This window comes from Panthera leo, chromosome A3, assembly GCF_018350215.1.
Source record: "Panthera leo isolate Ple1 chromosome A3, P.leo_Ple1_pat1.1, whole genome shotgun sequence".
Taxonomy (NCBI): Eukaryota; Metazoa; Chordata; class Mammalia; order Carnivora; family Felidae; genus Panthera; species Panthera leo.
Genome location: NC_056681.1, coordinates 135,790,755 through 136,079,112, shown reverse-complemented (window position 1 = coordinate 136,079,112; position 288,358 = coordinate 135,790,755).

Below are 288,358 nucleotides of genomic sequence, written 5' to 3'. Positions count from 1 at the left end.
CACCGTACTCTCCCGAAGTTTGGGAGGCCTAGCTCTGCTCCAGGTCAACCACCAGCTCGCTCTGCAGCCCCCGGCTAATCGCAGAGCAGCACAGGGCCCCAGCCTCCTTATCTGCGGTTATTTGCCTGCAGAGATTAAGAGCTCAGCCTCTGCACCGAGGAAGACGAATCTGAGTTTGCACAGAGGCTACGCTAACTACTTAGCTCTTGGGCAGGATATTTAGATTCCCTCCGCCTCAGTTTCCTTGCCTGCGAAAAGGGACTGGCAGTGCCTGTCTCAGCAGGTTCTCCTGAGGATTAGAGGAGACCATGTGCCCACAGAGCATGCGCTTCGCCCAACGCCTGGAGCATAATCACTGTTTTCCAAGTGTGGGTTTTTCTCCCTACTCTGATCCCAGGCCTTGCAGAAGCTCGAACGAGACGATGCAGGTGTCCCTGAGTCTTAAAAGGGAAAAGGTATTCATATACATGGACAGAGTCTTCCTCCCGGGCCCCCACGTTTGCTCCATCTTAGCTGGGCCGAAGGTCCTGCCGTGATGGGGATGGCACCGGTCTTTTCCAGAAGAACAGAGTGGCTGAAGCAATCCATCAGCTTGACAAAGGACGATGACGCTTGCCCAGTGACTGGGGAAAGAAGTGATGGGTCATCTTTTCACACACACACACACACACACACACACACCCCATTTTGAAGTCTTTTGTGTTGGTATTTGAGTCTTACAACTCACTTCCCACTACCCCCGCCCCCGGGGTGGGGGGGGGGCGGGGACCTTCAATCCTTGCATATTTTATAGCATTTCTCCTTCGTAGGCATCGAGAGGAGATCCCCGTTCATGGCAGGAACGGTCGGGTCAGTCCAGGAACCCAGAGACGTAAAGCAGCAACACAGGGGGAAACGAATATCAAATCAGTAAAACGCAAAGGGAAATTGAGGGCAGGAGTCGCCCTGCGAGAAGCCCGGGCGGTAATTGTGTCTTAAGTCCTCCTCCTGGGCTTCATTATCGCCATCAGCAGAGATGATGGCTCTGGTTTCACCAAAGGTGGGTGCCAGGGCCCCTGATGGATCAGCTACCAATCATTAACTAAGTCCTTTTCTTCCTTCTCTCCTAAAGGACCAGGGCGGATTTGAGAGCGGTGATCTCAGAACAATAAAACGGCTTTAGAGGTGGAGAAGACATTATGAAAGAGAGCAAACAGCCGCTCCTGGGGATCTCCTATGCGGGATCTGGCCGAGCCCAGCTTAGAGCCTTTGCCACCACATAGCCTTGGGCACTTTCTCTGTATCTCCAAGCCATTCTGAAATTGAAAACGGGGGCAGAGGCATTTGAATGGGCCCTGAGGACCCCTGGCCTGCCAAAGTCCTCTGCTTTGTCATGATTTTCAGACTCAGTGAGAGGCATGCATAAGAAAGCTGAGGGTAAGGGGAAGGGCCTTTGGGCTGACTTCCTCCAAAACACTAATCTTCTAGAAGGCTTAAGGATTCCAGGGGCTCGTGGACATATTAGCATACTGCAGACGCTTGCAAGGGGCTTTGAAATGTCACTAAACATGTCGGCAAGTCGCCTTTCTGTGTTTTTCACAGCAAATAAGAAGCAAAAGGAAATCTTTGGCCAAACAGGTCATCTCTGATACTGATGCCGAGACCTTGGAATAGAAACGTTAACATGTCAGACCCTTCACTCGTCACCTCCTCTGCCCTCATGGGGATAAGACAGGGTGTCTCGAGATTCAGATAAAAATATATATATATGCCAGATTTTTTCTAAGCCTTTTGGTACTGTATAAACAAAGAATATATCATTCCTTATAGCCGAAGACCTAATGTAACTTGCACGGCCCTCTTCTCTGTGTAGAAGTCACACTTACTACCTGCAGCAAGTTAAGAAAATAAAGATAAGCCTTCAAAGGTGAAAGCAGGGTGGAATTCCTCTGGCCAGCGTTCACCATTATAAATACACTGTTCACGCCCTTTCGGCATTTAAGTGAACTCGACATTAGACCGCGTGTGGCGTTTTTCATCATTGTATTTTATTTTCTTCATTATTTTAAATCCCAGGCATTTACGCATTGCCTGAGAACGTACCACGTGCTGGAGACTGTCCCAGGCTTCACACAAAGCCAGCCATTTAACACAGCAACGGGATGGCTATTGTCACCAGCATGTTTACATGAGGAGACTGAGGCACGAAGGTAAGTAACTCACCCAAGGGGGCTTAGCCAGGGGGTAACAGAGGCGAGACCGAACACCGGGCCTTTGGAATCCACAACGTGTGCCACTATCCACCAGGCTACACGGCCTCCTCTCTGGACGAGTGACCCCGTTGACGGGGAATAGTAGGTTTGGCCACGAATTACTATCAACGTTTTCTCCGCTGCTCTTGGCGAGGCCCTTTGCTAAGCGTCTTGCGTATACACGACATCCTGCCCAGTGGCTCTCTGTCCAGCTGCACTCAGGTGAAGTGAGACCTCCCCTCCAGAAAAGACCGGTCACGCACGCACGCACGGGCCCTTCCCGCACACCACTGGACCCTTCCCATGCTTCCGGGCCCGGTCTACACCTTGGGGCGCTCTGGCTCCCAGATGGCCCCACCCACAGGCACCTCTGTTTCCTGAAACCCACACGGCGCAGGTCACATTTTAAAAATTCATTCTTCATTTTCATGAAATGCACACACACGGTTGTAAAGGGAAGAAGGATGAGGCTTTTATAGCCAGGTCCCATGTTTTCCCCTGCTGGTCCACAGCGTTCTCCACGGGTAGTGCAAAGCAGCACCCCGAGTAGAACCCGTGTGTCCCTGTGTGTTCCTGGATGGGGGACAGCTCCCTGGAAGAGAACCTGTCAGCTGTCCTGCAGAACGTTCTGGTTACGTGCAGCTTACCGAAAGCTTGAATTGATTTAAGCTAAACATTTTGGAGAAGAACACACTATCGGTTTAATCTCCTAAGTTACGCTCTTTTAAGTCCTCTTAACATTAGTAAGTACGTATAACGCCCCAGAAGATTATGGCTCAAAAAAGAAATCGGGGGGCGCCTGGGTGGCTCAGTCGGTTAAGCGGCCGACTTCGGCTCAGGTCATGATCTCGCGGTCCGTGAGTTCGAGCCCCGCGTCGGGCTCTGTGCCGACAGCTCGGAGCCTGGAGCCTGCTTCGGATTCTGTGTCTCCCTCTCTCTCTGTCCCCACTCATGCTGTTTCTCTCTCATAAGTGAACTTAAAACAATAAAAATAAACCGTGATTGTTCTTGTGTGTAACTCGCGGCATCTCCCACGCGTCAGCGTGGCTGGAGCCTTTGTTTACGAAGCCAGCGAGTGGACTGGTGCTGGATGGACACGGCGCCCTGGGGGGACGGATCCAGGTAGGCGCTGCACCTGCCCAGCAGACCGTCGTCGCTACAGCTCTTTGGAAGTGACGTTCCAGAACATCCGTGTTTCCGGAGGTGTCTCCAGCGTCTATTTGCCTGTCTGGATGCCGCTCATGGCTCGCATTGTCCACTATTAATAACTCCCCTGTTCTGGGATGTTTACAGATAAGCTTTCACGCGCCTTTCGAAGAACGGTTTCCTGTTCTGAGAAGCTCACAGTGTCACGTGCCCTGCCGGGCGCCGTGGGAAGCCACCCTCCGCGGGGAGAGAAGAACTGGCATTGGCTGGTCCCCCCCACCCCCCTGCCGGGCACCCCTGTCCTGTCCGCACTCGCGGCCCTGTCCGTTACCCACGGTGTTCAGATGAGAACGCTGAAGAGCAGAGAGGTTAGTTAACTTTTCTAAAGTCACACAGCTCCTGAGCAGCGGAACCGGGATTCACGCCCCGCCTTCTGGTGAGTTCCAAGTTCCTGTTGCAACTGTCCACACCTGAGGATGTTGGCCGAAGCTGCCAGCTTGAGTCAAAAGTGCTGCCATTTACTACTTTTTATTTCGTTCTTAGAAATGACTTGATCCGACTGCAAGGACCCCCCAGCTGCCCCCAGCAAGGGCTCCTTCTCTCCTTGAGGCCCCCTCCTGCCGCTTTCCTCCATCCTGTGTGCTCCTGTCCGCCTCCCTCGGGGTCTGGGATGCCCTGCGGCCCCTGGGCACAGCAGGCCTGGGACGCACCATCGCATCGGAGGGGCAGCTCCCGCCCACCACGGGGACGCTCTGTTGGTGCCCCTGCCACGCTGCTGCTTGACTCCCAAAGCCTTTCCTGTGCCCTCTGATAGATGAGAACCGTGCACAGTTTCTGCAGCTCAGAGGACGCCCTGTGGGAGCTGAGCTCCGCGGCTGCTTGTGGGGGACAGGTTCGCGCACACATCGCCCACGCTTCCTGGGTCCTTCCCCTGGGCAGGGGCTGTCTGTGCCGAGAGCCTCCCCGGTGCCCCTTCCTCCGCCGGTCAGGGCCAGCTTGCCTTCCTGGGTGAACCCACGGCTCAAAATCAACAGCATCCTTTCCTAGTCACACGGTATCTGGAACTTCTCCGTGTCCTCGGGGGGTGAACGGGGGATAATGGCATCGCTACCTTTAGGGCTTGGAAAGGAAAACCCAAACACTAGCAGAGCGCCTGACAATAGTGAGCCCCGTCTTCCGTGTTCGTGTGCACGCGCCTGTGTGCACACGCGGGTCTGGTGAGGCTGGACGTTCCCAAAGCTCATCGGCCCGATGGAAACACTTTCTTCCTGCTCCGAACCCGCCAGTTCCCCAGGTGGGGAAGTCCCCTGGGAGTCGCAGGTGCCAGGCCAGTCGCCGTGTGCTTCCAACTCTGCGGCGGCCAAGTGTGCCTTCGCTGGCTCCCCTCTGCACGCGTTCCAAAGGGGGAAGGTGCGTGTGAGTCCCCGAGGGCCGTGTCCACGTCTGGTCTGCTCTGTGTTCTCTCCCAGAGAGCGGGGCCGGGACGCCTACAGTGACCATCATCGACCTGTGTTGAAATAAGCCAATGGATACGTGAGTGTCTAATCTCCCCAGACCACTTTGAATTATGATTTTTGATATGCCAAGCCACCTCCAGAAAACATTTACTCAGCGACTGATCTAGGGCCACACAGAGCAGGGCCGCCGGTGCCCCAGGAAGCTAGAAATTCAGGTCTTGCCCTCCAGCTCACCACAGGAGGGTTGACCACGCGCCCCCCCCCCAATTCTGCTTTCCCTGGGAAATGAACCAGACAGCGCCCAGCTCTGTTCATTTCGAGCGTTTGTTGGCCAAGCTGAGCGTTGTGCACCCGGGACGGCCCTGCACACCCGTCCTGAGCTTTCCAGCGCCCCCTTGGTGAACGCTGCCTTCTGCTAAGTTCCCAGTTGTGGCTGGTTGTGGCTGCACCCCACCGCGATGGGCTCACGTGAGGCCACATCACACCCAGAGAGACAGAGAGATGAAACGGGGACTGTCAGAGTTTCCTGATGCCTCGGTCCCCCGGGGCTGTCCCTCAGCAGTGGGAATTAAATAGACCCATCAGTCCTAATGAAAAGTCGCAATTTTTCTTTCCGTAGCATAGAATGGATTCCCTGGAAAATTAAAGCCTTTGTATTTTGCCCTTGTTTACTGAGCAAAGCATTAAATATACAAGCCAATCCCTCAAGCTAATCTTCCTCTTTATCCACAGAAAAAGAAAGTAGATTAGTGGTTGCCAGGGATGGGGGGTGGGGGGGGGCGACTGCTACTGGGGATGGGGTTTCTTGGGGTGATGAAAACATTCTAGCAGTAGCTGTTGGCGCAACTCTGTGAAAAGCACTGGATTGTAGATTTGAAAAGCCGGCATGTTACAATATGGTAATTATTCTGCAAAAAAAAAAAAAAAAAAAAAAAAAAAAAAAAAAAAAAAAAGCTGTTATTTAAAAGCCACAACAGCGGAGTAAACCTTCACCACTTTTCCACGGGCCCCCCCGCCCCCCTCCCCCCCCCCCCCCCCCCCCCGCCTCCACTCCCGCCCTTCTGCCTTCTGGGAACTTCCAGCAGGAAGAAGGGCAAAGACACAGCGCTTGGGAAAACCCAGGCTGCTGGGACCAGGAGGGAAGATTCCTAACCAGCAATTAGGCATGGGCTGGAGGCAGGGAAGGGCACATTTGTGACAGCTCCCTAGGCCAGATAACGAAGGCATTTGCTTCCTTTGTGTTGTGTCTCCATCAATTAGAAGGTGTAGCCACAGGATAAAGTACAGGATGTTTGCCCTTTAAAGCCCCTGAGCACACCTTGAAACTTGAGACCGGAGGCTGTTGGAAACAGACCCCTTGCCCAGGGAAGCCAGGAAGCTCTTTTTCCCAAGGACTCACATGCTTTGTGCCGGAGGGAGGACAGGGCTGGCCTAGAACTCATGGCACGCACTGCTTTTGTTTAAATGCTGGAAATGTTCACTAAGAGAGCCCCATCAAGGGTCGAGAGATTAGCAACCCAAACGTGTCCAGAAAAATACCAACTGTGTGCTCGGAGATGCGGAGCGCTGAAGGAGAAGTCCCGAAAGGAAAATTCTTTGCTCAGAAGCCAGCGGACCTGGGAGAGAAATCGGGCCTCTGTCTTCCGTGTGTGAAAGATGCAGTCCTGGTCTTGAAGGGATCAACCCAGTTCTCTCCGAGGGGTCTTCACCTCCCGTTGCTCGTGGGCTCCTGAATGGGGCGAAGCTGGTGTTTCCTGCCTTCCTTGGAGCCGAGGTGGAGCAGAGCCATCTGAAGGGCCCCCCTCCCCCGGCCTGGGATGGGGCAGGGACAGGGCACGAAGCAGTAAAGTGGGAGGGGTGGGGGGGTCAATGAATGGGCTGCCTGTGTCCCTCCAAAAGATAAATTCAAGTCCTAACCCTCCAGTGCTTGAAACAGGGTCTTTGTAGACGTGAAGCTAAGAGGAGATCTTTGGGGGGGGGGGGGTCCCAATTCAATATGGCTCCTGTCCCTGTGAAAACAAACTCAGATGCAGGGAGAAGGTGCCCATGAAGACAGAGGTCCGGACAACGCTTCTACAAGACAAGGCAAGGACTGTCCGAGACTTCCAGCAAAGCCCGAGAAGCTGAGGCAGAGACTCGGGACGGCATCTCCCTGACGGGCTCAGGGGCCCCACGCTGACAGACCGGGTAACTCTGGCTTCCGCCTCCAGAACCCTCGGAGACAGTACATTTCTGTCCTTCGGGTTGTCCAGCCCGTGATGCTTTGCAACGGCGGCCGCAGCGAATTGACATAGGACATCCTGTCCTGTCCTCGAAAGATGAGGGGTTCTCCAGGGAAAGGAAGGGTAAAGGACCTCCGTGCCCAAGCTGTGTAGGTGTTCAAGCCGTAGACTTGGGAAGGTGCTGGCTCGGCGTGGCTCGGGAGCAAGGGACAGAAGCAGATGAGCCTGGAAAGACGGGCCAGAACTGACGGCACCTTCAGGAATGGCTTGATCTGGGAGACAACGGGGAGCCTGTGTAAGCAGGGACTGGAAACGACGACAGAAAGAAAGATACATAATCCTGCAAGAATAGAGAAGCCCCTGGGAGCCTCCCACGGGGCCTGGGAATCCGAGAGGGGCCGGGAGGGGCGCTGTGAAGCCCGAGCAGCAGGCTGGTCCATGGGCAGAATGAATACTGGTGTTTCTGTAATAAGCAGAGAGGCTTATTTGTCCACCCACCTGCCTCACTGCCCCTGCAGCCTGATACACGGCCTGTACCTGGGACTTCAGGACATGCTGCCGTGGGCTCGGGGGCCCCCGGGGAGGGGTCGCCTGTTCTTCCCGGCAGCTCCGGAGAGGAGAGCGTCCGACTGCCACGTGGCCCCCACAAAGGTAAGTGGAGACCCCTGGCTCTGGGAGTAGCGGTTCCCCGTCACCCCAGGGTCCAGCTAGAAGTGAGCCAGCCCCGGTTACTCTGGGACTCGGTCGCACTGCAAGCTTGCAGCGTTTTGCACCCCAAACGTGAAGCCAAGCTTCCTCGTGTCACCAAGGCCCGTTCGGCCAGCGGACGTGTGTGGCTTCTTGTCTTTGCTGCCCCGCGTGGTCTTTTCCTGGTGAAGGAGGCCCCCACGTACGTCGATGCTGTGGCTCTTGCCAGAGGTCGGGAGGGGCCCGGGACTTACGTAATCACTTCACTCCAGTCACCCGAACTCCTTGTCAATACGTCCCGCTGCCACCGAAACTGGGTATCGGGGGGCCTGCGGGCGCCGGAGGACGGCCCCCTGCTCACTCCCTGGGGGGAACACACAGACGGGGATCCTATAAGGGGGGTGTCAGGTGCCCCCGGCCTGGCCTCCAGCGGCCTTTCTCTGGGGGCAGTGGATTCTTCCTCCAGGGTCCTGTGCCCTCTTCTTTTCTTTTCTTTTTTTTTTTTTTATGTTTATTTATTTATTTTGAGAAAGAGAGGGAGGGAGAGAGTGTTGGGAGAGGCAGAGAGAGAGGGAGAGAGGATCCCAAGCAGGCTCTGCACTGTCAGCGTGGAGCCCTAGGCGGGGCTCGAACCCACGAACCAAGAGACCATGACCTGAGCTGAAACCACGAGTCCAGATGCTTAACTGAATGAACCACCCAGACGCCTCACCCTTTTGTTGACTTGTACACATTTTTTTTTCTTTTCGTTTCTTGAGGACAATAAAATAAGAGGACCGACTGGACCCCCTGCATTTTCAGGATTCTCCAAAGCCTTTGCTGGGACAACCAGACTAGGGACTTTCTTCTGCAGATTTGAGATGAAAACGCCCCCTGCCTGGCCTGAGTGCCTCTCACTTCTTTCCCGGGCGTGTGTGCGCCCACGGGGGTTAACAAGCCCGCTTAAAAAGCTGTTTCTCTGACCTGCATCGACGGCTGCGTCTCTGGTGAACTTGTGGGGAACGTAAAGTGAGTTCACTTCGTTATTTGTTTCCTTTTGTGCACGTTAAAGTGGCCACTTTGCAAAAAACGGTCCGGGCATCTGTTTGCTTTCCGTGCAACCTGTGAAACAGCATCGCGATTGAAAGCCAGAGAGGGGTTGGACACCCGTGACAATCCCTGTGGAAGACGCACTCACGGCAGAACGGCTGACAATTACTATTCCCTGGGCGGCACAACCGTGTGGCGCTTGACGTTGAAAGGAAGAGGTTCCCGTCACAGGGACATCTCCTCCCAGGGGCAGGAAAGGGCCTTGGTGCAGGTGCACGTGATAGAGTCACGGCTGCAGAAACGATGGAGCCGTGTGCACGCTGACGTTGGGCGGTGGTGCTCAGACTTCCACAGCTGTCCCATGTGGCATCACCGGCCCGTTTACCCAAACTGAGCCTAGCTAAAAAGTCACCGTCTACTGGGGCGCCTGGGTGGCTCCGTGGGTCAAGCGTCCGACTTCGGCTCAGGTCGTGATCTCCCGGTTTGCGGGTTCGAGCCCCGCATCGGGCTCTGTGCTGATGGCTCGGAGCCTGGAGCCTGCCTCGGATTCTGTGTCTCCTTCTCTCTCTGCCCCTCCCCTGCTCGTGCTCTGTCTCTCTCTCTCTCTCAAAAATAAATAAACATGAAAAAATTTTTTTGTTTAGAGAAATGTGGTCCATGGGGCGTTTTGCTGTCCTGGTGGCCGATTTTTGAGATAAGAAGGAAAGGGCAGTTGTTTACATCTTCTCTTCAAAAAAGGTATGCCCTATATGCCTTCTATTGGAATGTTTTGGGGCTTTTAAGATTTATTCAAGGTAATTAATGGCCCACGTTTTCTCAGAACGTGATATGGACGTTGCACAATTAGCTTTTGTCAAACAATATGGCGAATGGATTTCCAGCGACAAGCGAAAACCAAACCTGTGTAAAATTATCAGCATGATTCGGGAATTCGAAGTAGGTTCATTGCCTTCTCAATTTCACTTTAGAAACCCAGCCAGGCTCGTCAAGTAAACTGCTGAAGGTGGTCAGAAGCACTGGGCTTATTACCGAAGAGCCCTTGAGGACATGTTTGTGAAAGAATGTGTCGTTCCTCGTGGTGGTTTTCGACCACCATCAGAAAAGCCATTTCTGCAACGGGCTGTAGTCATTTATCTGTAAAGAAAACTCGTCGCATTCTTATTCTTGCTTAATTTTGTGTATTTGATTTCAAAACAAATCCACTCATTCAGTCATTCATTCATTCGTTTATTCCTTCGTTGAGGGAGCTGTAGGTGGGCAAGCGTCCACAAGAAGCGACAAAGCCACAGTAGATGCCAGACGGGCACAGATGCGAGTCCCCGCACGGGTGGGTAGCACGCAGGAGGGCCGGGAGGAGTCCCACCAGGGAGTCAGGGCAACACGGATGCTCAGGGAAGGCTGAGGGGAAAGCTGGGACTTAGCCGAGTATGAACGATTGAGAAGCAAGGGCGCCTGGGGGCTCAGGCAGTTAAGGGTCTGACTCCTGATTTAGGCGCAGATGCTGATCTCACGGTTCATGGGATCGAGCCTCACGTCAGGCTCTGTGCTGACCGCCTGGAGCCCGCTTGGGATTCTGTCTCTCTCCCTCTCTCTTTCTCCCTCTCTGCCCCTCCCTCACTCATGCCGTCTCTCTCAAAAGAAATAAATAAACGTTAAAAAATTAAAGACTGAGAAGCATTGTGGTCAGGTCACCTCTGTGAAATTGAGGAGAGGCCTCTCCGACCGTCAAGGCGGTTTGCAGGTTCAAATGCACCTGCTGCCAGAAGCTGTTTGAGCTGGCCGGGAGGGCCACAGCTTCTTGGGTCAGTGGGGGTGACAGCCGACTCCCAGGGCTACGGTGTGGACTAGAGTAGGAGTGGGCTGGCCAGGGCCTGTTCGGCCCCGCCTACAGTCATCAAAGGGGAGCTGTTGACTCTCTCTGGAACACTCTCTATGAATCGAGACATATTTCTTTCTTTTTCTGGCCGTTCCTTCCTCTGCCCTTTCTAGGAAATTCTCAAGCTCTGAGAAAGACCAAAACAAACCAGGCTCTGCTCTCCACCCCTTACACACCCTTGCACGCCTCTGGGGATGAACAGAAAGTGACCGGGTGCCAGAAGGCGAATGTTACCATCGAAGGGAACGTCCGTTTGCTACGGCTCAGTCTCGTCCCCAAATCAGGCAGCTTTCGCTCGCCTTGGACAGTGGGATCTGAACGTTAGCATGAGCTACCTCTGAAATACTCCTCACTACTGTGTTTGAACAAAAAATTCGACCTTGTTTTGTTCAATGTTTGTCTGATATTCCAACATAGTCTACCAGTCAATATTTATGAAGAAACCTGAAGACTTTGTGTTATTTTTTTAAATTATTTTTAATGTTTTATTTATTTTTAAGACAGAGAGACAGAGCATGAGTGGGGAGGGGCAGAGAGAGAGGGAGACACAGAATCTGAAGCAGGCTCCGGGCTCTGAGCTGTCAGCACAGAGCCCGACAAGGGGCTGAAACCCACAAACTATGAGATCATGACCTGAGCTGAAGTTGGACGCTTAACCAACTGAGCCACCCAGGTGCCCCTGAAGACTTTGTATTATTTAAAATATCAGAGAAAGTCAATGTTGGGGAGTATATATAGAGCAAAGAATCAGTTATTAAGTTCAGAATCCATGTTAAATCACGTGGGATGTGTCACCAATTGAAATACGAAATACAAAGAATTCTTTGGCTTGGTTCTCTTAGCCGTCCATCCCTCAATCTCCAGCATATTGTCACAAATCAGTGTGTGCTCCAGGCAATGTGGCTCAGAGGCTGTGACAGGTGAAAATCTTCCTTCTCGTGGCAAGTGTCCAACTGATATTTTTTTCAGAATATTTCTCTCCAGCCAGGAGCATGTGACAGAACCCAGTACACAGGCTGGCATGAATCAGTCCCGTGGCCTGTGATTTCCAGAGCCCTCCGTGTGCCCCAGACGCCTCTCTGGGACGGTGGGGGCAGGTTAGCCTGGTGACACTGACGAGGACACTCTTGATCCGTTGGATAAACGGAGTTTCTTTGAGCAAACCAAAGATGCCCACAGCATCACTCTCAACCCACGTTCCCCATGCTTCTCCTTGAGGTCAAGTCCCTAAAGCGGGGGCTCTGTGCACCCCCAACGGCTTCAAAGTATTGAGTCCATGGTAGGTTGACTAAGGGAGGCGAAGGCAGTGGGGGTAGTGTGCTTGCCTTCAAGGAGCTTAAAGACAGTTAACCCAGGGGGTGGTTTGGGAGCTGAGTTGATTCAGATGTAGGACTTTTCAATCTATATTATCAAGAGGCTTGAAAACCCTAAACGATTTTTCTTTCAAAGAGCTGAGAGGTGGGGCGCCTGGGTGGCGCAGTCGGTTGAGCGTCTGACTTCGGCCAGGTCACGGTCTCGCGGTCTGTGAGTTCGAGCCCCGCGTCGGGCTCTGGGCTGATGGCTCGGAGCCTGGAGCCTGTTTCCAGTTCTGTGTCTCCCTCTCTCTCTGCCCCTCCCCCGTTCATGCTCTGTCTCTCTCTGTCCCAAAAATAAATAAAAAACGTTGAAAAAAAAATTAAAAAAATATATATGTATTTAAAAAAAAAAAAAAAAAGAGCTGAGAGGTTAGCCAGTTTCAAAACCACTTCATGCTGCAAGTTCACAAGCATGTAAACATAGTCCTTTTCTTGGAAAAGGGCGTAGCAATTGGAATCAAGGTGGTTTCCTTGGATCCTTGGTTTTACGGTAACACGGGAAGTTTGACAATTTACTATTAAAAAGAACGTGTCTTCAGAGCCCCAGAACGTGTCTTCAGAGCTTGGCTCCCACCTCCAGTGTAGACAGGAAGGCTGTTTTCCTCGTGCCTCCCACAGCAGCCTGCTGAGCTCCAGGCTTCCTCAGGGCGGCTCTCGCTCCCGAGCCGTCCCAGGAACACTGAACAAATGTCCCCACTTTAATCTGCCATTAGAACTGGCCTCCTGACTCCCACACTGTCAGCACATCATTTTGCCTCTTTCACCGAACTCCGGAACCATAAGGGAAACACTGTCCGCCCGTGGTCCCAGAGACAGCCCGCGCTCCCACCTCCTTCAATGCAGGCGGGGCCCTCTGTCCCCCTGCCTGGGGTCCATCCCACCCGTCCAGATGCCGTGGTGGCCCCACTCTCTCTCTTAAGCTCGTTTTCCAAAATCTTCAACCATTCCCTATACGCTGGCTCCTTCCTGACCTCAAGGAAGTATCTCGAACATCTCCAAACTTAAAAGAAGATAAACACCCCCTTGGACTCATTCTCCTCGTGGGTACCATGTTCTCTCCCGTGCCCGCACCTGAGTTTTTACACGCATCCCACGCTGCGTTTCTGCGTCCCCGCCTGCCCGGTCCTGGTGTGTCCTTTCGCTCCACGCACTGAATCTGCTCTTGCCAAAGTCTGGGAGATTCCTCTGTGTATCTGAACCCAACAGGTGCTTTTCCGTTCATTTTTCTTGGCTGCTGTGAGCATCTGAATTGTCTCCCTGTGTCCGACTTTCTCTTGCCTTCCTTGCCAGTACGTTTTCCTGACTCTCCAGTCTTATCTACCACTTTCTCCTCAGGCTCCTTTATTGCTTTTTTGGTTTCTGCTCCGTCTTGAGAAGCAGTTTTCCTTAACCTTTGGCCCCCAGGGTTCCCTTCTGTTCCCATTGTGCACAGGCTCCCGGGGCCATCCTGTTCCTCCACAAGGCCACCTGGTCTGCACGTCCACTCGGGGCCTGCACTTCTGTCTGTGCTCTGGGGTTCCAGAGGGTCCTTCCGATTGCCTCTGCTCTCGGATTCCTCAAACGCATCCCCAGACCAGCCTATTCAACGTTGAGCTCATCATCAAGCTCTCTGTCCTCTGCAAAGTCGCCTTGGCTTTCTATCTCCTGGCCTCCCTCCGGGGCCCCAGCCACCCCGTTGCCCAAGGCGGGAGCCTGAGTGGCCAGAAGGTCCTGGGAGCAAGCTTCCCACCCAGGTCCGCCTTCGAGAGAACCCGCTCGTGCAGTGGTTCTCGGACGCCCATCAGCTGCCATATCTCCACGCCTGCTGGGGGGTGCAGGGGGAGGCCACACCGTCCCGGTGGCTCCCTGCCCTGCCTGTCCCACGCAGCCCTCTTTGCGAAGGCTCCGTTTCCTCCGCGACTCGCCGCGGGCCCTGCCAGGGCCACTTAGAGGTGCACCGCAACCCCAGGCCTCCTCTCTTCCCCGTGCCCTGCCACGGGGGTGGGCTCGCCTCATGCACACCTACGCCCTCCCCTTGTCTTTCCCTCTGCACCCCATCTGTGCTCAGGTTACAGATGCCTCTCTCCTGCAGTATCACAGCAACCCCTGACTCTGTTCTTCTCCTGCAGAGTGATGCACAGGGGCAGATACCCATTCCCCTTGGTCCACGCTCCTGAGCAAGGTCCGCGGGAGTCTTCCTGCCTTTGCGGAGGGTCCACTGGATCTGGAGTCACCTCCATATGTAGCCTCGCTGCCGCCATCTTGAACCCGTCCAGTTACACAGCAGCTGAGGATGGGAATTTGCTATTTTGACCAACTAACTCCTAAGGTGTCCTTGTCCTCCAAGGTTTAGATTATTTGTCTGTTTCTTTATTTTTATTTTCTTAAGTTTACTTATTTTGAGAGAGAGAGAGAGAGAGAGAGAATCCCAAGCAAGCTCTGCGCTCTCAGCCCGCAGCCTGATTCATGAAATGTGAGATCGTGACCTGAGCCGAAATCAGGAGTTGGACGCTCAACCAGACTGAGCCCCCCCCCGGGTGGCCCTGTGTCTTCAGAAATACTCCAATGCGTTTCGTCCCGCGCCCTGCCTCCCTCCCCACCCCACCGGGCGGGGTGCTCCTGCGTTGCCTTTCTGTAGCACCCTGCTCTTGTCTTTTATTTCTACGGTTTGTCTTTGCCCTGGCACGTGGGCTCGTCTCTCGCGGACAAGGGGTTGGCCCACCTCCCGTAATTAGGCGTGAGCTCAGAGTAGGTCCACGACTGTGGTGCACGATGTGCTTGCTCCCCGCACGCAGTGCAGGCCTGGCTCAGGGAAGGTCCCCTTACGTCAACGATCGAGGGAACCAGCGAACATCTGCCTGAAGGAAGGACAAGGGGAGAAAAGACTCGTTTCCCAGGGAAACACGAAGGCAGCTAACGCAATAGGGAAAGGAGGAGGCCAAAATCGGAGACTCCCAGCCTTGGCCCAGTAACAGATCCTGTGGCCGGATCTTCACCCCGTGGGCTCAGAGGAGGCGGAGAGAGGGAGACAGAGACGTCCCTCCTCCCGGGTTTATGTCTTCGGGCCTGTGAAACAGAGACTCCCTTCCGGAGATGGAGACTAGGTCACTTGGTTGTGACTGGAAAGTACCCATACCACCTGACACGTTCAGGTTCGGGGAGTAAAGTGGCCGCACGACAGCCTATCTGTGGTTGGTCTCCTTCATCTGGTGCCACGTCCATGGACACGGGGTGCCGTCTGCCCCGCGTGCACGGAGTTTCTGAAGCCAGAGCGGCTCCCTTCCCATTTGCTCGGCAGGGTTGGGGTGGGTGCTGGGAGGGCGGGGCAGAGTGCACTTGCTCTGGAGGGGGGCGGCTGGGAGGGCAGGGAGGACTGCATTTGCTCTGGGGGGAGTCGCTGGGAGGGCAGGAAGGATCGCATTTGCTCCAGGGGTGGGGTGGGGAGGGGCCGTGAGGGCGGTGACCTCGCAAAGCTGGAGAGGCAAGGTGCGGAGCCCGGTGGACAAGACCCTTGGTTCGAGCTGGCTGGTCAGTTGCAGCAAATCAAGTTAAGTTGCACAAAAACTCCGGCTTTCTTTCCCAAACCCAACCCTCCTGGTCGCCCCGGCCAAAACAAGAGGAGAGGCGTTTCTTCTTCCTCGAGGACAGGGCTTAGGCTCTTGTGTGCCAGCCGAGCGTGGCTCTTCATCTCCATCCTTGGCAGATTCGTGCAAAGTTTTCTCTCCTCCAACAGGCTGTTCTATTTTATTTCTCCGATTCGGGCAAACATACACGGGCGCGCCACATCGCCCTGTTAAAGGTAAAATCACCGCTAGTGATTCGAAATGTGAGCCGCGACGGGGCCGTGCGTGGTCACCAGGTACGCCTCGTGCCCTCGACGACGGCGCGGGAGGGGCACCTCCATGTCCGGGCGCACACGGGGGCTTTGCAGGTGTCCTCAGCCTGCCCCCAGTCCACGCTGTTGAGACACTGGGGCTTTGTGACTGGTCTCCGGGTCCCGGGGTCCCGGGGTCCCTGGCGGGCTCCTCCCACACCAGCTCCTCCTTGGGAAGGCTGCGTAAGAACCGCCTGGTCTGGGTACCTGTCCAGCCTTCGTCCTCCTCACCTGCTGTTGGCGGAATTCGTGGGGGGTCCGCGCATTTCAGTGAGTGTCCTGTGTCGGCCACTTACACCAGCCTCCCTGACCCGCTCGGGGGTGGGGGAGAAACCAGCCTCCTGGCCCCAGGGCCCCTGGTGAGGACAGGGAGAGAGCCACCGTGTGCCAAGAGCCCCTGCTGCGGTCCAGCCCCTGCCCTGCAACCCCATGGATGCACCCACAGCACCCCTGACTCTCCCACGTGCGGATAAGCAGGCTGCTCGGGGTGCTCTCTGAGCATCAGGGGGACAGATCCCTCCTACACCTCTCTCAGTGCCCCTCTGGCAGCCTCCCCTGTGCCCTCCGGAGGTGTCACAAGAAATGCCCATCACCGTGGCAGGAGCCAAGACGCGTCTTCCGGAAAGAATGGGATCGGAAAAGAGGAAGCGCCCAGGGCCTCTGAAAGGTGCGAAGAGGTTTGGGCTGCGGGGGATTCAGGAGTCACGCAGGAGCCACGGCCAAGGGAAGGAGGCCGGGAAGGAGGGGGGGGGCAGAGAAGGCGGAGGTGGGGGGCTAGCTGGGCTCCTGGCACACCGTGGCCCTCTCCCCGTCCTCACCAAGGGCCCTGGGGCCAGGAGGCTGGTTTCTCCCCCCACCACCCCGAGCGGGTCAGGGAAGCTGATGTAAGTGGTGGACACATGACACTCACTGAAACGTGCAGACCCCCCCCCCCCCACGCTTCAGGACGTGGGCACAGGGTGACAGACACCCGTAGCTGGGCCTGCCCGGGAGCGCGGCCGTCGGGGCACTTGACGTCAGAAGCCCCTCAGGGGGGCAGCCGTGCGGTCTGGTTGAGCTGGGCTTTGGGACCGGATGCCGCTGGCTCTCGGGCCGACGTTTCTGCGCCTCGGTTTTCGCATCTGTGAAATGGGCAGCGTTTGTTCCCACCGGTCTGGCTCCGAGGGAGCGTTAGACACGGCGATGCCCGGAGCGTGGTGCGGCAAGGTGCTGGCCGAGCCCGTCGCCCTCTGTGTGTCCCTGGGGTGACGCCCGTGGCATTTGTCACGTGGATGGCCGGGAGGTCATGGGTGCCCATGGCTGCCTCCGGGGCACGACGGGCTCCGAAACCAGGGTGTGATCGGAGGCGGGCTGAAACACGAAACATAGACTCCTTCTTTAGAATGTTCCAGGCTCACTGGTTCCAGACGTGGGACCCGCCCACGTGGGCTTCTCCCCAGGGAGGCCCCTCCCCGCCCCCCCCGCCCCACCCCCCCCATGAAGGGTGCCCTCAAGTTAGTGGCCCTGCTGCCTAGGAGCTCATGTACCCTAAACCTCCCTGCGGCCCTAATTTTGGAGACCTCACGACGGAGCAGAAGGCCGGGCCCGGAAACACCTCGTGGGACTTGGGGCGCCCAGAAACCCAAGGGAGGTGTCCAAGAGGAAGAGCCTCCACCCTCAGACTGTGTGGCATCCCATCATCCACTCTGGGGGCAGAACGAACAACTGAAACCCACCGAAAGGCGCGGGGACCTGGAGTGCCGTCCGATGAACGTCTCAGGTCGCAGGACAGCCCCCTGCACCTGGACCCTTTCGCCCGCTGGTTTCAAATCTCAGGTGTTTACTAGCGGTGCTTAAACTTCCCCACCTTCCACACAAGGGGACTAAAGACGCCTTGCTCGCTCCTTGGACTCCCAAATCGGCTGGAAGCTTCAGTGTAAAACGCCCGGCCATCCGGGCGTCCAGGAAACACTACAGACCTTGGGGATTTTCCTTTGCTTGTTTCCTTTCCTTGGAGGTTGGGGAGGAGAGAGGATTTTGTCACAACTGAATTCGGAGTTCTCCTCACCTTTGGTTAACCTTAAAGTTATTCAAATGCAGGAAATTACCATATTTTTGATTAACTTAACAAACTTCTAACACACCTGAAAAAGGCAAAAAAAAAAAAAACAAAAAAAACACACCCTCAAAAACAAAAACAGAAAGGCAGGGTACAAAGGGCCGGCTTTGAAGGCATCTTCTGAAGGCCAGCGAATGTGCCCTTGTTGGATCTGAGTGGCAAGAGAATTTCAAAGAAATGAGCGTTTTCATGGGGGGTGGCCGACACCCCACCCTGCTGGAAGCTCACGGCCTCATGGGTCAGGAGTAGAGGAACCTGAGCCCAGAGCTGCTGGGGAAGAGGCGGGAGGTGAGGGAGGGCCGGGAGGGAGGCCAAGGGCCCGGAGGGAGGCTGAGCTGTGTGGGGGCAGGAGGAAGCGGGAAGGCTTCTTCCCTTGCGAATCTCACACAGGGGGCCATTTCCAACAGAGGTGGGGACACTGGCAGCAGAGTTAAGAAACCGCCTGTCCCCCCCCCCCCAAAAAAAAAGACGCATTTAATACTAGAAAGAAGCAGGGCATGATCTTGGAGCCGAGCTCTGTCATGCAGGTGGACACAGGGGGCTCTAGGACACATTCACCATATTGCCTTCTAGATTTGTCTGAATGCCTGAGAAGCTCACCCTGAGCAGGGAGGGGAGGACACCCCCGCTGGCTTCCCTGCGCTCTCGGGGGGGCCCATCTGAGAGCAGCTGGGGCCTGGCACTCAGTAACTGTATTTGAACCGCAGGGATGGGTCTCTGAGGGCTGGGACCCCTGCCCTCTCCGGACCTTTCTCTGCTCTCCTGCAGAGCCGTTGGAAAAGCACGACCAGCATCCCAGTCGTCCCCGCTGAACGTTTTTCTGGGGACTTCCAGTGCTGAGCCCGGATGGAGACACTGGGCACCTTCAATTAGTTTGTGCTAATTGACAAACTCAGAGACGCCAGGCAGATTGGCTGAGGCAACACAGCGCTGAAGGGCCCCATCCGGAGCAACAAAACGGTCTCCACACTCCCGGGTGGAGGCTTTGCCCACGGGTTCCATTAATTGCACATTCAAGGGAGGTTTTCAAGGTCAGCTATGAGCCCGTGTTACGGGGCCGCCGCAGGTGTCGCTAAAGCAGCCAGGAGCGTAAGTGAGCTCACACTCGCGTGTGCGGGAAGGGCTGAGCCCCAAATCGGGGCACCTGTTTTGCAAAAGCTGTACCCTTCCTCGGCCCCTGGGGCCCATTCATAGTTTTACAAACCTGAGACTCCGACTGCAATGCATTTGGGGCAAAGACGCCCGGAGGTCTGGGCTGGCTCCACGCGGGGGTCTCGGCCTTCACCTCCCGCAGACGACAGCGACCTTCCCGCACCCGCCTGGGCTGTCCACTGGGCCCTGGTCCAGCCGCCTCCTCTGTCGTCTCTCCTCCTGCACAGTCGGGTGAGCTGGTTCCCAGGGAGAAGGAGCAGCGTGTCAGCATCCTCGCCAACTCCGGGCGCCCCGTCCACACCGCCGGGCATCGGGCTTGTCTTTCCCTCCCATCCACACCTGCATCTAGCTCGATCCTTGTGCCCTCACACACCCGGCTTCCTCTCCCTTCCTGAATACACAGTCAGGGACGGTGGGGACAGGAGTGAGAAACAGAGGAGACAAGAGTCAGGGACAATGGTGACAGGAGCAAGGGACAGCAGGACAGGAGTGAGGGACACCAGGATAGGAGTCAGGAGCAGAGGGGACAGGAGTCAGGGACAGCAGGGACAGGAGAAGGGACAGTGGGGACAGGAGTCAGGGACAGAGGCGACAGGAGTCAGGGACACCAGGATAGGAGTCAGGGGCAGAGGGGACAGGAGTCAGGGACAGCAGGGACAGGAGCAAGGGACAGTGGGGACAGAAGTCAGGGACAGAGGCGACAGGAGTCAGGGGCAGAGGGGACAGGAGCAAGGGACAGCAGGGACAGGAGTCAGGGACACCAGGACAGGAGTCAGGGACACCAGGACAGGAGTCAGGGGCAGAGGGGACAGGAATCAGGGACAGTGGTGACAGGAGCAAGGGACAGCAGGACAGGAGTCAGGGGCAGAGGGTACAGGAGTCAGGGACAGAGGCGACAGGAGTCAGGGACACCAGGATAGGAGTCAGGGGCAGAGGGGACAGGAGTCAGGGACAGTGGGGACAGGAGCAAAGGACACCAGGACAGGAGGAAGGGACAGCAGGGACAGGAGTCAGAGACAGAGGAGACAGGAGCAAGGGACACCAGGACAGGAGTCAGGGGCAGAGGGGACAGGACTCGGGGACAGAGGGGACAGGAGCACGGGACAGCAGGACAGGAGTCAGGGACACCAGGACGGAAGTCAGGGGCAGAGGGGACAGGACTCAGGGACAGTGGGGACAGGAGCAAAGGACACCAGGACAGGAGCAAGGGACAGCAGGGACAGGAGTCAGGGGCAGAAGGGACAAGAGTCAGGGACACCTGGACAGGCGTCAGGGGCAGAGGGGACAGGACTCGGGGACAGTGGGGACAGGAGCAAGGGCATCCCGCTCTGCACACCCTTTCTCCAGCCCTGCCAGCCTGGCTGTTGGGTCGTCCACAGCACATCTTCTAGAACGTGCTGTCCGTGGGAGCAGCTCCTACGCTTCCCTCCTGCCAGGCCACTCCCCTGCCTTCGCCACGCAATTCCTTGGCCACGGCTCCAAAGTCACAGTGGCCCCCTGGTGCTCCATCCAGCGGGGGGATCGTCCGCTCACGGCCCCGCCCCCAGGGTCACGACCCCGCTGGTTCCACCTGCCACCATCGCCTGGCTCCTGGGGCAGCACGCTTCGGTGCCCGGGGCTCACTTGTGCTCCGGGTCCCCTGCCGGCTTCTCCTGTCCCCTCTGCCCCTGACTCCTGTCCCCGCTGTCCCTGCCGTCCTGCCCCCTTCTCCTCCGCTCAGCACGGAGCGCCCCCAGCTCGGCCGCCGGCCTCTCCTGTTTCCTGGCCTTTCCCCCCACAAGCCCGTCTGCCTCCCTCTGTTGAAACACCGTCTATCTGTTCACGAGGCCGGGATTTACACCGCCAGCTCCAACCTCTCCCTGGAATCCAGCTTTGTGGGTTGCAGACTCGATATCCCCCCCTATATCTCTAAGAACCCCCCAGAGGCAGCACGTCTACACCGAACCCAAAGAATTCCTCCCCGGCCACCATTCCGGCCTGCGGCTTCCATGGCCTCCCCGACTCGGGGGCCCGCTGCCCTTCAAATATATATTCTGAAACCTCAACAAGCGTTATCTGGTCCAAGAGACCATGACCTCCTGCCCGGATTGTTCTGGGAGCTTCTCCACCGAGCCTCGTGCGGCAGCCGAAGTGTCCTGACAAAATTCAAGCCACATCAGTCACTCTTCTGGTTGAAACCCCTTTGCCTCCTTGAAAGCCAGAGCCCGCGGGACGCCCTCGGTCCCCCGCCCTCCGTCCCTGTTACATCTCGGACCTCTCGACTCAACGACGTTGGTCTTGCTGTCTTGGTTCTGGCCTCACTGGCCTCTTGTTGTGCGCTCCTCGGATGTGCCGGCCTCATGGGCCCCTCGGGGACTTTTCCTCGCCATCCCTTCTGCCTGGGACTCATTCTCCAGGGATCTCCTGCCCTGCCCCCTTCTCCTCTCCCTCCCACCGGTTTGCAAACTCCGTAACTACCTGGGTTTCTGTGGGCTTTGTCCACGTAAACCCAGAACCTAGAACGGGGCCTGGCACATAGAGATGCTCAGTTAATATATGTGAGATGAATTCGTGAAAGCATTTCCATGGACTCTAAAAGGGGCCAGTGGTGAGTGGCTCAGATCGGTGCCCGAGAGCCCAGACGCCGAGTGTGCGGAGGTCTGGCAACAGGGCCATGCTGTGAGATCCCAGAGCGGGGGGAGCGACGAGAACCTGTCCCCTGCCTGCTGGAGATCCTTGCAGTCTCTGTCCTTTGCTCTCGGAGGAGTAACCACGGTAACCACCTTGGGCCAAGGAGGTGAAGCCATTTATTTATTTATTTATTTATTTATTTATTTGTTTATTTTTATGAGTTTAACTGTAGACTTCTACCCTGTCCAGCGGTAGGTCCCACGTCCTGGACATTTTCGGAGAATAATTCTCTTCGTCTGATGGCTGAGTCAGAGCAAGGCAAGCCTGTCCTGTCGAATTTTCTTTCTCATAAGGCCCGGGTCCTTCAGGCGCCCAGCAAAGCAGGCAGGCTGGCTGCGACGTCCTCAGTGTGCCTGCCAGATATCGCTGGTCCAGAGGGACTTCTTTGGCCCCCTTAATATGCCAACCCCACCCAAATTCTTTGCTTGGGGCACCCCTGCCCCCCTAAACAGAGTTCGAAACTGCTCTACAAGTACCATGACATCTTAGCTTTGCCTCTAAATGTTGGGATGCCAGGCTTAAAACCAAACATTCGGTAGACTTTAGACATTTTGGCCACAAGAAGAAATGCTTTTTTCAAAACATTTAAAATGTTTATTCATTTTTGAGAAAGGGAGCACGAGCAGAGGAGGAGCAGAGAGAGAGGGAGGCACGGAATCCGAAGCAGGTTCCAGGCTCCGAGCTGTCAGCACAGAGCTCGACGCGGGGCTCGAACCCAGGAACTGTGAGATCATGACCTGAGCTGAAGTCAAGGGTCGGACGCTTAACCGCCTGAGCCCCCCAGGACCCCTGTGATTATGTTGCTGGACACAATCTCATGGACGGTGGGGGCTTTTGGCCTCTTGGCTCTGGGTCCCCAGAGTGAGGGGATTTATCACCAGGCGTCCCTGACTGTCCCTGGTCTCGGGCTGCGGGGGCTGGGGGCGCTCCCTCAGCTGGAAACCCAGCTCCTCTGGGTTTGCTTGCCCTGTGCTTCCCAGCAGGTAATTTCACTTCTCGGAGATTCAGTGGCCGGCAGAATCTAAAATCCGCGTTCCAAAAATGTTCCTGAGGAACAGACACGATGCAAATAACGTATCTGGTTTGCAGTAACACCAACAATTATCATGCACTTGCGGAAAATCATTTTGTTTCCATAGGAAAGGCAATTATTTTCATTTCAACATGGTGTCATTTAAAAACCCAGGCACTATTAGACTCGCCTTTCTTGCCAGCTGTCCCATTAGCCTGTGTCACCTACACAAGCCACCTGCTCCTGGAGCCTCAGATTTCTCCCCTCTGCAATGGGGACACTACTCCCCTGCCTGACTGGCAGGCTGACTGCGGGAATTCGGGGAGGAAAGTGGAGGTGAGCGCATCATCGTGGGGGGTGATCCCTCCTCGTCTTGGCAGAAGCGAGATTTATTTACTAGACCGCTGGGAACCAATATCCACTCAAAGAAGATGCTTTTGTTCGACCCTGCGGTTGTTTTCCCGGCGTCTGGCTGCTCCCTAGCTGGAATGAGAGCCCAGGGCAAGAAAAAGTCGTCCAGTTATCAAGTACCTGTCAAGGCGGGGCGGCTCCAGCGTGGGCCAGACGGGCCCATTTGGGGAAGGAGTATCAGGCCTCCTTGGAGGGCAGAAACTCCCCCCATCAGTCCTGCCTGGAGTTGGACTTCATTAGGGCTGTCAGGAGACAAACCCCCGTTGCCCGGAACCCCAGCAGCGCTGAAGCAGTCCCGGGGCAGGGGACGGTGATGGGGTCCCTGTGCTCTTTGGCCAGAGGGAGGAAGGCGCACTTCCTCTCTGCCTCCCCCCCGGAGCGGGCCGGAGCCCAGCGTCCCAGGGGAAGACAGAGACTCAGAGGGTCAGGGCATCACTTCAGACCCTGCGACGCGTCTGGACACCAGGAGGGGAGGCCACGTCTCCGACTCCAAATCTCCCCACTAGGAAAACTGAACATTTTGGAATTGGCTGTCTGCAGTAACAAAAGGAAAAGCTTCATCGGCCGTTTCGGGCGCATCACGAACCAGGGATGTGGTTTTCGCCAGGTAGAAACGAGGCACGAAGGGAAGGGAAGGACCTGGTCTGGGGAGCTGTGCTCCTTGCAGACGTGAGGGTGCTCCCCTCAGGTGCTCGCTGGTCTTGTCTGGACAGAGAGTCCTACGGCCCTTTCCTTTTGCTTGGACAGCCAGTTATCAATTGCAGGTAAGTCTAGGGGAAGGAACTTTCTGTGGGAAGAGATTTCAGAAGAAGGGGCATCTGGTAAGGGTTTTGAAGGATGCACGGGAGCTCACTGGTCAGAGAAGGGGAGTCACAGAGCATCTCGGGTATGGCGGCACGGGTGTCCCGTGTTCCGGAAAGGCAGGTAAGTGAGGCAGGTGAGCACTGGAGGGGGCAGCAGGGGCCTCAGCTAGATGTTTCTGCAGCCCCAGAGTTCATTCAGATACCAGTTTGTCGTAGAAGAGTCTGAAATGGAACCTTTTCTTCCCCTCCCACTTCATACTGAAGATCCTCAAAGGACCACGAGGTCCCTGAATCAAAAAGGCGTGAGGCAACATGGAGCCTTTAGTCCAGGGCACGACGTCCTGTGCGTCCCGTAGAGGCATAGGGCTGGGCATTGTCCCTCACGGCCTCCCTGACGCGAGGCTATAGCTTGGGACGGACTGGCCCGCGGGACCGTGTGGAAAGAAGCTGCTGGGGGGACTGTGGGGGAGGCTCCCAGCCAGGCCGAGGGGCGGGGGGGAGCGGGCAGCCAGGCAGCACGGGTCCCTGGGCACACGGACGCCTCCCTGCAGCCCTGAGCCCGGGAGCCCATCGCTCCCAGGCCCGCAACCCAGGACCTTCAGAAGACACCGGGCAGGTGCCGGCACGGACATGTCTGTTTGCCCAGCAGACAGGACTCAGAGCGGGAGGAATTTTCTTTGCCGTGACGGCTACAGGGGCCACGAGCACTGGTACTAACACGGCTGGGCCCGGCCAGCGTCCCAAGCGCTTTGGGTGCGGAGACCCACTCCATGCTCCCAGTGACCCACAAGGAGAGCACAGTTAATGGCCCTTCCTCAGGGGAGGACAAATGATTCTTGTTGCTTGTAAGCAGCAGAAGTGAGCCTCGACATCAGGCAGTCTGGCTGCACAGTCTATACATTCTGGGGGTCTGGGTGGCTCTGTCGGTTGAGCGTCCGACTTCGGCTCAGGTCACGATCTCGCAGTCTGTGGGTTCAAGCCCCGCGTACGGCTCTGTGCTGACAGCTCGGAGCCTGGAGCCTGTTTCAGATTTTGGGTCTCCCTCTCTCTCTGCCCCTCCCCCGTTCATGCTCTGTCTCTCTCTCTCTCTCTCTCTCAAAAATAAATAAACATTAAAAAAGTGTATACATTCGTCTAAGATGTATCATCTCTAGCATAAAAGAAAACAAACAGACAAAAACCCCCAAGAAAACCAACCTGGGGTATTTTTTGCAATTCGCACTTTTCCACGCATGTCCTGAAACGGATGCCCTCGTAGGCAGCGGACTGGTGCAGAAGGATTCTAAGCAGGAGGGGAGTCACAGGACCAAATAGCGCTCTAGAAAGACCATTCTGGAAGCCGCATTGCGGGTGTACAAGGCGGAGAGAGGAACACTTTCTCAAGGACTGGTTACAGCTGTTGCCTTATTCTCTGTAGAAGAGACTCTTAAAAACTGAGAATAAACTGAGGGTTGATGCGGGGTGAGAAGGAGGGGAGGGTGGGTGAGGGGCATTGAGGAGGGCACCTGTTGGGATGAGCTCTGGGTGCTGTATGAAACCAATCTGACGATAAATTTCATAATAAAAAATAGGTGAACATTAAAAAAAATTTTTTTTAACCCACAGGAAAAAAACAAAAAGAAGAAGAGATGCCAGCCGGACGGAGGCATTGGCAGAGGGGAGGAGAGGAGAGGAAGCCTGCAGGAAAGCTGTCGGGGGTAGGGCACTCCCAGGCGCACGGCCGGGGGAGATGCACTGGAGCCCAGTAATCACACTGGTTATGGCAGAGATCAAACGCACGACAACTCCGGCTGGGACGGGCTTTCGCCGGATTCATTCCAGAGGGCGCAACATCCTGTTCCGCGCATATCTTCACGGAAGGAACAGAAAAGACGGCGAGCACGTGTTCCGAGGAGGCACCACGCACTCGTATCACTCGCTCGTTGTCATGGCTCTTCCTCGTTGCTCCTAGTTCTTTCCATCCTCAGCACGGCAGTGTGGGAAGGACCAGGGCTGAGCCGCACGCGTACGTCGGAGGTAAAATCTTCGCTCCGGCCACACGCTTGGTGCAGGTGCGGCGTGAGGGAGGAAACGGGGATACTTTGCCTGAAGCGTTATTTTGTTTAAGGAATGTCGTGGTGAATTTTGAGATTCCGTGTCGTGAGACCCCATTTCGTTGACATTACAGCCATGTGTATCCACCCTTCCCTCCACCCATGCAGGTACGTATTCATTTACTTACTTGCTAAGCATTTATTGAGTACCTGCTGTATGCAGGCTCTGGTGTAGGTTAAGAGAAACAGCTTACTCTGACACGGGGGAGGCTGCCACCTTCCAGAAGCAGTGCGGTGCACGGAGAAAGCTCTGAGCGGGGAGGCAGGTGCCCGGGCTGCGGGGTTGCGGCTTCCCCGGTTGAGTAATCTTGGCTTCTCAGACCTCCAACCTCAGACTCCATTTCTTTATAGCCGGGAAGCGAGAAGGGTGTCTTCACGTTCACTAAGGACCCGTCGGAGTTCTCTGGCTCTGCACACACACAGCAACAGGGAGCCCCGGGATCCGGGTTTTGCAACGGCCCCGGTACACGTCCAGACTGTCCGTAGTAAGACGCATCGTGGCCGTGTCTCTACAGTCACGTCTGTGAAGTGGGCAGTTCGTCCGCTCACCTTGACGGAGCCGCGGCACGAAATGTCCACTGTGTGAGCCCGCCTTGGCCAGCCCCGGGGATCAAAGACAAAGAAGGCAGAGATCTCCCCCACCCACCCCTCACCGGGCTACCCGAAGGACGGTGGTGGGGACCAGGTGGCTAGATCCTGCTGCATAATTCCAGAAGGATCGTGGGATCTCCTGTGTCCACCCCCCTGAACTCCTTCTCTGGGGTTCTCTCCTTGCAGAGCGCCCTCTGCGACCAGCAGATGCAAGGGGTGGACTGTCAGCGTCAGAGACAGCGGTGGGGCGGGGGGTGGCCAGCGTCTTTCTCCCCATAGGGTTGCTTGCAACCTACCAACGTGCGGGCAGAGCAGCCCGGAGCAGCTTCGGAAGCCCCGCTCTTTCCTCCGTTTCCATCCGTGACTTTGTGTTTCCCGGCGCCTCTCAAGAGTCACTCTGAAGCCTTGACATTAGAAACGGAAAGACCAAGAGAAAGATTGGACAGGCGACTAGAATCGTTTCTGGCAAACTGTAAAAAGACCACACAAGCCTCATGACACAGCTTTTTTGTTTGTTTGTTTTAATTATTGACGGGTTTTGGGAGGAGAATCCGATTGAGATGTCACCTCTTGTATCTGAGTTTGTCCCAGGATGAGGGAGGCCCACGCAGGAAATGCTCATCTTTCCGTCTCCATCAATCACCCCGTAAATTAAAATGCAAAATCATCTGGGTTAAGTACTCTTCTCTTGGCTAGTTCAGAAGATTTAACCTCCTTCTTCCAGAGGATAGAGGCAATTGATGTGAAGTCAGCAAAGGGAAAAATAACAGAGTTAAGAGGGTCTTTTTAAATAACTTGCCACTCGGGGCTCCTGGGTGGCTCTGTTAGTTGAGCGTCTGACTTTGGCTCAGGTCATGATCTCATAGTTCGTGAGTTCGGGCCTCGCGTCGGGCTCTGTGCTGACAGCTCGGAGCCTGGAGCTGCTTCGGATTCTGGGTCTCCCTCTCTCTCTGCCCCTCCCCTGCTCGCACTCCGTCTCTGTCTCTCTCAAAAATAAATTAAAACATCAAAAAAAATTTAGGGGCACCTGGGTGGCTCAGTCGGTTAAGCATCCGACTTCAGCTCAGGTCATGATCTCGCAGTTTGTGAGTTTAAGCCCCGAGTCGGGCTCTGCGCTAACAGCTCGAAGCCTGGAGCCTGCTTCGGATTCTAGGTCTCCCTCTCTCTCTGCCCCTCCCCTGCTCACACTCTGTCTCTCTCTGTCTCTCAAAAATAAATAAATGTAAAAAAAAAATTTAAGTAACTTGCCACCCACTTTCGCTTGGATGGAGAGCTGGGTGTAAAAGGTATTTGACACAAACAGGTGGGGTGAAGCCGACCCAGCTCAGGCAAGTCAAATTCTATGATTGAGGATTAATTTAGGAGATACAAAAAATGAACACACAGTAGCCCATCTTAGCGCCTCTGTGTGGTACCGACTTCCCCACTGCCAAATTTAGATATTACCTATTAGTAATCGATAATATCTAAGGTGAGGTCATGACCTCACGGTTCACGGGTTCGAGCCCCGCAACGGGCTCTGCGCTGACCGTGTGGAGCCTGCTTGGGATTCTCTCTCCCTTTCGCTCTCTCTCTCTCTCCCATTCCCCTGTTCGCGCTCTCTTTCTCTCTCTCAAAATAAATAAACATTAAAAAAAAATGGTGATTCGCAGACAACCAGATGTCATCAAAACAAATTTTTATTTCAAATACCGCCTCCTTTTCTCTCCTGCTTCTTGGGTGTTCGGGCAGGGATTTCCTGGGACACTTCGTGCATCTCCAGTGGTTTTGAGTCGAGGTGGTCTGTCCTTTTGGGAAGCAGTCTGGGGAAATGGAGCCCAGGCCAACAGGAAGGCAGGGCGTCAGAGTTCACGGCTGCTGAAATTAGCACTGTGACCTTCGCAGAGTCATTTAGGACTTTAGGATTGTTGGGAAGCAAGCAAGTCCTGGGCAGGAGCCAGAAGACCTGAATTCAAGCTGCGAGTCTGCCAAGAATATTCCAGAGCTGTGAACCTGGGGTTGGTCCGTGAGCGTTTCTGTCAGGGCCCTGATGGGGTCGAGGTGACCTGGCTCCCTAACAGGCTTCTCATGGGGTCAAGAAGACAAGGCACTTGAAGGTCAACGGTGAGCTGTAAGATGCTCTATGTGCACTTTGTCATATCTGTCACTCGAGGGCTCGGTGCCCTCATCGCTGTACGTTCGTTCCGTAAATTGGCAAATATCTATCAAGCAGCTTCTCTCTGATGCACCCCTAGGTATGAACAAATCATGGAAAACCCTCCCTGCATGGAGCTTACCCCCTAACGGGAGAAGGCACACAGCGAACAAACAAAACTCTACGTGTGGCGAGAAAGGGGAGGGGGGCTGCGGGACGTGGGAAAGCAGAGTCCAGCGAAAGCTGGAGAGCAGCCAGGCATGAGGAGACAGGCTCCCGGTTTCCCGGGGTGCTCAGTGATCCCAGACTTGTGGGAGTGCCACCGGCCAACGCCCACCGAGAATTGGAGGCTAAGAGAACAGGCGGCCAGCTGTTCTCGTGTTCAAGGACACGAGCGAAAGAGCTCGTTCTAAGTGAAGGGCTGGCAGGCCCGTCATCTGACCTGAGTCAGAGGCCAGCTCCTTGTTCTCATGAACCTGGCTGAGGTGGGGCAGGGGGCTGCACGCGAAGCAGGTGGGACGACTCCCCTGCAAAATACCGGCGACGCTCGGCTGTGGTTCTCTGGGCCTCCACAGAGAGTGAGCCCATGACGCGGGAGCTCCAGGGGGACGCCTGGGGGCCAGCACCTCCGGAAGCAGTTTCCCAGGACCGTGGCAGATGCCCCGGATGGCGGAGGCTGGCAGAAACTCATTGCCAGGGGCCAGGAGACAAGAGGGCGGCCGCTGCTGTGGGCCTGGGCAGATGTGCTAGGAAGCTGCACGAGACACTGTGTCGGGGACCACGTCGGATTTGGAGTCCACAGGTCCTCAGAGGGCTGGGACATCGCCGGGGCCCGCGGTGTCCCTCCTGATCCTGTGCCCCAGAGCATCTTGGTCACGAAAACTGGGGCGTGAGACTCACTGTGTCTTTGAAGGGGTTTCCATGAATCATCACAACAGGTGTGCATCACACAGCTTACAGATATCTAGTTTACACTAACGCACACGATATTATAACACGAGGACCGAGAAAGAACTTGGGATTCTGGATTCAGACTCTTCTCGTCCAACCGCGACCTCTTCTGAAGTCACTTCTTGAGCGAGGTAGGATAACAGCACTCTCCAGTGAAACTAGGCACTCACGGGAGATGCTCAGGCAAACATTTTATTTAACTTACTAGCTATGGAAGTTCATTATTAACCTTGCTGCTGTTGGTAATGATACTAATTCTTTAAATAGAACCTTCTATACGGTGAATCTTTTTAAAGGCATCACATTCAATCACGAATGTTCCTCCGTAGCTGGATCTAATCACCCAACCCTTCGTCTCATCTCCAAGTCTACTTTCTTGTCATCGCAGTCGAGGACACCGATGGGCCTCCCATCACCAGCATGAGAGGCTCAGCAGAGCGTCCTACATCCTCCAACGTCCTATCCAAGCCGCCATCATCCTTGTCCCTAGAATCTCCTCTTGCCTCTCCCTCTCGGGGCCACCGCTCTGGCTCATGGTCCGGCCATATCCTGTTTGAACTCTTTCACAGTCAATTTGTCCCAGCCTCCTCTTGCGGTCAGAGTGGTTGTGTGGAGGTGGAAAGTATCTGTGTCTCCGGAACCCTCTACGGATCCTCTGTTTACTGTCCTCGGGAGGCTCCCTGGTTGCTCAGGACTCCTCGCCTCTTACTTCGGGTCCTGGAGTTTCTGAGGCCTGCAGCTCCCTTCACTTTTCCTTCTTCCTCTGGAAGAAACATGCATGCCCCAGTTCTCTCCTTCCTGGTCCCGACTCATCAGGGGGCTGCTCTTGACCGCAAGACTTTTCTGGAACTCTCCCTCTGGTGGTCCCGGACACTGCCTCTTCCGGGGAGACGTTTGATGGAAAAGTCATCTTCCAATATCTCCCTTTCCGGTCAGACCACAGACTCCCTCCTCGAGGGCAGAGGCTACGTTTTATTCATCGCCCCCCGTAGGTGCCCAGTGAAGGTCTGGGTCTTGGGGACCATCTGCTAAAGTGCCACTACACGGAGCTCCACACCAGAGGCACAGCCCTGTCACTGCAGGAGTCCGCGGGCTCTGGCTCAAACACGGGTGTGGAACTTATTCACCCTCGACTATTGTCAACAGACTGAAGGACCGTGCTTGTTGATTAAATAAATACATGAGTGATTCTGTATCTCCATTACTTCTTCAGTTGGTTCCCCAATTTTAAGTTGCTTTTTAGGTATTGTTGAACCAGCTTAATATTACATTAGGATTATTATTTTGTATCATAGTCATTTTTTAAGTATAAGAATGCTCAGGGTTTAAATTTTTTTTTCTTTAAGCAAGTGTAACTACATGTTGAAGATATGTAATAATATAATATAATTCTCTGTATAATGCATATTACATAATACATAATCTATAATGTCTCACGTCTCATATCTCATATATCACGACTGTGAAATAAAATGCGAACAGATTTTCTTCTTCTTCGATCAAATGAAATAAGACCTGAACACAGGATGCAGGGCATCTGGGTTTTTTTCTCTACCCTGGCTCTGTCCAGCTTTGTGGCTGGTCAACCTCTCCGTGCCTCAGTTTGCTCAACTGTAAAACGAGGGGATTAAACTAAATTGTTAATGTTATTTCCTATTTTAAAATGCCATTTTTCTCTTTGTGGTGTTTTTTGTTTTCAATTTTAGCTTGCTTTTTCATGTTCTTCGTAGCACATGGGGATGCTTTCAAACCCACTGCACTATGAAAAATCATGTGGAACTTTTACTCAAGGCCAAAAACATCTTAATTACCTGCTGTCTTTTAGAATATTCTTCCCTGTGGACACATATTGGCAGGGGGTTGCCGGAGGTAAGAAGCCAAAGAGAAGGATGAGCAGACAGTTTTTCTAGAACCCCACATCTGAGATGCAATTATTTTCTGTTGGTTCATGCAATTTTATTCCCCAAACCTGTTTTTCTAATTAAGCAGAGAAGGCTTTTGGCAAATACGGAGCACGTAGAAATGAAAAATAATCAGCATAAAATTGCGTAGGAAACACCAGTCCAAATCTAGAGTCCACACTGCAAGATGGCTGCCCCAGAAGGACTGGGAAAACATTCCCAGCTCTGTCTTTCTGGTCAATCTGGGAGGATGCGCGCTCCAGCTAGAGAGAGGGGCTTTCCGGGTGTTGGAGTAAAAACACACAGAACAACGGATGGGCATTTATTTTTCAGTAAACAAGAGTCTAATTGACTTTATTGCTTTCCTCGGAAGGCCCCGTAAATCACAGAAAGTTAGCTGCGAGTAAAAACCCAGCAAGGAAAGGAAGACATATAATAATGTCTTTGGTTGCCCAAAGTTATTCCTGACTATTGAAGTTATAGCTTTTTTTTTTTTCAAGAGAATAATACTTAAAAAAAAAAAAAAAAAAGCAAGGGGAGCCTGGGTGGCTCCGTTGGTTAAGCATCCAATTCTTGGTTTCAGTTCAGGTCATGATGTGTCGGTTTCCTGAGTTCGAGCCCCACATGGGGCTCTGCGCTGACAGCGTGAAGCCTGCTTGGGATTCTCTCTCTCCCTCTCTCTCTGCCCCTCCCCCACTCACACTGTCTCTGTCTCTCTCAAAATTAATAAATAAACTTAAAAACATAAAGAACAATAATACTTACATTTTTTTTCTTGTGGGAAATCTCGTAGATGGTTACTTGGTCTCCCCACTGTGGTTTTCCCTCCATTTCATACTCTATCCCACTTTGGGTCCAATCTTTGTTATTTTTATTTTTTCTCATTGCGGCAAAATACACCTAATAGAAAATTTACCATTGTAACTGTTTTCAAGCGTACCATTCAGTGAATTCAAGCACATCCGTACTGTGCAATGGACAATACCATCCGTCGGTCCAATCGTTTCACAACTTTTTAAAATTCAGAAGCCTACAGCGATCTCATGCTGACTCCTTTGCTGCCCCATCACCTGCTGGATGAGAAAGTCCAGTGAGGCAGCCACTGGACCTCGACACAGTCCAGTTGTGCCCTCTTCATTCCAGTCTGTATCTTCATATGTGCTTGCAGGGGTCCTATGGGGCAAAACGTAGGGGCTCTGGAGTCAGGCAGCCCCAGGCTTCTAAATTGTCCCCCATGCACACCCCCATACTTTGGGCACGACCCGTTACCTCCACCAACGCGAGAGCCAAAGTGTATCAAGAGATCTGGCATCTCCCGGAAGGTGGAGAACGGTTGGGTGTTGTAAATTGCTCACAAACACTTTCTCCTCTTTGTGTTCTGTGGATGCCGGGGAAAATAAGGCCAAAAATAATGGGGGCAGTGGTGGCGATGATGAACAATAACAGTAACCACAATAATAATAATACAGCTGAGTTGGGAGTGAGGAAGTATGACAACTGTCAGCCTAGGTTGGAGCCTTAAGGGTCTGCTCTTGGCTTTGTCCCCACCCATGTGGGCGGAGCCCCATGCTTCTACCTGAGCCAGCTCATAATGGTTAGGAAATGGGCAAGATCACTCCAGGCACGTTGCTGACCCCACACTGGAGTGCTATATATTCCTGTTATAACAGTAGATTTAGATCTAACTTTAATTTATCACAGTGATTAGAAAGTGGAATTTGAATTCCTTCCATTTTTCTCCTTCAATACAAGTATTTGGGGTTCTTATTAGTATGTAACATTTAAAACAGCCAGAGGCTGTGCGAACCATGAGGTAGAATATTTTAGCTGATAAATGCAGGTTTGTAATCTGTACACAAAATCACTTACCGAGTTTTGATACCTTTAAAATTAAAAAGTATTCTTCTATTTAAATCATCATTCCATTTAAAAGCAAAGAATGTGGGGTGCCTGGCTGGCTCAGTTGGTTATGTGACCCACTTCGGCTCAGGTCGTGATCTTGAGGTCTGTGAGTTCGAGCCCCACGCCAGGCTCTGTGCTGACAGCTCAGAGCCTGAAGCCTGCTTCAGATTCTGTGTCTCCCCCTCTCTGCCCCTACCCTGCTCACGCTCTGTCTCTCTCTCTCAAAGAATAAACCAACACTAAAAAAAAAAAAAAAAAAAATTAAAATAAATAAAATAAAGCAAAGAATGCATCAAGAAAACAATGATCATTACTGAATGTTTGTTATATGATTAACACTGAAAATAATTTTGTCACATCAAAGAGAGGAGTGTTAAAAATGACATCCTTCCTGGGTGTGGAATATGCAGGGTCACCCACCGCTGGGCAGAGCAGGATGGTCGAAGTGATTTTCCTTCCAACTCTGGCTTGCAGTCACGATCATTCCAGGAACTTCCTGCCGGTGTAGACTTCTCAGAGCGCTCCCTAAGGATTCAGTGCATTCCCTTTACTCCCCAGTCCCTTTAGACTAAATGCCTTTGCTTATTTTTTACCTGATCGAAGACGCTCCCTCCCTGCTGCTTAAATCTGTCCCGTTCTTCAACGAGCAAACCAGAGAAGAAGAAAAGCAGTGAAGACGAAGAATATTTGAATTTACATGGAGGTGGGTTTGATTCTAGTTGTGTAATACTAGGGTAGGTCCTCTCTTTAAACGTGTTTCCCCTGTTGTAAAACGAAGCAGATGAGACCAGCCTATTAGGATTTGGTGCGGACGAGGGATTTATCACACGGAAAGGACAGAGCTTGGAGTGAGGCACAGGATGAACAGTCTAGGGACTCACCGTCTTCCTTGATCCCTTTTACCTCCAGACGTGCCTCAGACCAGCTCTCAGCGCCAGCACACCACCCACTAGCAACGTCTCTCTGCCCGTCACTGTCGGTACGCACGGCCAGCGTTCACACACACCTATATCCCCGTCTGCCTCTGCAGACACACACGCGTAGATGCACAGTGAATGTTTGCGCATACCTCTGAATCCACACCCGCGTTCGCATACAAAGATCTGATTATATGCAATTGTATGATCTAATCCTACAATTTTCCAAAATCAGGCCACATTATTTTTCAAGTAAACATTGCAATATAGGGGCTTAATGTATAATATAGATCAAGATAAATGATTAGTTCACCAACCCAGAGTAAAAGCATGTACTCTCACTATGGTCTTGTTTTCTTTCGACACATGCTTTCTATCAGGAGACTGCTTCTTGCCAAACATTTTTATTTTAAACTTGGCTTTTCATGACGCCAAACAATTTAAACATTTGGCCAGTGGGATCAGTGCATATTTTCCACCATGTAATAAAATAATAGTTCAGTTGAAAACTTTATTAATTCCAAATTGAGTAGAGTCTGGCTAGTGAGCATTTGGCCCCCAGTGGTCTTTGCTCTGTGCCTGGCTAGAGGGAAAAAAGCTGGTAGAAACAGCTGGTTTTGCTTTCACGTGTGAAAGAAAAGGCAATGATGTTTAAGAGATAGCTTGTCAGAAAAGGATGGGATATAAGACAGAACACCCATCATCTGAAGAGGAAAAGGGACTTTGGTTTGCTTCTTGGTTGCGTGTGAAGACAACCACTCCTCTCCCACGTGTGTGATTAGAAACCTGCGTGGACAACCCTACATTTCCCACACGGAAGCATCGGCAGCATTTAACGCTGGATGTAGATGTTACGGTGATTTGGGATGTGTTTATATGTTCTAATTTGAATTTCTTTTCAAATGTCCAGCTATAAACAAGTTTTCTTTGGGTAAACAGAAAAAATAAATAAATCAACAGCCCCCTTTTTGGAAGAATGGCTTGTCACGGGCAGAGGTTGAACTCAGAATTCAGAGTTCTGTATCCTCCTCTCAGGTGCTGTTAACTAGTGTATCGTCTTGGGCAGTTCTAGAAAGTCTTTGGGGAAGTCTAAGCACAACGTGGAACGAGCAGCCATGGGACGGGTGAATTCTCACATTCCTTCCAGCGTCATGACTTCTGATTTTACATGAAAAGAACAATGAGCATCATTTCATTAAAGATGGGGAAAGAAAGCCCCCAAACACTACTGAACACACAGCATATGTCTGGTTCTGAGCTCTGTGTTGTTACTGTTTCATGCATTTTTAAATTATTTTTTAACATTCACTTATTTTTGAGACACAGCGAGAGAGAGGAAAGGGCAGAGAGAGAGGGAGACAGAATCCGAAGCGGGCTCCAGGCCCTGAGCTGTCAACACAGAGCCTGACGTGGGGCTCGAACCCATGAACTGCGATATCATGACCTGAGCTGAAGTCAACGCTCAACTGACTGAGCCCCCCGGGCGCCCCGGTTTCATGCATTCTTTGGAAATAACACAGGTTATCTCAATTCATCCTTCCAACAACCCTCCCGCACCCCCGGAGGTGCTCATTCCTACCCCTCTCACAGAGATCAGGAAACTGATCTCATGTAGAATAGACAATGACCTAAGAATTCCAACTCAAACCTGTCCAGCCCCATAGCCCACACTTCTTCATTATGGTTTTCAAGACCTCTGCACCCTTGACGCGAAACATTTTGCAGGAAAGGATGAAGTTATTCTTCCAGAAAACAACAATAGGGTTAGGGACCTATGAAGATGTTTCTAATGTTATCACGTAGTCATCAGCACATCTGGCTTCTTCCTAACTCGTTAGGAATGTTCCCGGTTGCCGAGGGAATGTTCCCTTCACCGGGGGCTCCGGCGGGAATGTTTACTTTGTTGAGTAATCCATTTCTTCCTTCTCTACCCAAACCGCTAAATAAACTCGCTCCATTTTTGTCCTTTTAGGAAAAGTAATTGAGAAGAATCCAAGACAAATGAACTTATAACTGGCTCTCCGACGGCTTTGCTTTCTGGTTGTCTTCCTGTCCGTGAGTAGCTCGCAGCCCCCTGTCCCCAAGGGAAGGCTCATCGCACCAGACGGTTCCGCATCGACCTGCGCCCACAGCCGCCCAGGGGAGAAAACTCGTTTAATTGGACTGCAGCCACACAAATGTGTGTGTCCGTAGAAACTCGGGTTTGATGTTACTCTCCCTACGGCTTAGAACTGTGGTTTATTGTTAACCGCTTTCCTCTCTCTCCCTCTCTTCAAGGTAGATTTATTAGTACAAATATGCCGTGCAAATGATGATTTATGGGGGCACCAGAGTCCCCGAGAAAACATATTGATTTAGGGGAACTCGCATTCCCTGCTACCACGGCCTGTTAAGGGACCTCCGGGTGACGGGACTCCTAGCGAAGCTGAATTCATCAACCCACCAAAAACTTGAGTTTCCTGAGGTTTTGTGCGGCCGCGTTACCGGGTACCAGCCCTGCCTCTGAAACCTTGGCTTTTCTACGTCATGGCTGCTGCCCCCATTCTGAATTTCCTGCATCCTTTCATCGGCTCTGAGAATTATGCCATTTATCTCGGTAGCCGCTCACACGGGCAGATCGATGGGGAGACAGGTGCACCCTCCTAAGCGAGGAGCAAACGTGGAGGAGGCTAGCAAGCCGTCTGGCGCCTCCCGATTGTGTCCCAATGCCCAGGAGAAATGACTTCTACCCGATCGATCCTCGTGGGACTCGTGCACATTCCTGGCCACGCGCTCGGCACGAGGTAAGAAGGATGCAGGGGTGGGGGGGGCCTGTCAGGTGCCCTTGCCTTTGCAACCGGGACGGTCACCTCTCCAGAAGGGACCGCAGTGAAGGAAGGGGTGTGCCCGGGCTCTGTGAAAGGGAGCCAGAAAGAAGAGCACCGGGCAGGAAGCAAGCAGAATCGTGCAAGTAGATTTAATTGCAGAAGGCGTCCAGGCCGTGCACTTCAGGACGTCGGTGAAAGGAGCTCTGTTTTTTTCTGGGCTCGGTCGTGGTGATTAGGGACGGGATATGATGGGCGGCATTGATCCCTTTCTTCACTCACATGACGTCTGCCCGCGTTTCTCTGATCGTTTCACTTTGGAAGTGGGAAAAATGGAGGCACGTGACCCTCCGGGCCCAAGCCCACCCCCCTATCGACAACCCCCATTAATCTTTGAGAGTCTTGCCCCATTTACTAAATGGCAGAGCTCGCTTGGAGTCACACACCCATCAGTGGCCCAGGTGATTGCAATCAATAGCTGCTAACATTTTTCCTGGCCGCCCGCACCCCGCCAGTAACTCTTACCTCCTCCGGAAGACAGGCATTCGAGGGCATCATCGCTCCTTCGGAGGAGGTGGAGACTCGACGTGGGGCCGGAGGAAGTCTCCGTACGTCGTCTTCGAAAGCCATTTTGTAGCCAAGAGATTTTGGCTTTGCAGTTTCAGATTTGAACGTGGCCGGTCTCTTTCTGGTCTTTTTGGTGGCTTTCTGTTTATCCGTCAAATGTTTCAAACACATTCTCCCGGGTTGTAAAGTACTACCAAGCTCATTAAGGAAAATCGTTAAAAAACACACAGTGACTAAGGAGAAAAATGATCTCAGTACCAATAGAGAACCCGGGTTAACCTTTCGGTGTCCTTTTTTGTTTTTTGGGGTTTTTTTTTGTTTGTTTGTTTTTCTTCTTCTTTTATTTTTCTCTAACCAAACATATAGGGAAAGTCCACCTTTGCCAGTTGGTACTGTATCTACTGATCTGTTTCACAAGACACGAGAGAAACCTCTCTGTCTCTGTCTCTGTCTCTGTCTCTGTCTCCCAAGTTCCACTGGTGTTCAAGTTGGAAGAATGGTCATGCCGATGACAGATGTCTTTGCAGAGTTATTGTCATTTAGTTTATTTGTTGTTGGTAGTTTCTGCCCCCTTTTGTCCCTTCTGTTTTTACATGGTGATTTTAGCAAGAATTTGGCCAGAGCTTTAATAAGAGCCGCGAGGCAAACACTCTGAGACTTCCCCTAACTCCTGTTTTAAATAGTTTTCCAGACCCAAGTTGCCAAGCAGTGTCCGAGTTCGTATGGTCAGCGACACGTGACCCCTGCCCTCAGGAGCTCATCTCTCACACCGGACAAGCAGGTACCCCAGGGTCTTAGCCAATGGAATGGAAGTGTGCACGCGATGCCATGGGCTACCTTTGGGAGTGTGCGGTAAGGAAGCTTCCTTCGGGAGGAGATACTGAGTTGAGCCACAGGAAGGAAGTCAGAACTCGTCATGTGGTCAAGGGGAACTGGGAAGAAGGTCCCTCCAACCAGAGCGGGGAGTTTAAGTGACAGCCAGTGGGGTTGAGAATGAGGAGTCTTAGAGGCGTACTGCTGGAGCTGGTGAGCACACACACGGCTCTCGGCTGAGCGAGGGTAGTCGGGATGACAAAATATAAATAAATGTTGCTGATGTAAGGAATGTGTGATAATGGAGATGGACGGGAACCTGCAAATATTCCCGTGAACATTCTAGAAGAAGAGAAGAACCAATAAAATGTCAGAGCAAAAGCCACTGGAAGGAGTTCTGGAAGAAGGGAATGATCCACAGTGTCAAGGGCAGAAAGACCAAGGAAGGGAAGGACTGAGAAGTCGGGGTCACTGGGGACCTGGGCGAGTTTGTATGAGTAAAGCGTGCATGCAGAGGGGCAATGAGGGCCAAGGAGAGAGAGGGGAGGGGACGGCCTCTCAGGCAGCCTCAGCCCAGTAGTGTGTGGACTTGGGGAATTTTTGGTAGCCAACATCTGGGGGGGCATGAGGGAAGGTGGGGATCTGGGGGCATGGGAATCGAGGTGGGGAGATTAGGACTGAGGACAGAAACAGTCCGCTCTCCCTGCTCTCCGGCCAGGGCTTCCGAGTATCCCATTATTTATATTGGGAATTGCAATGCACGTCCTACTTAGAAAAGCGTCTGCTAAAGTCAGTTTGTTTCAAAGTCAATTAAAACTTCATGAGATGCCTGGATGGTTCAGTTGGTTAAGCCTCCGACTCTTGATTTCGACTCAAGTCATGATCTCACAATTCATGAGACTGAGCCTCACGTCGGGCTCTGCGCTGAGCACGGAGGCTACTTGGGATTCTCTCTCTCTCTCTCTCTCTCTGCCCCTTCCCCGCTCTCTCTCTCTCTCTCTTCCTCACATAAATCAACATTTCAAAAAATCACGTAGGTGGGAAATGGGAAAAAAGTGTAAAAGTTTTCCAGGAAACATTTCTTCTTAGAAAATACGTGAGTGAACGTAACGGGGCAAAGAGCTCAGAAAACAAGACAGCTCTGTTTCCGTTTCCCCATTTCATTTCAGCTTCATTTGGACCAACAAAATGTCCTTCGCATTTTCCCAGAGAAGGAAATCCAGGTGCCCGTTCTCCAGCAGTAACCAAGGACAGGATGGAAGGCCGGACGGCACACCCGAGCTGCTCTCAGCTCTCCTCTCGGACCAGGCAACTGGAACTGGCATTTCCAGAATTGTTGTTTAAAAATTCCGACAACAAGAGTGACAACAACAGTGAAAATTTCATCCGTGCGAATTTTTACGTTTTCACCTTTGGAGGTGATAAGAGCCATATGCAATTTTTGAAGATACTTGTAGAAACCGGATCGTCTATCCCTGGCTTTAGGAATCCCTTCTCCAGCATCGTTGGCCAAAAGTCACCCATCGCGTCTGCACGGTCTCCGCACGTAGGGTTCCAATTACTTCCTCCGGCAGCGGGACCCGCTACGGGACACGTTTGCCTGACAGGCTTCACGTCAAAGCTAAAATATGCCTCCCTGCATCCAATTTTTGACAATGCAAAACATATCTAAAACCCCTTTCTCATGAGGGCAACACTTCAATTACTAGTTGATGATAATTATGTTATAACAAGAATTCCATCTTGCTGTTATGGATGTATTTCAACTGAAACCTAACAGTAACATTTTCTTTTCTTTCTCAAGCCATGTTTGAGGACAGGCAGGGCTTGGGTCCCACTTTTCAGGATGCTTCTTTTTTTATTTGTAAATTTATTTTGTTGTATTTTTTAATTTAATTTTTAGAGAGACAGAGAGAGAGCATAAGAGGACCTGAGAGAGAGGGAGACACAGGATCTGAAGCAGGCTCCAGGCTCCGAGCTGTCAGCACAGAGCCCGACGTGGGGCTTGGACCCATGAATGGTGAGATCATGACCTGAGCGGAAGTCGGACGCTGAACCAAGTGAGCCACCCAGGTACTCCGCCAGTGGCATTCATTTCGATTCATCTTGTATAATCGGGGAGTGAATGGTGTAATCTGAGTGAAGACCCCAGACTCTGCACCCCACAGCTGTATGCAGGGCTCACTGGTCCCCTGGTACCCGGCCACACTGCGGCGTCCCCTAGAAAAAGAGAGCTCGGGATGCGTCTAAAACACTAGGACTCACATGCACCCAACACTTTGTAAATCCAGGTAAAAGCTAGGATGATCCCAGAAATAAGCCTGTGAGGGCTTTTCCCGTCCACGTTTCACGTCTTCAGAAAGCCAAGAACCAGAGGTGTGAGGTCCGTGGAGAACTGGGATCCAATCTGAGATTTTCCTGAGTCCAAGTCCGGTGACTTTCCCCACCCCGTTTCCTTGCTCCTGGAAAAGCCAGTGTGCCGGACATTGGGGCACGTGGGTGAGGGAAGTGGGAGACAGGGACAGTGGAACTGGAATTAAGAGACTGAGCTCCGGGCGCCCCAGGGTGCCTCAGTCAGTTAAGCGTCCAACTCTTGATGTCGGCTCGGGTCGTGATCTCGCAGTTGCGAGATCGAACCCTACATCGGGCTGAGCATACAGCCTGCTTGAGATTCTCCCTCCCTCTCTTTCTCTGCTCCTCCCTCACTTGTGCTCTCTCTCTCAAAATAAAATACATAGACATTAAAAAATATATAATAATAATAATAAAGATAGGGCTCCATTCATCTGGAGGCTACACCCAGTTTCCGGGAAGATGAATCCATGGCCAGACTAGAAGACAAGAGTCAACCATGTGTGTTTAGTAATGTTTATCTGTAATACTAGAGAAAGCTGCAAATGTGAAGATTGATATTTAGGCCCTAATGCAACAGTAGAACAAGTTATTTAGTCTCTCCTTGGATCAAATAAAACCTTCCTTTTAAAATGAAATGGTCTTTGGGGCTCCTGGGTGGCTCAGTCGGTTAAGCGTCCGACTTCAGCTCAGGTCACGATCTCGCGGTCCGTGAGTTCGAGCCCCGCGTCGGGCTCTGGGCTGACGGCTCAGAGCCTGGAGCCTGCTTCCGATTCTGTGTCTCCCTCTCTCTCTGCCCCTTCCCCGTTCATGCTCTGTCTCTCTCTGTCTCAAAAATAAATAAAAAAACCTTAAAAAAATTTTAAAAAAATGAAATGGTCTTTGAAAAGCAAATCAAAATGGCAAAATGCTTTGCAAAGGTAAGAGGTTTACTGTTAAGATTCTCGGGATCAGTTACTTCCCGGGGATGCCTGTAGTTCTTATAGTGTAGAAATTCATCATTTTACTTTTCCCAGCACACAGTAGGTGCCTCGTACCTATTTCCTCAAAGAACGAACGTTGAAATTTTCCCTCTCCATACATGTGAATCTGGCTCTAGAAATCTAGCTCCAGGAAAACGTCACTTAGCTCGTGAGGGGGCCTGGCCATCTGCTGAGCATCTGGGCTTGAGCGTGTCCGGAAGAATGCTGGGGAAGTGAACAAAACACTGTTTCTTTACGACAAATGCGGCCCAGAAGAAACGTACATGCTCGTCTGGATAGAATGAATGAAGGGAGCGCAGAGAGGGGACTTGAGATACGAAAGCTCTTTATTTCAGAAGCAGGAAGGTGTTAGGTATATTCAGTGCGGAGCGTCAGGCCTGATGACTCTGCCAGGCCCACGACCCAAACAGGTTCCCCATATGCTTCTACAGGAAATCAAAAGCCATTTTCACATCTTTGAGAACCTGCTCCCATCAGTATAAAACCTGCTTCTCTGTGGGAGGTAAACCCTCAGGGGAAGTCGAGTGACTAGCTCCTGGGGAGAGAAAGTTGTTTTACTTGTGCCACTGTGGACAGAAAGGAGATTCAGGGGAGACCTGGGGCCACACGCCCCGTCCACCGTTCAACCCCGGGCAGCCTGCCGCTCGGACACTTGTGACGTTTTGTCTTTGAAAATGTAAACAAGCTGCAAGTCACTGCCCTAAAGACCCTCCCCCAGGCTGAGCTGCTGGCTGGAGAGAATCATATTTTCAGCCCCTTATGGGAAGAAGAAACTTCTACTCAAAACCCGCATCAAGGGAAGAAATGGCACCTGGGTGGCTCAGTCGGTGAAGCGTCCGAATCTTGATTTGGGCTCAGGTCATGATCTCACAGTTGTGAGATCGAGCTCCGAGTTGGGCTCTGTGTCAACAGTGCAGAGTCTGCTTGACATTCTCTCTCCCTCTCTCTCTCTGCCCTTCCCCTGCTTGTTCTCTCTCTCTCTCTCAAAATAATAAAAAAAAAAAAAAACTTAAAAAGAATGTTTAAGAAAGGGAGGAGATAATGGTCGTCAGAGATGTGGGCAGACAAAGTAGACCCTATTTCCACTTCACGGTCCTGTGTGGCGCCCGGGTGCACGAAGCAGCGGGAGTCAGGCATCTGAACACTTAGAGCCTCCCAGAAACTCTTGGGTCCACATACCCATTTTCTCTTTTTTCTATTTCAGCTAAGCTGTGGCCAACTGTTCTGAGGCCGCGCCGTGTATGGTTTATACGCTGTGACATATTCACGCATAGGACATAACTTGGTGTCACAGCTTTACGAATTTTCAGCCAGCTAATAGAATAATTAAAGGGGTCAAGAAGTAACAATTTTCTTCCCTTAGTGTTTAGTGTGTTTCACGGGAGAAATTACATCCCAAAGTGATGTGTGCATATTCAGAAATTTGTGAGATCTTTTTGCTTGTAGTCTGGAATACATCATCGTTACGATATTGAAATGATCTCTATTTTACTTTTCCTGTTTGACCACAATAAGTATACAACCGACTTTCCGAATGGTCACAGTTTTGAAGGTCATGAGGACTCTTGAAATGTCATACGTATTCAGACAATAAGGTCTGAGGGTCAACATCTTTCGTAACCAGCAAGGGAGGTTCAAAGAGATGGGAGGGATTGCCTCGGCCCCTTGGAAGTGATAGACGAGATGAAGAATTCAGCTGATCGCGGGGTGTGCTTTGATGGTCTGTGCATCCTCTGAAATCATGGGCGACGATGCCCATGTCCCTGTTTATTTTTTCTGGGGAGAGGACGGTAGAGTTCCCGTGATTCTCACAGAAGAAAAGAATCACCGCACAGAGTCTCATCCACGTCCCCAGACTGCTTTCTCGTGCACCGGGGGACCCCCAGGGAGCACATGGAAAGGGGTCAAGAGAGAGAAGTTGTACCGGGATGTTCTCAGGCCCCCTCTGAGCGTCAGGTGGGCGCTACCCAGGGTGGACCGCCAAGGCGTGACCCAGCCACGGGGGAGCAGGGCCGGCTGCCTCCACCTCCTCCAGCCCCTTCCTTGGTTTGGGATGAGAAATGCGTCCCAGTAGCTGCCTCACTGACCCTTAGGTTAATTAGACTCAAACTAGCCTTGGCCTCCATTAGCACGTAAGTCCCCAGCTAAATTTGATGGGTTTAATGATAAGCCTCTCTGTCTTCTGATTCTGATCCCATTTCATTGTTTACTTTTCCTATCAGGCGAGGTCTTCTGTAGTGTGAAACCCATCCTGTTTCCATTCCTGTTCACTTCCCTACGTATTTTATAAAACTGTTAATAAACTGGCTACAGCTGGACTCCGAACGCGAATTCAGTTTGCTAAGCTCTTCTTGTATGTGCTTTTAGGTACTGTCACGTAATCTCATACATTTGCTTTTATTGGTCATCTCTGAGAGAAGCAGAGCCGGAAGAATGCTCTTGTGTGAAAGGGGAAACTGAGGCTCGGGAAATGGGTGTGACTGGCAGCAACGGCGGGCTCATGGCACGGGGACTCCAGTCTGGCTTTGCTAATGCAAAATTTTCAAGAGAAAATTCTACCTGGGTAAAAAACGCACTTACGTGCCATGCCCTAGAGTGTTCACCTACACTGATTTCTGCGATCTGGGTGCTTCCAAAGTCATTCCCCCCACACCCCCACCCCGCCCGCTGCACTGGCTCCTGTTGGGGAGATGTGGTTCAGGGGGTTAAGAGGCTGGGGCCTCAGCTGTTGGTGCGAAAGCTTGAACCCAGAGTCAGGTCTTGCAACATCAGCTCCTTTCCCCGGTCCTCCGTGACAGGTGGTTTTAGTTCTTTTTGAGCTTATTTTGGGGGAGGATCAGTCTAGCAGACGTATCTAGGAGTGGGAAATGGGAAGTCTGGGCCCTCTCCTTGACGACGCTGTTGAGTTGGGGTGAGACTTAGGACAGGTCTCTAATGTTTTCAGACACCTTGCCTTCTTATCTGTGTGCTTGGGACTTGTGGGGGAGGGCTCCCTCCCTTTGCTCCAGAGAAAGTGGAGCTGTTATTCCAGAAGGAAGCATGAAGAGGGCTGCTCCCAGAGCCCACGACAGGCCCCGCACATCTCCAGACCCGGCAGCCTAGCCTACCACCACTCAGAAACCCTGAGCTTTCACGGATCAGTGTTTCTCAATCTTGAGTGTAGCAGCCTGCCCCAGGGCCCACGGCTTGCTGGGCCCCACTGTAAAACGTACAGAGTCCTCGGATCTGTGGGAGGACTGGCCATCCTGCATTCTGAAGGAGCTCTTGGCCACTGCCCGCCACTGGTCCAGTGCCATGAAGCACAGCTGAGGGCCACTTGACAGGACGACAGTGTCTTCTTACTCCCTTCCTACGTCCACAATCCATCACTGCATTTTGGGTCACAGTCTTCAAAGTTGTGTGCTTGCACTTGGGCAATCTGGGCGTCTCTGTCTGACCCTGGCAGTGCAAAAACCTCCTTCTGGGTGTGAATGATGCTCGACGCAGGGGGCCTAGCCACATCCCCTTGTCACATCACTATAGATTATCAGCCCCCATTTTATTACAAAGACCCTAACATTTAAAAGAGTCTAATATGCTTCTAATAATGTTGATTTTCAATGTCTGTATGGCACGTCTCAATTTATATGAAACAAAAGCTTATGTAGAACAATTTCGATTCAAACATTTTTCTTGGAGTAGACAGGACAGGTGTCATTACCCTAATATTACAACCCAGCAAACCAAAGTCGATAGAGTCTCCTTTGCATCCTGGGTTAGTCGCTTAGGCAGCTATGAGAGTACCCTAGACTGAGTGGCTTATAGACAACAGACATTTATTTCTCATAGACCTGGAGACTGCAAGTTCAAGATCACCACGCCAGCAAAGTTGGGTTCTGGCGAGAGCTCGTACCTGGTTCATATGGTAGAAGGGACAAGGGAGCTTTCCAGGGTCACTTTTATAAGGGCCCTAATCCCGTTCGTGAGGACCCCACGCTCATGACCTCATTGCCTCCCAGAGGCCCCACCTCCAAATACCACCAGAGCACCAGGGGGCTAGGCTCCAGTGTATGAATTCTGGGGGACACAAATACTCGGTCTACAGCATACCCCCGTTTGGAATTTCAACAGGAATCCCCAGTTCACACGCATGTTCTCACTTAATCCGGGCACCAGATATCAACCATTTTATTTTATTTATTTTATTTTACTTTACTGTATCTTATTTCATCTCGGGAGGAACACTTAACACGACATCTACTCCTAGATTTTAAGAGCACAGCACGGAATCTCGGATGGTAGGTAGTGTTGCACGGCGACTTTCCAGAGCCGAGTCGTCTTGCTTGCCAGAAACTTTGTGCCCGTGACTGGTCACCACCTCCCCACTTCTTCCTCCTCCCTGCCCCTGGCAATCGCCATTTCACTCTTGGTTTTTATGCATTTGACTCTTTTAGAGACTTCAGAGGAGTGGAATCAGGACAGAATGGATTTCTGCCTGTGACTGGCTTCGTTCGCTTAGCACAAAGTCCTCGATGGTCATTGTGATGTGGGACATGGCAGGATTTCCTCCTTTTCGACGGCTGAATAATATTCCACTGCGTGTATACACGTCTTTTCTTCACCCGTCCGTCTGTTGGACAGGCAGGCTCTTGTGAATAGCGCCGCAGTGAACGTGGGAAGGCTAACAGTTCTTGGAGATGCTGATTTCAGTTCTTTTGGATGAAGATAGAAAGCGGGTTTGCCGGATCTCAAGATAGTTCTCTTTTTAGTGTTTGGAGGAACTTCCATCGTGTTTCCCCTAGTGGCTGCAGCATTTTATGTAAATCTCTACCAGTCGTGCACAAGAGCTCCAATTTCTCCATGCCTTCCAATATCTGTCGTTTTGCCTTCTTTGGTCACAGCCATCCTGACAGGTGGGAGGGGACGGCTCATTGTGGTTATGATTTGCATTTCCCCGATTAGAGACTCTGAACATTTTCTCATATACCTGTTGGCTATTTGATGTCTTCTTTAGAGAAATGTCTTATGAAGCCCTTAGCCTATTTTTAAATCGGGTTATTACTTTTCACTTGTTTTTGTCTTTACTATCGAGTTGTAGGAATTCCCAACATAATTTTTTTCATGTTTATTTATTTATTTTGAGGGAGAAAGAGAGAACGAGCTGGGGAGGGGCAGAGACAAAGGGCCGACAGACGATCTGAGTTGGGCTCCGTGCTGACAGCAGAAAGCCCAACGTGAGGCTCTACGTCACAAACCGTGAGATCGTGACCTGAGCGGAAGTTGGACAATTAACCGACTGAGCCACCTGGGTTCCCCCCAACATCAATTTTTAGTATAAGGCCTGGGTCACATGTATCTTCCTAATGAACATAGCATTTGCTTTACCACTAATGTCATCACTTTCATCCTCATTTCTTTCTACTTTCAGTATATCTGGGGTTAAAACGAAGCTTTTTGGGGAAAGAGGAGGATCCTGGGACACATAATTTTCTGATTAATTAAGGATTCGCCAGAAAGCGAATTATGTGCTTTGACCCCAGAAGAAAGGGTCTCTACACAGTTTATGTTCACCCCTGGATACGCTGGATCTAAAAATTACAGCTAAATCTGAGGACAGAGACAGAGGATCTTAAAACGTCTCAGAACATCTTTATAAAGAGCAGATCAGGACAGAGTCCTATGCATATGGAAGAGGCAGGAAATGACCTTCTCCCTTACCAAGCCAACCCATCACGTATATATACATCACCTTTTTCTTATGACTCACTTCCTTCTTCGAAAATAGAGAACTGCCTCCTAATAGCTTGTTTGGGGTTTCCAATCAGCTACTTTTCTGGTGAAGCAAGATTTTCCTGTTTTATAATGTACCTTCCAGGCAAAAGGACATTCACACCTATGAGGTTCCAACCTGAGCATCATAAAACTGCTACAGTGGACCCATTCCAATGTTTGGATAATTTTTCTTTGTGGCAGCAACCTGAGCTTTCTCTGAATGTCCTTTTTCCTCACACGTGGCTTCGTTCTCCCTATTTACTCTTTCTAGTCATTAAAAAAAAAAATCTGAAATCCAAGTACTTAAGCATCTTTCCTGCAGTACATTTGCCCCTAAGAGGGTTATTATGTTCTGTAAGGTAACAATTAAGTGTGTTAGGCAGAGTGAGAAAGAGAGTCCTGTAAATACTTCAACAGAAAATTAATAATCTTCCAAAATAGCACCTGGAAGCCAGAAAATGGGCTGAATGACCTCAGAAGGACCCTTCACTGGGTGTGTCTGAAAAATGATCAGGAGGGTAATCTTTTTAGAGCTTGTCCCTTCAGTGAGAACCACGATGCTGTAAACACAGTCAGATCTACTTCTGAATGGGTCCTTGAGGCTCAGATTACTCACATAGTTTGTGCTAACTGTACAACTAGGCACTTGGATGGATACTTTTTGTGACATTCTATTGATGTACTCAGGTCCAATACTGGTTTCCATTTCATCTGTACTTTTTATTCAAGTTCATGAAGGGAACAGAGTAAATAATCATGAGGTTTGTTCTTGCTGTCTTTCTGGCAGCCATTTTCTCCCTCGCAGATACCAGAAGAATCCCTTGGGGAGAAGAAAGATTTCTAGTTTTATCCAAAAAGGGAGGGGGGGAGGGGATGTGATTTTTAATAGTGCTTGTGCTAGCTAGAAGGGACTTGAGATACCATCTAACCCAAGCTCCTAAATTTACTTTTTACTTAAGCTCCAGGAAGTGAAGTTTCCTGGGTTGGTAGACCAAGTCCAAAGACCCAAGTCTATGGCTCCAGCCACCTTTATGCTTTGCCTCCCCCAATTCTACCCCACAGGGTGTTGAAATGTCATTGCAAAATTTTGGATGGTCTAGAGGAGGGGGGGAAATGGCACTCACAATCTTGTTATTTCATTTCCAAACTTTTGGTTCATATGTGCATTTGCATCACATTAGTCGTGGTGTCCATTCATTCCGTGGCTATCTGTCGAGCTTCTGCGATACGTCAGGTGCTGTGCTGGGTACTGGAGACACAGGGATTCAGTCAGCCTCCACGTAGAACAACAGCAAAGACAAACAGGCAAGAACCTGTTTTTGTTGTTTGTTTGTTTGTTTGTTTGTTTTTAGGAAGAGCTACAGAAGCTGAAATTGGGTATTTTGGAAACTTTCAGAGAGATGGCGAGGGTGATCAGGCAAGTCAAGTGAAGATCCACATTCACACCCCAAAGTATTTCCTCCTTCTCCTCTGTAAAGAAATAAAGCATGTTAACCTTGCATGCAAAGGTCAAATGACCTCCCACATGGAGAAAAGAGAAAAAGACTTTGCAGTCAGGTATCTGGATTTCAGATTCTGCTACCTTCTTTGTGACCTTGACCAGATGAATGGCTCTCTTTGTGCTTCAGTGTCCGTATCTGTAAAGTTGGGACGATACTACATGTCGTTGATTAGAAAAAGCCACTAATGGTGGGAGACGTTGTAAATTTAATGGTAGCTTGTCGGAATAAAGGAACGTGTCATGACACACAGGCTTTCAACCAACAGGGATTGTATCGATAACATGTCAGGCCACACTTCCTCCGACAGCATTGTAATCAAAATCTGAATCTTACCTTTCTTTATATCCAGTGTTGGGACGTCTCAGAATTATTTTTACTATAGGAAGTTAATCCTGATGATGTGATAAACTCTTTTGATCATCATGATGTTCTTTTCTTTAGTACATTTGTATTGATAGTTTATTTTTGAAGTGGAATAAAGAATCCCGGGATTTTGCCTACAGTTTTTTTTTACACGTACACGTTAAACTTTCCTCTTAATGAGATTATGTATTACAAACAAACAGCTGCTCGTAAAAGTCAGCTAGAGAAGACTTCCAGACTCGCCCTGGTAAAATGAGCAGGATCAACAAATTCCCTCTTATGCCCCGATCCACAGAAACAGTATGAAGATCCCAATGGGATACTACTTGGCAACAAGAAAGAAAGAAACCCCGCATTTGTAGCAACGTGGGTGGAACTGGAGGGTATTATGCTGAGTGAAGCAAGTCAGTCAGAGAAAGGTAGATAGACGTTTTCACTCACAGGTGGATCTTGAGAAACTTATCGGAAGACCAGGGGGCAAGGGAAGGGGAAAAAAATAGTTCCCCTACAAACGGAGAGGGAGGGAGGCAAACCATAAGAGATCTTAAATACAGAGAACAAACCTGAGGGTTCATGGCAGGGGGAGAGGGGAAAATGGGTGACGGACATTGAGGGGGGCACTTGTTGGGGTGAGCACCGGGTGCTGTATGGAAGTGATGGGCCACGGGATTCTACCCCCAAAACCAAGAGCACACTTTACACACCGTATGATAGCCAATTTGACGATAAATTATATTGAAAAAATAGAAATCGGTTTACAATTAAAAAAAAAAAAAAGAAAGAAAGAAACAGTATGAAGAAAGCCAACACCATTAAAGGGACAAAACACACTCAAAAAAGGAAAGAACTCTGACCAAAGAGAAAACTAAAAAGTACTTGAAAGCAAGTATAAATAGAGAAATAGAGGGAAAAATACATGCCAAAGAGTTAGCCATGAAAGAAGAATTGGAAGAAATAAAACAAAAATAGGCACTTATGAGGAAACAAATCCTATCAGGGAACTATTAGAGGGGAACAAGTCATTCTAGATTTTTAGAAGTTAGTGCCACTAAACTGGTCTTTAAAATACCAGGTACAATGTTCATGGCAAATATTTATGAATAACAACTACAAGAAGAAAAAGAAACAGAGGGCATTTCATTCAAATCCATAGAGGAAGAGAATATGGAAAAAAGAAAAAAAAAGCTTAAGCAGACCAAAGAATATAGAAAAAGAAATAATAATCATGGTAAATAAGAACGTGCAGCCATGAGAAATGAGTCCTAATAAATCAGAACCGTGATAAATATGAAAGGATTCAAGTCATGTAAATGTCAAGAAGAAGTGTTTGTAACAAAATTTCCAAAAGGCTAAAAATTAGAGAATATAGAAAAATACATACTATTCATATGCCAAGAAAAATACAACCTATGCAGGCAGGGTCATCAAAAGAGAATTCGATGCAAAAATCCTTTAATGGAACAAAGAAGAATGCTTATTTGGAAAGTTAAAATAGATACAAACTTTATATTACGGGCAATGCAGCTTCAAAATACAGAAAACAAATTATTGGAGATACAATGCAGCTCAGAAACCAACAAAGCAGAAAATAATTCATTAGAGCTGCAGGAGATTTGATTAACGCAATTACTGAGCTTGATTTTTTTTTAAATCCATGTTCATATTTGATATACATTTGAATACACATTGAAAGTTAGTTTATATGGTTGCAAATCTGACATGAATGTGGATAAAGACATAAAACGTGGGGAAATGCCTCCTCTCTAAACAGGGTATATTTATCGTTTCTGAACACTAATGGGACGTGTACAAAAGTTTACCGATTGCTAGTCCACTGGAAATTCTAGAAAAATATCGATCAAGGACTTCAATGAGAAACATTAGAAATTTTCAAGACAAATATGTCCACACTGCCCATGCCGAAAGTGAATAGTTATGGGGGCTTTTTAAAACCGGTTATCTGGTAGTTGAGTGCCAGGTCAAGTTCAAGCTTTGAAATTCTTAGGACTTAATCCGAACCTTGGGGCCACTCTGCCACCTTTAACTGCATACGACACGAAATGTTCCACACGTACCATGCCTTTCTATACCCAACACCAGAACAAGGTATGATATTTTGATGACATTTAAGGTGACATTTCAAGTTTCAAATTTCAGGGAAAATTGGTCTATTCCTATCAGCGGAAATATCAGAACTGAAATAATCATTGGTTGAATAATTTACTCTTAACGTTGGCAAAACTCATATGTGAAGGCCAGGAGGGCTAAGTGTGTCTTTGAATCAGGGAATCCATTAATCCCCACTTTCCTGGGTGGCATGAGGGGTATAATGTACATAAAGCCACTGGTGTTCCTGGCCCCAGATCTCTGCTCGGCCCACGCATACAGTGGGAAGCCGTTGTTGGACACCCGAGAGAGACTTCATGCTTCTTCGTCCACGAGCGGAGCCAGCTTCACACGGGAGGAACAACACTTTCAAGAAGCTTCCTGAGGACAGGAACCACAGGGGACACGGACCCTCCCAGTGGATGGAATTGCTGGCTCATTCTCTATGACCGCCACGGTAAGCGGACATAGTGCTGATACCTGGAACCGTTCACCCTCTCCAAGCACAGGCTTCCCACGGCCACGCCCACCCCCCCACCTCCCTCTTCCTCTTCACCGCCAACAGAGGAATCACAAAATTACAGAGGTTGGGGGTGGATGCCAAATCGATGCTAATCGATAAATACTTACTTTTAACCTGAATTGAAGTCCACTGGGAACTTCGCCAGGAGCGAAAACGTAGTCAGAGGTTGGGGGGAAAAGGCTGAAAACAGAACACTACTCTGGGATGAGCGCTACACCTTGGCCTTTTTGCCAAGACTTCTCTTGGGTTGATCCGCGTGTCAATCCAATGGGTCAGTCAACGGGTTGACCGTGTCTGTCAGGTTCGAAGAGGGTAGCAAGGTATGGCAGAGCAACCTTTTCCAGGGCCATGGGAGGGAGGTGTCTCAGAGGTGACAGCTGTTGGAAGGACTGCCCACAAGGCAAGACGCAGAAGAGAGAGGGCAGAGAAAGTACCGTGACGTCTCACTCCTGGACCCTTAGATTTTCTGCCACTGCCTCACGTTGGCTGAGCCCCCCTGCAGCCCGAGGGCAGGGGGCCCCGGTGGGTCAGGCCACAGACTCCAGGGTCCCGAGCAGGCAGGGGACAGTCCCTGAGCACTGCCAGTAGGTCTCCTGGTGTTTCTACCGCTTTTGTTTGATCGACATCACCTGCCGGGGTTCTAATAAAATCAGTCTTACGTAATCATCCTCTCCTGTGTTAACGGTGAAGTGTGCTCATTTACTCACTGGGACATAAATACAAGAGGACAAGGGTGGGGAACAAAATGGACATTTTTAGAAGCTTTCCATATGCCTTTCCTGGCCGACACGCTCACGGAGTTGACTCACATACTACACCCGTGAGGCCAGAATGGGAGCTCCCGAGTCGCAGCTGGAGATGCTCCCCAGGACGCACACGCGTCGGTGAGGCAGGAGGGGAGCCGGGACGAGAACCCACTGCTGTCAGGCTGCCACCCTTGTCGGGCTGCTCTGTCTACTGTTCTCCGAAAACTCAAACACGAGGTGGCCAGTGCCGGTGAATCGGGCGTTGTTTGTTTTTGTTTCCTTGGGCTCCTTACATTGAGATGATCACGCACCGAGAGAAGTATCACAGACACTGTGCAGGGTCCCCCTACGCCCCTGGCCCAGCTCCTCCTAACCATAGATAGCGTCTCCGTCACCGGAGCAGGGCGATCACACCGAGACGCAACGTTGGGGCGGGAGCATTTGCCAGACCACGGGCTTTATCTGCACAGCGCGAGTCTCCCACTCAAGTCACCTCTGTGTGGCAACGACCATCCCGGGATTCCACATCACACCGAGCTGCAGTGTGTCTTTAAGCCTCGGCCGCTCTGGGACAGTCCCCCTTCTGTCCTTGTCTTGCGTGACCTCCACCGCCACTTTTGAGGAATCGGGAACAGATCTATCACGGGATGTCTCTCAATGGGGGTCTGCCTGCTGTTCTGTCATAATTGGACTGAGCCTGTGTTTCACGGGGGGGCATGCCACAGAGGGGATGGGCCCTTCTCAGTGCATCGTGTCAGCCGTACCCCATGTCAGTGTGACCCGCTACTCATGTTACTGACCTTGATCGCTTGATTAAGGTTGTGTCCCCCAGTTCTCCACTGTGAAGTCAAAACGTTCCCTTTTAATCAATACATATTTAACTTGAGGGTACCTATGCAAACACGCGTAGATCATATGTATGCTTTTATTTGAACTTCCACCTGCGAAAATGTGAAAAGAAGACAATATCTACTTGATGGGTCGTATCGGTTTGCAAGGGCCGCCATACCAAGATACCGCAGGCTGGGGGCTTACACAGCAGAAACGTGTTTTCTTACAGTTTTGGGAGATAGGAGTCTGAGATCGAGGCGTGGACAATGGTGGTTTTTCCCAAAGCCTCTCTCTCTCCTTGGCTTGCAAATGGCCATTCTCTCCCGCGTCCCATGTGGCCTTCCCTCTGTGCACAGGCTCCTGGGGTTTCTCTCTCTTCTTATAGGTCATATTGGATGAGAGCCCATCCTAATCGCCTCTGTAAAGGTCCCGTCTCCAGTCATATTCCATATTCTGATGTGATCATCACTGAATTTGGGGAAGGGCACCGTTCAACCCATAAAATGCGTGTGTGTGTAGAAAAAATAAGTAGATAAGTAGGTAGGTTGATACGCGGGGTGTGTGCACACGTGTGTGTTTACAGGCATCTCTGTGGTTTAAATATACTGGAACGCACGGCAAAGGTCAACATCAAATTCAGCCCACCAGCAGCCTGTGGCAGGAAACCGGGGAGAGAAACGGAACCAGGAATAGTTAGGCAGGTTCCACGGACACTATTTGTACCACTGCGTTTCTTAGGCTGAGTATAAGAGACACAGGTTCTCATGACGTTAAGTTGTGCTCTTTAAAAACTCTCTGAAATAGTAGTGAGCACGTGGCTAGCCGTCTTCTCCGCAAAAGGTGGGGAAAGACAGGGGAAAAGATAACCCAGAATTGTTCTCCGAAACATGATTTTTGATAGAAGCACTCATATTTTGGAAGGGAAATTAAACTCAACACACTTCTCACACGCTGCCTATGAAGAGGGAGGCGGGTCTGTACACAGGCACGGAGTGAGTCGGGCTGCTGGAGTTCAAGGCCGCAGATCAGACCTTCCTCAGGGAGTGCGGCCGGGCTCCTTCCATATCTGCAGTAGCCCTTCTGGCCCGACCGCAAGCTTGGGCGGCCACACAGCAGGGCACCGGGGACCACTAGGCTCTAAGTGTTCCCAAGCCCCTGTGTCTGAGGACGGCTGGTCTCTGCCCATATCCTAAGCGCAGCCTGGGCACGGGGTGCAGATGACATTCATCAGGCAGTTCCCGAGCAGCAGAGCCTAGTTAAATAACACGCTTGGTGTTTCGACTGCCAACTCTTCTCCTAATTATTTCTGAGACATCCTTTGGATAGACCCTGCCGTCTATCATCTCGTCTGCTGTTGCTCCGTAAAAATTCCATAAACGACCTGGCGGGTTGATAAGCTGTGGGCCGGGTCTGTGGGGTGGACGCGTGCATTTCTCTGTGTGTGTTTACCTCCGCCGAGCATAGTGCACCTGCTCTCTGCTCAGATGCCACCAGCTGATTTCTAAAATGACAGAAGTAACAGGGAAGAGTGTACGTGCGGATTTGCTTTATACTGGGGGGTGGGAATGGGGAAGGTGTCTCAATTGGGAGCCATGCAAAACAGGTGTTGAGGTATAACGCTCCACTCGGACTTGGCCTTTGGCCCTAGCCCAAATCTCCATGTTTGGCTCCCTTTCTCCCGCCATGCTAACGTTTTTTCGCTGGTTTTGTGATTAATTTAGTTTTAATTTATTTTAATTAATTTTATTAATTTTATTAATTTAATTTATTTAATTTTGACAGACAGAGAGAGAGAGAGCAGGGGAGGGGCAGAGAGAGGGGGAGCGAGAGAATCCCGAGCGCTGTCAGAAAGGAGCCTGACACGGGGCTGGAACTCATGAACTGTGAGATCATGACCTGAGCCAAAATCAAGAGTCAGATGTTTAACCGACTGAGCCACCCAGGCGCCCCAGTATTAACCTATTTAAATGCACGTCCCTGCATCGTCACCAACTATGTCCTCACCCCACCAGAGTCTTTATGCTTTCGCATCCCTCTCCCCTGGGCACCACCGCTTATATTTTTCTTTTTCTTCTAAGTCCAAAGCAGAGTCTGCTTTCTCTGACAGGTGGACCATCCACCGAGCAGTTTTCTGTGAACCCCCAAGAATTACTCTTTTATGACATTTCTAATGCTCGTATCCTTCTGTCTTGAATTACAGTTAATGTTTTGCACCCTCATTTAATTCAGAAACTCTTTATCAAGAGCCCACCCTCCATTCGCTGGGCCCCGGGAATGCGGGGTTGACCAAAATGCCTGCCACCGAGGAGGTTGCTGTCTAGTGAGGAAGGCAGTGACCACAAATAAAAATAATCAGAAACACCAAGTCCTCTGAAGGAATCTAGTAGGTCCCTGACAATGACAACAAAAGAGGGGAGCGATGTATAGGAATGATTGGGAAAGTTTGTAAAAAAAAAAATGGCAAGGAGCGATTTCAGCTGAGGGATTAAAAGAATTGACGTGTTATTTGCTGGGTGGGGACCATTTTGGTGAGGAACAGGACACCCAGTGGCTTTAGAGCAAAAAGGACCATGGCGTGTGCAGTAGTTAAAAGTTTAAGAGACGATAATGTGCAGGAATGGTAAGTAATGAGCTTCAACAGTTGGGCGGCCGTCACCCCCTAAACAGGACTTATAAGCCAAGGCACTGTGTGTGGACCGCTTTCTAAGTCTGATGGGTAACAGAATGTTCAAAACTGAGAACTGAGCACGTGTGAACTACACACCAACTGGCCTCCTCTACAAAAACACTACAGTCGCTTACAAGTACAAGACAAACAACATGCTGTATAACAGTTTAATAAGACTGAGACAAAAATGGGGAAAACAGGGAGAACTTGTAGCCACAGGAATGAGAGGCGGTCGAGTCCTGTGGCGGTCAGGGATCTATTACTGTCTAAGAAACTGCCCTAAAACTAGGTTGTTGGGGGAAAAAATTACTATTTATCACAAATCTGTGAGTTGGCGGGGCTCAGCTGGGTGGTTCTGTGCAACCCCCTCCCCCCACCCCCCATCCCCATCAACTGGTATGGCTGAAGTCATGTATAAGACTGCATTCCTCTGGAGATCAGTAGGGACTTGACCCCCAGATGGCCTCTAATCTTCAAGAACCACTCTCTGCATGCCTTCTGCTATGACACCACACAGTCCAGCGAGAGCATATTTAAAACAAGGCAGCTAGCTTCCAGAAAGCAAAGTTAAAACTGCCAGGACTTTAAGGGTGGGTCTGAAGCTGGCCCAGTATCATTTCTGACCCATTGAATTAGTCAAATCAAGTCACAGGGCAGTTTGGATTCAAGGGAAGCAGGATTAGACCCCATCTCTTAATGGTAGGATTCAAAATGAATTTGCGACCACCTTTAATTAATTCACTGCAATGGAGTTCCTGACAGAGGGTAAATAAATTTAATAAACTATAAATAAATAGCATGATCTAAAATGTTTTTTAAGGTATGTTTTAAAAAGTTAGCAGGTAAAGAAAGCAAAACATTCATAAAAAGGGGAAGAGGTGTTATAAAAATGGACATTTGAAGGGAGCCTGGGTGGCTCAGTTAGTTAAGCATCCAACTCTTGATTTTGGCTCAGGTCATGATCTCATGGTTCATGGATCGAACCCTACATCAGGCTCCATGCTGACAGCTCAGAACCTGCTTGGAATTCTCTGTCTCTCCCTCTCTCTGCCCACCCTCAAAATAAATAAATAAACAAAAAATGCACCCTTGAAAATCAACTAAGCAGAAATTTCATAAATGAAAAAGAGAATTATGGCAATTAACTTAAAATGAAAATATTCAAAGGATGAGGTAAACAGTAGACTAAATACAGTTGAAGAAAAACTTAGCGGATCGAATGAATGAAAGCATGAAGTCTCGCCATTTGCAACAACACGGATGGACCTAGAGGCTGCTGTGCTAAGTGAAATAAGTCAGACAGAGAAAGACAGATACCCATGATTTCACTTATATGTAGAATCTATAAAAAGCAAACCAACCAACCAACGAGCCAACAAACAAAAAATGGATTCTTCAATACCGAGAACAAACTAGTCGTTGCCAGAGGGGAGATGAATGGCAGGGACAGGGGAAATAGACAAAAGAGGTTAAGAAGCACAAAGCTCCAGTTATAAAATAAATAAGTCATGGAGGTGAAAAGTACAACATAGGGGAGCCAGTTGATAATACTGTAGTAACTTTGTATGGTGACAGACGATAGATATCTGATATGATAGTTATCGAGGTGAGCATTGAGTAGTGTATAGAATTGTTGAATCGCTATGCTGTACACATGAAAATAAAGTAACACTCTGTGTCAACTCTACCAAAAAACACCCAAATAAAAAATAAAACTCCCCAAAACTTAATGAATTCAAAGAGAAATCTAATGAAAGTAACCCAAAACCGATGGCAAATACGGAAAGTCAATTCAGAGAAGTGTTGAACAGAATGAGGAGGTGTGACATACAATTAACAGAAGGAAAGAACAGAGTCTTTGCTAGAGAGATAATATCAGTAAACCTAATGGCTAAGAATTTTCCTGAATTGGAGGAAGATCCTTCAGACTGCAAAGAGTACCATCAGTCCTGAATGGGATAAGTAAAATATAAGTCCCATGCCTAGTCCTCCATGGTAAACATAAAATCATTACAATTAAGAGAGAGATCTTGGGGTGCTGGGGTGAGTCGGTCTGTTAAGCGTCTGACTCTTGGTTTTGGCTCAGGTCATGATCTCACAGTTTTGTGAGTCTGAGCCTCCTGTTGGGCTCTGTGCCCACAGCATGGAATCTGCTTGGGATTTTCTCTCTCTCCCTCTCTCTCTGCCCCTGTGCTGCTCATGCTGTCTCTGTCTCTCTCAAAAATAAATAAGTAAACTTTAAAAAAGAGAGATCTTTAAAAATATTAACAAGATAGATTATCCTCAAATCAACAACAGGGTTTTCATCAGGAACAATAGAAGAGAGAAGGAAATTCATTATAGTTTCAAGGCAGTAACAGGAAAAGAAGAAGAAAAAAAGAGCCAAGTCAAAATTTTATAGTTAGCCCAACTATCAGTTTAGAGTGGGTGAGAGCAGCTGAAAACAGCCCGAGTCTAGGATGGTTTAGTGTCCATTCACAGAAGCGTGGCAAAGTAGCGACAGAAGGATGTGCTTCAACAAGAAGGACGATGAACACGGGTGTGAACGGAAAGCAAGAATGGGGATCACAGCAGCACAGGTGTTCACGCTGACGGGGTAAATGAGTTTTAGCATAACAAACTTATTTGGAGGTGCAAAGAGTAAGGTTAAATTAAGAGGGTTATATTAGAGCCACCTGGAAGACAGAAGGTAGCTCAAGCTTTCTACGATCTTCTTCTGGTTTTGCAGAAGGAAGGGGGTTTTGATTAAGTGGGTACCTTCGCAGAAAAATAAAGACGGAATTTGCATTTTATACATGTAACGGGGCCCACTAGAAGAATGGAGACATAAGACAAGCACACACAAGTCTCACTTAACATATCGTGGGGGCCCAAAATATAACCATACCACATATGTAATCTCATAAAATAGTGTTATTTGACTCCTGTATTCGCCCCTCAGTCTTTTCAGTCACGTGGGAGTATTTCTCTGAATTTCATCAAATGTTTCTCCAGATGTACTTTCTATTGCATAACACACTCTGCATTTATTAAGTTTCCATTATTTACAAAGCAAATTAGATGCCTTACTACTCCATCTCTATCACAACATTCCTGAAAATATATAATTATTTCATGACAAAACCCAAGGCTTAGTGGGGTTGTGCCCGGTCACGAAGTTTCTAAGCACAAGCTTGGTCTCTCGACCACTTGTCTTATTCCAGAGCCCACCTGTTTCCAGCCCACAAGGTGGACTCTAAATTAAGGCAGCAGCTTATTGAAGACTGACGTGATCTCTTCCTCCAAGTGAGGGTCTTAAATGCAATGGAGCCAAGGTGGGAAGTTGGTTTTATGGACACACTATTGCTCTCAGACAACTTGGAACCCATATGCATCATGACAAACTTCTTTTTTTCCAAATCTGAGATCCATGAACTAGACCCAATAGTCACCACCTCACGCTTTTATTCATTGATGCATTCAACCATCTGGATACCTCAGCTGTCATTTTCAAGAGGGGGGTCAAGAAGGCAAGACCTCACTAAGGTAGGATCTTGTAGTTTCATAAGCCCTGAGCTGAAAGTCTTCCTGAAATAATCAAGTACAATTTTCTCATTTAACACAAAAGGAAACCTGGACCCGGGGAGGGCAGGTCTTTTGTGCAAGGGCACGTGTGCACTTAGCAGTTGGAGTGAAAGAAATTCTATGGTGTGTGATTTTATCTACTGCTATTGCTGCGTATCTTAGGGTGTCGGGCACCTCCTCCAGTGCCTAAAACCCTGCTGTTAGAGATGCATTCCTTTGTGTGGAAAGCCCAGTGAATGTGGGAAGCCTCCTGTAATGTCAGTAACATTGCAATGCAAGTAGCCCAATAAACCATCCAATTGTTATCACCCTAATGTGAATTAGTCTGTTAGGAATAACACACTCTTAACCTAGTGAATCTCTGACATAATTACAAGGTCTTGGATTTCAGACCAAGAACATACAGGCTTTGGAGTCAGGCAGCCTTGGAGGTATTCATTCTCCTCTTCCCTGCTGTGGTCCTGGCCACATCACTGACCCTCTCTATGTCTCCCCAATTTTCCCCCATAAAAATGAAGAAAAATGCATTTCTCATAAATGGTAACTGTGAATATTTAAGTTAGGTCATATGTTTAAAGTCTTAGCTTAGTACGTACTCAGGAATGGGGTGCATTTTTCTTTTTTGCCATGTGCTAAAGTCCATAAAGGGAAAAGGGGGGCTTTGACGGGTTGTGAGTTTCTCGTTGCTGGAGGTATTCGAGCACACGGTAGGTCATGCCTTCTCAGGACATACCCAGTACAGTGCCGATCACACGTTAGGTAGGCTCTCAGGGAGTACTTGTGTAATGTAAACTTGATGAGCTTTCGCCTCCAAGTTCATCAGCACCGTCACCACACAGTTTATCCCGTGACCACTCATTCCTACGTGAAATGTTGGGGGACATGCCGCGCATGCTTGGGGACCGGTCTTCCCCCGCGAATTTGCACTACCTTGGGGCGACTGCTGGCTTGGACCACACCGATGGTGCAGCTCTTCCTAGGTCTGTGCGTGGACCCTATGCCAGGAGTGACAAACATGGGTGTTTCCCAGGGCCATCCAGGTCAGATCCAGAGGTAGTCCAAGCACAAGGCAACGGAGATGAGCAGAGATTGAGAACAACCAGAGATCACAAGTTCCTTGTAGAGGGACAGCCCGTTGCTACAGAGGGGGGAACAGTGCTGCCAGACCTTTTTATGCTTCAAGAGGAGCCCGACTTCCAGGGCTGGTGATGAATTCGGAGGCAAAGCAATAACGTCAATAACTGCATGAGCTCAGTGTGAAGTGTTTGCAAGTGAGTTTGTAACGTCACCTCCCCAGCCTTTCCAGGCTGCTCCCCTGGAAACATTGTCTGTTGAGATGGCAGAGTGTGATGGGAGGTTGTCTTTTCGTGGCTGAGACGCATTCGCCTTTTGACTCTGGGAAGGTAGGTTTGTCCACAGAGAGTGGTAATTTGCCACACAGTATTTCACTGCCCTAAACTGGAATGCTTAATCCCGCGGGGTCCCTCACGAGCCATCATGTCAAAAGCGAATTGTAGATTTTCAAGCCTTGTGCAAAAAAACTTCTTTTAATTAAAGTTAATGATGCCGGTAACTTCTGCAGTGAACTGGCAGAAGCAGAATGTTCACTTTTACGTCTCGAGCTGGGAGAGGCGTTCAGCGGGTGTCTCTTTTTCCTGCATAAGAGCGAATTATAAAGAAAGTAAAGATGACGTGCACCGAGAGACATGCTAGGCAAACATTCTCACTGCCACAGGGAGGTCACCTCATCTTCGGAGTCAACTGCTCCAGTGTGGTGATACCTGATTTTCCTATTAAAATGCTCTTTTTTTTTTTTAATCCCGTGGTCTGTTTCATTGACTTCAAACACTTGACTTCCATTGACTTCAGAGAGGTTTCTAGATGTGCATTTATAAATGATTATAGTGCTGTCCAGCAGAACAACTGAGAAGTATTTTAATCACTATTTTTATCACTTTTTTATTCCAGAGTTAAAAAAAATTAATAACAGACAAGAACATAAAAACCCTATGACGGCGAAGGAGACAGAATGTTTTTCAATAATTATTCAGGCCAGTAAGATTTCAAAGACTGATGAACTAGCTGGTGTAAGCTGCATGGTCTTAGTGGGAAAAATAATCAACGAAAAAACGTCAGATTTGGAATCATGCCATTCTTGGATCTAAGTTCTGATTCTGCTGCTACATGTGCGTGTGACATTGGAGGTTTTACCTAATGACCCCGAGTCTCCATTTTCACACTGGAAGGAAGGGTGGGGTGGGAACACGTCCCAAGAGGGCAGAGGGAAGGTTCGATGTGGTGAAGCATGTGCGTTCTGGGGCAGCAGCAGCGGGCCCCGGGGGGTGTGCAGGTCCAGGGGAAGAGAGAATGGACAGAGCGCTGCCTGGACAGCCTCTCTCTGGGGGCTTATCTTCAACATGGGGAATGCCATTGACTCAGGCTTTTGACAAGCTGGCTACTTTTCCTTCAGCCACGTAGAAATGGAAAACGCTCCCTAGGGAGAGCAAGACAGGGACTTCTCCATTCTGATGACTCCCAGGAGCCAGTGCCTGTGCCTCTTTGCCTGTTCCTTCTCCTTCCATGCTTCGAAAGCTTCCTTCCTTTTCTTTCAACACCCATGATGAGCACACCCACTGCTGACCCTGCTGTCTCTTCTCATTCTCCGCACTGTCTCTGTAGGGGCACAGAAGGTGCTCAGCAACTGTTTTGGTATGGATGGAGTCTTCTCGGTGCCTCTTTCTCTGACCGGCCTCCCCGATCCAGGCTCCTGTCCACCGTGTGTCCCCCTGTGTCCTCAACCTAGTTCATCCTTCTAGTTAGCAGGGATCACTGGCTGTTGTGGTTTTCCGTTGTCCCATAGCCTCTGCCGGGCTGGTGCTCCCGGGGAGCCAGAGCTGCTCTTGCCAGAGTCTGTGTCCCCTCCTTCCAGAAGTGTCCTTCTTCATAGTTGGCATGTCAACTTTAGTTGAATTTAGGTAGACCAAAAGTCTAGAGACCCAGGTTAAATAGATGATCTTTCAGAGTCAGAATTAGACTCCCCATCCCCTTGAAAAAAAATTTTACCTTCAGGCTCTTTTGCTTCAGGGTTTTCCATGTCCTAGAAAGGAGTCAACCTCAGCCACGTTCCTAGGGCAACCCTCCCCACCCCCACACCCCCCCCCCCTCCCCCCGGCTGGAACCAGACCAAGGCCCTGAGCAGGGTAGTAGTCCATGCTGGGAAGGATGGGAATTCCCCTGGGACAGGAACTATGGGGCACAGGGTGGTGGCGGTGGTGGCAGCTCATCCCCACCCAAAGGCAAGCAACCCAAAGGCAAGCAACCGGTGCCTTTGGAACAGTCATGAGGATTAAGTAAATGATAAAACCAGCTTATATATGGCAAAGGTAAAGAAGATAACCTTGCAGATGCCAATTTGTCTTTTTCACCGAACGTTTTAACTCACCCGAGGTCCAGAAGGGTGTCAGCAGTATAGACAAACTGTGGCAATCTCGCGCAGCTGATGATGTATACGGTGATCTCCTGCATTCGGAGAAGGAATTGGGCTTTTAATTGATTGAAAATAAAGTTTTGAGGCTTGTAAAGTTTGTTGCCTCACGCATCACCCATTGGGATTGTCTTCTGACGAAGTAATTCGATGTGAATGAAATCTTTAACTCATAACCCTAATAATTAGGTTCAAAATCCTGAGGCTTGAAAAGGTACATTGTCACAAGGAAGAACAAACACACGCAGTCGCTGTTAAGTATTCCTCCACTAATTCAACAAATATTTATCCAGCATCAAATTTTCGTGCCCGGCACCGAGCGAGGCTTTGAGTTATGTACAGGAGATAACAAAAACAGGCCTGGTTCTTGCTTCTGTATAGCTTCTTATTTAGGATAAAAGAAAGATATTAAATAAATAAACACAAATGAATACATAAATGAAGTTTATGGTAAGTGTTGTGAAGGGAAACTATATGTACTTAGAGGGCAGGCAGTGTAACTGATTGCAGAAGTCTCCAGTTGCGGATTTCAAACAAACAGGAAATCACTGCATGCAAGGAGCACCCCCTTCTTTTTTGCTCCCTCAATCTCCATGCCGTCAATCTTTAATGTATGCACGAAGCCTGTCCCTCGTCCGTAGCACAGTGCCCCTCAGTGTGCTGAAGTCACCTGTCGGTCCTTCGTTCCAGATCATGATCTCCGAGGGTCACGATAAGGACTGAGTTGTACTCATTTTTGAGTTCAGCAAGTGTTATAGGCCTGACGTGGAAAGCTACCCTCGATGGGTCGATGGATTTACACTTAAAAATTGAAGGAGTGTTGAAATGAGTACGTCCAACCCTCCATACAACAGGCATGGCTCTGGTTACAACATCAGTTTGCCAGTTTGAGTCACCGATTTGCCCATTCAGCCATGCTTTCTGGGAGGAAAGATTGGGTCGCTCCCAGTGAAAACCAGAACTGCCATCATAACCCCGACTACAGGAAAGATTGCTGGGGAGCTGGGCAGAGAGGACTGAGATGGCATTGGACGGCCTGTACCACCACCATTGGTTAATCTTGGGGGATCGTTGAAGGTACCAATGGGCATGGCTATCAACCAATCAAGGGGGCAGGGTTGCGATCAACAAACAGACTCAGTTCCCCATGCCAACTATGGGACAAGTGATAGCTGTTCTGTCTTCCGTTGAGCGAGGTGGGTGGGTGAGTCATTTCCACAGACAGTGTGGTGTCATTTAAAGATTCCCAGACTTGGCCTTAGAAAAGATGAATTCAAAGCCTGAGATTTTTCCTAAAGCAAGTTCTGTGAACTTAGCAGTCACTTTATCTTGCTGAGACTTAGATCTCTTATCTGTCAAAGGAAAGTAGCAAATATACACAATACAGAGGTTTTGTTGTTGTTGTTTTGTGAGAATCAGATGAAATAATAAATGTAAAAGCATTTTGTTAATTGAACGTACATTCTAAATTTCAAGATATTTCTCCCACTCTTGTTGCGATCCATTCCCCTCTCCCCCCAAAACAAATCCAAGAAGAACAAAACAAAACAAAACCCTTTTCTCCGCAGCTGAATTATTTCTCCTTTTGAAATTCTCAAGCCATAGTAAAGTGCCTGAGAAGTAGCAGGTGCTCAATAACTGGCTATGGCATGAGAGAATTAATAAAGAACTCATGATACATTTGCACGGCAGCTGTTTGGGATTAGTGGGAATTTCTGAGGCCCCATGAAGTTGCAGGGCTCAATCCATAGGTGAAAAACATGACCTTGTGTCCTCACTCGCCATTCCCAAACCCACACGGGATGTGCCTTCTCTCAGGCCTGGGCCTCTGCTAGCCATTCGTTCTAATCAAGTCTGAGCTGTAACAACATGGCGGCGGTAGACCCCACCTGTGCCGTGGAGAACGAGTAGATTCTAGGACCAATTCCACTGTTTCCTTAGCTGTGAGATGATCAGCAAACTAAAAAAACAAAACAAACTTGACGACCAACTCAATATCCACTACCTAACTACAATTTCTAGACTGAATATTGCTTCATTACACTACGTCATATGTGCCTTTGAACCACAGGGCTGGGATCTGTGAGACTTTTTAAAAAGTTTTATGATTACATAAAATTTTGTTGAATATGAGTAAAGGTTTTATGATAAAATACATCTGTTCCTTGTTCCACTGTTCCTCATTTCGCTTCATTTCTTCCTCAGAGGCAACTGTTTTCATTTTTTTAAGCTTTTTCTGAATCTTTAAAAATATGTATATGCCTGCCATCTTTAATTAATCCATTTTTGATATTATCTATCTAGTTTGAATTATGACAGATACACATTTTGTTCTGTTATACCATCATTCCCTTCTTTTCTCTCCCCAGTCCTCCCAAATCGTAATTTTGAAAATTTTGGTCAAATCAGTATTTAGTGTTCTTAATATTAGGTATGCAAATATTACGCAGAGGTGAACGTTGTAGTATATTATGGTTATATTTCCTTTATGTTTTTCCTGAAGTTGATAATTGTTTTGTATTTTGGGAGGGATTTTTATACTCTTCAACATCTTTCAACATCTTCCTCTTATGCCATTTCTGCAAGGTGAGTCACACCAAGTAATCTATCAGTTCATATTTTATTTCTTGGAGACACTCTGGGAGACCCCATTCTCTTCTTTCAGGACCGGATGCTCCCTAGGTCACCTGCTCTGACCCTGGGTTTCCCATCCCCAGCATCCTGGGAATTCCCCTTATCTTGAGTAGGAGTCCCGCATTCTGCATTTTATGTCTTCTATTCTTTGCCAATGCCTATCTTTTGTTGGAGGATGTTTTCTAGTTGCTTCTTCAGGTTAGTGTATGATTTAATGCAAAAGACATAGTGACAACACCTCACTTGGTCTCTCTTGAGTCTTACGGTTTCCACCCAGCGAGGTTGCCTCCATGCTTATGAACAGTTGTTATCTGGGCTCTCCTTTTAGCACCATCCTGGAAACATTTTTCTTCTTTTATGTTGGGCTTCCTCTTCTGTATCCCATGTCTTCCTTTTCCTTGTTTTGCTTTCCCTACCAATTTTCTGAGGAAGTAAGTACGAGAGGTACATTTTTTGAGACCTAGCATGTCTGAAAATGTCTTTCATTGCATAAAATCTAGGTTGAAAATAATTCTCCTTCAGAAATTTGAAGCCATTATTCATTTTTTTTAAATTTTTTTTAACGTTTATTTATTTTTGAGACAGAGAGAGACAGAGCATGAATGGGGGAGGGTCAGAGAGAGGGAGACACAGAATCTGAAACAGGCTCCAGGCTCTGAGCTGTCAGCACAGAGCCCGACGCGGGGCTCGAACTCACAGACCGCGAGATCATGACCCGAGCCGAAGTAGGCCGCTTAACTGACTGAGCCACCCAGGCGCCCCTCATTTTTTTTTTTTAGATCTCAGGTTCTTTTTGGGAAATCTGAACTCATTCTGATTTTTTTGATTCTTTTTAAACAAACTGTTTTTTTCTCTGTGAACTCTTTTAGGCTTTTCTCTTTGTTCCTACTGTTCATGATAATGCTTCTTGGTGGCTATTTTGGACCATTATTGTTATAATAATGTTGCATAACAAATGGCTCCCAGTATCAGTGGCTTTTCTCACTCACGGGTCTGTAGGTCAACTACCTATGGCTCTGCATATGTTTATGGGTCAAATCCAGCTTCTCTGTTTATCATTTGGGACCCAGGCTGAAGGGATATCAGCTTGCTGAAGCACGATCTTCTCAGAGCATGAGGCAGGAGTTCACGGAGTCAAGTCAAATGACCCATGCACACTGAAAGCCGCTGGTCAGATATGGAATATGTTAAATTCAGTTACATTTCACTGTCCAATGCAGGTCACATGGTCAGACCCTAAGTCAGAAAAGCAAAGAAGTTTTCCTGTCCATAGCGAAGCAAGGCCAGGTGAGGAAGGGAAGAAGAACGAATACTATACTACAATCTCCCACCGTGGGGATAGAGCTTCATCCACTGAATGGGTCGTGCTGGGCCCTCTCAATCTAGAAAGTCACGTCTTTCACTTCTGAGCAGTTCTTTTGAATAATTTTGTTCATGATTTCGTCCCATCTGTATTCTTGACTCTTCATTTCTAGAACTCCTATTTTCCCAGTGCCGTACCTCCAAATGTGCTCTGATTTTTTTTCTTCTTTGCTATTGTTACAGCTCTTAAGTCCTTTTTCTACTTTTCAAATCCCTTTTCTCTTCTGAATCTTCTTTCAAGTTTTCCATTTCTTCAATCATATACATACATATATATAACTATATGTATGTACATATGTATACACATATACATTATATGTGTATTATTTTTCAGGAGCTTTAGTTTTCTTCATTAAATGCCTTACTTTTTTGAAAGAAATAATAGAGTTTTGCTTATTGTTTTAATTTTAAATTTTTTTGTTTGTTTGTTTTTGAGAGGCAGATAGAGTGCAAGCAGAGGAGAGGCAGAGAGCGAGGGAGACACAGAATCCCAAGCAGCCTCCAGGCTCTGAGCCCTCTGTCAGCACAGAGCCTGATGCAAAGCTTGAACCCACAAACCATGAGATCGTGACCTGAGCCAAAGTCAGGCAGATGCTTAACCAACTGAGCCACCCAGGCACTCCTTGTTTTGATTTTTCTCTCTGCATCATCTGTTTCTTCTAAGTTGTGCTTTCTATGTGTTTTGGTGTCTTTCATGCTAGAAGATTCCTTCAAGAGTCCTTGGTCATCTGCACATATTTTAAGACCGAGTATTAAGAAGTCGGGAGCAGACAGTAGGTGCCTGGGCAGGGTTTGCCAACTGGCCTGGGTGGGCCATGTTTTGGAGACCTCCTGATGGCTGTACTTCTAGAGTTTTCTTCTTAGGCTGACTAGGGTTTTGTAAAGAACACTTAGAGTCTCCTGCCTGAAGACAGAAGTTCGAATGTCATAGGAGCACAGAGGTGAGAGAGCTGGGAGCCTCAGACTACAGCACTCAGGAGGCTTACATCCACTCACTACTCTTATTTGATAAGGGTGCCCCACCACCTAATCTTCCGGTACCATCTTCAAAGAGTAAAATCCCCCAGTCTCCCAGGGGAAAAGTAGGACAGCTGCTCAGGGCACGGGGAGAGGAGTGCCTGGTGTTTTAAGGAGTTACGGAGCCTTCCGAGGATTCTTGCTATAGATGAAGTTGGGCCCACCGAAGGTCCAGATGAAGTTGGACCCCCCCGAAGGTCTAGATGAAGTTGGACCCCCCGAAGTTCTAGATGAAGTTGGACCCCCCGAAGGTCTAGATGAAGTTGGACCCCCCGAAGGTCTAGATGAAGTTGGACCCCCAGAAGGTCTAGATGAAGTTGGACCCCCCGAAGGTCTAGATGAAGTTGGACCCCCCGAAGGTCTAGATGAAGTTGGACCCCTGAAGGTCTAGATGAAGTTGGACCCCCCGAAGGTCTAGATGAATTTGGGCCCCCGAAGGTCTAGATGAAGTTGGACCCCCCGAAGGTCTAGATGAAGTTGGACCCCCCCGAAGGTCTAGATGAAGTTGGACCCCCCGAAGTTCTAGATGAAGTTGGACCCCCAGAAGGTCTAGATGAAGTTGGGCCCCCCGAAGGTCTAGATGAAGTTGGACCCCCCGAAGGTCTAGATGAAGTTGGACCCCCAGAAGGTCTAGATGAAGTTGGACCCCCAGAAGGTCTAGATGAAGTTGGGCCCCCTGAAGGTCTAGATGAAGTTGGACCCCCCGAAGGTCTAGATGAAGTTGGACCCCCCGAAGGTCTAGATGAAGTTGGACCCCCCGAAGGTCTAGATGAAGTTGGACCCCCAGAAGGTCTAGATGAAGTTGGACCCCCCGAAGGTCTAGATGAAGTTGGACCCCCAGAAGGTCTAGATGAAGTTGGACCCCCAGAAGGTCTAGATGAAGTTGGACCCCCAGAAGGTCTAGATGAAGTTGGACCCCCCGAAGGTCCAGGATCCACTTCTTGGATCTGCTGTGACAGTTATTCTTCACCCACTTGTCTTCCAGCTGCCAAAAATGGATTTGTCTCCTCTCCCACTCTCCCCATTTTTCAGGGTCTCTGTCTTTAAAAAAAAAAACAAAACCTTTCAACATAGTTTTAAAGGAAGAATAGGGAGAAGCAAAATAGACATGCATGTGTTCAAGCCACGGTTTTTACTTACAAGTAAGAATCATTTTTTAGATTCATCTTTTATCCAGATTCTTGTCACAAGGGCAACAGTAATGACATCTGCTTGAGACAACGTCAGCTGTGGAGGCTCAGCAGGAGGAAAATGGTGCGCTCCACGGCAGCAATCGCCAAGAAGCCCGATCCTTGAAAAGTATAACAAAAGCAGCGATCAGTTGTTGAATTACCGTCAGGGGTCAAACGCTGCCGTGGCTGACCTACCTATATTTTATCTAGTCCTCTGCAAACTCATTTTGCTTGTTTGTTTTATTGTATATGGAAGATCACAGGTAAAGAATTCATCCAGGATGCTCAGTCGGTCAGAGTGAATTGGGTTGGAATCCAGAACCTGGTTCAGAGACTTTTCCTCGTATTCCATCCGACTCTTCTATGTGTTAATTCATATGCCTTGTAGACAACTAAATAAAGGAACGCATTAGTAGAAGCAATGGGAGCCAGAGAGGGAGTCAAATCAGCAATTTCTTGACGATCTGTGTGGAGCAGAGGCGTGATCAGAATGACGAAACAGGGTGATGGTTTCTTCCATCAGTGCCTTCTTTTTTTCTTTTTTTTCTCCCTATTTCTGTTATACTGAACCAGTCCTCCAGCCAAGGCTGAGTTTCAGTTCTTTGGTGACGGATGAACATTAGAGGAAAACCCCCTAAAACTGGTTGTCTTTAAGCATCCACAGAACTGCTTGATTTTCCCTGAATGCTTGAGGATGAAACCAACACCTGCCGATTCCTTCAACGAGAACACAGGAACTTCATATTTCATAGACTGTGGCCATCATGACCGCCACGCGGCCTGACTCCGTGATGAACGGAATTAAGCCCTGGCTTCCTTTGCTGAGTGTTAACAAAGGTCAACACCTGGATGTCTCAAGGACATCTCAAACTCCACACATCCGCTGCTGTCCTCGTCATCTCTCCTAACCTGCTCCCCCATACTTCCCACATCTTCATGGCACAGGCTGCATAAACTAGGAAAACCAGGAATGATCTTGAAATACTCCCATTTGTTATTCTCCCACATCGGATCCCATAAACAAATGTTCCAAATTTGACTATTTAAGTATTCTTCTTTACTGCCAGCACCCCAACATAAGCTCTCCTCTTTTCTCACCTACATTCTATGTCAACTAGTTTACCAGTGTCTTATGGTGGTTCCCTCTAGTTCGTTTTTTGCCCCGATAGCAAGAAAACTCTTTGATGTTTTTCCACCACTTTTCAGATAAAAATCAGATTCCTTAAGAACCAAGATGGCCCTGCTAACTCTGTCAGCTGCTTACCTTTCAGGATCTAACATTTTCCACTTTCTTTGCTTTTTGCCCAGCCACCCTGGGCTTCTTTTAGGCATGCAAATGTGCTGGTTCGTCTCACCACAGGGCCTTTGAACATGCTCTTGCCACATTTTGAGAAGCTCTTGTCCAACCGCTTTGTCCAATTAACTCTACTTTTCCTTCAGACAACAGCTCAAAAAAATTTTTTTTTCTCAGACAGCTTCCTTGACTCCTTAGTTTGCCTGTAATAAGACCTCATAGAAAATTTATTTTTCTTCAGAGAATTTATTTATATGAGAGATAATCACATATCTCTTGTTATGATTGTTTGCTTAACCTCTCTCATCAGTCAATGAAATCAGAATTTTCACTCCTTGTTATATTCTGTAGGAATATAACTGAGAGTCAGTAAGTGCTTAATAAATATGGACTGAAATCCATGAGAGGGAGGGCCAAGCTCACTACCTTTATTGTATTGGCAATCTAGCACAGTTAGGTGCTCAGTGAATACGTGCCTAAGTGGACGAGTGAGCGAAGGATTAAATAAAAGAACAAGATGTTTTGCTAAAGATAAGTTGAGGGCACGGAGGGAAGCATTCGGTTCAGCGGAGAGAAGGGGACGCCGTCAGGATGCCTTCCCAGAGGCAAGGAGAGCAGAGCCAAGATGGGTCACTAGTTACCTGCCTGGGGATGAGGCAGCCTGAACACAGAGGGGGCCTGGTCTGCAGGGGAAATTCCAAATATTGCAGCCTGGTTAGGCCGTTGGATCTGAGAAAGGAAGGTATTTACTAGCCTGCCCCAAGCAAGACCCAGAAGAAGTGCAAAATAGTCCCCCCTGCAAAGATCTGACAACAGCAAGGACGGGTCCGGAAGAAAAAGGCCAGAGGAGCCTCCTGTTTGTGCGATCCGTGGCCCACACACCTTCGAGCTCCGCCAGCTTCTGGGGGTTTGATCAACACAGAGCTTCAGCCGGGCTGAGAAAGAGCCCCGATCTGCCCTGAAATGACGGGGGACCCCCAACGGAGCGAACGCGATTCGGCTCAGTGGATAGAACGGAACGGGCGGTCGGAAGAACAGGCCTCAGGCTTACAAAATCAAGACAGAAAAACCTGGTGCCAGAGTAGTGTAGGGACTTACTACCCGTTTCAGCCTGGACCGTCAGAACAAGAGCTGGACACCATATTCCTCTTGCACCCTGAGCATTGTTGGCACTCCAGTGACCACCGTGCTCCCCAGGTCCCGAGAGGCCCACGCGGACCTCCCCCCCCCCACCCCCGCGCACACGGACCCAGGCAGCCGGGCCTTTACGGGGCGTCCATGCCTTGCCTTCTCCCCACTCCCTCCTCCTGGGGTGTGGGGCCTCCACCCACACGGTCAGAGGCACCCCCAAATCACTGCCGCAGCTGCCCGTGTTGCCCAGTGTCACCTCCGGCCTTCCTTCCCGCTCTCCGCCTTCCAGATTCTTCTGGCCCGACACTCAAGCAGCCACGGTCTTTCTGTGCTGCCCCGGGCCCCCCCACCCCCACCCCGTGACCCCACACACAGGACCCCACCTTTCCCTGTCACTCACCCTCCCAAGCGTGTCTGTCTTGTGTTCTTAATGCCTCGATCTTAAATCAGAGAGATTTTACTCCAACGATTCTTTCGGTGTTAACAGCGACTCCATGCGAGCTGGGTGTGACCGAATTCAAAGGCGCACACGATTTCAACAGCAGATCTAGATGTGCCCACCCCCACCTCGGTAAGAAACAGGGTGGTTTGTCGGAGAAGAGTTCAGGGGTAAAGCTTCACAGCTAGATCATGTTTCATAGCACGTACAGCCTACTTTATGTATGATTTTATTCTCAGAGCAAAGCAGAAGAGAAAAACCCGGGTTCTCCGTCGGGATGGTCAGATCTGCTTAGGGCCATTCTTGCCAATTCCGTGAGTTTGTCTTTTCGTTATTTATGTGGACTCGGGCTTTCCTAATGTCATCTTTGCTCACCAGCGACTCGTGTCCTTCCCATTTTCTGTCACTGCCCACCTGTTACTCTTTCTGATCAATGCCTCCATATTTAATCCCGTTTTCCCGCCACAAAGGCTGTCCCCCCCCCCCCCAACTCCCCCTACGTTCTCAGGCATGTCCACTTCCTGGCCCCCCAGCTGGTCCCAAAGAACCTTGCTCCCTCTCTCTCACTCTGCCTTGCCCTTGGCCAGCGAGTACCGAGAGCTTAGGCTCCCCCTGCCAGTGCTTGCGGCCACGTGCAAGGTCAAGGATCTGGAATGCCTGATGTCTTAGGTGGAGCCCAGGACAGGTGTCTGAGGAGCCCACGCCAGTGACAGAGACAATTGGAGGATACAGTCAGTTCAAGTTGAGATGCAGAAGGTTTGTCTCCATAGAGACGCATCCCCTGGAACCGCTCACACACCTTGACTCTTAGAGCTAATTGTGGACTGAAAATTGCCTACATTTATTGTCACATTTTAGGGGGTGTGTGTGTGTGTGTGCGTGTGTGCGTGTGCCTGCCTCTGTTAGCCTGGGCTGCAGTAACGAACACCATGGACTTTAGGTGGCCTAAATAACAAACCTATTGTCTCACGAGTCTGGAATTCCGAGATGGGGCGCCAGCCTGCTGGGGTCTGGGGGAGACTGCCATCTGCCTGCTTTATCCTCCACGGGGGTGGGGGGCAGAGAGCCTCTGTCATCGGGCTCCACCGCATGACCCCTCCCTTCCCAGAGGCCCCACCTGACACTGGAGACGGGGCAGAGGTGGACACATGAATCTGGGCGGAGCACAAACACCGGTTTGTACAAGTGTGTGTATGTGTGTGTGAGGTGTGTTTTCTTGAGGAGGGAGGTGAGTCCCTTCTCTACCAGCTCAGTCGTCAAGGCGTGCGACAAATGCACAAAACCTGGACACAGATGCATTTCTCTGCCTCTTACCATCTCCTCAAACTTGGGAAAGTCAAATAAGCTCGCTTCTTTCTTTTTCTTTCTTTCTTTCTTTCTTTCTTTCTTTCTTTCTTTCTTTCATTTTCTTTCTTCCTTTTTATCTTTCTTCCTTCCTTCCTTTCTCTTCCTTCCTTTCTTTCTTTCTTTCTTTCTTTCTTTCTTTCTTTCTTTCTTTCATTTTCTTCCTTACTTCTTTTTTCTCTTTCTTTCTTTCATTTTCTTTATTCCTTTCTTCCTTTCTTTTTCTTTCTTTCTTTCCTTCTTTTTTAATTTTTTCTTCCTTTTTCTTTCTTTCTTCCTTCCTTTCTTTCTTCCTTCCTTCCTTCCTTCCTTCCTTCCTTCCTTTTTCTCTTTCTTTCATTTCCTTTCTTTCTTTCTTCCTTCCACTCTTTTTTTTTTTTCTTTTTGGGGCAGAGAGAGAACATGAGAGGCAGGGAGGCAGAGTGTTGGGGCAGGAGAACAGAGGATTCGAAGAGAGCTCTGCACCCACAGTAGAGAGCCCCATGTGGGGCTTGAACTCAGGAGCCGGGAGATCATGACCTGAGCCAAAGTCGGACGCTTAACCTACTGAGCCATCCAGGAGCCCCAGCAAACGATATTTCTAAGCCACTATTTAATTTTATATTTGCAAGGCATTTGAAAAACAAAGCAAAACTGTATTCAAATCCCATCATGTTAGAAAGAAAAGCCAGCCCACAGGATGTTAAGTAAGTGAAGTTATACAGAAAATGAATGACATAGTCAGGACTGAAAAACTTTGTTCTCTCAACCAGGCCCATGCTACTTTCTTTACCACTCTGTTTCTTCTCCATTTTTGGCCAGATATGCTTAAAAATAGAGAAGATTTGATGGCAACACATAAGCATTAGTAATTTAAATCTCCCCATTTAAAGATACAGCAAGAATAAACCAATGGTTCGGTAGCAACGTCGTATGATCCGCATTCATAAGAACTTTCCTGAACTGTCTGAAATTTTAGCATAATTTCTCCCCGTGTTTCCACCACATCATGGTTACCATCCAGAATCACTTGTACAGCTACAATAGCCTTTCAAAGGGGCTCCCTGGTTGTTAGCAGGCATACAGGCCCCGCGTGAGACTTCTCTGCTTCCAAATCACCTGTGCTTTTCCATCTCTTTGAACAAAGCCCAGACATTTGTACCTGCCAGGGTGCGGTGCGATGCGGCTTTGGCCCCCTCTCAGCCTCGTCGAACGTTATGCTCCCTTTTGCCGCCTTATCTCTACTCACATGTGACTGTTTTCGATTCCTTTCCCGTGCCTACTGCCTACCAGCTGCTTCCTGGAATGTTCTACAACACGTGACTTCCTCCTGCTCATCCTTACACAGGGCTACACTAGATGGGCCGCCTCTCTTCGACACGTTCACAGGATGCTGTACTATCTTTTGTCTGCTTTATGTGGTTGGGCATCTACGCTTTATGCTCTGCCAATGTTTGCGTGGCATTTGATCTTCACTCTACCTCCTAAGACCTAGAAGGGGGGGGGGGGGGCGGTCAAGACTGTTCTCATACCCTCAGGGCTTGGAAGGCACTTGACACACAGCTGGAATTCGAAAGAATATTTCCTGGCTGACTTTCTGTCTTATCCCTTGTCAGCCTCTGCTGACTGTGAGGGACAGTCTTCTTGGCCTCAGATTCTCGAGCTAGCCCCACGATAGATTTGCTGTCTCCATTGTGTTGATTCCACATCTGACCCCTGTCTGCTTCTGCCATCACCTTAGTGTGACCTACTAGGTTTTGCCATTTGTCCACCACCCCCATGATGCTTGGCCTTGACCAGTCCTGGCTTTGCTCACATCAGGGCCTCCTGGGAGGGGGACCTCGCCCATGTTTCCACTAGACAAGGCCCAGGACACCACTTTACCTCCTGGGTCACCGGCCCTTCCTTTCTTTCCATGAACCTCTGGTCTGTGTCCTGACAGCTTGGTGAGACACTGACAGCTACTTAAGATTCCGTTGGAGAAGAAAGGTCAACTTTAGAAAGAGTTCCCAGCTTGAGGTGGAGTGGTCAAAGCTCCAAATGGGGGACATTTTGGTAGATGTTAAACCATTTTAAGGTGTGGTCTGGACATCCAACCACTATCATCAGAGCAACTGGTCCTGAGTTAGGAGAACGGGGTAAAGGTGAGGGACATATGAAATATTGTGACACCCGGAAATAGTAACCACCATGTGCCCAACCTATGGCATTTCATTTCCTCCTCACAATAATCGCACAGGGTAGGAGTTATTGTTCTCATTTTATAGCTTCTCATTTTTAGGAAGAGTATGGGAATGTGCCAAGGTCACATTTCTAGTGAGAGACAGCTGGCAAACTCATGCCTGCCTTCCCACCTATAAAAGTCAGTGGGAGAAGGGCACAGAGGCCTCAGGCCCACAGCCGCTGTCATGACCGGGTTGCATTCTCCTTCCACGACACAGCAATGGGCTGGCCTCATCCATGGGTGACGGAGGGAGTGCAGAGTAAAACCGTGGTGAAAATAAGACCGTTGTAACAAAACCGAGTATCTGGGGGGCTGTGGAGCAGGGACATCTCTCGATCAGCTGATGGGGGGTAGGCTGGCCCAATCACACTAGGAGGCTTTCTGAACTTTCTAGAAAGCTAAACAAGGCAACTTCTAGTCTAGGGACACACCCTAGAAACACTTACTCATGATCCAAGAAAGCATGAACAAAGATGTTGACACAAGCACTAACAGAATAGTGCATAATTACACCATGAGATAGTCACAAAATAGGAATACATGTACATCATTGCATCTGAATGAACCTCAGCTACACACATCAACACAAAGGAAGTTGAAAAACACTGTCTACGGGCGCCTGGGTGGCTCAGTAGGTGAAGGGTCCGACTTCGGCTCAGGTCATGATCTCATGGTCTGTGGGTTTGAGCCCCGTGTCGAGCTCTGTGCTGACAGCTCGGAGCCTGGAGCCTGCTTCAGATTCTGTGTCTCCCTCTCTCTCTGTCCCTCCCCCACTCATGTTCTGTTTCTCTCTCTCTCAAAAATAAATATGAAAAGTAATTTAAGAAATACACAATGTCGAGTGACAAAAGCTAAGCTGCAGAATGATACAAACAGTATAATCAACTCAGGCAGTGTCATCTAAATGATATATACCAACCAGGAGACAGACAGCAGATAAGAAGCTTATAAGGAAAGAAGGGAATCAAAAATACAATGGATCAGGAAGATGGAGTTTGTCACAGGAAGTGCCAACCGGATGCTTCAAAATTATGGGTCAGATTTCCTAAATATTTTCAGACTTTTTCTTTTTTTCATAACAAGGAGGGAGAGGGAGCACGAGTAGGGGAGGGGCTGAGGGAGGGAGAGAGAGAGAATCCCAAGGAGGCTCTACACTGTCAACGCAGAGCCCAACACAGGGCTTGAACTCACGAACCGCGAGATCCTGGGTCAGTCAGAGTTCTATTCCCAAACATCGTGCTGGCTATTTCTCAAGCACAGGTGTTTTTTTGTTTTTTGTTTTTTCCTGCTATACTTAAATAATATGTAGTATGCGTACCCTTTGTACATGTGATATTCGATATTAAAAGTACAAAACTGCAAAAGATGTTTTGAACTTTCAGCAGTGCGCAATACAGACATAATATTACATAATTTATGCCACCGGGGAAGAAATCTCCTGGCCTTGTGTTTCCATAATTTATAACATTCTGACCGACTTGGTAAGCTAATGAAGTCTAGAGAGTCTTCGGTTCTATTAGGAATGTTGAGAAACCCGATTCCATCACATTAAATAAGTGGGAAGGCTCACCTCCCGCTCCGCTGGAAATCAGGGAGCCACAGACTCAGAACAAATCTCAGAGTTTATCGGGGTCAAGATGATACGCGATATTGGGAAAACAGTTGTACTGCCCTGTGCTTTTAACACCCCTCTGATGATCGGGTCTGACTTAAGTTATGTATTAAGTACGGAAGAGCATGGGCTACCTTAATTCGTTTCCTCAGCAATCATTTCCTCACTCCCTCCTACGTGCTTGGCACGGGAGTCAGGCAGTGGGGACTCGAGGGAAATGGGATGCGACCCAGTTCTCAGGGAGACCATTGCGCAGTGGAGGAGGCAGCCCACACGACAGGAATACTGGACGCTGTTGGGTCAAGGATATGGTGGAGGCAAGGGGCTCTGCCAGCGTGAAGGACGAGTCCCCCTTCCAGCCGGAGAGGGTGAAGGCAGACTTCCTGGAGAGGAGAAGTAGTGACCAGGGGCCTGAGGAGGAAAGAGGGGGAACAGCCCTCCAGGAGAAGGTGCGAGAAAGGGGCTTTCAAGAAAGGGACTGGTCGCGAAAAGGAAACGTGGCAAGAGCCTAGCAGGGCATGTCAAGGAAATACCGACTTCCCGGATTTTGCCAGAGAACCTTTCATTGGGCCAATGATGGCAACAGAGGAGAGGACCCCGGAAAGATTTCTGACCTTGATATTTGTCCGGGTCTCGAAGAGTCCCACCTGGGAGTCCCTGGCGAGGAATCGGGAAGCAATTCACGTCCCGTGCTGCCACCTACACGCTGTGGGTCCTTGGGTAAGTCCCTTGAGAGTCACCGGCCGTCTTTTCGTTGTGCCCCTCCCCCCTCCCCAGCCACCCTGGGCACCTGGCCCCAGGAAGAGGGGCCGTGGGGTAACTGACCCGAGCCCTTCGGCGGGTGCAGCGTGGGGATTCGCGTAGGCCAGTGGGAGGCCAGGGCCAGTCTACGTCCAGGGATGACGGCCAGTGGGAATGTGGCCTAAACACTTCCTGCTGCTGAAGCCCCAGGAAGGGGAAAGGCGCTTAACCTCCTCCCGGAACCCGTGGGGAGCTGGTGGAGGGACCGTTCCCCTCTCCTCCTCACATCACAGCCGCTCGGACACAGTGGTGAAAACCGACTCTGCCAGCACGCGGGGGTGTCCGTGCTGGTTTGCCTGCTGGACTTGACTTGTTCAAATCAGTTTTAACTCCAGCTGAGCGTCCTCTCTGCAAGTATCACCTTCGTGCTGAAGGGTACCGACGGGCGCTGTCCAGAACAGTTGGTGTTCCTGGCTCCCTTTTATCTCAAATCTGAGTTTTTTGCAAGGCTCTCACTATTACTATTTCGGTAAGAAAACGCACCCTAAATAGCTCCATGGAGACTTAAATTAGTGTGTCTACTGTTTGCCAGGCGCTGTACCACGCGATTTGTAGACGTTATCTTTTAACATCTTCATAAAGATCTCACGCGCGCATTACCATTAACCGCATTACAAGATAAAACAACTGCGGGGCCAGAGAGCTTGCCTGCTTTGCTCAAAGCCATACGATGTCCAAACAGGGGAGCAGAGGTTCAAGCCAGGTTAAGTAACCGGCACTCAGGGCTTTCTCCGGGGTCCACAAGGCCACCAAACGGAAGGGAGCACTGCGAGTTAACAAGGTAAAGGATGCCACCCTCCTCGGTGTCGGAATACATCACCCTTTGCTCGGTAACCCGGGTCTAGCAGGAAAAGAACCTAAGGTTACTCAGAGAGACAAGCTTTGTCCCGACTGCACTGAGCCAGTGGCAAAAAGCGCCTTTTGGGGGTGAGAGACCCCCGGGGCCAGCCTTGAGGGGGTCCTGGGGTGAAGCCGTTCACTGTACCGCATCCCGGGTGGAACGGGGCCTGGGAAGCCAAGAGGGGTGGGGGGCTTCCCACGCGGCCCCAGCTGTTCCTGCTGTTTTCTGGCAACAGGCCTCACGGAAGACTGAGCGGGTTTCTGACGCCCCGACTGCCTCCTTGCGAATTTCTAAGTTCGTAGTCCGCAATATAAACTCATTTTGACGGGGACCCAGCGTAAGAAACGTGTGACATTTGGGGGGCACCTGGGTGGCTCAGTTGGTTGAGCATCCGACTCTTGATTGAGGCGCAGGTCCTGATCCCAGGGTGTTGGGTGGAAGGCCCACATCGAGCTCTGCCCTAAGTGCAGAGCCTGCTTGGGATTCTCTCTCCCTCTCTCTCTGCCCCTCCCCTTCTCACGCTCTCTCTCTGTCTCTCTCAAAATAAATCAACATTTAAACACAAGAAAAAGAAAAACGTGACAGTGTTACCCATTGCACATGGATGCAAATCAAAGTTTCCCACATGAACACACATTCCTCTGACCCACACTAACGTCTTCTCTTTCTCCTATTTCTTTCTCTTATGCTCTATTGTATTTCATTTTGCAAGACTTCGGGTGCTCGGTGAACCGATTTCATGGCCCACTGGATCAAGGCCTGAAGTTTGGAAAAGACTGCTCTAGAGTAACTACGAAACCCCCTGAGTCCCTGAGGTAGCCTAGAAAAATCTCCAACCACCCTGCAGGTGAGCAGAGCTTGGCGATTTTGTCAGGGGCCGGTCGTCTTCACCCCTCTCCCCCCTGCAGATGTCCACAGGGAGCATGGGACACCACCTTATCTGCCTGCATGCCTCTCCCCTCGTGAGACGGACTTTCTGGATAACAGAGCCTGGACCTGATTCTTTTTACTATAAGCCGCACCTGGCCCATTGTGGAACATAGCAGGAGCCCAACACGTCTTTGCTGAATGAATGAACATGGGTCCTCCCTCTAAGCTGCCATATTGCGTGTGACAAGGGTGGGGTCTTTCACATAGAATACAACAGAAGGCAGCATGAAATCCGTAGCTGTCTAGTACTCCATTGAAGCCACTCCCTGAACACAGGCATCCACACCCTTCCTGACACCCTTCCCTGCCTTCCTTCACTCTGTAGAAATGTTCAGCGTCAAATATTACGTAGATTTTGTTTACTATTTTGTTTATTGGCCCTCTTCTTCTTCCACAGAATATAAGTTCAGAGAAGTCAAGGATTTTATTTTATTTTTTATTTAAAAAAAAATAACGTTTATTTATTTTTCAGACAGAGAGAGACACAGCATGAACGGGGGAGGGGCAGAGAGAGAGGGAAACACAGAATCGGAAGCAGGCTCCAGGCTCTGAGCCATCAGCCCAGAGCCCGACGGGGGGCTAGAACCCGCGAACCACGAGATCGTGACCTGAGCCGAAGTCGGACGCTCAACCGACTGAGCCACCCAGGCGCCCCAGAGAAGTCAGGGATTTTAAAGTCTTTTTTTTTTTTTTTTCCTGGAACACTGGCAATTGACTCTTTCTTAGGCAGTCACTGTTCACTGAGCATTTGAAATTCAACCCAGGAATCTCCAGAGGCAGCTTGGGATCGACGACTCCTCTTGCTGGAGTAACCCACACCTGAGCGTTACCATGAAGAGGCCTCCGTGGGTCCCGACCGACTCTGTCCGCCGAGTGGCCATGCTATTCAATAGGCATTCATCATGGCCATTTCAGATTCCAGCAAATTCTTGACCCACATTCTTTGGAGAAACTGGAGCCAGGACTAGAATAAGACAGGGGCTAATAATAGGAATCCCCTCCAACCAGCATTCTCTTAATATTTGTCCGGTACTTTTTAGGGGAGTGCCGTGTGAGAGAAGGGCACTGCAGCATTAATGAAAACAGTAGGATCCAACAGTAAGAGCTCACAGTTCAATAGCATTAGAGCCCTCGCACGCTCTTCGATGGGGCTTATCCGTATAGATGCCATGGATTTCTCGTGACAAATGCCTTCCCCTTCCCGCACTACCTCCCTCCATTATTCTCCCTCTCCTTCCTGTACACCACTCACTCCATATCATACACTGAGTATCTCAAAGAGCTCACGGTATAATGGGACAAAAAATCAAGTGCAAAGCACGGTGTGGGCAGAGCCGTTACGGGCAGATAAAAGGTTAAAGATGGAGCCTGCTACTTAGAAAACAAAAGGCCCTGTGTAAATAGCAAACTATTTTCATTTGGTTTTCAGGCCGGTTGGGTCTCAGAGCCCTGGAGAGAGCCAAGAAAAGAGACAGGACTGCTTTCGTAAGGTTTATCGATGTGCATATCCGACGCGGCATTTAAGGTTGTAATCATTTAGAGAATAAAAACAAACATCTGCATTCTTCTCCTTCAAACAGAAGTGCCCAAGTGTGGAATATGCCAGATGATGCTGTTACTTTATTCAATTGATCGAATGGTTTGATCGATAGGTAGAAGATTGAAAAAAAGAAATCAATATACACAGGGAGAATTTAAAACTCTGTTTATATAATCAATTGATTAGGGGGATTGATTTGAAAGGTACAAGCACAAGGAAGGGGCTTAGAAGGAAAGCAGGAGAAAAGCATTCCATGCCTTTCAGTGAAGACAGATAAATGTGGACAGGGATGCTCGGTGTAAAATAAACATGGAAAACACAAAATCCAGAGTAGAGCCCAGGTTTTTAAAAAGAGGTGCTTTCAACAGACAGGCGGGATATGATATATTGTAAACGCATAAATATTCTCATTGTCGTTTCTAGTTGCTTCTCTTACCAGGCAGCACTAAGCAGGGGAAACGGCTGGGAGCTTTATTTAGAAGATTACATCAGTCACAGTCCCTAGTTAAGAGCAGCAGAGAACAACTCTACCTGATATAAGCAGAAAAGGAATTCTCTGTGAGGATGCCGGATCGATACCCTGAATCAAACATTCAGCCAACACAGCACCGCAGATCGGGGCTGGGTCATCCAGCGTTACAAGGAGCCCTAAATGGCCTGGCTAAAAATTCCTCCCAAATGTTACCGGTTTTCCTTGTGGAAACATGCCTCCCGTGGGTACTAAAACCTTGAACTCAGCAGAACCTAGAGTCACAGAGTGAGGAATCAGATGCTTCTGAGTTTATCACCAAATGTGCCAATAAGGGGCCACTCCCATCCCCCCTGGGGTTCTAGAACCCCACGGACTGGGAACGGGGGCTGTGGTATTGCTGGGGAATCCCGTTGACATCAACCCATTACGTTCTCTCTCTCTCCGGAGTACAATTTTTTGGTTGAAGACAGGTTATGGAGCCCACCAGGACGGTGTTAAACCCCCTATGTGCCAGGAAAAGCGGCCACTGTCATTTGCGTGTCTGACCCCAATGGAACTTTTTGTTATCTTTAAGTCAGAAAAAAGACTACAGAAGTTAAGAGTAAAGGGATGGGGAAATCAATTTTACTAAACATTTTAATAAGAATTTAAACGTAGCCTGCCTTTTTTCCCCAAGTACATTTTGGCACGCACATATCAAAAAGTAGGAAAGAATACTGTCACGGGCGCCTGGGTGGCTCAGTCGCTTAGGTGACTGACTACGGCTCGGGTCATGATCTCACAGTTCGTGAGTCCGAGCCCCGCATCGGGTTCTGTGCTGATAGCTTAGAGCCTGGAGCCTGATTCCGATTCTGTGTCTCCCTCTCTCTCTCTCTGTCCCTCCCTTGCTCGTTCTCTGTCTCTGTCTCTCAAAAATAAATAAAACGTTAAAAAAAATTTTTTTTTAAATAAAGAATATTGTCACATGTCTTTTTGACAAAGCGAGGTGGCCCAGGCTGTTGGCATACGGCCTAGAGGGAGGAAGTCTTCCTGTTGGTAACAATTCCACATTTCCCTCTGAAACCTGCTAATATGAGATTTCACTTGTACAGTCCACGGCATAATCCACATCAGAGTCCAGAGCGGAGCTGCTCGTTACGTATGGCTCTTGACGGTCAAAGCACGTGAGACGAAATACAGTACAAGTGCAATTCCTTGGTTGCACTAGCCAAACCTGAAGTGCCCACGGCTCTGTGTGGCTACTGGCTGCTCTAGGGGACGGTGCCGGTACAGAACGTGTCCCTCGCAGCAGACGCACCCGGACGGCAGTGGTGAGGGCCCCGCCGCCGGGTTTGGCACTCGTTCGCTGCTTTGCTTAAAGACCGTGAAATGTCTGCTTCAGCCAATTCCTCTTTGCCATCGATGGAAGAGATTTTTCACGCGTCGGTCGGGCTTCTTCGAGGCTTGTGAGCAAAGACACTGCCCGTCTTTCTTTCTGTCTATCTTTTCAAGGGTGTTTTTATCGTGAATGGCCTTGAAAGACAGAAATGCCTCTTTCTCTCAAAGGAAAGGACAGGTGTCTTTACTGTCCAGGCCGATCAAGGTGATGTTTCACTTTGGGACCAGAGGTGGGTTTGCTCGTAACCTATTAAAAAAGACTCAGTTTCCCAAAGCTGGGGTTTCCTAAACCTTGATGCAAATGCCCTGACCGAGCCGTGTGTGGCCGGTGGGGTCTCCCACCCTAAGCTGTGTGCAGCTGGGTCGGGTCTTCCCCGAGGCCCCCACGGGATGTGAGGAGCTGGAGGGACCAGTGCGAGCTTGGCCTCGGTGTCTCGCACCTTCTGCCGGCAGCCGTGGAACCGCAGTAAGCCAACTTGGTAGCTCGTAAATGTGGTAAAATCTCGGGCCCTTTATATCTTTGACATTCATTAGTGGTGAAAATGGACACTTCTGAATTACCGATGACTTTCAATGAAAGCTATAAGCCGACGATAAAGGTGGTGTCTCTGTTGTATTTTATTACTTCTTGAACGATGGTGCAATTCCTTGAAAAATTAAAAAAAAATAAAATAAAATGGAAGGATGACAATTTGTTTCACCTTTGCGTCACGCTTCTAGATGATTCTGTCTTTTTATTGATTTCTTATTATCTTTGTTTTTTTGATAATTGTCCTTGTTTGTTTTGGGGGGGTTGGCCTTGTTTTGGAATATTCAATAAGAAGTGATAAAATAATTCCTAGGATGATAAAACAATAACATGTTTCGTAAAGTAAGAAAAATAAAATGACTAAGTTCCCAAATTGCATTTTAGATTTGTAAAAGGATCCAGTGGCCCCATATGGTACTTAGGATGAGTTTGAGTCTATATATTTTTATACATATTCTTTTTTAAAGTTTATATATTTATTTTGAACAAGGGAGGGACAGAGAGAGAGGCAAAGAGAGATAGTCCCAAGCAGGGTCCTCACTGTCAGCATGGAGCCCAAGGAGGGGCTCGAACTCAAGAACCGTGAGATCATGACTTGAGCCAAGATAAAGAGTCGGATGCTTGACCAACCGGGCCACCCAGGCACGCCAAGTCTATATTTTTAAAATAAGTAAAACTTCTCTTTGTTCTTTGGAAGATCTTAAGAAAGAAAGAAAGAAAATAATAATAAAGCCATGAAATCATTATCCTTACCAATAGTTGGAGATCCTCAAGAAAGAAACTTCAGTGGCCCCTGATGATGTACGGAAGGTCCAGTCATTTACAGATAGTGATAAAGGGGCAAGCACGTGCTTATCCAGATGAAGTATTTAGTCAACTGAAGACAAGGCTCTACCTTTTCCATGAGAAAGAATTCACTGACTGATCCCCTAGAATGCGCTAGGTCACAAGCTCATGGCTTATCTTCGCTGCTGGCAGATTGATTACACACTCAAAAGTAGCAACGTTCACGCCAGCTTTAATGAAGGATGCTCTCGTTGCTGGGTCCATGTGGCCTCTCTCGGTGCCCAGTAATCACGTTTTCCTTCTGCTTGTTGGGCCAGCACTCATTGGCTAGAAGAGTGAATTGCGTGAAATTTATAGAGGAGATCATATTGTCCCCGAGATCATGCAAAGCCTCATCCACAATGAAAGATTTTGGTGACCTTTTCGATAAGACACAATCGGGTCTCTTCCTCCGAGGGTCCCGCACACTGTGGCGAATAACCATTAAGGTAATTTTCAGGGATTCTGGTAATGCCTGACTTGTGTCTTCTTCAAAGCCTTGGTGGAGAACGTGGTTTGAGGCCCTCCAAAAGGGCCGTAGTTCAGTAGTGGATGGGCAGGTTGCATATGGTACATCCTTGTCAACAATCCTGTACCCCAAGTCTTTGATTGAAAATTCCAGCATCTCAGCTTTATTTTAGATGGGGTGCAATTAGGTCCCAGGCTTCGAAAACAACTGGTTAACCAATCAGAGCCACCCCACTGGCTCCAGATAGCTCCTTGAAACTAGAGGTCTAGTTATTACACCCATGGGATAAACACGGCCTAATATACAATTATGCTCTTCTGTTCTTGGTCTAAACCAAACACAGTTCTTTCCATGAAGAAAGAGCTGGAGAGGAAGCATTTTAGGTTCTGCAGGCCATGTGAGCTCTGTCACAACCACTCCACTCTGCCATTTCAGTCTGAAAGTGGTCAGGCTATACATAAACACATACTCGTGGCTGTGTTCCAATAAAACTTTATTTACATAACCAGGCAGCAGGTAGTCTTGGCCAGTGGACAGTATTTGCTGGCTGATAGCCTAAGCCTCTCAGAGGATAAACTGGCAATTTATTGCGATTATTTTAACTCTGTGTTAATTCCCTTCTAGAATTTTTGTTCAGGGGAATCCTGCCCTGGAGCTTATTGGGATCCGACTCTTGCTATAGGTCCTGTAGACAAACGGTACCCGCAATGTCGGCCCATAAGACACAGTGTCTTCCCCTTGCCCTGAGGTGTCGAACCTCTCTCCGGTGAGGTGTTCCTGGTATTTTCAATTTAGGCAGGAATAGTCCCCTATGTGAGTAGGGGCTGGCACGGGGGCCTGGGGAAGGGAAAAGGTGGGAGATACTCTGAGTAGCCCGTATCCTCGTGTGTGCCCTCGTCCCAGTTCTCAGGGCCTCATATTTTCTTAGTTAACTGGGAAACTTCTGCCTAAGAGATCTGACATCAGCATAAATTCAGTGGATGGTGAGCTAGGCACCTGAAAGATTACAGTGTGTTGGTTTTTAGCTGACACATCCCTGCAGCTGCACTGGGTCAATGATTCTTCCAGAATAGTCATTTAAAATCCTTGGTGCTCAGCCCATGTCTTGACCAAAATATTTATGCATTTGGACTGTTCTTTCCCTTTTCGTAAGTGAGACGAACTGGCACCATTATAAGCAGTCAGGCAGCCTGTGAGGGCCTGAGCCTCTCATGCTCTCAAATGCCCTGTGGCCATGACCACTGTGTCTCCCAAAGTCTTAGCCACAATGCACATTTCATTCTAGATAACTACAGTTGTAGGTGTTCTATGATGTGCTGACGTTCCACTTGTAAAACCAGCGGCCTCTTCATTACCTGACCATGACAGACCCAAATTCCGATTCCTAATTTCTTTTATTTTTTTTTTTTTTGCTAAATTTTGAAGTTTACTTATTTATTCTGAGAGACAGAGTGAGCACGTTAGCAGCGAGAGGGGCAGAGAAAGAGAGAGAGAGAGAGAGAGAGAGAGAGAGAGAGAGAGAATCCCAAGCAGGCTCCATGCTGTCAGCACAGAGCCTGACTCAGGGCTTGAACCCATGAACCTGTGGAATCTTGACCTGGGAAGAAATCAAGAGTCTGATGCTCAACCTACTGAGCCCCCTGGCTGCCTCTCAGTTCTTAATTTCCATTATTTCTCTAGTCTGTTGTTTATAAACTGTCTCGATACCAATTTCTGTATCTGGCACAATATTTCATGGCATCGGAAGGAAACTGGTCATTTGAGATGGAGTCAGACAGAAACGGTAGTGGATACATACTCCATGGCTCATAGAAAGGTCTAGAAAGCCAGGAGAGCCAGGTCTGGAAGGCCGGCACAGACGAAGGACTCCAGGCAGGAGCTGAAACCAGTCCAGAGTAGGCTTCTGGTCTAACTCAGCAAGGACACGGACCACTACGGCTACCAAAAGAGACAAATTGTCAGAGCTGACTTCCAGGTACATTTCTAAGGTGCTAGAATCCTTTCCTTGGCAAACCAGTCTGGAAAGCACAGGTAGGTTGGAGAGGTAGGCACCTAGCTGCCTTGATTAGAGAGCCCCAGAACGCTTGGTCTTATGGGGAGGGAGAAAATCTGACAAAGCGTCCTGCCAGAAGTTTTGTTCTTACATACGTTTGAATGGCATGTATCAATGATATTGAAAACTTTTTCATCCTAAATTGAAAGAAATCACACTGTGTTCATTACAAGAATAGAGCCTAACTTCCAAAACAATATTCCCTATAAATACCAAGGCGTTTTCATGTATCATTCATTCAAGACAGAGTATTTCCAACAGGTGTATTAGATGTGCTTCCTCTCACATAGAGACGGGAAGCCAGGGGGGTAATCATATGGTCCCAGAGACAGGTGTAGCCGTGAAGTTTCCAGAACATGGTCATCAGAGATAGTAGGTCTTTGTTTAGCTAGAACGCCTTTAGATATGCCTGCCATTTCTCCCCATGTTCCTCTGCCTCTCATCTGACCATTTTTCTCATTTTCCATTGCCTTAGAGACACCTAAATTTTACTTTTTAGCCTTTTCACCTATATATTTAGCAGTTTCTGCTCAAGAGAAGCCTAGAACTCTTTATAGCAGCCAGACCGGGACTCGGAAAACCAGGCTTCTCCCTCCACTGGCCCAGGCGCTCACGGTGCTGTGTCCTTGGTGAGTGACCCCAGCCTGCCGGCTCGTTTTCTTACTCATAGGAGGAGGGACCCCCTTCAGAATCACGATCCTATAAATAGCCTTTTACAAGGAGGGCTCTCACCATGCCTGGCGGGCTATTTCCATCACTTGATTACCTAGCATTTTGCTTCTTTCAACAAAATTCCAACAAATGCTCCTTTGAGTGATTCCTTTTTCTAGCCTACAGGAACTCCCGTTCAACTTTATGTTCAAGAGTCGGCTTCCGGTACGTCCACGGGGCAGCCAGGAGCTCTGTCTGAGGGTAGATTAGGGAGTAGTCGGATCAGATGGCAGTAAGGACCCCTGACACTCCAGAGCTCATTCCAGGGCGACACGAAGGTGCATATTCTCATCTCTCTGCTCACGTCCCCTTCCCCTCTCCCTCCTCCTTCTTTACAGGTGCAGGATCAGAACTAAAACCCGCAGATACTCCACTGGATTCTTTTCCTTCCTCTATCCCTCTTGCTTTATTTATTTGTAACTAACGAATTAATTTATTTGGGGGGAGCAAGAGGTTGAATTTTGCTTTCTCAAAATTAGGTACACATACCTAAAAGGTGCTTGGTGACAGGAATAGGCGGTGAATCCCACACCGTCGGTGTCTGAAGTGTCTACACAGAATGCAAAACCAGTTTATTGAATTTCCAGCTGCAGGGACCTATTCCCTCAGGCAACATGGGCCTGGCATTTGCAAGAGGCTTGCAGTGTGAAAGATCAAGGCTCATTTGAGACCATCATGGATTTAGTTCATCAACTACGGCCCCGCTCCAGCTGGGTGCCTTCCAGGTTCCTGCTCACACGCTTCCCGGCCTTCCCAAAATTTGCAAGACTGTTTTCGATAACTCATCTTTTACAAAGTCGAATATTTTACTCACTGGGAAATTGGCTCATTGCCAGAGAGCCATGTCAAAAATGGTACAAATGCACATAACAAGAGGCGTTTATGTGAAGTATTTGTTCTGTTCAATCGTGTGAGCGGCCAGAAGGAGCCGTAAGTCACTGCCCCACACGCTGAGGGCGAGGGAACCCGGCTTACACGGGGGTCACAACGGCACGGTCAGGATGGTCCTTGGAGACAGAGGGTGGTGTGACCACAGTGAGGTGCATCTGGGCTCCAGTCTTGGGCCCACCACTCAGGTCCCTAAGGGCAGAGTAGGAAATGGAAGCATCGTGATTCCCTGAGCCCCACGATTCACATCCAGGGACAGGCGGTGCTGATACCTGCCTCCTGAGCTGAGTGCGTGACAACCTGTGGGTCTGGGGCCGAGGGGGAGTTCGGGGGCCACAGAGAGCGGCCACCACAGGCACGTTTTGAGGGAAGGCTACTCAGCACAGGCTCCGCGGGAGAGGCGACGGTGCAGCGTCTACACCGGCCGAAATAGAAGCGCGTCAACACCGAGGAGGTTTTCGGTTTGCCCACAGAGCGGTCTGACCCAGGCCCAGACGTTCGGGGCCTCTCTCCTCCAGGCAGCGTCGCCCTCCTGTGACGCACCTGCCCTCTGTGTTTACCAGGACGGGGACACAAAGAGCATGGGAGGCTGTGTGCCTTCTGTCCAGACCTAGAAAGGGCGTCTGTTGTTTTTGCCGGCGGTGCATTGGCCAGAGCCCTCGCGTGGCTCTGACCCCGTCGCGAAGGAAACCCCAGCGTCCTTGGTTCCTAGAGAGGACGTGGGACTGGACCGCACCCATCCAGCCTCTAGTCACAATCTGGCCCCTCGTGTGGAACACACTAAGCCCCTCCCCAGAGGAGAGACCGCCACTTTCCATCAGGCCCAGATGCGATCCTCTTGTCTGGGCAGATGGGGAACTAAAACTACAAGTTGTCCGCCTCGAACTCAAGGACGGGGTAGCCATGGGATCCCCGGAGGGGACGGGGCGAGAGACACACAGCGTCCGGCGCATCAGGACCCGGATGGCGTCCCACAGAGAGGACGCTGGGGACACTGCCCACCTTGGAACAGAGGTGTCTTGGGCGGGGTCTCTGTGCCCTCCCGGGAGGCCCTCCCTTCTCCTGCCCTCTAGGGTTCGTCCCCCTGGGGACTCCTTCCTCCCTGTGACTCTGCAGGCCACGCCTGGAGTGACCGCAGAGGATCTGCAGGCCCGAGGTCTCTAGAATTGCCAAATCCAGCCTGTGACAGGGGAAAGGTCAGAGATCCAAGGATTTTTTCCTTAAGTCCCGCACAGTAAAAGATTTACGAAAAAAAGTGGCTCATGGTTTCTTTGGCAAGAAATGATGCCAATCATTCAGTTGACTTTTCTGGGTTACTACTAGTCCGTTAACTTGTCAACGACCAAGCCTGTATGCACCCCAAAGGTGCTTCCTTTTCTTGCCTTCATCCTTTGTTTTTCTCTCTTCGGACTCTGTATCTCTACTCGGAGGCTAATTACAATCATAGATTAAGATCAGTCTTGAATCTGACCTTTCACTCAAGTCACTGTATTCAATTTAGACCTTTTCCTGAGATTTTTGTTACTCAAAACCTTGTTAGGCTCCAGCTCTCGTGTTTTAAGGCTTGGCACGAGTTAGCGCTCAAACCTGTAGTCCTTTGAATTTCTGGATTCTCTCTAGTCTCTTTCGTTTCTTTTGCCAACTGGTTAATTTTCTCCTCTCTTCAATCATTTTTTTTCTTTTCTTTTTTTTTTTTTTGCTAGGGAATTTTTCCAACATGCAGAAAAGGTGGAAGAATTTTACAACAACACCCCACATAGTCAGCATCTAGATTCTACCATTAATAGTTCACTGTATCTGGCACATCGCGTATCTACCCGTGTTGACTAATTCTTTCCTGAACTCACCGCCCCGTCATAATGCGTGGTCAACCCACACACGAATGCTCTGGCATTTCCAGCCGCCTCTCCTGTAGCTGCAGACTGAGTCCTGCCCGGGCTGTGTCCCTGGGTCTCCCCGGTGAGTGTTGACCGGGTAACTTGCCGTTACACAGCTTGTCCCCATTCTTCCGGTCTCTTGCATCAACTTTGTGCTACTTGACTAGTTCACCAAGGGCACACACGTCACTCTTTAACTTATGGCTGCTAACTTACAACAGCACTGCATTACAGCATGGAAAGTTCTGGCAGCTATACAACGTTGCAGGAGAGAAATAAATAAATAAGAGGAGAAATCCTGGGCTTTCCAAAGCCTCAACAGAAGTTTGTTTGTTTCTTTCTTTTTTTAAAATGTTTATTTTTGAGAGAGAGAGAGGGGCAGAGAGAGAGAGGGACAGAGCATCTGAAGTAGGCTCCAGGCTCTGAGCTGCCAGCACAGAGCCTGATGAGGGCTAGAACCCACGAGCCATGTGACCGTGACCTGAGCCAAAGTCAAACGCTCAACCGACTGAGCCCCCCCAGGTGCCCCTCGGCAGAAGTTTCTAGCGTGCTCGTGTCGTGGTTCATTGCACGTCTGATGCCTCTCCTGGACGAGTTCTGAAGCAGCTACCTTCGGCTGGCGACCCCTTCCATCTCGTGGCCCTGCTGTCTTCACAGAGAGCACCCGGAAAGCAGCGCCAGCACCGATGGGGTATATATCCTTTTGGCCCAAACCCCAGCCCTACTGAAAAAGGGGCTGGAAAATAGTCTCCTTCTTTCTCTGTGCCCAAGAAGAGGAAATTGGATTGGTGAGTATATTAGGGTCCCAGGGCCGTGATGACAAAGTCTCACAAACCAGGTGACAAGAAACAACGGAAATTTATTCTCTCAGGGTTCTGGAAAACAGATGTCTAAAATCGAGGTGTTGTGGGGTGTGCGCCCCCCAGAGGCTCTAGGAGAGAACCTGTTGTGTGCTCTTCCATTTAGCTTCTTGCGGTGACCCGCAGCCCTTGGTATCCCTCGTCTCACGGGTGACACATCACCCCCAACTCTGCCTCCCCTGTCACATGGCCATTTTCTCCCTGACGGCGTCTCTTCTCTTCTTCCAAGGACACCAGTCGTGGAGGACAAGAGGCCACCCTAATGACTCGATCATATCTGGCCAGATCTTCTTTCCAAATAAGGTCACACTCACGGGATTTCAATGCGTCTTTTTTTTTGGGGGGGGGTTACGTTTCAGCCCACGGCAGTGAGCGCCTGACTAGACTCCTCACAGATGCCCGTAAAGAATTCCACCTCCACTGGACGGAGCTCGTCCTTGAACCCAAGCTGGGAATAAGAGGGGTGCATCCCCCGGGTAGCCGGTTCCACATATGCTACCACAGTGCGGGCCATCGTGGGTCTCAAGAAGGGAACCAAGAGAGCTGAAATTTATAGGGCCCTGAGGAGTGCTATGATCTGTCACTTCCACTGAATTGTCCCTCATCCGTGGTTTTAGGGCAGAATGAAAGTCATCTTTTCACCTTATCTGTGAGGCACAGGAACGGCTCTCGGAGGGGTGTTTGACCGCTCTTGGCCTGGGAGCCGTACCGAGAACTGTAGATCTCTCTCAGATTTCTAGAAGTAGCATGTCTCAGTGTCACGGAGTGGAAATCCTGGCAAGGAAGGGCACCGACGCCCTTTTACCCTTTATCTTTAAAAAACAAACAAACAAAAACAAGAAACAGATCCCTACACTTCTTTTATTTTTTTATGTTTATTCATTTTTGAGAGAGACAGGGACACAGTGTGAGCAGGGGAGGGGCAGAGAGAGAGGGAGACACAGAATCCGAAGCTCCAGGCTCCAAGCTGTCAGCACAGAGCCCGACGCGGGGCTCGAACTCACGGACCGCAAGATCGTGCCCTGAGCCAAAGTCGGACGCTCAACCGACTGAGCCACCCAGACCCTACACCGGTTTACCCTTTATCTGAAAACAACAACAGCAACAACCACCACCCAGGAAACAGACCCGTAAACAGCCGTTCCTTCCCCCTCCACTCAGTCTGCGGTGCCACAGCCAGAGCTCAGCATCCCGCCCATGCAGCCTGTGGCAGGGCCCCACGCCCGGAGGGTAGTGCCGTCACACTGAGTATCTGTGTTTGGGGATTACTTCATGCTGCAAACATCTGCGGAGCGGCCAGCACGGAGCTCACGAGGACCCCTGGGGGACTCAGAGCAGGTCGCCAGCTTGCCCTTCACAGCACCAGCGTCAGCACCCTGGTACCCCGGGTGTCTGCTGATGAAACGAGTAGATGCATCGCTGAATCAAGACATAGATCATTTTTGGGGGCGCCCGGGTGGCTCAGTCGGTTGAGCGTCTGCCTTCGGCTCAGGTCACGATCTCGCGGTTCATAAGTTCGAGCCCCGCGTCGGGCTCTGTGCTGGCAGCTCAGAGCCTGGAGCTTCGGATTCTGTGTCTCCCTCTGTCTCTGCCCCTCCCCTGACTCGTTCTTGCTCTCTCTCTCTCTCTCAAAAATAAATAAACATTAAAAAACATTTAAGAAATAGATCATTTTCAAGAAGTGGAATGTTTGCTTTCATACGATCCACTGGAAGCAATTAGGTCAAATGCTCAGTTATGTTCCAACAAAACCAATAAAACAGAAGAACATATCCCACTAATAAAAGCATTTCTGCCTTAACTGTTTTTTTTCCCTTTGGAAAAGCCATAATATAGGTAGGTTCAAACAACCAAATAGATATAGTGACAATATTTTCCAAAAGTATTATCAGGATACATATTTTATACAATGTATATATTCCAAATTATAAATTTTGAAACGTAGGAATTCTACCAATATATACAAAATGTATCTTGCAGTCTTTTGGAAGGTCAGTGGCTATACATACCCAAATCTATTGAAAATGTTAAATACTTTTGGGGTGCCTGGGTGGCTCAGTCGGTTAAGCATCTGACTTTGGCTCATGTCATGATCTCGCAGTTCGTGGGTTCGAGCCCCGCATCGGGCTCTGTGCTGACGGCTCAGAGCCCGGAGCCTGCTTCGGATTCTGTGTCGCCCTCTCTCTCTGCCCCTCCCCCGCTCATGCTCTGTCTCTCTGTCTCTCAAAAAATCAATATACATTAAAAAAAGTTTAAAAGAGAAAATGTTAAACACTTTGACCTAATAATTGTACCGCTGGGAATTCCCCCAAGGAAATAATCCAAAGTATTGAACATGTTTCGTGAACAAGTGTTTATAGCAACATTGTGTGTAACAGTGAAAAATCCGAAATAGTCTAAATGTCCATAATTAGGGGAATAACTAAGAAAATTATGGGGTGTAATTATGCAGTCTTGAAAATAATGTTTTTAATGAGTTTGTAATAATAATATGAAAGAATTTATATTATAATGAATAACAAAAGAGCAACAGGCAAAATCATAGTATGATGATATCCATATAAATACCAATAAATCTTTGCAGGAAACTCTGAATGGAGGAACACAAAAATGTCAATAGCTTTTTGTTTCTGGAGTGTGGAGCCTGAGTGGTTTAAAAATTCCCCCTTCCTGCTTTTCTTTATTTTTTTTTTTCAGATTTATTATACTGAGTATTTTGTAACGGGAAACATAATAAGCACTCCTAAATAAAGGCACAAATGAGGTGAAAAATTAAATTACATTAAATGTTACATTTATGAAAAAGAAGATCATAAAATTATCACTGCCTTGGAAAACTCAAAGAATGGGTTTACCGTGCACACAGGGGCTAAATGGAAATAATAAACCAGTTGGATGCCGTGATTTCTGAATGTGCACAGGCTTTGACTAATTTGCAGAGGCCTGTGCAGGAGGCGGAAAGCGGCCGTCGGCACTGACAGGCCACCTCTGGGGCCACGCTGGTCACCACACAGACGGACCCTTCGTCCGGAGACCTCCACCTCCTGCTTCTCAATCACCTGTCCCTCCCCACCTCAATTCTGCCAGCTTCCATGAGCTCTGACAAGGCAGACGTCGGCAGGAGACGATGAAACAGACTGACAGCCGCTGCATTCAAACAGGTCGCTTAGAAAGGAAGGGAGTTTAACAACATGAACATCAGAGCAGCCATTTTAAACGTCAATCTCTGTCCTCAAGTGACAGGAACAACATATCCACTGTGCGGTACCTGATTCTTGACCTGGCTGGGCGTCACTCAGGGAGGTCGCCCACCTGACGCTGATCGTGTTGAAAAAGAAGTCCATTTTCTGCCGGGTGTTGTGGTGGAAGGGAAACTCTCCTCTGTCCTCCTCTCCCTGTTGTTAAAATAGTTTAAGTCGTCATTAGCAATGGCTCCCACATATCGGGGACCAAGCATCAGGAAAGGCTAATTAAAAGTGACAGTTAAGAAAATGAGAGGGGAAAACCCCCCGCAGCCTGGCCATTTGTCATGCTTGACCCCCACATAAGCTGATGGCATTTATTTTATTTCATTTATTTTTTAAATAAAAGGTCACTTGCTTTTCCTGGAAAACAAACAAAGACCCCGGGCTGTGAGTCGTTCTGAGGGTTAAGACAAGAGCACAGACATCGCCTACCCTAGAGCACGGGGGGCTTGAACACCTGCCGCTGTGTCTTCCCAAGGTGGGCGAGGAAGCAAAGTAAAGACACGCGGCACGTCGGGTGGTTTAGGAAAGAAAGCACGCGAAGACGCCAGACTCACATCGGGACAACGTAGTTCAGCGATAAGAGAAGATTTTGAAAATGTTTGTGTCCTGAATGTCCCCTACGTTTTTGCCTGCAGCTCCTTGGAGAATTTTTGAGCTTCTCACCCCGACTGGGGATGTCTTCCTGACATTGGACTCACCCACCGAGGGCAGACTCACCAGCCCCGCCTTCCATCTCTGTGTTGGGCTCTGTCCTTACCGCGACCGGCCCGGCTGCTGTGAGTACCGACTTCACACTCGCCCGCCGCTGACGTTTTCCAAGTTGTAACGAACTCGGCTGACAGAGCCTGTTGTCCATGCATCGGCAAACTCCTGTCTTGCTCTCTTAAGAATCTTGAACATTCTTGGGGCGCCTGGGTGGCGCAGTCGGTTAAGCGTCCGACTTCAGCCAGGTCACGATCTCGCGGTCCGTGAGTTCGAGCCCCGTGTCAGGCTCTGGGCTGATGGCTCGGAGCCTGGAGCCTGTTTCCGATTCTGTGTCTCCCTCTCTCTCTGCCCCTCCCCCGTTCATGCTCTGTCTCTCTCTGTCCCAAAAATAAATAAAAAACGTTGAAAAAAAAAAAAAAAAAAAGAATCTTGAACATTCTTTGAGCGTCCAGCCCTTGATTATCTTCCTGTATCATTACGGCAGTTTTCTGTTTTGAATGGTTAAGCCAGTGCCCGCGTTTTGACAGGTGGCAACTTCTGTAAAACTCTCTGCATTGACAGATGTCCCGTAAGGAAGACACAGACGATATTCGGGCTGAGGTTTCGCAAACTTGTGCCGGGTGAGATGACCTTTCTCATGCGTCAGCTAAGCTTTGTAGAGAGAGGGGAGCTATGCCCGTTTCTGCGAATCTCTTCTGAGTCCCTGGCTTCTGGGACCTGCCTCTTGCAGGAGGCCGCGGGGATAGATGGGTTGCAATCAGAAGTCGGGGCCTCACATATTTGAGGGCTCAAAGACTTTTCCTCCAAAGCTGGCTTCCTGCTGATTGATAGCAAGGTCATTCATTATGCAGAATCATTAGTCACATCACATTACTTCTGCAATCAGGCTTCTGATGATCGGTCTTAAACTTAAACACACACACACACACACACACACACACACACACACACACAATTCTCAAAAGGCACAAGAGATGATAAAGTTGCCTGGCCCGTTACACTTCCCTAGTGTTGCTCACCTGCCCAGTGTTTTTGAGACCTAAACACACTGCTCTGGTTTATGTCCTTGGCATTTTCTTCTTGATAATTTCTCCCGCCTTTTAAATTGGCCATCCTGTCTCTAGGCCCTCTGTTTTCTGGAAGGATCTCAATCGTGACTGCCACAGCCACAGGCTCCTATGCTCCTCGTGTTCCACTCGACGTGCCGCTCAACCCCCCCACCCCTCCGTCTGGCATCGGATTCTCCCTCCATTAGTCTTCTCCTCATATTCTCGTCTCGCCAAATGCCGGCTTCAAAGGGGCCGGGGCTCCCTAGTCTTGACGTCTGCCTTGTCAGGGCAGCTCCCAGGGACCTAAGGGAAGACCCTTAGCACCTTCTGCTCGGATTCCCCAAGGGAAGGCTGGAAACGATGGTTTGCAATGTCGTTCGCAATCATAAGAATCTGTGATTGCAGGATTCATCGGCAATGAGAGGAAATGTCCCTTTCTAGCCAAAAGGCCAATGCACTTTTGGGTGGGAGCTTTAGAAAGTGTCCTGCTCTGCAGGGGGTGGGGTCAATGCCCCACAGTAGGTGGGGGGGGGGGGCTGTCCAGGGTGCTGGGCAGAGGGCCCTCGTGCATCAGCGGCTTCCCTCCCTGCACGGTGAGCGGGACAATGCAGGGGCACAGAGCCGCGGCCACCCTCTCTCCATCCTCCTCTGCACAAGAGGCACCCGGCCCAGGGAACAGAGGCAGGGGCCCCGGCCTCGCCGTTGCCTTGGAGACGGGCTGGTGGGGAGCCGCTGCTTGCCCTCCATTAACAGGCCCGTCCATTTGCAGCGGATTTTCTCCTCCGTCCCTCCTGCTATTTGTGCCTCTTAAAGAGACCTTAAAAAAAAAAAAAGAAAAGAAAACCTTGCCTTATTTGTAAAGAAGAACAAAAATGACATTTTGTTAGGCCTCCAGCATTTACGATCCCAGCAGATAGCGTGTGGTTTCAGTAGTAATGCCAATTCGCAAGAGCCCCTCAGCAGCCCATTTTTCTGGTCTGCACGGATCGCAAGGATTTGTAATTACACATTTTCTGCCTCTTTCATCCCGCGTGTCTTCCCTCCCTTCCTGCTCCACCGTCCAAGCTTCACTGCCAATTGGCTTGTCTGTGATCTCAGTGCCATCATCAGACGCCCAGATCCCTTCTGCGGGGTTAAGACATCGCCCAGACGGGGGTGAGGGGGGTGGGGAGGGGTTCACAGAGCTCTTTCGCCAGCACAATAAATGAAGAGAACACAAAGCAGAGAAGAAGGTGCTTTACAAATGGTGAAGCAGGATGTAGAGTTGGAAAAGTGCTACGGGAAGACAAACCTCCTGACATTTCTACAACCCGCTACCCTTGTTTTTAAAACAACAGGATATGGAACATTTTAAGTGTATTCCCATCTTACTAAGCATATTCTGGACCTTGATTTTATTTAATCTTTTTCAGCCATCGCGCACGGGCTCTGGGATGCCAAGATGTTTCCTCCCAGCATCCCTGACCTCTGTGTTTGACCACAGGCCTGAGCAGGTCTCCAAATGGATTCTAAGCGGAGCCGATATTTGCCTCTTGCTGACCAGGACATGTAAGAAGCAGGGCGCACGGGGGCATCTGGGTGGCTCAGTCAGTTGAGCATCTGACTCTTGGTTTTGGCTCGTGTCGTGATCTCACTGTGGTGAGTTCGAGGCTCACACCGGGGTCTGCACGGAGTGTGGAGCCTGCTTGGGATTCTCTCTCTCTCTCTCTCTGTCCCTCTGCTACTTGCTTTCTCTCAAAATAAGTAAATAAACTTAAAAAAAAAAATAACAGAAGCAGGACCAAGCACATGCAGGCTTTCCTCTTCTGTGAGCCTCCTGCAGGGACGGCCAGGCCCTACGCCATGGTGAAACCACACAGTGGAAGGAGACTCCAGTCCCCTCCACACGTGTCTGGGCACAGCAGTCTCTGAGACGGGTGACGTGGCCCTGGCTGCTTCCGGAAGGTGCTTTGCCGCGGCGTCCCTCTCTCTGGCTGCGGCTGCCAGCCTGAGTCCAGGAGACAGAAGCTGCAGGAGAGACGTCCTTCGTCTTCCAGATGTGTCTTCTTGTCTGTGTATTTGTTCGCTTTATTTTGAGTCGCCATTCCCCCTAATTCGTCTTCCCCCCACCCCCAGACCATCCGGTCCCCGCTGTTCAGGGTGGTTTTTCTGGGATGACAGACCCTCAGCGCGTTACTACTCTTCCGCCGAGATGTGACCGTCAAGAAAGGGGCCGATGAATGACGCACACCTGGCTGACTTTCAGAATACTTCTAACGAGTGTGTTTTACTTGCCCCGGGTGCCCAAGGAGCCAGTTTTGTTGACTGAAATGAGGTCCCTCTGGCTGGGGGGGCCTCCTCCGATTGGACAAGAGCCCGCCATTCTGTCCTGGGTAATCCCGGAGAGCAGCACGGGGACAGGGCAAGCGGTGGGGGCGCTGGGGGCGCAGGAGGGACGCGACAGGGGAGGGGCCAGCTCGACCGCCCGGGCTGACGTCCACGTTACGTTGCAGACGGGCCCGCCGTGAGAGGCGGCCAGAGGGCCCGTCGTCTGAACCAGGGACAGGCCTGCGGTAGGGAAGCGAGGGAGAAAACCGTAGCAGGGGTGAGGGGGAGACTGCCCACGCGGGGCGAAGGGGCAGAGGCAGAGATCAGGGGGAGAGCAGACAGAGGGGCCTGGGCTGTGTGGGGAAGGGCTGCCTGGGGATCGTCGCTGGGGCAGGACGGCGCTGCCTTCACCTGAGCTGTCTTATGGCTTCGCTCAGGGAGGGGAGGAGCCCCCCGCGTGGCTGCAGGAGGCTCTGAGCCGCCAGCTGTCACGGGCCTCGAAGGGCTGGAATTTTCCTTGTTTTACACCCGTCATTTGGATGCGTGCCTCTAAGAGAAACACTTAGCCAGGGCTGCACGAAGGCCAAGGAATGATGACAGGACACGAGGCCTGAAGAAGCCGTCCCTCAAGGTGGGGAGCTGGGAGGCCAGGCTGGTTTCTCCGGAGGCGAGGGGTGGTGAGGCGGAGAAGGGGGGTGCCAGCCCCAGCCTCAGCTCCAGGCCAGACCCCACTGGCCAACCACGAGGGGCCACTGGGAAGAGCCCTCTGGTGAGGGCGAGGGGGTGGGGGAGTGGATGGCCAGGCAGACGCGTCCTCGGGACTCTGGAGCTGGATACGTGAGGCCCTTAGAGATAGATCCTCAGGTCTGACCCCAACCGTTGATTTCTGAAGGTGAGAAACCACCTGAGGCTCAAGGACATGGAACGCCTTGCCAAGGTCCATAAGTCCCGGTGTGGTTGGCCATGGCCCTCATTCCTGGCCCAGACTGGGACCCCCCCGCCTCCCCCCAACTGCCTCCCGGCACAGGGCAGGTTACAGGGATCGGCGCACAGCACAGCATCCAGCATCAGGCGGAGATGTGACGTCAGAGTAGAGTGAGGGGTCCCTTACAGGGGCGCTGGGACTCTTGTGGTCTGAGAACGCAGAGGTGAGGGTCCACGAGGGGTAGAAGATGCAGGGAAACGGAGCTTTGCTGAGTAGCTGCTGGGCTACTCAGTAAGGCAAGAGTCCTTGCTAATTCTCCAACATCCCTGTGCCCCCTGAGGATCTCCTGACTTTAAAAACTGGAAGCTATCCTAGGGGCACCCGGGGGGCTCAGTCGGTCGAGCATCTGACTTCGGCTCAGGTCATGATCTCACGGTTCCTGGGTTCACGCCCCACGTCGGGCTCTGTGCTGACAGCTCGGAGCCTGGAGCCCGCTTCGGATTCTGGGTCTCCCTCTCTGCCCCTCCCCCGCTCATTCTCCCTCCCTCTCCCTCTCTCTGAAAAATACATAAACATTAACCAAAATAAGAAAATTAGAACTGGAAGCTATGCCAACTTCCCTTTGTATATAGAAGTTGGATTGCAGTCAGGCTTCCTCCCCACTTCCTCCTGGAAGGACAGATTTCTCTGTGGCCACGTCCCTGGGGCTCTCCCGCAGGGAGAGCTAAGCCAGGTGCATACCCCGACGCCGCCCCTTCAGAGATTCAGGGAAATTGTTATTTTTTTCATGGGCTCCCGTTTTGTGATTTACGAACGGGGATCCTATCACCTTGGATGGTACAGATACTTCAACGGTTACCTGAGAGACCTTCCTGCGGAACTGGTCCCTCCCTGACTCGGGCACATACTTCCTACACGTGATATTTTGACTGTTGCTTCCTCCACTTGGCTGGGCCATCGCAAGACAGTTTACGGTCAACCCACCGGGCTCTAGGCTTCCAGAAAGGTGGTTTCATGGGGGCACTTACAGCTTGTTTTCCTTCTGATGCTCCCTACCTTGTTTGCAAACAAACAAGCTTGCGTTTCCCAGCCTTCCAGAAACAGCCCAGGGAGACACAGAGCATCGTCACGAGGGGCCCAAGTCAGGGGACAGAGCACACCTGAGGACCTCATGTGGCCACCTGGGTGCTCTGTGACTTTACACACGTAATGTAGATCTGTGGAGTAGACTGGACAACCCAAAAGCGAGATGAATCGGTACGAGGATCCCAAACCTCGTTCACAAGGCAACGACTTCTGTTCAAAATTAATAAGCGCTGAGGTCGAGGGCTCAATGTGTGATGATGTGGGTATCATGTTTCCCAGAAAACAAAGCCAGCGAGTGGGGGTGGGGGGGAGGATAATCGTTGGTTTCGGGGAGAAACGAAGAAACGATTTCTGACATTTCATCATAAATCTATGTCAAGGGTGGCGATGCAATGTATGTGACTTCTGTGTGTTTTAAAAAGAGTCGTTTCTCTAAAAATGATTTTAAAACCAATCTATCCGATTCAACTAACAATCACCGATCGCCTACTCTATTTGAGGTGTTAAGTTAGATGTAAGAGACAAGATTTTGTTTTGTTTTGTTTTGTTTTGTTTTGTGTTTTTCTTTCTTGTCAAAGTGCTCCCAGTCTAGAGGAAGAAGCACGTCAGAATAGTAACGCATCTCCCCAGTTTACAAAAAACGAAACGGATTTCAAAGCCCCAGTGCCTTCCTTTCGGGGCCAGAAACCCGATATTGCATTAGTGGGGGGTGTGGAGAGGCGAGAATAGAAGGGTGACTTGAGGCCAAATCCGGACGGGCGTCGATCCACACGGAGGAGTTCCAGCCTTCAGCATATATTTAGGGTCAGGTTCTGTGAATTAATTCATAGAATCATTTTTTTTCCTCCTTTCACAAGAGGAAGAAGCTTGGCCACAGTCGGACGATGTGTCAGGAAGGTGGGAGGAGAGAGAGGAACTGATCTGTCCATGGTGACCCGGGGTACTGGTGACACGGACCTACCTGCGAAGCGGGGTTCCGATTCCCACCAGGGTGCCGCCAGGCCAGCTCGTGCCCTTGCCGACATTCCCTCTTCACGCCGTTCCCCACCCGGGATCGTGCTGAGTTGGCGACGGAGCTCCCCGGAAGGGGCTTGGTGCTGTGCCCTGGGGACGCAGGAGGCAGCGACCCCCTCCCCAGCGTGGCGGGTGGGCGGGAGGGGCCACAGGAGGGGCCACAGGAGCCCGGGGCCGGGAGGCGGGTGTGAAAATCCAAGTACCCGGTGCTGATGTTGCGTTGAAGGTGACGACAGCGTGGGAGGCTGGGACTGGGACCTTGACCCGAGAGAGAGGAGCCGGCTTTTCAGATGCTGCTGGTGAGGCCGCGGCCAAAACGCAGGCCAGTTCACAAGGCGGCCAGAATTCACACGGCTTCCTTAATTAGCATGTGCTCGGCGCCTTCCATGGTGAGATGGTCGTTTTCCAGCCCCTACCCGCCCTGCTTTACACCTCAGTCCTGCAGGAGAGCTTCCGAGTCGGACACTTCGCGCACGTCGCTCCCTTGCTTGAAACATCTCCGCGCCACGGGGCCGCCGGGGTGGCTCAGTTGGTTGAGCGTCCGACCTCGGCTCAGGTCGAGGTCTCCTGGTTTATGAGTCTGAGCCCCGTGTAGGGTTCTGGGTGGACGGCTCGGAGCCTGCTTCGGATTCTGGTCTCTCTCGCTCTCTCGCTCTCTCTGCCCCTCCCCCACTGGCTCTCAAAAATAAATACACATTAAAAAAAATCCTAATCTCCACGCCTTTCTGTGGCTCCAGAAAGAGTGCGCAGTGTCGACGAGCCCCCTCCCCCGCGTCTGAACTCTTCTCTGCCGTGTGCCCTGTTTTCTTCCAACAGGTGTTCACCCCGAGACGCCCCTTCCCTGACTCAGGTGCATGAGGTCCCCCGAGAGACAGCATCGGGGACGGAGCGTGACCCAGGTCTGGCGATCAGAGTCAGCGCAGAGCCACCTCTGGGCACCGTGTCCAGCCCCCTGCGGCCCCGACCCCGTCTGAACACCCCCGTCCTGGTCACGCGAGGGCAGCGCCAGCAGGCTGGGGGCTGGGGACTCTGCGCGGCGTAGACGTGCCCGCGGGGGCTCCGCTGCTGACGTTTCTAGCCTCGGATTCCGCTGCCCGACAGGCGGGGACTCCTCGCTCCCCCCAGATGTGCGAACACGCTGAGACCCGAAGTCTCCGAGCCTGAGCGCTGAGACACGCTGCCTGCACGCACCCCTCGGAGCTGGTTTGAAGAAAACGAGAGGCGTTCTTAGGAGGAGCGGTGCCTGGGAAATCGTCACCCAACTCACCGCCGGCCCCTGCCCCGCCTGTTCGGAGACCCTTGGCAAGTTCTAGGGAATTGGCACAGAGGCCCGAGAGGTCATCCCGTGGTGGGAGAGGGGGCACTGGGGTGTGACTTGGGCACCGATGGTCGAGCCCTCACACCTCCCCGTAGAGCGGTCACTGCTGACTCCGGGGGCCTCCGAAGCCCGCCAGTGCCCGTGTTGTGTGTCCCAGAGCTCCCCAGCGTCACGGGGCCTTCGTGTCCTCTGGGCACTGCGTTCTCACAGCCTCAGGTGATTCTGACATGTGCCCCTCAGATAAAAACCCCTGTGACGGGCAAGTAAAAGGCAGTAGCATCAGAACTTTGCCCTCCTGCCGGCTCCTCAAGCCTAGAACTCGCTCATGTGCTCAGTAAAACAATAAGACGAATAAAACACAGCAGGAAGCGTTGGAGCGATGGGTGGTGTTTATCTGGGATCGAGTGCCGTGGCACCGCTCGCCGTCTGGTGCCGAGTCAGGTATTTTAGTGACTGATCACAGAAAAAGACGTTAAAACTCACGAAGAAGTCAGGGAAAGGAACGTACCTGTTATCTTATCCCGAAGCAGCCAGCGTGTGCCTCAAGGCCTGGCACCTGGAACCCCCCTGTGTCACTCAACACCTTCCGGCTTCATTTCACCGGAAAGAACACCACTGCGGGCAAATTCTGACAAGAGGTGTCTAAAGAGTACTTCGAGGACCCGTGGGTTGTCCCACGATGCTCCGTAAAGCTGCCATTCGAAGACCGTAAGCGCGTCCTGTAAATAAAGTAGGAATCGGATGGAACCAGCATTTACGGATGGTGAGGATACGTGTTGCTTGCCGGCTTTCGGAAGAATCCGTCTTATGGCCTGAGGTTCCCAAAAGCCCAGCGAATGCTCCGAGATCCCTCAGAGAGCCTGCCGGATCCTGACCGCTGCAGAGAATTTCGCCAGAGGTCAATAACAGCACGAAAGCATTGGTATTTTCCGCATTTGATAAATCCTCTGGCCGCTTCCGGAGGCACTGGTGAGTCTCTCCTCCAAACAGAGATTTGCTTCCCGGGAAAGGTTGCTCGTGGAAACGTCCCCAGAGAAGTCCAGGTAAATAGGCAGCATTTTCTGAATTCAGGGGGACGTTTCTTTCTTTCTTTAAAAATGTCCATGGATTTAGATCCTGTTTCTTTATTTCTTTTTTTTTTTTATTTTTTATGTTTTTGAGAGAGATGGACAGAGCGTGGACGGGGGAGGGGCAGAGAGAGAGGGAGACACAGAATCAGAAGCAGGCTGCAGGCTCCGAGCCGTCAGCACAGAGCCCGACGCCGGGCTCGAACCCACGGACCGCGAGATCACGACCTGAGCCGAAAGCGGATGCTCACCTGACGGAGCCCCCCAGGTGCCCCTAGATCGTATTTCTTGACGAGACCAACTTTTACAAATCTCTTTTACCCAGCCTGGCTTCTGTAGCATTGAGAACATCCTAAATGCCTTTTTGTTTTCATGCAAACGGTCAGAATTAATCAGGTCAGAAGTGGAACAGAAAAGACTGTCTGCGAGCGTCTGTGTGTGTCTGTGTCGGTGCATGTTTGTGTGTCTGGGAATGTCCCTCTGTGTGTCTATGTGTGTGTGTGTCGGCGTGAATCTGTGTGTGTATCTGGGTGTGTGGGTGTGTGCATGTGCGTGTGGGGGGGGGCGGTTGGTACTCAGGAAAGGATAGGTGATACTCTGGCCTTGCCACCTGGCTTATGTCCAAATATAGATGGTGGCAACTTACCCACACTAAATTCGGTGTCCGTGCTTGACGATATTGCCTGAAGTTAGGCTTTCAAAATAAAGACAGTCATGTTAATGATTTTACAATAAGGTTTTCTGGCGACTTTTTGCTTGGTGAGTGGAATTTCTGAATTCTGTTCCTTGGGCTGTGTCTGTGACTTACCTCCACTTGCCCAGGGGTCCCTAGGACACAGGGGAACGTTCGTCCTCTGTTCTACAGAGGTCAGACCTGTGCTCTCTCTTCCTTGGACACTGCTAGAGTGCCCACATGGTCCTATTTTCTATTTCACTGCCATCCCAGACTCTGCGCTTGGAAGGGAGATGTTTAATGCCCCGGAGATGGAGATTCCCAAGGTCATTTAATTTGGAATCAATCCTCACTGGTGTCTGAGAATGAAAATCCCTGCTTCTCCTCCTGCTGTTTTCGAAACGCAGATTCTTAGCAAGGGGGGCCCGGGGCAGGCGGAGGGGGGCATTTTAATCTCCCTTTTATTTTTGACCACAGCTTATGCAGTGTCTCCAGGATGAAACTTAAATAAGTACCGTGATCACAGAGCACAACACAGGACTTTCGTTGGTTTCTTTGGTCGGTGTCCATACTGTGTTCTGCTCAGATCACCCACGAGCCGTAACGTCGTTCTCCTGAGCTCACGTAACTAGAGGTGTTTGCTCCCTCCAAGGCTCTCCTTCGCTGTGTGTCTACACTTGCCCTTGGAAGGCCGGGATTATCTATGTTTTCCGGTAGGGTTTCTTTGGAGAGTTCCTGGGCACAGTTGTACCTTAATAATAGTGTCCAAGCATATCCCCAGCATCTGAAAGCGCATGCCAGAAATACCAGGGAAATAAATCATGTGTCCCTCTTCGTTCTCAAAAAACCTGCTCTTCCACCAGCAGAGCACAACGGATCCTCAGACGAGCTTTATTAGAGACCCGCAGGCAGGAAGACCCCAGCAGACAGGTGGCCAAAAGACCACTGGCCCTTTGCATGCGTTAGTTACAGATGGAAAGAAAGTGACAAACAACTGGGCTTTGCTTTAAAAAGCCTTGGAGTTTAGGCACGTGGCTGCTTAAGCTGGTCAAGCAAAGTCGAGCCCTAACATTCAGTGTGAGTGTGGACATCACTTCAGAGTACCTACGGGGTCTAGCATTTGCCCCCAGTACTGTCCCATTATGAGTTCGAGCCTGACAACAATCTTGTCAAGGTAGTTTTTAAAATCCCCATTTTATGGAAGAAACGGGAGCTAAGCTAAGAAGAGCGACCTGGCCCGTGGCATAGGGGAGGAAAGTGGCCGAGAGAGGGTTTAACAGTTCGGTCCACACTGACACCTTCCAGCTCAGAAAAATTGTTCGCATGCTCATATTGAATGTAGAATTTAACTCGTCTGGATAGTTTATGTCCTGCCTCCTCAACCACCTTGCAGCTCCCGCAAGGCTGGGGATTGATGTCTGTACGTGTGTGTAGGTATTTGATTGTCTTGGGTTTGGGGTATCTTTCCTAGGCAATATGCAACCCTACGTGCAGTAGGATTGGATTCACAATAAATATGCAGTAGATGTGAACCAATTGCTTAGTGGCCCCCGTCCCCCATCAGGTTGTCCCAGAACCATCTAATAATGATACCAGATTAGCAGATTTTTATGGGACAAATCGTTTTTGAAACTAAATGAATACTTGAATTTTGGGCAACAGTTTCATACCCGACAATAAAACTAAAAACGTGTAATATCCAAATAATTGAAACTGAGAAGTAATGTTTTGCATAGGATTATTCAGCTGAGTGGACTTGTTTTCAAATGGCGCCTGGTTGACCTGCTCCCAGTGGGTTTTCCCAAATTTATTCACCCACCCATCCATCATCTACCCAAGTATCTGTCCGTCATCCACCCATCTCTCCACTCTTTCAACAATTTTTTTTTTTTAACCAGACAATATCCTAGATAATTGGGACGGGAACCTGAAAAAAGACGCAAAAATTATTCTAACGAAACAACAAGAAAACGGAGTGGTGAGACAGAAAATGAAAGGAATGGAAATAAACCAGGGAAATATCCTGTAACAACCACTATTATGCAGAAATACAAACAGGGTCCCAGGCAAAGCAAAAGCCAGTGCAGGTGTCCTGACAGCGTGCAGCTGGAGGTGGGAGGAGGGAGGGCAATGCTGCCCAGCTCAGAGGGCTTGTAAGGAACCGGCAGGGAGGGTTTTAAACACCAGGCTAAAGAATCCTGTTCCACGTAGGGTAGGGAACTGGAAAAGTCAAGGTTCTAAGCAGGGTGTGTATGGGGGGGGGGGTGTTATTATACGTTCTATGTGTGTGTGTGTTTTAGTGTTTATTTATTTATTTTGAGAGAAAGAGAACAAGCAGCGGGGAGGGGCAGAGAGAAGAGAGATCATTCCAAGCAGGCTCCACACTCAGCACAGAGCTCAACGCAGGGCTCAGATTCCATGACCCTGGGATCGTCACCTGAGCCAAAATCAAGACTCAGACGCTCAACCCCCTGAGCCACCCAGGCACCCCTGTTCCATGTTTTTAAAAGTCCACTCTGGGGCACCTGGGTGGCTCAGTGGCTTAAGCGTCTGACTTCACTCAGCTCATGATCTCACAGTCTGTGAGTTCGAGCCCCATGTCGGGCTCTGTGCTGAAAGCTCGGAGCCTGGAGCCTGCTTCGGATTTTGTGTCTCCCTCTCTCTCTGCCCCTCCCCTGCTCATGCTCTGTATCCCCCTATCTCTCAAAAATAAATAAACATTAAAAAATTCTCAAAAATAAATAAAAAATCAAAGTCCACTCTGCCATGCGTGCCCACAAACGGACGGTCTGGAAAGAAAGGAAACAAGAAAGCCAATGAGGGTATTTTGTTGTTGCTGAGTTGTCGGTGAGGTAGGTGTGAGGGGGCACCGAAGGAGGAGGGGACGGCAAATCATTCCCGTGAGAACAGGGAACACGAGGAAAACTCCCCAGCTTACGGAAAACTAAGACTGACCTCTCGTTAAATCACGGTGGAACTTTCCAAGACAGAAGGCCAGTGGAAGTAGGAAGAGAAATGTCCCCATTGGCTGGTATATACGTAGTGTCTGGAGACAGAAAATCTGCACCTACGTTTCGGGAAGTTCTTCCACGGGTTCCATCTCCTTCCTGGGGCAGAGAACCCAGCTCTGTGCCACCTGCCAACTCTGGAAGTACAAAGTGCTTGGAGCAGAGAGTGTCTGCTTGCTTGTAGACAGTGACTGCCTACTTGCAGGTGTGTGCCCAAGGGGAGGTGGGGACGAGAAGACCTGGCCGGGGGCAGCGGGGGGAGGACTCTGTGTCTGCAGATGGAAACTTCTTCGAGGACCCCGCCGGGGCGTAGCAGGGTGAGCGTTCATCTCTCGCTCCCTTTGCCCACAGCGGGGCTACTGGCTGACATCTGTAGGTCCGCTCTCTCTGCCTCACTTTGGCTCACGGCCCCCATTTCTGCCCAGCATGCTTTCCGGCAACGATTACGAACCAGCCCAGTCATCCAGAGAGACTGGGGTTTCATTTGCCATCCTGGATGTGGAGCGAGCCACAGATGGAGCCTCGGTAGGACAGAGGTGACCGGGAGAAATCTTACCAGGCCCTCGAAATCGGGCCAGATGCGGTCCGTGACCTGCACCGTGGCTGTGTGTCTGAGGAAGGATCGGGTCATCAACCAACGAGAGGTTAGTCGGATTCTAGGGGTCGGCTAATCTTTCCGAGTCAGCAAAGGGCAAAGGGCAACTTCAGGTTTTTGATTAAAAAAATAATAATAATCCAAGGATAAAGGACATCACCTTAAAAGTTAAAGGAAGAGGGGCGCCTGGGTGGCGCAGTCGGTTAAGCGTCCGACTTCAGCCAGGTCACGATCTCGCGGTCCGTGAGTTCGAGCCCCGCGTCAGGCTCTGGGCTGATGGCTCGGAGCCTGGAGCCTGTTTCCGATTCTGTGTCTCCCTCTCTCTCTGCCCCTCCCCCGTTCATGCTCTGTCTCTCTCTGTCCCAAAAATAAAATAAAAAAAAATTAAAAAAAAAAAGTTAAAGGAAGAAAATATGGGTAAAATTTGAGAAACGTACTTAGCATCCCCAGTAGCCCCCGAGAAAATATGTACGTTGTAAAGAACAAAGAGACAAATGGATAAAATAGAAATGAGAGACACCCTGAGCAGCGCTCCTTCTGGTTCATTAGACTCATCATCGGCACTTGGCACAGAGGCTCACTTTTTTGGCTTCCCAGCATCACAGACCACGGCTGCTCTTTCGTCCCCGCCGCTCGTTCCCTCTCAGTCTTTGGTGAAGACGCCTCATTTCTCCGACCTTCGCACGCTGGGATTCCCAACGGTTCAAGGTCTGGACCTGTTCTCCTCTCGGTGATCTCGTTCTTTAAATGCGATCTACCTACGAACCTCACCCAAAGCCACTTCTCCGTCCTGGCCCCATCCTAGAACTTCAGACTCATCTATCCGTGTGCTCAGATCTCCATCTCTGTCCTTGCAGTATCCACTTGGGTCTCCTAGACATGACAGTCCTCACTGCCACCAGCCGATCTCCCCGGGAGCCTCTACCCAACACCCCGTTTGCTTCCCAGTCTCTGGCGATAAGGAACTCCATTCTTCTAGATGCTGAAGCCAAAAATCCTGGGTTCGTGTTTGGCTCCTCTCTTCTCTCACTTCCTAACGCATCTAAGAGCAATTCAAGCACCGAATCTAAGAGCGACCAACTCTACCTTCGACATATATTCAGAATTGCTCGTCATCTTGACTGTTCCTCCAGTGGTCTAAGCCGTCATGCTTCACGTGGATTATCGCCAGAGCCTTCCAATTTCTCTTGCTTATGTTCTTCCTCACCTGCACTCTGTCCTCAACACGGAAGCCAATGGAATCGCAATAGTGCACCAGGCACCCCTGATCTCCCCTCTCCCCCATGCCCGTGCTGTCTTGTTCCATGGTTTTCTTCCTTCTACAGCCATGTTGGCCTTGCTGCCTCCTCGCACAAGCCAGAGACAGTCCGTGCTAAGGCTTTCCCTCCTCACAATCTCTCTGCCTGGAATTCATGGCTCGCTCATGACTCCCTTCTCAGTGATGTCTTTCTCCAAAGTAATTGTCATTATCTGATGATAAAGTCCCATCTGGTGATGACACATTTATTGGATGGGTTGGTTGAATATCTCTCTGCCCAAGAACACAAGCTCCACGAAGACGGGGATTTCTGTCTGTTTTATTGATTGCTGACTTCCCCGTGCCTGGAACAGTACTCAGCACAGAGCAGGCACAGAATAAATATATGTTGGATGAATTAATAGATTATCAAATATAAAGAGGAACCCATGGGGGAGGGGAAGGAAAAAAAGAGGTTAGAGTGGGAGAGAGCCAAAGCATAAGAGAGTCTTAAAAACTGAGAACAAACTGAGGGCTGATGGGGGGTGGGAGGAAGGAGAGGGTGGGTGATGGGGATTGAGGAGGGCACCTGTTGGGATGAGCACTGGGTGTTGTATGGAAACCAATTTGACAATAAATTTCATATATTTAAAAAAAAATTTTAAAAGAAGCAAGAATGAAAAGGAAATTGAATGCATGAAATAAGAGAAAAGGAAAGGAAAAAAATTAACAGCAGAACCAAAGTCTGCATGGGATGCACTAAAAGTGAGTTGATATATAAAAACGGAATTTATGATCTGCTGGTAAATTTTAAAGCCCTTCTCGAATGAATAAGAAAAACTAAACAAAAGCAAATAAAGACAAAGTAGGTGCTATATCCAAGGTGAAAAGAGACGAGACGTCTTATCTTAAAATTATGACATTATTCCAATCAAACGAGAAAAATCAGTACAGAGCAAATAACCAAAGGCACCACTGAGAAAATGTTCATGTATAAGAATAAAATATAAAGATCTTAATATGTGGATTAATTAGGTTTATAATATTTTTGATGAGATCCATAGAATTACACCTGGACAGGGTCTGTGTTTCTATTTGTTTGCTGGGTTTTGTTTCTGTTTGTTTGTTCCTGTTTGGTTTTTATTGCAGTGGTAACATCTTCTGGGTTGTACGCACACACACACACACACGCATACACACACACACAAGGGTCCAATATCGGTCCTTACCACTGCAACAGTTAATGGTCAAGACAATAGAGCATCTCAGTTCCAAGGCCAAATTAATTACAGCACAACTTCTGAACAGGAAGAACGGGATTGGGACGTAGGCTGTGCGGACATCACTTTCTTTGTGGCCATGAAAGGTGATGGGCATCGTCTGCGTCCCAGACAGGCAGGGTTGCAGAATGATTACGAACGTGGCTTCTGAACCCCCTGCTTCCCAGTTTCTAACAACCGCCCCTGTGCCGTGCTCCGTCACGTCTCTGTGGCTGCTCTTGTCTTCTGATTCCATAATCTTGGTCATTCCCGGATGTCTTTCTATTGGCTGCTCTTTCTCCTGGTTACGAGTCATATTTCCCTGCATCTTTACACTTCTGATCATTTCTCATTGGATGCTGGACATAGTGAGTTTCCTGTTATTGTCTCCCGCACTGTGTCGTACTCTTCCGTGTTGGGTTTTGTTCTGTGACACAGATAACGTTACTTCCCATCAGCTGGACCACTTCAAGGCTGGCTTTTCCAGTTTGTCACTGTGGGTCCGGTGCAGCTTTTAGATTAGATCTAATTATCCCTCTGGGATTCTCCTGGATGCCCCACAAGTTTTTGGTCTTTCTCCTCTGGCTGGCGGGACACCGGCTGTCTTGTGATTTGCCCACTTTCTGGCCGTCCTTCTCAGCCCCGGGGGGTTTCCGGCCATGCACACACAGGTCCGGACTCCACCAGAGACCCCAGGGGGCTACGCAGGTCTCCAGACCTCTTCTTCTGTGTAGCTAGCTCCTCTCCAACATTTCTGCCCCATACATGCTAGCTGCGTTAGCCTCCCCAGCTTGGAATCTCTGCCTCCTTAGCTAACTGGAGATTCAGAGCTGTGTTCGAGAGTCCCCTCCTGGCACCAAGGCCTGGAAACTGACCCCGGCAATGGGCGGCTGCCATTGCGGGGCTCAGCTTGTCTGTGGACTTTCTCCCACGGATCCCAGTCTTGCGTGGCTCACTCCGTGTCTCACAACCACTGTTTTGTCTACTTTGCCCAGAGGTCCGTTGGTTTACGGAGGGAGGATGAAATTGGTCCTGCTACTTCGCCTCGGCCAGAAGCGAATACGAAACAGGAGGCGCTCCACTGGAGGGGCTGTGAGTGCCGCTCAGAGCATGGTTACAGGTGCAGACTCTGCGTCGTTGCTCCCCGAAATCTCAATTTAGGACAGCAAGGAATTTTCCTTTCCAGCAATCGTTCTTACGCAGGAAGTTCAAGGACTCCCTTCTGAAACGCAACGTTTAAAAACAATCTGGCTTCGAGGGATACGGGAGTGCTGAAGCAGAGGGGTGCATGTACCCCAGTGTTTATAGCAGCACTTTCAACGATAGCCAAATTATGGAAAGAGCCCAAATGTCCATCAACTGACGAATGGATAAAGAAGATGTGGTTTATATATACAACGGAATACTCTCTGGCAATGAGAAAGAATGAAATCCACGTTGCAGCAATGTGGAGGAACCGGAGGGTATTATGCTGAGTGAAATAAGTCAGGCAGAGAAGGACAGATACCATATGTTTTCACTCATGTGGATCTTGAGAAACTTAACAGAAGACCATGCGGGAGAGGAAGGGGGGAAAAAGTTACAGAGAGAGAGGGAGGCAAACCATAAGAGACTCTTAAATACTGAGAATAGACTGGGGGTTGTTGGGGGGCGGGGGAAAGGGGAAAGTGGGCGATGGGCATTGAGGAGGGCATCTGTTGGGATGAGCACTGGGTGTTGTATGGAAACCAATTTGACAATCAATTATATTTAATATAAAAAAAGTAAAAATAAATAAACATTAAAAAATAAAAACTAAGTTAAAATTTTTTTTAAAAAAAGCTCTTCTTTAATTTCCCTAATCTCAGAAAGTACATTAGACCTATGGGTGTTACAATTACAACCAATGTGATGGTTGGAAAGTTAATTATTCTGCCAGAGGTGGATAGATGCTGTAACGACACGGGCGAAATACAGGCAATTTAAAAATAAATAAATAAATAAATAAATAAATCAACAAACAAACACAATCTGGCTCATTTGAATATATGACAAGCCAAAAGCAAAACCAAACATTGAAAAAAGCCCAACTTTTCTGCACCTGAGCTGGAAGAAAGCCTTTCTAAATGTTTAGCTCTTTGCCTCTCTTGCCCCAGACATTCGCCTTCTCTCCCGCTTAGCCACCCTACAGCAAGCAGGTGCTCCGGTCCAAGCAAAGACAACTCCACACCGGACAAAACAGATTTCCTTAGAGGGATGGAAGGCCAAGGGCAACAGTAAACGGCCTACAATTTGCGAAAGAAACTTGAGAGCCTCACGACAAGATAGCGTCGTCCCTTTGGGTTGCACCCATCATCCTTTTACCGGGTACACGAAGGACTTCGACCCCATTTCCACAGGACCACAGTCTCCATGCATTTCCCTGTGGTTCCTGCCTACGTGACTTCACCTCTTAGAGTACGAAAGGAGGGCGGTGGTAAGGCAATGCGACGTGGCGATGAACCGATCTTAAAGGACATGTGTTGGTCTAATCACCTCGCTGTCCACAGCCTCGCAAAGGGATGCCGTCTCCTCCAGATCTAGAAACAAAAAGGCATCACTGAGTCCATTACCAACCCTGCAGTGAAGGCAGGCTAGTTTTCAAACTTCCGGTACCGTCCCGTGTTCAGCTTTTACGGCCATAGACTCAAGATTACTTAATGCCAGGAGACCTGAGCCATGATGATGTTCTCAAGCTTCATTCAGCTGGACGTTGGGCGGCAATCTCAAGGGCTTCTCGTCCTAGAGGACACACTCCTTGAGTCTGATTCGACAGAGAAAACGTGGAGGCCATTCCGAGTCGAGCCATGTATTTAAACCTCTGCTGCTGCTTGTTTCCTGAGATGACCCACGGGAGTTCTGGGTGGACGTTTCTTGAGTCCTGCTCACGCAAGCGATCCGAGCCTTCTTTCCAGAACCAGGAGCCTTGATTGGAAATGTTTTTGGATTTCTGGGATGGCTAGTGGCAGGATTTCAGTGGGATATTCCCTACTTATCTGCTTCTCCAGTTTCTACTTAAGATCTAATCAAACTTCTCCTCTTCACCGGAGCTGACCTGGGTGACGTCCCTGCCAGCTCCCCCTTGAAACATGCCATCACCGCTAAGTGCCCATCCCCGCACTCCATCTCTGTCCCCACGGTGTGCTCCCCATTGCACCTGTCTGTATGCACGTAGCGCACTGTTTCCTCCCATCACTCCGTCCTCGTGTGTATCATCCCTTTTTGGATCACCCCACCTTAGCGGTCCAAACCATGGCTCATCTGGTATCTATCTCAGCTTCCATAATGTCTATGCATCGTACGAGACACATGAATGTGTGTCAGATGAACACTTCCTTCCAGACACAGTAAAAATTTCTTCCTTAAAGAAAGTCGTGCTGGCTAAGGAGCTATGTTCTGGAGCCACCTAATTTAAGCACAGATCATGTTCCTATTTCGAGTGGCGGCCGGAACCCATTATTGTCAAACAGTCCGGGGAAAAGAATGTACATTGCTGATATCATTCCGCTCTTTATCTTAATATAGACTACATTTCTTTTTTTCCTCACCAAAACTGTCGTGCTTCCATAGCAGCCATAGGAAGAAATCAAATCGATTTCAGAAATAAAATGCTACCGCCCTTAGGAAAATACATATGTCACCGGACTTTGTTTAACGTAAAACGTGCAGGATCCTTTGGGCGGCGGGAGAGGCACAACGACACACACTGAGCATAGCACATTTGTCAAGATGTGTGTTTTGTGCAGACAGCGGTGTATAGATATGCAGGCTTGGTCTCTGCTCTCAGGCAGATCATTCTCGAAGGCCAAAAAAAAACCCCCAAGAAACAAAAGAACGATAAACAAAAGACCCAAGTAATGATTAATTAGCAGATAGCATTGTCTGTAGACAAGTAGACAAGTCGGAGAATGTTGGGAGAAGATGGACAAATCAGCGGTTAGTTACAGAATTTGGGGCAGCCTGGACGGCAGGTGGCGTTTGATTTGAACCTCGAAGACGAGGGGTGTCACAGGCATGCGCCTGTGGGAAAGGGGCCGAGTACTTGCACTCAACGCCAGAATACTCCAGTTCCTCCTTCACCGACGTCCAGGACCTCGACACACTCGTTGGCCGTCCCAAGGCGCGGCCTCCTCCGGTGGACAGAGTGGGGACGGTAACGTAGAACCCGCAGGCCGCGGAACCATTTTTGTAATGTGGGCCGCCAGTGTTGTTAGGGATCGGGTACGTCCCTTCCAAAGGATATGTTCAAGAAGTAGAAATCGAGTAAGACGCTGTTCGGTGTCACGGTTCTCCTCAGGCGTTTTCTCACCTTTGTCACTAGCATTTCCTACCGGGGCCCCACGCGGCCACCCGGCGTCGTATAAGGTGGTAGTGTGCGTTTGTGGCCGACCCCGCGGGGGCACGGGTGCCCCGGCCCCAGGGAAGGCCAGCCAGGCTCGGGGCGGCCCATCGTGCGTGCCCAGGGCATCAGGATACCTTCCCCGCCCCTGCAAAGCGCAGGCCCACGAGAAGAGACTCCCTTTGAAGGTGCGTGACACCCCTTGGCTGGGCCGTGGGGGGTGCTGTCCGCCTCTGAGCGCTGGTGGGTGGAGCCATCCAAATGCCCCCGCCGCAGCTGCAGGCGTCTCCCTCGGGGCCCTGCCAAGGCTGCGTGGGTGGCACCGGGCCTGGAAATAGCTGGAATCCAACGGGCGTGTTTCTTCCGGCGGCTGCTCTGCTCCCCCGCCGGGTCTGGGAGTCCTGACGTCTGCTGCGTGGAGGCCAGCACATCCGAAAACCCTGTCTGGCCCGGGGAGAGCTGGCTCCAGAGAGGAGCAGGCGGCGGGCAAGCTGAGGTGGCAGGTCACTGCCGTCTGAGCCCCCCTCCTACGCACAAAGTCCTGCGTGTCCAGAGAGCGGAGCCAGCACCCCAAAGTCAGGCAGCTGGTTGATGCGGTGGAGGTAGGATGCCGATTGCACGGTGCGCAGATCTTTCCAGATAAACGCCATTTGGATTACGCCCTGTCATCCGGCCGGTTTCCCCAGATGCTCACCTTCTCTTCCTGATCTGTGGCACCGGGCTTCGTGAAGGTCTCCTTTCCCTTCCACCCTTGTCTTTGACCACCGCCCGATGCCTCCAGAACAGTCGGCCATGAAAACAGCCCGGGTAATCCCACAGGGCAAAGCCCGGGCTGCCAGCACCTGCCTCCCTCGGTGCCGAAAGCCAGGCGAGAATTTCCTTCGAGATCTGCCCAGGGCAGACAAGCCCAAGAACATTTCTTTAGATACAACTCGCCCACCGCCGCCACTTCCAAAAGCTTTTCTCAGACCCTCCGGTAGAAACACAACACACCTGTCACCTCCCCAGTGACCCGGGAAGTGACCCGGGATTCATAGACAAATTGGAGACATCTGCACCAAGTCCTGAAACCTGAAGTCACCATCCGTTTATTTTCCAAAAAACAGACATCACCATTACATTCTCTCTTTTAGGAAAACCAACTTTTCCCTCTGTCTTAAAAATTTTTTTTCATGGTTATTTATTTTGAGAGAGAGAGAGAGAGAGAGAGAGAGAGAGAGAGAGATGAGCAGGGTAGGGGCAGAGAGAGGAAGAGAGAGAGAGAATCCCAAGCAGGCCCCACACCGTCAGCCTGGAGCCTGACACGGGGCTGGAACCCACAAACCTTGAGATCGTGACCTGAGCCAAAGTCAGACGCTTAACCGGCTGAGCCCCCCCAAGTGCCCCCTTCCCTCTCTTTTTTAAAGCACTTGTGATTATGTTGATTTTTATCAATTCAGAGGGTTTCTGTCCTAGAAGGCTCCTCGGGTCCTCTCGTTGGGATTTCTTTCAACTTGTCTGTGAGGAAACTAGGCACCAAATTGTTGTGTTTTCTGAAGTTCTTGACGCTGGTCATCAGGCTCCGCCTTCAGATCAGAAATCCAGGCCTTTCTCCAAGCGTGTGCTTGGTCTGGGGGGGGGGGGATGTTCTTTGGAGAGAACGTGAGAGGAGTGGGCCCCTGTCAGGCTGCCTGTGAAGTCTGGGGCTGGGCTCACCTCCTGCTGACACACAAGAGTGAGTTGCGACTTCATTCTCTGCTGTCAGTAGTTGGGGGTCAGACCTGGTGTCACCATCTCTCAGCAACAGGGATGTTGACCCTGGAGGACCCACCGTTGCCCACCTGTGAGAGACGCGAGGCGGCCCTGCACTTGGTGCACGCAGGCTTTGCTCTGGTAGACCAGTTGACCAGCGTGTGTAACAGCCTCTGGGACACTTCCTGAGACTCATTCGTCCCGAAAACCCTCCCTGCCCCGTGGGGATGTGTGGACGTGGGGAGGGGCCAGCCCCTCCGGGGGCCGGAGAGACCTCTCGTCCTCTCCCCTGCCCGGGCTGCGGGGAAGGACCCGGGAATAGGGACGTCCGCACGCACAGTGACAGCAGGGCAGCGGGGACACGTGGAGCCTGTCAGGCAACCTGAACTGCTCTCCACGGAGGCTTCTCGTCCCGCCCAAGGGGGAGAAGGTGACCGTGCCCAGTGATAAATACGTCCAGACACTCATTCCCGAGCCCTCCAGCCGGGTCACAGTCAGAGGCCTCTGTGCCCACGCCCGGGCACGCCCCGCGGCCCCCAAGGCCACGAGACTCTGTACAGCGACCCAAGAAGGGTGGGCCCGGGCGCCAGCTGCCACCGCGGGCCCTGCCGCTTCCTTCCAGGACGGGAGCAGCTGCGCTCTTGAACGGTGTCACCCCAGTCCTTCCGGGATCGCCCTGGAAGCTGCCTGCTGCAAGTGGAAAAGTATGTGGCCTTTAATTGCTCGCGATCCCTGGAAAATCCCCGGGCGTGGCCGCCTCTGGGATGTGCTGCCCTGGCCCGGGCTCGCGTTGGGAGGTCTCCTGGCTTTCAGAGAACGAGGGCAAGCTGAAAGGCGGGGGGAGGGGGGCTGCCGGAGACCAGAACCACTGGGCTCACCCTCCAGGCTCCCCTCCGCGGGTTGCTCTGTGTTTCCCCTCGGCTCACGACGGGGGCCACCTTCGCCACCACTGAAGGGAGAGTAGAGAACACATCGCTGTGACTCCCTTTTGGCTCCGTTGCATTTTGGGCAGAGAAAGACCGGAGCCCAGGGCGGGCCGGTGGCGGTCCGGGCTGAGAAAAGGGAAGTGGGCAGCCTTGTCACTTCTCAAGGCAGCATGGGTCCTGTCTCCTCCTCCCTGAAGCCCGCCCCTCCTTACACACACGCACCGTCTTTCGCTCCCGTGGGGAAAGTTGGGCAATCCATAGGCCGACCCATCCACCCACCCAGAGGCCTCAGTAACGCAGCTGGCGGGGGACCTTCAGGTTTTCCGTGGAGCTGTCACAGAGCACGGCGACGCGGGCTTTGACGTGCTGGGCCGTGAAAACCTCTTTGCTCCGTGGACTCCCCTTGGGTTGATAAGCTCTCACTCTGGGGCTGTCTGCTCCTCTGGACTGAAGCCTCCCCCCATCTCTCAGAGAACTTCATGGCATCCCAGGGGGGCAGATGTGCCCTGGGGGAGGGCGGGGGGTCGGAGACACCCCACTCTGCCCAGCCCACAAGGTCAGGGGTGTTACCCACCACACTTGAGAGTTGCGTCTTCTTAAATCTGCTCTAAAGTGAGCCCCGTGAGACCCCACCGCCCGCAGTCCCCGCGCACCCCGCACGGCCCCTTATGGCTGCCGGGGTCAGAGGCCCAGGACAGATCCCTTGCGGCCACACTATGCGCTGCTCTCTGGACCATCGGAGTAGGACCGTCCCGTGAAGGCCAACCAGCTGACCCACGTCCTACAGGCGAGGATTCTCTCACCCGCGACATCTCTGTGACGTGGGTCAGGGTTTCCTTTTCCGTCCTTCCCTGTTTTCCCCCCTCTGGTCTTGCATTTGCAAAATCTAATAAATGTAACTGCGCTGCTGTGGGTAGACCGCACTCGGCGGAGCCTGACGGGAGAGCGCGTTGAGCCTTACAAGCGGGACATCGTGGACCGTCTCACGCACACACGGTTCGTAACGAATTAAGGGCCATGACTGGGCAGCCGGAGAGCTTCTAGTTCCTGTTCAACCTTGTCCGCGTCAGGCACCGTTCAGGGGGACGGTCCACAAGGTCAGGACTCAAGGTCGGGGGGTCGGTCGGGGTTTCCAGAGGTGGCTTAGTGTAACTGGCCCCTGAGGCAGAGCCCGTCACGTTTCGTCCAGCCTCGCTCTGACCCTTTGCCGGAACCCTCCTCTTAGCCGGTCACACCTCCGCTTTCTTCTCTTTCTGTCTTAGAAAAAGAGCGTCATCCTTAGAAGTAGACACCCGGGTTCAAATCTCTCAGTCACTCCGTACGGATTTGTGGCCTTGGCAAATCAGAAACCTCGTTTGCTCTCTGGCTCCCAGACCTTGAAACGCAGCTGCTACCTGTCCGTGTGCCCGGACATCTTGTAAATCAAGCCCAACTTCCCACGCAGGCTGGTGCCCGTCACCACCACGTTTGGTGACCGATAGCCGCACGCCATCACCCGTTTCCTGCCCTGACTGCGTTCCTTCCTCCGCCCCCAGGGGACTGTGCTAGAAAGCACCCGAGAATGGAAAATCGGGCTCTGCCACCTAATGACCCTCGTGATTCTGAACGAGCCGCCTAGTTTCCTCATGAGAAAAATCGATACACACACGCTACGGGGATCACCGGGTCGTTCAGATGAAATGGGTAAAGGTGATCATGTGAGTAATGATAACACGTTTTGCTTGTTTCCGTATTTTATTCATAGTCAGTATTTGTGAGGGCCTATTGTACGTCAACTGCTTAACACATTTCGTCCTCGCAAATGTGTTTGCTGATTAACAATTGTCATCTCTTTCATTTACACGAGCAACTCGAGGCCCAGAGAAGCTAGGTAACTTGCCCAAGGTAACAGGGAAAACACCGCCAACCGTCCACAGTGCAAGTCTTTTAATCTCCACCCACCGGAGCCGCCTGCGGTGTTTCAGTGCTCCACCTGGGTCGGAATGCACAAAGCCACAGAATGTTCTAGATGGTGCCGTTGCCTTTCTGGCCAGAGGCCCCGCCTCTTGGCGTGCAGATTCCATTGTGCTCTTTGGTTTTCCAGTCTTCCGGGTGTCCATACAACCAGTGATACGTGATTTACGGGGCTAATTGTTTCCACGTCTGCTCCTTGAGATTCCTCAGGGTGGAGGATAGGATACGTGCCCTGCTAACTCTGCAACGCTGAACAGAGGGTGGTCAATGCCAGGAGAACGGTGTGCCGGCCCAGGGAGGGGCCAGGCATTTCGGCCCCAAGGTGTGTCCTCCTTAGGCTCACGGTCCCCCGATGGCACCGCTTCCGCGAGGCCACGGTTGCTCTGGAATGGTGAGAGCAAGAATTCCCCGAGCTTGGAACGCTCTAGGACAGTCATTTCCAGAAACGAATCCAATGAATAAGAGTAGATTCGATTTTCTCTAAGAAGAATCAGTTAACGCAGTGGATTCTCTTATAGGCGAACTACTTTGGTCCGAGCAAAGCAGTGAGTTGCACGGTATATCCTTCTTTGGCGTGTACCCACTTCACCGGCAGTCCTTATCATTTATCAGAGAGAAGCAGCACTCCATGCATAGAGCTAATGTACGAAACATTACTTACGAAGGTGCCCCTCTGGGTGACCTGAGGCCGCGTCCTCTCGGCACCTGCTACCACTGATGCTTGCTTTCTTCTGCCCTCAGACACACCTGTTCCCAGCCCAGCCTCCCCGCCTTGCCGGGAATCTACTCTAGGTGGGTGCTTTCTAAAAAATGTTTCCTTCCCTGGGACTTAAATTCAGTCCTTCACTATTCACGTAGCGGGGATTCCCAGATTCTCTTCTCTCAGCTGGCTCTGGTCCATAAGCCACGTTCACGTACCTGTGTGTGCTTTATTTTGAGAGGCAGAGACAGAGACATGGGTGGGGGGAGGGAGACAGAGGGAGAGAGAGAATCCCAAGCGGGCTCTGTGCTGTCAGCGTGGAGCCTGATGCCAGGTTCCAACTCAGGAACCGTGAGATCACGACCTGAGCCAAAATCAGCAGTCGGACACTGAACCGACTGAGCCACCCAGGTGTCCCCATTCATCCTAATATTTCAGAAAGTAGAATTCAACTTACACTCAGGGACATCTGAGATGAAATGAAATTGAGATATATGGAGCTATGATAATAGAACACTTTCCCATGAATTTGTTTTCTTGCCCATGAACATACTTTCTGAATGGCATTAAAATATTTTGAGTGGTTGCTATGGAATAAATTTTGTTCCCATCCAAATTCAGATATTGAAGTCCTAACCGCCAAGGTGACTGTATTTAGAGACCGAGCCTTTAAGAAGGTAAGCAAGGTTAAGGGAGGTCATAAGAGTTGGTCTCGATCCAAAAGATGTGGTATTTTTACAAGAAGAGGGAGAGACCCAGGGTTTCCACACACATTGGGAAGACCCCAGCCAGAAGGTCTCTGTCTACAAGACAAGGAGAGAGGCCTCAGGAGAAACCAACTTGTACGACAGCTTGATCTTGGACTTTCAGCCCCCAGGAAAAGAAATTTCTATTGTTTGGGGCACCTGTGTGGCTCAGCTGGTTAAGTGTCTGACTCTTGATTTCGGCTCAGGTCATGATCTCGCGGTTCACGGGATGGACTTCCGCATCAGACTCTCGGCCGACAGCGCGGAGCCTGCTTGGGATTCTCTCTCTCCCTCTCCCTCTGCCCCTGCCCTGCTCTCACAAGCGCATGGCTCATGCTCGCTTTCTCTCTCAAAGTAAAAACATTAAAAAAAAGAAATTTTTTGTTGTTTAAGCCTCCCAGTCCTTTGGTACTTTGTTATACAGCTGCCGCTGACTAATATGACATAAAAGACAAGACCAATGTTGTCATGGTAACATTTGGAGTAGTTTTGTGAATGAACGAAAGCTTAGCTGAAAGAACCATAATAGATAAATAACAGATTATTAGATCTAAGTTCATTTAATTCTAGACGTCTTCCAAAGGTGTATGTGTGTTCAGCATTAAAGTGTAGCAGCTACCCATAGGTGAAAAAATTCTCAGCAAAGAAGAAGAGAAGAAACCTTCATCCAATAGCTAATGTCACACTTTTTTTTAATGTTTATTTATTTTGAGAGACAGAGAAAGAGAGAGAGAGAGAGAAGTAGTTGGAGAAGGACAGAGAGAAAAGGAGACATGGAATCTGAAGCAGGCTCCGGGCTCTGAGCTGTCAGCCCAGAGCCTGATGTGGGGCCCGAACACAAGAACCTCGAGATCATGACCTGAGCCAAAGTCAGACACCAGCCGACTCAGCCACCCAGACGCCCTAATGTCACAGTTAATGGCAAACTACTGACTGCAATCCTCTTGAGACTGAGCAAGGTTTGGGTGTTGGCTCTCCCCTCTTCTGTTCAATGTATCAAGCCTGTAAGATAATGGTATCCTATCTAAAACTCAAACGAATGGAAAATGAAACACAAAATACCATTTACTATAGCCTCAGTAATCCTTCGCAATCCATTTTATGAAAGATGTTGAGGATGTCAAAAATGATGACAAACATTATTGAGAGAAGACAGAAAAGTGTATGTGAAGAGACAGACCATGTTCATAAAATGAAATAGTAAACGCTGTCAAGATACCTGTCTTCTCCAAATTGGCCTATAGATTGAATATGATCCGAATAAAAATTCCTGAAGGCTTTTTTGAAGTGGTTGTTAGGCTATTTAAAAATTCATACATACATATACATATACACATATCCATACTATATATATATATAGTATAGTGTGTGTGTGTGTGTGTGTGTGTGTGTAGTGTGTGTATGATATGGAAATGAAAACTATCTAAAATAGTTTGAAAGTTGGAAGAGCTGGGAGACTTGCACCAACTGATCTAAAGACTTTCTAGGATCATGGACCTAAGTGGGGATAGTAAAACCCTAAAAAATTCTAGTAGAAAACAAAAATTCTGCAGTTTTGAGGTAGGCAGAGAATTCTTAAGCTAAAAAAAAGCAGATATCATTAAAATGTATACATTTTGGGGGGTTGACTTTGATAAGGTTTTTTATGGGTTTTGGACACTAACGCTTTATCAGATAGGTCATTTGTAAATAGTTTCTCCCATTCCATGGACTGCCTCTGAGTTTTGTTGATTGATTTCTTCTCTGTGCAGAAGCTTTTATCTTCATGAAATCCCAGTAGTTCATTTTTGCTTTTGTTTCCCTTGCCTCCGACGATGCGTCCAGTAAGTAGTTGCTATGCCGAGGTAGATTGCTGCCTATGTGCTCATCTAGGACTTTGATGGTTACCTGCAACACACCCCCTCCCCCAAAAACCCAAATATTCCAGTTCAGAAATGGGCAGAAGGCATGAATAGACACTTTCCCAAAGAAGACATCCAGATGGCCAACCTACACATGAAAAGATGCTCAAGATCACGCATCATCAGAGAAATACAAATCAAATCAAAACCGCTATGAGATATCACCTCGTATCTGTCAGAATGGCTAAAATTAGCAACACAACAAACAGGTGTTGGCGGGGATGAGGAGAAAGGGAAACCCTCCTCGCCCTATTGGTGGGGATGCAAACTGGTGCAGCCACTCTGGAGGACAGTATGGAGGCGCCTCAAAAAGTTAAAAATGGAACTACTTGAAGATCCAGCAATTGTACTACTAAGTATTTACCCAAAGGATGCCAAATTACAGATTCAAAGGGACACATGCACCCTTGTGTTTATAGCAACATTATCAACAATAGTCAAACTATGCAGAGAGCCCAAATGTCCATCGACTGAGGAATGGATAAAAAAGAGGTGGTATATATATATATATATATATATATATATATATATATATATGCACACACACAATGGGATATTACTCAGCCATCAAAAAGAATGAAATGTTGCCATTTGCGACAACTTGGATATAGCTAGAGTGTATTGTGCTAAGCAAAATAAGTCAATCAGAGAAAGACAAATACCATATGATCTCACTCATATGTGGGATTTAAGAAACAAAACACGTGAACCTATGGGAGGGGGGAAAGAGAGAGAGAGAGAGAGAGAGGGAGACAACCATTAGAAACTCTTAAAGATAGAGAACAAACTGAGGGGTTGATGGAAGGATGTGGGTGGGGGATGGGCTAGATGGGTGATGGCCGTTAAAGAGGGCACTTGTGATGAGCACTGGGTGTTGCGTGTACATGAGGAATCCCCGAATTCTACTCCTGAAACCAATATTGCACTGTATGTTACCCAACTAGAATTTGAGTAAATATTTGAAAAAGAAAACCATAAACAAATAAAATAATGAATTAATTTAAAAAATTAAATAAAATGTGTACATTTATCTTCCTTAAAGTTAAAAACTTCTACTCTTTAAATGACATGGTTAGGAAAATGAAGAGACAAGCCATTGACTGGGAGAAAGCATTCTCAATCCATATAACTGGAAAGGAGTTTCTATCTAGATGACACAAAGCATTTGTACAACTCAGCATTAAGGGGAAAAAAGTTCAACGTACGTGAGCGTAAGACGTAAACAGGCACCTCATGAAAGAAAATACGCCAATGTCCACAAGGCTATGAAAGACGGTTCTACGTCATTAGTTATAAGGGAAAGCGGGGAAGACCTGAGGGCAGCAGTTAAACACACTGCTTTGAATCGATCAAACGAAAACACACCCATACCAAGTGTTACCGGGCATCTACACCGGCACTCCCAAGAACAAACAAAAACCCTTGCTTGTTATTTTCATAATTCTATTATACGAGATGAAAATGATGTTTAGCCCATGATTTATTTTTGAACGCTTAATTCTCTAAAGTGATTGGAGTGAATCAGAGCCAAGTGCCTGTTATTCACCACATTGTGGGGTGCGGAACTTAGTGCTTGATGAGGCAGAACCATAGCCTCCAGAGGATTGCAGCCTGAGTGCCTACAAGGTATTCTTCCTCTGGACTTAGACACAGCTGCTTACGCTGTCCTTGTGCAAACAGGAAACCTTGCTGTGAATACTAACTAGTTTTGTTTTACTTTAAAAGCCTTTGCATACGACTCAAGGTATTGACTTCCCAGCATTAGGAAGGAGACTTTCTTAGTACACATTCTTATTAAGGCCGTTTAATACTAATGAACGTGAACTGCAGGGGTCATCGCTTATTTCCAGCTCTTGGTTCTTTTTTTAATTGAAAAGAAGCAAACTTTAACAACCATTTCCAAACTAACTTCTCCTTTTACGTACAAGACAATCTTTATTCAAAACTTAAAAAAAATCAGTGCAAAATATCTCTGTAATGAAGCACTTGGCTCTTAATTATTAAAAGTAAGAGTAGAGGTGCCTGGGTGGCTCAGTTGGTTGAGCGTCCGACTTCGGCTCAGGTCACGATCTCACAGTTCGTGGGTTCCGGCCCCACATCAGGCTCTGAGTTGACAACTCAGAGACTGGAATCCACTTGCGATTATGTGTTTCCCCCTCTCTCTCTCTCTCTCTCTCTGCCCCTCCCCAGCTCATACTCTTTCTCTTTCTCTCTCTCTCAAAAACAAAGAAATACACTTAAGAAAGATTAAAAACAGAGTAAGGATAGATTTTATCCATAATATTTTGGGAGATTAAAAGCTAGATTTATCATCCTGTGTCTGATGGTACTCATAGAAGGATTGCAAAGAGTATAGCAAAACATATAAGAATGAAATATCATTATCTTGTGCCTTCCTCAAGAACTACTGGTGACAGTCCCGATAGAAATGTTTCTACTTTGTTTTTTTTTTAATTTTTTTTTTAACATTTATTTATTTTTGAGACAGAGAGAGACAGAGCATGAATGGGGGAGGGGCAGAGAGAGAGGGAGACACAGAATCGGAAGCAGGCTCCGGGGTCTGAGCCATCAGCCCAGAGCCTGACGCGGGGCTCGAACTCACAGACCGTGAGATCGTGACCTGAGCCGAAGTCGGACGCTCAACCGACTGAGCCACCCACCCAGGCGCCCCGAAATGTTTCTACTTTGAAACACAATTCCAAACAGTCCCAATTTCTGTTTCCATTCAGAACTAATTAGGACAATAGAGACAGTGCCTACACGTAGATTTTCAAGTTGACGGCCTCAGTTGTCGAGAATCACTGTATTTTTTGGTATTCTTCATCCTCAAAAGCCCAGCGCCCAGTTACTCCAAGAGACCTTCCCAGCTTCTCCCGTTCCCTTTCAAGTACCAGTGGACAATGTTTTGGTATATTTGCTTAGCTTTAGGATATCTAGAATTGCCTTTCGCTGTCAGTTCTAATTTTAAAAAGTGTGTGTTAGGAATCCCGGAGCTAAGAGGATCCTCACCATGCGTTTATTCCCAACACGCAACCCACTGCCATTGTGTCTTTGCAACGTGACAACCCACTGATGATTCTCAGGGAGAGGGAACCCGCTGCTTCAAAAAGTCCTTGTTGGATCATCTAAGCTAACGAAATTCTTCCTTAACATGTGAAAGCATCGACACTGTGGATCACACAAATCGAAACTGTTAACACCTGTTGTCACAGTGTGTTTTAGACTCTTCTGTGTTGACTCAACTTACTCGAACGGGTGTTTATTATGTATATAACTCAACTAACTATGAGAATGACAATACATTTTCCTTATATTATTTGGAAGATAAATATAATAAGCAACAGAGCAACCTCATGGGGCCACCGAGAACAAGCTTCCCATGTTTGTCATGCCTACGTGTCTATGTCCTGAAGGCACCGCTCAGACCTGTCTTCCTTCTTCTCTCACAGCCTCTACATTAACTGTCTCACGTCCTTCAGTGATAGCACCTAGAGCCTTGACATTAAGGAGTATGCTTACTTATGTTTGTGCCCCAACAACTCGTACGGTGTTTGAAGTGACTCTAGACGGGGACTCGGCTAAAATTAGCAGAACATGTAAAGGACTTGACCTTACACTCCCCTCACCAAGATGGTTACTTTTCTCTGAAAACACACAGGTTTGACTCTATCTTTCTTCAAGTGCAGACCGAAGGTGGCTCCTGACCAACGTCTAGGGCAATATGCCTTTTTTCTTTTTTTGTAATGGAACCCAAGGTTGCTGCTTTTGTGTTTGGGCAGCCACAAGATACCATTGATTCCCATGGAGTCATTTGCTGATGAAATCTCACGTTCTTTACCTGGTTTTACTCTGTCGTTCTGTACAGGTCAGTGTTGATGTCACTAACTTAAGTCCTTTATTTCTAGTTCATCATAATGTCAATCATACATGCTTCCTATGTGCTAAGAATAATCCCAAGACTTTTACTCTTTTTTTGCATTAACTCAATTAATTCTCACAGAAGCTCTGTGAGAATTACAGGAGTCTCAGTTGCTTAATTAATAAGTGGATTTCTCCTTGAAATTATAAGGAATATTCTAGAAGATCAGAAGGTACTGCCACAAAAATGAGAATTAAGAGAATCTAGGGGCACCTGGGGGGCTCAGTCAGTTAAGCGTCTGACTTCAGCTCAGATCATGATCTCACGGCTTGTGGGTTCGAGCCCCACGTCGGGGTCTGTGCTGATGGCTCAGAGCCTGGAGCCTGCTTCGGATGCTGTGTCTCCTTCTCTCTCTGCCACCCCCCTGCTCACATTCTGTCTGTCTGTCTGCCTCTCTCTCTCTCAAAAATAAATAATAAGCAAACAAAGAACTAAGAGATTCTTAAATTTCTAGAAAATGTGCTTCAGCAATATGCAGAGCCCCTTGCCACCCAAAGTGGGGCTTCACACCAGCAGCCTTGCCCGGGAGCTCCACAGACACGCAAATTCTCAGGCGTTTCTCTTGATGTACCGAATCAGAATCTGAGATTCTGCACGATTCTCACTTCCTTCCTGGGCACACGCAGGCCTGAGAAGCGAGGGTCCATGGAAGGCGGTGCACAGGGCAGGAGGGCTGCTGAAGTCCTACCTCCACGCACAGCGGCTGTTTGAACAAGTTACTTAACATTCCTTGCCACAAACGCTTCATTAAAACGTAAATAAATACATGCAGCAAATGCCGTCTACCTCAGAGTTGAGTTTAAAATAAACTAGATTAGGGGCGCCTGGGTGGCTCAGTCGGTTGAGCGTCCGACTTCGGCTCAGGTCATGATCTCATGGTCTGTGAGTTCAAGCCCCGCGTCAGGATCTGGGCTGACAGCTCGGAGCCTGGAGCCTGCTTCAGATTCTGTCTGTCTCTCTCCCTGTCTCTCTCTCTCTGCCCCTCCCCCACTCACACTCTGTCTCTCTCTCTCTTTCTCTCTCTGCCCCTCCTCCACTCACGTTCTCTCTCTCTGTCCTTCAGAAATAAATAAACATTTAAAAAAATTTAAGGGGTGCCTGGGTGGCTCAGTCGGTTAAGCGTCCGACTTCAACTCAGGTCACGATCTTGCGGTCCGTGAGTTTGAGCCCCGCGTCGGGCTCTGGGCTGATGGCTCAGAGCCTGGAGCCTGCTTCCGATTCTGTGTCTCACTCTCTCTCTGACCCTCCCCTGTTCATGCTCTCTCTCTGTCTCAAAAATAAATAAACGTTAAAAAAAATTTTTAAAAATTAAAATAAAATAAATTAGATTAAATATATACACCAGATCAGCCCAGTACCCAGAACGTCACTGACATCTTTCACGTCTTTATTGAATGCAGACATGAGAGTTTCAAACAACGCTTTCTCTCCTCCGATTTAAAAAATCAATACACGTTCTTTGTGGAAAGTTGACAAAACGCATTTTTAATGCCCAGTTTTATTTCAGCGTAATGCTAGATAAAAGCTAACACGTCTACAGGTATTATGTCAATTTAAGCGGATGTTATGAAAAATACTTGCACTGCACCTTAGGAAATCAGGTCCTGTTTTTGTAAGAGAATCTCTGACAACAAGAACACAGGTGTCAAAAAATGTGTCTCGCCAAAGTGAAACACCAAAACCAACCTTCGTAAGAGCTGAAGCTCAGGAGGAGGCCAGGCTTTTGAACTGGGCGGCCACGTCTGGGTCCAGAAGGCTCCACTGAATAGATGAATGATACCAGGCAAGACGTTCAGGTCACGGAAACCTCAGTTGCTTCTTTGGTACGTTTGTTGGTGTATTTCATGGAGGGAGAGATCTAACTCGGGGGCTGCCATAGCGTAGGCGCTTGATAAATGGTAGCCATCGTGATGATAGGGTTTCAAGAGGGTTCTTTCTCTGCGCCTTGGCGTAGAGACTCAATACAGGGTTTATCATCCATGTGGAACCCAAGTCGCGTCCAGACAAGGGATAGTGTGGCAGAGAGGGCTCCCTCCGACACAATGTAAAGGCTAACACGTCCAAGAGGGTAGCTTACTTATCAAAGCAGCTGAAGCCACAGCTGGCAGTGAGGACATGCGGTCGCCTGATCCTGTGCAGGGTGCTAATGCTTCAAGATGGTCAGCGAAGCAGCCAAAGACCACGGTGTGCAGAATGGACCTCCTGCCGCTCCAGTAGATTTTACCCAGAAGGATCGGTCATGGCACACGTGTCCAATTTGCCTTTGAGTCTCTTTCTGTGTCCTCCAGTCTTTCAGAATCGGTGAAAGTGAGGCCATTGGAAGAATAATCGGTCCATCGTTAAAGGACAAATTTACATAGTTTAGCTTACAGAATCTGTTTTGAAATCTGTTGTACATACTTCTAGGTGACAGGCCAGGTGAGGTCAACAAGCTCATTTTGGCACAGAGAGGGAGTCTGAACCGATTCCCAGGGAATCACTCCAAAGTAGCTACGTAAAACACCTCACTTCCGCTCCTGCCCGACCATGGCTGCAGAATGCAACCGGGGTGTGGCGGGGAAGGCGTGGGCTGTGGTCAGCAGAGACGATTCTGCTTAACACAGCAAGTTTCATAACTCCCCTTCAGTGTCGAGTCTGCCCACCAAGTTACTGGGCTTGGGGCCGGCTCCGTGCACATTGGGATGAGTGTTCGTGAACTTTCTGTCTCCTGCCAACGTGAAAGGTCGTGGCATCCTCTAGGATGTTCCCCTTTTCTTATTTGAGGAACGTCTGCTTGTCGCACGGTTCTTGGACTTCTAATGGAAAATGCAAAACAAAGCAGCAGTGGGACAGAAAATACAAGGAGCCAAGGCAAGAATGTTTTCCTGCAAGTTTTGAAGAGAGATGCGTGGCAGTGAATCCCTCCCTAATTGTGCTTGCTCACAGGGAATATGTAGCCCCCAACCGTGCCACGTTTGAATTGACCAACATGGGTTTGACTTCACAGTTGGTGAAAAATTGTTGAAATGCTCTTTCATTGTTGGGTGATCTCACGGGAGGAAACACAAAGCTGTACAGGCCTGATCCCTGTACCAGGTAAATACCCAGGAGAGGACACGAGACAGACACAGGTGCACAGAGACAAAACCTAACAGGACTGGGGATGTCACAAGGCAGCGTGTGACAGGGTTACGTGCAGGTCAAGGAAGAGGCCGGCTTCCAAGTGAGGGAAACAACGTGCTAGAGAGAGTGGGCATCTGCAGAGAGGAGGTGTTGAGAGTCCTTTTCTGAAAGGCGGAAGGATTCCAGATACGCAGAGAGTAGAGGGCAGGAGCTGAGACACAGCTGTAGAAGGGGCAAGGTTTTGTCCTAGAAATTTGGACTTTTTGTTCTGTGTTCCCTTTCTTTCCTTACTCTCTCTCTCTCTCTCTCTCTCCCAATATACATGTAAATGACCAAAAAAAATGTGTTACAACATGCTTAGCATTTATTTACCAAATGACTTTGCTTCTAATTTTGAGTTGGAAACGCCGTCCCCCAAAGGCTCAAGACCTTTTGTTTTGTTTTTGCGGCCAAAATAAATATTAGCTGACCTGAGGAGACATTTGAAAAATCTCTGGGCCATCTTAACTCTCCAAAATCAAATATTTACCGACCTGCAGTTATCAAAATAAAAGCTTCTGCTGGCCAGTGCAAGAAAGGTTGGCTGCAGAATGCTACAGTTGGACTGTTGAGACCTTAGTAAAGAAATTGCTTGATTGCCAAACCATATTTTTTTGTTTGGAAAATTACTAAGATTGGCCATTTTTGCACATGAGTAATAGTGTGGGATACCCCGAAAAAGGCGTGGAGGTAGAGAAGAGGAATGGTCGCTTTACGGACGATGCAGATTTCAAAACGGCTGTGAGGCTCATAAGGAAAGTCAACTACTTATCCCTGAAATAAATGCTCACTAAAAGTTGCACACTTCACACCATTATGCTTGCTGGCATGCCGGCCCGTCTCTGGTCCCAGACCTTTGTGTTTACAAAGAGATTTTGCTGTAGAAAGCAGCCTCAATCAAGTGGACTTCACTACTTTGGAATTTATGATTTTGCCTGTAGACATCGTGTGAAATTCTTCTTTGAAGATAAAAGAGAAAATGTAATTTCAGGGCAATTTTTTAAGCAATTGAGCAGGCCGAACTATTTTTAAGCACCGGGGGAGGCATTTACTTGCACGTGAATATTATATACGCTTTTCTGCAGAGCAGGGGTATAGTCTCACGGTTAACTATCTTCTGTAGCCAAATCGTATGAATTGGTGAGATTTGTAACTTCTCGGCCACCTGCCTGGGACATTGGGTAGTGTTTCTTCTTACCTATGCGTTAGCTGCAAGACACAGGTACCTCTGGGACACTGAAGCCTGGAGGTCTTAAGATTTGGGGGGCTGCTATAAAATTCAGACTTCTCCGGCATGTCATTGCATATCATATTAATATTATCATATCAGCGTTGTGTTGATCATAGGCACATATTGCCCACTTGCTGAGTGTTGGCTGTGTTCTATACATAAACGCAGGGTATCCGCTGCCTTAGAAGCTTAGTATAAATTATCCAGCACAATTGATAAAACAAACAAACAAAAACAGATGAGCGAAAGGGTGAAAAGAAAGCCAGGCCTCTGTGCATGGCGTTGGAAGTATATTAGTCCATGTGGAACATGGTATCTGAATTGAATAGGGCTCCCATTACGGAAAGATCATAAGTTTTACAATGTACAATCTAGAGGGGACAGTCACTCTGTGTACAACCGCTGAAAAATGGACAAGCGTAAGTCTCCTTCCTAGAGATTTTGACAGGGCAGAGCTGGGGTGGGGTCTGACGGGAATTGGTGAGAAGCTTGGCAGGAGAGTCCGATGCTGTTGGCTAGAACACGGAGGCAACAGAAACTAGGACTTTGAGAATCTGCGTGCCAGTTTTGACTCTGCCATTTTCCAGACACGCGACTTTTGTGGCGCTCCTGGTGGTCTGTGAGATCTGCATGCCTACAACGTAACACGCTGTGGACAGCAATCGAGAGGAAGGAAGGAAGGCTGCAAAACGCTGTGATCCTTTGTAAGAATGCACGAGCTTGTTATTTTCAGAGATGAGTAGTTTGGGTGAATGAAGTCTTTCATGCGGATGTTTTATGGGCATTTTATCAAGCTGGTTTGCTCACAAATAACACCTCCCACAGCTCTGATCAGAGCTCCACCATAAACCAAGTATTCAGTTCATGGATGGACCGAGTAGTTCCTTCTGGCTTTTGACACAACAGGACAATCCAAGAAGTGGATGTGCTTGCGAATAGTATGGACAACTTGCACGGCCCCACCAATACAAGACCATGGAGGGTTTGAGTACCGAGGCGTCTGTTACCTCGATAAGGTAGATGTGCATTTTAAGAAGAGACATGGACGGTATAGGGGCACCTGGGTGGCTCAGTCGGTTGAGCGTCCGACTTCAGCTGAGGTCGTGATCTCGCCGTTTGTGAGTTCGAGCCCCGCGTCGGGCTCTATGCTGACAGCTCGGAGCCTGGAGCCTGTTTCCGATTCTGTGTCTCCCTCTCTCTCTGCCCCTCCTCTTTCTCTCTCTCTCTCAAAAATAAACATTAAAAAAATAAAAAAATTAAAAAAGGGACATGGAAGGGGTAAACATGGTCCACATTGACCTTCTATAGATGAAAACTGAATTTCCTGACATTAAGAAAATACACTGGATGGGACTAATGCAGATTAGATACTGCCAAGTAAACGATTAGGAACTTGAAGACATTGTGATGAAAGCTAACTGAAATGAAACACAGAGACAAAAGTGGCTGAGAAAAGCGATAGCCCTCAGGGAGTTTTGGAACAACATAAAACAAATGCAGGAGAAATGAAGAAAATCATAGTCGAATTGCTTAAAAAGAGTGATAAATAGAGAATGTTTAAAGTTTCCAGATTGCAAACAAAAATTATATAGACGAATAAAGATAAAGAAGGCAGCCATTCCTCGTCAAAACTAATGGAAAAGAAAAGACAGGGAAACAGCGTCTTTATTAAAGTACTGAAGGAAAAATATTGTCCACGTGGAATTCTAGAATTCTGTGCTCGTACTTGATGTTAAGACTTTCTATACAGCTACAATCACAAAATATAAATTATAAGGATAGACATATAGAGCAATGGAAAAGAACCAAGAATCTAATAATAGATATGCTCATAAGATCAATTGATTTTTAAGATATATGCCCAAATAATTCAATGGGAAGGAATTTTTCTTTTCAATAAATGGCAGTGGGTCTATGGAATGTCCATATGCCAAACAATGAACTCAACTCTTACCCTGCACTATCCGTGAAACTGTAAGTCAAGGACTACATATAAAAGACAAGACCATAAAACTTCTAGAAGAAAAAAGGAAGATCTTTATGACCTTGGCTTAAGGAAATACTTCTTTCCTATTACTTGAAAAGAATGAACCATCAAAGGTGGTGATCAACTGTTATTCATCAGAATTGAAAACTGTTTTTCTGTTCAAAAGACTTACGGAAACACAAGGCCACACACTGAGAGTAAACATCCGTAAAACACACACTCAATAAAAAAACTTGGATCCAGATTGTATCTTACCATTCAGTAACATGAAAATAATTACATCAACAAAAGGCGGAAAATAGGTCCACAGCTCCTGCATCCAAGAAGATACGAAGATGGTAACAAGTAGGTTCATGAAGAACGCTCAGTCAATAGTCATTGGGGAAAAAAATAAAAAGGAGATCCCATGACCATGGCTAGAGCGATAAACTTGAAGAGACTGACCAAGCCAACAGCTGGCAAGACTGAAAGGCTCTGTGCGTGGGAATTCAGGGATACAGCTGTTTTGGGAATCAGCTTGGTAGGTTCTTGCAAAGTAAAAATATACGCACCATATGTGTTAGTGTCCTAGGCTGCCGTAACCAAGTCACCCCAACTGGGTGGCTGGAACAACAGACGTGTATTATTGTAGTGCAGTTCTGGAAGCTGAAAGTGTGAGCACAAAGGTGTTGGCTGTGACGGAGAATCTGTTGCAGCCGCTTTTCCCTGGATTCTGACGGTCCACCAGCCCTCCTTGGCACCCCTCGACTTGCAGGTGCACTGTCCCGATCTCTGCCTTTGCCTTCGCCTGGCAATCTCTCTGTGAGCATCTGTGTCCACCTTTCCCCTTTGGTTAAGGACCCAGTCCTGTCGCATCAGGGTCCGCTCTAATGATCTCGTCTTAACTTGATCGTTTGCAAGAACTCAATTTCCAAATAAGGTCGTACTCCCAGGTTGGGAGGTAGAACCTCAACATCTTTTGAGGGGGACACTATTCAACCCATACTATCAAAGGGTCTAGCGATCCCACACATCGGTGTCTTCCTCCGAGGGTTTTGTGACGGTTACATGAAATTTAAGTATCAATGTGCCTGTTGCTAATATACGTCTTACTGTATTGAATCCAGTCCTCCGTTTCATACGTGCAGGTGGGGGAGAAGGGAAAATTGACTTATTCTGTCCTTCAACACACGCAGACGGCACAAAATGCATTAATCGCGTCGTGCAAAGTCCTGCTCTTGAGGACCTTACACGCTAGTGGAGGACGTACCAGGTGGCTCTCTGAACCTATAAGGCCGGGTCCTGCCTTATACAAGAAAAGGTGCAGAGAAAGTGTGTTTGTAACTTCAAGAGGGCTAGCGACTCTTTCCCTTTCGAGCGGGTCGGAGATAGCCTCATGGGGAAAGTGGCGGTGGACCCCACGGTCGGAGTTGTGGACAAGCGGATGGAAGAAAACATGGTCCAGGCAGAGGGGACCCTGAAGCAGGTGAAGGAGCTGGGCGTGTGGAGAGTACAAACAAGGAGCAGGAAGTCACGGACACGCGGGTGAAGCAGACCTCGGAGCAGAGGGTGGGGGTCCGCCCCAGGAACCCAGGAGGCCGGCCCCCGAGACGGTCTGTGTTCTGGAGGCCACGGGGATGAAGGGACACAAAAATGACAGGATTGCTCCTTCTTCAGCAAGATGTGTCTGGCACTGGGTGCAGAGTGGTCAGAAAGGGAAGAGTCACGCGGGGACCACTCGGTGCATGGACGGCGCGGGAGAGGTCCCGCTAAGGGGCTGTCTTTTGTCCCCGTGGGGAGGCTTCCTGTTCACATAACTGGCCCCGTGTGGATCAGGTAACTTTCTATGAATACCAGTCCAGCGGCGACATGACTAAGTGGTGGAAAAGGTGAGGATCTTTGGAGTAAGAGAGCAGGTACTCATGGGATACCGCGGTCTGTCCCTCCCTCTATGGGGGCGGGGGAAGCCCTCGACGACACAGTTCCACTGCAGTGATGCAAAACTCAGCTTTATTTTTGCCGAAGGAGCGGGATAATTTTCCTCGGAATCAGACCTCTGAATCATCGGCACTCGAGATAATGCCAACAGTGCAGTGTCTAACAGGTGACCTTCATGCCATTATATTCTTCTAGCGGAGGACGCCCTGAGCATTCGGGGAAGCAGTGCAAGGGTGCAGATCTCCAACCGGCCCCGCATGGCACGACTTTTCAAGGTCAATGGCCAGAGAAACGGTCCCCGTGAGAAGATAGGGGATGGCTGGACATCACAGTAAATGCATACGCTGGTTTTCCAGGGGGGGCAAAGGCGAGGTTGTCTGACCATCTTGAATGTCCTTGGAAAGGTGGGCCCCTGCAGCCTGTGTCCTTGGAACGCACTGGGGGTGTCATCGCCTACCTAGACGCTGGATCTGCCCCTCTCAGTAAGTGACCACTTCCGCCTCCCGGCTGCTTGAGCAGAGCTATGTCTCCGAGCACAAGCTCAATGATGACGACGGGAGACCCAACCGGGGGGGGAGGGTTTCAGGTCTCCCCAGAGGGCTCGGAAATGGCGGCTGTGCTCAGCCAGACCCTGCACATATGTGACTCTGCAGGAAAGTGGGGGCTCCCTCCGGAAGGCGACTCCGATACCAATCTGTCACTGGTGCACAACAGAATGAGTTTAGGAACAATTGAGTTGAATGCACACATGTACCATCTCCATGAGCTCCCCAGAGGGCATTTTAAGCAGGAAGCAAGATGTTTATTACTATGTAAAGCTCTGAGCTTCCTGGGTAAGAAATCTGTTCCTGTATTTCTTTATTTATGCCTGTACTTCATATATATCCACAGAGGAGAGAAAAATATTTTAGGCAGGAGCATCCCTGAAGACAAGGCAGGCTTGCGTTTATAAGGGAAAATATCTGGAAGTCACTGGGCGATCTGAGGGCCAAAGGAGTCTGCGGCTCAGTGCGAAACGTGGCGAAAAGTCAAAACAGCAAAATAACTTTCCAAGATCCCACAGTGTTATTGGCTGGATGGAAGTGTGAGTCCTAATCTCTTGACACCCTGTTCCCACTCTCCAATCCCATGTAACAAACCGCCCCAAAATTCAGTGCCTTAACGAGCCAGCAACTGTTTCTCTTTTTCACTAATTAGTTTGGGCGGGTGTTTTTATGCAGGGTCAGAGCGTTGTACCCCTGGAATAGGGGAGGAGCAGGGATGCACTTGCCTCCAGGAGGGCTCCCTCTCGAGACAAGCAAGTGGGCCATAGCTGTTTCCGGGGGAGGCCAGGTGAGGCTGTATTCAGAAACCTCACGGGGGTCTCGCTCTGTCTCCCTTACAGCACGGGTCTACATTTTGTCTGGTTGTTGCTTATTTATTTTACTAGCCTTTATTTTTTAGAGAAATTTAAGGCTCACAGCAAAATTGAGGAACAGGTCTAGAGATTTCTCATATATTCCCCGCCCCCACGTACCCACAGCCTCTTCTATTATCAACATCGCCCACCGGAGCGACTGACCGATTTGTTGCAATTGATAAGCCTGCATTGACACATCATAATCACCCAAAGTCCATAATGTACCTCCCTGTCCACTCATGGTGTTGTACGTTCTATGGGTTTGGACAAATGTATCATGACAAGTGTCCACCTTTATGGTGTCATACAGAGTAGTTCGACTGCCCTAAATCTCTCTGCGCTCTGTCTATTCACCCCTCCCTCTACCCTTGGGGACCACTGGGTGTCATAGACTGTCCTGTAGTTGAATCAGACACGATGTATCCTTTTCAGATTAGCTTCCTTCACTTGGGAACATGTATTTAAATTTCCTCCCCGTCTTCTCATGGCTTGGTAGTTCTTTGCTATTTAGTGCCAAACAATATTCCATTTGCCTGGATGGACCTGAGTGTGTTTACTCACTCACCTGCACTTTGGTTGCTTCCAAACCCAAGTTGTGTGTGTGTGTGTGTGTGTGTGTGTGTGTGTGCGCTGCGGCTATAGGCATCTGCATGCAGACTTTGTGTGGATACAAGTTTCCATTTCCTTTGGGTAAATACCAAGGAAGACAATGGCCAGAGGGCGATTGCAGGATCACGTGATGAGTTTTGTACGAAGCCACCAACCTTCTTCCGAAGTGGACGCAGCATTTTGCATTCCTACCAGCTGTGAATGAAGAGTGTCTGTTGTTTCGCATCCTTGCCAGCCTTTGGTGTTGTCAGCGTTCGAGATTTTGGCCATTCTGATAGGTGTGCGGTGGTGCCTCGATGTTTTAATTTGCATTTCCCTGATGACATATCACGTGGAGCATCTTTTCATCAGCTTATTTGCCGTCTGTGTGTCTTCTGTGGTGAGGTGTCCATTCGGGTCTTTGCCCCAGTTTCTAATTGGATTGTTTGCTTTCCAGTTGAGTGTTGAGAGAATTTTATAGTATATTTTAGAGAACAGTCCTTTATCAGATATGTCTTTAGCAAATATTTTCTCCCAGTCTGTGGCTTGTCTTCTAATTATGCTGATACTGTCTTTCACAGAAGAAGCTTTTAATTTCAATGCAGTCCAGTGTGTCGATGGTTTCCTTCATGGCTCATGCCTTGGTGTTGGATCTAAGAAGGCATCTCCATGCCCGAGGTGGTCTAGGCTTTCCGCTATGTTATCTTCTAAGAGTTTTACAGTTTTGTGTTTTACATTTGTGTCTATGATCTATTTTCAGTTCATTTTTGTGAAGAGTGAGAGATCTGTGTCCAGATTCATTTTCCTGCATGGGGACCATTTGTTGAAAAGAATACCTTTGCTCCATTGTATTTCCTTTGCCCCTTTGTCAAAGATCAATTGTTTATATTTATATGTGCATATCTCTGGGCTCTCTGTCCTGTTCCATTGATCTATCTCACCAATACCACACTGTCTTGATTACGGTAGCTTTGTAGTAAGTGTCGAGGTCAGGTAGCGTCAGCCTCCAACTTTGTTCCTCTTCGATGTTGTGTTGGGTGTTCTGGGTCATACCTTCCTCTACGTGTGAAAGCACGTTTCCTCTGGAAGCTCATGGAATCTTTCCCATTCCCTTAGTGTACGGGTTTTAAAGCCTTTTTAGATCCTTGAGAGTGAACATTTCATAAGTCAGGGTTCTGTCTCAGTTGTGCTGTTGTTTTGACATAGAGCCCCTAAAGAGCTCTGTTTTATAGTTGCTAATGTGCACCTATGATTGTACCATTGTTTATGTTGCCGTGATGGCTTTATTTACATGTTTGGGCCCATGGTATCGTAAGGCCTGCAATGTGATATTCTTGTGTCATCTCAGAGATGTAGAAATGTTGTTCTCATTAGGGTGGTTTCAGAAACAACCTCAGAATGTAAAACACTTTCAAGGAAAGCCTCTTCCTGATCAACTTTAACTAAGAACAACACATCTCTCTTCATGGCGATTTTTGAAACGTGATTCTCCGGGTTAAATGTCCTATCCATACATTATCTACTTTTAGGATAAACACAGCATTTAACTTTGATTAAATAGGGAGGAGATGTGAATTTAAATGAGTGGAACTCAATTATTGGACTGATTACACGAGAAATATATGTTGTCTATTTTAATCTGCTTAATTACTGAAACAAGCTTTTCTTTGAAAATCACTCCATTAGTCCAAAGAACAAAATCAATGCATATTCAATTAATATTAATTATACAACAAACGCAAAGTTGAGTCAGGTTTAGCACAGTCCAATACTGTGATTCTCTTATTGGTAAATTGAAAATGCATTTGCTGAAAGAGAGGAGGAAGGGTGTTTCTGACTTCGCTGAGCCTCAGCATGAATGTTCCACTGTAAATGTCAAACCAATCTCAGACCTGTAGGGATTTGAGAGAATGCAAGGCTGGGGGGTGGGGGGGGCGGGCACACCATGCTTCTGTTTCCTCTGCTTCCAGTACAGACACTTGAAAAGACCTGTGGAACGAACTTGGAAGGTTTGGGGACAGGAGATTCCTTGCGCAAAACAATGCTTTAGTGATTGTAGTGTAAACGGATCAGAAGATGGCAAAGGGACTTTCCTTAAGCTGCACACAAGTTTACAAATGAAGGAGCACAGCTGTGGTCAGAGGTGTCTGTGCTGCTGGGTCACAAATGTCTTGGGGGCCGCTGCCCAGGACGATTCACTTTGTCCAGAAAGAAGGAAAACTGTGCACAGCTAATTCATACTGCAAGCAAAGTCCACCCGTCACTGAAGAATGGGGGGCGTGGGGGAGGGACTTCAAGAGCTATTCTTCCCAGGACTGGACCTCTCCTGGTCATGACTGGACTGAGCTATGTCTCTGCCCAGTACAGATTTGGTTTTGGAGGTACACCTTGTTTTAAATAACTCTTTATTTTACAAAGCTTTTTCTTTTCTTTTTTTTTTTAATTTGACTTTTATAACACTTCTACCAGGCATATAGATATATATGCATATATATAATATATGCATTCATTGTAGTATGTAACTAACATATAATGCATTCATTGCATTATTGTAGTATGCATTCGTTGTAGTATGTATAATATAATGCATTCATTGTAGTATTAACTAACATATATCACATATATCAATTACACTACTTTGGTAAAATAAATGCATATATGTGCAAGTATTATTCTCCATCTGTAAACTAGTTTTCAGACCCAGACAGGTGGAATACTCGTGTCAAGCAGCTTAAAATGACACAGCTGGAATTTGAGGCTGCATTCTCATAGCCTACTTCTCTTTCTTCTGAGCCAGAACTCCCATTCAATAAACTGAGTTGTTTATTGACAGAAATAGAGGAAGATATAATGATCCCCAAATATACTTCAATGGTCATGCAAACTTTTCTGCCTATGCCGGTCAGGTTAACATCAAACTGACCACTGATCTGCTTCTCAACATGCCCTTAGTCTATGCCTAAATCACTAAGCATGAGACATAGATGTGTAATTAATTCACTCACTCATTTATTCACTGATTGGAGAGGTACTTATGGTTGCCCACTGTGTGCAAGTCTCTGGAGGCATGTGCTTCCTACCGTTACAGAGTCGAGAGGGAACTGGAGTGGCGTCCAAGAATTGAGCCAGTATAGGAAATGCTACAGGGATGGTCAGGGACCTATGGCACCCATAGAAGGGAAGGACCAGACCAGAAGAGCCAGACAAACCTTAGGTGGCATTTCTAACACTAGTTAGAAGTAAGAACTAGCAAGGCAAGGGGTGCCTGGGTGGCTCTGTTGGTTGAGCATCTGACTCTTGACTGTGGCTCAAGTCATGGTACCAGGGTGGGGGGATCAAACCCCATGTCAGGCTCCACGCTGAGGGTGAAGCCTGCTTAAGATTCACTTTCTCCCTCTCTCTCTCTGCCCTTCCCTCACTTGTACTCTCTCTCTTAAAAAATTAGCAAGGCAAAATTGAAGTCTGAAGGTTTGGGGAGGAAACAAAATAATGTTCTTGATGGAATCAATGGCAAATGCCAAGGACCGAGTGCCTTATCTAGTTCGATTTCTCTTTTTTTTCCTTAGTTCAGTGCTTTCAACAACCCCCTGAGTTTGCTTTACTATGCCAGAAATACACATGCTCCCCAGTATCCATCCTTGACCTGTATGGATGCCAGGGTTCAGGAAGGCAAAATAATATACTCCCTCCTGGAACATAGCAGAGTCAGACTTAACGTTTCTTTTCACAGTACTGCATTGTAATTAACCATGGTTTACATGAAAATTCCCAAAGCACAGTTTGCCTTTAAATAAGGAAAAGATAACAGCCATTGCTGTGGCCAATTAGACTAGACCTTAAAATCATAGAACGAGTCAAGGTAATTTATTCAGTGCGTCCTGACCCTAGAGATGGCTACGTAGCCGTAACTTTTCAGTGGTTTATGTGTCATTAAGTCCGGAAGTGGAACAGAGTTTATGCGGGCAAGAGACAATCTCCCATCCCGGGTGCAGTAATTCTCAACTTACACGAATTCCACCCGTTCCAATTCACTGTGTGCTCTTTCCTCGTGCTGAGTGGACAGAGAGGGTGACAGCGAGTACCCCGTGGCTTCTAGGTTGCTTCTGGAACTCTACCTGTGGACATAGAAACAGGCAAAGGGCTTCCTGCCTATTTCCTGCCTTCGTCCCCTCCTCTCGAGCTGTCCCGGGCACGTATGTGCTGGAACACGTCCCCTCATATCCAAATCACCAAGCCGCGGGCACCTTTCCCTTAGGAGACAACACGTATTCTCTAAAAATCAGCCCCCAGAAATAAGCGATTACGATGGAGGGACAGTAATACAGTTGCTAATCGTGTTGTGTTGCATTTGGGTCCTGTTGGATGCCTCACCGCTCAGCCTTGTACCGAATGTTCACGGCTTCGGGGAAACCCCTGTCTTCACACAGTGGGGCGCGTCCCTCCTGGTGACCTGTCTGCCTGGCAAACCGCTCTACTCGCTTACCCTCATTTTCCGTCTTCATGCTTCTAGATCCAGCTCGCACATCGTTTGTGTTTTGCCGCCCAACATCTATTCGGACTCCTTCTAGTGAAACGGGAGTGGGGGTTTGGGCGGTAGGGGGCTGGGGTGTTTTTTCAAGGTTCCTAACCCACACGGGCCGGATGCACTCGGCTTCGCCTGCAGCCTCTGCGGCGGGTGAACGCCAACTGGCCTGCTCAGACGAATACAGTCCCCTGAACGCGTTCCACGATGTCTTCGGACTTGTGCTGGCTCTTTGTAAAACCGGCAGGTGTTATTATGCCTGCTGTACTTGAACTTGGAAGAAACACAACAGCGCTGGAGTTGATTCTACCTCGTGCCCCAGCACGTGAACTGAAAATGAAGCCAACCAACCCCCCCAACCCCCACCACCTGGGGAATGCACCCAAGAGAGAACTAGGGAGGTAGAGTCAGGTGAAATCAGCTGAGCCCCTGACCTCAACCTCAACCTCCCCCCTGACCGGGGATTGGCCTCTCTGTTTCATCCACATGCCCTTATTCTTTAAGCAAGTTTGGGGTGTTGGCTTTTGGCCATTTTCCACTGGGAGAACGTTCACTGATACGCTTTGCCCATCTTGCCAGGCAGAATAGATGGCTCCACCTTCTGCGTTCTCAGATCGCTCGGTTTCTACACATCCCTTAGCAAATGGTTTGTAGTTCGTTATATGTGTCTGTCGGCCTCTGGAGGGCGCTAACCACGGCTAATTCCTCCGTACGTCTCGGCAGATGTAAGCACAGTGCCCGGCACACGGTAGGTGCTCAGTGAGGGTTTGTTCAATGAACTCACAAGTTTACTGCTCTTCTGCAAGCTTCCAGTTGCTTTCCCTCTCTGTGGGTACAGGCTCCGCCTCGCCCAGAATGAGAACGCGGCAGTGCAAAGTTTCAATGATTAAAGTAATTAAAAGGCAATAGCGTTACATTATCGTGACAACCTCCTCAAAGGTGAACCAAGTTAAACACAGTTAACTAATTACCATTGGAGGGAAACCAAATGTAGGATAGGAGACTGTCCGTTGTTTGCAGAGAAATGTCACCATTGTTGTTCGAGCCTATTTTTCCAGGGTTGTATTATTTCAATCCTTCTACGGGCGCTGGAGACCTTTGAAAAAGAAGGTACGAGCGTTCTACTGATGAAAAGATAACCTTTAAGGGATTTTGGAAGAGAAGAAATATCCATCCCTGAGAGTGTCCTCCAAAGCCTTCTAAAAATTCTACCAGCTGAATTATGACGATATTTCCACTTCAGTTCAGAAAATCCACCCCGCCAGGATTGCAAAATACCAGCCAATTAGCCATCCAGACAGCACGAGTGCTTTCATTAGCCCTCAGATGTTTGCTACATCTCTCTCTCTTGTACCCATACTGAGTAAAAAGCTCTCTCATGGACCCCAAGTGAGCGCAATCGATAGACCAGTTCCATTGCATTTGTACCCTGGCTGCCTGGCAGATCCGTGCACAGTGACTTCACCGCCACTGCCCCGATATTGTTGTCTTCGTGCAATTTTCACGAGAATCCTTTCCCCTACTTCAGTGGAAGGAGAGACCATATTAGACCTTTATCGATCATTTCTTGCCTGGGACAGAGCGCCAGGTAGCTAAAGCCTACGCGTGCTGCTTCTGGCTTTCCATAAATTACTGGCACATCTGTCATTACTTGGCTTGAGCAGTGCTTTTTGCCATTAGGTAACAATGCTCTTGAATTTCGCCTTAAAAGTGCCATTCTGGGCACATGAACAGAACAGCATGGTAGAGGTTAGGACAACAGACCGCTTCTATGTCTGCGCTCACGGTTGTCTGTGACTTGTGAAAGAAATCACTTTTCTCCCCTTGATCTCACAGGCTCATGAAAGAGAAGCAATTGGTAAAGACAGTCTATAAGGGTCATGATGATGTTAATATTTTCAGATTCTATATTTCTTTGAGAGGGTAGCATGCTCCTTCATGTGCTTGAAACGTGGTCATCGCTTGAGAATGCTCTCAGAATTCCTTGTGTCTCTTTGGCAATACTCACTGTCTCTTCCTTCAAGCATCTCTGCTCAGTTGTTAACGGGGGAGCGCATGCTCCCGTAGAGGTCTCTTTCATGTTGCGGGAAGCAAGAAATGTAATCGTATGTAAGAACAAGAAATTAGAGCTCTAATTATCTTTACATCACAAAGAAGTGTGCAAGCATTAGAATGCACTCTTGGAATATTAACGAATCTGGAAAGTGTTGCCGTGTTTGGGGTTCTTCTCTCCATTGGCTGATGCTTTAACTCAAACTTTCTAATCCAGACAATTTCTGATGGCGTGTAAATCCCACTCAGGCCCTACCTGCCTGAGGAGGTATTCTCTGGTATCCGGGCCTTGCTTTGACATACCTTCCCACGCTCCCCTAAGCACATATCAGTCATTCCACGCTGTCTTTACAATGCTTTGAGTCAGAGCAATGCTCTGCATTTTGAGTCCCTTGAAGGCAATGAGTATGTCACACCCCCCTTGTATGCCCAACACCCAGCCTAATGGGCAGCCCATCATAGAAATCATAGTCAATGTATGGAAAGAAAGTTTAGATAAAATTTATTAACAAAAATCTTCAACAACAATGACAAACTTAAGTAACCACGTAGAAGAATGCTCAGAAATATGTATGGTAGATAGGAAATGGACTATTAGGAAAGGAATAGTATGAAAAAATATGAAAAAAAGGTAATGTACTTTTTGTGTTTCAGAAGTGTAATTAGACCAATATGGCTAAGGTACAGTTACGTTGAGAGGAATTTGCAAAAAGCTTTGAAGGTCAGATTAAGACTTTATGAAAATATCCTGTGGACCAGGCTAAGGTTTTCATGAATTCATTCTGTGGGCAATTTCACCGTGCACACACATTATCAAGATGGAAAGTATCTCCCTGGGCTTCTGTTTCCTCATATGTCAGTTAAAGGGGTTAGGTTCCCACGTGATCTCCAGGGTCCGCCATGATCTGTAACCTATGCTGTAGAGCCTGGCTGGCTGGCCCACCACACATAGAAGGGGCTTTGGAAAGTGTTCTCCTCGTCTAGTCTGCCGCATCTGAGCCCAAGATGATAAATGACTGTAATGATCAGTAGGACCTACTCGCTTCAACTTTCTTCCCTAACCATCTTGAAGGCAGTTCTTTAGCTCAAGACTTTACAAACACACAAGATCATTAGTTGAGGAGAACCAAACAAGAGAGGCAGCCTATCACCCTGGAGAGTGCTTTTCTGCAGAGGGACAGAGTTGAGTCAGAAACCACCTAGAACCAGAGCCGAATTGACTTCCTATTGAGAAAGGCTGTGTGTTCCAGAAAAAGAAGCAGAAGCAGAAGCCGGAACACTGAGGCCGGTCATTTAGGTATGGGTTGGCCAGAGCGGGAAAATCTGGAACGCTGAAATCAATGTGGCTGGACTGAGACGTCCAAAGTACCCCAAGAAGACCCAATGGAACCAGTGTGGCTACCTTGCTGTGGCCACATGGGCTTGTATGTCTATCAACTTTTCATGGAGGTTTCCACTTAGGTCTTCCAGCCCCAAAGACACTTTAAAAAAAGTTGCAAGCCATACAGTTTGGAGGCAAACCAACTGATGACAAGCTCAGATCGATTATAATGTCTTGTACAGCGACAGATTGTGACTAGACTTTGGTGATCATTTCATACTGCACATCAGTGTGGAATCACTATGTTGTGTACCTGAAACTAATACAATATTGTATGTTACCGACTCATGAAAGAAGCTCAGATTGGCCAATATGAAGGCTCTTTGACAAATGACTCAGGAAAGGCGCTGACTACCATGAATGGCAACCAAGTTACGTGGTTTTGTGGCAAAAGAAAAATGGATGTTATGGATGTTCGGTGTAAAAATACATGACCTGTGGGGTGCCTGGGTAGCTCAGTTGGTTAAGTGTCCGACTTCAGCTGAGATCATGTTCTCACCATTCGTGAGTTCGAGCCTCGCTTCAGGCTCTGAGCCTAGAGCCTGCTTCAGATTCTGTGTCTCCCTCTCTCTCCTCCCCTCCCCTGCTCACGCTGTGTCTCTCTCTCAAAATAAATAAACATTAAAAAATTTTTTTAAAAAATACATGACCTACGTAATTTGGACTCAAAAAAAAAAAAAAAAAGACGTTCTATGTGATGAGTTCCCTTGACTGCTTGCTTCCTCTCTTCCTCTTTCGCAGTATGGCTGATATAGCCTTTTGTTCACACATGTGGGATAAAATGCTACCCAAACATATGAAGTTAAGGTTTTTGAGCTCATGCATGACATTTTACAGGAACACTGAGAATATTACTACAACTGCCACTAATAATAATATATACACACACAGAGTCACCTGTCTGAGCTTACAAGCTGTGAAGTCAGTCACACAGCCCGTGATCTGCTGGCCCCACATTGAAACTCTTAATACATTTTGTAAAAAGACCAAGACCAATATTTATATCTTGTACTGGGGACTACAAATTATGTAGTCAGTCTGTATGCATCTGTAGCTAAATGATTGATGGATAGATAGAGAGACAGATAGACAGAAACAGATGATGAGAGGAGAAGGAAATTAACCTTGGGCTGGGGAACTCTCTCTACCATATGTTGAGTCACTGAACAGTGGTTTTTCTGCAAACTCACTCTCCTGCCTTATTCATATCCTAGCCAGAGAGGTTTCCGTGCTATTGTTAACAGAGAATTCAACTTCAAAAGCACCAACTGTTGTGAATTTCGCTGAGATTAGTTGCACGCTTCATCAAAAATGGAGTCCGCGTCATTTATACGGGTACCTTAAAAGAGGTTAGAAAGCCATCGTTTCCAGAAAAGGCAGCATATTTGTCAACAACTCCCTCTCTGCTTCTCTCTGTCATACCTTCCTGCCTCAGAACCGGCTGCCACCTCAAGCATCACTTAGCATCGAGTTGATTCAAAACATGTAGTCATTGGACTTTCGGGGCTGAATTACACGGTGACTGAGTTTCAGGCCGGTGTAATTGCTAACAGGCCTGGTCTGAAAGCCTCCCTTGGGGGACAGCTGGGTGTCATCCTAAAAATACCACAGATAAGTGGACTGACCCAGAGAATTCTAATGTTTTCTAATTCCACTCAAATGGAGACACATGCTCACAGGGACAAGACGAAGCCATTCTCAAACGTAAAATGTTAGAAACCCTCTGAAACTCAGTGTTAATCCCCATTGTACGATTATTTTGATTATTACATATTAGTGGTTTTCCGCCTTTCCATCATTCAGTTATTCTACATTTAGGCTTACTTTTTAAATCATACATTTTCTCTCTGGGTAGGGAAATAAGGAAAATCACTGATTTCTGAACTATGGGAGCTGGAGGAACTATTGGGATTATCTACCTCATTGTTTTATGATTTCCAAGTATTTGGGTTTTAGCTTCGCTTTTTTTTTTTTTTTGCCATGACTTAAATCCCCATATACAGTACTAGTCTAAATATCACTTAAAATCAAATCACTTTTTATGTTTAATAAAAAATAAACTAAAATGATAAAAATAAAAAAGTCTCACTTGAAGCAATAATATCCATTGAATTTCGTATTTATTAAACTCGTTTCATGCTTTTAAAACATACATACCCCCGTGTGTAACTACTTTTTCCTGAAGTTCGTCCACAACCACCTAAAATGGTTTATACATCTCTCATACACATACTACAATTAGAGGTGTGGACATAGGATCCAAACTTCGCTCAGTGAGTTTATTAACATAAAGAAAAGATTACCCCATGGCCCAGTGGAAAACTACAGGGTTAAAAAAATACATCTTAGAATCCTTACTTTGCATTTTCTTACTCTGCCTTTTTCAGGTAAGTTACTTACGAGCCCTGGCCCTCGGTTTTCTCATGCATAGAACTGGAGTTTATTCACCGACGTGCTCATCAGATGTTCCTGAGCCCTAAATGAGTCCAAAGAGCACGGTTCGGCGGCGGGGGTGGGGTGACTCATGGTGACAGGTGGTGTGTGACCTGGTCAGGACTGTAGGTATTATTCGGAATGACACAGGGAGCCACTGCCTCAGGCCACAGAGGTAGTTACTGATAGACCCTGAACAAAACCAAGCTTTTGTAACTCAGTGCAATGACCTTGGTGCAGAACGAAATAAGCTAATTAGATGCCGAATAAAGTTCACTAGGCTTCCGCTCTGTCTCCAAAGCATTAGGTTTTTCTAAGGCTCTATCTTGCCGATGATGTCCGTAGAGCAGTGGTAACTTCTTCTGACGAAAATACACGAATACAGAATTGCATAATGACCGCTGTTCCCCTCATTTTTTTCTGACATGGTTGCTTTCTTGCAATTTCTCTCTTTAGCAAAAGGTGGAACGATTGGTTTGTTTCTGATTTTTCCTTTTCAATCAACATATGGTTCTGTTTAAATGTGTCCATGTTTGCAACTTACAGTTGACGTTTTTGGCACTCAGAATAGTATCTTGCAATTATACTTCGTTTAGAAAGAAGGGTTTGCTTTAACAGCAGAATGCATGAAATAAAAAAGTTCAAGTCAAATTTATTGGCTGCTGAGAGCCTTCGAGAATGTAGACGTCTGGTCTGGGGGAACTCAATGGATTTCTGTTCTTGGTACATGCACCCACTTATGTGTTCATGTCCCGCCCCCATCCTCACGGCCATTACATGAAAGCATCTGAGTGTTGTACAAGGCTAAAGCTTTTTGTGTTAATCTATCCCATATGGAGTAGGTATTAAACAGACAGCGAATTCACTCAAGGCCTGGGGGCAAGCGTGTATTTGCAACATGGGGACTCTGTCGAGGGACTCTAGCAAAGAATGGGGAAAAGAAAACAGAAAAGGGCACATGAAAAGTAGAAGAGTGCTTCCTGGCTAAGCTCAGCCTGAAAGTAATCGTTTGTGAAGCCTATAAACTTTCTTCTCCACAGTGGACACCTACCAACACTCCAAGAAGCTATCAGAGGGAGGGCTCTCCTCCTGCATCGCTGTGCCCACGGGACGCGGATTTACTCGATCTGTGGGTCTGATGGCAGAAATTAGACCCAGAAACAGCAATGATTCAGTGAAATTCAATAGCGTCCCAGCACCAGATCCCAGACACATGGAAATTAATGAATCGCAGGAGTTCAGCAAAAGTAATAGAAATATACACGTAGCACCCCTTGAAATTTAAAAAAGACTTTTGTAGGTGAGGTACCGAATTTTAAGCAAACGAGAGAGGTATTGAGATGCTCGGTGACTAGGATGTCTACACGAAAAGCAAGAACCTGGGCCAGTTCACCATGTATCCACAGACTGTGGAAATCTGAGAGAGATCGAGGGCAACAGAAAATCTGAAGCCAGCCGGAGAAGACACATTCTTGCAGGGTACCCAGGTTAAAGAACAGACCGATTCCCCAGTGGGGAGGAATAGGAAGTGAATACTAAAACACCAATTAGACTGGTTTATTTCTATGATTTTGTATGTACATTTGTCCTTGCTTATTAGATTTAAAATAGCTAATTCTAAAATATGGCTATATTTCTTCTGGGTGAATTTTATTCGCTATTTGTCCCACACACTCTTTGGGGGGGTGATGTAAGCTTTATCATCCATTAATGTAGCTCTCTTGCACAGAATGAGCCCAAGCAAAGCCTGGAAAACCACTTATCAAGTGGAATGCATATGCCCTAGTAGGTTTGCAAAGAGAGGGAGTTTTCAGTTCAACGGTGTCTAAAATCTCTTTTAACTCTGAGACTGCTGTTCTACGAGAGGTCCCCGGCTTCCAAAAGCCTCACAAATGCTCCTAACTTAATTTTACTTCTATGCCAATATCCGGATAGGATCAGCCCTCTGAGTCATTCAGATCAATACTCTTCTGGTCAGCAAACTTCTGCTCAACAAATACCCAGTTCCTATTAGGAGCCCGGGCCCCCGTGATAAGCACTCAGGATACAAGAGCGAGAAAAACTAACAAAATCTTTGCTCCCAGGGAGTTTACAGTTTAGGCTACTTAAATATCCAGAGCAGAAATGGACGCGTAAGATGCTGGGATGAAAAGACAATGGTTCGGTGCACAGCACAGTGGAGGACTGGACAGTCAGGGGAGGATTCCTGGGACTGAGATTTAAGCCCAAATCTAAAAAACAGGGGCGTTAACTAGAAAAGGGGTGGGGGTCAGGGTTTCTGAAACCCCCAGGTTTCAGGGGGTCAGAAAACAGTGGTCAGAGGAGAAAGAGGCAGGGCGCTGGGAGGGAAGTGTCCTCGTGCAGGGGACCTTGGGGACTCTGAGGCCAGGTTGAGTTTCCAGATCGTGGAATGCATGGAGGGTTTATCGGCTGAGGTTAACGTGACTAGATCTGAATTGGAAAGCTTCAATCTGGCATCTGCCTACCTAGAAACAACCAAACAAAGCCAGTTTTTGAATTTACACCGACTGCTACTCCCTTAGTAGACAATTCTCAAAAAAACCTTCTTCGTTGCTTGGTGTGTAGTCCACAGGTCAGTGACCAGGGTAATTCACACACTTAGACCCGGTTGCTTAGACCCAGTGCGTGTTGCCAACCAGGGTTTCCTGGCCATTTTGTAGAAACGAGCCTCTTTGATTTCCTTGCAAAGTTGAGGTCACGGAGGAAAAAAAGGAAAAAATCGGGGAGTGATGGCTGTTACAGTGTGGTCACAGTCAAAGGTTCCCCTTGGAGAAGGTAAATTAACTAATGGGATAGGTTAACAGCAGATCTATGAGAACATGAGACCCGGGGGAGAACAACAGGCAAGGTTCTAGAAGCCCAGGTCCGACCCGGATGAGCACATAGCCACCTTGGGCTTCTGTTCACCTGCTTGTAAAGCAGGATTCGTTCCTTCACGCAAAGCTGAGGGTCTTTCTTGTTTTGCAAAGCTCAGCCATGCACCGGGTCTCGTGCGGAGCTCTGGGCGTGTGAAAGTCAAGTGTGGGGCCAGCATCCGAGTCACCAGCCTCCTCCCTGGGGAGGACAGAAGCCAGTGTTTGTGGGGTCCCCGAGTTCTAGTCCCTGGACCTCAGGCGTCTGATCTGCACTCCTTATCCCCGCCAGGCAGGCGAGGGGTGCAGCTGCCTAGCCCCACCTTTAGGAACCAGGGCATCGGGCCTGAGAGCCAGCACCCACCTACGTCAGGCTGTTGGTGAGGGCAGGGGCAGCGCCAGGGCCACTCGGGCCGGGACCGAGTGAAGCCCTTGCTCTCCCCCTGGGCAGGACCGTGGGCAATCACACCAGGAGGTCCACGGTCCCCTGGAGGCGCTCAGGAAGCAGGACCGGAGCAGGGCACGGGGACACGGGGCACAGCTCCCCCTGCTTGGGCGCAGTCCCCAAGATCTTGTCCATCGGGGGACTCACCGCACTCGGTAAACTGGAAAGTGCTCTGTAAACATAAGGGATCCGTGTGACCCACACAATCAGGTCAGCTGTGCCAGGATGCCAAGTGAACCTCAGGCTGAGGAGCACAGGCGGGGACCAGGGCCGTTTAATTTGTCTGGTTCCAGGGCATTCTTGGCACTGGCTAAGCCACAGGGTGGGTCCGCCAGCCTGCAGCACCCCCTTGCCCGCGGATGCCCAGACGGGGTGTCAGCTGTGTGGGGACCTGGCTGGGCGCTGCCTGAGGGGAGGGCACTCGGGTCCGTCTCCAGGCCCAAAGGAGAAGCCTGACTCAGCCGGTGGGGGGGGGGGGGGGGCGGGCGTGCTCCTCCCCGGGGCCCAGCCTGCGAGTTCGGGGAGGGTGGGCCCAACACAGGCTGGTTAGGGTTACAAGGGTTTCCTGGGCACCCAGGCAGGGCTGCTGGCAGACAAACAGCTGTGCTGGGCAGCTGGGGAGGGACAGGGGTGGGGGGGGGGGCTGTGACACCTGCTGGGAGTCCCCCCGGGGGGGAAGCCAGGCTGGCCCAGGGTGGAAATGCCCGCACCGACCCCGGTGGGGATGGGGGGGTGCAGACCCGCCTGCTCAGCAACGCTAGCGGAAGGCCTGAAGATCCCTCACCCTCTCCGGAGACTCTCCATTGCTTTGGAGCTTTCGTGGCAAGAAACAGAGAAATGAAGAGAAGCAAGTGATTGAAGAAAGGGAGGGTGAGGCCGGAGATGAAGATCTGCAGAGAGTGCTGGGGAGGAGGGGGAGGGGAGGAAGGGGAGGGAGGAAGAGGTGGAAGGGCAGGGGAGAAGGAGGGGGAGGGGAGGAGGGGAAGAGGGGGAGGGGAGGAGGAGGGAGGGGAGGAGGAGTAAGAGGGGGAGGGGGAGGGGAAGACAGGGAGGGGTGCCAGGGGAGGAAGGGGAGGAGGAGGAGGGGAGGAGGGGGAGGGAGGAAGAGGTGGAAGGGGAGGGGAGAAGGAGGGGGAGAGGAGGAGGGGAAGAGGGGGAGGGGAGGAGGAGGGAGGGGAGGAGGAAGAGAAGATGGGGAGGAGGGAGGGGAGGAGGAGTAAGAGGGGGAGGGGGAGGGGAAGACAGGGAGGGGTGCCAGGAGAGGAAGGGGAGGAGGAGGGAGGTGAGGAGGAAGAGAAGATGGGGAGGAGGGAGGGGAGGAGGGGTAAGAGGCGGAGGAGGGGGAGGGGGAGGGGAAGACAGGGAGGTGTGCCAGGGGAGGAAGGGGAGGAGGAGGGAGGGGAGGAGGAGAAGATGGGAGGGGAGGAGGGGAGGAGGAGGAGGGGAAGATGAGAGGGGAGGAGGGGGAGGAAGGGGGAGGGGAGGAGGAAGGGGAGGAGGAGGGAGGGGAGAAGGAGGGAGGGGAGGAGGAAGAGAAGATGTGGAGGAGGGAGGGGAGGAGGGGAGGGGAAGACAGGGAGGGGTGCCAGGTGAGGAAGGGGAGGAAGAGGGAGGGGAGGAGGGGAAGATGGGAAGGGAGGGAGGGGAGGAGGAGGGGAGGAACGGAGGGGAGGAGGGTAAGGAGGAGGGAGGGGAGGAGGAAGAGAAGATGGGGAGGAGGGAGGGGAGAAGGGGGAGGAGGAGGGGAAGTCAGGGAGTAGCGACGGGAAGAAGGAGAGGAGGAGGGGAGGAGGGGAGAACGGGAGGGGAGGAGGGGAGGAGGGGGGGAGGAGGAAGACAGTGGGTCTGTCTGGGACAGAAGACAGCTCCCTGAGGAGCAGGGCCTGTGTCGCATACTGTCCAAGAGGCTCAGAGCGGCTCTGGGTCTAAAGAAACACAAAGGGAGGGAAGGAAAGGAAGGTTAAGGACTCTCCCTGGTGACCACCCGTTTGCTGTCTGAGGGGCTCGGGGACCACAGGGCGGCTGGCCTTCCGTCTGCCGTCACAGCCGCGGTTGCTCCGCAGTCACCGGGAACGGGGCACAGCGTGCAGGCAAACCCCGCACGGCTGCAGGTTCAAGACGGGCCCAGGCCTGGCGTTCCCTGCGTGCGCACACAGTCGCCGTGAGGAAGTCTGGGGGTCGGGAGTAAATGCTGCCGTACAGGTGAATAAAAACTATGAAGAACATCCCATGTCGAGCGAGGCAATTCAGCAAAACTGCAAGGAGAGGGGTCCGACTTTTCAGAGGACTCCTCTGTAGGGGGGCGGGTACCTGCCAGCACCAGACTTTGCCTTTCGTGCCATCGAGTCCCCGGAGGGAAGTTATCTGCACAGGGCACGCCAGGCTTCCCTAAGAGGAAGCCGCGAGAGCGTCACCTCCAAAGGGACGGCAGTGGCCACCGACGCTGAGTTTAGGAGTGCTCCCTCTCCGTGCGTTATCATAGCTCACCTCTGCAAAAGCTGTGGCCTTGGGCTAATTTAAGAAAGTCACCAGAGATCTTTCCTTTGTACATTTGCAAGGACCGTGGGGTCGCAGACAAAGGGTTATTTTCATGTCTGTCTTCAGCATTATTATTATAAGAAATTAATATCATCCACCTTATCTAGGAATGTTTCAGGGTCGCGACCTGACCTGAACCGTGAACCCAAAACTGAACTGAACCACGTTAATTTGCAAAACCGTCCCCTGAAACTGAAACCCCTGTGGTGATTTCAGCTGAAATGTACATTGAAACAATGTCTCCTGAAAACTCGGCTTGATGTATTTTGAAAGCAAATTAAGGTATGTAAAAATGTCTCTGACCCGCCGGTCATCGGGGCTGGATTTGTAATAGGAGTCCAAACACATGCAGTGTGACCAAAATAATTAATGAAGAGAAAAACCCTGCCAGACCTGAGCGTGAATGGGCTATCACCTTTCTGGACTGTTCCTGGCGGGGAGGCGGGAGGGGAGCGGGGCTGGTGAGGATACAGAGGGTGCGTGAGTCAGGCTTGGGGAGCAGCCGAGGCACCGGGAGGGAGCAGAGCTGGGCCTGGGGCAGCCTGGGGTCAGGCTCTGCAGGAAGGGAGGGAAAAGTGGAGTCCTGGGGTGTTCAGCAAACAGATGTAAACAGTGTCTAAAACTGATGGAAAGAAATATACCAGATCCTCAGTGACCCCTTGCACCTACCACATAATGGAAAATGAACTAGAAACCTCCTTGGGGGGCGCCTGAGTGTCTCAGTCGGTTAAGCGACTGACTTGGGCTCAGATCACGATCTCACGGTGTGTGGGTTCGAGCCCCGTGTCGGGCTCTGGGCTGACAGCTCGGAGTGTGAAGCCTGCTTCGGATTCTGGGTCTCCCTCTCTCTCTTTCTGCCCCTTCCCTGCCGTGCTTTGTCTCTCTCTCAAAAATAAAGAAACATTAAAAAAAAAATTAAAAAAAGACAGCTCCTTTGGTTCAGTCCCCTTTGGTATACTGCTTTCAGCGTAGCATAGACGTGTGTGAGCCTTCTAGATTGCGGGTGGTGTGTAGGGAAAAGAAAGTAAAAAGCCTGCCTTTTGTGGGCACAGACTTCTCTGAGGACGCCCGGCTGGGGAAGGAACTCTCGGCCTGGGCATTTACTATCATTTCTGTCCGGCATCAGCTTCTCCTGCCTGCGTAGACAGGTGACGGTATGACGCTGTGACTGAAACAAGCCCAGAGGCCACCCCTCACCCCTCCCTCCTCGCCCTTGGCCCATGCCCTGCGTCTCTACCCGAAGGTAACCTCTGACTCAGAAGACCCCTCTTGTTCAAGATCTCAGTTAAGTTTTCCTTTCATTTCAGCAGTTGTATCCGTTTCCGAGGGCCGCCGTAACCAATGGTGACCCCCGAGTGGCCTACAACGACAGAACTTTATTTTCTCACCGTTTGGGGAGCAGGAGGTCCCGTGTGGCCCCGGCCCCGAAACCTGCAGGGAAACGGTGTGTGCTTCATGGCGTCCCCCAAAGTCCATGTGTTCAAGTCCTGGCTCTCAGTTCCTCAGAGTACGACTTCATTTGGAAGCAAGGCCACCGCAGACACAGTTGAGTTGCGATGAGGGTCATGCTGGGGTAGGGGGGGCCCGACTGCCGTGTGACCGGTGTCCTGAGGAAAGGGGACCTCGGGGCGCACACACACATGTGGAGAGCACGATGCAACGGTAGAGGCCGAGACTGGATTGATGCTTCTGCAGGTCAGGGACCACCGTGACCAGAGCTGGGAGAGAGGTGTGGACCAGACCCTCCCCTAGGGTCACACCTTCACCTCACGCTTCCAGTCCGCAGGACTGGGAGGCCATAATTTCCGCTGTGGAAGCCACCCAGGCTGGGGCGTTTCATCACGGCTGTGCCAGCAGACAGACGGGCCCCACGAGAATCTTCCTTGCGTCTGTGTCCTTGGTTCTGTGGCTGCTGGCGGTCCTTGGCATCCGGGGGTCTGCAGCTGCCCCCTCCAGCCCCTCCCCCCGTGCCGACATGCCTTGTCCCCGTGCGTCTGGGTCCATGCGTCATCTGGACGACGTCCCCATCCCGACGGCTCTTCGTCTTAACGTCATCATGTCTGCAAAGACCCCATTTCCAAATGAGATCACATTCCCAAGTCCCTGGGGGTTGGGACTTCCCTATCTTTCTTGGGACACGATTCAATCCAGACTCCTCGGAGAGGTGAAGCACGCTCAACGCTCCTTCCTCAGATCCCGGCCACTGTCCCTCTACTCGCTACCGGTTGTCTCCTGCCTCAGACGCCCCAGGGAACCACTTTTCTCCTTGCCACCTGGATACCCTGGATTCTCTTCTCTGCATCACAAGGCTAAGGTTGCCCGTGGCCTCCCAACTGCTTGCACTAATGGCCTGTGCTGTCCATCTTCCTGGGCCATGACACCATGGGCTCTGTGACATGCTCTCTTCTCTCGCTTTCCAGATGCTTCTAGAGTTGCCAGCTTTTTCCCAGAATCCCCTGCTCCTTAGATGCTGGGTTGGCAGGCCTTCCAGGCAGCTGAGCTGCGAGGCTGCTCCCCGTCCCTTGTCCCTGGGCACCGGCGCCCCCTTTTCTGTGCACCTGTGAGTGCTGTGACCCCGTAAGGTGCAGGCTCCCGGAGGCCCCTGAACAGCTAAATGGATGAGGGCACGAATGGGGCCTTGTGACTTTTCAGAAGTGGAGAACAAAGTAGGGGTGGTGAATCGCTGTCCCTTCTTAACAGCTGGGCCCAGAGGGACACCCATCACGCCCTGCTTCATGCTCTGAGGTGAAAAAAAGAGAATTATGGAGGCCGGAACTGGTGGCCATGGGCACAGCCTGATCCCTGGCTTCCTTAGAAGATCCAGGATTGGGAGTCTGTGGCCCAGAGGCCAGGACATCCTCCCCTTGCTCTCACTGAGCCCGTCTGCTTGTGAAATGAAAATGTCGCCCAGGATGACTGTGCTCCTTCACAGGGACCTCTTGGGAATCAATAGAATATCTTTGTGTGTTTAGAAGAGATTTTCAAATCCTAGGACAGAAGGGGAAAGATAAAAACAAAGCCTCACACTACAGGCAAAACCCACATCTCCAACGCGGCCTGGAGCAGCCCCCGTTGGCGGGTGTGGGGGGATCCTTCAGCAAGGACCGCTGCACACAGCAGGCGCCAAATGTGTGCACTTTCTGCAGAGGCGGGACCCCACATCCTGACTTCACCAGAAGAAACTTGCAGCCTGAGAGGACTCAAAAATCATGTCTTTCAAGTTATAAGGAAGCAATATGATTCTGAGACCTATTCTTTAAAACGGCAAACATGCAATAATTTTACTAGAGTGAAGTATGCAACGCAAGTATACCCATAACCTAGGTCACTTTGACCATGGCTTGTGCGGTTCAAAAAAGGAAATAATGTGGGTAGTGGAAACTCTGAACGGACATGACAGATGAGTGACAATGAGTAACCCAGGGTTCTGTCCATGTCTTCTCACCTTTTTTTTTAATGTTTATTTATTTTTGAATGAGAGAGAGAGAGAGAGAGACAGAGTGTGAGCAGGGGAGGGGCAGAGAGAGAGAGGGAGACACAGAATCCGAAGCAGGCTCCAGGCCCTGAGCTGTCAGCACAGAGCCCGATGCGGGGCTCGAACCCATGAACTGTGAGATCATGACCTGAGCTAAAGTCGGACGCTTTAACCGACTGAGCCACCCAGAAGGCTCTCTTCTTACTTCTAATTCAGAGCAGGAAAGGGCACATTCGGTTGATGGCTGTGACCTAATTAAGAGGCAAACTGAAAGCAATTCCATTTGAAAATATACACAGAACGTGCACCGCCCAGGGTGTCTATAAATGTCCAGGTTTCCAGCTCTGGGACTAGGGCAGCTAACCCTGGCTGGAATCCTACCTCTTGCGCTTATTAGCTGTGTGACATTGGGCAACTTACTTGAGCTCTCTGAACCTGGGTTTCCTCCCCTGTAACACGCATGTTGTAACAAACACCTCATGGGTTCTTGCTCTCATGTTTCCGAGCAAGCTGTGTCATCGTACTCGGTGCGGTGCCGTCCGGGTGATGCGTGTTCAGTACTTTTTATCCACCTAGGACTTCAGATTGGGGCCAGCCAGAAACACAACCATGTCACCGAAAATTAAAATCAGCTGGTTTGGTTGGAGACCACCACCCCCCCCGCCCCCCACCCCCACCAAATGCTACAATTTTTTTTTGCTTTGCCACATTAACTTCATTAAATATTCATGGGCATTGTCGTCTCTTGGGGATCTGCCTGGGAACCCTGGGAGGAAAAGGCCCGTCCTGTGTCCTTTGAAAGGTTCCCCTGCGCTGGTGGACATGCTTGGATGCTGGAGGTGGGCAATGGGAGGGCGGGCGATGACTGAATGAAGAATGAGGAAGGCTGGAGGCAGAAGAAGGTCCCCTCAAGGGCAGAGCGCGGCTCCTGAACGAGGTGGCAAGAAGCCCTGTCCGGGGCTGTGCAGCCACACGGTCTGCCTGGTTTGTTCCCACATGAAGCGGAAGGTGCATCTGCCCAGGGAGGCTCTGTCTCTACGGTCAAGGGCAGGAGGGACCTGGAGGGACGCAGGGCTTGTCCTGCAGCCCACTCCCAGGTCCGTGGTTTCAGGAGAGAGGGCCGGCACTTGGAATGTCCACAGTTTCTGGAAAATACTCGATCAATGTATCCTGTCTTCCCAAAGGCCATCTCCTCAATGCAGAGACCATTTGTATCTACAGAGCGCGAGGTACCAGAGTGAAATCGCCTTGCGGCCTTTTTGAGGTTTCTTTGTGCTTCGTGCTGGCGGGGCCACGTGGAGCTGGGAGCCCACGCGGACAGGCTTGGGTGGCCCCCCTCCACGGACGGTCCTCCCTGACTCCGCTCACACAGATTTCCACTTTGCACACCTCACTTAAGCACGGCTACCTCAGTTCATTCGGATTAGAGGAGCGTTTGCCTTCTTGACAGAAGTGGCGAAACAGGAGTGGAAATAATATTGGTAAGATTATTATCGATATTATTACCAATAATATTGATTTCCCATTTTCTCGGGGACGAAACTGACTCAGAGGAGGCAAAATGTGGGGCAGAGCTCTGTGCTCTGCACGTGATTTCTCCAGGAATACGTGGAGGGGGGGCGGGGGACGGGGTTACTATTTTCATTCCGTAGATGAGGAAACTGAGATTTACATGGTTTAAGGGATTCGCCAAAGGCCGTCCAATTAGTTCACGGTGGAGCTGGGATTTAAACTCGAATTTTCTAGCTACCTTTGTGATTTCATTTAAATTATACTGAGTTACCCACATCAATGTAGTTTACTTAAAGGGGAGCCTGGGTGGCTCAGTCGGTTGAGCGTCTGACTTCGGCTCAGGTCGGGATCTCACGGTTTGTGAGTTCAAGCCCCGCGTCGGGCTCTGTGCTGACAGCTCGGATTCTGTGTCTCCCTGTCCCTCTGCCCCTCCCCCGGTCACGCACAGGCACGTGCACACACACACATACTCTCTCTCTCTCTCTCTCAAAAATAAATATACATTAAAAGATAAAAAGAAATAGGGCCCCAAGCTGGATAAGCATAAATGGTGCCCGATTTTGCACAATATTTCCTACGTGCGTCTCGGGCCACAAATCGGGATGTAGATAAAATGCTAATTTCTTGGCGGCCCGTTACATGACTTGTTATCTGAGTGACAGTCACGTCCCCAGGGTCACAGAGCAGAGCCTCCGGCCTTGCCGAGGTTTCAGATGGGAACTGCAGAGCCGAGGATGGGGTCACTGACCCACAAAGCTGTGGCTGACACGTGAACCCCCAACACCCAGGACTTCCACACCAAGGGGCCCTCTGCTGCTCGGGGTCATGTGCAGGAGCCCAGATCCGGGGTGCACGGGTTGGACACATCACCGGGTCACCTGTCCCCGAGAAGCGGGGCTGTACTCTGGTCGTTACGTTAAGGATCAAGGCACACAACCCACAGACCTCTCCCGTCCTTCTTTCTTTCTTTCTTTCTTTCTTTCTTTCTTTCTTTCTTTCTTTCTTTCTTTTCTTTCTTTTCTTTCGTTCTTTCTTTCTTTCTCATTGTTTGGGGGAAATCTTTCTTCCTCCATGCTCCTGGCCAAGACACTTGCTATGAACACTGTATATCCCCCCCTTTCCAAGGTGACTTGGGCATTTAGAAAGAGAATCCAAGAAGGAAGTATATGGTGGCAACTCAGAGCCCTCTGGGGCCGTGATCACACAAGCAAACTCCCTAATGAATAAGGAAAATAGAAAAAGGAAAATAAAGAAGGAGACACAGAAATCATAATAGGTTAATAGCTATGTCTGCGTGTTTACAAGATCTGTAGATCTATATTTCCATGCAGTTCTGGCTTGCTCTCTGTATTTACCTTCAAGAAAATATGCCAAAATGCTATCAGTGGTTATGGTAGGTAGTGGCTGGTAGGATTTTCAATGGTTTTAATGTGTAAAAATTCCTTGGTAAACGTGTTTTATTAATAATTAGAGTAAACAATACTATTTCGTAAAACGATGCACATAGATATGTTTTAGTATAGGCGACTGAAAACTTTTAAGACGTTCGAGAGAGTAATATATAGAAAACAAGCTATCATTTGTGATTTTCAGCACAGGGCAAGGACAAAATTCTGTTTCCCCTGAAGGATGGCAAATTAATATCCCCCAGCCTATTTATACAGTCAGTAAGGAGTAACATGAGCGTATAATGTGAAGTCTCAGCTCCTTCATTGTTTCACACAATTTGTGCAGAGGATGGGGTTCTCCAAGTAGACCACGTGACACGTAAGTTTCATTGTGACGTTTGTATCAACCCTTAGCTGTGTAACTTCATGTACTATCTGACAAGAGAAGTGGAAAATGAGGCTCAGCTCTGGCTGTTTTGGGGACCCCTGGCAGGGAGGAGGCTAGAAGGTGAACATCCCTCTTCTTGAAGCTTCCAGAATTCCTCCTGATGATCTGCCCCAAAACTACCACCTGGGACAGGTCACCATCATAGTTATAGAGACACATGAATCAGTAAGACACTGTAACACACAACGGAACTGTGAACAGTCTAAGGACCCAGTTCTTCACTCCTCCTTGAAGCCTGGTTTCGATGACGGCTCAGGTCTTCTGACGGGCTCCCTTCCTTTTCAGCTTCATCTCCATACGAGCCGTCCCCCAGCTTGGAGCCATGTTGAGTTCTCTGAACTGTAAATCTGACCATGAGGCTCCCATGGGGAATGGCTCTCCATTGCTCCCAGGGCGAAGTGCCAACCACAAAGCACCATGCAAAAGGTTTTCCCAGTAGAAGCTTCTCCAAAGAAGATATACATGTGGTTGATGTAAATGGGTAACAAGGCCATCCAAAGATGGCCAACGTCATTAGTCACCAGGGAGGTGCAAATCAAAGCCACTGTGCAATGCCCCTTCTCATTACATTTCCTCATTACGTTACACACAGAATATCACATGTCCAGCAATTCCGCTCTTAGGTATATACTCAAAAGAATCGAAGACAGGTGTTCCAACAACAGCTTGCATAGGATTGCTCATGGCGGCAGTCCTCACCATGGCCAGAGGGAGGGAACAGTGCAAATGACTCTCGACGACGAGGTCAGCTGTTCGCTTACAGTGGAATATCATTCAGCTGTAAAAACAAACACAGTGTGGGGCGCCTGGGTGGCTCAGTCGGTTAAACATCCAACTTCGGCTCAAGTCACGATCTCGCAGTCAGTGAGTTTGAGCCCCGTGTCGGGCTCTGTGCGGACAGCTCGGAGCCTGGAGCCTGCTTCGGATTCTGTGTCTCCCTCTCTCTCTGCCCCTCCCCTGTTTGCACTCTGTCTCTCTGTCTCTCTCTCAAAAACAAATAAACATTAAAAAATAAAACAAACAAACACAGTGCTTTGTATGCTTCAGTGTGGACAAGGCTTGAACATTTTTAAAAATATTTATTTATTTTGTGTGAGAGAGAGAGAGTCAATGACAGAGATTTAGAGTGTGAGTGGGGAGAGGGACAGAGAGAGAGAGAGAGAGAGAGAGAAAATCCCAAGCAGGCTCCGTACTGTCAGTGCAGAGCCCAATGTGGGGCTCAATCCCATGAACTGTGAGATCGTGACCTGAGCCGAGATCAAGAGTCAGACACTTAACTGAATGAGCCACCCAGGAGCCCCCAGGCTTAGAAAATGTTATTCCAGGGGAAAGAAGCCAGGCGTAAAAGGCCACCTGTTGGATGATTCCACTGAAATGGAATATCCAGAAAAGGCAAATCATAGAAACAGAAAAGAAATGAGTGGTTGCCAGAGGCAGGGGTGGGGAAAGGAGGGGATGTAAGGAGTGATTGCTTAATACAGGCCAGGAATGTGGGGGTGAAGACTGCTTTGGAAATAGATAATGGGGGCGCCTGGGTGGCTCAGTCGGTTGAGCGTCCGACTTCGGCTCAGGTCACGATCTCACGGTCCGTGAGTTCGAGCCCCGCATCGGGCTCTGGGCTGATGGCTCGGAGCCTGGAGCCTGCTTCCGATTCTGTGTCTCCCTCTCTCTCTGCCCCTCCCCCGTTCATGCTCTGTCTCTCTCTGTCTCAAAAATAAAATAAAAATAAACGTAAAAAAAAAATAAAAAATAAAGGAAATAGATAATGGCGATGGTTGTACAACTGAATTGGAGACTATTGAATTATTAAAATGGTAATTTTTATGCCAGAGGCTCATTTACGTAATAACAAGCAAATGTTCTAGAGGGTTTCTGTATCTGAGTGTAGCTTTACTTCTGATTCTTCTGCCCCAGGCCTGTCCCCCGTGAGCGGGCCAGGCCTCTCGCTCACACTTCACAGACTAGACACGCCGGCCTCATATCATCATTTCCGTGTTCGCATGACTCCCCGTGCTTCAAAGCGTGAGCCCTGCCGCTTTCCTCTCTGCCTAATTCTTGCTGGAGAACGCACTCGTGTTTCAGGGCAGAACTCCTATCGCCACCTCATGAAACCTTGCCCCAAACACTCAAAGTAGATTTGTGCACCCACTTACCCCTGTGGACATTTCTAGCAAATCTCTGTGATAGTGTCGCGGTTACTATCGCTGCGTAACAAACGGCCCCACGGCTTAGCGGCTGAAAAGAGTGGCAGCACTGGGGAGCCTGGGTGGCTCAGTTGGTTAAGCGTCTGAACTTCTGGTTTTGGCTGAGGTCATGATCCCACAGTTTGTAAGATCGAGCCCCACATTGGTCCCTGAGCTGACAGCGCAGAGCCTGCTTGGGGTTCTTTCTCTTTCTGCCCCTTCCCTGTGTGCTCCCTATCTCTTTCTCAAAATAAATAAAAATAAACTTTTGAAAAAAAAAAAAAACAATGACAGCATTCACTTTATTTGCACATCTGCAATTTGGGCAGGACTTGTTAGGAACAAATCCTCTCTGTTCCATGAAGCCCCAGACAGGGCAACTTGGAGGCTGGGCCCATTGAAACGCTCACCACTCACAAGTCTGGTGACTAATGTGACCCCTGGCCACAATCTCAGCTGGGTGTCAGCATGGGTCAAGCTGTATCTCCTGAACGTTCACATAACATGGCCGGTGGGTTTCCAGGGCAGGGCCTTGAGCTAGAGAGAAGTAGGCAAAGGGTTTTATTGTCCTTATGCCCTTGTGTCATGAGTCACACGGTGTCACTTCTGTCACATTCTCTTAGAAGCGTGTCACTAACACCAACTTAATGGGAGGTGAATTAGACTCCACGTTTTTTGAACAGAGTGTCCAAGCACTTGGGAGCATATGCTACAGTCATCGTGAATATTCCTCTAGTCGGAGGGTACCCACCCCAGACCCCCTTGGCCTTCCTTAGTTCCCCTATAATATTCTTTCTTAGGTCTCATTTTATGTCTTCTCTTTGCTAGCTTGTTAGCTGCACGGGACGGTATCAGTTTTGCTCAGTGTCATGTTATCAGTACACAGCACTCTGCCTAAATATTTATTGCAAGAATAAATAATATTTTATTGCCCTCATTAGTTTGCTAGATTTTTCTCAAACAACTACTGCCTAAAGGCAGCAATTGTGTCTTATACGGCTTCATCATCCCTGCACTAGGTCCCGTGGTGTCTGACCCAGAGCAGAAACCATAGTTATTTGTGAAAGGAATCAATCAACGCATCGACTGATTGATGAAGGCATTTGTTTGCTGGGGATGTGTGTGTATTTGCACATGTAGGGGTTTTCAAGAGACTTTTTCATGTGTCTGCTCACCTCAGTGAAAATAGACAATTATTTTTCTTACAAGTTTACATTCAGGGCTAGGAAGCTAGGAAAGAACTCAAAACAAAGAAACAAACAAACAAAAACACCAACCAGTAAGCATTCGGCATATTCATTACATTTACTAATAAATTAATGAATGACTTTGTAGTTTGTTCTTCTTTTAAAAATGTTTATTTTGAGAAAGAGAGACAGCATGAGCAGGGGAGGGGCAGAGGGAGATGGAAAGAGAGAATCCCAAGCAGGCTTCATGCTCAGTGTGGAGCCTGACCCGGGGCTCGATCCCACGAACCGTGAGATGTGACCTGAACCGAAATCAGGTCAGATGCTTAACCAACTGAATCACCCAGGGGCCCCTAGAGTTTGCTCTTTTTATAGAGAAACAAGTTGAGGGATATCAATCTTCAATGGCTACGTGTTGTTACATTGAATGCATTCTACCATAATCTGCTATTTCTTTAACACTTTTTTTTTTTTTTTTTTTTAATATTAGCTCTGACCCAGCCTAGAGCAGTGGTTTCCAAACGGGGTTGATTTTGCCGGGCCAGGAGGCATTTGGCAACGTCTGGAGACTTTTCTGGTTGTCTTAAGTGGGAGGCATCTAGTGGGTGGGAGCCAGGGTGCTGCTGAACCCCTAGAGGGCACAGGACCGTCGCCCACGAAGGAGAGGCACCCAGCCACACTTCTCACTATTGCAGAGGTCAGGAAACGGGACACAGAGATGGCTAAGATGCACCCTTTGTCCCCCCCGGGACCCACGACAAAAGGAGGCGTGGCAATGAAGAGTTCCATCAGGGTGACGTGGATGTAAGGAGCCTACACTTCCGCCCTGCTTTGTGCACCTGCACACGTGTCTCTTCTGCTGGCTGCTGGGGCGTGAAGCGTCATCCACAGGGGTCCGTGTGGGGACCCCCCAAAGTGCCTTCTACGTTCAGTCCTCATCGGTTGTTGTTGTTGTTGTCATTTATATCATTACCCAGTGTAAGATATCTCCACATATTGAATGTCACAATACATATTCTGAGGTCCGTACTTGAAAAACCTTTGTTAAAGTCCGTGCACCAATGGAATGTTGGAGATCACAGTTACACATGGAAACAGAAAGACCGGAGAGAGAAAGGCGACCCCTCTCTCCCTCCTACGCGAAGCTTCATCTCAGTTTCTACATTCTGTTGGAAATCCTACTTTTCCTCCAAGGTTTCTGTGATGCCTGACGTCACCCTGCAGATGGGCTTTGCCCCAGCCTCCCTCCCGGGGCTCCCGTCCTGGACTCACCACCGACCGCATCTATTGCTTTGGGCAAATTGTCTCCGCTTGCTACACGAGTATGAACCTGTTCTACGATCGGGGCTATTTTAAAAGGCTGTTGCAAGGAAAGCACTTTACGTAGTGCCCTGAAAGGCAACGGTTAACGGAGGAAAAGCACTTTACAGAACGCCCCAGTGTACGGTCAATTCTCAGTAAATGGTTTTGTTTTTGCCTTGTTAAGGCGAGATCCTGCCTCCCACACGCAGAGACGTGGCCTCATCTTTGCCAGCGTCAGTGGAACCCTCGGTCAGTAAGGCTCTGACTCTGGACTCTGTGCCCGAGACCGCACCTCCAGTACTAGCAAGAAGGTACAACAGCGGCCGAACGACATTCACCGAGCAGGGACCGAGCGCCGCCCTGGGTGGTTTTGCAAGTAACAGCTCACTCACTTCCCACAGCAGCGGCGCCAGCCCAGGAGGAGGTACTGTTCTCCCATCTTGTGGATGAGGACACTGAGGCAACCTCTTCCTGGACATTTGTCCAACTTACGGAGCTGCAAGGCGCGGGCCGTGCGTCCAAGCCCGTGAGTCTTCAGCGATTCTAACCGCAACCCCCTCTGACGGTTACCCTGCCTCCAAACGTACAAGTAGATGACCTTTCTTTCCTCGGCTCAAAGAAAGAACAACTCTCCAGGGCTGGCACCAGAAGGGACGCAGGCGATCAGCGAGCAGGACGGCTCGCGAGCCTGGGAGGGGAGTGAAGCCCGGGAACCAGCCACTTGCACACGTCCCTACGGCTAAGTGAGTATTAGCTTCGCAGCTGCAACCTCGGTCTGCCTAGTGTCAATCCTGCACCCTCTGCCTCCGTCTCTCGCACCCCACAACGACACGACCCATCGTCTCCCGTGCATTATTAATTTCCTATGTGGTTACGTTGTTTCTTAATACCCATGTCTCCCCAGTCAACCGTAGCCTTTCCATATGGAGTTTCAGATCCTATAAATTAAATGAGAACAGCATGTTACACAGGAATGAAGGAATGGTTGTTGGATTTTTTTTTTTTTTTTTGAGATTACAGTGACTTCGACCCGTAGGTATTTATGGAAAAACACTAGGATATTTACAAATGTGTTAACGCTGGAACTGTATTTTAATTGGTTTCATGAAAGAAAAGGACTTGGAAGCCCTGGGATTAATATAATTACTTTGCTAGAAATGATGAATTCTTGGCTGGCGTCTTCTGCAGGGGACCGGGTCTGTGAGCCCCTGCGAGGCTGGAGCCCTGGCGGAGAGAAGCCCGGGGCGGCAGAACCCTGGTGTGGCAGGGGGAGCATCTGAGAGAGACGCCAGGGCTCTGCGCTTGGGGACGAGACAGTTAAAGCCTCCCCGTGCGAGCCAGTTCTATCACACGGCGCTGGCGACAGGTCAACAGTCTGGCTGGAGCGCGGACGGGGCTGATGATGCCAGGCGGTGCCAGGGACCCCGGGGAGCCCTAAAGAGGCTCCCCACACCGGCTTTCCTTCTGCAGCCCGGGGGATGTTCCGGCAACGGCCTCATGCAAGGAAACTGGGGCTGTGTCGCTGCTTTCCGGGCGAGCCACGCTGGAGCACTGACGTCCCCGGGCCGAGAGCCCACTGTGGCTGTGACAAAGGGACCCCGGCTGAGAGCCTGCGCAGGTGAGATGAGCCGGGCAGCTGCTGGCGGGGCTCCTGTGTCGGCCGTGGGCTTGGGGGAAGCGGGTGTGCGGGGCGAGATGACGCTCTCAGACAGCCGGATCGCTGCATGCCTTTGCCATTACCCTCATTGCTTTGTAAGAAGCACGAGCGGGCTGATCCCACACTTCGTTCGTTCGGAAAGCCACCTAGAAATTCAGGGAGACGCTGTCCCAGAGCGCCTAGCCGCCGGGGAATTCTAGCTGGGGCGCTCCTGTGACAGCCACGGAGCAGTCTCACTGGCAAGCCCCCGGAGACTTCTCGAAGCCCCTCAGATCCACACTGGGCTCGCTGGTGAGCAGGGAGTGTGCTGGGGCGCCCAGGGAGCAGGGTTCTAATCCACATCCCGTCCTGTAGGGAGCAGGGGGCGGCGTGGCACGGGGGGAGAGCACCACGCAACCTCTCGGGGTCGCCGCTCTCCGAAAAAGACGGTTAAATATCTGCCGCCACAGGTTTGGGCTCCTTGTGCCCCATTTGCCTCTGTTTGCTGAGCCCTCGGTGCCGGGACTGGTGCTCGGCAGGCCTGCAAACCGTCCATGGACCGGCCGGGCTTTAGGACGGAAACAATGACAGCAAAAGATGGGTCCAAACTTGGAAAAGCCGCAAAGTCTCCCTGATAACCTCAGGGGAGCTCTTAGCCTCTCAGAGCGTTTTTAAAAGAGCAGAGCAGAATTTTGTGTGCCGCTGAGTACATTGGTTAAGGTCTGAACCGCTGTGAGGTTAATGCGGGCGCTGTGGTAGGCGCCGTGGCCCCCGTGGGCCTGATGAGTGTCGGGTTAAGTGCGTCCCGGATGATAGGTCTGAGGCACAGACAGTAGACAGGAGTGCGCTCCGGGCTTTGGGATGAAGGCATTCTGGAAACAGCCTGGCCCAGTGGCTCACGGTGGCTGGATGGGTGCGAGACCGGGATCCATACCCAGCTGGGGGTCAACCTCCAAGATGCCCGATCCATTGGGTAGGACGTGCTCACGATGAAGGAAATATCCTGATGCCAATAGCCAGAAGGCGACTGTTAGTTTTCTGATAAAGTCCCTCCGCTCTGTGTTCACAGATAGGTTCAGGATTCTTTCAGTGACCCTCTAGGCTGATTCAGCCTCCTGGGCTCTGTTCTGTTGCACTCGTGTGCCCTCCGGGCCTCGTGTCCACAGACTCGCCAGCTTCACGCTTCCCACAGCACAGGCTCCTTGCTTCTGTTTTCCTCCCGGTTCCCTGATGTTATCTGTACTCTGTGTGGGCTCTGTGTGGGTCCAGCTCTGTGTGGGCTGGACCCGCAGCCTGTAACACCCCCTCCAGCAAAATGTGTGACTTCTATTCATTGTTAAGACTCACCGTGGTTTCTTCCAAAAGGCATCCTTTTAGGTTCTTTTAGGGGTATCTCTTCTTACCCTGAAAGCTGCCTGTATTATTTCTATTACAGAACCTTGTGTTATAATTACCTGCACCCCCGCTAATCTGATACTGGACGGCAGGAGCTATGGCTTTGGCACCTGCTATACTCAGAATCCGGGACACTGTAGGGACAGTCTTGTCCAACTGCAGGCAGAAAGGGAGTGTCTATCTTCTGGAGAAGGCTCCAGAAGCTTCCAAGAGGTTTGTGGTCCTCCACGGCACTGGGAACCTGCAGAGAACCATAGTAAAACCTGGGGACCAAGGCAGGAAACCAGGGCTCGGATACCAGGAGTCAGGGGGCTCAGCTCCAAAGGCCGAGTGCAACAGGTGTAATGGCCCGGTGTGGGCAGAGAGGTTCAGCCAGGTTGACGACACTGAGAGCCTCCTTCCAGGCCTCACGACTGCCAGCTTGGTCTGTCCCCAACTGCGGAGGGTGGAGGCCAAAGAAATGAGCTAAAGATCGAAGCTGAGACTGAGCCGTATGGTGGCCAGTGGCAGTCATGCGCTCCATGGAAATAAATCACATTTTTTCAAGTAGTCATTACAACCTTGCTTTGCTCTCACATGACAGTGCCTTGTAACCAGCCTATATGGCTCTCACTTTGCCCCCGTCCCTCACATGGACAGCGAAGAGACTGTCCCTGAGGGACCGGGGTACGCACACAGCTCTGCTCGTGAGCAAAGGCACCCGAGGGGACACAGCTGTCCCACGGCTCCGTCTGGATGCACTTTACTTCCCTCTCTCTGTGCAGAGCCCGCAGGAAAGACAAAGTTAGAACGCGGGATCACAAGCTGTGCCTGAGTCAGAACCTCGGCCCTGTGACACACACATCTCAGACTGGTTTAGACAAGACCGGACATTTGTCGGGTCGGGAGACCAAAAGGATCCAAGTGTGGATTTGCTTCTGTGCCAGCTGGATACGGGGGTTCAATGACGTCAACAGAAATTGGTGGGTGTTTACGTTTTGTTTTAATTATTCTCTGTTTCTCAAGTCTGCTTTATTCTGGGTTGATTTCATTCACAAAGAAACATTCCCCCGGCGGGGCCCAGATGATACCTCCAACAGTTCCAATGCGGAAGTAAAAGACCTCTTTCCCCAGAGACCAAGCAGAAGCCCAGTGGCCTGTTTTTGGCCCCGTTGGCTCTCCAGGCCATTCCTAAGTGCGGCTAGGGTGCAGGGAATACGGGCTTTGAGGCCCCCCCACCCCTGCCAGGCTGAGAATCACTCCCAGACCGTCCACCACTGACTGCAAGCTCACTGTCGAGCTGTGGGGCAAGAAGGGAGCTTAGCAATTACCTGGTTAGCTTCTCCCAACTCTGTCTCAGTGGGGAAGGGGCTGTGAAAACACCCTACACTTAACGATGGCAACTTTGAGAACGAAGAAAAAGATGAACATAAAAACCATGTGTGGTCCCCCACCAGTGTAGACATAAGACCTCTCATCATTCACTCTTTCCCCATTTACAACGTTTTCTACGTAATTTGGGGGCGCTGGTGCGGCTCAGTCAGTAAGTGTCCAACTCTCGACTTCAGCTTCCATTGTGACCTCACAGTCATGGGATTGGGATCGAGACCCTTGTCAGGCTCTGCACTGACCTCTGGGAGCCCCCTTGGGATTCTCTCTCTCTCCCTCTCTCTCTCTCTCTGCCCCTCCTGCATGCTCTCTCTCGCTCTCAAAGTAAATAAACAAACTTTAAAAAATAATGAAAAATACGTTTTTTACATAATTTGACACCAATTTATAAAGTCTTGACTTTTCCCGTAATCATTTTCTTTTGTCACTCAAAAATGTTTAAAAATATACTTTAGCGATAACATGACCTTCCCAGACATGAACATTCACCTTCATCGAAACTTCTTTTTTGGCCTGGAATCAATCCCTTCCTTTTATGGGTGAGGAAATTGAGATTGGGAGAAGGAAGCAATTTTCCTAGATTTGTAGCCACTGGGTCCTTTGATCCGGGTTCTTAGTGTATCATGTGCCTCCCGTCTTTTGCCCACATATCTGCAAGGATGATAAACGGTTTATTTATTTACTTATTTTTTTTTTTATTTCTGGGGGGACTTCAAGAACCGAAGGACAAAGAGACACATCTTAGCAGAGTAAGGTTCTCCTTCTATCTGTGGAGACTGCCTGAGCCGTAAGAGGGCCCGTCAGGGGCCTGACCGGGATGACAGGTAGAAGGTCATATCTAATGGGGACAGCGAAGCTACAGTCTCCTAACCTGTGTAAAGCTGGAGGCTATTTTGCAAACACACGTTCTTTCTAGGGCGGTGCGTGGGCAGGGAAAGTTCTAGATCTTGCTCCTGCCTCCATATTTTCATTCACTGAACAAATGTTTATTGTGCACCTGCTCCCTGTCAGGCACTGTTCCGAGTGTTGAGAAGAAGCCTGAAAAAATACGGGCTGTGCTCTCGGGGAGCTCACATGCTATGCAGGGGAGGTGGGACAGAATGTTAGACAAAGAAACAAAGGAAAATAAAAAGGATCAGATGGTGATGAATAGGAAGCAGGGAATTAAAACGGAGAGCTCTGATAGAGACTGGGGAGTTGATTTTGGACTAAGCTGTCAGGAGAGGCCACTTAGGATGTGCGCATCGGCTGGGGAGGGGGGAGAGTCAGTGCCAATGTCCCGGGACGGCCCACGCGGGGCCTGATTGAGGGGCAGAAGGAAGGCCAGCCAGCGTGACCGAAGCGGGGGGCGGGGGGGCCTCGGTGGATCGGCCGGTGCTCAGAGACAGGCAAGGCCAAGTGAGAGTGTGGTTTTGATTACAGTAAGGGGCTGCTGGGGAGGTTGGTGGCTGGACAGCACCGTGACGATCTGGTCCATGTTTGCAAGACCACACTGGCTTCTGCTGGAGAAAGGATGTGGGGGGTCGGGGATGGAAGCAGGGATACCGGTGGGGAAGCTGTCGTGGCGGGGCAGGCGGGAAGAGGTCGCGCCCTGAATGGCGGGGACACGTGGCTGGGACGGACGTGTTTCGCAGCCCACGGGAGCAGACCCCGGATGCGGAGCGGTGGGGTGTTTAGGGAAAGAGGACGGTCAAAGACCCTCCCTGGTCTCGCTCACAACAACCCGACACCTATGGGTTGCCCACCGCTTTTCTGCTTAATGGGCAAGAGGTGGACGGGTGGCGGATGACGTTCAGATTCAGACAAGCCCGCGACTCGGACGGGGCAGGGCCCAGGCGCTGAGGGGCGGAGCCCGGCACCACTCCATCCCTGGTGCCCAGAGCCACCACCATCCTGCGGCATTTGCGTGCGACCGACAGGGAATCTGCTGCCGGAACAATCCGAGAGCCGTCGCCCTCGAGGGCTGAGCGGACACCGTCCTGTCCGGGCGAGCCTCCTGCTCTGCGTGTCCCCGGTGCCAGCCCTCAGTGACGCCCCTGCCCTTGCGGCCCACGTCCCCCGCCCCCCTCCTGTTGGCCACAAGATGAGCTGGAAAGGAGCAGTTACATGCACGGGGGGCGCTCCGGAGCGGAAGGGTCAGGGGGCAACTTGTCACCAAAGCTCCCACATGGCTTGAGTCGTCCTAAGTCACGGTCAGCAAACCTCCTCCCGTGTGGTTCCCAGCAGGGAGCTGTCTCACAGGCCGGCCCCACAGGGACCAGGTTACGTGTCGCAAAGGCCGCGCAGTCCGGGGGGAGCCTCACATCACAGCCCTGTGGTGGGCGGCGTTTGGCCTGAGCGAATGCCCCCCTCCGGCCCTCTGCTCAGCCTCGGCCTCCCTCCCGGACGCCCAGTTTCCGGCCTCCACCTGGAGGCCCTCCCTCCTCCCTGGGCTCTGGGTCTGCGCCGAGGGCCCTGGGGAGCTGACGTCTTCATGCCCCCTGCTGGCGGGGATTCCGGATTCGACAGCATCGCTTATTTATTCTCTGTATGGTGCGCAATCCTGTCATCTACAGTTGGCGGGACACTTTCTGGTGTACAAAACAAACATGGGCACGCACCGCAAAGAGAAAGCACAGCGTGTTGTTTTTCCAGCCAGGGGCGGGTGGCAGGCGCTGAGCCACACTGGGGACTTTGGAGATGAGCCCAGGGGTCTCCGCGGCTCATGGCGTGCCGTGCGTGGGCACCTGTGTACTCGTTCTAGTTCTTTCTTTCTTTCTTTTTTTTTAATTTTTTTTAACGTTTATTTATTTTTGAGACAGAGAGAGACAGAGCATGAACAGGGGAGGGGCAGAGAGAGAGGGAGACACAGAATCGGAAGCAGGCTCCAGGCTCTGAGCCATCAGCCCAGAGCCCGACGCGGGGCTCGAACTCACGAACTGTGAGATCGTGACCTGAGCCGAAGTCGGACGCTCAACCGACTGAGCCACCCAGGCGCCCCTCTAGTGCTTTATTTTAAAGCAAGAAAGTCAGAGAGGCCATCTGAACGTTTTTGGTGGAATATTCCACCATAGAAGCAGAAGCTCATTAAAATTAGAATATGCAAAAGGCAATGTTGATTTCAACAACCAGAAACCAAATCCAGGGCAAGCGGACACGGTATTTTCAGGATTAAAACTGGACGCGAGCTGAGACAGTGAGATGCTGTGGTCACGTCTAAGAGGATGATGCTTTGGGGTAAACCCACAGCAATTTAAACAACATCAGCACAGAGTGAAAAATTTTGCTGCATCTGGAATATTTGTCATGTAACTAAGGTCAAGATTATAGGTCAAATGATACTTTGCATGTTTTAAAATTTTACTCCAAGAATAACAATATCAAATATTAAATATTCATGGTGGCATCTTTCATTTTTAAAGCGATTTTTATTTGGCACTTATTTTGGGTTCGTGCATCTTTGTTTTAGCGTTTTTTTTTAATTATCAAATATTTGTATTAGGTAGAGATCATTTTTCATGTTACTGAAATGTACAATCTTTCTCATCATACGGATTCCTAATAACAAATCATGTATTTATTATAATATATGTTTAACAGAAAGTCCCTCTTAATATAACCCAATCACAGAAAAATGACTCACTGTTTATTATTTTGGACACTCACTGAAAACCACACGAATACAGTGTTGTAAAAAAAAAAGTACAGAATAACTTACGGTTTCAGGAATACGTTAGAATTTCTAGAAATTTCAGGATCTGTTTCCTGAGCCTGGGAGATTTATGTCCCATGGGAATTTGGAAGCACTAAAATGAACTCCTAAGGCAGAGTGAGGGATCTGTTACAACTCTAAGGCTTGACAGCTGCAGGAGCAAGGTGGGGGAAAGCCAGTAATGTGGCCAGAGGTCTGTGGTTGGAGACAATGTGTCATTTCAGATGGGTCTGGAAGGATCGGTAGTTGCTCATTAGGCAGAAAAGAAGAGAAGTATGTTCCATCCTGTACAACAAGCAAAAGCCTGAACAAACGAGTAAATAGTATGTCCAAAACAGCAGGAATCAGGAGTAAAAACAGGAACGGCTGCCCAGTGTTACGAAACTTATGACCCTAGAGGAACCCAGGCACTGATGCGTGCAGGGGGGGCGGGGGAACTAGGCCAAGCCATGGGAGTCGGATTTGAGCCCGAGTGTGTGCCCTTCTCTGCTCTCCTCCGCTGTGTCCCTCGCAGCTTCTCCTCCTCCTCCCAGGAGCCCCCACCTGCCTCACACCTCCTCCAGGAAGCCTCCCCTGCCTCTCCAGCCCCCGTGGGCCCACTCTTCTCCAACTTCTTCCCCTGTCCTCCTCCTCCTCTGAATGCTGTCCCGACTCCGGCAGCCAGAACTTGCTCCTTGAGGTGTGGGAGCACCTAGGGGCTCGTGGGAATGCAGATTCTCAGGCCCCAGAGTTACCAAATCAGAATCCACCCTCTGGTGAGATTCTGGAGCGACGTGAGTGCACGCTGCAGTTAAGGAACCTCTGGTCTCGCCCCACCACACCCCTTCCCTGGGTAAAACAGATTGGGCGTCAGCAGGGCGGGGACCTGCCAGTGAGGCCGGGACACGGCTGGGCTGCTCTCCCAGCCTGGAGGGTGGCGAGTGGACAGTGAGTGCCCCCAAACCAGCGTGCACACGGGACTTGCACTTGGGATACTGATGCTGGACCTCTTTCCCAAAAATCCGATTCAACTGGGCTGCACACATAGGTGCTTTTAGTTTCCAGATGATTCTAACGTGCAGCCAGAGTGGACCCACTTGTGGCCATCGCGTGGAAAGTTCTGGTCCCCAAGTGGATCCAAGGATGAGAAGCCCATGCCTGGCTGGCAAGGGGTATCAGGGCACCAGAGCACGTGGGTCTCTGGGCTCTCTCTGGGGAACCTGGGCCCAGTGAGTAGCTCCTGGGAAGAGCCAACATGGTGACCCTATCTGTGGAGTGGATCTCTCCAGAAACCTCCCTCGGGTGTGCGAGGAATGATTCTTTTTGCTCTGCACTAGACAGCACGAGCCCTGACAGGTGTGGGAAGCCCACCCAAGGGCTGGGGCAGCTGGCCTTGGAGCTGGGGCGGGGTGGGGGGTGGAGGGTTGCACAGGAGGCACAGAGGGGAATCCCAGCTGCTTTCCTTGGGAAATAAAATCCCCGTGGCCGGGCCCTGCCTTCACGCCTCATTTTTGCCGTTCTGTGTCTCAGAATTCACAGTCTAACCAGAGGGAGTTTCACGTGGCCCTGGGCACGCATGCACAGACCCACACACACGTGCACGTGCAGGGCACTTTTCTTCCGGGCCTGTCTTCATACACCTCTGTCTGCTTCGTCCGACCTTTGTCCGCCTCCTCTATTCGTAGCCTCAGCTCTCTGCCAGGGTTTCTCTGCTCTACCCAGTGGGCTCAACGTTCCTCCTCTGTGCCACCGAGATCATGACCTGAGAAGTCGGATGCTTAACTGATTCAGCCACCCAGGCGCCCCATCCTTATTTTGTACCTTATTCTTTCATATTTTCTTACCTCCTCGCCGTTGTCCATGTTACTAACAGGTGACTGGGAAAAGGCTCAGCTACAACGTGAATGTTTCAGTCTATAAACCGGCGTGGAACATTCAGATTCAATTAAAGTGTTCCAATACTTGCTTAATTAGCCAATGTGCATTAAGCCCCTTGATATCAAGACGTGGTCTAGGCCATTAAAAGACACCCAGGAAAGGTGGGGGGTCGCAGTCCCCATCCCAGAAAAGGGCCTCATTCCGCCGACAGAGAGGCCATCCAGGCTTTTCCAGTGATCCTTTACTGGATAGCCAGACGAGTTTTTTTCTCTTTTTGTTTTCATTTACGTATAAGGCAGGGGTGCCCGGGTGGCTCAGTCGGTTAAGCATCTGACTCTTGGTTTTGGCTCAGGTCATGATCTCATGGTTTGTGAGTTCAAGCCCTGCATCGGGGTCCGTGCTAACAGCACACAGCCTGCCTGGGATGCTCTCTCTCCCTCTCCCTCTCCGCCCCTCCTCTGCTCTCTCTGTCTCTCAAAATAAATTTTGAAGAATTTTAATTAATTCAAGGCAAAAGATACTGTCTACATAGGCCCATTAGTTACATGTTCGTGTGATGTTTTAGGTATAAAATGTTCATGCTCGTCTGTGCAAGCTGGTGGCTTTTTGGTTTTTGTTTTTTTTTCTTTGCACTAAATTTGTACAACGGACGCTTGAATGCCCCTGCGCACAGCGCCTTGCTTACTGAATCGAAGCCTGTCACCTTCAGTTTGTGAATTAGGTGTGCGTATTATTTCTGGGCCAAGAGCCTAAGGCAAGGGCTCCTGTAACCCCAGACGTGAGCAAAAGAAAAGTGGTCCCTGAGAAACGTGGCCGCTTCGGCACAGAGGGTCCCAGACTCAAGTAGCCGCGCAGGCAAAGGCAGGTGGCACAAGGTGGGGAAGCAGGCCAGGTGCAGAGCCACGGGGAACTGCTGAGAACCCACGTTCTAGGACTCCACGGGAAGCCAGAGTTCTGGAACGGAACATGGAGCCTCCTGGCTTTGGCAGCCCTCGGGCACACCGCGTAAGACCCTACCTCTGCGGGCTGGAGGCGGCTCGAGGGCCCCGACGTTGTCACATCTGCTTGGTACCGTCAGCGGGGAGCAGATGTCTCTTGCTGGGAACCCCTGCCCCAAATCCAAACTCAGAACCATGTGGTGCGGTTGGCTGAGTGGTTTGAAAGTCAATAAACGTCACCCATTTGAATGGAGCATCTCTGAGAGGTGTCAGCCCGGTTTTCCGCAGACCTCACCCCTCCCTGTCGTCTGGCACGCCCCGTCCCCCACCGCTCCCTGCACCCACGGATGTTACCTGCCTGTCTCTTGTAGGCATGCACATCTTTAACTGTGCTTACAAACAGACACACATGCTAACCTCTCATCTTTCGCGGGTTTACGATCTCGTTGAAGACCTGCGACGGAAGATCGGGTAACGAGGCGGAAGGAACCAAAGAAGTGTCATCAATGACATCGCGGGCCCGGCGGCCTGGCCTGTTGGTCCGCCACGGGTTCCCTGCCCTGGAACTTCTGACTTCTGGTCTGTAACCCGTCGGGAGTTGTGACATTAGAACCAAAATACGCCAGACACTGACTCTAGTGCCTGACGTGTAATCGGAACTAATTCTTGGGGTATTATTTTATGAGGATTATTTTTACTAGTCTAGCCTGCGTCAGTAGAAACCAATACAGAGGGAAACAGCCTTGGGCTCACTCAGTGCAGAAAGGCTTAGATGCATAAACCCACATGGCCCCTTAGCAGTGTTTCTTATATACAAACAGAATGGAGGTGGAATTCTAAAGCCCCAATTAAGTGGAAAAGGTCGCTTTCCTTGGTAACAATAGGCCAGGGCGAAGCAACAACAAAAAAAAAGCTACTTAGTTTGGCAACCTTTGTTCAGAAGAATCCTCTGCAAAAGCCCCCCTCGGAACCTTCTGAATGGGGACCGAACCAACCTTCTTAATCCTCTGCCTGTCTCACATAGGGTTAATTCAATGCTTGGGAGGAGGTGGGTCCCCCTTTTGTGGCAAGAGCTGGTCACAAAACAAAAACCAATTGCCAGGCTCCAGAGGGGTTTCTGGCTCGCACTCTGGGCTGAAACAAACATTGCCGTTCACCTCCCTTCTCGGGCCCGGAGGGGGCGGAGGGCAAGCTAACCCTTCGGAAGGCACAGAATGTGCTGGAAAAGGTGAAAGTTCCATTGCCCATTGCAAGTTCCAGCTGGAGTGCAGACCCCAGGCTCTGCCCGCCTCCTCGGCGTCCCTTGTGGGGGGTGTGCATGCGTGGGGGGAGGGCCCTTCAGGCGCCCCACCCCCACCCCAGAAACAGCAGGCGATCAAACCTCGGGGGCCTGGGGACTTTGGACCCTGGTTTGCAGCAATACTACACTGAAGGCTGCCCCGACCCCAGCCTTGCCGTGGAATTTTCTGTAGTTACGCGTGGCTTCCCAGGTAAACACCCGAAAAGAAGTCGCAGGCGGGAATTGAATCAGACCCTCAGCGTTGTTGGTGATGAACCAGTTTGCTTGATTAGACGATCACAATCACGTCACCGAAAAGCCTAGCCTTGTGGCCCGGAATTGAGGGTTCACCTCGCTTTCACGGGTCCTTGGCGAAAGCTCCCCATGAACTATGATGTTTTCTTAGGTGTTGCACGTGACTTTAGAACAGTTGGCATCACGAGAGACAGGGGCTCTTCGCGCCGTGCCACGTGTCCTGGGGCAGACTGTCGGGCTCCTCTGGGCCTCTGCTTCCTTTCGGTAAAATTCGTACGGTTTTGTCCATCTGGGAGTTTAGCCTGAGACTCGAATGGGATCGTCGTGGCCACATCCCGAACACGCCGGTGTGCGAAGCCTCGTGCTCACGCACCTGCCCACGTGATCTTCTCCCCTACGTGGGCCTGGGAGCGGAAGATGCCAGAACTTTTTCTAGTTGGGTGTGAAGGGAAGGAGGTCCTCAAAAGCCTTTGGTCACAGTGAGCACATCTCCGCCAGCCTGACCACAGGCTCCCCAGGGCTGCTGCCTCACCTGCAGTCAGTCCTCTCTCCCGGCATCAGTGACTCTAGGTCCCCGTGCTGCTGCGCTGGCCTTCTTCCCAGGGAGCAGTGAGACCCTCCTGGGGCGGGGGGGGGGGCCGCCTGGTGCATCGCAGTGCTCAATCTGAGATCACCCTAGGAAAGCAAGGATGCTTGCCTTCAAAAAACACTCTTTTCAGGGACACTGGGGTGGACTTGTCGGTTCAGCACCCGACTCCCGATTTCGGCTCAGGTCATGATCTCATCGTCCGTGAGTTCGAGCCCCACGTCGGGCTCTGCACTGACAGTGAGAAGCCTGCTTGGGGTTCTCTCTCCCTCTCTCTCTGCCCCTCCCCTGGTCATGTGCTCTCTCTCTCTCTCAAAGTAAATAAACTTAAAAAAAACCACAGTGATATCAACAATTAAAAAAAAGCTGATCTTGGATATTTATTCCTTAGTACAAGTTAGGTTAAGATGTCTGTTCTTTCTGAAATAATCGGCAATTTCTAGTTGTTCATATGTACCAAGCGCTCTCCTGCCCCCGGGCCTTTGCACTTGCCACTTCTTCCTTGGGAGATGCAGTTCCCCTGGGCGTCTGCTTTGTGGTCTCCCTCCTCCCGTCACTGTGGACCAGGTCTCCTGGCCACCGTGTTTATCATAGTATTTGCTGCTTCCCTCCACACACAGCCCATCCCACCTCCCTCTTAATTTTTACCCAAAGCCCTTACCACGATCTGACTCCCCATATGCTCTGCTCTTTATTTGTTCGTGATGCCCTTTTCGACTGTATGCTCTGGAGGACGCGCGTGCTTGTCTCTTAGGCACTGCCGACAGCGTGTGGCATCTAATAAGCAGAGAGTAAATACCTGTTGAATGAATCAGTGGAGTCCTCTGTGGATCAAAAGCTCGGAGTTTTTCCTGTTGGTCACACACAGTGCTCTTTGCAGGGGGACATCGGCTGCCCCACTCGGGTCCGCCCCAGAGACCAGGGTGGACTGGTTCCTTGGGGGCCTCTTCCCAGCAGACGGAGTGGGTGGTGAGGTGGCCCCAAGGCCTTGGTGGAGGTCACCCCGTGCCAGGAGGGCGGAGGGGGTCTGCAGGTCTGAGGGCTGCTCCTCTGCCCTCTCCCACACCTGGTGGGATTCTGCCCTGCAATCTCTTGACTTCGGGAAGTTTTGATTTCCCCATCTGAAAAGTTAAAACAAGGAAGCCTACCTTGCTGGGTTTCTATAAATGGTTATGGACTGTCTTCTAAGAACTTAGAAACTCTTTTTTTGGAGAAACAGAGGGAGGGAGAGAGCGGAGAGGGGCAGAGAGAACGGGGGACAGAGGGTCCAAAGCAGGCTCTGCACTGTCAGCAGAGACCCCCATGCGGGGCTCGAACTCACAAACTGCGAGATCACGACCTGAGCTGAAGTCAGATGCTGAGCTGACTGAGCCCCCCAGGAGCCCCATTTTTTTGAGAGACAGAGGTGGGGGAGCGGCAGCAGGGGGAAGACTCAGCACGGAGCCTGACTTGGGGTTCGATCTCACAGCTGCGTGGCTCGATCCCACCACCTTGCGATCATGACCTGAGCCAAAATGGAGAGTCAGAGGTGCAACCGACTGAGCCGCCCAGACGCCCCAGAAATTGGACACACTTCCATTTCTCCCGGCACATAGTAGGCCTTTCAGATCGGCAGGCACCGTGGGTGTGAATGTCTCCACAACGAGCGTGAAAGTGGCCTGGAGTGATGGCCCCAGGGGCCTCCTGCACCTGCTGTCTCCTGGCAACTCTGGAGGAAGGCGCAGTGTCCTGGGCAAAGCCCAACCCTCGGGCCAGCACAGAGCACTGGCAGGCTGTGTGCCTCCCCCCTTGGGCTCACCTCTGCACCTCCGCTTGTCCTCTGGGAAAATGGACACATGAATCAGGACTTCAGTGAGGAAGCTTCCTGAGGCCAGCTCAGCAGCCCCCACGCGGCGACCTGGGCACAGCTCAGCTCCTTTCTGTGGGTTTTGCAGCAAACACGCTGTTAGTCCCCATCCCCCGCTCGTCTCCACACCTCCAGCCTTCCTGCCGGTCCTATCTTATCTTATCTTATCTTATCTTATCTTATCTTATCTCATCTTATCTATTTTTTATTTAGCTATGAAAAAACTATCTGTGAAACGTCTCCTCTTGCAGGGTATTTTCTCAGGCTTCCTGATGAGGGCACAAAGCTCTGGAGTTCAATATTTCCAGGCTGAAAGGTGAGACATTTATACAGATGGTGACCAGCTTGGGCATCTCTGTTCGGCGTCAGAAAGTGCTGCAAATATCCGAGGTCGGAGGGAGGAAGGAGAGCCATTTCCTCCCACGGGAAAAAGAGAAAGCTTGAAATTCACTGAGCTTTTTTTTTTCTAACCTTTTGTTTTTAACTTTTTAAAATTTTTAAATTTTGAGATAGAGAGTGTGAGCAGGGGAGAGGCAGAGGGAGAGAGAGAGAGAGAGGGAGAATCCCAAGCGGGCTCTGGGGTCGGCATGGAGCCTGATGCAGGGCTCGTCCTGGGATCATGACCTAAGGCAAAACAAGAGTCAGCTGCTCAAACCACTGAGCCACCCAGGTGCCCCCAAAATACCACTTAGCTTTTCACAAAAAGGCACGGAAGAACTTTAATTTTTTTAATGCTTTTATTTATTTTTGAAGGAGAGAGAGACAGAGCATGAGCAGGGGAGGAGCAGAGACAGAGGAGACACAGAATCGGAAGCAGGCTCCAGGCTCTGAGCTGTCAGCACAGAGCCCGATGCGGGGCTCGAACTCACGAACCGTGAGATGGTGACCCGAGCCGAAGTCGGATGCCTAACCGACTGAGCCACCCAGGCGCCCCAGCATGGAGGAACTTTAAATGCATTGTACCAAGTGAAAAGAGTCAGTTGGAAAGGCTACATGCTGTAGGATTCCAAATAGAGGGCATTCTAGAAAATACAGAACTATGGAGACAGGAAAGAGATCAGGGGTCGCCATGGGCCCAAGGGGAGCACAGCAGATTTTGAGTGCAGCGGAGCTAATCTGTAGTATACTGTAATGGTGGTTACACCTCATACATTTGTGCAAGCCCACAGAATGAACGCCACCAAGAGTAACACTAACGTCAACTGTGTACTTTAGTTAGTACCGAGGGGCCAGTAGTGGTTCATCAGTTGTAACAAAGGGAGCACAGTAACGCAAGATGTTGATGTTAGTAATAGAGAAAACTGTTGGGGGACAGGAAGCGATAGAGGGGAAGGCTCTGTGGTATCCCCTCGATGTTTCTGTTAGCCTAAAGTCTATTGATTCACGTACAGTCACATGCGCGCACACACACACGCACACACACACACACACACACCAGTTCAAGAAAGCAGGTTCACTAGACTGGATAAGATTTAAGCAGGTGGAGTTCAGAGGTGAACCCCCGACACCCCAACGCTTCTGGGCCACGCCGGGATGGCGTCTGTAAGGGGCAGAGCTTTGACCCACTTCCCTCTTGGATAATGAACCAGCCATAGGTTTGGAACATTCTAGTGTCAAACAAGAATAAATGAGAAGCTCGAGCACCGGTGCACTGCCATGGGGGAGGGAGAAAAAGGTTTTCAACCAAACTCGTTTAAGTCTTGGGTCTGCTGTCTATTAGCTGTTTGTCCTCGAACAACTCACACCGTGTCTCTGGGCCTCTGTCACCATTTACAGTTGACCAAACAGAGTTCATTGGTCAAGTGCGATGATATCTATCTATCAGAGGGTGCTGTGAAGACTAATGAGGAAATCTGTGTCCGTACCCAGAACGGCGCTCGGTACAAGCGGTCGGCTGCTATTTCTTTTTTCTTTTTTCTTCCTTCCTTCCCTTTTAGTGGCAGGAGGAAAAGTGAATGGGAGGAAGCGGTGCCTCTCTCGTGCGCGAGGCTGGAGGGAGGGACTTGACAATGGGTCCCTGTACCTGAAATTTGCAGGCATCCCACCTGGTGGCCGCCATGCCGGATTTCCCGTGTCCCATTTCCGTCTCTGTATTCGGTGGTGTTGGTTTTTAATGACTCTATCCTACTGACCCGTATGCTGATGTCATAGTTTCAACCAGCATGGACTTTGCTCCCAGATCTCTGCTTCCCCTTGGCCCCTTAACCGTATCATTCCTTGCGATGACTGCTCTATTGTGAGGCTGGGGAGGCGTTCACCAGCGTCCCTGAAAGGATACCCAGGAAACAGCCCCGCGCTGAGATTTCCACTTGGCACCCCAGCAGGTGGCCTTTGGGGTCAGGGTCCCGCACCCTGTTCTCGAGGACCAGAGGGCACCGGCTTTTAGAGGCGCCAGACCCCAAGCTTGTGCTTAGGGGCGCAACCCTGTATCTGGCCGGTGGTCACAGAGCTCATGCAGCCTCGCCACCCTGCTCTCCTCCCATCTTGGACTCTCCCCCCACCTTGTATAACCCCCTCCCCGTGACTGCGGACCGCGGAGCAGGGGTCCACGGCCCAGCGCCTGAGGAAGTCATTGCAAGTGGGGAGTAGCCGTTCAGTTACTTAACGGCCCGCACAGTCCCTGAGCTGCTGGGGATCGAAGACGAAAAAGAATCTCAAATTGAGCAAGGGTTCCTCGAATGAGCCCACCCTGGAGGTGACCGGTGGTGACTCTGCCGTGGCTCCAGTTGTGGGGGCAGCTCCTGCCAGGGCCATTTCCCTTGGCGGCCACGGGGCGGAGAAGGGGTGGTGTGAGTGAGCGGCGGGGCAGGGGTGGGGGGCACAGAGGCAGGGGCCGGTGGCTTTCTCCCAGTACGTTCGCAGGCGGCCTCCCGGGGAGGGGCTTTCGTTTCGGCAGAGTCTGCACCCCTCCCCCCGATCCGAGAGGTCTGGCAGATGTGTTCAGTTAGAGAAACACGATCGAGCGGGAACCCTTTCCCTGTAAATCCCACCCAGATGCTCCTGGGCCGACTGCGGTGGCCGCACAGGGTCCTTCTCGAATGTCCAAATCCCTGTGCTGGCTTCTCTACAACAGATGTTCCCTTGACTCCTGTGACATTAATTTACAAACTTCACATACGCTGAGCTGCGGGCCCCACCCTGCTGCATATGCTTTGCACGTTGGTACCCAAAAGCACAGTTTTATGGGTCTGTAGAAACTCTGTGCTGTTCTGCTCTTGCTTTCCACGTGATTCTGCTGTCTTTTTCCCAGCAGCGTTTTAGGCTTGTCCTCGAACATCACAGATGGAAGCAGCCATTCCAGAGCCGCCCCACCCTTCCTCCCAACACCTGCCAGGGGAGGCGATGAGAGGCATAGAGAGGCCGTGTGTCCCCGAGATTGCCAGATTCGGTGACCAGCTCACGCCCAGGGCCCGATCCTACCTTCCCATCAATGTAGGACCCTTTCTGTCTCAAACCCTGATTCCCGAGAAGATCGCCGTTTTACAGACAACACATTTTATAAACAAACGGTTCAGCGATGTTTAATATTTTTGTCTCTTTTAAAGGATTATATTCGAGCTGGTGTAGATTCACAGAGAACTGAGGGAAAGGTACAGAGAGTTCCCACACATTGCCCTGCCCGCCCCCCAGCCTCCCGCATTGTCACCACCCCCACCGGAGCGGGACATTCCTTACAAACCACAGTTATACCCATGACACGTCAGTATCACCCAAAGTCTAGGTTTACCTTAGGGTTCCCTGTTGGCGTTCATTCTGTGGGTTTGGGCAGATGTATAATGACAAGTGCCACCACTATGTTGTCATCCAGAGTAGTTTCCCTGTCCTAAGTCATCCTCTGTGCTTTGTGTGTTTGTCTCTCCTCTCCCCAGACCCCGGCAACCACTGATCTCTTTACTGTCCCTCGTTTAATATTTCTGAGGCTAAACTGTTACCCCCGGAGGTCATAGGAGTAAAGAGCTAACCATCAAAGCTGAGGAGGTTGGGTCTGGCTGGGTGTCCACTTTCGGAACAGAAGCATTTCAGAAAAGCCTTGGCCACACCTTTCCTACGAGTAACCAGGTGATGTTTGTCTCCGTGGATGTGGCTCAGTCATGGCTTCTGAGCACAGCGGCCCTTGTGGGCACCGTCCAGAGTGTTCTCCTCTGCCATCCACTCCATTCCCACTTCGGCACATACCCCCAGCTCGGGGGCCTGGTGCTCTCCTAACTTACGTCTGGCTTCCCAGGGCTCCCTCACTGGATCCGCCCCCTCGGAGCAGGACCCGGCTGTCTTGTCGCCCAGGGTTCCCAGCACGGAGGAGAGGGTCTGGTTTACAGTAGGTGCTCACCAGATAATTCGTCGAGACAAAAACAGGTGTCCTACCCAAACCAGTCTTTCTCACGCGTAACGCTTTCTAACCCAGAGCTCCGAAGCATTATCTTGGTGTTTCTCAATCTTTGGGGGACACAGAGGGCACCTGAGAAGCCAGGTTCGCCAGCCTCGCCCACAGGGGCTCTGAGCGTGGTTTCAACCCAGGCCGAGGTCGCTCCGGGATGCCTCAGAGAAGGACCTAGCAAGGCTGAGTGCTTCAGGGGAGGGGCACTGTCCATGCTTGTCTGTGCTCAGTGACCGCGGGGTGCGTCTGGGCCACACGGGGATGTGTTGATTATCTCATGGGTGATGAGCCACAGAAGTCTCGCCCTCAGATGTGAAGGCTGGTCCAGCGCGGCCCTTCCCCGGCTGATGGAACTTGAGCAGATGGCCTCCCTGCCCTGAGCCTGCTTCCGCATCGCGGGATGGGGACACCGGCCTACATGAAGGTCTTTTTCAGTCGTCACTAGGCTGTGAGACGAAGCGTCTAGGGACCGTGTGCGGGCAGCTGCAGGTATGTGCCTGTAAACGGCAGGAAGGGGAGGAGGAGACCACAGGGGACCCGCTGCCCCGCGAGCCGCTCTCTGGAGGAACCCTGTTCCGGCCACCAGCCGCCCCTCGCTCAACCACGTGTAGGGTTCCCCCCACACAAGGGGAAGCGGAGCCCAGCAGGCCTTCCTTTCCCTGTTCTCCTCGCTCCCGGCACGTTAGCCTTTGTGGGTCTACACCCTCGCTGGACTCAGCCTGCGCTCTTGGGGTGTTTCAAGCCAGACGGGTTGTGGACACTGCGTGACACCGGGAGTCGAAATGCTCAGATTCTAGTCTGGCTCCGCCGCTGACGAGCTTGGGGCAGGTGACGTCACCTGTCTGACTACAGTGTCCCAGGTACACGGGTGGGGGGCGTGCATATTCGTGGGCCCAAATCAGGATCTTTTGGGCCAAATGCACAGAATGCGGTTCTAACCTCAGGGCTGCTGAGACAGGGGGTCTGGAGCCAGGTACAGACACAAGAAATCGGGGGCAGAGAGCACTCTGTAGGGGAGTCTGAGGTCCTCAAGGGCTTTCCTGGCGCTCGGCTACAATGTGTCCCTCATTAATCCACACAAGCGCGGCTCACCCTTTAACCTGCCCCCGGCACCGAATAGGCAGCCCGCTTCGCGTGGGTGCAAACACTCCCTCCCGTTGGTGTTTGCTTGTGAAATTGAGCTTTTGCCATCAGAGGTCTTTTCCTGCTGTTTGGGCATCAAAGCACGTGAACCACCATTAACAAGAGGGACCGAGTCTATCAGGAAAGTCGTGGGGGCTCAGCATAGATGCAGCCCATTTGGGGCAAACTTGTGCAACGCCATGGCCAGATATTCGACGCCTGCCACATCGCTTGAGCTGAGGGTGCCCGACCTAAGTCCAGCCCATGAGTTACGTGTGCATGGAAGCCGTGTTCCCTGAGTCCCAGGAGGATGCCAGGAGCTGTGTCGTGTTCTACGCTCTCTGGTCTCATCATGGCGCATGGGCGACCATCGTATACTGTTACGTCCCCTTTGCTACACGTTATTGTGACTTTCTCACAATATTATTCTTGTTTTCACAGACGTCATTTTATAGCAATAGTGATACAAACAGATAGACGTTTTTGAGCATTTCTGTGTGCCGAGTATTAAAAGAAACGCTTTTCATGCATTGCCTTATAGACACACTTTGAAATAATGCTTATCACCCTCACTTACATAGAAGAGAAATAAAGACCAAAGTATGTGAGTGCCTTTGGGGGAAGATATTATTTTGGCCAATGGAGAGGCTGATACATTAGCTCGTTTTGCTTCAAGAAGAAGGAAAAATAAAAAAGTTAGGGGAATCACAGGTAGGTACCTGAATCACCCAACCTCTAACATTGGCTTGGAAGGAACCACTGCTTTCCTTAACACAGTTCTGGAAGAGGGGCTTACGCTCATGCCATTTTGTGCTGTGAGCTCTGCCGGGGCGTCAACCCTCCCAGACTCATCTGAGGCCAGCCTCCCTCCCCGCTGCCGCGGATGGGGGCACGGGATGCTGGAAGGCCAGGGCTTTTGCCATTTCTGAGACCCAGGGGAGGACACTTCCTAAGGCACATGAGCTCTTGGCTCCCGTGGAAACTCTCCGCCATGAACATCAGCAGACTGCTTGTGAGGAGAGATCATGTCCAAGGAGCCGCAGATAATGGACAAATCCAAATGTGCTTCCGATCACTCAAAACCCAGTCTAAAGGGAAAAAGGAAGGAACCCAGCTAAAATTCTGGCAAGAGGACTTTTCAAAAGAGAATCACAAAATTACAAACCGACTCACTGAGCTAAAGCGAGTGGGTTGGCCTAGAATGTCTCCTGGTCTCTGTTAGTCTTGTCCCCGCTGGAACGTCCTGGGAGTGGGGATGGGCCTCAGGGGACCTGGAATCTCCGTGGCCTCACATGCTCAGTATACACACAGCTGCTAAAACATCAGGGCCGTCGATGTGAGCGTCCGCCCTGAGCTGCTGCCTCCCGTGCTCAGAAGTGGGGTGCGGCCACCCCCACATGCCCTCCAGCTCAGCCAGGCATCGTGGGCCCCCAGGTCAGGGTGAGGGGAGCACATGCCTTGCATGGCGGGGGGGACACCGTGGCCGGTTTCTCTGGCCGCAGGCTCAGGGACCTCATGTGTGTCCCTGGGGTCCATCACGGTGCCGGTGGGGACACAGAAGGTCTTTCCATGAGACACCCTGAAGCTTCCCGCTCTACCTTCTCCTGTCACACCATTTATCGTGTTCCCTCGTCCTGTGCTAACGAGGATCCTTGAAAAATGACCGGCATGGTAATGATCTACGGAACTTACTGTAGGTAGCAATTAAGTCTGGCTAAGGGCCAGCCTACACTGACACATTAAAAGGTCTCCAGGCCGCGATTTATGAACACAACTCTGCTGCCTCATTTGTAGCTGAGGCCTTTCTCTGGTTCCCGCTGAAGAGGTCTGGCCTCGGAGGGAGTGATCTCCAGGCCTCCCCCAGCGTCAGCCTGCTCACCAGTCTGCCCAGACCACCTTAGCCCGGCCTTCCCGGCCTTGCTGCGTCCTCACGGCCCCTGCTGGCCTCTGTCCGTGTGACGTGCGGGTCAAGGTTTCCGTGTGGAAAAGGCACAAGCCGCTGAGGAGACGTTCCATACGTAACACCTGGGATGGTTCTTAGATGTGGTGAAATGCTCTGGGGACAAGACCTGAGACTAAGTGCTGGCATCTCACTGTCCCAAACTTCGTTGGCCGCTGGGGGTGGTGGACATTCGGCTCTGCTGGGGCACGAGGACCAAGCTATCTGGGGGGCAGCACCCTCCACTTAATCACGTCTCACTCATCCAGCCTCTGTAGCCGCTGCGACACTGCTGAGGAAGGGAAAGGACTGAGGAGCCCAGACGTGGCCTAAGACCATGCGACCCGCTCGCAAGTTCACAAGCAGATGAGAGATGCCCAGGTTGTCCCCGGGGCCCGCGTGCCCTGCTGGCCGGTTCCCCTCGCTGACATCGCATTGGTCAACACTCAGCCCCAGACTGTGCGTTCTCTTCCCTCTGAGATGGCTAATGGTTTTGCGTCCCAAGACCAAAAGCAGAAGCGTCCAGGCCGCCTGAAGATGATTCACACTCATCTTCTTGGAGGCCTGGGTTTACTGGGCGCAATCTTGCTGCAGCGGTCGGTGGAAGAAACTGCAGAGACGGGGCCTGGCAGGCCAGGCGGGTGCAGAGGACACCTGGGGACAAGGAGTGGGATGGCTTCTTGTCGATGTCATTGTGACTGCCGTCCAGTGAGTCCCTGAAACCCCCCCTCACACCAGAGATGTTGGCAAGCGTGAGGCCACTGAACACAGAGCGATGACTTTGGGGAAAATAACTAAGTATCTCTGCGACCCAACTCAACTCCAGCACAGCCTTCCTCAAAAGGACCAGGTGGGGCAGGGTTTATCTGTGGGACGTTTGGTGCCGAAGAACAAACAATGCGTCTGTGAGTGTGTGTACTATATAGAACCTTCTGGGATTATGTTCGAGTCCAGGAAGAATGGCTCAAAACGTGACTGAGATTGATTTGCACCAGCAGGCTGAAGAGATAACCGGATCAGATTTTTGTTAATTTGGAGAAGGAACAACATGTATTAGTTTTTCTGCTACGGTCTAAAGTTCTTTAGAGTTTGCGCTTGAGATGAGTTTCCAGAAAGAGGGAAGGATGTGGAAGGTGACAAGACGGCCCCCATCTCCCTGTGTGACTTTCTGGGAAAACCGAAGCTGCTGACTGGAGAGGGAATGGGGTGTCCTGGGGCCAGCGTAAGGACCCCTGTCCTGGGGCACAGGTGCCTGGGTGCATCCAGTATGGAAGCCATCAGTCCATTGAAACCCAAAGATTGCTTTTGTTTCGTTTTGTTTACAGCTTTATGAAGGTATGCTTTACAAAGAAGTAATTGTACATATTTAAGTCATGCAACTTGAGGTTTTCATGTACATATACACTGTGAACTAATTCTCGAAAGCCAGCTCATTAACATATCCATTGTGGAAATAGTTACCTTCTTTTTATGCATGGGGGTGAGAACACTTAATCATCTACCCTGTTAGCAAATGCCAAGAACGCAATACCATATCATTAACTCTAGTCACCCGTCTGTACATCAGATCCCCGGAACTTAGTCATCTCATAACTGAAAGTTTGTGCCCTCTGGCCAGTATCACTCTATATCCTTTTTCCTCCAGCTATTGGGAACCAACACTCTACTCTCAGCTGCTATGAGTTTGCAGGATTTCAGATCCCGTGCGTCAGTGAGATCGCGTGGTATTTATCTTCCTGAATCTGGTTTATTTCTCTTAGCGTAACGTCCTCCAGGTTCATCCATGTTGTCCCAAATAACAGATTTTCCTTCTCTGTAAATGTTTGATGCTGTTTCATTGCAGATGCATTTATTTACTGATGGATGCTTAGGCTGTTTCCACATCTTGACTGTTGCGAATGTGCTGCAGCGAACATAGGAGCTCAGGTACCTCTTGGAGATCGGGTATAGTTTGGTTTGGGTAAATCCCTGGAAGAGAACTTGCTGGATGATAAAGTAGTCCCATCTTTCATTTTTTAAGGAGCTTCCATACTGTTGTCCATAATGGCTGCTCCCACTTACCAACACTCTACCAGGACTCCTTTTTCTGCGCTTCCTCGCCGGTATCGATCCTTCGCCTTTAGGGACTCACCACCCTAAGGGGTGTGAGGCTACCTTGTGGTGGTTTTGCAGTGCATTTCCTGATGGTTAGTGATGGTGAACACCTTGTCATGTATCTGTTGGCCATTTTTACATCGTCGAGAGATGTTTAGTCATGTCCTTTGCTCATTAAAAAAAAAAAAAATTGTTTTCCTATCGATATGTGGTAGTTTCTTACATATTTTGGATATTGACCCCTTATCAAATATATGATTTCTCCCATTGCACAGATTGCCTTTTCACACCGTGGTTGTTCCCTTTGTTGTGCAGAAGCTCGAAGGTGTTTCCTAAGGCTGAGACTCCTGAGCTAAGAATAGAGCTATTTGAGCTTTAAGTGGCATCCTACTGAGAAGTTGAATCAATGGTCAGTGTCTGAGGCCACGAAAAGTGTCAGCTAATGGAGTGTCATAGGGGCTATGCCTTTAGGGTGTCTGTGTACTCAGAGAGACTTCATCTTCAATGACCGTGATGCAAAGAATGTCTGAATAATTTAAAACGGGCCTTGGGCATGCTGGCAATCAGAAAACAGGCCGGTCGCCTGCCTATATACTTATGGGGCGGGGCTCTGTGTTGCTCGGAGAGCAGAGACAGGACATCGGGGCTCTGAGCAGGGGGACACGAAAGCAGGAGGTGTGGTTTAGGCCTCAGTAGAATAGGCGTGGTCCAAACAGAGCTGGGGAGGTCCTCAACCCTAAGCTTAGCCCAACCGTATTTAAACTCTGTAAATATCTCCAACCAGTGGAGATGCTAACAGGATGGGAAGAGGGGAAAATGAAGCAAGGAGGTTTTGACTCCGTTTCACCAGCTGTGGCAGGCAGGGACCAATCGTGGGAGTGAAAAGCCTTCAGAGAAACAAGCTTGGCCAATCCTCAGCTGGTAGCTGAGAGTCAGGTACAACAGACAGACCACCAGTTACTGAAAGATGATCGGTGCACCTGTTCTCTGCATTCATTGTGTTGGTCAGGGCACACCCAAGAGCTTATCTTGGGAGAGGAGGCTTGAAGTTAAGGCAGATGCAGAAATAAACACACTAGCCTGGATAGCGAGTGAAGGAAGTAATTCAGAGACAAGATCTAAGACCTTTAGGAAGGATACCGTTGACCCCACACAGTTTACGGGGACTGGTAGCAGGTGATTTCCAGTAATGGCACCGGGGAAGCAGAGATGAGTATTTTATGGCAGGCCCAACAAAGAAGATGCGTAACTCGTGATCTGAATAGTAAAGAACGCTTGGACAATTTCAAGGAACGGTACACATAATCCAGAGTGGAACACTGAGAGACACCTAAGAGATTAAGTATGTCCATTTGGCCCTGAGGCCCAGGAAGTGATTGACAGGAGGTTCAAATGTCTCTGTATGCCAGATCTAGGGAGGGTCTGGCTCTGAGTCAGGGCTGGTACGGGCAGTCCACCGTGCCAAGGACCTACAGTGTTTTCGCGGTAGATGAGTTTTGAGTGGCATAGCCCAAGCTTGAATTTCAGAGAAAAAGGAAAGGTCTCATTTGGACAGGCTTCTCCTGACACTATGTGTGCAAAAGTCACACACTCCACTCCTGCTCACATCCTGTTGCCCTGGATATAGTCACAAGGTCACTCCGACCGCAAGGGAAACTGGGAAATGTAGTCTTATTTGGACTGGCCACATGGCCACCTGATTATTGGGGGTTCTACTATTGTGAGAAAACAGGGGTGCAAATATCATCGGGAACCAACTAGCAGTCTATACCACAGGTACCCTTACGGTCCAGAGGGATCAAGATAAAACCTAGAACATATAAAATGAGAAGACAGAAAACCCACTGAGAACGATGTTACTTGAGTGGAACTTTGAGTGGCGTTTTGGTAATTTTTACGATGGCCGGCAACCAGCAGTTAAACTGTAGTGTTCAGATTGCTTCCTTGAAGTTAATACTTTTCTGATTGTAGAAACAATATTTCCTTGAACTTCATTTAGGAAATAAAAATGGAAAGTGTAGAACATCAAGTAGAATTAATAATTATCACACCATCAAAAGGTAACTACCTCTGGGGGTGCCTGGGTGGCTCAGTCGGTTGGGCGTCCGACTTCGGCTCAGGTCATGATCTCACAGTCTGTGGGTTCCGCGGGAGGCAGGTGCCGAGAGCGTCACCCAGGGAGGGGAGCCGGCCGCAGCCCTGCCCCCCTTTCTGCCAAGGTGGTGGCCGGTGAGGACAGGGGCGGCTGCGGCCCAGACAGGACGGTGGGGCCGGGACAGGCGTTTGCGAGCCCACCTCCTGTCGGCCCGTGGCCCACGGTCAGCACACCGCTCCAGGGGTGGGGGCCGACTGCCAGGGCTCTTTAGTCAAGTCTGTGCACAGCCTCACCCCTGGATGTCTCAGGCAGAACCCTGGCTGGCCGCTTCTCTAACGGGATCGCGTTGCCCTGGCCTCCCGGACTGCGTTCAATGTGAAAAGGGTGGTGCGCCTCTCTCTGCTTCAGAAACATACAGAAACATGTGGAAACATCGCATTTTTCAGATCCAAAGCCATGTGCGCTGAATTTTCCCAGACCTGATCTTAATGTAGATAAAAGTGAGAAGCCCTGAGGGGGCGCAGGCTATAGAAACCCTGCATTGTCTGCTATAATTTAATCATCGTGGGCTGCAGAATTTCTTTGCATAAATTACAACCACAATGATAGCATCACTTTCACAAAAGGTGGCCTCCAGTCGATTCAACCCTCCGAGAGATGGCCGGGTTTTCGCCGCAGGGAAAGGATTCACTGCCGTCTACAGGGCTGGAGATCATCGCTGGGGCTCTGGGCTCTGGTGGTAGTCGGGGCGCACCTGGGGCGGATTGCTGATTCAGCTGACGTGCCTTTTCTTCTCGGCCTGCGCTAAGCACTTGGTTTTTATTTTTCTAGGAATGAGGGGGGATTGGGAATGGGACCCGCCCCCACGTCTGGAGGAGGCATGTGTCTCGGGTGAACCCCCGAAGGACAACAAGGTAGAGGAAATGTTTTCCTGACGATGCCTTCACTGGCCTATTTTTCCGCTTCCTCTCCTTTCCCCCACCCCTCGGGCAAAGGTGATTTTTATATTTCCTACGTTTTTAATGCTCTCGGGTCTTCTCGTACCTGGAAAAGCACAGAATCTATGCTGCTCCTGGCTGCCTTTCCCCAGCCCGAGCCCCCGAGAAGACAGGACCCCGGGAGCACGTTTTGTAAGCCTCTCTATTGAAGCGAGGCCTTTAGGCAGCCGTGCGTGGCTGCATTGTGGTGGTCCCCAAGTGCTCGGGACAATCCCTTTCAAAGAATAGGGTCGAGAAGATTCTCAGGACAGAGGCAGCTAATTTCCATCCTTGAGGCTTTATCTCACAAAGGAAACTCGATGTAAAGAGAAGAAATTAAGTCTGTGGAAAATTTGCTCCCCTTTCCAATGGCCTCAGGATGAAATGGAATCTTCTCGCATGTCCTCGAGAGAGGGATGCTTTTCCTGCAAAAATCTTCAAACCAACGTGACCAGCACACGTCACACCTATGTGTGCGGCGGGAGGAATGCAGAGGGAAAAACTCCACGGCTGCCAGCATCCAGTTGGCGTTTAATAAAGGTTAAGGGAACAAGTGAAAACTACTCACCATTGTCACTGCTGCTCCGAAAAGTAGTGATGATTAATTGAGGCAAATTTACAATCCCTTTCATAATCGCAGCAGTATGAAAGCCTTATCTTCTCTTGCATCACCATGGGAACCTTTGATGTTTATTCCTGGGGGCACAACCAGCCCTCCTGTGTGTATGTGCACATGTGAAATGCAGCCCGGGGTCTAAAAGGGCTCTAATTGCATTGTGTGTATTCAGGGGTGGTCATGAGTCAAGGCACTTCCTGGGAATGATAGAGGAAATCTCAGATAATGCAGCCTTGCGTAATAAAAGTTTTCCTCTGGCTCTGTTTATATGTGTAAATGGGAGGGTCTGAGTGGAAGAGAAGAGTGACAATAAAGACAGTTAAGAAAGACAAGAAGTATGTACATAGCAGATGATTCCCCCCCCCCCCAACCCCCCTTCAAATCGGATTATCCGGTTGCCTGCCCTCTAACTGGGCTGCGACGTCAGATCCTGGAAGGCCGCACCGAGAGCCGGATAAAGTCCCTGGTGCAAGGGTGTGTGTGCGAGTGTGTGTGAGTGTGTGTGTGTCTGTGCCCAGTTAACTCCGGGAGCCCTGCCCCGCGGCTGTGAACAATTACCCAGGAAGTAGCCCCTCTGACCATTTGAATAGAAAACCTTCCCCAGGAGAACCCAGCCTCAGGGCCCCTGTGGGGGCAGAAAGAAAGGCTTGACCACTCTCAGAAGGTGGCTTGGCTTAATGACCTCCGCCGGGTCTGTCAGTACATTTCCACGTTTTACACCCTCCCCGCCTTCATTCCTTAGCTTAAGAGAGGAAAACCTATTGAAATGATTCGGTGGGGTTTCTCCTTTGTTGAAAATAAATCTCATCACTCCCTGAGGTCTGGGACGTCAGGGAAGTGATTAGGGTGGGCTTTGGAGCCAGGTAGGCCTGGGTGCTCATCCCGATTCCCCTGACTGCTGGCGCTTGGTCTTTTGTCCCTCTCTGTTACGTCAGCCTTTCCGGGGAGCATTTCTTTATCTGCAGAACAGGGGCGATGACGCCCAGTGATGCCCGCCTTGCTGGGTCGTACTGTTTATGTAGGAAAAACAGGTGGCACACAATAGAAGCTTAATAAAGGAACAGCAATTATTACTGACCTTGTGTGTGTATACCAATGTATGTAAGGTCCTTCATCTTGACTGAAAGCAAGTACGTTCTTCTGGATTAAAGAGGAAAAAGGTCATAAAATGCCAGAGACCTACTTCCTTGGAACATCTGCAAAGCTTGAAATAAGGAGATAAGATAGCAGGGTCGAAGCTCTGCCACTAATTAGGTACGGAAGCTTAACGAGATCTATCACCGCCCTGGCTTTCCGTTGTAAACAGAGCTGTGTTCTAGATCATGCTAAACAGCCAGAGCAAGTGGAAGCAACGTGTGACAGAAGCCTCTGGGTTGGCTGTGCGCCCACCTCTCTGCCCACGGGTTCCTGCAGACCTGCCCCTCACTCCTCTCTGGAGGCAATGGCCCTTCTTTTCAACTTTCCCTTGTCTCCAGGCCATTGAAGGCAGGGCTCGTCCAGGTCCTCGGTCCTCGGTCCTCGGGAGTAGACAGCCAAGCCTTGGGGCGGTGGCCAGCCTGGCTCCAGCATGCCTCTCCCTGCACTCGGCATGCCCCGTCCCTTGACCTGGAGCCCCGGGTCTCTACCTTCCAGGTCAGGAGTCCACACCTCCCAGAAATGGCCGCACTCTCCCCCGGTTGAGCCCCTGGGAATCAGCATTCCTCTGCTGACACTGTGGTTTGGCCCCCGACTCACTCCCCTCCCGGATCCTCGAGTCCTACACCCTTAACAGGAGACAGCAGACCCCAGGTTCCTTCCAAAACATTTCGAATCAGAGACAGTAAGGACGCCCAGCCTGGCAGCCGAGAGGCGGGAAGCTGGTCACTCGGGGTAGCATGCCTTGGTGGCAGAGGAACCGTCTCCTCCATCCGTAGGGACCCAGAAGTCAGATCCCACAAGGAACAAAAGGGAGCCCGGGCAGCGTGAGCCAGGGAGGAAAAGCAGTCAGTGTAGATGGCAGGACTGAAGGTGACCGGCAGGCTGGGTCCCAGTGATAATTAGAGGCGGCCCAGCGGGCTGCAGCTGAGGCCCCGTCCCCGGGAGCCATTTCAATTGCAGAGTCGGTGGCGAAGGGCCTATTGGCCTGACTGTCGTCTCTGCCCGGCCATTTGATCACAGGGAAATAATAGCCCCGGCCTCACTGTGTTGGGCTGCCGTGAGGACAATGACCCGCCGTGAAAGGAGTTAAAAAGATTCTGGGGAAGGGAAAGGCTGGCCCACACGGTGGCAATTCAAGATCTTTTGGACGCTGTTAGCTCGTCCTTTAATTAAGCCCCTCGTCTCCGGCTCATCCTGCAGAAGCACACCTGCCTCCCATCTGCCACCCAAAACGGGGAGCGGGCGAGTAGCTTCACGCCGTTACTTTCAGAGTTTTGCCGCGGCCCACGGTGACGTTTCGAGGGAGGGAGGCGCCCGCAGACTGGCCTGCTCCTTGTCTTTCTTCCTTGCTCGGAATGATTCTATGGAAACCACATTAGAAAGTGTGGGGGCCAAGCAACTCCGTGCAGCAAAGGAAGAAGGCTGGGAACAGTATTCATTCTGGGAACATCAGGCACGCTACCAGCTTTCTGTGCGAGGCATGAACCCCAGGGTCCCCGCGATTTGCTTAGTCTCTGTGTCATCCCCCCAAACTACATCTGTGTCTGAAAGCTGGAACACAGCAGAGTTTCCTCTACCAGACGATTTTTGTTTTCGGGGTCTACCAGACGATTTTTGTTTTCGACGGGTGATACACGCTCAGGGCCCGTGACTTAGGGTCGTGTCACCTTCGGAACAGGCCGGTTGTGTTGGCCGTGGCCGTGGCGGTTGCTATTTTAGGCTGTTTGGTGCTTATTCCGCTCTGCAAATGGTTCCCATTCACCAGGCCTGCTATGGGCATAAGGCCCTGTCCTGCCGGGAGGCGGCAGGATGCACCTGTCTGCGCTCCTGGAAAACTTGTCCTTGCCAGAACTGTGTTAGCTCGGTTCCAGTGCCCGCCCCCGCCCTACAGATGTTGGTGCATTTGCAGGGAGGGACCCTGAATGTGCTGGCTCCCTCTCACGCACAGGCCTGCTGTCTCCAGATCTAAGGGAGGCAGCTGCAAACCCAGCCCAGCCCGACTTGCTTCCCCGCCGCCAGCTGCACCCTAGAAAGGCCAAGCTGCTGTGGCGGCTGGCTCCTGAGGACCAGCCCTTCCCTACTGCGGTGCCCCGTGGAGAAGCGCTTCCCCTTGTGAGCAACTGGAAGCTGAGGTCCTTCTTGATGAGCGCAGGATACAAAGAAAGTGCAAGTCAGAGATCCCTGTCTGGAAAAATGACTGTGCCCTGAGAAGCTATAAAGGGAACAGCAGGACGTGGTTCTCCTCCCTACCTGGGAAACTGCCCCCCCCCACTCGATGGGTTCACCCATTAGACACCTGCTCCTTCAAGGCTGGCCCACTTCTCCAGGCTGCCGGCCCCGCCCCCGCTGTCTGCCCCGCCCCCTCACGCGTGCCCTGGACACACCCCTCCGCCTGTGTCCTTACGTCATCCCTGATGTCACCTTTCATTCAGCACCGCTCTGCTGGCTCAAGACCTCCACGGGGACCCCTGTTCTCTGATCGTTTGATTATTCCATTATCGGCCCAAAGCTCACTGGGTCTATGAAGCTGAGAGAGCGTTTTTATTATATGGTTTTAATTATTTAGAGAAAAGATGCCTAGGCTCAGATCTCCGCTGTCGAAAGAAAAAGGGAGAGTTAAATGCAATTCCAATTTGAAATTGAATTTCAAGTTTGCAGTGCGACCTTGAAAACAAAACTATGATTCGATTGAAGGTATTCAGGAAAATCTGCAAATTGGATAAGCTTCGTGATTTTTAGCATTTCAAATAGACTGTGAGCCCTTGTTGCCACGAATAACTGTTTTGGAGACTGTGGGCTGATGGTTGTTATCTCTCCTCTCAGACAGGCACAGGTACCTGCCATCTCCCAGAGGGGGTCTAATTTGGTGGCTGGGGGGAGAAAGGAAGAGAGAGAGAGAGAAAGAGAGAGAGAGAGAGAGATCCACCAAGAAAGGTCTGGCTTCTCAAATGGCACATAATGTGCCTGTGAAATAGAGGAAGAGAACAGAGACAAGGAATTTTCTCACATTTAGGTGGGACCTCTTTATGTCCTGTGAGAGGTCTGCACCTTTCCACAATGAAACAGAGGGCCGTTTCACAAATCACACATACACACACTCACACACACACACACACACACACACACCCAGGTTAGGAGGGTACAAACAGAGGGTTCCCGGAGGAAAGGGACCACATCTGGCCAAGCTGGGGTTCTCCAGGGTCCTGCGGGTGGATGGGGTCTCGCACTGGGCTGGCCTCACGGCTGTGTGGGGGTGTGACTGTGCCAGACCCTGACCCAGCCCTTCCCTCTCCCATGTCCAGCAGGACTGCTGTGCCCGCGACACATCCAGAGACCATGGTGCGAGATCCCCGGACTTCCCTCCTTCCTCCTCCACTCACTTCCCAGTCCTGCTCACTGTTGGCCTGCTTGTTAAGACTTGCTGTTTTCCACGATTCCTTCTATCCCTCCCTTCACCTCATGCTCTATCGCTTTTCTCAGCATTCGTTTTGGCAGCTCAGGCTTTTATTCCCAGTTTTACGATCGTGATTCTGAAACCTTTGTATCTCGCTTATATCTCCCTGTGGAGTCCTGAACACTCAGCTTCAAAGCCCACTGGCCAGCTCTGCCTGTGGGCCCCCAGGCCCCTCAGCCTCCAGCATCCAAACGGATGGAGCTCCTGTGTTCTCTGCTCCTGACCTTGTCCTCCACACCTGCTGCTTCCCCGTATCGCCCCACCTTTAGTCAACGGCATCCCCGTGATTAGCCAAACTGGAAACCTACTCCCTTCCTACACGCACCCCTTCAATGTATTGAGGTGGTCTCTCTTCTGACCACTCACTGCTCAAGTTCAGGTCTGCATCAGTCCTGCCATTGTGGCTGCAAAGGCGCCTTCTGGGCTCTGGGTCGCCCCTACCTCCGGGTCGCCCCTCACCCTCCAGTCTGTCTTCCCCCTGCCTTCAAACTGATGTTTCGTAATTGAAGCTTGAGTTTTCCAGCACATATGGAATAAGTTCCTCAGCCTGTCACTCGAGGCTCTGCGTGCGGGCTTTTACACCAGTCGTGTACCTGGGTAGGCTCCCACTTACCCAGGCCCTCTTTAAGACCTGCACCCCATGCCCACGATGCTGTGCTCAGGCTTGGCAATTTGGAGTGGCTTTCCTGTCTGCTTGGTAGAATACATTTTCAAGCCGCCTTTAAATGTTATCTGTGCTACCGCTGTTTAATGCATGCCATATGGTATATTCTATGTAGTATATGCTATGTGGTCTGTGTTATGTGGTATATGCCATATACTATGCTCTATGGAATATGCAGTCGGAGTTTGTGAATCGAAGTAAAAGGCTCCCCTCGAGCCTTCACTTCCGTCTCCAGCGCTGGATGCCCTGCCCTTTCTCCTGTGCAGCTTAGCGTGGCTCAAGGTAAATGGGCTGGGTGCCGCACATTGGGATGGTTCCAGAAGCCTCTGTGTGACTGTTGTCTCAGGGCCCGGGATCAAGCCCCAGTCCAGATTCTTCCTCTTGCCAGGGGGATGGTGTGTGCACGGCCACCATTGTTCCACAGTAGGCTACGTGCTTATTAGCTGTAACGACACAATTAGTATTGTTACTTTGTTCCTTTCAAAGCACTTCTCCTTCACTTTCTTATTCAGGACCGTGGGTTTTATGCTCATTACACAAGTGACGGGAGAGAGCTTCAGAGAGGAGGGCTTTTACAAGGCAGCGGTTAAACCCCACGTTCCCCAGACCCTGTCTATCTTGTTGGAGAACTGCCTCCTTTCTTCCTGCCTCTCCCCTCCCCTTGGCCCTCTTCCCCCTGGTTCTCCCTACTCCTGCCCCGTCTCCAGCTGCTCTGAGACCTTTCCCTTTCCCTCACCCCACACCATGCCTTCCTCCGACCGGCGCCAGGTGCCAGGTGACATAAAATGCAGAAATATGAGGACACGGCGGGTAGACAGAGGCCAGTGGGCCACCAGAAGGGACCTCCTCTCCAAAGTCCCCCTGGGAGTTATCAGCTTGCACACCTACACGTAGGACCAGCTTCACTCTGACTCACCATGCCTTTTATGTAATATTAAAATATTTTTAACGTTTTCATTTATATTTGAGAGACAGAGGGAGACAGAGCACGAGCGGGGCATGGGCAGAGAGAGAGGTAGACAGAGAATCTGAAGCAGGATGCAGTCTGTGAGCTGTCAGCACAGAGCCTGAAGCGCGGCTCGAATTCGCAAACTGCGAGATCATGACCCGAGCCGAAGTCAGACGCTCAACCGACTGAGCCACCCAGGCACCCCTTTTATATGATATTGACTTCACATTTGTTTTTGGCGTCTTGACCGAAATAATGTGTAATAGTCATAGTTGATGCTTCCGAGAGGTTTTGACGACACTCATTTAAAATCACTAATTGAGGGGCGTCTGCTTGGCTCAGTCGGTTAAGCGTCTGACTTCGGCTCAGGTCATGATCTCGTGGTCTGTGAGTTCGAGCCCCGCGTCGGGCTCTGTGCTGACAGCTCGGAGCCTGGAGCCCGCTTCGGATTCTGTGTCTCCCTCTCTCTCTCTGCACCTCCCCCGTTCATGCTCTGTCTCTGTCTCAAAAATAAATAAACGTTAAAAAAATTAAAAAAAAAATAAAATCACTAATTGAGAGGGTTGATGTAAGGCGTAGATACAAATGCAGTGTGATACTGTGCAACGTTGGTCCGACTTCAGTGGGAAAGAACCACCTGGGAGACTTTTTGAAAAATGCGATTGGCCTCATCTCCAGTGGTTGTGATGGAGTGAGTCACAGGGGTGTCAAGACAACGCTTCCCTTTATCCAGCTTTCTGGCCGGGTAATTGACAATAAAAGTTGTATACATTTAAGGGGTACAGCTTGGTGGTTTGATGTACGCATTGTTGACGGGGCTCTCACTCTGAAAGTCCTTTTTGGGAGTAGCATTGACTTTACGCTCAGACGAACCCGAGTTCAGATCTGACCTTGGCCGCATACCATCTCTCTAATTTTGGAAGAATCATTTGCAATTTTTGACCTCAGGGCGCCTGGGTGGCTCAGTTGGTTAGGTGGCCGACTTCGGCTCAGGTCATGATCTCGTGGTCCGTGAGTTCGAGCCCCATGTCAGGCTCTGTGCTGACAGCTCAGAGCCTGGAGCCTGTTTCAGATTCTGTGTCTCCCTCTCTCTGACCCTCCCCCGTTCATGCTCTGTCTCTCCCTGTCTCAAAAATAAACGTTAAAAAAAAAACTTTAAAAAATAAAAAAAAAATTAAAAAAAAGAAATTTTTGACCTCGAGTTTTGGTTTCCTTTGTTTTATTTTCCTCTTAGAAAATACGGAAGAATACTTGCCTCAGGGGCTGTTGTCCAGATTCAATTAAATCAATTAACGCAATTGGTTAAATCATTAAGCGGAAGGTATCCGTCGTGCACTGGTGTTCGTACAATTTAATTTAATTTAATTTGCTTTTTTCAAACGATAGAGTGAATGTCTTAGGAAAGCATAACGATCCATACAGGAGGATATTGTAATCCATTGAGAAATAGGCAAGTTTTTCTCTTCCGTTTGAGAAACACGTGCTCCTAACGTATCTCTATCACAGGCAATTTTGCAGAGATCGCTCTAGGCCGTGACCATCATCCATATCACCCATTTTTTTTTTAATTTCAACTTTCACAATGTGGTAGACGTGGTGCCTGAAAACTCCAGAACCTCCTGGCCATTCTGGATACACGACTACAGCCACATCCGCGTGCACGGCTGAGGTCCCAAGAAAGGACGCAGCCACCGCAACCAGAGTGAAGAACAAAGTGTCAGTGTGCTCGGAGTTTACTCGGCCGTGCAGGTGACAGGGACGGTCTTGCAATTTACACATCAAGGGGCCTGAGTGTAATGACCGAAGGAGACGGAAGTTGAAAGCTGGAGTCTGAACTCACTCTCCCCTCCCGGCCCACCTACCCAGTAAAGCTGGGTACTGGACGGGATACACCTTAGTGAAAAGTTCGGCGGGAAAACCCTGCCCGCCCTGCTCAGGGGTCTGACAAGGATGCCAGTCTGTCTCTACCTGAGATGACGGTTCAGTGAAAGGAGAGGAGGGTGCGGAGTCCCCTGGACAGCCCTCCCTGGGAGCCCACCTTATGGGGGGCTGGGGCCCAAACAAGGGATTCAGAGTGCAGCACCCAGAACGCTTGGAAAAAGCAAATGCAAGGCCACTCTAGAAACACCAGGGCAACCACAGGAAGCCCACCAGCCCCAAATCCAAAGTTCATAAAAAAAGAAAGAAGAAAGAAAGAAAGAAAGAAAGAAAGAAAGAAAGAAAGAAAGGCATTAGAAAAGACAACAAGTGCTTAAAACCAAAAACAGAACAGATTTTGGAGAAAAAAAATGAAACTGCTAAAAAAGAAAAACCATCATCACTGGACTTAAGAAAATTAGAACGAGTTGGAGGTGCCCGGGTGGCTCCGTCGGTTAAGCGTCCGACTTCGGCTCAGATCATGATCTCACGGTTCATGAGTTCAAGCTCCACGTCGGGGTCTGTGCTGGCAGCTCAGAGCCTGGATCTGGTTTTGGTCTCTGTGTCTCCCTTTCTCTCTTCCCCTCCCCTGCTTATGTGCTCACTTTCTCTCTCTCTCCCAAAAATAAATAAACTTAAAAAAAAAAAAAGGAAAATTATAATGAGTTGAATAGCATATCTGACACACGGAAAGAGAATCTGTGTCCGGGAAGATAGATTGGAATCATTCATCGCATGTGCGTGGAGCAAAGAGCTAGGAGCTGTTACTCCGAGGTTATACCTGCCACCTGTTAGAGATAACCTGCCTCGTAGCGAGAGGACCCAGGGAAGAGAACGACAACAACAACGACAACGACAACGACAAATGGAGAGACGATATGGGTAGAAATAACGAATGCGTATTTTCCACAACTCTCGAAAGCCTTGTGTCTGAGAATCAGGAGTGTCAGTGAGTCCTAGGAGGATACATTCAAACAAACCCACACCACAGTGACATCGCATGGGACCAAGGACAAAGACATGATCTTCAAAGACACCGGAGAGAAAAAGCAGACCGTGTACAAAGGAAGATGGTGGTATTTGCAGGAACAATGGGTGTGACAGTCGACTTCTGGGCGGTGCTCATGGAGGTGGAGGTCAGACAGGCGGCCCCTGATTACCTGTGCGCAAGTTGTTGTCGAGGACGCCCCAAAGGGCCGGGCAAGCAGTCCCTGCTCTTTTGCAGAGTCCAAAGGTTAGTGACATCTGTGCTCATTCCTCGGGAGGAGGAGCCCAGCGCTCGCTCTGCCCCTTGACGGCCGTGTCTTCCCTGTGTTCCCCGTGGGGGATGCTGATGGCTGAGGGTCACTCCGGGAGCCCACATGATCAAAGAGAACATCAAACCTGACTCCCTCCAATGAAAAACACCTTTTAGGGACAAAGATGAGGGCAGTGTGCCTGGTAATATATGGATCTCTGCATAGAAGTGTGTAGAATCATAAGAAAATTGTATGACGATATTAAATTGATGGGCTTTTAGTCCTCAATGAAATTACGTTCCTTTCCGGCAGTTACTTGTAAGGTGAGGCCGTGAGGCTTGTGGTGCCAGAGAAGGAAAGAGCAGACAGCCGGGTGAGGACCAAGAGAGCTTATACACTCCAAATGGAAATGTTGGTTTTCTTGATCTCCTTCCCCAGATTTAGTTTTGAAAGTCAGGCTTTGTAGAGAGAAGAAGTTGTCAAATTTTCAGTCCCCCTTTCTGCATATCAAGGCTTAGATCTGATCACAGCATTTTCTACAGGTTGGTCCATGGGGGTTGGTGAGAGAAAGAAGAAAATGTGGAGAGAGACACAGAGAGAGAGAGACAGAGAGAGAGAAAGGGAGGGAGAAATAGGGGACAAGGGGGAGATACAGAGGGGGAAAGAGAAAGAGAGACAAAGGGTAAGAGAGAGGAAGAAGGAAAGATAGATGGAGAGGAAGATGGAGGGAGAGAGAAAGAGAGGGAGAGGGAGAGAAAAGGAGAGGGAGAGAGAGAGAGCAGGAGGGGAAAGAAAGAGAGAGGGAGAGAGAAGAGATTGGGAGTAAGGCCTGTCAGGCTGCCCAGGGGCCCTGGAAGAAGAGAAGGGAAGCGGGCGGGCGTCCTGAGCCGGATGGATGAGGGGGAAGGTACAAGAGCTTTAGTAGACTAACGTCACAACTCCTTGCTCAGGTGTTTGTGCGACTTGTTTTATTGTGCCTTGTCTTTAATATCACTCCTCAAAGAAACCTTCCCCGATCTTCTCACGTGATACAGCGCCCCCCTTCCTCCCCATTTCTTATGTTATTAAACTTTCTTCGTCTTTAGGCACCATCTGTCTTCTGTTGTCTGTCTTCTTGTCTATGCGGTCCGCCCTGGTTCTCCCAGTAGACGGCAGCATTCATTACGCCTCCCCAGAGCCTGGGCATGGCACACCACCATGTTTGTCTGGTCAGGAACCAGGGAGAGCTCAAATCCCACGGCGCTTTCCTCTACGGGGTCTCCAGGACCATGGCGGAAGACTACCTTACAGGGTGTTTCACGAACCAGGAGAGGGGAGCCGTGTCGCGACCAGGCCAGCATGTTGACGGTTGACCAGAACAGCTGCCCACGTGGATGACCCTGAAGGGAGGCGGTGATGCAAAGGTTATAAAGTATAAGCAACACAGAGCATGCCCGGTGTAGACCAGGTCGAATGAGGATTAGCTGTGCACTCTCAAGGCCGTGGGAACCCGATCCAGAATCCACAGGGCCTCCATTTTTCTGCTACATCACAAGTACTATCATAATTAGAGATATAATTATCCCCTGGGGTCTCTGAACATCTTACTTCTCCCTCACCAAATAAAGACATATGCGTGTCGCATTAATATTAAGGAATAAACACTAAATTATAAACGGAGCAGAAATGATAACACGGTGGTGCGATGTCTGCAGATTTTTACGGTCCCTGAGGTACGCCCCTCTAGCAAGAACACAATCATCTGGCTGTTTAAAAATATTCACAATTCTCTGTTAATCCGGTTCACCATGCCCATATAGGAGGAACACTGGAACAGAGAGTGTATTCAGAATTCTATGCGCCCCCTTCTTCCATTGCATTTCCATTAGAGACACCATTTGTCTTGTGTGTTTTATCTCCTGGAACATTCTCGCGTGTGCTGTTGCAAGATAACACCGTTTCCGCGTCTCTCGAGTTGCTGGGTTTTGCTCTGCGTCTGCTAACACCCGTAGGTGTATGTAATCTCACCGTAGCAGGATCTTGTCACGTCTTGTTGACTAATTAGCCCCTCACTCCAAATCTCAGCAGCTGTGAGTTCAAGTGTTAAATGGTGGGGCAGTGGATCCAAAAGGGAGGGAACAAGGACAGTGTTCGGGAACTGGCTGGGAACTCCGCGGCTGGATTTTCCCCCACGCGTGCCAGGTGCGCATCCTGGTTATAGACCCTAGTGGGCTCAGCCCTGAGCCGCAGCTATTGTCCAAACGTAAGGTTAGGAACCAGAGCATACGTGGTGAAGGAGAGCAAATTCTTCTAGCTTGGTATTCAAGGAGGGGAGTGCAAAATGCGGTAATACAATATATAATATAATATAATATAATATAATATAATATAATATAGATGTATTTGTTTATTCGTCTACCATGTGCCAGACACTGGGAAAAATATTGGGGCCATAATGAATCATAAGACATGTTTCTTGCTCTGAAAGTACGCAATCTGGAGGGAAAGAGAGACAAAGTAGCCTGTTAGAGGATGATATGGTGGGGGCTGGGAGAGAGACCTTCTCAGGAGCCCCGAGGACTCTGAGGAGGGGTGGAATCGGCAAAGGTGACCTTTGAGCTGTGTGACGATCAGCTAGAAGAATGAAGAGAATTGAGGCAGGACCGGAAGCACAGCCTAGGCGATCATAGAGGGCCACCCACTCCACGGTGCAAGCGTGGGCTTCCACCGAAGGACTTGAGGAACTATTGAAAAGATTCCAGATGGAACGTCCAAGGGGAACCTTGAGGATGACTTCGTGCCCTGATGGCTGTGTTCAAGGACGGACTCAATGGGGGAGAAAAGTGAGATTCGACAAGTCGAGGGAGCTCTTTCAAAGGAAAAGAGACACTGAAGGTCTGTGCTAACATAGGGATGGTTGAGTCTAGGGTAATTTAAGGGTAACATTAGTGGGATCAGGTGGAGTGAAGGGGGCTTGGAGTCTAGTTGGGATACCTTGTGCTGATGCTGCCATTGAATCATAGAATGTAGAGAAAAGACAGCCTTTAAAGACGACACCGTGATTTCCGTGTGGGTCAACTTTAGTTGAGGTGTCCCCGAGACATTCAGCTGGCCACAAGGTCCTAGAGCCCCAGACCTGGGCTGAAACGTAGGCACATAAACCAGAAACTTTCCAGAGCAATCATAAACCAGGGGTATAAACCATGAGAATAAAAGGAGTGCAAAGATAATGGTAAAATCCTAGGAATAATAAAATTTAAAGAAAAGAGGAAGAAAGAGACCAGGGAGGCAGATTGGAAGCAAGTGGTTAGAAAGGCAGTAGGAGATCCAGAAGAGAGAAAGGTCACAACAGTGAAGAGCAGAGATTGCCTTGGAGAGATGTCCTGGAAAGCAGCCATTAGAATAGGAGGACCCCATCCCTGGACTTGCAACTCAGAGGCCTCGGGGGAACTGTGCATGACGAGCGTCAGTGGATTCAAGGGTAGGCTGAAAACTAGACAAGCTAGACAAACTAGACCAAGAGGGTGAAATGGAGGCAGAGGGGAGCCTAAAGCTAATTAATCTGGTTCATTTGTAGATGGAGAGACGGTGTCCGATGACTTTTTTAGCCAACGATGCACGTATTCCAGAAACCCAGGTTTCTATGCAGGACTATAGAAAACATGCTTAGAGGGAAAGAGACAGGGTCTTCTGGAAGGTCTTGAACTCCAGGCCAGGAATCCAGACTTGGGTTCATTGCTACCATCACTGGCAACATAGAGCCACTGAAGGTCCTTGGGCTGAGTGTTGACGTGCTCACAAGAACATTTTGAGAAGATCAGTCTCACATAAATGAGCGTGCCTTGGAAGGGACACGAAGGTTGGGAAGGCTGGACTTGGAGGTCGGGGCTGTCCCACAGTCCGGCGATAAGGGTAAGTAAAAGAGTTAGGATGCGGAGGACTGGATGAGAATCGTGAGGATAGTGTCCATGAATGGGGAGAACCGAAGTAGAGAAGAAGCCTGACTAAGTTTTCTGCCTTCTTGTCTTGGAGGAAGAGAGATTCATTAGCAGAAGTGGGTAAATCCAGAAGTATTGCTTCTTGGCATATCAAATGCCTTTATTTATTAAAAAAAAAATTCTGATGTTTATTTTTGACAGAGAGAGAGAGAGAGAGAGACAGAACATGTGTGGGGGAGGGGAAGAGAGAGAGGGAGACACAGAATTCAAAGCAGCTCCAGGCTCTGAGCTGTCAGCACAGAGCCCAGCGCGGGGCTCGAACCCATGAACCATGAGATCATGACCCGAGCAGAAGTCATGATGGTGAGATCATGACTGAGCCACCCAGGCGTCCCTAAAATGCCTTTAAAATGATTCTGATTTCACAGAGAGGGGTCAGTTTTATCTACTTTAAAAAATGTTTATTTATTTATTTTGACAGAGAGAGAGAGAGAGAGAGAGAGAGAGAATCTCAAGCAGGCTCCATTTTCAGTGTAGAGCCTGACACAGGGCTCGATCTCATGACCCTGGGATCATGACCTGAGCCAAAGTCAACGGTCTGACGCTCCAATGACTGAACCACCCAGACGCCCCCAGAACCAGTTTTAGGTAGTTCCAGAAGGAGGCTACCATTCACACGTCACTTAACGCATCTCTAAGTTTGTGTGCACTCGCGTGTCAGTGAACACGGCTCAGCCTTCGTTGTAGTCCCTCCGTGAATGCTCGATCCCTTTCCCGCGGCTGCTCCCGCACCCCAGCCACCGAGCTCAGCCTCCTGTGGTCTCACCTCCTGTCAGGAGCAGTTGAGTAACGGAGAGCAGCGGTGAGGTTTCATATCACTGATATTCCATTACTTTTGCAAAAGGGACAAGAGACTCATTAGTACACTATGAAATATTACCCTAAGTAAGAAAAATTAAATTCTACTTGTCAAAATAGATGAACGCTGCTCATGCCAAGATCCGATGTCCCTAATTCTTTTAATTATGTTTTTTTTTCCTTATTTGCTAATTTGTGAAATTCGCTAATTCACAGTGGGCTTCCCCGTCATTAGGCAGAACGGCCCGCTTCTGCCGTGACACAAAGGGTTTGCACGCAATGCTTCCCGTGGCTTCTGGCATGCTCTACTTGGGGCACCACGTGGACTAATTGATCGGTTCTTTCCCTCTTCAAGCTTGTTGCAAGCTACATATTAATTTTCTCCTTTTGCAACCGGTGATTAGGAGATGAGTATTCTCTGGACAGACAGAAAAACACCATTTTGCTCTGAAATTGGAAATTCCAGCCCAGTCGGGAAGGATGGTAACACCGCCTTATCTTTGGTGTCGTGTGTGTGTGCGTGTGTGTGTGTGCTCACATGCGTGTTCTCCCCAATGCAAAGAGCAAGCATTGTGCTAGCTTCAAGCTGCTGCCCACGGAGCCCTCTTTCTCGCGCGCTCCCCTGGAGGGACACAGCGGCCATCTGGGCCTCAGCGTGCTCTGTGACACTTTCAAGTCCAGCCTGGGTCGCTGAGTCCCTTCCAGGGTACGCGGCCTTCTGCAAGAGCTCTGGAAGTATTGTCTGACTCATCCTCACCGTACCCCCTTGACTGAGGCATTTTGAGTTCCCTTGAATGAGTCTGAAGCTCAGAGCAGTTGGACAGACTTCCCAAGTTCATGCACCTTGTGAATGGCAGGATGTGAGTCTATGTCTTCCCCCCTGCATGTTTTTGCCTCCTCCTGGGTCGTTACCGGCTCTCATCAAATTCCGCATGGATCGTATATTATTTCTAAGAGATGGTGTGTGGGCCCCTGGGTGGGGGGGCTCAGTAGGTTCAACCACCGACTCTTGATTTCGGCTCCGGTCACGATCTCACCATTCATGGGTTCGAGCCCCATGTAGAGCTCGGTGCTGACAGTGTGGAGCCTGCTTGGGATTCTCTCTCTCTCTCTCTTTTCTCTGTCTGCCCCTCCCCCATCTCTCTATCTGAAAATAGACAAACATTAAAGAGAGAGAGAGAGAGAGAGAGAGAGAAGTGCACTTAGGAAATCCCGAAGCAGGATATGAGAAGAGAGAAGTCAGGGAGAATGTGGAGGAGAGGCGTGAGGGGCAGGCTTTCAAGAAAGGCTTCCCTAAGTTATCGCCACCCTCATTTTAACTAGTTTTTGAAAAAAAAGCAGGAGTTTCCTGAAGGGTGTTGAGAAAACACAATGAGCGAAGAAATGTCTATTGATGTCGCATTTGTGTATTTTCTCTGTCAACATTTTCTTCCAGGCACCGGCGGCTTTGACGCCCGTGTGCAGCCTCCGGTGTGACAGTCATCACGGTGGCCTCCCCGTGACCCCGTGCCGGCCTTGGGGGGCTCCCTTCTGAGGAGGAGCGTGCGGGACTCGCACACCATGCCGCCCGACCTCCCCCTGGGCTGGGCTCCCCCCACCGACCTTGGGACGTGCGTCCAGGGTGACATCTGTCCCGATGCTCCCCGGCCAGAGACACAGCAGCAGGTGCAGAAGCCTGAGGAGCCCAATGTGGGCCCGGCGGCCCCGGGGTACACGTTGCTCCCCACCTCCCGGGCGAAGCTGTCCCCACAGAGGCCCACCCAGGGGCCAGCCGGTGAGGGAGAAAACGAACGTGGGTCTGGCCTTAATGCCACTAAGTCTGGGTGGATGGGGGCATTCACAGTCACTGGACCGAGACGCGGCTGGAGATCACGTCCTATCGGAGCCCCTCGTTCGGTGTCTATATCGTCCAGAAGAAAGACCCTTCCGGATGAACTTCTTGGCTTTCATTCCCAGAACGTTCGTATAATAAGGGGGAACAATGTGTGCGGAAACTTCTCTTAAACGGCTGATGCAGTCGTGAACCCGAGCTGACTGATGGAGGCGTCGCTGTGCCCGACTCACCAGGCTAAGCTTCGCAGGGATGATTTTTCACGCTCCCGAGGAACAGTGTGGGGTCCCGAGACTGTGGTTAACCCTCTGTTTGTATTTATTTATTTATTTATTTATTTATTTATTTATTCATTTATTTATTTATTCATTTATTTAGATTTTTAAATATCTATTCGCGTTTGAGAGAGCACAAGGAGCGGAGGGGCAGACAGAGGGGGACAGAGGATCCGAAGCGGGCTTCGGATGCGGGGCTTGAACTCACGAGCCCAGAGATCGTGACCTGAGCCGAAGTCCGATGCCCGACAGACTGAGCCACCCAGGTGCCCCACCAATTGTCTTTTCAAAATAATACCTCACATTCCCTTGAGATCCAGGAACTGATTTTTGATTTTTTCCCCCCCAACTCGCCCTCATCCTCCCAGGGCACTGTATTATCTTCCAGAAAGATACAAGGTGGATATGGGTTCAAAGTGCTTATAAATCTGATGACAGTGTAAGGCAGTTTGGCTGAGCGCAGTTCTCACATCTGCAGCTGTTTGCACCGAAACCCCAGGGCTGTGCCCCTAAGTGTTCCGCACCTGTTACCGAGGTGGGGTCTCAGGTCAGTGGGGGCCCTTTGCTCTGTAGGGGTGCCCTGCACGCCACCCCACGCTGAATGGGAGAATGGGCACTCAGGACATTTTGCGTCACTCTTTCTTCTCATAAAAAGACCAGCAGAATCGGTCTCGATGTGGATCTGAGAAGCATTTCAAAGGCTCCTCTTTGTATACTCGGGCCTTTGGAAAACCCCTGATGGCAGTTCTCACTGCTTGTTGTGTTCCTGGCCCAAGACCTCTGGACGCATTTTGCCCTTTCTGGGAACAGTCCTGCCTCAATTTCTCTCCTTCTGGACTTTCAGGCCTCTGCCCTTCGGCAGACATGCTGCTCCGGCCAGGTGATCTAGAGGCTTTCCCTAGTGTCTTTCCCGCTTCATCTGCCCTGTTTCATTTTTCCTAGAGCACCGATCATGATCTGAAAAGATCCTGCTTCCCTACTGGCTTGCTTGTTCCTGGCCCTTCTTCCACTTGTGCTGGAACGAAAACGCCATGAGAACAGGATGCTTTAGCCTTATTCACCGAGTGATTCCCCATAGCCTGAAACCTGCCTGGAAAATAGCAATTGCCCCGTAAATCCTTATGAAATGAATGAATGAATGAAGAAATGAGTGGATGAATAATTGAGATCCTTCATAGAAACTGCTTGACGGTTTTTGTTTTTTTAATTTTTTTAAATGTGTATTTATTTTTGACAGAGAGAGAGAGCATGGGCAGGGGAGGGGCAGAGAGAGAGGGAGACACAGAATCCGAAGCGGGCTCCAGGCTCCGAGCCATCAGCACAGAGCCCGACGCGGGGCTCAAACTCACGGACCACGAGATCATGACCCGAGCTGAAGTCAAGACGCTCAACCGACTGAGCCACCCAGGCGCCCCTTGTTTTTGGTTTTTAATTCCTGCTGACCACATCTGTCCTCTTTTCTTGGGTTGGGCTCAGAGCGTCTTCCTCCCTGTTCCAGATCCCGCACATACCCCTTCCCTTTGCCAGAAACATGGCACATTTGGCCTTCCACGCGCCTGTGAATCTCCCGCTTCGTTGTGAAAACCTTCCACCCTTCTCTTTATTTACCCTGGTGTAGCATAAAGTCTCCAAAGCACGCCCCCACACACCACCGGGGGGTGCAGTGTTTAATCGGGGATACGAAGAAAAGTATTTGGTGGCAGGGGGGCACGTCCCACGACAGGCTCAGGAAGAGGACCCAGGAAGTCAGGAGACAGCTGCCCCTGGTCGGGAATTTCTGCCCAGGGGAGCAAACTGGGGTCAGAGACGATGGTCCTTGTCATCTATTTGCAGACAGGCATCACACAAGTGCATGAAAATAGTACCCATCCGGCTCCACTGTAGTTGTTGGAAACGTACCTTCAGTTCCTAAATGTGGCGTAAGCTGCATTATCTTCTCTGAGGTGCAGCCAGAGCGCTGATTTCTGAAGCTACTATCCAGACACGTGGCTTCCACAGAAGTCCACGTCCGGGGCGTCTGGGGAGCTCAGTCGGTTAAGCGTCCGACTTCAGCTCAGGTCACGATCTCGCGGTCCGTGGGTTCGAGCCCCGCGTCGGGCTCTGTGCTGACGGCTCGGAGCCTGGAGCTTCCTTTGGATTCTGTGCCTCCCGCTCTCTCTGTTTCACCGCTGCCCACGCTCTGTCTCTGTCTCTCTCAAAAATAAGGAAACATTAAAAAAAATTTTAAACATAAGTCCATGTTCGTTTATCTTTAGTAAAACAGTACTGTACAAGTTTATCTGTACAATATACTGTTGGGAAAGGATTTAAAGAGATTTTTTTCTTGTTCTGTCTTCAAATAGGTAATCGCTTTCAAAATTGAGGTGTAACTTACAGAGGGTATCAGGCCGTGCTTTGAAAGCTCAGAGATTTGACTCTGAGATCCAGAGGGGAGCTTAGCAGACACAATTTCAAGGCCGTCAAACCTGTATCCAGTGGTGGGATAACAGGTTTTAGTCATATTGTATTTGAATCAGAACTTCTTTCTTTGAATACAGAAAAACCGCAGGCTACTCTCTGCTTTTTCATTGTCTCCCAGGAAACCAGGCCTGCTGCCTTGACAGAGTGTAGGCACCTGCCCTTGGCCTTGGCATCAATGCCCTCCCTCCAGCAGGCCGAAAACCTTTAGCCATTCTCCAGAGAAGCCAGCTCCTGCTTTGTGTGGGGGAGAGCGCAGGGAGGGGGCAGGGAACAGCGGATACTTTGCTGCAAAGAGCAAAAGAACCCCCCCCCACCCCAGTTTCAATACGTGCGAGGCATTCCTGGACCCTGCGGGTGTGGGACCTCCTTTTATTCGTTTGAGCAATCGGCACACAGAAATTCAGCATATACCTGTCTTTTTGGACGGAATTTCACTTGCATTTGTAACACTTTGAAAATTACTTAATCTCTCATTAAATCGCTGGAGTGTGCCTTTTTACATGATATTTGCATGGGCCATTAATCAGAGTGAATACAAGAGAAGCCCTATGATCTAGGACATTGCTTTGAGAATTCATGCCTATCCTGTGCCTCGTCCTGAATTTACTTAGAATACAGAAAGGAGTTAAATACGCGTGAACCCTTGAGGATTGTTTATGCTGGGTTACAGTTTAAAGAACTACATAACCACAATGGGTAAAAAAAAAAAAAAAAGGCCCAAACTCGATGCCCCCCTCTACCTTTGCCCTCAGATTTAGTCTAGAGGCTAGCTCACATACGCATCCGTTTACTTATATTATTTGTATATATTTGTATATACGGCTCCTAATGTCAGGCTCCCATCTGTCACGGTATTGGAGATTGTCCAGGGACAGCGATCATCACCGTAAATACCGTTTATAAATAGTTATCATTATGATCGATGCCGCCAGCCAGAAGTATCTGCGAACGTGGACCGCGGCAGAAAGGCACATCCCAGTCTGTGTGATGCAACTTTCTGTGTCAGGTACCAGAACTGGGCTTGGTCCCTAAGCCATCCTCTATCCGTTTGGTGCCCTTGTGAAGGGCAATGAAATTTAGCTGATGTCGGCTTTTTCTCCCCCGTTTTCCTTACCAAGGTGGCCCTTTTTATGAAATGCCTTCTTTGGCCAACTGGTAATTGCCACCATCTAGCTTCTGTTTGGGGCCTTTGAGAAAACATATGCATGTGTCTCAGAATATGACCACAGAACTGCAAAACTCAGCATTGGTCCCAAGGAGGCTCTGCCATGGTCCTCTGGCCCGACTTTGCCGACTGGAGGGTTGTCTCTTTCTCCACCTGTGTTAGTGTGCTCAGGGGCCTCCAACGAACTACCACGGGCTGGGTGGCTTGGACAACAGAAACGGATGATCTCATAGCCTGGAAGCTGGAAATCTGAGATCTAGGGTAGGGTTCCGTGAAGGACCGTCCCTCCCAGGCTTTCTCCCTGGCTTCCGGTGCTTTGCTCCAATCTCTTCCATTCCTTGGTGTTTAGCTGCATCATCTCGATCTCTGCCTTATCTTCGTGTAGTGTTCTCCTGGTGTGCACGTCTATGTCCCTATTTCCCCTTTTTATAAGACTTAGACTGGGGCCACCTCCTCTATGACTTCATCTGCCACAGCCCTATCTTCAAAGAAGCTCCCACACTCAGATACGGGGCGTTAGGAATTCAACATATGAATTTTTAGGGGATGCAACTTAAACCATAACACCAGCTACTGCCCAAAGAAGCACATATATAAACAATGGTGGGGAAGGTACTACCGATAGCCCACTTGGAGAGCATCACGATCACTGTGGGTGACGTCCACCAATGCCTGTGCCAACACGGCATTGGACATTTCTTCCAAGGGTGGCGTTACCCACGCATCAAACCGTTGGCACGATGCGGCCAGATCTCAGGTGTCCAGCCATCCCAGGAGACCATACAGCATCTTCCACTCATGATTTGACTTTAAAGCATCCATCTGGCCAAGGAGCCAAGCATGACCCACAGGCCTGGAGAAGGAACTAGTGAGGAAGAGATCCTTGCTTGGCCCCAATGTCCCCCATGCCTGCTTTCTGCGAAGGGTAGACAGGGGAGGAAAAGACACACATGGTTTTGGGCCATCAGAGTTCCTCGGGAGTTTGGTTCAATGTCCTCTCCTTCTTGTCCAAAGTCGGCTGTGCTCTGGGACAGTAGCACAGGATGTCGGTGGCATAAGGAAAAATGTGGGTGTTTGAGCCCTCACAGCTTTCATCGAGGACTACTGTGTTCCTTGCCATCATCCCCTTGATCCGTCATAGCCCATTATCCAAATGATTTAGATCTATGGGTTCACCCTTTTCTTCCTGTAGGAGAGTTCACTTCCAGTAACTTCCTGCAAAGATTTATACCATACTGCAGGTATAGACAGATATGCCTGTGTTGTATCATAAGGTTACTTCCGCGCCCGATGTTTACTTTTCATTCCATAGATATTTCTGCATATGATGCTGGACAACCAAATGACTTCATCGGTGCTCAGTAGCAATATTTATTATTCGCCTATTATAACGTGAACTCATCCCGTTCCATAATTACTAGACTGTGCCCTTGCACACAGTGGTTGCAAAATACGTTTGCCACTAAAGGAGTAGACGTATACGATGGGAGGTATATTACAGCCTTATCTGCCTTCTGCAGCTGGGGACATGGAATCTCAGAGCGCTCGTGTAGCTGTCCCAAGATCACCCGGCCAAGAAACGCCAGCGCTGAGATGTAAGCCGTAACCGACCCTGAAACCGTGGTTTCCAACATCACTGTGCTACGTAAGGTCATACCGGGGACAATTTTTAAAACCATAATTTTTTTGCTGTCTCTCCTGGAACAAAGCCTGTTGTGTTTTGTAAAAACGGAATGAAGTTAGGAGGTGATCGCGTTGAATCGTAAGCTGTACTCCTATTTGAAGAAAAACTACCCCAAATTGTTACAATCCTACTTAAAGCTACTCTATTGTTTTCCATCTTAGAAACGATTGCCTGTATCGCAGTGAATTTGGCTCTGGATGTTGTATTTTTTTTTTCACGTTTAATTAGTTTTGAGAGAGAGAGAGAGAGAGAGAGAGTACTAGCAGGGGAGGGGCAGAGAGAGAGGGAGACACAGAATCCAAAGCAGGCTCCTGGCTCCCAGCTGTCAGCACAGAGCCCGACGTGGGGCTCCAACCCACAAACTGTGAGATCACGACCTGAGCTGAAGTCGGGCGCTTAACCGACTGAGCCATCCGGGCACCCCTGGATGTTGTATCTTAAGAGAGTGCGGTCAAATTTAAAGTTATTCTGTGGAGGGTGATAGGGATATTGTAACAGTAGTGAATGTGGTCAGAGCCTGGCTGGGTGATGATAGAGCCTCACTCATCATGGATGTCCAACATCTACGGCATGGATGGTTGAATGGATGGAGCATCCAATGGGTCACCAAAATTCGTGGCCTTCACAGTGGCTCTGAACTCACGGAACCTATCAGTCTATGATTCTCCAGTTCGGTATCTGGCCCTACAGAAAAACAGCACTATTCCTTCTACACTTTGTATACCATACGAGATACCTGAGCCCTCGCTCTGCCGTGGACCCACATCCTGACATTCCGAGAGCGGAAATTCTCCCCGAATGCTCGATGCTGATAAGTGCACTGGCTGTCTGGCATGCCATCATTCACTCCGTCTGCTCGGGTGGCATCCTGCCTAATTGCAAGCTGGCCTGACAGTTTTCAGGGGCTCTGCATGCCAATCACATTTGCGCTCAGCTCGCTGCCCTGCAGAACCCGGAACATAACAAGCTGGAAAAAGTTACCCTGCTGGCCGTTCGCGACTTCAAATGAAACGATCGTGCTTCGTTAAAAATTGCCCTATTTTCTGACTGTGGTAGGCATCCCTCAGATACCCTCTACTGACTCCACTCTGCCCTCCGTGACTACGTCTGTGGGGCTTTGGGGCCGTGGAGAGATCATTGACAGGGACCACATCTTGTCCACCCGAGCCTCTGAAGCCTTACGGACGTTCAGAGTGTCTTAAACTCTCAGGCTTGGAAACAAATGCGCCAGGCTGCCAGAATTTCACGGCATTGTCTTCCTATAATAAGCAAACATCTGTTACCCTAAAATTCAGTGTATCTTTTGGAAAAGATGCACTAGGAGGCTGGATACGAGTGAATTTGCTTACCTCCTGGAATTGTCATGGAAAAGACCCAACATAAGCATTCAAATATGTAGATTGCAAAACAGGAAATTAAAACTGCTTTCTCGACGTTGGAAATCTGGGAATGCGTGTTGAGATTTAGATCTGCTGCTTATAGAGAGAGTAGGCTTGGAGATGTTAAAAGACTTCCTCAAGATCAAATAGGTAGTTAATGCAGAGCTGGGATCATAATACTCGACATACTCTCCTTTCTCCCCAAACACAGCTGGAAAAATAGGTAAATCGCTATTCTAGTGAAATGGCAATCAGGCTTTCAAAGAAGTCTGGATTGACCGACACATATTTTTCCCGTTATTTTGCTGTCCCTTTAATGACCTTTCCCCACCCCCCAGCCCCCGTCCTTTTTTTTTTTTTTTTTGCATAATCATCCCAACTCGTCATGCGCTTAAACACGTTCCCTCAGTATGATGACTGTATAGAAATTTTGAAGATCTGAAGTTTCTTATCTTTGAGACATTGAGTATGGTCAGCGCATCTCTTATTTCTATGAAGTGACGTCTATTTTGAGCCGTGCTCTCGCTGCCTCCGCAGCCGACAGAATTCTCCTACATCTGGAAGTTCCGTAACCTATTTCTGAATACGCAGCAGATAGGAGGGGAAGGCAAAAAGGCGGAGTAGGGACAGTGGGTGTAGACACGGATGGTGTTGGCTCCTAGGGTTCCAAGTGTTGGCAGCAGTATTCCTCCCATGCCGTTTGTACTTCCGAGGCCTCTGCTCGAATGCGTTTGTACGCGCGTGTGGCAGGCTGCACCGGCTGAGCTGGACAGACACAAGTTAGGACCCTGTGTCCTGTGGTCTTCAAACCCACTTGATTGGTCTTCTTCCCCCCATCCCCGAATGGGCAGCAATCGCAGCCTTCCGGATCAGGCTCAGGCATTACAGCAAAGTCATTTTCAGTTATGAAAGCCCCAGGCTGGTCTAGATCAGCACTCCTACCCCACACCCCAGTCCGGGGTGTCGGTCTGACTCGGGCTCTCCTGCCCGCAAAGGGAAAGCAAGGTGTCATCCACTCTTATTTTCTCCCCGCGTCTTGTGCCACCTACACCCTCACCGCCTCTGCTTTCTGTAACGGGAGACGCAAGGGCAAGGTCCCGTGTGATTAGGGACCTCTGCACGCATTCTTAAATGTTGGCTTGGTCACCCTGGGCCACATGCTGTGGGTTTCCTGGAGGTATAGTTGACTGTCTGCTCTCCTCGCCTCCTGGCCCCGCGTAGCTGAGAGTACATCAGTTCCTCGTATAGACGATCAACCCCCTTTGGCCCAGCTGTTACTGGGAGTCTTCTCTTGTTCATAGGAAGTGCCAGGCATCCTTGCTCTTGAGAATCTGGATATGCCCATGCCTCCCAATGGGAAAGACAGAGAGCTCCCAAGGGAAATAGTGCAGGTATCTTCCCACAGAAAGTACGCCTCCTGGGACTGAAACCATAGACCCCTTCCCAATGTTAACGTGTTCACCTCCGGTGGAAACGCAGACACGTCCGTATAGGAGCGCAGACCCTGCCAAAGGAAGTTCAGACAGGAACCACGTCTTCTCCAAAGGTGATGCAGCCCCCTCCCCACCTCGCCCCCGGGTGAAACCTAAGTACCTCCCGAGAGCTCTCCCTGCTCCACTTTGGGAGAAGACAGGTGTCCCCATGAGCTTGTTCCCCACTGCGTGGGCAGCTCGGTTATTTCCAAACGGGGCTGAGGAACAGGTTAGCTTTCAGGCTTTTCTCTTGCCAGACGTCCCCCACTCCCTATCTGCAGTTCTGAGAAGGCTCCCCTCCGACACGCTGCTAACATGGCGGGCGATTCTCGGGCCCTGCACACCCGGATTTCTCTTCTCGCCCCAGCTCTGATCTGTTTCCCTTGTCCTCTTGTTTGAAGTCCAAAGAAGAGCAATCGAGGGAGTGTCTGAGAACAAGGTTGACCACTTCTTAGCAATTCCTGCAGTGACTGAGTCTGGCTGCCATTTTTAGAAAATGAGGGACTGTTACCTTTCTTCATAGTTCAATGGCCTTAACAAGGTTCTAAAAATGGAAAAATAGGGAACAGCCAGTTACATTTATTTATATCAAACCTTGACCTGAAAAGATTCTGAGGTGGTTCTTTGCAAAAAGAAAAATGTACAACTTCTGCTAATTTTGTTAAAAATACACAATTCGTGGGGCACCTGGCTGGCCCAGTTGGTTGAGCACAGGACTCTTGGTCTCAGGGTCGTCAGTTCAAGTCCCATGTTGGGCATGGACCCTACCTAAAATTAAAAAAAAAAAAAAAAAAAAAGAAGAAGAAAATAGAAGACAGAAAGACTCAATTCACATGTTTAGGACTCTCCATGACAAAATGGTCCAAGGTGTCTTTAGTTATACATGACTTCTCCAGACAAAAGATGTGCAATGATAAAAAAATTTTTTTAAGGTTTCTCTGGGGAAAAAAAATGCAGCATTATCTTCTTGAAGTGTGTGGGAAAGCAGTGAGTCATGTTCTCAAGGGGCAACAGAGACCTATGGTGCTCCAGGAGGAAAAATACAGTCGATGCATCAGGCCACCTTGTGGGTCCCTCACATTTTAGCCTCCATCGGTAGCAATGCCATTTTCCTATCCGTAAAGAATGAGAATTAAATCTATCTCCAGAAGTTATTTTAGGGCTTGCACATGTATCATAGATAAAACTCCCTGACTGGTGCACAGGAAAAATTTTTTCTTTTTTAAATCTGGAAAAAGTTATTTATTGAAATCAGATTCTTATCTAAGTGAGCACACATTTTAAATAATACACATCTCTTCACATGTAACTCCTAAAAACCCGGGTCAATATTAGCCCCCTGTATTAGGTGGATGGGAGAGCTGAACTCAAGGACGTTTTTGCTAGACAAATAAGAGCCTTTCTTCAAAGACAGATCATCGCGTCATAGTGTTCCTCTTGCATCACAAGCGGTGAATAAAATCACTTTGCAAAACTCAAATGCTCTGCGATTGCTGTCTGCATCAATTACCGTCATCTGGCCGGCCCTCTATGGCTTGCAGGGAGGCCTTGTCAATAAGCCAGTCCCTCCAAGGCTTCATGTGGCTGCAATTAAGGTTCACCCCTCCCCTCGGGTTTTCAGAATCTGGGCATATTGTGGATAAATCCACAGCATCTGAAAAGGTGGGGAGAAGAGAGAGAGAGAGAGAGAGAGAGGGAAACCCAAAAAACAAAAAACAAAACAAAACAAAAAATGGCCAGCATTCCATGAAAGCTGCTTGTCTTTCTGCAGCCTTCTTCACCTTCGGTGATGACTTTTATTATATCCTATTGATTTTCATGTTATTTCTTATTTTTGAGCAGGATGGCTGGAGGCAATCGCGGCAATAGAGCAACGGTTCCGTCAGCCGTCTCCGTCGCTCTCACCCCCACACGTGTTCTCTCTATCACATACGCACAAACACGCATAATTCTTGGGAGTGTTGAGTTTCCAAATATAGGAAATAAGATCGCAATTTCTAGAGCAATCGTAGGACCATCCCTAGAAGCTTTAGAATTTAGCACCGTTCGCAGAGTGCTTATGGAAGGGACGCCGGGCCCACCGACCTCCACGTGGTCCAGAGCCCCCTGACCCTGAGGACACACACACCCATCGCCCATAGCGTTCAGCCTGAAAGTACTTTTTATAAGTTCCTGCTCCGTGCTGGGCCACGTGATGGTACTCCAGAGAATCCACAGAATAATTCCTGTAAGAGGAAGTGTAAGAGGACAGCAGGGGAGGTCAGCATGAGGCCGGGGACATTTAAAGCCAGGGGTCATGGGAAGCAGAATTCTAGGTTGCCCACCTAGATTCTAATCCGCTGGTGCACACACACCGGGAACTGTCCCTGGGACAGCGAATGTGGCGAGGTTATGTTACATAGTAGAGTTGGCTCTAGGAAGGGAAGGTTGCCCTGAGCAGCACCGATCTGATTCAGATGAGCGCTTAACAGAGACAAGCCCCGTCCTGAACAAAGAGGTTTGAAGCAGGAGCTGGGGTTTCACCCCATAGGAAGCTTCTCCATCGCTGGTTTGAGGTGGAGGGGGCCAAGTGGCAAGGAATGTGGGAGACGGCCACGGACAGCAAGCAAGGACACAGGGCCCAAAGCTCTATTCCACTATAGGGCACTGAATTCTGCCAAGAACAAGAGTGAGCTGGGAAGGGGGGCCCGAGATCTAGAAGAAAGCCCAGCCACCATCGCCTTGGTTTTGCCTTGTTTGTGAGTCGCTAGCATAGAAATCAGTCGTGCCACGTTTGGACTCATAGAGTGGCCAGGTAATAAATGAGTGGGATTTTTCTATGCCAACTTTACTGAGATCTAAATTACACACCATAAAATCCATTCTTTGAAGTTTACAATATAGTAGTTTTCATTCTGTGCACGGAGCTGTGCACTAATTTCAGAACATTCTTATCGCCCCCCCCAAAAGAAAGGTCATCCGATTAGCTATCAACCTCCATTCCCCCTTCCTGACCTCCTGGCAACCACTCATCTACCTTCTGTCTTGATTCGGATTCGGCCATTCTTGACGTTTCATGCAAATGACGTCATACAACAGGTGCCCGTCTGGGTCTGATTCCTTTCACCGAGCATGTTTTCGAGGCTCATTCATTCGTGTCATAGCGTATGGCTGCATAAATGTCCACTGTATGGATAGACCACATTTTATTTATCCATTCGTCAGCCGAAGAACATTTGGATTGTTTCTCCTTTTTATCTATGAGGAATAATATTGCTGGAATATTTGCGTCCAAGTTTTTGTGTGGACATATGTTTTCAAACCCCTTGAGTGTGCACCTCGGGGGGTAGAATACTGATAAGGTAAATCTGTCCTTCACATTTTGAGAACCTGACACCGAGTCTCCGAAGTCACTGTGCCGTTTTGCTTCTCACTAGCAACGTACAAGTGTCCCAATTTTTCCAAGTCCTCACCAACATTTGTTATTGTTTATGATCATCGTGGGAATTTTGGCCATTGGTATGTCTTCTTTGAAAACAAGTCTATTCAAATTCTTTTCCCATTAAAAGCATTGGATCATCTTTCTATTGTTGGGTTGTAAGAATTCTTTATATAGTCTGGATATGAGTCTCATATCCCATAAATCATTTACAAGGACTTTCTCCCAAGTCATAGACTTGTCTTTTCACCTTTCGGTGTTGTTTTTTGGCGCATGGAGGGTTTACGTTTTGATAAGGTCAAATTTATTTATATTTTCTTTTGTCACTTGCACTTTCGGTGTCCTATTTAGGAGACCACCGCCTAAACCAAAGTCTTACTCCTGTTTCCTTCTAAGACTTTTAGTTTTAGCTGTTAGGGTTCAATGTATAATTGATTTTGAGTTAATTTTTGTATATGATATGAAATAGGGTCCAACTTCATCTTTCATGTGTGGGTATTTAGTTCTCCAGCATCATTTGTATAAAAGATTATTCTTTCCCCCACTGAGTTTGCCTGACACCTTGTCAAAAATTCATTGATGATAAATAAGGGTCCACTGTTAGGCTGATCTATTCATTGATTGTAAAAAAGAGTTCACTGCGTTCTCATTTTATTCTGCTGATCTCTGTGTATCCCTGTGCCAGGACCACATTGCCTTAAGCTTTGGGGAAGTGTGAGCCCTTCAAACTTGTTCTTTTTCAAAGTTGTCTGGCAGTTCTGGGTCCCCTGCGCCTCCCTCGTAATCTTAAGACTAGTTTTGGGTTAGTTGTTTACCTACGGAAAGTCTTCCTCAAGATGGGCAGGACGTGAGCGTCTATACTCCCACCCCACCCCCAAGAAGTCAAGCAGGTGTTGTTAGCACCCGAATACTCAGTCTTGTATCTTAGGGTCAATCACTTTAGTTATATTATCTCATTACTTCTTTAGGAAGACAGTAGATTGGTTGAAAATATTTGATGTCATGTAAGCACTGAGAAAGGAAACAAAAACTGAGGGCCAGAGGTGTGGAACAAGACAGAACTGTAAGCCCGTGAAGCCACAGCCAGAAAATAGGTCAGGCGGTCAATGTTGCCTCGTGCACTTTATGTGCTTCATGAACATCTACCAAATTAATTCATGAATAAAGGTCAAGAAGCTGAGTGATGCTGTGTGATTTGCATGGAGGCCCTGAACGATGTGAGGGGTCAGAAGCCCATTTTTGTGTGGGCCTGTCCATAGGCACTAAATACAACTACGTGAGAACATTCTGTGGGATTTCGGGAAATGCGACCTACGAGAAAAATGCCTATTTCTAGTATTAGCATACGAGCTCAGATTAGCTAAGTGCATTTTCTTGCTAAAAGGAAGACCCAAGGCATGATTTAATTAGTCAATCTCTTGCAAATGGATGCTTTAGAAGAGAATGGCTGTAGTAAGATATCCTTGTCGCCTTTTTATCCCTCATCGATTCTGCTCTGGTAAGCGCGTGCAATTCAACATCAAGAAAAAAAAAAAGAATATGCTGAAGACGCATCATTTTATAATGCTGGAAAGCAGATTTACAACGATTCTTGCAGATTTTGAATGCTAGCCGATTTTGAAAAGTGCCAGCGTTCTCCCAGGTTATTCATTATTTGGGGAGGGGACCTGATCCGTACAACAGCGAGCAATTCACTCTGTACGTTGATACGGTGTCAGAAAAATGAGACATATTGATTATTGTCTGATCAAATGCTGCATATTGTAGAACCCTTTGTTCAGACGTTCCAGCTTGAATGGATGGGTTATTAGCCAAGGAATAAACCGGCTGATCCCATGAAAGCATTTATAGGGAGGGCGGTGCAGTTGTAAAATAAAGGGCGCCATAAATTTGGTGCCCGGTAGCTCTTCAAGCAGGCACCCGTGTTCTGTGTGGATGGCCGTGCCTTTCCGTTGCATCAGCAACCTGTTATCACCATCCCTCTTTGCGTGCATTACCGGGGCGAGCACAGCCCAGGGCTCTTGGCAGAGCTGATCATTTTTTCTCAACATGATTACCACCGCTTCTGGATTAGGTAAGCCGCGAGGAACCAGAAGCAGGGCTTTCCAGCTCGAGAGCTTGTGTATTTGCCAAATGAGTGGTTTTGAAAATTGGCCTCCCTTTGCTGAAACACGTTTCTCGACACTCTGAGAAGCCTCCCGCAGAAAAGAAAAATGTGGCCTCGGGACCCGGGAGGCCAACGGAACACCGTGCATCCTATTTTTTCTTTATTTTTTCTTTTCTCGGGCGGCGTGAAGACTGAGCAGCTACGCACGGCATGCATCTCCCACCACACTCTGCACGGGCTCCGCCTGCGGGTCCCGGGAGACCCGGGATATCGAACCAGAGGGCGGTGGACCCTACGTGTAATAACACCGCTCAGCCTCAGAGGCCTCTGGGAGTAACAGGTGGAGCAGAAGCGGAATGAGCAGGAAAGTCTCTTGGAGGCGTTGGAGGCCGGGGTGGAGGGTCATAGGTGCCTCCCGGAGGGGTGCAGTGGGCTCGAGGCAGGAGCACGTCCTACAGCATGGACGTATTTCTGTTTCTTGGCAGAAGGGATTGCAAACGAAGATTCAGTTTCATATATGGGAGCCAAATGTCATAGATTAAATAATAATAATAATAATGCAACCCTGGAGGTTCCAGTGGGGGGGAGTCTCCCCATCTTGCTGACGGAGGCAGAACCCCCGAACTGCAACCCAGGGAGACGCCCGTAGGCCAGGAGTGGCCAAGACATCGGCAACCACCAGTCAGAGCCCGTGACCGACCCGCAGCCCAGGACGGAGCACGCTCATTTCAGGATCCGAGGGATCTACCCCTCTAGATCTGGCAGTGAGGTGGCTGCAAAGCCCGTGGACCCGGGCTTGGATTAAGGTCTAAGGCTTCCTCCTCGGCATCGTCTCGGCTTTTCTGTCTCCCGACCACTGGAAACGGAACTAGTGGTGTCAGATGTTTCGGCGACAAATGCTCTGCAATAGTTATTGGCTTTTTTTTTCCTGGCCTCACAGGGAGGGGCCACAATAAGATCATGTTGTCTCGGCACGGCATCTGAATCAGAGAAGTTTATTTATTTTTTTTATTTAAAAAACTTTCTTTTAATCTGTATTTATTATATATATAGAGAGAGAGAGACAGAGCATGAGGAGGGGAGGGGCAGAGAGAGAGGGAGACACAGAATCTGAAGCAGGCTCCAGGCTCTGAGCTGTCAGCACAGAGCCCGATGCGGGGCCCGAACTCACGAGCTGTGAGATCATGACCTGAGCCGAAGCCGGACGCACAACCGACTGAGCCACCCGGGTGCCCCTGAGTCACAGAAGTTTAAATGAGCTGTGGGATTCTTCTGGGAACCAGGAGATTACACGCGGTTATTTACTAGTCATCCTACTGTGTACTTTGTGCGTCCATTATGGTTCCTGGCCCGGAGAAGCAGGATCGCCACACTGCTGCAGATGTAGATGGGCAGCTCCGGGAAGGGACGAGTCTGATGAGCAGCCCCAGGAAGGGGTGAGTACGGAGGAGGAGGAGGGCCTGCCCCGGGGGATGAGTGCGGCCCACCCTCCAGAACGTCTGTGAGTGCAAAACCCACTTTGGTGCCTCATCTGTGTTGACATCTCCCAATGTAACGTCTTGAGACAGGGGGCACCTGGGTGGCTCAGTGGGTTAAGCATCCCAAGGTCATGATCTCATGGTTCATGGGTTCGAACCCTGCGTCGGGCTCTGTGTTGACAGTTTGGAGCCTGCTTGGGATTCTCTCTTTCCCTCTCTCTCTGTACCCCTATCCCCCCGCCCCCCGCCCACTAAATAAATAAACTTAAAAAAAAAAAGTCTTGAGAGAGGAGCACCTTCAGGAGCACCCACACCATTTCCTTACTCTCTGATGATGGAGTTTGGTTCCGGAACAATTCAGAGGAGAGGAGATGAACACTCAGGCGCCTGAGATAATGCCTAATCTCAAAGGCCAGTGAGCACGTGGCCATTGGCTCCTAGTTTTATTTTATTTTATTTTATTTTATTTTATTTTATTTTATTTTATTAAGTTTATTTATTTATTTTGAGACGTATGAGCAAGGCAGGGGCTGAGAGACAGAGAGAGAGAGAATCCCAGGCAGGTTCCCAGGCTGTCAGCACAGAGCCTGACGTGGGGCTCGATCTCACGAACCATGAGATCAGGACCTGAGCTGAGATCAAGAGTCAGAGGCTTAACTCACTGGCCACCCAGGCGCCCTGCAGTAGTTTTCAAAATATATCCACAAATTCTTTGATAGTCTTTCCTTGAAAAGGTGGAGAAATTTCCTTCCCCCTGAGCGTGAGCTGGGCATTCGTCGAACACATAGAATAAGGCGGACATGATGGAGTCTGACACTGACACCAGGTCACAAAGCTACAACAGCTTCTTTCTCGTTCTCTCTCTCTCTCTCTTCCTCTCTTCCTCTCTCTAGTTTTCTTTTTCTGTTCTCTCTTCTCTCTGTCCCCGTTCCTGTCTCTCCCCCTCTGTCTTTCTTTGCCTGTCTCCCATCACTTGCTTTGGGGGAAGCCAGCTGCCCGAGGAGGGGCTCCCATGCCTGGGACCTGTGTCTCCAGCCTCCAGCCATGTGAGTTGGCTCCTTGGAAGCTGACACTCGATCCCCCCGAAGACGGCAGCCCCAGCCGACGGCCTGACCACAACTTTGCGGGATTCCCTGAGCCAGAACATCCTGCTGAGTTGTTCCCGGAGTCCTGACCTCAGACACTGTGTGTGGTGCTAAGCTGCGAAGTTTGGGGGCATTTTGTTACAAGACCGTGGACGACTACTCCACCCTGGTCTCATCCTTTGACATCGCTTCACTGGTCCGTCCGTTGGCACGACCGCTCATTGTGGATCGTTAATGGGTCCCACTTGGCCCCCAAATCTTTAAACCGGTGCGTGACCACCTGGACCCAGAGCCTGGGGTTCTCGTGGGCATCTGAGGGATTCGCTCAAACAACCTTCTTCCTACATTTTCTCTTCATCCTGGAAACAGGTTCCCTAGCGCATAATTTTGTTCCTGCGAGGAGTCTGGGGAGAGGAGGAGCGGGCACGGGGTGCCCAGACCTGAGCTGCCATGCCATCTGGTCATCTAACAACCCTCCCTCCCTCTGGTCCCGCGGTCACCCCAAGGCCGAATCTTGTCACTTCTGCCTCCACCGTCCTCGTCCTGTCCGTTCGGACACCTCTCCGTCTTTAGGATCACCTGTGTGGCTCTCGGGAGAACTTCACGACACCCTCAGGTTTCCATACCCGCAGCTGACTCACGTCACCTGGAAATAACACCACGAAACACGCCATTTGCATACACAAACACCTGACACGTCTTCCAGCGTCACGCAGGTAAGGACTGGCTGTTTGTCTGAAGCTGGGGACTTGTTCTCACGCAAACACCACGAGCCCCTGAACTTCACCATATCTCCGCCTGGCCCCTGCCCAGTGAAATTCCTACTTTCTCCATCTCTCCGTGCCCCACCCCCGCCTCAGGCCAAATGTGTGTGGTCTTAAGCTGCTAAATTTTGTGGGGACTCGTTCCACGGGCGTAGATTAATCATGCATGTGCAGACTCGTGACACAGCTTCCCGGTCCCTCTGGTAATATTTCAAGTTCACACTAACACAATTTCCACAAACAATTATAAATCACACCCTGTTGTTCCTCACAAGCAATGGGCTCCATGATTCTCTGGTACCATACATCAGGTGTGTGACCACGCAGAATTCACAAAAATGCCTCAGGTTTGCCATCTGCAAAGTCCCCGTGATCACCAAGATCCATCATCTTTTCTAACTCACGGATTCCAAACCTACGTGCTTCTCGCAGCGTCCGGTGGAAAGGAAACTAGTAAAAAGAAGCCGAAAAATTCTTTACACATCTTAGTCAGCCAATGAGTATTTACTGAGTGACTACTATGTGTTCAGAATTTTGCTGGGAGAGATGAATCCCGGAATTCCCTATGTGTCATAAATCATTTTGCTGAAACTATTTTTTTAATGTCCCCATATGTCTTCCTTTTCTACAGCTGTTTTTGATTGCTTACTTATTTATTTTGTGTGTGTGAGAGAGAGAGAGAATCCCCAGAAGGCACTGGGCTGTCGGCAGAGCCTGACTTGGGGCTTGATCCCAGAAACTGTGAGAGCAAGACCCGAACCGAAATCAAAAGTGCAGCTCTTAACTCACTGAGTCACCCAGGCACCCCCACAGCTAATTTTGCACTGATAATACTTTAAATAAAAGCTGGCTAGAGAACATGAAAGCATTCATCCAAGCTCTGCACATCTGTGTTAACTAGTTAGTTAGCAGTTGAAGGCTGGCCAGACATGGAACATTTGAATAAGATCCTCTGGGGCCCCTGGGGGGCGGGGGGCTCAGTCAGTTAAGCGTCCGACTTCAGCTCAGGTCATGATCTCACGGTTTGTGAGTTTGAGCCCCGCGTCGGGCTCTGTGCCGACAGCTGGGAGCCTGGAGCCTGTTTCGGATTCTGTGTCTCCCTCTCTCTCTGCCCCTCCCCTGCTTGCACTCTGTCTCTCTGTCTCTCTCAAAAATAAATAACCATTAAAAAATTTTTGAATAAGTTCATCTGGCCAAGCAGACATCAAGGCCTGTAACTCGTGAGTCTCAGTTGAATGGTCTGTATTTGCCGATCTTGAAACTCTTAATACCTTTGAAGAAAACCCATACCGTCATTTTGCGGTGGGCCCCACAAGCTAGGTAGGCAGGCTCACCCTCTTTCCCTTCCCTGTGGGCAAGCAATTAGTAGGGAGGAAGAGATTGTTCTAGATTGGCTCCCCAGGGCCTGTCCAGAGGCAGGCCCCAGGACAAGAGTTTGTGTAAAAGGGATTTATAAAGGAAGTGTTCCAAGGGGAAGCAGTTGTGGGATTGGGGGAACCAGGACAGGAAAATGGAAGGAGCAAAGCAAGAATGTGACTTCAGGGGGCACCTGGGTGGCTCAGTTGCTTAAGTGTCAAACTCTTGATTTTGGCTCATGATCTCAGAGTTTTTGGGATCGAAACCCTAGGCTCTGTGCTATTGGCATGGAACCTGCTTGGGATTCTCTTTCTCCCTCTCCCTCTGCCTCTTCCCCACTTGCACACATACACACACACACACACACACACACACACACACACACTCTCTCTCTCTCTCTCTCTCAAAATAAATAAATAAACTTCAAAAAACCAGAATGTGACTTCAAGAAAGCCCCCAGAGGGTTGCTCCAGGCTGAGAGGCTGTGGGGGGGTAAGTCGTGCTCACACTTGTCTGGACCCTACTGAGTAGCTGAGATTCCAAGTCCCCACTCTCTGAGGCAGGAGTAGCGAGTGTGGACGATGGCCCAAGAATGTCCAGCCGTCTGCGCACAGTCACGGGGTCTCCGCTCGCCGAGCGCCATCCTCAGGAAACGGTCACAGGGCAGACCTTTGGAGACAGAAGCGCCTGGAAGCTGGGCATGGGAAACGCTGAACATCCAGAGAACTCGAGCAGGTGTGGGCGGAGCACCGACGGCCTTCAGGATAGAGGCCAATCCCTCCGACACCAGGCAGCGATCTTTTCTACGCCTGAGAACATTTCACTAAGACTTCAAGTGTCACGTTCTCCCAAAGCTTCAAATAATGATAAAGAAGCCACCGATCTAGTATGTTTGCTAACAGTATACTCTTTGCCAGGTGTCCTGCTATATGTATTTTCTGTGGAAGGTACACAAGAGAATGAGACATGGTTTATGTTGCGCTCAAAAAAGAAAAGTTAAAAGGAGATGACGGAGTGGTCCTTTAAAAAAATAAACAAATACAGCATTGTCTGGGAACCAAACACTAGCACTAAACACGGGGGTTCCCGGGGCTGTGCCACTTGGTCGTCGCTCTCAGGAATGGACGGTGTGGAGGGAGGACATCTGGTTGACACGAGAATGAGTCAGCACGTGAAGACCCTTGGGAGGCACACAGGGGACCTGTTCAAATCAAAGAGGAGGCTTTAAGTCTCTGGACGCTTCTCGGTGGGGTTAGACTGAAGTTCCACGGATGAACAAATAGTTGAGGGGGCGGAGGAGAAGGAAATTGGAGGCTGGCCAAGCCCTTTGCAGGAATAGAACGACTTTCGGCCATTTTCCCACCATCCTTATTGAGTAAGGTGCTGGGGACAAAATGGTGAGTTAAGGCGTTTTGTCCTCCAACTGTTTTCCCTCCTGGAGTTTACACTCTAGCGGTGGGGAGTAGGCACTCATACAAGGAGACTTCAAAATACGGCAGTTAGAGAAAGAGATGTTTTCCAAGAAGGTGGGCACGAAGGGACACAGTGCACTCAGGTGTGTGTGAGGAGCTTGGGAAGGCAACGGAGCTGGACGACAGGACGCTGAGAGAGCACGTCGTGAGCCCTGACCCGATGCTCTGCCGCGTTCTCTCTCGAGTGACAGCTACTGGGGGGCGGGGTTATTTTTATTTTTTAAGTTTATTTACTTATTGGGAGAGAGAAAGAGACAGCTCAAGTTGGGAGGGGCAGAGGGAGGGAGACAGAGCATCCCAAGCAGGCTCCATGCTGTCGGCACGGAGCCCGACGCAGGGCTCGAAGGCACAAAACCACAAGGTCATGATCTGAGGGGAAACCAAGAGTCGGGCGCTTAACCAACTGAGCCGCCCAGGTGCCCCAGCTAGTGGAGGGTTTTAAACACAAGAGTGACATGCTCACGCTTATATTCTAGAACTTTACTCTTGTACCCAATCATTTGGGGCTTCTCTCAATATGTGATTGGACCCCTAGATTTGGGGCTCCTCTCAGCTCTGCTAGTTGTACAGTCTCGATCATCTTTTTCAAGGGAGCTTCATCAGAGGAGTCTCTGTGTCACTGGCAACCTAGGAGACCGCTTCTCTCCGAGTGGTGGATTTGGCAATGTCCGGAGACTTTTTTTTTTTTTTTTTTGAAATTGTTTTTATGTTTATTCACTTTTGAAAGACAGAGAGAGAGAGAGCACAAGCAGGGGTGGGGCAGAGAGAGAGGGGGGCACAGAATCCGAAGCAGGCTTCAAGCTCTGAGCTGTCAGCACAGAGCCCCACACGGGGCTCGAACTCACAAACCGTGAGATCATGACCTGAGCCGAAGTCGGATGCTCAACTGACTGAGCCACCCGGGCACCCCTGGAGACATTTTTGATTGTCACGACTTGGGGATGTCTACCGGCATCTAGTGGATAGAGGCCAGGGATGCTGTTAAACATCGTACAACAAATATGCAGGACAGCCCAGACAACCAAGAATTATCTGATCCAAACGTCAACAGAGCCAATGTCGACAAACCCTGTTCTAGATGGATAAAAGAGGAAGTAAAGTAATTTTCTGAAACCTGGAGGGGGTCGGGTGACTGGAAGGCAGTGAGTGAGGGATGAGACAGTGACTGTGGGAAATTCAGTGAGCACTGCCCCGTGGCAATAGTTCTCAAGCATAGAAATGCCGAACCAAGCGTGCCCAAAGCTGAGGTGTGTTTCAAGTATTCAATTACTAAAACAAAATACTAAGTTGGCAGATTTCGTGATTTCTCTTTTCATAACATCATTCTCACTTATTTGGATTCAGCTGTGCTTTTTATTTAATGGGAGTGAAAAGGCAGAGTTGGCCTTAAGAGGCCAGTCGTTGGGCACAGAGCGTGAAGCAACCGTGTGGTGTCTTCCATTGTTTTCTGTGACGACCATTGTCTTATGGCATTAAATTACATCCTCTTCCCGATCCCCATTATATCAGTGGTTTTTTCCCTATAACGCAAAGTCAAATTGAAGCAACACATATTGAGGAATTGTATGCATAAGCTCTGGGATTATAAATATGAATGAAATGCAGACATTCACATCTATGAAGGAGACAGACATCTCTACATCCCTGAGTTCCTGGAATAAGTGTTATTGCGAACACTTCCAGAATGTGTTAAGTGGGAGGCTTTCTAAGAGAGAGACACATGGAGATAAACATTTTACGGAAGGAGGGAAGCAAAGTCGAAATGTGGATCGTGTTTAGGATCCCAGCAGGGGAGAGGCAGGGAGGACGATAGGCCAGGTGAAGGAAACGCGCGACTCAGATGCTTGCGGACGCGGAATCTAACCTCAATGCAGTCTGGGCACAAACCTGACTCACCCCCAGGGCGAATGTTCGGCTACGCACAGTGGCCTTGCTCTTTCCGAAGTTTTAAAAATCATTCCTGTCAAATATCATGACGTTGTTAACGCCTTCATTATGGTATCGTATTCTACAGTGTTCCATGCTCTTTGTAACTCCCCAAACGTGTGAGTTTCGTTAGCTTCTTGAGCTTTACCCCAAATGAATCAGGTTTAGAGAATGTTTACCGTCTCTTCCAGTGGCAGCAGGAACGGAGTCACAAAATCAGAAACCCAGGAGGGACTCACAAGGCATTAATCATAGTATTTCTTGGCATCGGTGTCTGTCATATCAAGAGGTATTGGCCAAAGCCCAGGGGACCATGAATATGCAACATTTAACTTTTTTCTCCAAATGACATGCACTCCCGTACGTGTGTCATTCGACCCTGAGTGTAACAGAGATCCCACAAACCTTCTACCTTCCCCCCTTCCCTCTCTCTTTCTCCCCAGTCCCAAAATTTGAAGTCAAATGAATATGTTGAGGATGCCATAAAAGTGTTCATATATGATATCCTGGATGTACTTTAAAAATTCTCCCAAATAGTTCATTAGCTAAGTAATCTAGTTCCTTCCCTGATCTGGATATTTTTCTTGGTGTGTGTGTGTGTGTGTGTGAGAGAGAGAGAGAGAGAGAGAGGGAGACTTTGGCTTTCTTATTTGTGTTTTCTCGATTTGGTTGGATTCGATGTTAAGCTTTTAAGTGAATAATCTTAATAGGATATTGACTTTTTCTTGAGTAATTACTAAACTATAAATTTTGGATTTAGATAATTACTAAAAACAAAGAGAATTAAAAAAAAAAAACTTTCAGAGGTCCACACCTAAGCCAAGTAACACAAATTCAAGGGATCTCTATGCTTATATTTTGAAATAAACACAAAATGTATCGCTTTCTGGTCATGACATTCCATAAACAGCCAATGAGGGCATGACCAGGGGGAGGAAAAAAGATCAAAAAACATTTAGCACAAAAATAGACCAGGAGAGCAACAGAAGCTTCGTATCTCAAAGCTCAGTTTTTCACTAAAAGACATCTTTGTCTACAAATAATATTTGCAGTATTTTCGAGTTTGAAAAGGACATTCATACTCTTGTTTCATGTGATTCTTGCAGTACCCTCTTAGTGATCATCACTTTCATTATTCTAATGGAAAAACTGAGAATCGCAGAAGTTCCATAAAATATATCCTTGAGTCAGGATTCGTCTTGCAGTTAATGCATTAGCAATCACGACCTAGTGCGATGGCAGCGTTTTCTTTCATTTCAGTGGTGCATATACATTTTATAACTAATGGCACCTTTGAGCCAATGAAAGATTAGAAATCCCTCAAGTTCACGTAGCCGCCAAGTTGCGTTTACATTCAACTCTGACTCCAAATAGTTTACTCTTTCCTTGAAGCCACCTCCTCTCTCAAGATCATCTGCAAGAAATAAGCCAACCAACAAAAAAAGGTTCGAACACTGTGGATTTTGAGCTAAAATTACCATGCCTACATTCAAAATACACGAAATTATGTGCTTTGCTTGTTCTTTTTATAACAAAGAATATCGTTGCATTTCTACCATGTTCGCACGATCTCTGTATTTTTAATTCAGTTTAATTCTGTAAACATTAAGCAAGAGCATATTTTGTGTAGGACACATTGCTCATCGTTATGGGGTCTATACAGCTATGTAAAATTCCAATTATGCTCCTGTGGGGAAAGACGACGGGAGATAGGAATTTATAAACCTTCTCCTACCTATCTATGAGATATCGCGTTAAGAACTTTTATACATTTTGCCTCATCTGATCCCCTTTGTGTAGATGATTAGACTGAGGCTCATTCAACGACAATGACGGTCCCATGGTATCAGAAATAAAAATCGTTGGGCTGAAATTATGGCTTTCAGCTCCCAAACCTATTTCACTTCCGTGGGTCTATGTATATGGGTGGCTCTTACATAAGGTGTGAAAAGAGACACACAAGTACATGGGTAGTTTGGAAGAAAGAGCGAGAATTCGGCTCCTACCAGGAAACTACTCCAAATCCTTTCTCCTCTCATCAAATAGGCAGCTCTTATTTTGTAAGAATGCAAACATTCTGCTGGGGATGTTTCTCCTGGAAACTTCCCGTCTTGCAAATGGAGTCTGACATCAAGAAAATGATCAAAGTGTTGACAAGGGGAAGAGAGAAGGAACAGCGGTTTTATTTGTTAACAGCAACACCAGGTAACTACATGCTTTCAATTTTCCCATGAGTTCCCTCCGCTTCATAAAAATAGTTCTGTCCAGAGGAAGAAGAAAGATATTTCTTCAGGTCTAACCCTGAGCTAAGTGCTATATATTCAGCATCACCTTTTATTCCCACAGCAGCCCTGAGAATTATTATAACCCCCATTTGGTGAGTATAAATATCCACGGATATATTGAAACGCCAAGTAAGTTGCCCAAGATCACAGCGTGGTGTTTAATTCTAGAATATGTGACCTTTCTTCTACATCACACTGCTGGGAAGGATTATTTCTGGGAGGAGCCGGTGGGGAGTCCAGCATTCTTCCATCTGAGTTCCAATAATGCAGAGCTAATGAATATGTATAAATAATAAGCAGTCCGTTAAGCGTCCGACCTCAGCTCAGGTCATGATCTCACTGTTCGTAAGTTCGGGCCCCGCGTCGGGCTCTGTGCTGACAGCTGGGAGCCTGGGGCCCGCTTCAGATTCTGGGTCTCCCTCTCTCTCTCTGCCCCTCTCCCGCTCACGGTCTGTCTCTCTCTCTCTCAAAAATAAATAAACATTAAAAAAATAATAATAATCTTACATCTAACTGGTCATTATTATTTCTAAAACCTGTTCACCGGGCTCTCGTTTATCTTCATATTAATCCATGGACGGGCATTACTGTTGTTGTAACTGTTCCTGTCATTATTATTTTTCAGATGAAGGAACGTAAATGTGTAGAAGACGTGACCTACTCAAGGTCACACAGACACGAAGTGTTGGTAGCATTTAGATTTCAAATTGTGAATTCTTTTCCAACATTCTCCTGACTTTCAAAATTTGAAAAAGTATTTTTTTCTTGAGTCCAGGCCTGGACAGAGGGTGGGCTTACTTCCTTGGCATATTAAAAAAGGTTGAGGATCAAAGAACGCAATCAGAGATGCTGGCATTGTGAAAGCCGAAGAGAGACAGATAGATCTAAGTGTTCTACGCGCAGGGCAAGCTGGGCGGGCGATCTAGAAAGGCAGACCCGTATGAGTGGGGTGGGTGTTAGTACAACTTCTCAAAGATGGAGAAGCCGAGGTTTGAGAGGTGGAGACCTTCTCATAAGCCAGTCGTTAACCAGAGCGAGGTGCATTGTGGCCGGCCATCTCTGCTCCCTTGGCCTGTCGTTAGAGAAGGGGGTGGAGTGGGGCCCCCGGGTGGCTCAGTCAGTTGGGCGTCCGACTTCGCCTCAGGTCATGATCTCGCAGTTGGTGGGTTCGAGCCCCGCATCGGGCTCTGTGCTAACAGCTCAGAGCCTGGAGCCTGCTTCAAATTCTGTGTCTCCTCCTCTCTCTGCCCCTCCCCTGCTCATGCTCTGTCTCGCTCTGTCTCTCAATAATAAATAAACATTAAAAAAAATTTTTTTTTAAATATGGAGATCACATTTGGACTGTCTCTTAGATTTGTCGTGAGAATTAAGTGGGGCAGGACCTACAAACTCCCTGACATAGTTGGGTGGAGAAGTGTTCACTATTATTGTCCAGGGTTCCACGGCCCTCGTTTCCTTATCTGTAAGGTGGCAATTGATGCAATATTCTGACCGCGTCTTAATAAGAATTACCTGGGAAACAGTGTGAACGGACATCGGTAAAAGGCAGTCGCTACAGGTTTATAAAGGCTGTAAAAAGGGGCGGGGTCAGTGCAAGTGCTCTCTGGAGCAGCAGTAGGCAGACGGCGTTCACACGACAGGCACCGCCTTGTACAGGCAACGCCAAGACCAACAAGATGCCGATTCTGGTCCCCGGCGGCTCCCGAGAGAGTAAGCAACACAGACACGGAGAGAGACACTTCTCAGACGTCGCGATCACTTTCACGGAGGTTGTAAGAGAAGAGAAGACAGTGTACCCGGAAGCCTTGCAGCGTCGGTGTCCAATACGAGCTTATTTTGACTTAACACAGGGGAAGATCCGCGTCATGCCATCTGGCTTCCTCTTGGCCAGTCGTAGCCCCGCGTGGGATGGTGAAGACAGAGTGCCACACTGGACACCGCGTGACCTGGCCTTGTGGCGTCACCCGGGGACGTGGCTTCGCTCACTTACGTTTCAGACCCCTCCCAGGCAGCCGAAACTGTCTTTGACTGAGCTCGCCCCGGCCAGAACCGGCCCCGGCACTACAATCGCTCGGGAGAGCGAGGGAAGTGTCATGAGAGGGCTGGCCATGCGAGAACCCACTGGGGGACAGGGTCAGGCGGTGTGCCCGCTGGTGCTGGACAGCGTGGGCCAGAGTGTCCCTTTCCGAAGGAGTTCACGGTCAAGAACCCACGTTGGGGATGGAATCATCCCGAGTTTCTCGGCAACCGTCCACTGGGGACGAACTTGAACCTTGAGCCTCTGATTCACAGACAGAAACAATCTCCCCTTCTCTGGACAATTAATAGATTTCATCGGCCGTGGGTTTTGCCACTTTCCAAAGTGAATTGCAGTCATCTCTGGGGATTTCCTTACTCTCTTAGTGGCATGAAAATTCTTAAAAGGCACACCACCTGGCAATTGCCTTTGCTGCTCCTGTACGGAGTGAGTTACTGCGCGTGGGGCTGGTGTAGTTTTCACTGCGCATTCAGTGTTTGCCAACGAATGAATGGGCGAGTGGGTGAGAGAACACGCACGTGGGTAATTCACGAGTGTGGCACGACCTCCTGCATGCGCATCGGCAAGAGTTCTGTTTAACGGTGCTAACCCCTGATGGCTGCAGCAAGAATGAACGGCCCAGGAAGTCGTCCCAGTGCCGGTACCCAAACCAGGCGGGACAGGATCACCTCCAGGGCCTGCGGCTCTGAGGGCAAGAAGTTCCCCACCCGGCCCAGCCTTCCTGGGCCTCCCTGTGCCGTTCCGAGCTTCCTCCGGACTCTGCTCCACTGGGTCCGCCCCTGAAAACAAAGGTGCCTTCTCTGTCATCATCGTGGGTCACCCGAATCCCTCTCTACGTGAGTCCAGGAGAGTGAAGGAGACACGAGGCGGGAGGCAGGCAGGCAGCGTGGCTGAACCGTATGGGGAGAAGGGGGGTTGTGGGTGGAAAGTGAGAACAGACCCTGAGACCCAGCTGCCAGAGGAGGCGGGGTTGGTCGGGGGTCCATCAGCCGTGCTCTGCACCTTCTGGGCTGCAGGGAGGGCTGGGGTGGTGGGTGTCCCCAGTGGGGGAGGCGGGTGGGGTGGTGGGTGTCCCCAGTGGGGGAGGCAGACAAGGGTGTGTTGGCTCCCCTCCTTCGAGGTCGCCTGGGGCTGCTGTTCCCAGGCGTGGAGGTTGGAGATCCTCCCACAGCACCGTGTTCTGTATACCTGTGTCTGCTCGCAGGTTCTGGCAGCCGCTCTGTCCCCTCCTCCCCCTGCTTCGTGTCGGGGAGGTAACAGCTGGGCTGAAGGCGGCCTCCAGGCCCCGACACCTCGCCCACACCTTTGTGATTAGCCCCTTTGTGGATATAACTTTCTGAGTTCTCCTGTTTGAAGCATGTCTCCCATCGGAACTCTAACCGATGCAGACAGATGGTTAGACTTAATGGCCCCTATTCGTGGTAAGTCCAGAGGCGTTTTCTCTCCTGTGTGGCCCTGGATATGATATTGAGTCTGCTTAAAGCCCTGATTTCCTCATCTCCAGAGTGGAATTAATAGCCTGGGTTGTCACAGGCATCGAACGAGCTAACGCCTGTAGGACACTTGGCCTAACAGGGCCTGGAAGATGGGACACAGTGGATACATTTCAACTGTTAAAAGGTAACATCTCGGGCGCCTGGGTGGCTCAGTCGGTTGAGCATCCGACTTCGGCTCAGGTCATGATCTCACGGTTTGTGAGTTCGAGCCCCGCGTGGGGCTCTGTGCTGACAGCTCAGAGCCTGGAGCCTGCTTCGGAGTCTGTGTCTCCCCCTCTCTCTGCCCCTCCTCTGCTCATGCTCTGTCTCGCTCTGTCTCAAAAATAAATACAAACATTAAAAAAAATTTAAAAAAAGGTACTATCTTCAAGTGCCTCTTTTCACTCTGGAAATAAATGAAAATAGGCATCATTTTATGCCCTGAGTGAGGTTTTATAGTGAAACGGTCACAGTCAAAGATGAGGATTTTTTTTTTAAATTTTGTGTTTTCTTAAAGAATTTAAGAATCGCTCCATGTGAATAATATGAGCCCCTCAAACTTTGCACCCCAACACCTCCACCCTCATGAATTCTGGAAGCAACACAATAGCTCTGTTCAAAGGTTTCTCTGAACTGTACCATTCGGGCAGGTTTTAGGAGAGGTTATATAGCTCGGTAAAGAACTTGATGAAACATGACAACAGGCCTGCACATAACATCGTTATCACTTTACTCAACCGAGTGTTCTGAAAGAATATGGGATTCCAGAACAACGGGGCTGCTCTCTCCTTACCATCCCGCGGAAGCCGAGTGGTCCCAAGTTGGTAGGACGGGAATGTCTGACACAAACAAGAAAAAGGCAGAACGATCTCAAAAATGTGAACTATCTACTTGCCCAAAAGGAGCACGGCCGGGCATTGGGCACATGTGTCTCTAGAAAGCAAGCCTGCATTGCAAGATTTCTCCAAAATTATTCTGAAACTAAAGAGAATAGTGGTTTTGAAAACATGAGTCCTGGGAGGTGTCTGTGGGAGCAATAAAGTAGGAAGCGTGTTCTTCTGAAAGGAAGCTATTTATAGAAAAGAGAATTTTGACCTCCACGTCTCTTTCTTTGGCCTGAGTCTGGGTGATTGAGTGTAGAGACTGGATTTGGTGACACAGGTCCCCACTCCTTGGCGTATAGCCAATATTGCTGTGGGGCCCCAGTCAGTTTCAATGAAAAATGAATGAAAACTCTTTGGTTTTAAAAGCGCGTTCTGACTAACAGTCAGCATGGTAAATTTTTGCATTCTAAAATTGCTCCTTGGGAAGCTTACCGCCAGCATGGGTCCTTGGGGTAGGATATTTTGACGTCATGCTGAAAATTCAGCTCTCTGATGAGATACCTTCTTCGAACCTTTCATCAATAATCATTCCAGTTTTTTTCTGACTGATTTCAAATCCTTGTTCTTGCGGTGGGTGATAGGAGGGAGTTGGGGGGATTAAAAACGGTGGCTTCTTTTGCATAAACTTCACTACTGTTTAAAGAAGCCGTCGGCACCTTTTCCTGTGCCCTGTCCCTCTTCTCTTCACCTGGTCTCATGCTCCATCCATGAAAACGCATACATCACGGAGATCCGCCAGGCAGGCATCGGGGTGTTCTATGTGAGCATCTGATCTGCCTTCTGATGGCATACCCTGGCATCGGTCCAGAAAAAAAAAGAGCATTCTGTGCATCAGGAGAAGGACAGGAATTACGTTTTAATTATAAGTTTGATTTGCGCAGTATTCCTCATGACTTCGTAGGCATTTGATCTCTCCCTTTATTGAAGCTAAAGCTTTATGCCCCTCATGTGGACGCAGCTGATCATCAGACCCTTGTTCTGAACATAGACAAGCCCTTCTTCCCGAGATGGCTGTCTTTGAAAGCCATACCCTAGCGCTCCCGGAGCAGGCTGGCCAGCTGTGACGTCCCACCTGCGGGTGCAGGGAGCCCCTGTTTGTGCCAAAGGGTCACGCTTTTTCAAGCACACCATCCTGTTTTTCTGAGTGGTTTGGCTTCCGCCTCACAGGTCCTTCCCAGACACTGATGGGGAAAACGTCATCCTCAAAGGGAGGTGAAGGGACACAAGGCACCTGGTGATCATGTAGTTGGCACACGAAGTGGTGTCAGTAGCTTGGTGTCCAGGAGGCGATGTAACCAGGCAACAGCGGGCATCATTCCAGAGCCATCTATAAACAGTAGCTCTCTCTAGACATGAAGAAATCCCAGGAACAGATTCCATTTCTTAAAGCATTGTTTAGACTTTCTTGAGCATACGAGGGGGTGGTGGTGGAAAAGGCTGACCTTCATGTCCCGGGCTCTGTGTGCTGCACCCTGGATTATGTATTCATCCATTCGCATGACTACAGCCACAGGTTGCGTGAGATTTGAACCAGCGTGAGGCCAATTCTTAGGATTCTTAGAAACCCAGAAGCCCTGTTATGGACTGAAATGTGTCCCCTGGAAGTCACAGACTGAAGCCCTCACCCCCAATGTGACTATATTTGGAGACAGGACCTTTAAGGGGTAACTGAGTTGCGGTGGCATCACAGGGGCGAGGCCTGATCTTACAGGGATGATGTCCTTATTCGAAGAGGAAGAGACTCCGGAACTTTCTCTGTCTCTGCACACGCACGCAGAGGAGGCCACGTGAGGACACGGCGAGAAGGCAGATATCCGCAAGCAAGAGAGCACTCTCCCCAGAAACAAACCCTACTGGCACCTTGACCTTGGACTTCCAGTCTTCAGAACTGGGAGAAAACACGCTTCTGTTTTTTAAGCTGTCCCGTCTCGGCTGTCTCATTCCAGTAGCCCAAGCTGCCCCCAGAGAAGAGATGGGCGGTAGCTTTGCACCGAGGCTCTCTCACATTAGAAAGTGTTAGAAAAATTGGTGAGAGGAACCTCAGCCCGAGGGTTGTTGGTGATACAGTCAGTGCAGTGTCTGAAAACAGAAATATGCAGAGAAGCGTAAAGCAGCTTTCTCAATGGTGACTGATGAGAAAGAAGGATGAAGTTCCATAGATGCTACCTCCCGACCCAGCCCTGGTCAGCATAGAGAGGAAGAATGCCGGGTCAGGGTCACGGTGACCCGGTTCTGAGAGCCATGGTCCATGAACGTCTCACAGCACGGTGAGGAGGGGCGTCTGTCACCCCAATATACGCAAGAGGTTGGAAGGTTTGTAAGGTGACTTTGTCTAGAACACCGTGTTGGCACATCAGGAGCCAAATGCTCCGTGGCGGCACCCGCTTCAATGACTTGAGGAAACTGGGCTGGACAGTATTGCTCTGACCCTACCTGCCCACCGCAGGCTTCTGGAAGCCTAGGAGAATCGAGCTACTTTTGCTGCTTTTCCTGTGATTCTCAGATCCTACCTGTTTTGTAGATTGGTAAGAAGATGGTCAAAGAGATAAATGAGGTTTACTGTCCCAAGATCATGCCAGCCAGTGAGGCTTGCATTGGGGATGCACCTGTCGTTTTGACTTCCTTCAAAAGCCTTTCCCTTTCTCCCGCATCTCTTAGTCAAATGCTTTATGAGAATTCTCCAAAATGCTGGAAAAACGTGCTACAAAAGTGAGACATTAAAAAAAGGGCTTATTTCTGAGGGGAAAACCAGGATCAATTTGTTCATGAACTTTGATACCTGAGACAAGAAACGAAGAAAAGAAACCAACCAAATGCATGAGGACCAGTGAATATTCAGCAACGCGTTACTCCATGTTTCGAGAGGGTGATATATAAATTCACTTCCTCAGAGCCTTACAAACCCACAGTCCATTCCCTTTGGTTACTGACTAAATCTCAGAACAAATGAGTGGAATGCTTGAGTGGCTCAGTTGTTTAAGCGTCCGACTCTTGGTTTCTGCTTAGGTCCTGATCTCATGGGTTCATTAAGATTGCGGTGACAGCCCGGAGCCTGCTTGGGATTCTCTCTCTCCCTTTCTCTGCCCCTCTCCCACTTGTGCTGTCTCTCTCTCTCTCTCTCTCTCTCTCACAAAACAAATAAAAAAAAATAGAACACATCGGCATCATGCAAACTCTTCTTGAGATGCCACAAGATACGAATAACCCATATCTCAACCAAGCTCTGCTCTTGCCCAGAATTATGATTCCCGCCAACCGCAGTGGAAGATCCTGATCTCACGGGAAAGGAGAAGCTCTCTTCATGTTCAAATGGAAAATAAGTCCCTTTGGCTTGTGCTAAGAACACACAACAGTATACAGTCTAATTGGAACACAGCACGTCTTCTCGATTAAGGAAATCCGTATCGAAAGCTTGGCTTTTGGCCACTCAGCGGGTGAGCACGCTTCTTATTTAAATATTCAGACCCAGTGCTCTGTGTAACCTATTCCATATTACTTGGGCTCTGGAGGTGCGCCCCCAATTTTGTAAATTGCAATAGTATTTGAAACCCAGGAAGTGACCCAGAAACGCTCCCTGGCTCACTTCTTTTGGGTAAAGATGTAAAAGGTGTCTGTTTAAACAACAAAGCCTTGGCAATTTGGAGAATTGTGCTGCTTGCCACTGTGTCCCAGGAATCAACTGTTCCCCAACCACGCAGTGATTTATACACGTTAGTTGGCTCTAGCTCGGTGCACAACTCTTTAGAGAATCAAGAGTGAGAAATAATGAAAGAAAATCGATTGCGATGATCAAGAAATAACTTAACTCAATTACTACCTAGCATGCTGGTTCGATACATTGTTGTTGCTCGTGCAATTTTTCTAAAATCAGCGAGAGACCCCAAATTCATGGAACGGGAAGAATTTAAAATGACCTTGAACGCCTACTCCTTGCGTTACTAGCCTCTTTTGTTAATCCTATGTCATTATGGAGAGACACATTTTAGCAGTTGTCCCTTGCTTACAAGTAGGGGCCATCAGACCTTTTCTATAAAGAGCCAGGTAGTAAATAACATCGATTTTGCAAGTCACAAGGACGTCGTTACAGCTCCTCGGCTCTGTTGTTGTTACTTGAACTTGAAAAGAGCCATACGCAATATGCAAACCAGTGGGCACGGCTGTGTTCCTGTAAGGCTTCATCCATATCGGGGGCTGGGATGCCTTTGGCCTCCGGTGTGCAGAGTGTTGAGCTCTGGCCTCGAAGACAAACCCTGTCCTCTGCTTCACTTCCCAGAGCGCCTAAGCCACCTTCCCCCAGAGCACGCACGTCCTGGCTTCCTTTGCCTACTTTATTCTACCCGACGTGCCCCAAGGGAAGCAGCAACCGCACTCAGAAATGGTGCCACTGTGAAGTTACTGTCTCCATCCATTTTGCACAAGTGGCCTTCAAAGCGACAGTCTGGGGGGTTAGCCTCAAACTGCTAAGCCCAGGCCTTGTTTCCATAGGCTGCCCTTCAAACTGCCTTTGTTTTGGGCAACCGGGTGGCTCAGTCACTTAAGCGTCCGACTTCGGCTCAGGTCATGATGTCGCAGTTTGTGAGTTCGAGCCCCGCGTCGCGCTCTGGGCTGATGGCTCAGAGCCTGGAGCCTGTTTCAGATTCTGTGTCTCCCTCTCTCTCTGCCTCTCCCCTGCTCATGCTCTCTCTCTCTCTCTCTTTCTCTCAAAACTAAATAAACATTAAAAAAGTTAAACTGCATTTGTTTGGCTCTGGAGAAAGCATTAAAAAAAAAAGTGGTAAGTGATGGCCTGTGGCACCGAGTGGACAGCCATGACAATTCCCTGACACCAAAAATGTTATTTTGCGGAAACGAAGACAGCCTGTTTGTTTCAAGCCAGTAAATATCGTCCCCTCCAGCATGAATCTACTGCTTTCCTTTTGAATGTCCCGCGACTTGCCTCCCTCATGTAATGCTCTCGCCCAAAATGTACCCAGTAGGCACCTTCCTTGGGTGTCGCACTCTTGCTTCGTGTGCCCGTATAGGAAACGGCAAGCCTTCGGTGGGAGAAAACCCCAGCTCATTCTCACCTGAGCATCACCTTGAACCTCTCCTTGTGGCTCATTTCCACAAATTGAAACCCACTGGCTCCTTCACAGAAAGCCGACACGGAGCCTTGTGCTAGATCACCTGGCCAACTGAAGAACAATGACGTCTATTTTTGTAAGGTCGCTGATCGAGTTTTCCAACTCTTGTCAGAAGGCTCTGAACACTTTATCTGCCAGTCAAGATCAAGTCTAGCGGTGGGGGTGGGGACAGGCACTGTCCGGAAGCCAGGACCTTACTCGACACCAGAGTGTGTCTGGGCAACCATGAGTGGCCTCATTCGTGTCTGATGTTGGTACCTGTGTTTACCGGGTTCCTGTGTAATTCGAAGGCATCTGGAAGACCACCAGAGCTTAGATGCCTTGTCTCACTGGTTACAAAGCCTGGGTTTTTTTTTTTGGTTTTTGGGTTTTTTTGTTTGTTTTTTCATTTTCAGAGGCTTCTGTCTTGGTAAAACCCACATATATCCTATACAGATGAAATGAGAAAGGAAAAGGAAATGCCGCGTGAGGTAGGGTTAGAGCCCCACTCCCGGTTTTCCTAGGGGAGTAAGGACGGTGGGTGACGGACAAGTGACTCTCGGTTAAATGTTGGATTTGACCATTCCTCCAAGGTGCCCAGAGATGGTTCTGGCACACTCCAGTCCCTGAAGTGCATTAAACTTCCTCAGCACAAAGTACTGTACCTGCTTCGTAATGATTTCAATCCATGCTCTACACATGTTATGGATATGGTGTAGCCACACGCTTGTTATCTTCTAAAGAGACGGTTCTTTTCCAAACCACATACAGACCAAAGTTGTCAGAAACAAATGACAGTTCCTAGGAAAGTGGGTGTTTTTGTCAGAGCTGAACTTTACTTTTAAATCTGAAATACCTGCTTCTTTCCTTTGACAAGGCTCCGCACGCTCGGGGCGCCTGGTGGGGGAGGGCGCCATGGGTGAAGCGTCCAACTCTTGACTTCGGCTCGGGTCACGATCTCCCAGTTCATGGACTCGAACCCCAAATCGGGCTCTGCACTGGCCCGCTTGGGACCCTGTCTCCTTTCTCTCTGCCCCTCCCCCACTCATGCTCGCTCTCCCTCTCTTAAAAAGAAAACAGAAACCAAAAAAACAAAAAAAGGTAAGTTTCCACCCCCTCACTTGTATCCCTGCCTGATTGTTCAAGTCACAGGATTCTCTCCTATTTGCCAGTAAAAATCTAATAATGCCTGTCTTCCTGTCCCCGCCGCGGCCCCGAACGAGATTCTAGATGTAAAGCCTTATGGGCAGAATTTGGCTTTATATCACATAAAGCGAGCACATCTTTAATGAACTGTGACCCTGACTTACCGTTGGTTTTAACCCCGCAAAGGCAACGGTGCCGTGTAGAGGTTCTCCTCAAAGTCTCAGTGTTTTGTCCGGGTACTTTTGATTTCTTAATTTTTGCTGAAGCGTGAGCTGACACACGTTGTTACCTCAGTTTGGCCCTGGGTGTTTTTAAGGGACTCGTGTGACGATGCACCAGTTACCAGAGAGCCTCAGCCTACGGCTGAAAATGCCCCTGGCCTGGCGGGTTTAAACCCAGCCTTTTTATCAGGCGAGATCCCAAAGGATTCCACAAGCGCACTCAGCCCGGTTTCGTCTCTCCGCTCTCACGGAGATGATCCCAGAACAAAACACTCATCCCCTCAGTAGGTTTCTTTCTTGGCTGCTCCCTGTTTCACGAATATTCCATCTCGAAGACCAGACCTCCAGAAGCCAGGGGCAAACAACGGCGGGATCTTGATAAAAAGGATCCCCCGTGGTTGATGCACTGCGAAGGCCAGGCTTGGCAAAAGCTGGGAGAAGGTGCCGGAAGCTCCAACCTGACACTCAGACTCACTCCCAGCAAGGGACGCCTCCCGCTGATTTTTTTTTTTTTTTTTTGGCAAATCCAGTTTGTGAGTTTTTGTTCTCTTCCATTTTTTTTTTTTTTAACAACCTTTTTTGAAAACGCACGTATGGAGGGTTGGGGAGGACTCCTAGGTAAATGGGAAAGAAGTCCTTAATTCTCATCCTGACCTCTTCCCCGGCCCCCTTGTCTTTCCAATCGGGCTGTTCGGATGCAAGGTGCTGCACGATGATTCCGCCTTCCTACACAAAAAGCCGCGTTTTACGCCCAGGCCACTGCCTGGCAGGTGGCAATTAGGTCATGTTTGAAGAGCGGGCGAGGTGAGCACCCCGCAAATAATGTGAGAGAAGGCGTTGTTGTCGCTGGGCTGGAAAGAGATGTAGTTTGAGACGCGCCACGGAGGCCGGGGAGACATTTGAACGCGATGAAGGCCCATGTTCCGCGATGCCACCGGGAGCACCGCCTTCTGATTCGTGCCTCGTATTCTAGGAGCAGTTCTTTTCATGGCTTTTGTACAACTCTGCATGTGGTGGCATCGGGCTGTATAAATTATGCATGTATGACTTCACGCTCGTGGGCTAGTCTGGAGGCTCCCAGATCCTAGCTGGATCTGCGTGCTTTTGTGGGGCTGTGCAGGGGCAGGGGGAGGGGGGTCTCTAGGTTTCCGTGAACAGTAATGGGTGTCATGGGAATAAATATGGGGGTGGGGGCTCTGGGGGAGAAGTAGGAATCTTAGAAGGGCTAGAAGGCTGATCTGAGCTCAGACAGGGGTATTTTCGCCTTCCCTCTCTCTCCTGGGTCCTCCCCCCTGCCCAGCCGTCTTGCCTGCCCCTGCCCTCCCCTGCAGCCACGCCCTCACTGCTGCGGGCACCCACCTGGGGACAGGGAAGCTGGCAGACACTGACCTCCCTTCACAGAGCATGCATTTGACACGGCGCTTGGCAGTTTTGTTAAGGAAGCTTTAAATTTAAGTTTCTGTGGGCTATAGGAGAAAAAGTGTAAGAGTATAACAGATGTCGCGGTGGCCGATGATGAATCCCCAGCGCACATTAATTCCCCGCTGACATTCTGTCCAGGGACAGAATAGGGACTGAAAATCCAATGTGGGAAGGAGGCATTAACAAATGTGTATAATGATAGGAGTCTAGGGACACCTGGGTGCCTGAGTTGGTTGAGTCCAACTCTGGATTTTGGCTCAGGTCATGATTTCATGGTTGGTGAGATCGGCTTTCTCATTGGGCTCCTTGCTGACAGTGCGGAGCTCGCTTTCAATTCTCTCTCTCTCTCTCTTTCTTTCTCTCAAGATAAATAAACTTAAAAAAAAAACCTAAATAATATGAAGATGTTGGCCTACCACAACTTTGACACCTCGGGCATCTATTAAAAATCCCAAAATGTGGGGGCTCCTGGCTGACTCCATCAGTTGGGCGTCTGACTTTGGCTCAGGTCATGATGTACGGTTCGTGAGTTCAAGCCCTGCGTTGGGCTCTGGGCTGAAAGCTCAGAGCCTGGAGCATGCTTCGGATTCTGTGTCTCCTGCTCACGCTCTGTCTCTTTCTGTATCTCAAGAATAAATAAATGTTAAAAAAATTTTTTTAAGCCCCAAAGGTGTGTAATACATAAATGTTAGCAAACTGTGGCGACTCCCTAGGCCTGATGGGGTGGCCCTCCTGATTGGAATACCACAATGGGAGGCCACAAATTATTCAGGATGAATGATTCTTCTAGCAAATGAGGGTCTGCGGTATGTGCTAGAGTGTTTTCACTAGGCAACATTAGCGTGTTGTGCGCAAAGAAAATGGGCAAGCAGGAGGAATCGCTGCCCACCACGGTGACCTGGGTATTCCAACTTACAGGACGCAGAGGGTTCGCGTCCTGGAGGTCAAGGCCACTCTTGTTTACCTCCAAACGGTTACGGTGAATAACCTGTAATACGCAAGAGTTACTACGATGCTAGCTATGCTGTCCTGTGGCAAAGAGAAAGGTAGACTGTGGATTCATACCTTTCACATTAATCCATGACCAAAAAACAAATTAGTATTGACAATTAAGTAAATGACAGATATGGATTGGAGAAAAGACAGGATCACTTTACCAGTAGAAAACAGCGTTTTAAAGAACCCATACTAGAGATGCCTAGTGGTGTCCCTTAGTCACGAGGGTGGCTCAGTCGGTTAAGTGTCTCATTTTTTATTTCAGCCCAGGTCATGCTCTAACAGTTCATGAGTTTGAGCCCCACACCAGGCTCTGCACTGACAATGCAGAGCCTGTTTAGGATTCTCTCCATCTCTCTCTGGCTCTCCCCCATGCATGCTCTCTCTCTCTCCCCCTCTCTCTAAAAATAAATAAATAAACTTAAAGAAAGGAAGGAAGGCAGGATGGAAGGAAGGATGGATGGAAGGAAGGAAGGAAGGAAGGAAGGAAGGAAGAAGGAAGGAGGGAATGAATGAAAGAAGGAAGGGAGGAAGGAAGGGAGGAGGGAAGGAAGAAAGGGGGGAGGGAGGGAGGAAGAAAGGGAGGGGGGAAGGAAGAAACGGAGGAGGGAGGGAGGAAGGAAGGGAGGGAGGGAGGAGGGATGGAGGGAAGGAGGAAGGAAGGAAGGAAGGAAGGGAGGAAGGAAGGAAGGGAGGAAGGGAGGAAGGAAGGAAGAGAGGGAGGGAGAAAGGAAGGAAGGAACGGAGGGAGGAAAGAAGGGAGGGGGGAAGGAAGGAAGGAAGAAGAAGGAAGGAAGGAAAGAAGAAGGGAGTGGGGGAGGGAGGAAGGAAAGGAGGGAGGGAGGAAGGAAGGAAGGAAGGAAGGAAAGAAGACGGAAGGAAGGGAGGGGGGAAGGAAGGGAGGGAGGAAGGAAGGAAGGAAGGAAGGAAAGAAGAAGGAAGGAAGGAAGGAAGGAAAGAAGGAAGGAAAGAAGAAGGAAGGAAGGAAGGAAGGAAGGAAGGAAGGAAAGAAGGAAGGAAAGAAGAAGGAAGGATGGAAGGAAGGAAGGAAGGAAGGAAGGGAGATATACCATGCTGCCACCACTGGGTCTGCATCAGGAGTTACACTAGCAAATGAAGGAAAGGTGGGGTTGTGCTCATGTACGGATCACCATGATTCAGGGACATGTTAGAACACCCTTTCTTTCATGCTGTGTGTAAGCTGGGAAAACACAAGCTGAAGGAAGATTTATTTGGGTTTGCACCCGATTGTGAGACCAGTCTCTCAATATGATGGCGACTGGATCAGTGGCCACACTCTGACCAGGCTACTTGAGTAGCTACTCGTCTATCATTGGCTTTGTTGTGTTCAAGATATTTGCCAGTAAAATTGACCATGCCATGTTGTAGGTTTATTTCTGGGGCCGGGCGGGGGGCAGGGGTAACCCATTAAGGGTCCTGGTGCCTTTACAGCTTATCATTGTCACATGAGAAAACTCATACCCAGCCCCCCACCAAAATGTTTGTATTTATTTGTTTTCCCAACTGCCAGGAGTTTGGTGTCAGTTCTGAGGCTGAACTGTGGTGATTGCTCACCTCACTGGGAGCCTCCACTCCCTCTCCTCCTCTTGTGTGAACCCTGTTCTGTTGACTCCTCACAAAGCATCTAACTGGCACTCCTGAATTCTTTGACACAATGGTACATCAACCATTAGCACCTTTCAGCTTGTAGTATAGCATGGTTCCACCTCCACGGAGAAGGAGACCCTTGCAGGAAACCATTCTGCCCATTAAAGAGCCACAGGTCCTCGTGAGACCCTCAGGACAGCCCAGGATGAGCCCACATGGGTGGAGCCAACCCTGGCTCACCAACGGCAGCCCCTGTGCTGGGCACAGCATCCTGTATGTTGACGTCACCCCTCCCTGTTGGTGTCTCATTTCCTGCGAATCACCTGCACAAGCCCCTCCTCTTTTACCATGCCATGTGCTTTGGGCTGGCGTCCACACTTCGCTCTGTCTCTGCTCTGTCTTTCATTTCCTGGCCACTTCTCTTGATGATTCTTCAAATCGTTTTCTGAGTCATCAGCGAGAGCTCCTCCTTCTAGAACCAACTTGTAGCCAGTGGGCTCCAGTTTCTTATGTGGGGAGTAAACAGGATTTTCCTCTCCTCTTCCCAGAGCAGAGACGATGTGGTTCTGCTCTCATTTGGAAAGCAGGCATTCGTCATCCAGGACAGGTTTTTTGTTGTTATTGTTTTACGTATTGATTTTTAAGAGACAGAGCCATCACGTCCAAGTTTATGTACACACAGACACATTTTTTACAGACCCACCCATCTGTTCAGGTTGAAAGACGTAATATAGGACGACAGTTAAGGACACACCTTTTAGAGCCAGAATTCTAGTGTTGGAATCCTCCTTCTCATCCCCTTGATGGTTTTACGTTCTTAAGCTAGTTAGTTAACATTTCTCCACCTCAGTTTTATCATCTGTAAAATGGGGATAATGATGATATCGACTCATGCTCTTGCGGAATTCAAATTGATTTAGTTCGCGTGAAGCAGTTAGTAACTGGAATACGATGAGTGCTTAATATTTATCCCTAAGTATTACAACGCCATCCTCAATGTGGCCGTTTAAGAGAATAAACTTAGAATTTAATGGGGATATGAGTGCTTTGGCTAATCTTAACTGAGTACTCACTGTATCACTCACTGAGGGAGTATTCACTCTACCAAGCACTTTACATGGATTAGATTACCCCAGTTTAAATTATATTTCCAATGACTTATTACCTGTGCAACATTAGCTGAAGTAGACAGTTTCTCTACACAAGTTTCTCATCTACAGAATGGGCACAAAATATCTTCTTTGAATTGCTCTGACAACTTACGCGAGGTGGCGGACAGCACTGGGGGAAAGAATTTACTATACGGGGATTGCAGAGATTGTCGTTTTTGGTATTACTACCACCGTCATTATTACTAATAAGCAATGTTTTGTTTTGAGCGTGACAGGGGGCGCTAATCCAGACAAACATAACCCCTCTGGAATGATGATACATATGTGATTATTCTTTTCATGGCCCACAGGGCTGGGAGAGCGTTTGCTCTCGACCGTGGCAAGCAGTGAGCTGCCCGTGGATAAAACGATAGCGAAAATGAGAGAACTTAGCCTTTCTTTTAAAACAACAGCCCTATTGCAAAAGGTAAATTGGTCTCAATTTTTCCACACGTTAAATAGCCTCCAATTTTATGATTAGATAGCTGAAGAAATTAAGTTTAAGTACAGTCAGTTGGCAGTAGTGATAAGGGGAGTGCGAGCGAAAAATAATGTCCCACCGACCTTGCTGCTCCCGGGGGTTTAAGGTCGCTTTGCCACCGGGGCAGCTGTAGCGTGGTCCAGTCGCCCCGCAGCTCCACTCTCCTTCCAGCTCCGTGGACCGTGGACTGTGCAAGAAGACATTTCAAGAGTAGTCCTGGTTCTTTTGTTGTTGGTGTTGTTCTTTCTTTCCTTCTTTCTTCCAGGAACAATATAAGGGCCTCCAATTAGTTGCAGGTGCAAATATTATGCATGCAATTAATTGTCTTCAAATGGTTAATTATGGGCAGAATTGGCTAATTCGGGGTGCAATTAACTACTTGCCACTTATTCTGAGGATGCCCGTAGACAATTGTGTCTGCAATTAATTTACAAGAGCCATTACAGTGAAAACCTTGTACTATAAATCCAAGAATAGAGTGGGAGAATTTTTTCGAAGCAGGACTTCACTCTGGGTTAATTGCATTGACTCTTTCCTTTGGCTTTTCTATGCAGGTTGACTGTCAATGGGGTTTCTACGAGTCGCTTACACGGTGTGAGCAGAGCCGCTAGCAACGAGAAGGCACAGAGGAGCCAGCACGCGCTCAGGAAAGCAGCCGGGCCCTTGAGCGGCCAGGCCTCGGATGTCATTCAGGGAGCAACGTTCTACGAGCTCTGTGCTTCTTTGTTGGTCCATTTGTTTGTTTTTTTCTGGTACCTTCTGTGGCGGAGTAATGCAGGGGCATTTGCAGAAACGGAAACCCTCACATCTTTCCCGACGAGTTCATGGTCTTTACCGAACAATCAACTTTAAAGCCATCTGATTTGTAGATTCATCAACAGTGATCCACAGTTACACAGAGCCTCTAAGCAATCATGAATAGGGTTTTTAATTTAAGTTCCTTCTATAGGACAACCACTGAGCTAAATACTTTGACTTACTTACCGTATTAAAACCCTCAAAATAACTCTACGTATTAGGCACGCTTATGATCCCCGTGTTTGTTAACAAACTCAAAGAAAGATCTGGTGACTCGCGGGTCAGTCATGGAGCTGACTGTAAACCATGCCTGCACGTCTCCAGCCCTGGACCTTTGGCTGCTGCACGATGTTGGGGATTTCAGGCCTGGAAGGGCCCTCGGACGCCAACCTCTCTGGCTTCTTCCTTGGATGGATGGGGGCAGCCTGGCGCACGTGGCTCGCTGAAGACAAACTAGAAGCCAGATTGCCTGTGGCTCAGTCCAGTGCCGTCCTAACCACAACGTGTCACCGAAGGGAAACGACGCAGAGTACGTTCCGCCTGTTCTCTGTCCGTTCTTACTACGGGATGGTTTCCCGGCGCAGTCTGCCGTGTTGGCGTGTCTGCGTGTAGGCCATTGATTGGAAATGACATTCCATTGAAAACGCCTCTGAGGACCATACATGGATCTCCAGCAGGGAAGGGTTAAAGTGGCAGGGATTTTGCAGGCTGGATCAAATGTTCTTGAGAGGCCATTCTTCACATCTTGTTTCTTTAGCACCAGGAGAAGGCGAGTAATCAAAGGTGACAAGCTTTCTCTGCTCCTCGGGTCCCATTCCCGGCGCAGGGCAGCCCACAGGCACATTGATCCACAGCGGCAGCTGCTACTGGCCTCCGATGCAGAGATTCCGGGCCACACGGGGCCTTGTCGTGTCATTGGAAGGAAGGGAGGAAGGAGTGAAGGCACCACTATCAGCGAATTGAGACAGAACCTATTGTCTGCAACCATGGGATTCGGTCACCTTGAGTACATGTGCAGTGTGATTTAGTTGCTATCTCTGCTCAGGGCTCGGAGGTGGAAACCAAGCACACTGGACGGTTGCTGGCCTACTTGGATGTATTGGTCTGCAGTCTGAAGGGCTAGGAGGGGCCGGAGGCACTCCTCTTGGAACAGACACTGAGAGCAGTATGAGAGCTGCATTACAAAGGTCTCTGTCTGGAAGCGGAGGAAGACACCACAGCATAACGAATGCCCTTCTCTGCCATTTTCTCATGGATTCTTTTTTTTTTTTTTTAAATATAATTTATTGTCAAGTTAGCTAACTGACAGTGTATACAGTGTGCTCTGGGTTTGGGGGGGTAGATTCCGTGATTCATCGCTTACATACAACACCCGGGGCTCAGCCCAACGAAGCTACCTTCTGGAATAGAAGGGGACGGTGGGAAAGGGGGAGAAAAAGAATCCATCGACACGTATGCATCTGCTGTCTGCGAGGCCCTTCACGATAACGATAACCTTATTATCGTTAACTACTTTCTAACCGCCTTGCATGAGAGATGTTTATCGCCATTTAAATAAGGAAGAAATGAATTTGGGAGAGGCAAACCAACTTGCCCAAATCCTACGCCGCATCTGCAGAAAGAACTGGAAGGAAGGTGTGATGAGGTTGAGGATAAGGACAGTCAAGGCCGTTCGTTTCCTTATGGGATATGTCATATTCCTTGAGACGTCCTGCAGAGTGGCTTTGAGTAAGGCTGGGTTCTCGTATTTTGAGTATGATTTGTAAATCTAAGCCTTTTGTTCCCCATCAACGCGATTTTCTTTTCCTACCAAATAGGCATGGCACGGGGAGACATCTTGCATTTGTGTCAGGTATTGTGTTATCGTGTGATGGACCTTTAGGGAGTATGATGCCATGTGGATAGAATCGTTCTGATCTGGCTAGCCCAGCGAAGCCTGACCTGCTCGGTGAGCCTTGGGTGGTAAAACATACGGGGCCCCTTGTGGCTGATCTCCTCCTTTTCTCCATTTTGATTTCTGGTTTCTTCTTTATATCTTAGGTCTTGGCCAACACTCTTGAATTTCTGAGTTCTGACTCACACTTTCAATAGCAATTAGGGTGTTCAGAACTGTGTTTGTCAGTGTCTTCAAAATCTCAGTTCTGATGGAAGAGCTCACAACAGCCTCTTGTTTTGAACCAGACTCTCTACCCCCATGAACTTCTCTGCAGAGTCTTGCCACCCACCTCTTGGTGTGACAATTACCATGTCTGTCCCGACCAAAGTGTGAATTCCATAGTATGCATCCACGGTATAATTAACATTGGCCATTCCTTATAGAAGCTATAAAAGGTATCAGAAGGATTGGTTTTAAAGAGAAACAAGAGAAAAAAAAATTGATTCCTAGAAGAAAAGACTTGTCAAGGCAATTTCTTGCAAGAGCAAACCCTTCATTAGAAATCAAGTTAGATCTAATTTTGAAGGAGTGGATAGATGTCTCCTGGTATTTCCTATTGTCATATCATATATGACACGTATAGACGAGAGTGATTGTTTTCAATCCCACCTATATTAAAAGAGAGCTCACCAAATGGGTAAAATCGAATGTAATTAGTTTTACCTAAATTGTAGGTTTTCAGAGCAATTAATGAAACTGAAAGTTGAAAGCTGCTTGTTAAGCAAATCAAAGATCAAGGAATGTATTTCTTTTATTGAGTGTCACTCCTATGTAAACCAACCCACACAAGTCATGTTCATGTTTGAAATACAACAAGTATGTCATGGGAAGCCTCGGCAGAAGCGGCAACAGAGGCAGTTCACGCGTTGCTCGCTTTCCCGCCGACAACGGCAGCCGCGTGCTAGGATTTGGAACCGAGATAGACCTGGTTTTGAGGCAGAACTCAGCTCTTCACTGGCCTAGGAGCACGAATGCTTTCTTCGCCACTGCAGCCTCACATTCTCTGGTCTATTCCTGCCTTTAGAAAGGCAAACCCTTTAGAGTTCCAGGATGATTTTCCAGGGAGGCTTCTTCATAGAACCCCCAGCCCAGGGGTTGGTAGGAACCCCGAGGTGGCATCCACCGCGCCATTCACACGCGCATCGGGCCGTCAGCCACTGAGAGCATTTGGTGTTTGGGTCACCCGTGTTGATTTCATAACACCTCTTTGCAAGGAAAATAAGGTACCTGAGATATTGTGATTCACAATAAGAATATATGTTTGCTCTTGTTCTGGCACAGAGCTCCTAAAACCTTTAATTTTCTAAATGATGAGAGTGATAAAGACTTTTGTTCTGTTCTCGAGGTGGCTTTTGGAGCCCTGGTTGCAGGAGAACCAACCTTGCGAGTAGAAGGTTGAGACTTTCAGTCCCACTCCTCCCCATGCCAGCCCTCACTTTTGGACAGACTTATGTGGGGGAGAATGAATATCCACGGTCAACGCTGAAACGTTGAATCAATCGTGTCTATGTAATGAGGCCTCCGTAGAGGGACCCAAAAGGGTGGGGTTCAAAGAACTCTTGCTTTGGGCAACACGTGGAGGTTTGAGACAGCAGTGCACCTGGACAGGACGTGTGATCTCCTTGCCCTTTCCCCTTCCTCTGTCCCCAAGCATCTCTTCAATCTGATTGTTCCTCAGTACTATCCTTTTATCTTGCACTAGTTGATCTAGTAAGTCAAGTGTTTCTCTGAATTCTGTAAGCTCCTGCAGCAAATGAATCAAACCCAAGCTGGGGGTTGTTGGAACCTCCCATCTGTAGCTGGTAGGTCACAAACACAGGTGCCAACCTGGACCGGCAGCCAGCATCTAGGAAGGTCGGGGTGGGGGTGGCTGGGGGGGGGGGGTGCTGTGTCATAGGACTGAGGCCGCACTTGAGGGATTTCGGGCTGTCTCTAGGTGCACAGCGTCAGAATTGGGTGGAATTACAGGACACCTGGTGTCCAGCTCATGTCCAAGAATTGATTGGTAGTAGGGATACCCTTCCCACACACGCGCATTGGAATTGGCGACCAGAACCACTAACACCTATCATTAGGCCAGTGCAGCAGGTAAGGACAGCGAGGCGTGAAGACACAGAGCCTGCTGTGTCCTGAGCATGGGATAAACTCGCCCTCCCACTATTGCAATTGCTGTAGTGACCGCTTAGTGTTTTTTTAATTCATAGCAAAAATCACAACAAAGAGAAGGATCTAATTTGTATGTCCAGCTTCCTACAGTTCCGTAGGGTCTCCAGGACTCCAGCGATCTGTTGATCCAGGAATCAAATGATGGTGGTTGAGAAAAGAACGGACATATTGGAGCTGACTTTCCAACAAGGGTATCAAAATAGAGAACTCTCCAGAGAGGAGCAAAGATCTTCCGTGGAATCCTCCCAAAGGGAGAATGTGGCGCATTTTATTTGCACCATGAATAAACATACATTCATATAATGCTTGCCTTGTACCCAAATTAGATATGGTACCAGGCAGTGGAGTATAATGGAGACGAGTGTGGGCTTTGCAAAGCACTGTGCTGTAAATCGTGAGACTTTACGTGAAGTATCTTACCCCTCAGGATGCTCTCTTTTCTGTGGGTCCACTTGCAAAATGGGGGCGGTAACTTCTTTACAGTGTCCGTGGGAAGACGGAATGAGATACAGAACATCAAGCAGCCAGTTTCTGGCTTAGCATCATAAAGCCACCATGAACGCTGTCCCTACTTAAGGGGCGGAAAAAGAGATGTTCAGAACCGTTAATACATAACTATTTTCTGTAACGCCTAAGGAAGCCTTTTTTCTGAAGGAAAGAAACAAACAAACAAAAAAATAAGCATACAAACCTTAAGAGAAACCTAAAGAAAAAGATCTCGAATAACAAACAGGACAACATATAGATGCATTACGAGACCAGAAATGAGGACCATATGGATGAGATTTTGCTTAAAATACACATGGGCTTAGGAAAAAAAATGAGAGAAAATGGCTGGCAAAAAAAAAAAAAAAATGTGCTTTGCAATGGTGCCAACTTTGAAAACATTTGAATAAATAATTTCAGCTTCGCAAAAGTATAGAAAGATTTCTCTCGTTGTCCTGGATACACGAGAGAAGAGAAATGTAGCATGTGGATCAGTAGTGCTTGCGGTGAACATGTAGATATTTTGGCAAGACCCAGCGATAAGACCCTTCCCTGTGCGGCTGGCTGGCTTAACTTTGAAGTGGAGACCCGTCGCTGCGCCCTGGTTGGCCCATCCGCACACTTCCTGCCTGTTGGCACCCGGGAGGCACCCCTGCGTTAGTTTTGGCCTGAATGTCACCAGTAGTCCAGCAGGGATGAGTGAACGTGGAACGTGGAACATAGCGTGCGTGTGTGCAAACGGCCTGCCTTGTCCCGTTGTGCAAGAAGGCGGTGGAGACGCTCTGGGATGAGGAATCTCGGCCACACCTTCTCGTGCGGTCCGCGGTGTCAGGTTTTCTTTTTACCTTCTCTGCTGTTGTGCCTGCACATGGGAACTTACATTCCTTTCACTTGGTTTTTTTTTTTTTTTTTTAATTTTTAATTTTTAATTTTTTTAAATTAAAAAAAATTTAATGTTTTTATTTATTTCTGAGACCGAGAGAGACAGAGCATGAGCAGGGGAGAGGCAGAGAGATGGGGGGACACAGAATCTGAAGCAGGCTCCAGGCTCTGAGCTGTCAGCACAGAGCCCGACGCGGGGCTCGAACCCACAAACTGCGAGATCATGACCTGAGCCGAAGTCAGACGACTGAGCCACCCAGGCGCCCCTCCTTTTACTTGTTTTAACCAGAACAATGATACCGTTCGAATAAATGTAATCCTCCCAAACGCTTTGGTCCTGGGCTCAAGGACCTACTTCAGATGAAGCACGTATATATCTTTTTGTGTGAGACGGGCACGGGCATCCGGATCAGAACTGACTTTCAGCCACTCTTTGGCCGTCTGTTGTCCCCGGTTAACACGAATCTCACTCTGCGGAGAGCACTGGTCCTTCATTTCCGCACCGCCACTCTTTTTCCCCAGGGCACCGACCTGAGATTTCCGATTTGAACACACCCTTCTGGCACCGGAGGACATTTGTCTCTGTTCCTGCTCCAGTTCCCTTAAAAATCCCTGATGAACAGATCCCTACCGAGCACCTACTGTGCGACAGGGTGTGCACCATGATAGGTCTGCAGTTTACAGAGAAGAGTCATGGCCTCTGCCTTGAGGAGCTATGATCGCCCCTGAACGAATGGCCACCTTACGTTTTCATGGGGCTTTCAGAGAAGCCCAACGTTACGGAGGAGAGAGACACATGGGGTGCGAGGTGGTACCTCACTCGGGATCGAATCAAACCAGAAACACACCAAAAGTAAAGACAAGTGAGACAATATTTGACATAGTCTCCCATCTCTGCTTGGGGCCTGTCTCCTGGAGAAAGGCAAAGTTTTGTTAATAGTGCAAGTTCTTTCTTTCTTTCTTTATTTATTTAAAAAAATTATTTATTTTTGAGAGAGACAGAGCATGAATGGGGGAGGGGCAGGGAGAGAGAGGGAGACACAGAATCCCAGGCAGGCTCCAGGCTCCGAGCCATCAGCACAGAGCCCAACGCAGGGTTTGATCTCACAGACCGCGAGATCCTGACCTGAGCCGAAGTAGGACGCTTAACGGACTGAGCCACCCAGGTGCCCCCCCCACCACTAGTGTGAGTTCTAAATGTGCTCCTTCCAAGTAGCTGTATTTTGCAGACATCCTAATGACTCACCAGTATCGGAAGAATAAACTCTGTCCTCAGTTGGGCCCTTCGCAATCTGTGGCTAACTGCTCTCTGCGTTCTTTTTCATGGTTCAAACTTATAGGATTCCAAATTAATTTGGCCCATACCCTCCACATGGTCAGTGTTTTTTCCAACCTCAATCTACGTTCGCTCATTTTCTTCTCACGCAGAATATTCTGCCGCCTCCTCGTCATCTACGTGGGGCCAAGGGGGGCTGAAGAGTCAAGTCGGGAGACCTCGTTTCTCACCTGCACACCTGGAGCCTGGAGCAGACAATTAGGGGAGCCCTGGAACAGGGGATCGTGGGTGTGAATCTGCCAATCTCTTCGATGACTTCGGATAAGTTGACCCTCAACTTTCGTCACCTGGGTAGCGGGGGGAATGCATGCTTCTTCCTGAGAGTTACCGTGAGGAAGGTTAAATAAGATGCCAGCGGAGTGCCTGCTGTCTGCTCAGTGTTACTCGGCTCTTTTCTTCCCCAGCTATGCTTAGTTATTTTTCTTTAATTCATGCCATAGGGCACCTCTTTGAGATCCAAGACCCTACCCTCCTTTCATACTACCGGGACCCCAAAAACATGCCTCCGAAGGCAATGTAAACATAGTACTTATGCCACAGATATTTATTACTAGTATTGTTTTTAAGTGGCTTTGGGACATTTGAAATACCATCTACTATGATGAGAACCCTATTAAACCTTAATTCCTTTCTTAGAGGCCTCCAAATCTAGCCACACTGGGGCTTCCAGGTGGAGGCGTGGGCAGGAGGTTTCAGCTGGTGACAAAGGGTGATAATCAGTCTCTGAAAACAGACTCTCGCATGCCCTCAATTTGAGCGGGGGCCCCAGCAATCCTTTCTCTATTTCTTGGGTTGATGGACAAAAGGCGTATCCCCAGGATTTTAATCTTCATTCACCAGTCCTTCCAAGCCTCCACCTTTTTGTTTGCGTGTTTGCTAAGGTAAGACCCCACACTGTGCTTTTCAGCGGCAGCAATCTATGATTCTTCATATGCAGGGATCCCTCCAATGCTAAGGAGGAGATTAAAATATCTCGGACCAGCAGTGTGCCTGTCAGGGGCTGCCTGTGTGTCCCAACCCCCAGTCAGCAGGAGAAGCACGTGTGGGTGACTTCTTCATAGCTAATGTTAAAAAGTGAACTCACAGGCCCTGAAAAGAGATACGTGTATAAGCAACTGCAAAGAAAAGAGTTGATTTGTGGCAAAACAGGGCACGTTTTTACGCCAAAGCCAAATGTGCATTCTACTCACCACCCCCCGTGTTCCTCTGTATCTGTACCTAAACACACACAAGCACACGTGCACACACACACACACACGTGTCCTGTGTGTGTGGGAATATGCACACAATCTTCGTATTTGATACACATAAAACATAGACACAACCCAATCCAAACCAGCTGTTGGGATTCAAGTCCAAGACTAGAACATGAGACCCTCCAGACATGTGAACATAAGTGCAGAGCAGAAATTCAACAAGATGACACCCTCCCGTCCCCCACCCCCACTGTGTGTAATCCTTTCTCTCTCATATTTTTATATATTTTACACCCGTGGATCTTGATGAACTTAAGCCCAGGCATTGTACAGATTCCAGATTTCAAATGAATAACTCTTTCATTTAGTTAATAGCTGCAGCAGAGCCATAAAACCGTAATAGTTTATGACTTTCAGGATATAACCTGCAACCACAGACAATATAAATTATATTACATTGCACTTTATAGCCGTATGAAGCACACACAAGACCTCACCGCTGGTGTGAAGGCTGGGGAGTGGGGGTGGGGTGTAATGAACTGTTTGTTTGTTTGTTTGTTTGTTTTCCTTCTTGGCTAAAAAACACCTTCATCCTATGACCCAGCAAGCCGTCATTCTGACCGGAGGCCTCCACAGCCGCTGTGCTGAATGCCATTGCGACCACAAAAGAAAGCTGTCGATAAAGGATCGAGGTGAATATTTTCATTTCACTCTTAACTTACGTTGTGGCTTCCAGCACACATGGAGAAGCCACCTCCATTTCTGCCGTAGGCAGCCATCATTATTTTCGAGATGTATGTCATCGGCAACGCAAGGTACTGGACGGCGGACAGGATGGCTCTGTGGCCAGACTCGCCGGTATTTTTGTGTCGTTCTACTACGTATTCAGAAGAGGCGGGATGATGTTATCCTCCCTCAATAGCTCGTGTGGCTTCTAAATCCGGCCTCGTGTCTGGGCTTAAGGTTCGGCCTCTGAACTGAGAGCAGAGTAGGAACCCTGATTGTGTAAATGGACCGTCTAAATAAAAAATGAAGATAATCGAGCTTCAGAAATTGTTAAGGGCCAGAGGGAGAGAGGAAGGCAGCCCAGCTTTTGAAATGATGACAAGGCACTCACTTCTTCCCTGCACCTGCTGCCTGCGAAGTGCTGTGTTACTGAAGAGGCCCGCGGTCCGATCTGCATATCAAATAGCTGATTTGTAGATGAGGTCATTCCTTTTGTGGTCTGTCTGTTGCAGGCGCTGGGGATGGGCTGTTGCCTAGCAGTGGGCCACAGGGTCCCGCAGGCTCCTGGGGTCACTCGGCAGCCCCTCACCCATTCTAAATTCAGATCCAGGATTGTTTTCATGAATAAATCTCGGAAATAGCTAATGCATGGCTAAGTTCAAAGCGTGGGTGATATATGACCAGCGAGGCTTTTCTCTAATGACTTTAGTTCATCAGATTAGGTATTGTAGGAGCGAAAGGGTCGTCCAGTTGCCTTTCTGTGTCCTTCTCACTATCACACGATGGGGCGACCCCTTAGCACATAAATATGGTACCCACTTTCCGCCTGCCCAGGTACAGCTTATTGTGTGATGGCATGGTGAAAAGATAAATTAAAACATGGTGCTCTGTGGACTATGAAAATATGGCAAAATCGGATTTGGATAACCGAGTGCAACTTTTAAGAAAGCTTTGTTACTCTTAGTTTGCTGTTAATCTGTTGGCTCTTGCTATGTGTGTGTGCACGTACACATGCGCATGTGCATATTCATGCACACACACACACACACACGCGTGTTTCAAGCTGCGGCTTTTTCCAATAGACACCTGCAAAAGAATAAAACGGTGAATAAAAATCAGCAAAGGCCTTGATAATTGAGTCTTTGTGCGCTTCTCAATACAGAACAGTCTCTTTTACCTGGCCTGATTCTTCCAACTGTATTTTTCCATGGCTGCATGGGCTTTGACAAGTAGAGAAATTTCCAGAGCAGCATTCTCTTTTGAAAATTAAGAATCCGAAAGTGAGAACAAAATTTAGTCCAAATGCATTTAGGATGAAGCCCCTAGGTTAGAGGTATGAGTCTAGTCGTAGATGCTTTCTTGGGATAAACATCTTCTTTTGTTATATTTCCCGGATTCATCAGGGCCTTTCAGTTTCCAACGGCTGATTCTAGCCACAGCAGTAGCTTTTCAGATTAGGGACATTCTATCGTGGTAAGGAAAATCGGTCAACATAGCCGTGAATAGCTATAACGAGGCAAGGACGACGGTAATAGGGAGAAAGCCTGGTGCTCACGAATTGGCAAGAGAAGTACCACCTGCCAAAGGTGTCACCTCACGAATGACCTTAGGTACCTTCCCTGGACAAGGAAAATCAAACTACGTACGAGACACGAACATTTGTACACTTAGAAAATTTATTTCAGTTAAGCGTGGTCAGTAAGGGATGTTTCTCTGGTTGCGGGTGGGCAACGTAGGGGTAATAAAAAATACGCCTGTAAATGCTGCTTTTTATGCTTTTGAAGATTAACGATTCTGAATGATACTGAGGTATATTTTTTAATGTCTTGCAAAACTGACATGGAAGTATAGAAACATAGAAATAGAAATAGAAATAGAAATAGAAATAGAAATAGAAATAGAAATAGAAATAGAAATAGAAATTATAGAGATGCCTCGTATCTGCTTAAGAGTTTAAACGCCATCGTTCCCTTGCAAATATTTCACTTCATTTGAACCTCCCTTTCTTCAGAGGCAGAAACTGGGGCTCTAGAGAGGATGACTTATTCAGGGTCCTTTTGCAAACACAGAGCCAAGGAAGGATTTGGTCTCTGCCGTGCCATTACGTTTCCCCAACAGCTAACCCTGGATGGACATCTATCGAAAATTATGGCTGAGCACATTAAGAAATACTGTTTTAAAATCATTATATATACACATATGGCATCTATATCAGATGTCTATCAGATAGTGCATGTGTAAAGAATCAGAAAGCAATTCACATTGTTTTCAAAGCGGCATTTTGTTTTTTAAATACACATATGCACATAAATGAAATATGGTAGCCCTTAAACCTCGTTCTGGAAATACAGTCTGGTCTTATATGTCGTGGAAGTCAGGAGACATCAGTTTCTTCGAGAAGTCTGTGTACTAAAGAGCTATCAAATCCTGACCAGCATTAATTAATGATGCGTTCTTGTATCTGCAACATCAAATAATAGAAACTTAGTAAGGCGAGGTACCCCAAAAGCCCGGAAGGAATCAAATTTGCATCTAGATATAGCCTGATCTTTGACCCTCTTTACACACCGAAAACCCTTTGAAATTGAGGCTCTTGGCCACAGATTAATGAGCCGTAGGCGGGCCTGAGGGTCTGGTGATGATGCTCGGAGAATTTATGCAATTCATACAGCAGTGAAGAGGTTAACTTCAACCATCTCCTAGGGAACCAGCAGTGACAGCCCGACACACAGTCCTGGGAGATTACTGGTCTGCTGTTTAACAAAGTAAATTTTGATTGCTGTTGATTTTTTTTTTTTTTGAGTCAATTTTTTTTTTCTTTCCCTGTATTCAAGCCAGTGCCAAGTAGCATGTTACAAATGCAGGGATATTCTCCATGCTAGAGAGAACTCGAGATTTAAAAACATCAACAACGGCAGTATTTGTAAAAATGCTCCAAGCCTGTGTTTACTTACAACAGCTTAGATTTGAATATTTGTGATGTAGAATCACCACGGGGAAAAATAGCCAAGGTGCGTCCGTCCGCCTCGTGAAGCGATTTCTAAATCTGCATCCACGTTCCCCACTCATGAGGAAGGGCCCATTTCTGCAAATCACACATAACTTGATTTTAAGGCGTTGGGTATTCCATGCTGTGTTTGCTATATTGGCTAGGTCTTTTTTTTAAGCCATCGTCTTGATTTTTAGAGTCGGCCAAAGCAGACATGTTTGTAAGTCCCATTCACAGATACACACACACAAAAGATTTGTTCAAAGTTCCTCAAGCGTCCCCCCCCCCCCGCCCCCGTCCAAATCTTTCCCGGGTACCGTGGTGTCGACAAGAGGTAACACAACGACACGTGCATTTGAGCTTAATGAGTGATTCATCTGCAGGCAGCGAGGGTCAAGATAAATCCACGGCAAAACAGTTCAGGTTGGAGAAGGAATATAAGGAACATTTTTATTTATCGTGCTGCCTAATAAAGAACCGATCTCTCCTTGCATAAACCCACAGCCGCCAACGTGACAACGATTTGCACCCTTGTGCTCTAAGATTGACTTTCTCCAGAATGCGTTTTGTTCTCCCACCCGAGACCCATCGGTCAGCCTCCTTGGCGTGGGTTTTGTTTGTTCCTCGGCTATCTGATCATTGTCCCCCAAATACTGGAGAATGACTGAAGTACCCCCCAAAAAATTCAAAACAAAATAAGACCATGATTTGGATGATAAATTGCAGGGCGCATGTGGGTGTGGCCCTGGGCCTCGGCGAAGAGGGCACCAGGAGCGAGACCTATTTCACAACAGCAGTTCTGACCCCCAGAAGTGACCGAGGGGTGGGCCCTGAGGAGCTTTCCGACCAAAAGGCCAGTGCTTGGGGTCCACTCCAGGAACCCAGGAGGCTGTTACCCTACAAAAGAGCTTTGTGAAGCCAAATCTTTAATTCCAAGAGCAATGCCTAATTTATACCCCGCAGCAGGCTGGGTATTCTGCCTCTGCTATTTTTACAACATTTCTGGGGTATCCCTTTGTTATCGTAGATACCAATGGAGAATCAAAGGCTGGCTTTTCCCCACCCCCTGGTCATCACCCAGCATTCTGTCATCCTCACTCTGCTTGAGATTAGAAAAACCAACAACACGATCCCCAAATCTAATGAAGAGACAACGCTGAGGAATGGATGTGATTTTTTTTTTTTTTTTTTTTTGCACCGAGCAGATAGTCTAGTAGTAAATTCTGTGATGTTCCCTACATCAATGGTGCATAACCATGTGCTTTTCTTAATAGGATTTATGCTTGTCGGCTTTCTCTATGCCCTGCCATGCTAGATAAAGGGAAGGCTGAGTCCCCGCAGTAACCATAGCCACTGCAGTGCTGGCAAATTCCTCCTAAGCATAAAACAGGCAACGCGAGGGAAGAATCCGTCCGCTTATACATAAACATGACAGACTGCTATCTGGAAGCCGAGGGTATCTAGCCTCCAGATTGCATTCAGATCTCCTGACGGTCGGGCCAGCTCCCCCTCTTAAATCCTCCCTTTGCAACATCTGCCGCTGGACCACAAGGAAAGCTTCCCTCTTTCCAGACTCAAACCCACTTCTAGCCAAATGTCACCCGGACTCCACGGAGGACGGAGGGAGGAGAATTGTCGACGCGTCTGCTCTGACTGCAAAGGTTATTTCACTGTCTTCGAGATGACTCTTGAGCAGCCGGCAGCGCTTAGGACGGACGGGCACCCTGAATGCGCGGGTTGCTAGGAGATAACTCCAGCTTTCAGCCGGCATTGGCCGGAGTTATCTCTAATTGACAGCTCCTTACCCTAAGGGTCTAATTCTAACCTTGAGACCGAGACGATAATGAGAGGGCAGCTTTGCCATCACCCTGCTTCTGGCGAAGGCGAGGAGATTACCGGCCGCCTGTTTTTCTGGGGTTTTGTTATGCTTCTTAGGACGGAGGCAATGAGAGACGCACAGGGGCTGCTGTCTGCAGCCCGGCTTTGTGTCACTTGGGGGCTTGTTTGATTCATGCCACCTGAATAAACTTGCGCTTTCTGTTCAGATGGTCTCCCTTTGAAAGGAGAAGGGCACGCAGGGAGGAGAAGCCTTTGCTGCACTTTGAAACGATTTGGAATTTGAGCAGGGAAGGTGGGTTTCTTTAAAAGGGCGGGGAGGGGGGAGGAGGGGAGGGAAAGAAAAGGGAAGAAAACACTAGATCCCCGTGTTCAAGCGCTCGCTCCTCCCCCCAGGGTCGTGAATGGCTCTCCCTGCAGTCTCTGCTGCTTGTAAGAACTTATTTAGGACTGGGGGGGGGGGGGGGGGAGCGGTAAAGCCAGAAGCAACAGACAGGAAGAGACGGGCAGGCCCGCAAAAGGGGGTGTTACCATGCGGCCCATCCCGCAAGGCTGCTGACTTATTTTGCGGAAGCAAACTGGGTAGATCTGTGCAATCAATTCACGTCCAGCCTGAAGCTAAGCCGGCCCTCGGGCTGAGGGGTCCTCTGCGTTTGGGAGGCATCTATTCGGCGACACAGTAGGGGCGGGGGGGGGGGGAGGATTCCAGGGAGCCGGCTGGCAGGTCAGCAAGGAGAGGCCCTCTGATTCCAGGAGACACCATTGCAGTCCAGTCGCTCGCTGTTCCTCCCACAGGGCCTCACCCCTCCTCTGCACACCCGCAGCCAGTGGAAACACTCAGGCCGGCTCTGCATTTCTGAACCCGAAGGTTGCCATTTCACAGATAGCACACCTCGCGTGCCCGTTTCCCGCGAGCACCCGCGTGGTTTTCGCTGATGGTGAGCGGGGTCTCTGGAATATTTCAAACGGAGAAAGGCCTCCAGAGTCCAGACCCGAGAGGCTCAGAGACCCTGCTTTTGTCCTCTGCGATTCCGCATCACCCGGACACCAAAAGGCCTGAGTTTTCAAGCCAACAGAGGGAGAGAGGGGCGAAGGCCAAAGACCAAACCCAAAGAATATCCTTCGGCAAAATACTGTGCTATTTTCCCTCTATTTTCTAAAGATTTTTATTGAGATTCCTGCAAAGCAGGGCTGTTTCTGAAGGGGGGGTATTATTTTCCAATGCAACCTTTGAGGGAGGAAAACAAAAAAACTACGAGAGCCACAACTCCCTAGAGTTTTAGTAACATTTTATTTAATTTATAAATACAGTTTTTTTTAAAGCGCGTATCTAGGAAAACAAGGAAAAATGTTAATGATCAACACAGTCAGTAAGTGAGGACTTTCTTCTCAAATGATTTTTTTTTTTGTAAATTGCGGATTTTACTTAAATATCAGTTCAATTTACAAAAGGGCTGTAAGAGCACTGCAAACATTGCACAACCTTTACAGACCCAACAATTATTCACCTTTTGCACACTGTTCTTACCTTCTTTCTGTGTGTGTGTGTGTGTGTGTGTGTGTGTGTGTGTGTATTTACTGAGTTTTATTTTTCTTCTTATTTTTCATTATCTTTTATCCTTCCAGACACATTTGGTAAGAAGCTGAACATGACATGTCTCGTTACCTCTAAATATTTCATTCTGTTTATCCTAAGAACAAGAATATTCTCCTACATAATCCCTGTATAATTATCCAAATCAGGATATTTAACAACAATGCAAAACCACCAGCTAATTCAAAATCCATGATCAAAGTTATCTGTTGTCTCAGAAATGTCCTTCATTGCTATGTTTTCCCAGGTCTGGATCAATTCCAAACCTCACATTACATTTAGGTGTCCACGGGAGGTTTGTAATCATCTCACCAAGAAAGGTCTAGAAAGTTCACAGTGCCATACTGCAGGACATTTTCAATCTTCAGTTGTTTTGAATATAAAACACTTGGGGGAAAGGAGACACCTCCAGATGGGTCAGGGCGCTGGTTCTGAGGAATTGCATTATGCAGAAGATAAATCCTGACTTCTCTAGAGAGAAACGGGGCCCTTATTTTCACATACGACCTCAAGCAAATACCAACAATGCCAGTGTAAAACAAATGTTTTGTTAAAAAAATCTTGATCTTACACAAAATGAGAAGTGCCACTCATGACATGAGAGCTGGAGAAATCAGCATATTTCTGAAAGATTCTTACACATGGGCTTTCATTAGTGTAGACACTTCTCCACCCCAGACAGGGGGAAGGAGATAGGAAGACAGTGAGTGACAGAGACGGCGTGGAAATTAGAAACGGAATAAATAATCAGCTCAGGATGCAAAGAAATAGATAATGCATAGAGAAACAAGGGAATTTTTAATTTAAAAAATGAAGTTTTTGTATTATCTGATTATCATGAATGTTCTCCATAAGGGGGATCGTGTTGCCATTGCGAATATTGTCTTGCAGTTCTGGTCGTGGACCTGTTTGGGGTCCAAGATGCCTGTGCCCCTCTTGTGCCCCCCTCTCCCAGAGGAGGGGATGATCACCCTTCTCCGTGAGGTTCCGGCTGTGTACCCGAGCCGACGTGAGTTCTCTCCGAGGTGAGTCGTAAAAACACACCAGGTGAGTTGTCGCACAAAGGAAAGTATGTGCAGCAAATGAGATCAGGGGGAATGACTTCCAAAGCCCTGGCTCCCCGGGCAAGGGGGGCTGGGCTCCTTTTATTCGGGGTCAGGATGAACACCTAGGTAGGGAGGCCTCGCCACCGCAGGTGGAGGCGGCTTGAGGTCACGCGGGCGCCTTAAGGAGACCCGCCTGTGCATACTCTGTATGTTATGTACACGAGGCTCCTGTTCCCAGGGTGGAGACTTAGAATCACAGTGAAGTAATGGGACCGGCCCCTCTCTGTGGTCCATCTGCGCAGGCGTGAGTGTGTGTGTGTGGTGGGGGGGGGGGGGGGATGCCCAAACTGGTCTGGCCGGTCTGTCCCTGTGGGAACCTTGAGCTGTTATTGCTTGAGGGATAGTTTCCATCTCCGTCATGGGATGTTAGGGTCCTCACCTGAGTAAGGAGACGAGCTGGAAAGAAGAGCTGAGGGAAAAATGTGGGACAAAGGCCGGTGGCTACAAGCAGGTGAGCTGTAAAGGTCAGGTCTTGGGGTCCGGCTGGTGACAGCTTTTGCGCACGCGTTGTGTTGATGTGACGTCTGAGCTCTGAGGGCGCACGCTAGTCCCATATAGCCGTGCACACGGTCCTTAGTTTCTAGCCTCTTCCTAATTCTACAGGAATAAGTTCAATGGAAGGGCCATCACGGATATAAAATTCCTGGAATCAGTCTCTCCCATGTTTCCCAGTGACTCGGTAGGAGCATTCTGTGTTTCTTGATATCGCAAAGCTTGATGTGTGTGCATACACAACTACCACCTCTGCTTAGCTCCCAAACTAACCTTTCTGGAGCTGCCACCTGACATTACCTTTCCGTCCCTGTGTGCATTTGTCAGCCCACACAATTTTCTACGCAATTAAAAATGGCACCCGGTACTTTTCCATGGGCAACGATTCTTCCGCGAGCCAGTTCTAAATTCATTCTTTTACACTCTGCATTTCTGTTTCAAAGCCAGCAATTGACTCTAGGTGGTGGCCTATCAGACAGGGTGGTGGGTGTATGCAGTGGGTTTCAATTCAGAAGGTGAGCTCTTCTAGAAAAGAAGTTCCGCAGAAGGAGAGGGGGGCAGATCCAGAATGGTGCGCGGGCAGCCGTGTGGTAGGTGAGGGTTTTTTTTTATGACTCAAATGAATAGTGTCTGTATTTGTTTGTTGGTCTTGATTGACGTGTAATTGACGTACAATATCCTATTCCTTCCAGGTGTATGTCGTAGAGATTTGATATTTCCATACATCATGAGATGATCCCAGTGGTAAGTCTAGTCACCACCTGTGATCGTACCAAATGATTACTATATGAGTGACCATATTTCCTCCGTTGTACCTCACATCCCATGTCTTCCCTATTTTGTTGGTGGAAGTCTGTGACCTCTTAATTCCCTCACCCATTTTGTAGGGAAAGGGGACTAGTAAAATTAGACCCCGATGATAAGGCATGAGAAGGAAATATGTTTCAAATGCACGTCTATGTGGGAGGGGCTCCTACATAAAAACCATGTTATGAAAAGGGCCCACAGAACAAACGTGTGTCCTTGGAGAGTCTGGTTGCTTTAAGTTAAGAGCACATCTGGGGGTTTTCTGCACATACTGGAGTCAATTATATCTTATCTCTATACGGAGTCATTCAACAAGCACACCCTGTTCTCGGTCATGCCTATGACCCTTGCCATGGCTCATGTGGCAGTGTCTGTAGACCAGCATTCATGAAAGGCCACCCGAGCCACCAGCGTGCACGGAGCTTACCCTAGAACTACCTCTCCACTATCGACAGAGAGGATCTCAGGACAACTCACAGAGGAACAAAAGTGCTCAATAAATACTTACTCTCATTTGTAACCTCCTCCGTCTCCTCTCTGATGTCTTCTCATTGGGCTTTGATCTTTGGAAGAGATGGGGTGACCTACCATGAGCATAGGTATATTCCTGAGTCTATCCAGAGGCTGAATCCATGGTGTTCCTTGAGGTTTCTCCGTCTTTATTATTTTTAAGACAGCTCATCTTTCCTCCAGAATGTCCCCTGGTGCTTCTGCTTTGAGGTCAAGGCAGTCAGTCCCCTGCCAAAAGCCAAATAAATATGCTATTGAACCCATTAGTGCATTAGCTCAAAATAAATAACACTCAAACGTGAGCGTTGCTTAGGGGCCATTTTTGGAATTTGAAGCCTCAGAGTGAGAAATTCAGAATTTCCTATTTTGTGCCCAAACAGTAGAGCCGTTATTGGGAGCGCAGAGCAAGGCGGGGGATGGTGGACCTTTTGTTCTATCAAAGGAGGAAAGCAGGTAATGGGTGTGGCTGCCGTGACCACATACAAAACCTGGATGGGCTTCGTGCTGATTTTCTGGGTGGAAGCTCTCATTCGAAAACAACAACAAAAACAAAAAAAAAAAAGAAAAAATGACCATCTCCTGTGTTTTGCCTGGGGTTGACGATATCACACAGCCTTGGCTTTCAGGAACTCCGAAGGCACCTAGCTGTTAGTGGGCTGTGTGCCACACAAGTCCACAATTACGAATAAATTGTTCTGGGATCACAGATGAGGAAAATTGATTCTCCCGTGTGGAGGTAAGGATGACTTCACAGGGGAAGTGACATTTGCACTGTCGCTTGAAAAGTTGGGTGGGGCTTTGCCATGCAGTTAAATGACAAATTATCGCCCCAGGCAGCCAAATCAGGTCAAACTCAGGGTGGGGGGGGCTGTGAAATTTCATGGCATGGTCTCAGAACTAGGATACACCTGTGTCGAGAGGGTTTGGGGTGCAGGAAGGAAGGGGAACACAGTCTGGGTGCATGGTCACCTGGGCTGGGTGGTCCCGGGGTTCGTTCTGGGCTGAGGTGTAGAGCCCCTGCTGGGAACGATGCCCTTTGCCGGGCACTCTGGATGCAGCAGCCAGACGCCATGACCCCAACACATGAACAACAAATGGAGAATTTCAGAAGGTGATGAGGGTTACAAAACGATGAAATATGTTACCATCATAGAAAACATCTGTGCAGTGGGGAGAGGAATCCTACTTCCAATGGGGTTTCAGGAATGCTCTCTGAGGGACGGCTCTCCGGCTGGCGGCTGGGCCGTGGGTCTGAGGCTCACGGTCCAGAGAAGTCCAGACTAAGGGGAACGATTGCCAGCACGTGCCTCTGACGGTCTGCACCGGGAAGAGGTCCCCATCACAACAGCTGTGCTCCTGCCCAAATAGGAATACTCAGAGTGATCGCAAGAAAACATTGCACAAACGCAGATTAAGCCACATTCTACAGGGGCGCCTGGATGGCTCCGTCAGTTAAGCTTCTGACTCTGGTTTCAGCTCAGGTCATTATCTCACGGCTCCCGTGATCGAGCCCCATGTCGGGCCCTGCACTGACAGTGTGGAGTCTGCTTGGGATTCTCTCTCTCTCTCTCTCTCTCTCTCTCTCTCTGCCCCTCCCCTGCTTGAGCTCTCTCTCTCTCCCTCAAAATAAATAAATAAACTTAATTTTTTAAAAAAGACACATTCTACAAAGGACCTAGCCTAGTTTCTCCGGTGGCTAAAACCTGAGCCAGGTCTGTTGATGACACAACAGAAGCGGGGCCTGAATTTCCTGTGCCGTATTTCTGAGAAATGTTTCTTTGTTGTTGAAAACTCACACTGCAGGATTAGGGGTAGAGGACATCTTATCTGTAATTTATTTTTAAATGATTCATAAAAATATGTAGCTATGTGTGTGCGTGTGTGTGCGTCTGTGTGTGTGTGTGTGTGTGTGTGTGTGTGTGTGTGTGAAGGAGACACAGCACACGAAGGAGAGGGAGGTCTGGTGCAACAAGGGCCGTACAGCTCAGCCTCCATCACCATAAGATGCGTTTGTCATTGGAGGGGCACTTCAGGCCCCTTCAGCACCATGTGCGTAGGGGGGAGTCGGGGGGACCTGAGATTCTGCCTCCCGGCCCCGCGGGAGGACGAAGCATCCCTGCAGCCCCGGGGTCCCTGCGCTCCGAGAAGGCAGGAGCCCCTCCCCTCCGTGAGCCCCACTCCACTGGCCCTCCCAGGCACGCTCCTCAGAAATGTGCCATTCCCTCCCTGCGCTCTGACCCCACCCCTCTGCCCTCCTGCCCATTCCGCCAGCACCCACCCCTCCGTTTCCTCCACGGAAGCTGCGTCTGTCCCCTACTGCTGTCAACGTGCCTCTCACACCAGGTCCCAGATGTGCAGTTTCCACCTGGCTGCCGTCCAGGGTCTTAGGGCCGGGACTCCAGCTCGCCCCTCAGGACCTAGGGGGGCAGGCACGTGACGACGACGGCTAGCCGTGGCCTCACAGGCCACCCCGTGGACGTTCACCGTTCCCTGGAGAACGGAGTCACATCAGTATCAACTTGGTCTGTTCAACTCTCCAGGGTTGTGTTGATGATCCATATTTCTCTGTCTAGCAGAGTATCATTTCACAGCATCGGTTTAAGACGGCAAGTTCTGGCAACAGCTTGAAGTTCCATCTGGCTAATGGAGAACTCGCTCTCCGGGTACATATTGGCACCTAACCCCAGTCTTCTTGAGGGATGACAGCTGGGCCGTGATGCTGTGCTCAGCCTGCTAAGCACTGTGCAATCTGACTCATCCTCTCCCGACCTGAGAAAGCTCAATTCCCCATTGAGAGGGACTCAAATGCCCCATTGTGAAGGCAGCTCTGCCTCCACCAACAATGAGAGGTCGCCAATCGGGGGCTATTTAAATGGGAAGTCAAAGGTCCGCTGGATCTTTCCCATCAAAGATTAAATCCCTCGTTCCAGGAAAAGAGAAAGTGGAAACTCCTATTATCAGGAAACTATAGGAGGAACCATAAACCAATGACACCAGTGATCTTTTCCAATTAGACTCCTGTAACTTATAGGGGGAAACACTTAGCTGATGGCTTAAATAGTTTTATTTCCTCTCAGTTATATACAGGACCAATCTGTCGTGCTGACTCAACTAAGTCTGATCGCTTCGCCTGGGTCGGTGCATCATTTTTCTGGCTTAAGAATTTCCAGTCTCCTAATGCTTAAAACATCCAACACGATTTTCAGTCTGGAGCCCTAGACCTCCTCTCCTTCCCACCCAAATCCTCCCTGGGTCCCATTTCCAACACTGTTCAAAACCAGCCCTTATTACAGTTTCTTCCCTTGCTAATGAAAATCAAAAGTCTCCTCCAGCCTCCCCAGATCTGAAGCCCTAGTTTTCACCCCCATGACTGGTCAGTGAACTGAGAATCATCACCGAATGGAAAACGGCCCCACATTCGAATCCTTGTGCTGTTCCTTACTGGCTGAAAAATGGTGGATTACGTGTTCAAACCTCTCTGCCTCTCAGTTTTATTTCCTGTAAAGACAGGATGTTCATCTCATAAGACAATCTGAATTTTTAGCTTGAATATGCCATCAACCAACTGTACACAAGTTATCTTGCATACCTGGTACACAGTAGTACAACAAGCGTTCACACAATTTCTTGTGTCAGTTGGATCCGTTGGATGACCCACTGCCCATGGTAGCCTTTGTCATTCTTTTTTCTTTTATTTTTTAAATGTTTATCTATCTATCTATCTATCTATCTATCTATTTTGAGAGAGAGACAGAGAGACAGAGAGCAGGGAGGCGGCAGAGAGAGAGAGAGGGAGAGAGAGAGAGAGAGAGAGAGAGAGAGAGAGAGAATCCCAAGACTCTCAGTGTGGAGCCTGACATGGGACTTGAACTCACAAACCGTGAGATCATGACCTGAGCTGAAACCAAGAGTTGGAGGCTTAGCCTACTGAACCACCCGGGCACCCCAACCTTTGTCATTCTTTAAAGAGAGAAAGCATGGATGTGTGCCCAACAGCTCAGAAATCCCACGACGTGTGTTGTATTCTCGCCAGCTGTTTCATGGAAATTCACCTGATAGGTCATCTCAGCAGAACATTTTCTTGTTCCTTCTCATTGCTGTTCCCACCCAGAGTATTTATTTAATAAATACAAATTGACTTCCCATATTCAGGGCTTGAAGCAGTAGTCTGCGGGGCCATGAATTAAATAATTTGTCTTACTAACAGAAAAGGGCATGGTACTCTCAATTTGTGATAAATATGTAAATGAATCAATTTCCAGCAGCTAATCGTGTGCTCCCCACACAGCAGGCCTTCAGTAAGTGTTCCTGACTTACTGGCGGGCGGAGATCACAAAGCTCTTGGGTTTCAAGCCATGCGGCAAAGGGAAATAATCCCTGTGTTCTGTTAGTCTCCTGGTTTTTTTTTTTTTAATGTTTATTTATTCTTGAAAGAGAGAGAGAGGGACAGAGTATGAGTGGGGGAGGGGAGAGAGAGGGAGAGAGACACAGAATTCGAAGCAGGCTCCAGGCTCCGAGCTGTTAGCACAGAGCCTGACACGAGGGTGGGGGGGGTGGGGAGTGCTCGAACCCAGGAGCAGTGAGGTCATGACCTGAGCCGAAATCGGATGCTTAACCAACTGAGCCATCCCAGCCCCCTTGGTTTTTTATTTTTAATTTTAATTTTTTAAAGTTTATTTTTATTTATCTTGATAGAGATATAGAGAAAAAGCAAGGGAGGAGCAGAGAGAGAGAGAAGGAGAAAGAGAGAATCCCAAGTAGGCTCCACAACGTCAGCGCCGAATCTGACGTGGGGCTCGAACTCGCAAACCGCGAGATCATGACCTGAGTGGAAGTCAAGAGTCAGACGATTAGCTGGCTGAGCCACACACGGGTCCCTGTCTCTTGGTTTTTGATGATCACATATAACCAGAGATGCACAGATTTCAGTAGGAAGAAATGTCACTGTTTCTACACCCTACCCCAGTCTTCAAAGCCCTACACTGTTGAGCACGTATGCTGGTCCCGAATATATGGAAACCAAAGTCTCAATAACTAATTCTTTTTAACTGAAGCTCATATTCTCTCCCCTTTCCTCCCTTTCTGGCCCTTTTATGTAAAGGGTATCTTCTCTAAGCCATAATCATCCATCCAGTGGAGGATGGAGACTGGTCGCCTAGGTCAGTTCATCGTCATATGGATTATATGATTCGATTATTTGCATACTTTTTCTTAATAACCAATCTATTCAATGTACATTGAACACTGACTGTGAATGGTCCTGGTACCAGATGCGTGGGATACAGAAATGAACCGTGCGTAAGATTGCAGCTATTGGGGCAGCCAGGTATGGGAGCAGTCATGCGGTAAAGGGCAGGTCCAGGGGCTGGGACAGGACTCAGTGGGGCTCCAGTGAGGAGTGACCTAATGATAAAATTTTTTGAGTTTCTCCTTAAGAGATTTCTAAGAAATATGAATCATTGTCAACCTTTACAACAATACAGAGAACTTTGTGAGTCCCTATGCAACAGAAGTTGTATTAGTTTCCTCTTTTCCAGAAATTTTGTCCAAGATCTAATTTGCCTACGGCAAAATACACAGTTTTCTATATGCATAATTTGATGAGTTTTGACAAAGGCAAACGCCTTGTCTTTTATGGTTAGTGTGTTTGTTTCTTGTCTATAAAATCTTTGCCTACCTTTTTTCTTCTGTCATTTTTTTTTATTTTTTGTCTTCATGATAATTCCCATGAATTCGAATTCCCGTCACCTATTTCCCCCTTCCCCCCACCCAACTCCCCTCTGGTAACCACCCGTGTGGTCTCTTTAGTTAAGATTCTGTTTCTTGGTTTGTCTCTCTCTTTCCTTTTCTCCTTTGTTCATTCATCTTGTTTCTTAAATTCCACAAGGTAGTGAAATCCTATGGTATTTGTCTTTCTTTGATTGATTTGTTTTCCTTAGCATTGTACTCTCTAGCTCAATCCATGCTGTTACAAATGGCAAGATTTCACTCTTTCTTATGCCTGAGGAATATTCCACTCTATATACCACATCTTCTTTATCCATTCCTCTATCAGTGGACATTTGGGTTGCTTCCGTATCTTGCCTATTGTAAATAATGCTGCTATAAACATAAGGGTGCATGTTTCCCTTTGAATTAGTGCTATTGTACTTTTTGGGTAAACACCCAGTAGTATGATTCCTAGATCAAAGGGTAGTTCTATTTTTAATTTTTTGAGGAACCTCCACACTGGTTTCCACAGTGGCTGCACCAGTTTGCTTTGCCACCAACAGTGCACAAGGGTTCCCCTTTCTCCACAGCCTCACCAACACCTGTTGTTTCTTGTGTTTTTAATTTTAGCCATTCTGACAGATGTGAGGGGATATCTTACCGTTGTTTTGATTTGCATTTCCCTGATGATAAGTGATGTCGGTCATCTTTTCATGTGTCTATTGGCCATCTGTAAGTCTTTTTTTTGGGAAAATGTCCGTTGATGTCTTTTGGCCATTTTTAAATTAATTATTTGTTTCTTTGGCTGTTGAGTTGTATCAGTTCTTTATATATTTTGGGTGCTAACCCTTTATCAGATATGTTATTTGCAGATATCTTCTCCCATTCAGTAGGTTGCCTTTCACTCTTGTTGATTGATTGTTTCCTTTGCTGTGCAGAAATTTTTATTTTGATGTAGTCCTAGGAGTTTATTTTGCTTTTGCTTCCCTTTTCCTCAGGAGACACATCTAGAAAAGCGTTTCTTGCTGATGATATAGAGATTGCTGTCTGTGCTCTCTTCTGGGATTTTTATAAAATCTTTGCCTACCTTAAGACTTTGAAGACTTTCTTTCTTTTCTTTTAATGCTCATTTATTTGTTTTGAGGGGGGTTGGGCAGAGAGAGAGAAGCCCAAGCCGGATCCCTGCTGTCAGTGCAGAGCCTGACTCAGGGCTCACTATCGTGACCTCGAGATCATGACCTGATCCGCAATCAAGAGTCAGACGCTTACCCCCCCAAGCCACCCAGGCGCCTTTGGAGATTTTCTCTAATGTTTTCTTCTAAAAGTTTTATGATTGAAAATTTTACATTTGGATCCGTGAACCATTTGGAGTTGAAAATAAAGGGATCAGAAACATGCAAAGATAAGAATAAGGAGTAGCAGTTCAAAACGACTAGGTTGTATTGTTATGAGAAATTGCTCTCCCAGGGACACTGGGAAATCCATCATTACAGATTCATTCCTTTGGCTACCACGCTGCTGTCTTAGGATGAGTACCAAGCTATGATGTTTGTGGATACTGCCACTTTCATATAGATTAGCTTACCTATTCCTTGCCAGAATTTCCAACCTAAGAACCTTATTGAGGTGTAGCCTCCTGAATAAACACACAATGCTGCCATTTTGTGCGAAGAGCCTTCCAGAAGAAGACTCTGTAAGTGGGTGACTGGAAAGAGGAGGAGCGCAGAAAGCAGGGAGGGAAAAGAGCCCCGTAACCAGCCTCTGACTCCGCATCCTGAGTTTTACTCCCCCCCACCCCAGATGTTCCCATTTTAAGTCCTACTGCTGCTATCAGGGATGACCCATCAGTGTGGTCCTCATTTAGGCTTTGACATTGGTCCTGCTGGACTCCCCGCTATTAGGGGGTTCACGCTGCTCTGAAGCAAAGCAGCGGAAATGGGTGAAACCCGTCGGAACCGTGCCCGCGCTGGCCTCAGGTGCTGCCATCATACAAGCGACGTCATACGTTGACAAGCCATCGTAGCACCTAGAGAGTCAGATCCAGCCCTGGTCCAGGAGTGAGATGGGGACAGTTTGGGGAGGTGACAGAGTGGACGGAAGCCGGTACCTGAGACCGTTCCACTGCTGACCTCGACGTGACGCTCGAGAAAGCTGGGTGCTGGGCATTTTGTGCGCACCGCTCCTTCCCAAACTCTTACCGTGTGTGTTGCAAAATGGGGGTCCGATAAGCACCGTTCGAGTGCACCGGTGAGTTGTGGGGAGAGGTAAGCGATGCCAGGTGGCGTTTTTAACAGGACACGATGGCAGACACTGGAGCCATGGCGGTGGCGGTACCGTCTTCAACAAGGAGCCGGGGGTGAACTGACGGGTGCAAGCACAATAACTCTCCTTAAGCACCATTGCCGCCTGCTGCCATTTTCCAAAAGAATACTTATTAAGACATAAAAGCAAGAAGATGAATCACCAGAGCAGAAGCCTGGGTGTCTTCCTACACGTCGCTGCTTCTCAACGTGTGTCCCTAGTTGGTCACCAAGCCCTATGTCTTCTGTCTCTTTCACGTCTCTCCCAGTTGGCATAGTGTCTCCTTCCCGTGGCCGTATGTCCTCCAGTCTTCTTTATGTTGCTGGCAGAATCCTCAATCTTAAGCCTGAATGAGGATGTGTCCCTACACGGCGTCATTCTCCCCAGGGTTGAGTGAAGAGATGGTTTGCAAATTCCCAGTATGTGTTTTCCAGTTTTCTGTAGAAACAGAAAGGCCCGTCGACCCTGGAGATAAAGCCATTTCCCAGCCCCTCTGGCCCCTCAGTGCGGCCGATCGAGCGTATTTTGGCAACTGAGCTCAAAGAGAAACGTTGATGGCAGCTTCTGAAACCACCCTAATACCGTTGGCCTTTTTCCTTCCTGTGCCTTCCCCTTCCCTCCCGGCCAGTAGAGGGATCCCAGGAATTAGAAGCAGGGGTTGACACACCCCAATGTATGCCAGCTTCGGTCCTCCTATCTGAGGCTTCAGGCCTGGATGAGTCGCAGAGATGGAAAGGTGTGGTGACTACAAGAAGCCAGGTGTGGCTGCGGTCCGGCTGACGTGTGCTGGAGAGAGCCAGGGTGCCAGGGCGAGGCTGGAGACGGCTCAGCCGACCCGGGGAAGTCTGGAGTCCCTTATTAAAGAGACTCTGAGAAGTTTGGGCTTCCAATACATTGGTATTAAAGAATGACCGAAGCCTCTTACAATGGAACTTTGTACTAAGGAACACCGGTAATCGTGTAACGCTACATTATAAATAGACTGCGTTTCAAAAGACAAAGGGCACTCCTACATAATTAACTCCCCGGAAACAGAAGTCCATCTCTTACTGTTGGACCAGATTCTTGGAGAGGGGCTTGGGACAATAGGGCATAAGACAGCCTGTAGTTTTCCTGATTCTAAAAATGGCTTCGTTTTGGACCGTGCCAAGGAAAGAACTACGGGTTGAGATTCACAAAATCGCTGCCTACTGGTAGCACATCTCCAAGTAGCCGTGATTTGGGAGAAGACGCTCAACACTTCTGAACCTTTGTGAAGTCTGGGGAGATCACGTGGCGGGACCCTCCTTCGCTGCATCGCCCCAGGAGACCGACGCTTTCAGGCACGAGAGTGAAACCTGCGTATGCTCAGGCACTATTAATATTTGTTACTATTATTTTAGAGGTAAAAACAAGCCGCTAAAATACTCAAAGGCTTCCTGTTTGAATAAAAGGAATTGTCATTTCAGAGACCAGTTGAACACACCGAATATATGTGTGTAGCCGTCTCAGGAAAGACACAAAGCAAGCTCTCAGTATGCGTGCATCATTTGAAAGCACCCGTGACTGCCCTCTGTGTGATCATGAGTTAGAGATGTAATTCAGCAAATCTTTTCTGCTTGCTTCCAAGAAATCTAATAAAAGCAGTTCTAGGAAAAGCCTATATGGTTAGGGTCTACTAGAGAAGAATATATATTCAGAATATTGCCTCCAGGTCCAAATAAAGAGATTTTCTTATTATTGCTCCGATCCGATCTCCAATGTATAAAGTGTGGATAAAATAATAAAAGCAAATGACATAAAGTAGAAAAGATCAGAGCCAACACACGCAGTTTTTCAAAGCAATAACCCAGACGGTCTGAAATACCTTGGTGAAACTTTCTCTCATCATCACCATCATCAAAGGGGTGTAGATGTTTCTTTACACAGTTCAGCGCCCCGCTCGGCCCGCCCAGGGGAGGAAGGCTCGTCGTCCCTGGTGAGCGCCAGCCTCCCGCACACGCGCTGAAGGGCAATTGCCTGCAGAGGATTCTGAGCCCAGGAGAAGCTTGGGGAGGGACTCCGGTGGGCAAGGATTGCTCTGAGCTAAACTCCATTTGCTTCCAGGTGACCTTCACGACGAAACTGCCTTCTGACCAGGTAGGCAAGTAAGTGGAAACTGCAACAAAATAAAACGCTTTCGGCCTCTCTCTGTCTTGTGCATTTCTCACTCAGCAACATTCTTTGAGTACCTGCTGTATACATTTCTTGTTCGGCAACATTCTTTGAGTACCTGCTGTATACAAGCCTGATTTGGAACTGAATAGGACTGAGATATCCGTTTCCAATTTCTTTGTATCTGAAAGTCAATATATATATATATATATATATATATATATATATATATATATATATATCTTAAAGAAAAAAAATATATATGTCAGAAAGGGCAGAGAGAAGAGGGAGACACAGAATCCGAAACAGTCTCCAGGCTCTGAGCTGTCAGCACAGAACCTGATGTGGGGCCCTAACCCACAAATGGTGAGATCATGACCTGAGCCAAAGCTGGACGCTTAACCGACTGAGCCATCCAGGCGTCCCTCAAGATGTATGTTTAAATTAACGTAAGATGCAAACAGTCAGGCTCATTACATGCACTGTGCTGTTCAGTAGAGAAATTCTATTCGAGTAGTCTTTTTAAGAGGTGGGTGGCAGGGAACTCGCAAAGGCAGCATGAGAAGACACCTGTTGAGTTGTGCCATGAAGAAAAGATTTGGGTTTGGGGGGTTTGGGAATTAGTAGGCAAAATAGCTTTGGTAAAGGCAGCTAAAGGGTGGAGCCCATTGGGATTGCAGTACCATGGAGCTGGGTGCCTGGGGGGGCAGTGGATGGAAAGGGCCGTAGAGGAAACCAGCACACCCAGAGGACCGATGACTGCACAGCCCATGGGTGACGTCCAACAAGGAACGTCTGTAAACAGAGGAGTGACATCAACAGAGGTGTTTCCACGAGAAGAAGGAGTGAGGGGAGAACACATGCGTGTCGATCAGGGACTCGCCCTTTCGGTCACTCGTACAGCCACTTAGTCTCCCTGAAGGTAACCGTGCAGTGAAGGACCAGCCCCGGAAATGGTATAAGTTATATTTTCAAAGTCATATAACCCATAATTGGTAGATCTGGAATTAATTCTTTCGGGAATTAATATTCTCTTTTTTACTGTTTTTTGTTTACTATGCCATGAATTGTACAGAGTAATCTGATAACACTTTAAAATAATAACAGTAAATACAATTCCCAATGTTATTCTAAGAGAGGTATAGCATAAAGGTAGAAAGTCTGGCTGTAAGATTTTTTAAATGTTTATTTATTTTGAGAGAGAGAGAGAGAGAACACGAGCAGGGGAGGGGCAGAGAGAGAGAGAGAGACAAAAAAAGAGTGAGAACATTAGCAGGGGAGGGGCAGAGAGAGGGAGAGAGAATCCCAAGCGGGCCCTGTGCTGAAAGCACAGAGCCCAATGTGGGGTTCGATCCCCCAATCCATGAATTCACGACCTGAGCCAAAACCAAGAGTCAGCTTAACTGACTGAGCCACCCAGGCTCCCGGGCTGTAAGATTTTTAATAGGTTTTAATCACAGAAAATAGTGACAGAATAATAACGAATCTGTACGGAGCCGTTATTATAAGCCAGTGACTTACCCAGAGCACTTCCTTATATAAGAGTTAACGTAGAAGTTGCTACCGGTGGACGCTGAGAGCATCTTTTCATGTGTCTGTTGGCCGCCTGGATGTCTTCTTTGGAAAAGTGTCTATTCTTGTCTTAGAGGGAGGGAGGCAAATCACAAGAGACTCTTAAATACTGAGAACACACTGAAGGTGGACGGGGGGCGGGGGAGAGGGGAAAGAGGGTGATGGGCATCGAGGACACTTGTTGGGATGAGCGCTGGGTGTTGTGCGTAAGCCAGTTGGGCAATACGTTATATTCATAAAAAATAATAAGTACGAAAAATTGAATGAATGAATGAATGAATGAATGAATGAAATAAAGGTTAAATTGTCTCAAGAAAAACCCAAAAAATGGTTGGTACTGGTGGAAAGAAAAGTTGTTCCAGAAGAACTACAGCAGCTGAGGCATGGCGATGAGAAAGTAAGGCATATACAGTTGACAAACGGCGACCGCATCGCTCCTGCTGGAGTGGGGTTAGAAAGCAGAGTATCCCCAGATGAGGCTCCAGAGACTGGCGGAGGATGGGGCGGCCGAGCAGGAGGACACCGGCTGTGTCTTAACTCCTAGACCCGTAGCCCTCCTTCCCCGGGAACCGAAGTGTGCTGATGATCAGTAGTTACTACTCGGCAACATACATTTCAAGACGGAAGTCGTAAGACTAATTAAAAAATTAATCAGTGCTCTGCCCTATATGAGAGCAAAGCTCTGCAGAGCTACGCGATGAACCACTTTATGGTTGTATTCCTGAGGGGCTAATTAATATCTTGAGAGACAAGGAACAAAGAAGCCACCCTGTGTTCCTTCGGAATATATCGAATTCTCTGTCCAGAACAAAGCTCCAGCGTTGACATCTTTTTGCGACCTAGAAACCGTGGCTATCGATGCCACCAGAAAGCATATGCCAGGGAATATTTGGAAATATTTCCTGTCAGTCAGGGTAAGCAATGCCAGCTGCTGTGACAAAGTGACCTTCGGATCCCGGCGGCTTCCCAAAACAGCCTGCGCATCTGACATGGCTCGCCAGGCAGCGCCACGGTCCAGGGAAGTCAGGGGTGCGGGCGCCCAGGTGCCGGCTGGTCCCTCGCTGCTCTGTGCTGTGGACACAGCCCTTCCAGGGCCACAGCCTGCCACCGTGGTCACTCTGCTCAACTGCCTGGTTCCCCTCCTGGGGTAGAAGATGTTGCAGTTGTCACGTGGCTGCTGGCCTGGTTGTTCAACGCCTCTTCTGGTGGGGACCCTTGTGAGACTCCCATTTTCAACAGACGGACTGCTCTCGCTTTGCTGTTTTCACCAGCCTGAATATTCATGCCACAAAGTAATTTTAAACGTCTTTTAATATTTCGGGACTTTATAAGTCATTGGATTTTCCAACCCGCAAGGCTCTTATTTCAGGACTTTCTTTATTTTTCTGCTATTTCTGCTTATGAATGGGTTATTTTTTTTTTCCTCGAGCTTATCTGTTTCTTGCTGCCCCTCCCTTGCTAAATTCAGCCAGTAGAGAACACGGTCAAGATACTGATTCCTTCCACAAACTTGTACCAGAGCCATAGGGTGTAAGCAGTGAAAAGACAAGTCACAGAATGGAGGAAGGTATTTTCAATGTATACAAATGACAGAAATTAATACAAAAATCATATAAATATTTTGGCAAATCAGTAAGAAAATATCAAATGTACCAGAACGGTGGGAAAATGTGACAAGCACTTTCCAGAAGAGGAAACACAAATAGCAATACCTTATCCATGTATCTATGCATCTATCTATCTATCTATCTATCATCATCTATCATCTCAAAGAGAGATGATCACAACTCATAGTGGGCAGGGGGATTGAATTCGAGACCCCCATGAAAAAATGTTATACTTTATTCCATTGGAGAAAAAAATCTGAAGAAGAATGTTCTTATCAAAACTCCACAGATGCAAAAATCTGGAAACAATCTGAAAATGTATCACAAGAAAATAACAGAAGAAACTGTAATATATGCTACAGCACTCAACACAAATTAGTAAGAGTGACACACAATGACATAATGAATTTCAGCAATATCATTTTAAATGAGCAATCTTGTAAAAGATAAACACCATAAAACATTTTTAAGGTTAAAACAACAGAGATAAGAACATACAGAAATATGCATGAAATAAAGCCCTGTGAGAAGGCGCACAGGACAATGACAGGTGTGCAAAGCACTGAGGGTCACACGCCATGGTTTTGGAGGTGGAGGAATGAAGGCACGTACATGTCAAAATGTAGGTTGTGTTCAAGGTCCTGGCTTTTCTTTTTCACTGCGAGTTCATGAGTACTTCCTAAAAGATACCAAATAAATTATTGGCTAAATCAATTGATTGTGATCCATATGTGGACTAATGTGTTTTTCTTGAAACTAAATGATTCAGTCCATAATCTAATTACATGCACTCGATATGCAGAAACTGGGACGGAATGGAGGAAAGGACGGAGTGAGGTGGGGAGGGGGAGAGAGAGGGGGGCAGGAAGGAAAAGTTTTATAAACCAGCAGAAAAATGCATTTCCCTAAAGGGGTAAAATTAGTCTTGTCTCATACTTTTCGGCACCTACCGTCAATAGCAGGAATCTGGCAGTGTCGTAATATCTACTAATTTCTTAGGGAACGAAAATGTGAGCCAAGAATATTACATGCCCAGTTGAATTTTTTTTAACTGTAAAAAAGGAAATAGGAAGACATCCTTAAACATGAAAAAAGAAAAAAAAAACAACAAGAAATGTAACTCCCATATGTCCTTTTTGAAAAAGTTTACTTAATGAAATAACTAATCTTTCAGTACATAAAAGAATGTATGGTCTACCCAATGCCAGAAAACAGAGCACGTTTTATGAAATTCTGAGGGACTGGATGCATGATCCAATGTTTCTATAACTCTAAGAAGTCATCCAAATATAAAGGCAGAATTTCCAGACAACTGCTTGCTCTTAACAAAGGTGAAACCCAGTCAAACAAGAAAGTGACAGAGAAATCGGTGGAATGAAGATATTTTGGAAGAAGGATTCACAGTGATTAAGAATCTATTTAAACACAGAGCATGAGGTCAGGACAGTCCAGGCTTTGGTAGACTGAGTGCAACTTACATTGGATGCAATGTAAACAAAATGTGATTTTAACAATCAGGAGCTGAAGAAGGAGAAAAGGAAGAGTGGTATTTCCTTCATGTAGTGTGGTCCACAGTCACCCAATACTGTGAAAAAATGAAACAAAGATTTAATTGAAGTGCAAGTGTGCAGATGCTGAGTGTTTTACACAATCAGTTTATGACATTTAGAATCTAGAAGGTTTACAACAAAATTGAAAGGTGCACAAATTTCCCATGTACTTTCTTCCCGTTCACTGGCACATCCCTCCCCACATCACTCACCAGAATTGGACACTTTTTACCAGGGGTGAGCCACAGTTGACACATCATAAACATGCAAAGTCCACAGTTTACATGAGGGTTCATCCTCAAAATCGTGTTCTCTGTGGGTTTGGACAAACATGTAAGGACATAATACATCATTATATCATATAGAGTATTGTTATGCTCCTAGCACCCCTCTATGCTTTACTTAGTCATCATTCATATCCTCACCTCTGACAACTACTGGCCTCTTAACTATCTCCATCATTTTGCTTTTTTCAGAAGGCCATGTGGTTCAATCATCCAGAATGCCATGTGTTTCAATCATCCAGAATGCCATATGGTTCAATCATCCAGAATGCCATGTGGTTCAATCATCCAGAATGCCATATGGTTCAATCATCCAGAATGCCATGTGGTTCAATCATCCAGAATGCCATGTGGTTCAATCATCCAGAATGCCATGTGGTTCAATCATCCAGAATGCCATGTGGTTCAATCATCCAGAATGCCATGTGGTTCAATCATCCAGAATGCCATATGGTTCAATCATCCAGAATGCCATGTGGTTCAATCATGCAGAATGCCATATGGTTCAATCATCCGGATTGTCATGTGGTTCAATCATCCAGAATGCCATATTGTTCAATCATCCAGAATGCCATGTGGTTCAATCATCCAGAATGTCATATGGTTCAATCATCCAGAATGCCATGTAGTTCAATCATCCAGAATGCCATGTGGTTCAATCATCCAGAATGCCATGTGTTTCAATCATCCAGAATGCCATATGGTTCAATCATCCAGAATGCCATGTGGTTCAATCATCCAGAATGCCATATGGTTCAATCATCCAGAATGCCATGTGGTTCAATCATCCAGAATGCCATGTGGTTCAATCATCCAGAATGCCATGTGGTTCAATCATCCAGAATGTCATGTCATCAATCAGATTGGCTTCTTTCGCTTAGCAATATGCATTGAAGTTTCTCTCATGTCTTCTCATGCCTTGACAATTTGTTTCTTTTTAGCACTGAATTTTATTCCACTGTCTGGATGTTTCATGGTTTATGTATTTATTTATTATTTACCTACCTATCGAAGGATGTTTGGTTGCTCCCAAGTTTTGGCAATTAGAAGTAAAGTCTCTCTAAACATTTGTACACAGGTTTATGTGGACATAGGCTTGCATTTCCTTTGGCTAAATACCAAGAAGTGTGATTGCTGGATTGTACAGTAAGAGTATGTTTAGTTTTGTAAGAAACCACCAAACTGTTCTCCAAATTTCGCTACAGCATTTTGCTTTCCCACCAGCAATGAGTGAGAATTCCCGCCCTCCACGTCCTCGCCAGTGCTCCACAAAGTCCCAGATTTTGGCCTTTCTCATAGGTGTGGACTGGCATCTCAGGGTGGTTTTAACTTGCATTTCCCTAATGACATGAGACACGGAACATCTTTTCATACGCGTATTTGCCTTCTATATCCCTTCTTTGGTGAGCTGTCTGTTAAGGTCTCTGGCCAATTGTGTAATCAGGTTGTTTGTTTTCTTAGTGTTTCATTCTAAGTGTTCTTCGTACAGTTTGGGTAACAGCCTTTTATTGGATGTGTCTTTCACAAATATTTTCTCCCAGTATGCTTTCTCTTCTAATTCTCTTGATATTATCTTTCACAGAGCAGAGTTTTTTAATCGTAATGAAGGCCAGTATTTCAATTCTTTCCTTCATGGATCCTGTCTCTTGGGTTGCATCTAAGAAGACTGTCTAGGTCTCATGAGCCATTTGGAGTTAATTTTTGTGAAATTTAAAATTGTTTATTCTTTAGTTAAAAGGAAAACTAATTTGGGGGCCCCTGAGTGTCTCAGTGGGTTAAGTGTCTGTCTTCGGCTCAGGTCAGGATCTCACGGTCCATGAGTTCGAGCCCCACGTCAGGCTCTGTGCTGACAGCTCAGAGCCTGGAGCCTGCTTCCAAATCTGTGTCTCCCTCTCTCTCTCAAAAGTAAATAAACTTCAAAAAGTTTTTTTTAAAGTGAAACTAATTTTAATAATTTTCGTAAAATAACAGCATGGTCTTACTGTTAAAAAATTATTTGTGCCTCTGTATTTGTTTATCTCTCTATTTCTCTGTTTATCTAATCTCACATCCATATAACTGTCCAGATATGAGTAGGAGTTGTAAGCTCACTGTCCTTGACCAAATTTATCTACAGATGGGAATTGTTTGGCACGCACGGGGTTCTGTTGTTTTAACTTCAATCTCCGTGCATTTTGCCAGGGTCTGCTACTTGTATTTCTGTTCAGGCACCCATCCCGCTGGCTCTCCCCTAGTCAACTCGGTCTTCATTTCACTTTATCAGGCCCTGAAGTAATACGATCCCACGACCACGGTGTGGACAGTTCTTCCAACCTAAGTAATGAGATGGGTGATATTTCTACTTTTTTTCCTATTTTTCCTTGTTACATGTTTTTTTTTCCTGTAGTGCTGGAGATTTGTATAATGTGCTGGTAGAATTTATTTTGAAACTGTAAAGTCAACGTAAAAATATCAAACGTATGCAGTTAAAGAGAAATGCCTGTAACACTTTTATTTATGTGGTGACTTATACACAAAATAGCTGATAATAATGTGTAGTTTGATGACTGTTTTGATGTCGTATTCTCTCCAGCAGATTCTGTAACCAATATGTCAGATGTCAATATTTATAAAATAAGCCTAGAAATGCATGTACCTAATTATGCCTTAGGAACATTAGGGAAAATGCAACGCTATATGTGAAATGATTTGAGTAACTTGTAAGAAAAAAAGAACGATGTATAAACTCAAGATGGCATTTGAAAGGATGATAATTTACTATGGGATTTTTTTTTTCACCGATGGATCTCAGCCCCACTTAAACCTGCTGTCTGGAAACGGTTCAATAAATTCCCAGAAATGTGTAGATCAATCTAGATCAGCATACATGAGCAGATTCTACCAATCAAAGCAAACCTCTCTCCGGAGAACTGACCTCAAAATAAAGTTGGTGCTGTTAAAAATCCACTACCTTTCCTTTAACCATCACCTGCGTGCCAGAATTCCCACTTTATAGGATCATTTGGAACCAGATTGGCACCCCGGGATTTATCTTGCTTTTCTGCTTCCCCGAGCTCCCTTCCCTATTCAGAGCCCCAAAAACCTTTTTCAAGGGCACAGACACCTGCTCTCTCCCCAAGGAGCCATGAACTTGCACGCCCTGATTCTATGCGTGCTATTCGTTCTGCTGGAATTAATTGCCCTCTTCCCTGTCTTTTCTATGCCCACAGTTTTACGCTCATCCTTCAATGCGTGATGGAGTATCCTCTCCTTCCAGAACCCTCCTAACCCCCTTGGGGGATGATGAAACACGCTTTTCTCTTTTCCAGTAGCAGATTTCTCAGACCTCCGTGCGTCCATATGACTGTGGGCTGGTCTTCAGTATTTTCTCTGCCTCCTGTCAAAGCTATTAAGTCTTGCTACCATTGACAGTGAGCACAGATCCTTGTGTGCGTGTTCGGGTGAAAGGAATTGAGTTACAGTGAAATAATAAGCAAGTTTACAATTTCATATCATAAACTTTAGGTAGGTGGTCTAAGAACTACAGTCCCAATTATCATCCTAGTGAGGGAGGGGGACCCAGGCAGGTATGTCTCCTGGAGTGTGGACTCAGAGATGATTTCACCCCCCCCCCCGATTCTATTTTTAAGGGTCTTTTGCTTTATCGGACCATCCCTGTGCAAGAAAGAAGTGGTTCAGCCAAAGGAATATATTTTACAAGATCACCTGTTCTCTTTTTTTTACTTTATGTTTGCTTTATATTTGCATCGCACTATCATAGCCTCAAAGCCTCTAGAACTTAAACTTTGCACAACATATTGTCT